This window comes from Neolamprologus multifasciatus, chromosome 1 (genome assembly GCF_963576455.1).
Source record: "Neolamprologus multifasciatus chromosome 1, fNeoMul1.2, whole genome shotgun sequence".
NCBI lineage: Eukaryota > Metazoa > Chordata > Actinopteri > Cichliformes > Cichlidae > Neolamprologus > Neolamprologus multifasciatus.
This window is the reverse complement of record NC_140439.1, coordinates 9,533,820-9,822,177: the sequence shown is the minus strand read 5'-3', so window position 1 is coordinate 9,822,177 and position 288,358 is coordinate 9,533,820. Positions and strand designations below refer to the sequence as shown.

The 288,358-nt window shown below is 40.2% G+C and overlaps 8 protein-coding genes across 33 annotated transcripts; 4 read left to right on the top strand and 4 right to left on the bottom strand.

Annotated features, from left to right (window-relative positions):
• Positions 1 to 59,261: 59,261 nt before the first annotated feature.
• On the bottom strand, positions 59,262 to 108,023 carry kcna4 (potassium voltage-gated channel, shaker-related subfamily, member 4). Of its 3 annotated transcripts, none has more exons than XR_014873127.1 (3): positions 107,359 to 108,023; positions 103,134 to 107,131; positions 59,262 to 60,992 (listed from the first exon to the last, which is right to left on the bottom strand). XR_014873127.1 is itself a non-coding variant. In XM_085154227.1 (2 exons), exon 2 carries the CDS (start codon positions 106,470 to 106,472, stop codon positions 104,373 to 104,375), a length of 2,100 nt encoding a protein of 699 aa, XP_085010353.1. In that variant the 5' UTR covers positions 106,473 to 107,131; positions 107,359 to 108,023; the 3' UTR covers positions 74,031 to 104,372. The 3 variants fall into 3 exon arrangements, 1 of the variants encoding a protein (XP_085010353.1); XR_014873129.1 differs by lacking the exon at positions 59,262 to 60,992 and adding an exon at positions 74,031 to 93,715 and having other exon boundaries at positions 93,746 to 107,131; XM_085154227.1 differs by lacking the exon at positions 59,262 to 60,992 and having other exon boundaries at positions 74,031 to 107,131.
• A 4,902-nt stretch (positions 108,024 to 112,925) lies between these two features.
• On the top strand, positions 112,926 to 133,573 carry LOC146525309 (gonadotropin subunit beta-1-like). The gene is made up of 2 exons (XM_085154461.1): positions 112,926 to 121,653; positions 122,617 to 133,573. Exons 1-2 carry the CDS (start codon positions 121,495 to 121,497, stop codon positions 122,806 to 122,808), a joined length of 351 nt encoding a protein of 116 aa, XP_085010587.1. The 5' UTR covers positions 112,926 to 121,494; the 3' UTR covers positions 122,809 to 133,573.
• arl14ep (ADP-ribosylation factor-like 14 effector protein) lies at positions 132,269 to 137,309 on the bottom strand. The gene is made up of 5 exons (XM_085154439.1): positions 137,111 to 137,309; positions 135,399 to 135,594; positions 135,186 to 135,311; positions 134,798 to 134,838; positions 132,269 to 132,930 (listed from the first exon to the last, which is right to left on the bottom strand). The coding sequence occupies exons 1-5, from the start codon at positions 137,179 to 137,181 to the stop codon at positions 132,702 to 132,704; spliced, it is 663 nt and encodes a 220-aa protein (XP_085010565.1). The 5' UTR covers positions 137,182 to 137,309; the 3' UTR covers positions 132,269 to 132,701.
• Positions 137,310 to 139,454: 2,145 nt separating this feature from the next.
• Positions 139,455 to 151,842, top strand: nr1h3 (nuclear receptor subfamily 1, group H, member 3). Of its 4 annotated transcripts, XM_085154286.1 has the most exons (12): positions 139,455 to 139,626; positions 140,384 to 140,483; positions 141,950 to 142,163; positions 144,128 to 144,210; positions 145,056 to 145,298; positions 145,867 to 146,133; positions 146,295 to 146,500; positions 146,632 to 146,811; positions 147,997 to 148,096; positions 148,519 to 148,632; positions 148,853 to 148,947; positions 149,302 to 151,842. In XM_085154286.1, the coding sequence occupies exons 4-12, from the start codon at positions 144,168 to 144,170 to the stop codon at positions 149,446 to 149,448; spliced, it is 1,395 nt and encodes a 464-aa protein (XP_085010412.1). In that variant the 5' UTR covers positions 139,455 to 139,626; positions 140,384 to 140,483; positions 141,950 to 142,163; positions 144,128 to 144,167; the 3' UTR covers positions 149,449 to 151,842. The 4 variants fall into 4 exon arrangements, with proteins under 4 accessions (XP_085010412.1, XP_085010421.1, XP_085010431.1 ...); XM_085154295.1 differs by lacking the exon at positions 140,384 to 140,483; XM_085154305.1 differs by lacking the exon at positions 141,950 to 142,163.
• Positions 151,843 to 153,266: 1,424 nt separating this feature from the next.
• Positions 153,267 to 214,017, top strand: madd (MAP-kinase activating death domain). 19 transcript variants are annotated; one of them, XM_085154127.1, is made up of 38 exons: positions 153,267 to 153,667; positions 159,226 to 159,474; positions 160,594 to 161,238; positions 164,912 to 165,215; positions 165,449 to 165,580; positions 165,734 to 165,847; positions 166,007 to 166,087; positions 168,290 to 168,346; positions 169,067 to 169,239; positions 169,362 to 169,597; positions 169,690 to 169,846; positions 169,978 to 170,081; positions 170,166 to 170,371; positions 170,598 to 170,734; positions 171,093 to 171,232; positions 172,101 to 172,202; positions 172,518 to 172,559; positions 173,885 to 173,944; positions 177,303 to 177,411; positions 177,549 to 177,735; positions 178,546 to 178,696; positions 179,014 to 179,217; positions 180,599 to 180,649; positions 181,956 to 182,059; positions 182,309 to 182,392; positions 183,264 to 183,422; positions 183,780 to 183,900; positions 185,246 to 185,308; positions 186,122 to 186,242; positions 186,423 to 186,528; positions 186,652 to 186,762; positions 186,842 to 186,949; positions 187,825 to 187,989; positions 188,076 to 188,148; positions 188,473 to 188,579; positions 192,562 to 192,631; positions 195,131 to 195,177; positions 196,523 to 214,017. In XM_085154127.1, the coding sequence occupies exons 2-38, from the start codon at positions 159,416 to 159,418 to the stop codon at positions 196,634 to 196,636; spliced, it is 5,004 nt and encodes a 1,667-aa protein (XP_085010253.1). In that variant the 5' UTR covers positions 153,267 to 153,667; positions 159,226 to 159,415; the 3' UTR covers positions 196,637 to 214,017. The 19 variants fall into 19 exon arrangements, with proteins under 19 accessions (XP_085010253.1, XP_085010230.1, XP_085010170.1 ...); XM_085154044.1 differs by having other exon boundaries at positions 153,268 to 153,663; positions 170,598 to 170,851; XM_085154054.1 differs by having other exon boundaries at positions 153,268 to 153,667; positions 170,598 to 170,851; positions 182,309 to 182,389.
• Positions 200,195 to 222,733, bottom strand: bbox1 (butyrobetaine (gamma), 2-oxoglutarate dioxygenase (gamma-butyrobetaine hydroxylase) 1). Of its 3 annotated transcripts, none has more exons than XM_085154339.1 (8): positions 221,147 to 222,733; positions 216,537 to 216,997; positions 214,824 to 214,938; positions 204,221 to 204,419; positions 203,225 to 203,330; positions 202,866 to 203,062; positions 202,048 to 202,214; positions 200,195 to 201,242 (listed from the first exon to the last, which is right to left on the bottom strand). In XM_085154339.1, the coding sequence occupies exons 2-8, from the start codon at positions 216,939 to 216,941 to the stop codon at positions 201,082 to 201,084; spliced, it is 1,350 nt and encodes a 449-aa protein (XP_085010465.1). In that variant the 5' UTR covers positions 216,942 to 216,997; positions 221,147 to 222,733; the 3' UTR covers positions 200,195 to 201,081. The 3 variants fall into 3 exon arrangements, with proteins under 3 accessions (XP_085010465.1, XP_085010456.1, XP_085010475.1); XM_085154330.1 differs by lacking the exon at positions 221,147 to 222,733 and adding an exon at positions 219,031 to 219,500; XM_085154349.1 differs by lacking the exon at positions 221,147 to 222,733 and adding an exon at positions 218,857 to 219,010.
• Positions 222,734 to 223,918: 1,185 nt separating this feature from the next.
• fibinb (fin bud initiation factor b) lies at positions 223,919 to 227,037 on the bottom strand. The gene has a single exon (XM_085154450.1). It carries the CDS (start codon positions 226,445 to 226,447, stop codon positions 225,827 to 225,829), a length of 621 nt encoding a protein of 206 aa, XP_085010576.1. The 5' UTR covers positions 226,448 to 227,037; the 3' UTR covers positions 223,919 to 225,826.
• Positions 227,038 to 271,700: 44,663 nt separating this feature from the next.
• LOC146525303 (uncharacterized) lies at positions 271,701 to 283,343 on the top strand. Its single transcript, XM_085154389.1, has 4 exons — positions 271,701 to 271,820; positions 276,053 to 276,771; positions 278,871 to 279,047; positions 281,582 to 283,343. Exons 2-4 carry the CDS (start codon positions 276,072 to 276,074, stop codon positions 281,689 to 281,691), a joined length of 987 nt encoding a protein of 328 aa, XP_085010515.1. The 5' UTR covers positions 271,701 to 271,820; positions 276,053 to 276,071; the 3' UTR covers positions 281,692 to 283,343.
• The last annotated feature ends 5,015 nt before the right edge of the window (positions 283,344 to 288,358 follow it).

Genomic DNA, 288,358 nt, shown 5'->3' with positions numbered 1-288,358 from the left:
TCTAGTAGAGTCCAAGAGTAAAAAAAAAACAGGCCTATAAATGCACATAATAGACTTCGTTTAAAGTTTGAAAGTTTAAGATATTGATTATGCAGAGTGAGAACATAACTACTGATGAATGAATGTAAAAGTAAGTGGAACTTTAATGTGAAAATGTTATTTTCCCTCCTTTTTCACAGCTTTTTAGCAGTTTAATGTGTAAAAATTAACTCAATTTTATTACCTGATTTTAAATTTTGTATGAAAGCTATGAAAAAGTGACTGCATCGTTAGAATAAATATCTCAGAGAGGAAAAGGGGATATTACTTATCCTGAAAAGTGTTCTTTTTCTTTAAGAAAAAAAAAATCAAATATTAAATACTTTTCCGTTGATTGATTTTTTTTCCCATACTTAAACTGCAGCAGATTTTTAGAGACTGCTAACTGTTCTAAAGCTGAAAATGAGGCTGTTTCCTTTATCCTCTTGAAGCATGACAGCAGTGACCATACATCTGCCCGTACTTTATTAACAATTAGGGTAAATTGCTCACATTTATTAAAGGGTTAATGACAGAGCATGAGTCAGCAGGCATTTTCCACGGGTATGGCTGTGTGTATCTTAGGTTTAAATGCTTTAAATGCTGCACTTTAACTGATCACATCTCAGCAGTGCTGAGGTCAATGACTCTTAGCTGCACCTGATCAGAGCACCCAGGGACATTAAATGTGCATTAAAAGATTTTCTGGAGTGGATAATAAAATGCTTATCGACATGCTCGGATTAAGCCAATGGGCGAGATGGGAATATTGATACATTTTTTAATATCTTTAACTTTACATCATAAATGTGCTCATGCAGGTCAAATCCTAATTAGAGAAGGACTTAAAGGTCCAGAAATGAAGGGCCTGTAACAGAATCTGTTGAGTTATTATTGACGTTTTGAGGATTCTTTGGTTACCTGAACAGGAGGAGGAACACGTTGTACGCTCCTTATGGCAAAGGGGAGAGAGACCCATGGTAAATGTATAAATATCCATTGCACATTGGCTATACATGCCTATATAGCCATCATACTCATTTCAAATGAATACATATACAGTGCATGCTGTCATCAAAGGGATAACACAACACGAATCACCAAAACATATCAACTGACTAGAGTACGTTGGAAAGATGCTACTAAATATCTGCACGACTAGTTTTATTGAGGTGTAGCTGAAATGCGTAACAGTCTGCACACACTTTTTTTGTTTTCTTTCTAATTGGTCTTTCCTGACTGAGCAGCAGTGATACAAGAACCCCTCAGGGTGCCTGAATGCAGCACAGCATTGGCACAATAGTCAACGTTCTGGGGCATTCTCCCTGCTTGAAACATTTTTAAGTAGGTAATTGCGCACTTATACAAATGTGCGAACATACACTAGGAATGATAATCTGATAGCTAAACATTCATAATTCCATTGATGTTAAATACTGTTTGTAATTTCAATTCAGTTGTCCCATACGTACATTGGGGAGGCTTGTTCGACTTCAGACACTCACATAATCAATCTGAGGTAGTGCAGGATGATTCAACAGGAGAAAAAAACTGCTGCTCTGTATTCTAATATATGTGCCTTGCTAGGAATATTGAATTGTACCTGTTTGGGTTAGAAAATGTCAATGTCTTTTTCATAAGGGACCAGAAGCCCAATAGAGGGTTCAGTATTTAACAACTTACTCAATGTTGCTATCGACCTGCATCACTTTCTTACAGAGGGTTGGCCTTGGCAGGGGGCTTAGTTTTTCTGATAAGTTTTCTAGTTGGTGGTCGGATGATCTCTGGTCCTCTCGGTCTGTTCTGCCCCAGGACACCATTAGACCCCAAGGAGAGGATGTGGTGATGCATAACAAATCCCAACCTCTACATCGGGTTTGTTGTATTATTATAGGTCTACCTTACAGTATAAAGTGCCTTGAGGCGACTGTTGTTGTGATTTGGCGCTGGATAAATAAAACTGAATTGAATAGATGAAACCCTGACACTGAACAAGGTGCTCAAAGCTAACAGGACTAAAAGTACAAGGCTAGCATGTGTTGACTATAACAAGTCGCGCTTTTTTACATTTCAGTTTAAACATAATGGACGGTTATGATACACTATTTTAAGTTAAATACGGATACAATTACTCCTCAAGCCGCTGTTGCTGTGACACAATTTTCTTGTGCGGTTCATGTGATTAGAACAATATAAATACATTCAATTTAAAAATCCTGCCCTCGTGGTAATTAAATGAAAATGCAGAGATGTTAACAACATGTATTCAGTACATCAAAAGTGAGAATTGTTCCCCATTGGATTAAATGTCTGATGCATGCTGCACCATGTACTTATGTGTTAATCCAAGTACAAGTTTGGTAGTAGTAATTGGAGCCATTAGACACGTGTAATGCAATAAACGAACATTTACCACATTAATACTGGCCTGTGCCTACCCCAGTAGGTAAACCCATCAGTATAGAGTAACTACATTTAAATTTCGGTTATCCTATTTTGCATGCTGACTGCTAACTTATCATAGATTTGTACAAATGAACCTTTGTTGGTGTTGCTGTTGTTGGTACTGATAAAGATAAAACCAAGGATATATGGCAATGGTTATTTCTTACATTCAAGGTCTATTTCACTGCCTGGTGGTTTCTCCTCTCTTAACCTTCTCGGATGGCTTAGTTTGAAGCAAATTATCTAATCTATAAACACATAAATGTGTAACATGGCATTCTATATTGTTGGAGGCAGCCATGAGAACATGAGTACACTGTGGTCATAAAAGGATGGGGATGATGAGCAATAATACACAGGTAGGCTGAGGTGTTTATACAATGCCCATACCATTACAGCAGTACCACCAGCCTGAACCGTTGATACAGTGCAGGACGGATCCATACTTTCATGTTGTTTACATCAAATTCTAAAGTTACCATCTAAGTGTCACAGCAGAAACTGAGACTCATCAGAGCAGGCAACATTTTTCCAAACTTCTGTTGTCCAATTTTGGTGAGCCGTGAGTGTCTGCGTAGTCTTCTGCTGCTCATCTGCTTCAACGTTCTATGTTCTGTGTATTCAGAGATGCTGTTCTGCATACTCTGGTTATAATGAGTGGTATTTGAGTCACCGTTATCTTCCTATCAACTCAAAGCAGTCTAGGCATTCTTTGACCTCTCCATCACAACCCAATTTTACAGTAAAGCGTAATAGGCATGCCAGTGTACCACATGCGTACGTTTCAGACAAGGATGTCGAAAAACATCCACAAACATTTCACCGCGCAGCATGTAATTATTTGCATGAATGTTATTGATATGCTGCTTAGAGATGGTGGTGAGGCTCAAAGTGGAGCCAATGAGAATCGATAAGAGAATTCTTAATAGAATTCGAATCGCTAAATTCTTATCAATTCCCATCCCTCGTGGGAGATAATATATTTGTCTAAATGTGTTGGGCCAAGAAGTTGCAAGTGAGCAAGGAAGGTATGGTGTACAATCCAGGGTCCTTGATCACCAGAGACGATTAAGCTAGGTGGCTAATGTGTATTTCCACGTGAATGTTTTAGTAATGTCTCTTTAAAAGTTTTCCCGGGATTATTGTCATGTTGGACTGAAATAAAATATCTCCCTCTGCTGTTGCTGCAACTTACTGCAGTGTTTGCAGGCATGTCTATTTCACACTTTGGACCAGCGTATACTGGGTTGGGCATGAAAAGGATGAACATGGGCATGAAAAGAAGGCAGTTTTGCCCAGAGAACTGCTGCTTGCTGGATATTTTCTCTTTGCCAGACCCTTCTGAGTGGCTGAGAGGCTGTGTGGGAAAATCTCAGCAGATCAGCAGTTTCAGACCAGCCTGTCTGTCCTCACCAACGTGCCATGCTCAAAGTACTAAAACCACTTTTCCTTGACATTCTGATGCTCGGTTTGAACTTTGGCAGGTTGTCTTGACTGTGTCTGCATGCCTAAATGTGTTATGCGATTGGCTGATTGTCTTAACAAGCAGTTGAACAGATGTACCTAATGAAGTGGCCAGTTAGTGTATATTCTCTGCTCCTCAGTGTATCTTGTGGTCCAGTACCTGTCTGTATGTGAACATTAATAATTATTTACTATAGATGCATCGGTCAACCTGCTGCTAGTAGATTATTGGGTTTAGATTTATGTGTCAGCTCACTAATTTTATACATGACCCTTGCCACTTGATGTGCCCATCAGGGTAATGGAGCATGTGGATGCTGATGGATGGTAAATACATCCAAGCTGCCAGGACTTTGCCCACATAGATAAATCTATGCCCCACAAGAGGAAATAGTAAAAAACTATATATATATTTCATTAGTACACTGTTTTGTTTTGTTCTTACAGAGACATTATGCAAAGCACTTTAAGATGTTTTTATACAGTTTAAACCGTGACGCTTTTCAACTTCATTTTGCTGCTTCCACAAAATCATAACATCAGCATAAATCAGATAAAGTTAAAGTTCTAGATCGATGAGTCCTGCAGGTCTGCTAATCAAGTTACTCTTAGGCCAGTTTTATTGATGATAATGACTTTCACCATTTCAACGTAATTTGGTTAAGGTGTTGGCAGAGCAGCGGCTTTAATCTGATTCAGATTATTTATGCAAAGTTGTAACTTAGAGTGTGCAAAATATAGCACCTTTGATCAGCGCAGATATGACCGTGCATATTGTTTTCACAGTGTTTTCTTTACCTTTTTCCGTCCTTTTTTCGGTTGTCTTGTATTTTTCTTTCGCTGTAGAAAAAGCCAACAGCTGTTGACGTGCTGCACCTCCAATCTTATTGTATATGTATCACTGATGGGAAAAGAGATGGAGGCGGAGGAGGTGGGGGTGCCAAGGGTGTGTGTGTGTGTGTGTGTGTGTGATCGTATGTATGTGTTTGGGTTGGCGGTGCAAGTTGCTGGGGCGTAAAAAGTCCACCACTATTTGTCACAGTCGACTCTGCCTGGCTGTCAGAGGGGCCTGGCTGTATTCTGCAGCAGAGGCCTCTGGGAGCATCCCACTGTGCATCTGCCAGGCAGTAACCTGAACGCCTGTTGCTCCCTTAGCTATGGAGGCTGTGTGTGTGTGTGTGCGTATGCGTGTGTGTGTGTGTGTGCGTGTGTGTGTGTGTGTTTGGAAGTGAAGCATCATGCAAAGAAGAGAAAAGAAAAACAGGAGGTTTGCCAAAACTATCTGCCCATGTCAGCCTTCAAGGTGAGACTCTCAGAAATAATGTTGTTGTTGTTGCTGCTGCTTATGCTGACCTAGGTCCGCATCTCTTGCTCACTCTGTATAGTCTTGCATTTTAAAGTCAAATTATTAGAAGTAGAATTTTCTTAAATTATATAAAATATATAAGGTGTAAGTGTCCTTTAAGCGCAGCAGCCCATACACAATACACGATATGATATTATTATTATGTTATTGTTTGAGCTGGAGAGCTGGAGCTAATTTTAGTTTATGGATTTATGTACTGGGCCCCAAAATCAGATTTGAGTTGAGTCTAGTTAATCCACTACTTACTGTTGGCTGAGCACGCTTAGTTGCAAGCAAGGTCACATTATATCTAACTGACCGCAGCAATGTGAGTTTTGATTTGGTAAACAAAATGATACAGAACTGCTATAAACTGAAAGGTGACTTGTTTAGAGCTTTGTTTGCCTTATTTATTTGTTTTGCTAAATGCAAGCAGCTTTGGCTGTATCTGCAGATCATGTGACCCTTGCAGTGCATGTCACAGTGATGTGCGAGGAGTCTCTTATGTACATATTCAGAGTTGAAAATCTGAATGTGCTTCATGAAAAATATTTTGTGTTAGTAAGAGGAAGTTTGGAGATTTACTTAATGTAAAACAGCAGGTTGGAACTGAGACTGGCAGCAACAGCTCCTGTCCAAAACACATATCACACACGCACGCACACGCACACACACACCGGTTGGCCCCAAGGACACTGCTTTCTCTTCACATGATTCGTCTCTCTTGACATGCAGGTCATCAGCTCAGCATGCTAATGAATGAATGAGTGAGTGAATGAACGGATGGATGAAAGGATGAATTCCCTTGCATGCTGAAGTAAACAGGGATCACAGGATGGATCCTGGATGTCTTAGTCAAGCTGTCTCTTGCATTAAGGTTATGTAACTGAGGGAGTGGAAAAGGACATGTGTATGTGTGTTTGCACTGAGTGCGCACATGTGTATGTGTGTGGGGGTGCGAGCTCAGTTCCTTTTATTCACAATTGCATCCTGACTTTGCTCTTTTGAGGATTATGGAGGTGGCAGATAGCTTCAAAGAGTATCATTTTCAAAGGTCATTATGAGTTATTCTCACTCTCAGTTTTTATAAAATCTCTTTTTCAAATCCCAGAGTCCTTATCAAACCTATCGATTGTATTGTGTTTTTACCTTATTCTACTGAATTCTTAATGAAAATTTGACAGCCAAGTAATGCAATTGACTTTAATGTTATTATGGCATGAAATATTAAAAAAAATATTTTTGTAATATATTACAAAATTTTATCTGGTCAAGCTTAACTATATAAAAAAGAATTTTGTTATATTTATTATATTACTATATATATATATAAAATATTTTTTATATATAAAAATTATTTATTAATTATTAACCATTATTATTTTTATTATGAATCCTTTTCCACACAACAAAACCAAACCAAAAAAATAAAACCATAAATATAACAACATTAAAAAAAATCTTCTGTGAACATTCGTGGACACCCTCTTGTGGTAAAAAGTCTGTATTACACAAAAGTGCGGCCATGCCCAAATTCAGCTTCAGTTGATACGTCTTCAATATAATACAGAGATATGTAATTATTATTAATAGTAGAATTATTAGTAAATTTTAGTTTCATTGTAAACATATGATGGGGATGTATTTACAGGGACCATGAAAAACTTTAAAATGTAGGTGAAATAGCTCAAGTTTTTTTGGTGTAACAGAAAACTGGGTAATTGTTCCACTCTAGTGAAGTCCTTGCCATTTTGTAGGTCAGCTCCGGGTTGGCTGATGTGTCACACTGTTCACATCCAATTAGCTTGCCGTTTAAAACCCCTCAAACTTAAAACAGCAGCTCCTGCGATTGTAATGCCAGCTTGTTATCTGATAGGAAGCTGCATGTGACCGTGTGTGAAGCCAGTCTCGCTCGCATGTGCACATGTGTCGCTTGTTTGCTCCCCCCCTGTCACTTCACCAGCTACGGGGTGGTTGTGCCTGCCAGCTCTGAATGCATGCAGTGAGAGGAGAAAGTGTGTGTGTGTGAGAGAGGTGAAAGAGACATAGAGAACAAGCGAGTGTTTATATTTGGATCTAGTGGTACACTCGTGTTTGAAAGCTCTGAAGAAACGCGATCACAGTTTCTTCACATTCTATTTCATTTCTTTCCTAGTCTAGGAAATCGTTCTCTGGCTCCCTCCACACAACAGCAGCTGTAATAAAGCAGATACCCACGTTTCACACACGCAGTTTGGAGAGTCTAAAAGATTTCTTTCAGAAGGTGGCACTGGAAGGGGGGCCTACGCTGCAAGTCTTTCTTTAACTTTTGAAAACATTCTGTCAGTCATGCCTGCTTTGCAGCGATTGTGGAAAGAAAAAAAGAAAGAAATATCCCCGTTTCCACTTTGCTTTCCTGAACTACTTACCTCTATGTTTGGCAGCTACAGAGATAGTGTGCTTGTAGAGTGAAAACAACATTAGTGTCCTGACTGATACGAGTACGAGGGAGTTAGTCAGTCTCTCCTCACTTCCTTCAGCAACTGTTAGAAATTGTGGCTAACTCTAAATATCATACAGTATAATATGTTTGTCATTTTCACATTTGTGGACCGAAAGAGGTCGCTGAGGGGGATGATGGACAACTAGGTCCAAGGAACTTGTAGTCGACATGCATCTTAACCCTTTTGCTTCTTTGGAGATGCTCATTGACTACTTGTTTTGGTGATTTGTTTTTGTATGTTAATTATACGCCTTGATTATGTTGCTGGGATATGCTCCAGCCCCCTCATGACCCTTAATTGCATAAATGGAAGAGTGTAGATGGATTGATGGATGGATTGGTCACATGTAAAGACATTTCATGTGTATACACTACTAGTAAAAAAGTACACACGATGAGGTAAACGTCTTCTCTGACGTTGATCTGAAACATACTTCCTACTTCCTTAGCACAGTTTGAGAACAGAGAAGGAAAATGACATTCGAGCAAATCATCGAGTCAGCAGTAAAAGTGGATTCACACACAAGATATGGAGTGTATGTACGCTATGTACAAGGAGCCTGCAGGGATGCTGCAACCACATATTTGTCATACATATACTCTGACATCCATGGACATTACGATAATTCATTGTTCCTGGAATGAGAAAGCTCTGCTGAGATCCCGAGGCTGAAGCTTAGCGTGCCTTTCTCAGCAGTTTAATGGAAAATTTTCTGGATGTCTGTAACACGTGTGAATTGAGAACTCCAGGTTACGTTTATAAATTTAAGTTTACCTCTGAAAATGAGCTAAAATTCTGCACATTCGTGGATTTTACGCGAGATACGTTTAAAATTTGAAAGATTAAATGAATTGGGTTCAACAAGACCGGTAATACTTTTCTGTCTCTGTCATGCTCCTGCAGGTCAGAGAGCAGGGAGAGCAAAAAGAGATTTACAGTTGTAAGCTGAAAAGACCAAATCATGTGATCATGTGAAAGTACTCACATTTGCAAATGGCACGTCATGTCAGACAAAATGCACACAAACAGTCACACATACTTCGCCTCAACAACTAAGCCTCCTTGATAGAGTGCTGGGCTGTTAAGCCACTGTAACATGGAACAAGTGGTTGGGAGCTGCCAGCTAATGATATCTATTTAATTTTCTTTAAGCCTGGGTGCTCAGATGTAGGTCACAGGATGATTCACCTCAGCATCATCCTTGCAAAAACAAAACAACAACAGCAAAAAACAAAGAAGAAAAAGAAGAAAACAGACAATGTGGAGATGTTAAGTGTGTGGGAGCTGAATAAAGCAGTGCAATGCATTCTTCCATCTCTGTGTCGCTCTCAGTATCTCCCCCTGTCTATCTTGGTCATTTTCATTCTGTTTGCAGCTCAACGCCCTCACCATTTGTCCGCACGGCTCTGCGCCGTCATCCTATTTGCCTTGACAAGGAGGGTCTTGCCAGACGCTCATTTGGAAATGGGTTAGAGCTGCATCAGTGACTCAATTGAGATGCATCTGAGGATGTTAGTCTCGCTCCGGGCCGCCACAGCTTTTAGGTGACGCGGCTGTAGCTTCAATCAGACTGGAGACTGTTTTCTTTTTGTTCAGACGGGCTCATTAACGTCAACACAATTTGACATTGAGGACAATTTGCTGTACTATTTTGTACACACTTTGTTCAACGTTTTGCTGCACTGTCAAGCAAGGATTTGTGTTGAAAACAGTTGTGACAGCTGAACTTTTCCTATAAAGCAGCATTCATGGTGGTAATCTGTGCTGCAAGTTTGGACTGGACTGAAAAATCCTGTGGTGAATGCCCTTAGAAATTAGGTGGTTTAAAAATATAAATAAATAAAACTGTACAACATCTTTCTGTTGCACGGTACAGGAGTCATGTACCGAGCAGTCCTAGTCGACTTTAGCGACTCACTTCCACAGCAGCTTTATCAGTGCCAAACGGTGACGTAACTGGAAGCTGACCTTGCTAACTTTTAGAGGCAGCGAGGAGAGCCCACACATAAATCCGCCAAGCTGGATGGGACTTGAAATTATTGCAAGAAGGTGTCAGAGTTCAGTCAGCCACACCCAACAAAAAATATTGTGTTGCTTTTTGACAGCTGATTGGACTGCATAAACAGATAGGAAAGTATAATTATTGATAATGTTTTTAACTCAGTTTGTTTAATTTAACTCTACATTTATTGAAAACATGTTTTAGCATTTGTTTTGACAAGGACACACTGACAAATCCAGTGTGTCCTGGAATCCATCCATCCATCCATCCATCAATCCATCCATCCATCTTCTTCTGCTTACCCAGGGCCAGAAGCCCAGACCTCCCTCTCCCCAACCACCTCCTCCAGCTTGTCCAGGGGAACAACAAGGTGTTCCCAGGCCAGCCGAGAGATATAATCTCTCTAGCGTGTGCTGGATCTGCCCCGGGGCCTCCTGACATGCCTGAAGAACCTCGCCCAGGAGGCATCCTTGTCAGATGCTCGAACCACCTCAACTGGCTCCTTTTGATGTGAAGCGGCTCTACTCTGAGCCCCTCCGGGTGGCCAAACTTCTCACCCTATCTCTAAGGGAGAGGCCAGCCACCCTTAGGAGGAAGCCCATTTCCGCCGCTTTTATCCACGATCTCGTTCTTTCAGTCACTACCCACAGCTCGTGACCATAGGTGAGGGTAGGGACGTAGATCGACCGGTAAATTGAGAGCTTCCCTTTTACACTCAGCTCTCTCTTCACCACAACCTACTGGTACAGCGTCCGCATCACTGCAGCGGCAGCACCAGTCCATCTAACGAGCTCTCGCCCCCCTCTCTCGTCACTCGTGAACAAGACCCCGAGATACTTAAACTCTTCCACTTGCTAAAAACATTTAACCCATAAGGCATCCAGGAGGAAGCTAGAAATAGCTTGCCTCCTGAAATACCTCCGCTGACTCCTTTTGATGTGGAGTCATAATGACTTTACTCTGAGCCACTCCAAAAATGATTACCCTATTTCCGAGGAACAGTCTAGCTGGGGACAATTTATATACATATGATCATGACAATAAAACTACTTCTTCTTTTTCTTTTGTTAAGCTCATTTCTGCCAATTGCTTCCATGGTGTCATTCCTCCAGGCACTACACATAGCTTGTGGGCATACATAAGGATCTCCAGCTCCCTCTTTCTCCTTTCCTTACTCATGACTCCACTTGGGGAAGCAACTCCTTCCCAATCTGGAATGGGCACTCCATCCTTGCTGCTTCAAACCTGTCTCACATCTGACTTTCAATGAATCAGCTCTACATTATATAAATTGAAATGGAGAAATCTACTTTTGCGTGATATGTTATTTCACACGGGCTGTAAACAGCACTGTGTTCATCTTTTTTCAACTTGTTGCAAATGTCTATTAAATTAGGACTATTCTTATGATGGTTTCTTTCTTGGCTAGTCCCATTTTGTAAAATCATTTGAGCAGTCCTATAATGTGTTTGAGATAATCAGGATTATACCACACTGTAAACTAACATTTCCACCACTGCTAAAGATTTGTGTGCAGTGTGATGAGGGGTGACAGACATGAAATGAAATGCTGCATGATGATATATGAATTAAATCAGCCTGAACAACTTCAGACTGAGTGTGGTTGTACATCAAGCTGGAGTTAAAGGACCACAAGTAGGAGGCATATATTTTAATCAGTTTACACCACTTAATTATAATTTACATAACATTTGGACTATTATCTAAAATCTGTGAAGTGTGTCAGATGTTTTTCTACAGTTTCCAACATCTTGAGGCTTTCAATCCTTAACATGCATTTGCATACAACAGGGAAATCAACTCAATTTCAAAAGTTGCTTGAAGTAGAAAATCTATCACCATTTATTACCGTTTATAAGTTACGCTTTCATTTTGTTTCCAAAAGACAGATGTTTAAAATCCTCTTTTGCTGATGAATCGGATGATAACAATATTAAAAGCAGAAATAGGTTCTAAGACTTTATCTTAATTAGTAAGTGTTTTAATTAGCAATCTATTTTCAAATCACTATAGCTACAGTACAACTATATATATACAGCAGGGATGCACACTGTTGTGTAAAGTCAAGCACCTAGTCATGCAGTCTGACTTTGCAAGGGTTGGGTTGTTCTAAAGAGCTCAATGAAATCAAGTATGGTACGTTAACTGAATGGCACTGCTGCAACAAGTCATTGTTTTTGTTTTTTTCCCTAATTTTTCATTAATAAATGCACCCAAATGCAACTGGTTAATCCCATCCATGAGTCCACTCAGCCTTGTGAATTGTAACAGCAGGTAGATTATCACAGAGCCTACATCCCACACTGCTTCAGTAATGTTGAGGTCCAGGCTTTGGGGAGGCCAATCCATGACTGCTAGTGATTCATTGTGTGTTTTTCTATCCAGGCATGCTTTTACTGCACTGGCATCACTGTCATCATGCTGAAGAAGTTGGTATTGCACAGTGGATTACAATCAATGACACTTTCCTTGTGTAATTTGTGACACCTCTGCCTTTTTTCCCTGTTTCCCTTCAGAACGTCTTTTTGACAGCCACCCTTCCACTGACACTATTGTTTTGAGTCTTCAGTGAACAGTAGATAGCAGTAGATCAGCTGAAGGGTCAGATGTATTTCTCGTGTCAGGTGTTTGCTTAAGGACATGAATTTCAAATACAGTTTATCTGCTATAGATAGTTTTTACGGAGCCCCGCAGGGGACATGGGAGAAAAAAAAGATGGACTTTTGCGAGATCTCGCAAAACAAACTCGGGATCTCGCAAAACTTTTGAGAGATCTCACAAAAGTTGAATTCCAACAATGGCGGCAGCTACTTAGTTGTAATATTACTCTTTCTGGGTCACAAAATACACTTTTAAGATATTTTGAGGCGTGAATGTAGTTGTGTAAATGTCAGATATCTGCTCGGTTTACAAGACATCACATATTTGCAAAAGTGCTCCGACGTTTTCGGAGATGTATGAAACTTTTGCGAGATCTTGCAAAAGTCCGTCTTAATTTTTTTTTCTCCCATGTCCCCTGCAGGGCTCCGTAAGTTTTTCATCCAGTTCCCTGAAAATTTTAAAGACATACTGCACACCATGCTGAGATGTACCAAGTCAATACTATTTTATGCCTGTCAGATGATTTTGTTTGTTGCATTTTTCATTGATTCAACTAAAGAAATGGGGAAATGAATCAAAACACAATTCATCCTGTCAAAGAAAAGAACCCCAACCCCTCCCAAAAAACAAAATAAGAAACTATTCCTCTGAAAATGGTCAGTTAAAGCATTGAAAAAGCAGCCATAGTCCAAAGAAAACCTTTGGAAGAGAAAGTCTCAAGAAAGTCTTGAGAAAAAATTATGTTCAGTGACACTATACAAAACCTTTTGGTGTAAAAAAAACAATAACAAAGGGCATCTTATGCTTCAGATCACATTTGAGTAGTGCATTTCTGTTAAATTCTCCACACTGTTGTGTTGTGCACATTGATTTTAGAGCAATTTCTGTATTTCTGTATTTTTTCTGTCTAACATCACTACTTTTTGATTCATGCTTCTCTCTACTGGACATCTGCCTCCTGTCACTGCATCAATTCTTCCTCTCTATCTATTTTTGTGGGGTTGGAACATCATGTCATACACAGTATTACAGCTACATTACAGCCTGATTGACCATTTTTTATCCTGCTGCGATCAAATTAATTTGGACGGGTCTGAAACAATGAATGATAATATAACAATCTGGGTGCTGGCCACTTGTTCCAAAAATCAATTGATATTTGGCCAGAGCTAATGCCTGCACAGACTATCCAGTGTGGTGTGACAGGGCACTTGGAAGTTAACAGGCTATTGGAGGCAGCTCTCTGCAGGAGCTGTTATTTGAACTATTTTACAGAGAAAATGTTTTCCAATTTTAATTTCACCAAAGATTGGATTTATTTGTGTTTTAGTGAGGGTTTTATTGACATTATATTTGATAACTTGCTGCAGTTGGATTTAACTGTTCCTTAGTGTATCTTCAGGGCTATTTTGTTTTTAAACTTTGTGTTTAATCCCATTCTAGCAAGATATCCTGTGCATGAGCTGCTGCTCAGCAGATGCATGCACACTAGCACATAGCAAATAACTGGCACCGATAATCACAAGATCCCTCACTGCTGTGTGATGGATAACAATCAGTACTGCAGCACACGCATACACTTCTGTTTGTTTTATTGTGATGCAATTCAAAAGCACAATTTCTTTGATCAAACTGTATTAAAAAAAGGAACCTGTGACCAGGTAACGAGGAAGAATCCTTTCTTGCTGGCAAAAGTGTTTTCAAGATAACTTTAGCAAATTTTCAGGCTTTTTGACATCAGGCATCAATCGAGCAAAAAAATGTGCATGCAATGCTGAAATGAGAATTAGATAGATTACATAATAATTATTTTTGATTTTGTTGTAGTCCCTATCAATATAGCCATTGTGTTTCTTTTCTTTTTTTTTTCTTTTTGCCTGTCCCATTTGGTTCTTTAGCCGTCAGAATTGTTGTCTGAAGACCAACAAGGATACCCAATGGATTTATTTTGCCAAATGGATCATCATGGCATTGCCGTATTGGTCCATTTGATCGACCTTTGTTTTTATTCTTTATTTTATTTTATTTTCAGTTGTTACAGACGGGACAGACATGAGTGAGGGATAGGAAAGGGAGAAAGAAAGAGGAAGGAAAAGAAAAACAGAAGGGGAGAGGGACAGTGAGAAAGGGGGAAAAAAATCTCCTGGATCACCTGTTGAGAGAAAAAGAATAGAAAACAAGCAAAAAAAACCAAAACAAAGCAACATACTAAACACAACACCATTGCATTAATCTAGCTAAGTGTAAACAGCAGTAAATACTAAATATTGAATGTTGTTGTGCAGCACGCAGGACAGACAGCGCACAATGTGCTTTGAAGTAGCAGCCAAGAAAGGTGTGATTTAAGTCTACGAAGCCATTGTGTTTCTATGGGTTGTATAAACATGAATGGTAAAATGGTAAATGGCCTGCATTTGTATAGCTTTTCTAGTCCTTAAGGACCCCAAAGCGCTTTACACTACATTCAGTCATTCACCCATTCACACACTGGCGATGGCAAGCTACATTGTAGCCACAGCTGCCCTGGGGTACACTGACAGAGGCGAGGCTGCCGGACACAGGCGCCACCGGGCCCTCTGACCACCACCAGTAGGCAAACATGGGGTTAGTATGTTTGATATTTGGCATGCAGCCAGGAGGCAGCCTGGGATCGAACCACCGACCTTCTGATTAGTGGCTGACCTGCTCTGCCACCTGAGCTACACCCCACCCCTTGAAGTGAGGAGTCACACAAAACAGTGTATATGAGGGCAACTAGCACAAACTCCCTGCAGCTTTCTAAAAAACTCACTTTTTACTGGAATCATTGATCACTGATGGCCAAGCTTCGCTGCCCCCTGTGTCTCGCTCAGAAATTAAGTATTGCTGGATTCTTTAGTTCAAGTCAAAATCAATTTCTGCGTTATTGGATTCCATGGGGAAAAAAACTGACGATAGCCCACAGTTTTGATTGTGGTCTGTGAATGATATACAAGCCAAACTTCATTAAAGGAGTCACATAGATTTTCTTAATGCTGGAAAGTCTGATAAAGCAGAATGAGAGGTCATAACTCAGCAATGCTCTGAGGTCATAAACACAACTTTTGTGCATGGACTGAAACGGCCAATCTCACAATGAAGGTTATCTTCTTGTGTGCTTTCATTCCAGGGAGTTATCTATATTTAGATAACTCCCTGGAAGTCCTGTTATGACCACTTGCCCTTTGTGATTTCTCCACTGACCTCCAGTCTACTCAGCACTTTCAGGCCCCTGCAACTTCCAGTTCCTGAAAATAAAAGTCAAGTTTAAGAATCCCAGTTCCTGTATAATGAAGAAACTTGGTGATCACTGTCTGAAAGGTGCTTCAGGGTGAGCTAAGTAGTTATACTAACAAAGAATACTACTAAAAAAAAAAGAAAAAAATTAGGTACTCAGCGATTAATGCATTTTTTTTGTATCAGTTATGAAATCTCTCTTCTCAGCATGCTAAAGAAAAAGCTTTCATATACTGATTGAGTCTATTTTGCCCTAAAACGCTGGAAATCCCAAACCAAACTCAGAACACGAACATGGTTTGCTATGCGTGAAAATAAAGTGTGAGCCTAAAATCTTTCACCCAGGCCTAGAAGTAACAACTTAACGTCTGCGTCATGTTAGCTTTACCTCAGGCTACCTGCCTCCTCAGATGATAAGCAGTGACTTGTGCTGAGTTATACACATGCTTACAATTATGATTTTTGGATCAACAATTTATTCATGCACCGTGACTCACATCGCTTCGGGGGAAATAAGATCATTTTGTGCCACAGGTTACAGACTCATTATTTATTCTGAGCGCTCTCATGGGTCAAAGTTATTTACAGGTCACAGAAAATGAAACGTATCAAGCAACTGTTTTTCAGCATGACTGTAAATTTAACAGTTGCTGTTTCCACAACATGTGATGGAAGTATTAGGTAATTTTTTTATCACCTGTATATTCAAATGTTTTTGGATTTCCTTACCAAATTATTTTGCAAATTTAGAAAAAGGAGATGTTTCCTCATTCTATAGTTTTGTAGATGAACAACTATTGTGGTGTAGCAGAACGACCACAAAGACACTTGATCTGTTGGCATACGTATGTGTATACTGTATTTTACTGTATTGCCAAAAGTATTCAGTCACCCATCAAAATCATGGAATTTAGGTGTTCCAATCACTTCTGTGGTCACAGGTCTATAAAAAATCAAACAGCTGGTCCTTCAAATATTTGTGAAAGAATGGATCGCTCTCAGGAGCTCAGTGAGTTCCAGCGTGGTGCCTTGATAATATATCACCTGTGCAACAAGTCGGGTCACAAAATTTCCTCACTACAAAATCTTCCACAATCAACTGTTCATGCTATTATATCAAATAGGAAGTTATTGGGAATCATAGCAACTCAGCCACGGAAAACCACAGAGTCGGGTCAGTGGATTCTGCAGCTCATAGTGTGCAAAGGTTGCCAACTTCCTGCAGAGTCAATCGCTACAGACCTCCAACCTTCATGTGGCCTTTAGATTAGCTCAAGAACAGTCCATAGAAAGCTTCATGGATGGCTTTCCATGGCTGAGGATCTGCATCCATGCCTTACATCACCAAGTGCAATGCAAAGCATCGGATGCAGTCATGTAAAGCTGGACTGAATCACGCTTCTCCGTCTTACAATATAATGCGGATTGAGGTGGAGAGGAGATTATGGCGTGGGGTTGTTTTTCAGGAGTTGGACTCGGCCCCTTAGTGCCAGTGAAAGGAACTCTTAATGCTTTAAGATACCAGGGCATTTTGGACCATTTCATACTCCAGTTTGGGGAAGACCACTTCCTGTTCCAACATGACTGGGCACCACCGCACAAAACAAGGTCCATAAAGACACATATGAGAGAAATTGACAAGCCTGCACAGAGTCCTGATCTCACATCACCTTTGGGATGAATGACTGAAAGCCAGGCCTTCTTGCTCAACATCAGTGTGTGACCTCACAAAACGCTCTTCTGGAAGAATGGCCAAACATTTCCACAAATACTCCTGAAAGAGTTGAAGCTGTTATAGTTGCAAAGGGTGGCTGACATCATGTCACTGAAGGTCATATCTGTGTGAAAGCAGGCAAGTGTTTGCTTGTGCTAAGAAGTTGCCAATGTGCCAGTATTATCATGGCGCAACAAAAAGTCACAAATTTCACAGCTGTGTAGCTCAAAATGAAGGCTGAGGATGAGCCTGAGCCCTGAGCAAAGGAATGGTAAATGGACTGGTTCTTATATAGCGCTTTTCTACTCTGTCCGAGCACTCAAAGCTCTTTATACAGCTAATTCATTCACCCAATCACACAAGCACTTCTAAGCTTAAGTGCTAAGCATCTAACATTCGTACACATTCATACACATTCACACTTCGATGGATGCATCGGAGAGCAACATGGGGTTAGTATCTTGCCCAAGGATATTTGGCATGCAGACTGGAGCAGCCGGGGATCGAACCACAGACCTTCTGGTTAGTGGCTGATCCGCTCTGCCACCTGAGCTACAACCACCAAAGTTGGTGATACCCTAAGTGGGTGGCACGAAGATGCATTTTTAACAAATTTGCAACTCCTAATGTGAAGTGTCCATGTCTGTGTGTGTTCCAACAACTTAGTCGCTGCTGGGTGCTGCTGTGATCCCACTGCAAGATGGCCTCCAGTTTAGATTTTGGACATCTTTGCCAGTCACTACATCCTGGCTCTTAATGCAATGCTCAGCTGCCAAATGAAGTCAGTGAATGAAATGAGAAGTGCTGCTCGGTGTCAGTCAGGTGTTTGGCTGATCTGCCGCCGCTGAAGTTGCTGGAGTGACATCATCAAGCGTATGAGTCAGAAGACCTCAAATGCGAACGCTGGCTCTGAGACACACTGACAACCATTCGGCCGGACAGCTGGAGGTGGCTGTGTGACTCCGTCGTGGGGAATTGTCCATCTCACTGTGCCACACTTGGGCAGACTCTGACAGATAAATGACCAGACGTGATTAACAGCTTGTCATGGTAATTCTGGGGCATGTGGGCCACCGCGAGCGCCTCCGGAAGGACTCGCTGCACAGCGAGAGATTTTGGTCACCCGTAAAGTACATGAATGTGACGTTAGTCAGTTCCAGAGAATGAGTCCACATAACCATCTCAAATTCAACTAGCAGACAGACGGAGACAGATTGTTTTCATCCTGAACCAGAAACAAAAGCAGGCACTGCTGGGAAAGAGTCTGTGAAACCAGTTGATTCCCACCTTGAGTTCCTTCTGCCTTTCACAGACTTCTTTTGGATCAGTGCATTTATCATATTTATGGGTTATTTTTTGTAGGTCTAGATCTGATTAAACATTTTGCTATCCTTCAGGGTTTAAAATTGTCATCATCTCACAGTGGTAGCAGTTAATGGACCATGTGCCTACCAGCTTTTAGCTGTCTGGCAGCTTGTTGCATTTTATTTACCTTGCTGAAAATGTGTTAAAAATGATGGGCTGTATTTTTAAATGTGCAAACACATAACGCAAGACTGAGATGGGTCAACTTGAGAAAGCGTCTTTAGATCAAGTATTCCCAAACTCGATCTGCTTAGAGGCGTTTTATAGCACCGTGAGTGATTTGTGAGTGTAAGGAAAGAGTGCAGCAGTGCATTCACCTGTTTACAGATACGATTAAAGAAAGTTTAACAGCTTGTCAGGCTGCACAGTCAAACCAGCTCTGTCTCAGGTGTAAAAATGAAAATATTTTGGCATTTCCTCATTATTGTCACCACTGATATAGTGTCACGGTAAATCCCCTACTGAACTGTACCAGGAATGCTGAATTTCACACTGATTACGATACGCTAAAACATGACTTTAAGAACCTTTGCTAAATAGTGCTTCACAAATTTGCACCCAGTCATCTTTGAGACTTTCTACCAGCAAAATCTAGAACCTTTTTTTAATTCTAGGAGCTTCTTCCATGCCACACACATTGAGGTCTTAGAGCCAAAACACAGAAATAAAAAAAGAAAGAAATGCAACACATGGGAACACCCGCAGGTGGTCCACAGATCATCCCACTGTCACGATACACTAGTTTGGCCTCTAGTTTTTCTGTTTGTTCAAAACAGCAAACGAATGCTGTTATTGTTGTAGTTGGGGAAGAAATAACAGGGACTTAGTCACGCTGCAGAAAAAATACCTAAGGGGAATCCACTTCATCCAACAGACAGCTCAGCGTCTGTGTATTAAGAGATGAGGAGGATGAGCAAGTTTGATGGGCTTTCACAGTAAATTCCCCTAGGTCTCTTCCTTCAAAAATAACCAGTTCTGGACCAAAATATTTTTTACTGCATTCATTTTTGAAGATGTTACACTTTGGTGAGCCTTTACAGCATGTGGCAGTGATCAGCTACACTATACATCAGCACATACGTTATCCTCTAGTCAGTGTTGGGGAGTAACGGAATACATGTACCGCCATTACGTATTTAAAATACAAAATATGAGTAACTGTATTCCGTTACAGTTACCGTTTAAAAAGGTGGTATTTAGAATACAGTTACTTTGTTGAAATAAATGGATTGCATTTATTCCTGTTTCATATTGTGGTGGGTCAGGACTGTTTGGGTTTTATTTGACAGCTATGTTCTGTTGTTCCAGGGGGCAGCGTTACGGTTGCCATGGTTACAGGGTGACGCTCTCTCTCTCTGCGTGTTTCCTGGGTGAGAGAGGCCTTTTTGTTGTTGTTGTTGTGCTAAGCTAACAGGCAGACTGCTACAGGCATAGCCCTAAAGAATGTAGCCTCATGGGTAGTGTAGTCCGCGTTGCAGGGAGAATGGACTGCCATACACGTTATGTGTCTGTGAGCAAGAGGAGGGAGAAAAAGCAGAGTGGAAAAGTACGAGCTGTCATCAAGCAAAAACGGAAGCTGGAAGCATGTAAATATAATAATAACCACTGCAGCCAAGAAGAGTGCCTGACGAGCCCAATTGTAAGTAAGCTATTAAGACTTGACTGTACGCTGTGTTCGTGTTTTCCTCCGAAAACAATAAGTTCCGTTGGAGCAGTCTTTCAACGCCTCTCTCTGTCTCTTGCAAGAAAAGTTGACCCACACAACAAAGTAAAGCTATTTTTCGGCTACAAGCCGACACGGACACCGCCGTATTAGTCAGAGGTCCCTTTACTACGGTTTGGAGCCGCGGACCTTCAGTAATAGTAATAAATCACAGCAATAGTACATTAACGTAGTTGTAAAAAGCATGATAATATATTAAGTAATCCAAAGTATTCAGAATACGTTACTGTCATCGAGTAACGTAACGGAATACGTTACGAGTGTGAAATATCCAAAAACAAGAAATCAGGAAGGGGAAAAATATTTTTTCATTCATCATTCATTCTGTGCAAATGAATGAGTAAGATCACAAAACCCCTGAAATGGAAACAAGCAGCTGAACCCTTAAATCCATGAATGACAGTTTGATACATGCTCATACTAAAATGTTACTTTGCTTTGTTGGATTTTTACTTTGATTAAAAACAAACATGAAAATTGGAATACCGCCTTAGCAAACGGTGAACTGCTTTGCACTCCTGACAATTCATGTCAGGTACTCTTGTTCTGGACAGCGAGCCAGCCAGCATCGTATCGAGCAAAGGAGGCAGGTCCATTCATCACTGGCTGGCGCAGTTCGCTCCGTAAATGATACATTGGCAGCTGACAGATGTGGGTCACTTTCAGCCAGAGTGATAATCGTCATCTGCGAATCCATGAGTCTGATGTTGGAGGACTGAAGTAAAGGCTCCAAAGGTGCTGAGGTCCTGCCAAAAGCAGTCATCTTGTACAGTATACTGACAGAGGAGAAATTGGCCCCTTCTTCCCTAAAGACGTTTGACATGACGCAGAGAGAAAGGCGACACACTGGTACGCCTATACATGAAACGGAGCCATGATTAGTTATTAGCAGCACCGGTGCTTTTCCTGCTATGATTAGTCAAAATATTTGCGATGAAAAATGCCTATTAGGAAATAATGGCAACTGTACACTGTAAAACAGGTTTCGTGGCACATATTTACAAAACCCAAACATAATTTATGACAGCGGCTCTCAAATATAGGCCACACTGAGTAGCAGGTTGGAAAAAAGGGCAGTGTGACAGGGTGAAAAATAAGGAGAGTAGTAAAACTTAACGAGCCTTTTTCACAAACATAAAAACATAAAGCGATGCGTTGACGTTTGGATGCCTGTCAAGATTTATTTCTTGGCATTTGATTTTTTTTCAGCTGAGAATAACGTTTTAAAAAGAAGGTGATTCACAACAATGAAGATATGACCATTTTCCATGTGTGTTTGCTGCCAAGAAGTATTACCAGATGAGATTATATGTTCAAATTATCCTTATTCTATCAAAATAAGGTTCAGTTTGACTGATTTACTAAAAATATTAACTGTTTAAATGCTCCTAAACACTCCTGAGACATTCCAACATTAAAACAACACAGCAGCTACTTTTCCTTTTCATAGGCTCAAACTGCGATTTTCCATGCAGCTTTAAAAGTTCTACATATGCCTGCTTGTATTGCAGCTACTCTTTGGTTAAATATAAAAAAATATCCACATTAATTACACACTGTGTCTGTAATCTTTCCGTAGCTTGCATATTTAATGGCTTCCTGGATGAAATGACATCAGCTCTGTGTGGGAAAACCAGGCAACTGTGAGCCCGCTCAAACGCAGACTCAAAGCCTATTAGTGACGTTACATTTTCCCCATTGACAAGTTTGGCTTTTGTTAACTGCGACTAATTCATCTCCTGCGCGCAAGCGAAAGACACGCAGAGAACACAACATACACAATGCAGGCACACCAGATTATCCCTCATTTCAACAGGATAACAACTGTCTCTTTATAATAACAACAAAGAAGCAAAGCCACCCCCCCTCCCCGGATGCCCTCACTGAAGGATGTGATGGATGCTGTTTTGCATGTAATACTGAATTCACATTCAGGCATGTTTTACTGTAACTTTGTTTGTCAGGTTGAATCTCGTGCAGATCACCTTTGCAAAACTGACAAACCATCAAAAATCCAATGACCCTGTTTCATCTTTAGCCCAGGCTCACTACACGAGGTGCACTGCACAGTTTCCCTTGTATTTTCTCCATATAAGGTTATATTTCCAACCAAGATTAATGTTTGTGTGTTTCTGTTATCATAGCCTGTATGTTCTCTGAAATCGCAATTAGGGTTTTAATAAAAGTACATTTTGCAGAATCTCATATCCTCCTGAGATATGAGATTTGTAATATTGTGAATCTCTGTAATTCAACTAAATAAGCTTGATGTAGCAGTTTCCAAAGAACTTGTAATTCCTTGAGAATGAAAGTCCTTGTCATGTATACATCTTTTCCATTGCTTGTTTGATTGGGTCCTAGTATTACAGGATAGATGTATAATGGGTTTACAAATAGGCTAAACATTAAAAGAATCAGGTAAACTATTAGCCATGTATATTTAAAAAGATGAATAATTTTCACTTAATTTTTTTAATCACGTTTATGCTGCGGTCCTCTGTAAGTAGGGAGTTGCAGTGGGTGCTAGGCTCACTTAGTCCATGAGCGAAGAAAAATTGTGGGTTTTTTTCTTCTATTTATCTCTCTCCTGCTTTATAGCGGACCATTTAAGCCACTGTTTCGGTGTACTTATTGCTTCAAATAGTATAGACTTTTGAAGAAACCCTGCAGGACACAGTCCGCTGGACTTTAAATTTTGATAATGGCATCTAATGACACTGCAGAAGCTCTTCTCTTCTTAGACAGCATTGATTTAATTGATTACACTGCTCTTTTACTGTCGGTGTGAAATGGCTCGAAGGCTAACATTTCTGAACTACTTCTGTGGTTATTAAGTGAGTGGCTGGGATGGCTTATCAATACGAGCACAGGAAAAAACAAACTATTTGAGCCAACGGGTGCATTTAAGGTCTACTACACTGATCAATCCAGGTCCAGAGAGAGCCAAATAAAGTCGAGTGTTTATGTCTTACGTCTTCCAACAATTCTCATAAACTCAGAATTAACCCATTAAAAATCTTTAAAAGCAGGTCCTGATGTGTGGACACCACTGCATTACAGGAATACAGTAATTGGACATTCAGCCTAAGCCTCATGTCTTGAACTGAAGTCAGTGCTCTAACTCACGAAAACGTGCATAAAAATGCTAATTTATTGTCACACTTAATTATTATAATTAAGAGATTAGACAAGCAACCTTCTGGACAGCTAACAGGAAGCCGGCTAAACAACAACAACAGCCGGTTATAAGCTAATATAACGCCAGCTTATGCCAGCTAAAGCTAGCTTTCATTGTCATAACAATCACACCTTCTCTTTGAAAAAAGTTTGATTACATTCTCATATGAACGTTTATTCAGTTAGTGACATTCACTGATCTTAGATCCACTTCATAGAAGGTTTCACTAACACTAGCTAACTGCAGCTAACCTTTTGTACAAACACAGAAGTGCTTACCAACAGAACATTTCAGGCATATCCTCAGTAGCACACCTTAGTATGGCTGTCAATGGTCAGATGTGAGTTTCTCTAACTCACTCATATCCATCCAGTGATGGGAATAACGGCGTTACAAGTAACAGCGTTACTTTTTTCAGTAACGAGGAACCTAACTAATTACTATTCCTGTTGTTACAACGCCGTTACAGTTGCTAACAAGAAAACGCGGTCCGTTACTATTTTTCAACAAACAGACGGTTGAAGCTGTGTTCAGCTTACTGCATCTTATATCAGGGAAGTAGCTGTAAGTAATCTGGGCGCTACAGCTTTAAGCAGCTGCGCGCGCTCCCGCGGACGGTAATCACGATCACTGTCTAGATCAGTGCGCCCCCTTTGTTTTACAAGAAAAATGTTGCGCCCCCCCCCCCCCCCCACGTGCACGCGCGCACACGCACGCACACATCCTCCAACCACACACACCCATATTTTGCTCCATTGCAGTTTATTTCACACCTCAAACATTTAGTAAACAATTAAGCAAATACAAGTAATCTGCAATAAATTACAGGTAGTAAGAAAATAAACTACTCTCTCTTTTACACTACGTCCGCACCTACACAGGTATTTTTGAAAACGCAGCTGTTTCGTCCACATGGCGTTTCAAATCACTGAAAACAGAGATTTTTTTTTTAAACAATCGAATGAGTGCTGCTGTTTGACTGAGGAAGAATAAAGTAGTTGTCGTAAGCCATCACATGACCACTTAAAGACAAAGCAACAAGGTGATATATACCAGTTTTTAAATTGTGTTGATAGGCCACCTAAAACCAGAGTCATGATAAACAATATATATGCAGCGTTTTTTCCTCAATAGTTTCGTCACATTTACAGTCTAAGGACAGCGCTAGCAAGCACTCTGCTTATGACCCCCCCCCCCCCAAAAAAAACACAAACAAAAACCCCCCCCCAAAAAAACCAGAGGAAGTTTTAGTTTAGCTAGTGTGTAGTGTTGTGGATAGTTTTATGTTGTGTGTCAGAACAATGAGGCGACTGCTGTCCCCAGGTAGAGAACAGGAGTGATACACCTGCTGCTGTCAGACCTGCAGGTATCAGGCTGTGATGTTCTCCTTTATAGTGGACAGAAATTATTTCTTTGGAGTGGCACAAATATTTGTGTGACATCTTATTGAATGCAGAACAGCTGATTGTTCTGTAAATAGTTTGAAATGGTTATTTAGAAAAAATCAAGGTAAAAGGTAAATGGATGCAAATAACTTTGTTCTTTGCAAAACTTGTGCATAGGATTTTAAAATTGACAATTTATATTTGCATTTAAAGTTATGAAATATGATTCATTAAACATGTTTGTGGTTGTTACAGTAAAAAATATAACTTTTTCTACTCTGATTTTATGTTTTTTGTCTGATTTTAGATCAATTGTGTTGATACAGTGTGTTACGGATTCTAATATTGGGGATGGATACAAGAGGAAAAACCGAAATAACCACACTGGTCCGGCTGGGTCAAGTCAAACGATGATTTTAATGAACACACGCGTGGGAGATGGACACCATACAGCAGACAGCATCAGATCTCAAAATGGTGGAGCCTTGATCAAACTCTTACAGCCTCTAGTGGCCCCCACCTAATCATAAAAGCCTAAACATTCACATTCTTTCTCACACACAGCGCCTAAGCTACGACCTTGGCTCCCTGTTTATCTGCTCCTGGTGAGATGGGGCAGTATGCTCTGTTCTCTTCTAACCAGACAAATAAGGCGATGACTTTCTGCAAACAGTATTTCTTATAACTCAGCAGTATAATGCATCATAAAACAATATCATTCATTCACAATAAATCAGCAGTCTAATATAATGCAAATCAGTTTACCAAATGTAATAGTTATACCTTCTTCTAATTCAGGAGAATAATGCAAACTAAAACTACATAATAATTCACAATCTTTAATTAGGGGTCTAACATGGCATAAATAATATCATAATCCGACAAGTGTGTCAAAATGAAAACATGACTGTAAATTCAGACACGCGAGGTTGTGCTGAAAAGAATGATACCAAACAAGGCAAAGTAAATAGTTTTTAAAGGTAAAATGTGGAGGGAAAATCAAAAGTAGTTAAAAATGGCCAATTATACCCTGGACCCCAGAGGGTTAAACGTTTTTTTCAAAGTAACGCAATAGTTACTTTTCAAGTATTAAATTAATTACTTTTAGAATATTGTAACTCAGTTACTTTTTTGAAGAAGTAACTAGTAACTATAATTAATTACTTTTTCAAAATAACTTGCCAAACACTGCTCATATCAGACTCCCTTCACAGAGTTTTGTAGCTTCGTCCAGAATAATGAGACGTGGATGCACATTGACAGCTGAGGTAAACAGTAGCTACTGACACCCTCAGATAGCCAAAGACTCTAGGCCTGATCCAGTTTGGAGCCACTTTGCTACAGTCACTGGATTCACTACAGATGAGCAGCAAGGTTTTTGAGGTGAATCGGGGTAAGAACGTAAAACATTGCAAAATATTTGGTTGACACATCCGTTTTTTAGTCTTGATTTATCGCTAAGTGTTGATATAATTCAGATATGTTAAAATACAGTGTGTTCAAAATCGTTTTTTGCAGAAACACAATAGCCGACCATGACTGGATTACAGTCTGAATGTATGTCTTTGATCTTTCTCGCCTTGAATTGGGAGGATAAAAAAAAAAATAGAATTTAGTTTACTCAATCTACAAACTACTGAGATCTAGAGGTGACATTGTACACACTGTAGTTTAGTCTACTTTGTCTACTTTTGTCTACTTTGGGTAGAATGTAAACAGTGTTGACAATGCATTACCCTCTGCTATATTATACTAGGCCTATTTACTATTCATATATTCATTTACTATCATTAAGATTACTCACTGTCTTGTAATAATAACATTTTTAGTTTTTCTAAGAAAGTCTTGTAATGGATTGAATTATTCCATTCCTTTTAAACACACCATGTATAATGCTCACAGTGATTTTTATACAACTCTCTGATGAAATGCCAGGAACTTAATTGTCAGCAGTCACCCCTCCATGTGAGAAAACGACAAAGCAAAGCCTTATACAGTACATGGGTCCAGAACTCATTAGATGGTCCCTGCATAGAGCAGTACAAACATTAATTCTTCTGCAGAGCCAGTCACACCACTGCTACATCCTGCCAGTCTGTCTCCTCTGATGATCAATAGCGGTGAACAGAAGGCAGCTGGAAGCTCGCTTCTAAAGACTTTTGTAGTGTGCCAACTTATTTTGGTTGGCAATCCTTGATTAGTGTTTAGTCTCACTGGCCTTTGGTAAATTCTGCTTATCCTTGATGAAATAAACTGCCAGCTGACAAAAATCACAAGATTGAGCGACATAAATTAAAACATTTTGGATACTATTTAATGTTAAATTAAAGAAGAACTCACTACATTTAGATCAGCTGCTATAACAAACCCCATTTGGGGCATTGTCTATTAGAAGGCTGCATATTATACGCTTTGGGGCACATTATTTATGGTTGGTTAGAGTTGGATGTTAAAATACAGCAAGTTTGTTTCGCTAACAAGAACACACTGCGGGTTTGCTCACTACCAGTTAGTTGGCTGAGTGCGTGCTGGACAATTAAACTGTTAATTAAAATGCTTTTCATAACACCTGAAGAACAACAACAAATTATGAGGCTGCAAAGTCATTTAACCCTTTAAAGTGTGTAATGTTGATTCTCCTTTACTTTGTCCTTTTTTGATACTTTAGCCGGACAGTTTTCCTCTGCATGTTTTGTCTGATACCCTGAAGTACCTCAAACTGCTGAGCATCGCAGCTTTTACAGAAAAAATATTTGGAAATGCAAATTATTCACAGATGAGTCCAGGAAATGAGGTAGCAGTAGTTCTCCTGGCCACCTCCCTGTTCTCCACTTTGCTATCACTGTGTCGTCTGTGTTGCTGATGGTTTTCCCCCTGTGCTCAGATTCATAAAAGATGAGATGCAATGTAGCTTTATTGATCCCAGTAGGGAAATTCTGTCACTGCAGCAGCAACAAAATGGGCTTCAGGAAACAATACAAGAGCAAATAAAAAAATATGCATGTAAAAAGACATGCTAAACTACTGCAGAGTTAAAAAAAAAAAACATGTTCAATAATTTTGATGGACTCATGGGAGAAACGTAGTTTTAGATTTAGAGAGAACTGATAGAAAAAGAAAGAAAGAGATGATAAGACTGTGACTGTGCAACAAGAGCATTGCCAAAGAACCTGCGAATGCCTGCATTTGTTTACGTGCATCATTTAAAGCTTCCAGCCAGCAGGGACCTATGTATCGGTGTTTGGTTAAGTCTAGACGGGGAGGGACACGATCGCTGTAGCCGTACAGCATGCTCCAGCTACTGCTCTCTGCTTTTTGCCTGTCTCCTGCTTTCTTTGTTTCAGAACCTCTCCCCCTCTGTCTCTTTCTTTCTCTGTGTTTAACCGCATACTGTCTAAATGAGGGGGAACAGAAGCTGCAGAAGTCGGAGACAGGGCGAGTTCAAGAGCCGGAGAGAGCAGCAGACGCGCCAGCTGCCAATCACAGCTGTCAATCAGTGGCCTCATGACACACATCAAAGACTTCTGTAAGCCTTCAGATCTTATTAAGGGAGAACTTATTTCTAAAATGACCACCAGTACACTTGAAAGAGGGGTTCAGTTTAGTAAATATAGCCACAATAATTTGTGTGACCTAGTGTTCCTGAAGGACCGAGCCATCATCGACCACGGGGGGTTATTTTTATCACTTACACATGGGCTGGAGTTTCCAGGAGTTGCTGTCTGACCCTTCACAGCTGGTAGACTTGGACACCGTGGGGAAGAAAGCATCACAAGAAAATAGTTTGTTTCAGCCAGATTTATTCTCTGGTGGTCAGACTAACATGCGACCAGTGGAGAATTGTGCATTTCTGGCAGGGCTTTTAAGGAGAACCTGTTGTTCACATGTTTAATACACTTTGGGATTAAAGTGTGACTGATAAAGGATTGTTGAGGCTAATGCTAGTATTAATAATTTGTATTAATCACATCTAGGGTCACAGGTTAGAGTTTTATTTTTTTCTGGGGCTAAGCTGAAAGATGCTTTGTATTACGTGTTCTTTAACAATGTTATTGTGGTTGAGCATTCAGTTAAGGGGGATATTATATCCAAATATTCTCATTTTTTTCCTTCTTATCTTGCAGGGAAACCACTCAGCATTCATACGCTTCCCCGTCACCCTCTCATCTCCCCCGAGCAGCACCTTCTGCTTTAATAATTCACAACACAGTCGATCATTTATAAACATTAAAATTTCACTACCTCTAACTTTGGACCAGGATGTTATTGAAAGTCATCGTAAAGCAAAGAATAAAAAAGTACACACAGGTACAAAAAATAATTACTATCGATGTGTGTTTGACAGCATTGAGGGTGTCCATACAAATATACTCACACAGGGTTTCTAGAAAGAACTCGTGAAGTCAGTATTTGCATTTTTATATTAATAAATGGGTAAATATATAATGAATTATTCACCCCAATAAGTATATTGTGATTATGAATCAGTTCCTACAAATTTACTGGGGTTTGGATCAGTGGGGTTTACGGTGGCCCCAAGAGGCCAAATGGACTGCAACTTAAGAAAACACCAGCAATAAGAAAAACGCTGGAAAAGCACACAAAACACAACGGAAATAGGAAAAACAAAAACAGAAAAAAAAACCCCCAGATTTCCAAAAGCACAAGGGAAGTGTTTCTGGGGAGACAATAACCTGACGGACCAGTTGCAGGAACCCAAAACACTGTAGGCGTGTTTTATCATGATTCATATAATACTGATGACGGATTTTTGGGCTAATAGTTAGGCTAACACACTTACCTCTCATCTTTTGTTTCCTCACAAAAACGATAGATCCTCTACTTCTTTTAAGTGTCTCCCAGCGCAATTCTTAGCATATTTTGGTTCCTGCAACTGGTCCGTCGGGTTATTGTCTCCCCAAAAACACTTCCCTTTTGTTTTGTTTTTTTAATTTCCGTTGTGTTTTGTGTGCTTTTGCAGTGTTTTTCTTATTGCTAGTGTTTTCAGTCCGTTTGGCCTCTCAGGGCCACCGTAGAGGTTACTACGGAAGATGGCAAAACTCCCTCGAGTGTATACATGACCTTACAAGTCATTTTAAAATTCTTTGTCTTTAGCTTTTAATATATGAGGATTTGTACATTTGACTTGTTATCAAGGGCTTGGCTATTTATCCCCTTATCCCCCAGCTCTACCACTTCCTATACAAGAGATCATTTGCTGCACTACTGAGTCCTTTGCAACCTTGTGCCCTCATTGTCCCTGTAACTGCTTCACAAAACAAACACAATGCAACACAATCTTTTATTTGGTTAATTTTTTGTTTGTCTGCCTTTATTCTCAGTTACAGTTCCTCCAGAGGATAGCACTGTTACACAAATTTTTCTCAATCTTCTGAGATATTTACTTGGCAGGAGATATTGTGTTTTTGTTCCTTTCTCTTTAAAATACCCCATAAGTGTTCTGCTGGTTTCAAGTTTGCCTCTGGCCATGTCATGGTTTTTTATTTTTCCTTAGAAATTCTTGGTCGATTTAGCAGCCTGCTTGAAAATGTTATGATTTAGAAATTTTCCTCCTCTGCCAAACCAGGAGACTTGGGGTTTGGCAGTTGATATGTTGGTGTATCCACAAGCACCCATATACAGCCCTGAATCATCAATTATGATAATGATTATAAAACTTTATTTACAGAAACCCGTTTTCAGATGTAATTGGACAAACTAGCACAATTTTAAATGTAAGGTTTGTTTATGATATTTAGATCCTTCGCAGACAGTGATTTCCTAAAGTCTAGAAGCTATGGACATCACCAGATGCTGCGTTTCCTCCCTTGAGATGCTTTGTTAGGTCAGTTGTTACTTACTTGCTCGTCTCCCTGCTTTCAGTACTTGAAAAGCATGCTCTGTCAGGTTGAAGTCAGGTTGAAAAGTATCCCATTTCTTTGCCTTGAGAAACTCTTGGTTTGCTTTTGCTGTTTGCTTTGGGTAATTTTCTCTGTCCAATCAGTTTCTTCAGTGTTTGGCTGAATCTGAGCAGAGAGTATAGCCCTGTATACTTCAAAATTCATCCTGCTGCTTCTATACATGTCCGTGCCATAACATTACCTCCACTATGTTTGACAGAATATGTGGTGCACCATTTCTCTCTTTCTCTACCAATCAGTCTGGTACAATATTCTTGTTTTATCCACCCAAACATGTTTTTTGTTTGTATTCCAGTACTAGGCATGTTCGCCTTTGTCTTCTTGAGTGTAGCCAGTGGTTTCTACCTTATTTTCAAACCTCTGTATTTCCATTCAGGAAGGCACCACATGATTGTTGACCTGAACAATGATGGCCTACCTCTTTGAGACTGCTCTTGGCTTGGTTAGATGTAGTGAAATGATTTTATTAATCTCTTTCAGTCCTTTTGACGTTGCTTTGCTGTCCAGTAAATTCATTCTTCTTAAGAATGAACCAAATTATTGTTTTGGCCACTCTTGAAGTATTTACCTTTGCAATGATAGTTTTATTTTGGTTTTAAACCTATTGATGGCTTCCTTCATTAACATCTCTTTGGACCTCTGGACAGCTCCAGTGAGTTTGCAATGTTAAAAAGAAACTGCAATTCTTTTATTGTCTTAATTAAAGATGGAATAACAGAACAGGCCTCACCTGAACATGAAGCTTTCTGTCAGTCAGTTATCTCATTTTGTTTTAACTTCTCAGATGCATAAAAATGTGATTTTTAAAGAGTTCATGTAACATTTTTGGAAAATCTCTTGAATTCAATTTGAAAGGTTTTCACTTCAATCACATCTGGATTGTTGGATTTAAAGCCACGTGGTGGTGTACAGAGGGAAAACTACAAGAAATGTGTCATTGTCCAAAACCATTTATCTCAGTCTCATCTATTATGAAGCGCCTTGAGGCGACTTTTGTTGTGATTTGGCGCTATATAAATAAAATTGAATTGAATTGAATTGAATTGAATTGAATTGAATTGAATCTCTCCATACAATTTTCTCTCCACATTTATCAGGCTTCTTTTCATCTCCAGCAAAGTTTATTCCTGCATTTTTGTCCCGAAGAGCAATTAACGGTTTAATTTTATACAACGCCCTTCACAGTGTCTGAACTGTCACAGAAACTCAGATCATCACGATAACCCCTGTGCCAAGTCTGAAGCCCTTGTCCATTTGAGGACAGCCACTGCGGCTCTGATTAATAGGCGCTATGGCATGCTCTATACCTCCTGATCACTGCTGCAACTCTGTTTTTGCTGACTTTTAGCAGCTCCGTGATTCCCGTATCCACTTCCATCTTTATGAACTCTTAAAACCTGTTTTTTCTCACAATTCTTTTGATAATTTTCTCCTATTTGCAGCCAGATTATACGCAGTTCTTTTATTCAAAGTTTCAAATTCATTTTATAGCAGTTTTGCTGCATTTAGGCCATTTTATATCCACAGATGCTCGCAGTTATATTTCAGTAATCAAAGGTTTTCAAAATTGGGACATTGATCACAGGTGTATTTTCTTTTTTGGGATCTTCCTAAAATAGTTAGGGTTTTTTCTTGTTCATAAAAGGAAAACCTCTATTTGTGAACTTATTAAAAGTAATACAATATTAAATCGTCTGAAAAACGTGATGTCCATAAAGGGGTGTAATCACATACTTCTGTTAGGTACTTTATCGAGTCACTTAGCCATAACTTCTGTTTGTCTTTGTGTCTTTGCTAAGATTTTTTGAGTGAGCTGTATTGTTCCTTTATGAAACAGAGTTTTCTTTACAATTAATAGATGAATGTTAATAGTTAATCACTTTGCATGACGCTATATACTATCCGGTCTTTAAGTCTGATGTCATTAGCTGTTTCTGGTTCCAAACTCTGCTTCAGCTCCCAAAGTCAAACGAACACAGTGGCATCACTGAGAGTTAAAAACGGTCTAAATTCTTTCATCTTTAATAAAGTGATCAGTGTTGCTGCTTTACCAGGTGTAACTGTTAAGTTTAACATCCAGGCATCCATGAAAACAGAATTTATGAAATTTAACTGAGTTAAAGTTAGCAGGAGGTTAGCTCACTAGTTTCCACCTAAACATAATATACCATGTTCTGACTGAGAGATTTGTGGAAAAAATTTTAGACAGAAAACTAAACAGCAGTGACGTTTGTGGGGTTACTAAAGTTGGGCTAGCTGGTATATAATGATGTGCTACGTAGTGGCTAGTTACACAGCTAGCATAATATAAACACATTAGCACAGTGAAGCTGGAGGATGAACGTTAACTTTTTTCCACTCGATGACAGCTAACGTGTGGTTTGCCGATTGTTAGGGACAAATACAGTCACATGGCAGGATGCTGTAAAAGGACCAAACTTCAGTTGGGAAAACAACTGAGATAATCGATTCGCAATAGAGGCTAGTCATTAATATACTGCTGCATGGGCTGGGCTGTAGTTACATCGTAAGGTTTTAAAAACTGAGCTTTAAAATGATTAGTGGTAATAAAAAACACATCAAAAAGGTAGTGATCACTACCTTTTTTTAGGGGCTTGTTCAGATTAAACAGAACAAAATAGAAAGCATTAAAACATGCTAAAAATGCAACAGCTTTAATAAACGCAGAGTAGTTGGACCCGGAAACAGAGTTCATACGTAATCAATTAAAAACCGGATAGCTGATGCTTATGAGTTATCCTGGTAGTTGCAATGCATTTAGAGTAAAGGCCTGTAAAAACTGATCATTGTTACCACTTGAAGATAGTTGGACTGGATTTCAGCTAGTGAAGATAGGACACTAACTGTGCATTCACAATGTGAAACTGATGGTAAGTTTTCATTTTCACATTTTCATTCATTCCAGTGTCTACATGAGTAAACAAATCAAAAGGCCACATTGTGTCCGAAAGTGCATCTGTGGAAGTCAGAGGTCATGAGTCTCGTGTACCCAACCTTGTGGAGAAAGATATCTCAGGGAGAAGGTTTTTACATCACATTCATTAAACGTTAATTAGTAAAGTGGGCTTCAGGGACCTTGCTTCCCATCTGGCTGTCTCTCACATACCTTGTCCTTCACATTTTGTTGAGAAGACGAAAGTAGGAATGGCTCCCACATCAGGGCAGGACTGCAAGTGTATTAATAATGCAATTTGTGTTAACGACAGAACATCTGCCCCAGGTTGCTGTATAGTTAGCCACAGGTGCACCAGCTGTCTTTTACCATTTATCCTCCTAATCACTTCAGCTGACGTCAGAGTTTAAATCGCGAGAAGGAAGCATCATGTTATTTTTATTAAAAGTTAATTAAACAGGACATTTTATTTTCCTGTTTAAATCAAAGACAAAATTTTTCTTTCTCCACCAGTTTCTTCATTTTCTCCCTTCAGAAAAACTGGTTTTACACCAGTTTGATTCCCAGATATAAAAGTACAAGGCATGAAAAATAAGATATAAATGGAAAAAAAATACATGCAGCAAAAAGCTCCAAGGAACACAAAATTATTAATATTAACTACATTTATTATGAATATTAAATACTAACTAATGTAGAAGAGCTTTCCTCCCAAACTCCTCTACAATTTTGGAAGAAGATAATGGAGGGTATAAGGATTTTTTAGATCACACAAGCAAACACGTATACACATACATATGAGTGTGGGGATCCTGTGATAAAAGGCTGAAACACCCACTATAAGCTCGGTGGGTGACATCACTAAATGGCCATCATCATCAAAAAAGCAATCCTCCAATTCCACCTATTACAGTAAGTGCTATTAAGCAAACACAGTGGGGGAAAAATCACTCTCCTGCTTACAGAACCCAAGTTTACTTTCTTGAAATTGTTGTTTTTGCTCAAACATCAGTCCACACTCAAGCCTATACTTCTATAAGGACATAAGGCAAATGATTGCTGAAGGCAGGAGGCTAGAACCAGCTTCTTTGCTGGTATTAGCGTTGTTTTTTAAATGCATAAATGACCATTGGGTCTTTTCAGTGGATGTATTCTAAAGCAGCGGTCCCCAACCCCCCGGTCGTGAGAACTGAGGCTCAGGTGTAAAATTTATGGTTTTCAGGGTTTTCATCTGTATTTTTTTTTATTGTTTTTATCAGTTTCCCTGGGTCTTTTTACCATGTGTTATGAATACATCTTATTTTTTTTGGTACCGTACTGGTTTTATTTTGTTGAATTTATCCGCAACACCTTAAAGGCTGGCCCTTGATATATTGTTGGACATAAACCGGTCCGTGGCGCAAAAAAGGTTGGGGACCGCTGTTCCAAAGTAACTGGCTAGTTCGACATTGGTCATCTGTCTCAGGTCCTGAAAATGCTATGTTCCAATTGCAAATCCCACCTATAAACCATCAATGAAATGCATAAACAAACGTTACAATTCCTGTTAAAGCATGGAGGGTATATGTTGGCTACTTACCCGGCATGTCAATGGATCCCCGCAATTCAAAGAGAAAGCAGAATATGAGTCAATGTCAGGATACAACACCAGCTGTGTTGAGAACTGTGTCTTAAGGATGAATTAAAGAAAGCAAAACTCTTATTCTGTCTAAATATGGAATTTTTCTTGTGTCCTTCTATCTCAGTGTAGGGGAGACCGGGGATAGTTGTAACGTGGGTCAGTTGTAACACTTCCAATTTCTCCAATCAGGGCTAAGTTTCAAATTATGTGACTCATCCTGTGCATGCCCAATTCAGTTCTGCTATCACATGTGAAAAATCAGCACAGTTTGTCAAACACAGACAATTTAACACGAAAAAAAGTAATTTGTATGCCAAAAAGTACATTTTTCTACTTTATTTCAATTTCTAATAGCATTATCTGCTTTGCAGTTAAACTCGTCAAACTTAAATTATGTTATTTGTATGTCTATGAGGATATATTCTGTGTAGGTCTTTAGTGCTAATGTTTTAGCTGTAATGTTAGCTAGTTCATGGCTATAGGAGTCTGGGTCAGTTGTAACAGCAACAGTCTGGGTTAGTTGTAACAATAATGCAAATGTTACAACTTACCACACTATTACTTTAACTTATATTAAACAAGTTGGGGCAACGACATCAGCAAAGAGAGGTTCACTGGTTGCTTTTGTATATGCGGTTAATGCCATTGGCAACACAATTCCTCCACTGTTTGTGTTCCCACACATACATTATGCAGACCACTGTGTCAGAGATGGACCAGTAGGAAGTATTGGTAGTGGAAATAAATCAGGATGGGTGCAAGAAACAGATTTCCTCATCTTTCTGAAGCACTTTGCAAACCACACCAAGGTAAGCCATGAAAAAAAGTAATGGAACTGCGATGCTGGTGAACAACTACATTTTTTCAGCTTCATTGTTATGTTCAAAATTGGTGCAAGAGTTGTAGGTTATAATGCCCACTGAGCCAATGAGGCCAAACTCAAGGAATACCAACCAAAATTAATGAAATATTCAGTTGCAGAAAATTCCATAATTTGTCTTTTTTGTGTGGTTGGAATATGTTCAAAAGCTAGATTTCTGCATTCTGTCACACACACACATAGCTACATAAATGGCTCTAAGTGCATTCATGTGTTGAATAAAAAAGATTACTTGTTAATTGTTAGGTTTTGTATTGTTGATTGTCATTTATGCTTAGAAATATCTACTTATATATGCTTAGAGGTGTATAATTAATTGTGTAGTGATAGGATGTGTGATCTTTAGCAGGCTGCAAAGGCTTGGTGTGCATTCCAGAGTGTTCTGGAATCCACACCTACATCCTGGGAGCATGGGAAGAGGTCGTACATTGTTTTATTGTTTTATGGTAGGATAAACGTAGCTATATCTGTTTTAGTCTGAGTGCCTTTTGTTTAGATGAACTGGTGGACTTTCCAGACCAGTAGGTTTAGGGAAGTCATTTATGGGGTCATACTCTGACCCCCCCCCCCCCCCACACACACACACACACACACAATCCTTTGTTCACATGTATACCTATGTAAGATGTTATATGTTAATGACCCTATGCATATTCATGTAACCACAATAAAAGGAGTGCTATGGGGAACCTGGCTGAGAGTCTGACGGAGGTCAAGTGGTGGAACGACACTTGGCTTCAGGCAGGTCTCCCTCATGCATGAGTAACATGAAGAACTTTGCCTACTTTGGGTCTTGCTTTGCTGTGTAATTATATTGTCTTCAACGTTCCAGCGAATAGGTTTAAGCTACAAACCTATCATTAATTGGTCCTTCGAGCCGGAGCCCTGGAGTCGACATTCACCGAGGGGAGAAGAGACACGCTGAAAGACTGACGTCAGCCAGGAAGTTCCTGTAGTAAAGTCCCGAGATGTGAGAATTTGTCATCGGGCAGGTGGATTGGCTGTCTGTCTTTTCCCCTCGATGAATGACGATCGGCGGGATTTGAGGCTACATTACACGCTAAGCAACGCCGAGTAAGTTGAGAGAGCAACTCTATAACCGCAGAACTGGGTTAGGGTCCCAGAACTGGGTTAGTGTCCCGAAAAAAGAGGTTTTGGTAAAATCGCCCAAGGGCCCAAGCATCCGGTGAGTGTCCGGTTTTGAAATCGCCCTGGGTTTGTGTCCCGAGCGTCCCTTCATTGGGTTTTGTCGCGCGACTGGGTTAGTGTCCCACAACTGGGTTAGGGTCCCGAAAGACTGGGTTAGGGTCCCGAGCGGTCCGGTGTGAGTCCGGAATAGGCCTATTTTGTGTTGTTGTTGTTGTTATCATGGGTTCCAAAGCAACCAAGAGTGCGTCAGAGGGTGACGGACGTTTATGCTGGACTTTGCTCCTGGCAGCGCAAAGTATTTAAATAAAAGAGAGCGACGGCTCCTTAGCTGCGCGGGTTCACGCGAGCACGGTCGCGTGGTTTCACGCGGACCTGAGCCGTGCGGTTAATCGCAGGCTTATAAATGGAAGAGATTCAAATGTTAGAAGTTTTCAGAAAACACACCAGCCTTGAAGCGCATGTGGAGAAGGCCAGCCCACATCAGCAGCACTTAAGATATGCTCTGGTGAATGGCTTTCCCCCACCCCTTGCTGACACAAAATGTTTATTCTTTAGCTTGCCCTGATCGACAACAGCCTGTGCTCCAGACCATAGATTTAATTGAGGTGGATAATTGTTAAAAGAATCTGCATTAAGCTTAAGGGTTGTTCAAATGAAGTACAATGACATATGAGATGAAGTGATATAGGCAAATATTTTAACTAATGACGTACATAGAGGCATTTTCTGCTTTTAAGAAAGGACTGTTCACAAAAACAGAGAGAGAGAGAGAGAGAGAGAGAGAGACATGTGTGTTGATTAAGCAGTGATGATAATAATGAAAATATCTTAGTTTGTCACTTTCAGATGAAAAGCAGATCTGAATCAATTTTCCACATGCAGCGGTCGGAAGAAAGTTATAGTTTAACATCATTGGAAACGTTCAGGCCAAGTTTCTGGCTAACTTATTTACAGCTCCATGTGTCCCTCAACCTCACAAGCGAGCTCTCACTCCTCCCTGAAGACAAGGAATGCAGCTCCAAAGAGCAATAACATGGCAGATAAAGAGACAGCAGCAAAGTCCTGAGAAAAGAGTCCCAGCAAGCAGCAGCAGTGTGGACAAACAGCATCAGAGAAGAAGAGCAAACCCATCATCCTGAATGATTGGATGAATGGCACTGTGTTTCCAACAAGCTGCAACTTCACTGTGCATGTGACAAGAACATTTGAGGAGAACTGAGGAGACTGTTGGAGTTTGACATTTGCCACCTTTGGAGTAAAATGGCAAGAAGAGACAGTGGAACACAGGACAAAGCTGAAGGAGAACTGCCTGCTGTTGGACTGTTGAAGTGGGAGAGGACAACAGAGTGAGAGGAGTGGTGAGAACACAGAGGAATTTTGTTGTTTAATATGGGAAATCAAGATTTGGGTTAGCAAACCAGGGGGAAAGAAAACTGACTGCTTAAGTTGGAAAATTGTGAAGGAGTCTGAAACACTGCAAAAAAAAAAAGAAACATATACAAAATCACACACACAAGCAGAACATTCATTAACCCTACTAACACAAACACAAGAGAGCTCATGAAGATTAGTCAACATCTTGAGCATGTGAGTCTGTTTATCATCTTGTCCAAGTCACTTAGTGTGATGTAAAGACCAGTGGACTCATAGCACATTACTTAAGAAATGATCAAATAATAGCAGAGAAGTGTGTAGGAAAGGCAGCTTTAAGAACATGCCCTGCTGGAGATGCAGCTCCACAGACATTGATTAAACCTGCCTAATAACACAAACACACATGCAATGAAGATCAGCTTGTTGTCTCTCATCAGTGTTAAAATAGTGTGAATTTAACAGACACTTGTTATCAAATGCTGAATTTATCCAATGCTGACAATTAACTCTCTAGGTTGCAGGACAACAGTTTAACTTTTGTGAGAAAAAAAAAAAAGATTCTGGTTTGATCACCCAGTGATCAGACAATAAATTTAGTTGTTAATATAGTAAATTGGGAGGTGCTTCCTGCTTGATTGATGCAGCACAAGTAATTTACTGTATGAGGGAAATTCTATTTTTGTGATAACATTTTGAACATGCATTTCTGTTGTCCTGTCATCTTAGTGGGTTAATAGCTGATATGCAAATTAGTTGATCGTTCTTAGATTGAGGAAAGGTGACTGAATTTTAGCACGAGTGAATGAGATGTGTTGGAGCTTGTTGTGTGTTGAGTGGAGACTCTAAAACACTGAGTTTCCTGTTTTGATGTGCGAGTGAATCCTGTACCTAAATACACAATTCTGAATACGTCAGAACAAACTTCTTTTGTGAAGTGCATGACAACATGTCACATGTTTTATGATGAAGGGAAAAAGGAAAACTGAATAAAATGGGTGTGTGTGGCCTAAATGAGTGAAGAGCACAGACCTGTGGATTAAACTCATAGCTAATAAGACATTAGGCTTATGTTGTGTGTTGTGCAGCTGATGGTTGGTTTGGAGTGAATCTAGTTGATGATTTTTCTTTTGTTGTGAAGTTGAGCCTGCCAATTAGTATGATGGTATGATAAACCATGCTAATGGTATGATTTACCCTCCTGAGATGAGGAGCTTGTGTCATGACTTAACAAGGCCTTTTTATTTTGTTACTTTCACTGTGCACTGAAAGTTTTGTTCGATAATCTCTGTTTGAGCAGATCTGCACGATTAGAACAGAAAGCGCTGTACGACACGTCGTTGTCGAGAAAATTGTTACAAGTGAGCTTCTCCACATTAAAATGGGCTCAGGAGAAAGTCACTTATCTGGGGACAATTAGAAAGTAAGTTCCTGCCCAAAAAGGATTCAGCGAGGTAATCTGAGCTAAAGTTCTTCTTTTTCTTTTTGAAATGACGTCATTTTGCTGAGAGTGGAAACTAAATGCGACGATAGGTTCCACTATCAGCAAAGAAAGAATGAATGCATGAATGAATGAGTGAAAGAGAAAAAAAAAAACTGACTGGTAAAAGCTGACAAAAGCTGACAAGGCTTGACCACGACTCAAGGTTAACCTCCACCTAGACAGGACAAAGGGGTGGATGAATCTATGTGTGTTTCTTTTTATAGGAGCAGAAAGATGCCAGCAACATTCGAGGTTGCGTGACGATTTAACCTTTTAAATGCCACTTTCTGTGTCTGTGCATCTACCAGGGGTGTTATTCACTACCTTGTGTTGCTCACAGAGGAAACTGTGAGAAAGAGTGTATACATCTGCGCAGTGCTAACATTTGCATTTTCTTTTCTACAGCATTACAGTTCTTCATGTGAATTGATCATGTGATTTATACCAGGACTAGTTAATGTTTTTCTACTACAGGATTTCTGGGTTTATGTGTGAAGAAAACTGTGTTTACAGGTTATGAGTGGTGATGCTGTTACACTGTGTTTTTGGGAAAATGTGAAGGTTACTTTGATGATGTGAATTACACGTGAGAAATTTCCTTTGTTGAAAACTAGTGTCACTTCTTTCCACAGCTATGGATGGTTAACTTTATGGTCTTTTTATAGCACCTCTGGAACCTGTCGACCTGCGCCTGGTCACCATCTATGTGTGTTGCTAATGTTTGTTTTTCTAAGAGTACATGTAGAGAATTCAGCAGAAGCGGACAAGTGACATGAGAAAAACAAATAAGAGATGCATTGTTTATGGAATAGTTGAATATGGGGCTCATTAGCTGGCCACTTTTGGGCTCCTAGTGATTGATGAGTGGAGTGACTTTGCTTAAGGGAAGTCACCGATTGCATTAATGTTAACTGAGCACATGGGATGATCCATGTCTGAGGCAAATTATGGTAATAATCGTAGTTTACTGATTTGAAAAAACCTGCACATGACACTTGTCTTGCTGATGTTGAATACTTTATTACTCTTATGATACAATTGTTTACAAGTGTGAAGTTTGATTTCACTTCCAGATCTTGTTTTCCAGGCTATGATGGTGTGTATGCAGGCTCCTGGCAGAGCCAGGTGTTAAGCAAACTTAATATGCAAAACACGCTAACATCTTTTATTGCAGGGTTACGGAGCTACTCCAGAGGAGATGCCCTGATGTTGCCTGGGACCTGATCTAGCTAACCTTTTTTTTTTTTAAGACAGGAATCTAGGGTTGATGAGTTGACTCATGGGAGTGTCCATGCGTCAAGAGGAGGGGTCCAGGATTAACATGAAACAATGTTTTTTATGATTGTTGCAGTGATTTGTGTGATTAACAGTTCATTCAACGGGTATTAAGCCTATGCAAGCGGTGCATCCATGTTCAGATGAGGCTTTGATGGCCTATAAGTGAGGTTCACTGAACTAAAGAATGTGGTTTGATGATTGTTGACATGCTCTCCAAATAGAAGTTTTTCCTCCTAGCAAGGAAATACAGGTGCAGCAGTCAAATTATTGCTGGAAGGAATCTCCTGAGAAATCTTCAGAGGCCCAGTGAGAAGCAAGAACCATTCCAGGCATAGCTGACAGCCCAGGCAGTGGTTGAGGTCAAAGGTCAAGCTGTTTGGGCCCATCATGAGATCAGATTCCGGAGCCGCAGCAAGGAACTGAAGCTGCGTTGGAATGAGAGCTGTGCCAAGGGGGATTTCCAGAGGCCAACAGAGGAGATTGTGGACAACAGACGGGCACCTGAAGGATGAGGGGAGCGTGCCAAGCTCCATCGACAGCGCAGAGGGAGTCCAAGGATGGCATCATGATTCTGTGAAAACCACAGGAACCAGAAGCTATGGTGGTGATGGCAGCAGTTTCCTATGAACATCACCTAATGCTGTGCCACTGTACTGTGCATACGATGACACTCTGAAGACTGCTGGGATCTTAACAGCAGTAAGATAACTGGACCCAGCACCCTTTCCACAGAGGGGTTTTTCTGCAGAGCATGGACAATGGAGGAGTCATAAGTATCCCCCTCGCAGGACGAAGGCCTGAAGTGAGGTGATGGGGGTTGGTAGAGGCCATAAAACTAGAGTGCTGACAAGGTCTGCAGCTTTGGAGATAACTGAGACCCATGTTGACAAACAACAAAACCAACTGGTATGTTTGAATGTCTATTCTACATACATTTGGACTTTGGTCCTATGGACAGTGATGGAAACAACTGGAAGAGACATTCATGACGCCCTGCCGAACTAAAACCACTCTGCACAGATGATGGGTGATCATCGCAGAGCTGGGATGTTTTTGAAAATGTTACTTTCTTATTTTAACTATTAACTTAACAATTCATTTGTTTGCTCGTAGGATGCAGTTTGCCATTGGATGAGCTCAATGAGGAATGGGATAACTGCTAATACATTTGTTAAACTGTGTACTTTTACAGTAATTTAGGGTGATTGACATATGCTGAGTATAAAAATGTTTGCATTGACACTGTCAGACATGAGGTATTCATAACTGGGAACTTTTCTAGCATAAAGGTCAAAAAGGGGGGAATGTTAGGTTTTGTATTGTTGATTGTCATTTATGCTTAGAAATATCTACTTATATATGCTTAGAGGTGTATAATTAATTGTGTAGTGATAGGATGTGTGATCTTTAGCAGGCTGCAAAGGCTTGGTGTGCATTCCAGAGTGTTCTGGAATCCACACCTACATCCTGGGAGCATGGGAAGAGGTCGTACATTGTTTTATTGTTTTATGGTAGGATAAACGTAGCTATATCTGTTTTAGTCTGAGTGCCTTTTGTTTAGATGAACTGGTGGACTTTCCAGACCAGTAGGTTTAGGGAAGTCATTTATGGGGTCATACTCTGACCCCCCCCCCCCCCCACACACACACACACACACACACACACAATCCTTTGTTCACATGTATACCTATGTAAGATGTTATATGTTAATGACCCTATGCATATTCATGTAACCACAATAAAAGGAGTGCTATGGGGAACCTGGCTGAGAGTCTGACGGAGGTCAAGTGGTGGAACGACACTTGGCTTCAGGCAGGTCTCCCTCATGCATGAGTAACATGAAGAACTTTGCCTACTTTGGGTCTTGCTTTGCTGTGTAATTATATTGTCTTCAACGTTCCAGCGAATAGGTTTAAGCTACAAACCTATCATTAATGTTTTGTTAGTACCCTTATTTCATTGTGTTACATTTCACCCCAGGATATGTTACAACTAACCCAGACTATGGGGTTAATTGTAACATTTCACTCTTTGTGTTTGAGACCATACCATGCAATGGGTAATTGTGCTGCAGAGAAAATAGCTGCACTATTTAATAGACATGTAAATACTTTGCATTACATTTTGAATCCACTACCTTAAAAGAGCTCCAATTTACAGACAGAAATGTCAAAAATGTTACAACTATCCCCGGTCTCCCCTACTTTAAGCGATTCTCCTGTTAAAGTTTCCTTTGCAGCGTGAAGAACAAGCTCTTCTCGCTTCGCTTTGCTGCGTCTCTCCTCCGTTAGTGTTGCTTCATCAGCGGAGACACTGTTCTCTCCACCTAGTGCACACTGGGCCTACAACCAGCACAGTGTCTCATCATGTTGAGCAAAATGGACAGAGGAGTATCTAAAGGCTTATCACTTGCATTGTATTACCCAGAATTCCTTTTGCCTATGTTATGCTCATCTCTCTTGCTCCTGATCCACATTTGGCATGGCTGGATGGTCATTTTGCCAGAGGAGAATTGGAAGAGATTGTGTGCAGCCCCTTCAGTATGCTCTCCCTCCGAGCCTCTGGATATTTCAGCGGAGCAGGGAAGCAGCTAGGCAACAGTCTATGAGAGAGGTAATTGGTTCCTGGTGATGAGACGAATTGACATTCATTTGGCCACGGTGCTGTTTTTATTTCCCCGTCTGCGCCCTCCAATGAACGCAGAAGCCAAATCGGGCCAGCGTTGAAGCTGAAATGCCTCGGCTATTTCTCGAATAAATATCAGCATGTGTTTTAAATGGAAGTCAAAGTGAGACGGGATTGTCCATCCAGAGTGAAGGAGAGTGGCTTCTCCTCACACACACTTTGATGGGTATCTCTTACCATCGTGCTTGAGCGCATCCGAGCGTTCCTTGCCTCCAGACGCAGTGAAGAGAAAAGAACACATCCTCCAGAACTGACAGGGTTTATTCTTTTTACTGTCAGAGCTATTTGTAAAACAACTATTCTTTGGTGGCAATTCTTTAAATATTAAAAAGTGAGGTTCTAGTTCCTTACTTTTTTATTTTTTTCGAAGCTGGAAATCTCTGCCAGAAGCTTTTACTCTGTGAAAAATCAAATGCAGGTAACACCAAAATAGACTGACAGCTTCTCTGGGGTTTATGGATGCGGTGAGGGGGCTGCAGGGTGGAGGGGTGGATGGGGAGGAGTAACAAACATTTCAAACATCACCTTCACGGCGTGGCATAGTGGCCCCGCCATGCACGCTCCCCGTCAAGCGCAGCCGCCGTCGCACCGTGCTGCACGTTTGCGGCTGTATCGCAAAAATTCATTAACAAAGCGGAGCTGAGACGAAACGGGCGCCTTTTTTTTCTGCCTCATCAGTAAGATTCAAACTGAGCGTGAGTTACGTAAGCGCTGCTAAATTTATCAATGCTCATTTTATGCAAAGCCTGAGCTCCCAGGCGCAGACTGTGTGATGTTCAGAATGGGAGAAAGGCTTTTGTTTCCCCTGCAAGCCATCTGATTTCTATTTCCGTGTCTGAAAAACAAGATTTTAAAAAGGTCATGCTAATTTTAGCCGTGTTTTCGTGAAGGAGAAGGGAGATGCTTTTCTTTTCGTTCAAACGCAAGAGACAATCAAAGCAGACTTCAGTCAGATTACAGCTGAGGTTACAGCGCAGAGGATTACAGTCTCGGGTGAATGGCAGGCACATGCTACTTCTCCATATGCTGCTTTCTTCTGTCACTCTCGCTCCTCTTCAGTGTGTGAGAAAGAGACGGAGAGGAGGACTGACAGTGTGTTTTTCCGGGGTGTACCTCAGTGGAAAGAGTGTGCAGGAGTCTCTCAGTGTCTGTTTCATTCACAGTGAAGTCTAAAACCGAAGTGGTGATTTCCACATCTCACGCAGGATCTTTGTACTTGAACAAGGCGGCTTTCATGCTTTTTGAAACTCTGTCTGCCTCCTTCGTACACGCTTCTGACGACCTCCACTGGAGGCATTAACTCATTAAGCTGTATGCTTAACCCCTGCACTTTAATCCTCATCCTGACCTAAATTTAATCCTATTTCTGCCAGTTGGCAGGTTATTTTCCTTTTTTCTCCCCACTGCTTCAAATCTATGTTCGTAAGTCTTCCATCATTTAAATCCACTTATCATGTTCAATACACTGCACACAGGAAGTCTTTCACAGGAGTAAAGTGGAGCTCAACTTGTGATGGCAGTGAAGCCACTGGCATTTTGATCTGTGACATCTTTAAACTCTTTTAATAACACAGTAAATGGTAAATGGCCTGTATGTGTATAGCACTTTACTTAGTCCCTATGGACCCCAAAGCACTTTACACTACATTCAGTCATTCACCCATTCACACACTGGTGATGGCAAGCTACATTGTAGCCACAGCTGCCCTGGGGTGCACTGACAGAGGCGAGGCTGCCGGACACTGGCGCCACCGGGCTCTCTGACCACCACCAGTAGGCAACGGGTGAAGTGTCTTGCCCAAGGACACAACGACCGAGACTGTCCGAGCCGGGGCTCGAAGCGGCAACCTTCCAATTACAAGACGAACTGCCACAATCACCCGATAAGTACTAAGTACTAACACTTCATTTTCATGTCAAAACACTCACCGTCCCCTTTTACAGAAAAGTTAAAAACAATAAGAATAAACAAAAATGCCCATCAAGTCAATATAACAAATTTCCAATATGTAAAATCAGAGGATTTATGTGACGGGTGGAACACGGTCAGGAAATGAAAATGTTTTGGAAATGGAGAGAGACTCAGTGGCATACTCAAAACTGGAACCCTCATATGACATACAAGGAAAATAAATGCATTCATATACCTTGATCAAGAAATATTAGTGCATCTTGTGCTATTTGATTTTGAAATTTCACAGCAAAGAATAAATCTAAACCATTGAAACACGATGAAAGGACAAATAGTTTTATCTCTGACCTTAATAACATAAAATGACCTTTTACAGAAGGGTTTGACTTCGGTAAAGTTTATCAAGGACGTAATGATAAAACAGAATAAAATAGTCTTTATTCTGTCAGCATTTATAGATGAGATGCAGTGCTCTATTACTCACTGAAGCATGTATACATAGACTACATTCATACAGTTCTAACAAGCTTCAGTATGGCCACCTTTATTCTTCAACACAGCTTGAACTCTGTTAGACAAGCTTTCATATCTTTTCTTTAAGTAGTAGGAATAGTTCATAGAATAGAATAGTTCAGGAATAGTTCTCCGGGCTTCTTGAAGGACAATCAATGCTCTTCTTTTGATGTTGGCTGCCTTTTGTTACAATTTCTGTCAACATGATCCCACACTGCTTCAAGGACTGGGCTCTGGGGAGGCCAATCCATGATCCCAGTTTTCCACTGTGTTTTGCTATTGTATTAGGTTTTCCTGGATTTCATTTCCAGTTTCAGATGCTGTTCATCCACTGTATATAGAGTTTTTTAGGCCTACCACTTCTTTTATCCTCCACTTGTCTGGTTTTTTTTCTTTTTTTGAGGGCACACAGTAGACCATGCTGAGATATGCATAAGAGTTCAGCAGATAGCGCATGGAAATCCTCTTGACACTGTAAAAATATAATCAAAGTCTGTTATATCTGGCATTCTTTTAACTTAAAAATGGGTACAAATTATATGGACTAATCTTGTCTCAAATGAATGAAGATGGATATGTTTATATCAGATTGCTAGTAGCTTAACAAAAGTTTTCTTAGACACAGGACAGATTTATGCCTTGAGTTAGTTGCCTTTTTATGATTGAATGATTCAGTCCAGGTACAACAATTGGACTGAAAATGAATTAAAAAGCAGCCAATGTCCAATAGAAAAACTTCCAAAAAAAAAACACCAAGTGATGGGTGTGTAATAGTATGATGAAACCATTTCCATGAAGCTCCCGAAGTTTCCATGAAGTTTTTGTGCTGATGTTAATGTCACAGGACGTTTTGGACCCCTGCAGGCAGGAGAGCATTGACAGCCTTTATAGACTATGCACCCCAGCACTCAGTGGCATTGTTCTGAATGTTTACATGATCTGCCACTTCATGGCTGAGTAGCTGTGCTTCCTAAACAATAACACCACTTAGAGCTGATGGTAGAATACGACTGGTTGCAATGATGGCGTCCAATTACAGCACCATGCTCAAATTCAGTGAGCTCTTTAGAGTGACCCATTCTTTCACAGAAGGTTGTAAAGGCAGCCTGCATGGCTAGGATGCTGGATTTTATATACCTGTTGTAATGAGACTGAAAACACCCAATACCTTTATGCACATAGTCTACAGCTTTGACACACTAACAAATTTATAATACTCCATAATAATCCATTTTCATAGACGCTCAATGAATTCACAGGGGTGCTGGAGCCTGTCTCAGCTGTCACAGGGTGCAATGTGGGATACACCCTGGAGAGGTTTGCCAGCCATCATGGGGCAAGTCTGAATTCTAAGGAATCCAGATCCAACAGGTCTCAAGCAGCCAGTCCTGAGAACTGCCAAAGTCCTAAAGAATATTTTAAAATTCACGGTCAGTTGTTGAATGGCCTAAGAAAGATGTCTAGAGTTAAAATCAGAGTATGTAGTTTTAATGTTATATTTTTAGGTTACAGTGCCACCCATATGGAAAAGAAATAGTAAAAACTTATATGATTTACTCATGAAAGTGGCCACTTTCTCATTACTTTCCTATATTGTTTTAGTAAGTATCCAAAACATACAAGTTTCATTATATAATTTTTCAAGGGATCTTATATCTGTTTTCACTCTTGTATGCTTTTCATACAAGTTTCACACAAGACAGATACAAACTTTATAAGATTTATATATATCTTTTCCATATGGGCAGTGATGACATTTTTGTACAAATATTTATAAATGTTACCACCAAACACCATAATCATACTTAACTCTTCAAGGTACTTGGGATTTGTCTCTTGCACAGTTCGATACCAACCCTTCAGTAAATGTTACTGTTGTTGACATTTTTTGTCCTCTCACCTTCGTGCATGGTTGCATTGAAATCCCACACAGCACAAAAGGAAACGCCTTCCTCACGCTCCCCTCAACAATTCAGTGACTCACCTCCCGTTTATGAAGCCTGCATCGACCCTGATAGTACTACAGCTGAGTTTCACATATGAAACTGTCCCCGTTTCCCTTCGGCTCGGCTGATCTGTGCATTTCATATGATTCAGAGCATCACGGATCATTAAGCATTTGCAACACGATCAGCGTTCCCACGTTCAAAATGGAGGAGGGGAGCTGTTTAGCGAGGAGCCGCTGGATCCTGATCAAGCCTCTATGCTAGGGATATGTTTTCGCTACAGACCACACTGCCTGTTACCATGACAACAAACAGAAATTTTCTCTTCTCTCACACACACACATTTCACCCGAGTGCTTTTCAACACTGCAGCCATCCTCCCCTCTCTTCCTCTCTCTCCCCCGGAGTTGCTACCCACTTCTCTGCTCCCAGCATCCCCAGAGTTTGGGGAATACACTTCAATTGATCTCCTGCAGACGAGCGGAGCGAGACCGGTCACATGACTAATTCAGACGTCAGCGACATCACTGCCTCGCTTTCTTCTCGCTTTTCAGGCACGATCATTTTGGGCGCAAACTACGGCGGAGCCTGTGCCACCTGAAGCAGAATGAATTGAGCTAACAAACACGGTGAAGCGACGAGGCGCTTAGTGTCGACCCGGCTGTGCGACCGGGTCAGGCCCACTCAGGAGATCCGCCTGGCCTCCAGTGAAAAATGCAGTCTCAGTCACCTGTTTTGACCTCTTCCACCACATGAATAGAGAAAACATTTTTTTGTTGTTGTCTCCACATAGAAATAGACTCTCCTCGGGCTTGGAGACAGCAGAGAGGATACTCTAGCATGCTGTGAGAGGACAGTCCTACTGAGCACAGATCCCAGAGCAGCACTGGGCCTTTGACCTTTGACTTTCATTCACTTTTACATTTTAAAATGTTGGATAAAGAGAAACCAGACACTGTCCCCTTTATTTTAGCGCCTTGAGCTGTGAAACACGTTTGGATTGAGTTTACACGTAAAGCAGATTAACCACGCTGCTCCTGACAACCTGAACTGTGTTTTCCTCTCACTTTGTATGCCGAATGACGTGAAACCTAACAAGCTGCTTAAGCATCTCGACTTCAAAGCAGCTGTTGGGCTGTGAGATAAATCCAATGGAAATCGCTGATGGTTTGATGTGTGTTGGTTGAGTGGGGTTGCACCGCTCGCCTGTCTTCCTCCCAAACTCCCTGAAAATTGGTTACACCGTAGTTAGTCAGGATGTCTGCATTTGTGGACTTTTTATATTGATCTATAGGCTCACGGACACATACATCTGTCTAGATCTTTCTGTATCTATTTCTTGTTCTTAGACTATTTGCCTCAAAAAATGTACCTCTGTCACGCACAACTAAATACAGAAATGCTGTAAAATGCAACATTTATCCCTGACAACATTGAACATTGTCATTGAATGCCAAATTTAATAAATTGAGAGTGAAAGGACTATGCCAGGGGAGTAAGTGCAAGGTCAATGCCACTGGATCTAAGTGTAGAAGCTGGTAAATGTTCCCCTGGGGAGGTCACTGGCCTGAGTCACGCTGTATTTGTCTGGCAGAAGGCCGACTGGCATTTTCTGGATGTAAAAGAACAGTTTGTCCATAGCAGCAAGAACAATTGTTGCTGACAACTTTTCCATCCTCAGCTATGGTGACGGCAGCAGCGTTTGTAAAGGAGCAAGCAGGTACCATTTGGGTGATTGGGTTTCAGGGGCCACAAGCATGAGGCAGACAGGTGGTATTGGGTTTCTGTGCTGAGGGGAAATTGTGAACGCCAAATTCGCTGGCATGATCATATGAGAGCAACCTTCTGCCATGTGCTGATATATTGTTCCCTGTCAGGTGTCGTCTTACGGCTCTGAGAGATGGGGTCTCCTGGAAGAGAGACATGTCGAGCATGAAGCCCAAACAGTGCTGTGCCGCCACTTTGACTCTGCAAGTTGCGTTCAGGAGGCTTCTGCTGTGTAACACAAATATACTGATGTATATGTATATATATATATATATATATATATATATATATATATATATATATATATATATATATATATAAGGACATGCAATGTATTTTAGAATTTACTACAAGCTCCTTTGCACATTGCTTTAAAAATTGCCTTTTTAAATCGGGGAATTCTTTTGGATACACCTTTTATATAAATGTGACTGTGATAGCCTCATCTGGGATCTATTGGGCTATATCTAGGACTGAATTCAAAGTCCTGTTTGTTACTCTTTATAAACTTAGTCATACCTTAAAGACCTCACAGCACCTCATTATCCAAAAGCTAACTTGTTGTTGCCAAAGTTTTAGAAGGTAGAATGGGAGCCTTTTTCATGTGGATCCAGCTCCCAGTTTTGACTCTGGTGATAGACACCCTCATTGACTTCAAAATTAGGCTTTAAGCATCGATTTTCTGATCGAGCTTAAAGTTACCACTGAAGCTGGTGACCCTGAACCATCCCTTTATTTATCCTGCTCGGGCAGGTGGAGGTAGGGTTATCTCCCATGATGCACAGAGTATTTCTCCTCCGCTCTCATGGCTTTCACCTCCCGTGCATTTATATGCTGCTATTGTATGTCGTAACTTTGAGTCTTCTCTCCCCCACAGTTTGTGCTTCGTCCTGTTTGTGGGCTCTCTTTGCTCTTCTTTTCTCTCATCTCTTTCCCCCCTCATCCCTCAGCCGGCTGTGGCAGATGGCTGCCCCTCACTGAGCCTCGTTCTGCTGGAGGTTTTCTCCCAGTTCAAGGGAGTTTTTTTTTTTTTTCCTTTTCTCCCGACTGTTGCCAAGTACTTGCACAAAGTGGATTGATTGTTTTCTGTCTTTACCTTACACCTTGAGATAACTTCTATTGTGCTATGAGCGCTACGCAAATAAAATAAATGGAACCAACTGTATAACTGTGCAGCAGTGAGCTTCCTTTGCGAGCTCTTTGTTCATACTCATAGTTCAAGAAAGAAAAAGTGAGCAAACACAGCGAATAAAACATTCTGCATCACCGCTTCTTCAGGTTCACTCACAGCAAGGAAGCAGCCATCTGAACGAGTTGGTCTGGATGTTTGTTAGTTGCATTGTGCTTGTGTGTGCTTGTGTGTGTGTGTGTGTGTGTGTGTGTGTGTGCACCCTCCTGTAGACCTTGTCTCGCTTTTTCGGGAACAGCTGTAAAGGGTGAGCTACTATATATATCCTCGACACTGGTCTAATTTTCCTCTCTTTGAGCTGAACCCACAGTCATACATCCACCTTTCAGGGTCGCTGTCATCCACAACAAATGACAAACTCTCTTAGCTCCTCAAACCTTTGTAGGGCATTAAAAAAATTCAAAATAATGTCAAGCATTTGTGAAATTTCCCCCCGACAGGCACTGGAAACGAATAGTTTCCATCCCAGCGCGACCACTGCGAGGAGGCCGAGCACGTACCCCCCGCAGCACGTCCATCAGCAGCTTGATGGATGAACTGGTGTTTGTCCAAGAGTCTAGTAATCGCACCACAACGGAGCCATTTGAAATATTTAAGCAGCGTTGAACACGAATGGCTCGGGCATCCAGTTTCAAAAGCAACCACTGTAAACGGCCACTGTGGGTGAAAACGTTCTGTCACTGTGATACCCGGCCCCTGCTGACAGAGCTGATTCTGACTGAGCCGCACAAGTCATGTGCGCACACATGTCCCAGCAGTTAAGCCAACAGCAAACAAAACACTGTGAGAAAACAGGCAGGGAGGAAGATGTGCTGATGTTAGCAGATTAGCCAAAGTAGGCGATTGCATGACAATGTGTAGTTAAAAAAACAACAACAACAAAAAAACCCATAATGACAGGATAGTTTAAAGTTTGATGTAAATGGTTTCTGTTTCTAAGTGTTTAATATTCATGTCTTGCAGTGTTGTAATCTCGCTGCTTTTTGCTGCGGTGCTGAAGAAATGCTACTTAACCACAAAAAAAATGAGCCCACTTCACTTCAGTCCATCTGGCTCACTTAGAATCACATATGGAGAGACAATGACATCCACAAAGCTCGAAAAAGTACCCGCACCATCCCTGTTGCTCGCGTACAAAGTCTTAAATGCATGTGTACCGATTACCTGATACGCACAGATCCCATTGCTTGCCCACGTGGAGTTTTAAGATAAATTTCATGCTGCCAGCTTCCAGATCCACAAATGTGAGCTGCGTTCATGTCCACGTGTAAAAGTGGAGCACCTGGGCTTTAAAAGCAGGCATTTCGTCTTATAATAGATAGAACAGCTCAACACCCCTCTACTAGGAAATACAGATTTAATAATTAAAAGCATTAAACTGTAGCCTGAAGGTTAATATATAGGTTAAATAAACTGTTATTACACCCATTAGTCATTAGGCTTAACATTAATGTTAGCCTGCTATTATCAGAGAATGGTAATATTGTTATAATATTGCACTTCTTTTTCCAAAATATACAGAGAATAGTTAGCATATACGGATCGAGGCTGAGAGGATTGACAGTGATGCACAATTATGGTGTTCTGTCACCTGTGCGCTGACGCCCAGATGGCCAAGTTTTGTGCAAATCTTAGCACTTCTGGATTATATCGGACACATTTGCTTTTGAGGCATATTTCTCTCCATAATCACACAGCATAAGAAAACTGTAGCTGTATTGCACATCCACCGCAGTCCTCAAATTCACTCAGCTGCTTGCGAGGACGCAAATGTCTGAGTCAGTTGGAACGGACATTAAATGGTCCTTAACCTGCCAGCTCCCTGGTACAAAGTCCTATAATGTCTGATTGAGCCCATAGAGCAGGTAATTGTCTGGGCATTAGGTGCTGCCTCCTGCATCCAAGGTGAATCAAAAGAAAAAGAAAGAAAAAGTATTACCTGCACTCACAGACCATCTCCTGCTGTGTGAGAAAGGGCAAACACCCACAAGGCCCCAATCTGATTCTCTTCACACTGTCCTGGTTAAAGTACTTTTGAGGAAGATCAAGTCCATCACCATCCATGCCATCAGTTACAGGCTTGTACATCTGCTCTATGGGTGCACCGAAAGGTATAGGATAGAAGACTGAAATACGCCTTGTTTAAATTGTAAGTAATGAAGATTAAAGATTAGACTAGAGTAGCTATTCATACTGAGTATTTATAGAGGCAAGAAAACGTGTCAGCCTGCAAGCAAACACGCAGGATTTCTAAGATTACTGTAGACCCGCCTTCAGATGAGGTTTGTCTATGACAGCAAAATGATGAGCAGCATACTTCTGTTTTCTGGATTTTTATTGAATATATTATATTTTTCTTTAATCAACATTGCACATATTCCATTTCAATCACATCTCATATTGCTGTCTACAAAATGTTATGAATGTAGAAAATCCAGAAGTTGGAAGGCTTACCCCCCAAAAAAACTAATAAAAAAAAATCATAAATAAAACAAAGAAGAAAACAAAACAGGACAATTAAGGTCAGAAAGTGACAAGCTCCAAAGATACAGAGAGAGAGAGAGTGTGAAGGAGAAAGAGAGGCGCACCCTCAGGAAAGGAATACAAACATACCTTGGATTAGGATGCATATTTCTCAAAACAAAGCATCATGCAGAATAAAAGCAAGGCTGGCCAAAACTCACATGGATATTTCTCAACACCTGAACTGTAGAAATATTTTACATATTCATGAATAACTACTGCCAGTTTCTCTGCACTGATCAATGATGATTATCCCTCCTTTGTAAACTCAACCCCCTAAACAAAAAACTGAATCGCCATCATTGTCATCATCACACTGCAGCAGCAGAGCAGCAAGCATGTAGAAACACCTCACGTGGCTGCACGTAGACGGCGTTTCCACTGCGAGTGAGGCGATCATGAGAATCGTTGAGACTAATAGTAGATATGCTGGATTGTGACCGCCGTTACTTGTAGCTGACCAATCTGCACCAGCTTGCATAGACGCCTGATTATCCTGGTTTTGAACCCCGTCTCTGTCCTGTCAAATTCTCTCCTGGAGTAATGATCAGAAACAACTGTCATGTCGGTTTCACAGGTTAAGAGTTTCTGACCTAATTGCAAAGTGCTAAATTAGAAATGTTGTGCATAAAGAATGCCCGTTTGCTTGAAAGTGATATTCACACATGCTCACTGTTTCTTGGCCTGTAAATGTGAAGGTTTGCTTGCAGTCTGTTCATGACAAAATTATTGGCTACAGTAATTGGTCTGCATACTGTAGGTAAAAGGAAACATACTAATTGTCTTTCTGTGCTCGGCGCGTCCCGATAAACAGCACGTTTCATCTTTATGACCGTCTGCGGGCTTTTAAATCATACTTTGGATGCGAGGATTACGGCAGGCCCAGAGAAGCTAACGCTCCGTAATTAACCAAAACATGCAAATAGACGAAACACAATTAAACGAAGCAATCATCTTCACCACATTCAGTGCGCACGTGCAACTGGACAGAACGTGCTGGGAATATAGACAACGGCCGAATAAAGAAGCGGGCGCTTTGCATCAGAGTGCGTTTTCTGCATTTGCAGCACATTTACTGCCGGACCTGTCGATGACGGCAATTTTCCCATTTTTGGTTTTGTCTAAATGTTGCAAACGTGTTGCGGAATTGGTGGAAACGTTTAGTTTGTTTGCTTGTGTTTTGTCTAATTTCACGCGTTCGAATGTGTTTTACTGAGACATGACGCACAGAGCATTTATCACAGAGCGAGGGGGGAAATTACACAATGTTCAAAAAAAATTGTCTTGTTTTCCATTAGGGCTGCAACTATTTAGTCATTCGTCCTGCCATTTCATTACCGCCAATTTGTTAACTGGTGCAATTTCCCTCAGAATCCAGAAGAACTTCTCAGTCAGACATTATGGGATATGATAAAAGCATCATGGCCTGAATTTGGAGAAGCTAGAACCTGTTTTCCATCAACAACCGAAGAGATAAGTCCACACTTAATGAAAAAAAGTCATATGTCTCGTACTTTGATGAAAGATGGTTGAGCCCTGTAATCTCTGTCTTGAGAAACCCAGCAAAGATATCACTGGTTTGTGGTAGAGTTACATGTATGACCAGTTATAGTTGCTTCTGTATTAACTACTAAAAGTGCTTCCAATTAATACGTAATACTCGTGGTCATGTGGTCATCCTCGCTGTAAACCCAGTAATCTGACCTTTGTGCTTACATTAGCTGTATTTCCAACAGACACAAACAAATTATGCAAAGCTTTTTTTGTTTTATTTGTCTCATATCTCAGACCGGTTTCTAAATATATGGATGCGGACAGGGTAAACACTGCGTTCATTGAGTTTGCAGCACAAAAACACTTAACAGCAAAAGCAAACTGCGTCACCGCTCAACAGTTCTGCAGCACTCCTCACAGGGCACCTTGTTTATAAGGAGATTAAGACATAAAACGAGTTTCTGCCATTATCTAATGCTGTGGATATTACAATAAACACTCGGGCTTTTATCCTCATAATAATGCGGCGCTTTTATTTATGTACAGTATGTGTCGGCGGGACGTAATATCCAAATCGAGCCGCGTGGAAGCATCTGCAGTGCTTTCCGGGTGCAATGTGAAGATATCAGGCTCAGTCGGTTTGTCCTTTCAAGATATCTGGAGACAAAAAGAGGGTTTTAAATTTGAATCAAATTCAGTGTATGAAGAGTAAATTCAGTCTTAAAGGCAAAACTGACATCTTTGTTTCACTGAGCAGGGTCTTGGTTTTCGGGGGGGGGGGGGGGGGGGGGGAGATAACTGTGATGCTCTGGGAAATGCTCTGTCATTGTGGAGCCCAAATGTACGAAGAAACTGAAAACTGGACTAAATTCAAAGGCTGGCTGAACATGAGGATGTAATTTCGACGGTTTTGGATCAATCACATCAACGCTGAAAAACCATAAGAAATTTTTTTCTCTGCTAAATCTGAACTGTCTTGTTTGTCTTGGCTTTAGAAACCAATCGGTGATTTCTTTCAGTGAGTAAATCCTTTGTTATTGACTAAAGGAGGCATTCATCTTAAAACTTAATCTTGCTCGGTTGCACAGAGACGGAAGAGTCTCGCAGGTGTTTAGGCCTCAGAAATACGTGAGCTTCGACAGAAAAGCACTTTCTCACAATGTGGGCGCTTACGTAAGAGGTCTTATTACTCTAAAACTCAGTCCCAGCAAGAGTTTTCTTTTGTTTGAGTCTAGTTCTTTTGTTTGATGTGTTGAGTTCAAAAGTGATCTGAGCGACTCTGGTCAGCAGTTGTGTGAGCTATTCTCTCTGGCATTCAGAAATGTTTTACATGTAGCCCTGGTGAGATTTCTAGCTCCGAGGCGATCGTAATTAAAATGTTCTCCTCTCACCTCGTCCTATGTGTTATCTAATGTCCCCACACAAACTGTCGGTAACCTCCCCAGCAGCTTTGTAAAATCTGCTCATTTGCCGCGCTGAATCACAACAAATTATCACTGCAGTTATTACCGCAGGTCACTTTAGCGTCCTTAGGAATGCCTAGCAGTGCAAAGTTTAAAGAAGTAATGCAGCTGTTTGCTCACGACAGGACCTGGATGATGAGGCTGGATAATCTGAGGACCTTTCTGTTTAGTGTACACGTCCATGATTTTCTGCTTCAAAGGCTGAAATTCCGCCTTGGTAAACTTCTGTCTTTGTATGTGACATTTTTCTTGGTTTTCTTCTGAGTATTTAGTTTAGAGCATATATAACTCAGTGCCGTGCATCAGTGCAGCTTAACACAATCGTCGAGTCTAACCAAATAAATTATTTGAATTCATAGATTGAGGAAATGGGTTACAGAGTGCCCAGATTTCCTCCAGCCTCCTTTGGTGCTTATTTGCTCTGCTTGATTGAATGCGGTGGCCTGTGGGATCAATTGGCAGGCTGATCATGTTCTTTTTCTGTCTACTAACCTGTGGGTATATTACTCTTTGGCTTTTGTGGTAACACCAAGCTGTAGCTAATTAATTTGTCCCTCATAAATATATCAGTGTCATACAGCTTCCGGTCATCACTGGCAGTTGGTGCGATAGTATCTGGGATAGCTGCGTCTCAGATGTCTGAACACCCCGTGAGCTAATGTTCAGCTTCAAATGCTTGTGCGGGCCTCTCCTGATGCTCCCTGGGCCTCCCTGGAACATCTTGTGCTTCAGGCACATAATCTGACAAGATCAGTGTAATGAAATTACTTCTGAAAATATATTTTTGGACATCAGTCACAATTTTGATTTAATCTACCTGTGAAAGAAATAGCTCAACATTTTTGGGTGATAAGTTTTACGTCCTTCTTGCTGGGGAAAGACAGACTGTCTGTACAGTTGATAAGTACCTAGGAGCCGGTTTTATCAAAGAAAAATGTGATAGCTCTAAAGCTTTGTGCTAAATAGCCAGATCATTTGTTATATTGTTTCAGAAACATTTTAATTTCATTCATTTAATTTCCCTTAATAATTTCTATATTTGTCAACATTTTTTTTTTCCAGTTTTACGTTAACGTGATTTTTAAAGAAACATGCAAATTGTAGCTAAAAGAAACAATGGGCCGACTGTAAAATCTGGGCTAACAGCAGTGTTTAAAACAACAACTTTAGCTGATAGATGATAGGAGGTGCTGATATGATTTTTGTCATTTAGTCCTCTGCTGTGCAAAAGTCAAGAAGAATATTGTTTTAAAGCATTTCCGCCCTTCATGACACTACTGCTGAACATTTATCCAGCAAAAAATAACCAATTTACGTCACAGAAAATCATGTTTCTGTCAATATCAGTCGGCAATAACAACCGGCACACACTAATATTAGACGTATATGTGATGCAGCATGCAAAAAGCCAGGTAAAGATACAGACCATGAATCCCAGCAATGACGCAATCAAGAACAACTGGACTTCATAAATATTTCAAATATTTATTGTAGCGTCACTGCTTGCAAATGCTTCTTAAAGCTATGCCCCAAAAATACAGTTTAACAGTTTGTGATGCATAAACTGCAAATAAACACCTCGTCCAGCCAACGTTTTAGCCATGACGCGAAACCCCCTGCTCAGCGCAGACGCAACGCCCAAGGGTGTGACTTTCACATCGTTAGCCTACAGTGATCAATGGTTTCGCATGATGCTAGCACAGATTTTATCAGAAATTAACAAATGTGCTACAAGTGACTATTAATTTTCATTCTTACTATATTGCAATAACTCCAACGCACAGTCTGACATCTTCAAATTACAATCTCATCATAAAAGGTAGATAAATGAAACCAGTTTGCTGTCACATGCTGCATCACATATTTACGTGTGTGTGTGCATCCTTAGCTACAATTGGATGTGTGATTGCTCCTTTTGGATCACCTTTTCCCCCTCCTTTCTTTCACACATTTGTTGTTATGCAACTTTTTAAAGTGACAGTCCCTAACCTCTGCTACTGTGCACTGGTGTTCTTGATTAAACTGCTGGTATCCCTCCTCACAATGATAAAGTAAACTGACGAAAAAAACACATCTTTTCTATAAAGAGTACCCCAAATAAACCACTGACATCTGTTTTTAAAATATTGTGGCTATAGGGTGATTTTTAAAAAAAAAAAAAAAAAGAAGAAGAAGAAAAGAATTTGACACCAAGGAAATATTTGGAACATTCAGTAAACATCTTTCGTAAGGGTCACTATATTGAGGTAATTACAGATATGAATTTTCAGAAAAAGAGCACACATGAGAACTTGGAAGATAAGATGAAGGACACAAGCTTTTGTGTGCCATTAAAGCAAATAGAGTATGTAAAGGGTGCTTCATTAAAATAAATTTATATATGTATGTGATATGATTTACTACTACTGGCATGTCAGTGGACATTTCTAATCCTTGTATTCACAGGCAACTTTGTAGATCTAAGAGCGGTAACAAATGCCAGCTCCCCTCTCACAAAGCTGCACAAATGACATCAGTAACCTCATGTCTCAATATGCCAAATAAATAGGTAAGTGGATTTTCAATGGGAGTTTTGTTAAAAAGACAAAAGAAGAAAAAGGAACAAATGAAATAAAGAAGTACAGTGAAGAATGTTGGAGCAGCATTCGCAACAATATGAAGAAAGTGAAACGGACAAACTGAACACAGAGGATTATGGTGGATGGTCATAACAGTCAAAGAAAGTGAAAAGTCTCAAATTACTCTATCTGCGAAACACATCTTAGGACACACAAGTAGAAACGTCTGGTATTTACATTTTTTTTTCCTATTCAGTGTGCATCTATGTCACAACATTTTCCAGAAGTCCACAACATACAGTAAATTCAGGGTTTCACCTTTGGTTAATGTAATTATCAAGGCTAGGTTTAAAAAAATATAGAACACACGTCCATGTTACTTTTGCATACAGGTAAATTCAAAGTGAAAACATATCAACAAAGCAGCTGGTCAGCTCTAAATTTGCATCGGAGAAAAGAAACGTAAGGTATTTCGTCTTTACGTCAATGATTCTCGAGCAGTGAGAGCCCGGCGAGTTTCGTCTGCTGTGATAGAAAGTGAGTGCGGCTGATATTTATGATGGGTGTTTATGTGCCTGACATCTTTGCTTTAGTGTAAGTGGATCTTAATGTAAGAGGATAATCTTCTGATGTATTTCAGTGTGTTGCATTGAGCCAGTCAATATATGTCTCGTATTTCTCTCCCGACCCTATACACTTTCCGAACGAGGATTTCCATGTGTTATGACACAATGTGTCGTAGATCGTTATTTAATTATTTTTTTTTGCCAGCAGATAAGCGAGCAGCTCAGGCCAGCCTTGTTTGGTTGACAATATGAAACGAGATTTCTTTTTTCTTTTTTTTTAAAAAGTCATACTGCTGGCCGCACAGAAGCAGAGCAAACTCACCATTTAGTAACCTAGACACCTACGAAGCCGACCCAACTAAAACATGTCGACGTTACGACCAAACATTATCTCTATCATATTAAAATATTCACATCTGTTCCTTACAAGACACTTTTTTCACATGTAAATAAAACATCTGGTTTTGTTGAACAAGTCTTCTTAGTTATCTTCACTTCATACATCTTTATATGTGTAGTAATTAAGGCAATCATTTTGGGCCGCGACTCACTCACACGCTAACTCCAGTCTCAGCCTTCGAGGGTTTGTTTACTGATACCATACAGCAGCTCTCTCCTCCAATTGTCCAAACGCCAAGTGTCATCCGGTTGTTGCTTTTCAGTGTCCGCTTGTGCTCAAGATGACCGGTCACAACGTTTTGCTTGTTCTCTGTGATTTCCAGAGATGCGGGGATACTCCCTCTCCCTGTAACTGGCAGCGCTGCAACAAAGAGAGAAACAGGAAATCTATAATCATGCTTGACGAAACGGCACCCTCAAGATGGAGCAATTTGCCCAAACACCAAGCTGATATTGTGCATATTTTCCTTTCCCACCCAAAAGTTGGGCAAGATGCACTCACTACAGATAAACATCAGGGTCATTAAGCAGCAGCTCCTTCTGAAGCACTTTGGCAGGGGATACGTCTGAGCTTTGTATAAGACCACATGGGGGTTTAGTTACATAAATAAACCATTTGTTATACACCCCTTAACATGCTTACGTTCATTTATCCTTCAGTAGATTAAGCACTTAAAACAGTTTACTGTTTGCCAGTATCATATTCATCCAATGACAGGGGGTTCTGATTTATTGAACTGATACAGTTTATTTACACTGAGTGAAATAACCAGTGGTTGTGTTTTGTTTTTTATTTTTTTAATGCTGCACCGTCCCATCAAACCGGGGAAGCCCTAATGTCACAGCACTAGACACACCCACTGTTGTTTGGGTGTACAACTTTTGATAACATCATCCTGCTGGAGAAGGAGACGCACAGATAAGTCCCATCCACACAAGCGCATGACTCGCCTCTGACTTTCAGTTACATAAAAGTTATCAATTCCGGCTGCTAGCAAAACAGGCAGGGCTCAAACAGAGCAAAGGTTATCTACGCTGAGAAGATGAAAAATCAACCCTTTCATCAGCAAAACTGTGGCCAATCATAACACTTGTGCACGTCTGCATGTATGTCCAAATGTCAAGTTTTAGGCTAATAGCTAAAGCATTTTAAAAGTATGCAACTCGTAAAAGCTGTAGATAGTGTTATTGCTCCTGGGTGCCTCCTGGGTGAGGTATGGGAATGTCTCGCCAGTAGGAGGCCGTGGGGAAGATCCAGGACACGCTGGAGAGATTATATCTCTTGGCTGGCCTGAGAACGCCTTGCTGTTCCCCCAGACAAGCTGGAGGAGGTGGGTAAGGAGAGAGAGATTTGGGCTTCTCTGCTTAGGCTGATGCCCCCGCGACCCGACCCCTGATGGATGGATGGATATTCTTGGTTGTCTCAACAAAAAGGTCTGCCTTCATCCAACAGATAAAACTAATTTCCTTTTATTATATTACTCTCTCTTCTCTTCTCTTCTTGTCTGTGTGTGTGTATATATATATATATATATCTATATCTATATATATATATATATATATATAGATATAGATAGATAGATAGATAGATAGATAGATAGATATACACACACACACACATATATATATACATATATATATATGTGTGTGTGTGTCTTATATTATTTTTCTTAAATGCAGAAATTTATACAGGAAAGCTTAAATAAGACCACACCTGATTTAGACATACTCATTGATAAAAATACATGTAGTGTGAGTGTTACGCAACCACTAAAATAATAATAATTTCAATAATACACATATATAAATAATATTGATAACACTTACATCTCATTAGTTTAATTTTATGCTTTTTATTGCAATGAATAATTACCTAAAATGTAGTATTTTACTAACTTTTTTTACATTATGCCACTAATGCTAGTTTTTTTTTTTGTTGTTGCCAATTACACTCAGCTCCATGTAGTTAAATGTAGTGCACTGTATTAGATATTCTGAAATAATCTTAAGCAAAAAAAAGAAAAGCATCTCTTATTGAGAAAAAACAAGTAAAATCAAAACAACATTTTTATTTTAATATCAGAATCTGGTGTAAGTTGCTTCAGCTTCTTCCGTGGACCATTTGATGTACAGCAGTAAACATTCGCGCATCACTAGTGTGGGGGGTTTCCAGTAGGGATAGGGCAGCGACAGCTCCTGTTTTTTCATCAATCAACAGTCATCTTTGGTTTCTGCTCAAGTATAACAACAGCTGCTCCAAAGTAGAGCTGATGTCAGTGTCATACCAGGTTATAAACGCAAAGCAGCAGTTTGGTTGTCAAAATTGTACGTTTAGAAAAAAAAAAACAGGAAAAAATTGTATTTAATTAGTCTAAAATCAGACAAATAACAGAGGTGTATGCCAAAAACAGGTAAACTCCAATCACGAAAGAGAAACTGATCACATGCCTGACAGAAACCTACAGCGGCGTGATGACGGACATACGCCGCATTAGAAAAAACCCCAAAAGCTCCTCTGTAGCTGTTTTTAATGTTGATTAAACTCAAATTTAAATTCCTTCCTCATGAAGTGTTTGTTATTTTGGCTACCCCCTGTAGGGTGAAACATTTCACAGAACTGTTTTGTGCCACAGCTATTTGTGCTTATTAAGATGCACACTATTAGAGACAAGCGTCCTCTTTAAACAGAGCAGCTGTTGTATAATTCTCCACCTCAATAATTTGAGGATTTCCACAAAGTCTCCCAGGAGTTGAAGGCATTCTGTATGCAATCATAGCTGCAGCAGGCACAAGGCAATTACAACAAACATACTGACTGTTTTTAATCTAATTCCCTTATTAGGACTTTGGAGCTAAACCTGTGCTTGTTTACATTCCAGGTTTTGTTTGTTGGGGGGGGCTCCTTTGGTATATTTGCGCTCCAGTACACTGCACCTGTAACGGTAGGAGGGCAAATATAGGATTCAATAATGTCAGCATGAGCACTCAATATACTGAGCGTCAGACTGTCCTGAGAGGGGAATTCAGAAGAGATCAGTGAATGTTATTAATATTATTCACTGTTTGCGATTTACAGTATTGCGTTCTGGCGCTAAAATGCCACTGTGTTACAATTTTTGAAATAAAAGCAGCTGTGTGTGTGTTTGTGCACGAGTAGAGCAACCTAAAGCTGAAGAGAACCATGACTAACTTACTACAACACCGAAACACACACTGAATATGTCAGCAGAGATGTCCACGGCACTGCCACACTAGGCAATGCGACCCATGCTGTGATCTGCCGAGGTTTATAAGCGTTATTATGATATACTGTGTGAAGACAGTTAAAAAAAACAAACATTTTATGAGCACATATCATAGCAACAAATTAAGTTTAATTTCACCCTTAATGGGTTGGTGCAATATTAGAATGAGCCATTTGTTGTGCAAGGAACTTTGGAGCGTATCATGTATGAAAAAAAGCAACTTCTCAGCAGGTGCAGAGTGGTTATTATTATTATTATTATTATTATTAGGTGTTGTTTGTGCAAACATTTGCATTAATTTGTATAATATATGCATTTATAACAAACATCAGTACTCACCTATATTATACCCAAAGTGTGACAGTATCACAAGTACAATAAAAAAAATCACAGTCATAGAAACGTCTGTGCTCAATCATTTACATTCAGATTTACTCACATTCCAGCATTAAGTATAAAAGATGCATTCAAATCATTCAAACATGAGTGTAACTTTGCTTTTAAGTTTGAAAATGCTATTGAAACTGAACTGATTGCGTCTCATCATTCCCTATAATACTGCCTTTCTTTTACTGGGTGGTTCTACAGAGTTCTCAGTAATACAATCATCAGCCCAGGAGACAGTCTGCAGTTTGTGAATTACACATAAACCACCAATGTTAAAGGGAAGATACCTGGAAAACACTAAATAACTCAGTGGTGGGAAATAATGGTTAAAAAAATACCCACACTTTATAAATGAGAACAAGAGATTCCATTTATTTATTTGCTAAACTAAAACAGATCTACGGAGAATATTGTCACGTAACTGCTCCCAGCTGTGAGATCGCCAAAAGGAGGCAGGGCCATTTTTAGTGCCACATTCAGACACTGTTGCTCAAGGCTAAGCCGAGAGCACCACCGCAAACCTGCTCACATCCGACAATCCACCTGCGTACCCAGAAGCCATCCCTATTCACGATGCAAGAGCCCAGCAGCAGCTTTTCTGTTGGGAATGGATTTAAAATCATTATGGTGTTTGTAGAGATCGCCCAGTAGAGACTGCCAGAAACAGAGCCCTCAGGTACAGCATTATGTGGGAGACAATTTTACAGCCCCGAAGCTCGAAAGGATATTAATAAAACTGTAGGGGAGGGACTGATAGAGCTAATAATCCAAATGACTCAACAGTTAGTTCACCAGTTTTTGAAGAGTCATTTTACTGTTTTTGGAACAAAAAATACGTTGTTTGTTTTAAAAAAAAAAAAATTAATCCACTCTCCTTTTGCCTTTTAAGCTTTAGCTGACCAGTTGCACCTTCTTACTACAGTATAATCAGGGACAGTAACTCACGGCTGACAATCGGTGTATTTCTTTCAGGTATTTACAGAAAGGACAAGTATAAAAATACCAAGTATCAACGATTCTGGATTGATAAAACTGACTGAAAAAAATTATGACACCTATGACCACAATATCCGACTGTATGAAAGCAGTGACGCAGTGAGATTCTCTACTGCTGTCCAACGATCCTTTACGGGCAAGACCGGTGTCCCGTGACCTTGTTATTCTTAAACCAGAGCGCTTACAATCACAGACGACTTACTGAGTGCTATTTGTTTAAAAAAAAACATGAGAGACAAAGGTGTGACTGCAGAGATCTACCAGCCAGAGAAGGACTACAGATACTAGTGTCTGGGGAAAAAAAGCTATCTTCTATTACTGTCCTTACATTTTGATAGCGACAACTAACTAATGCACAGCTGTGAATCAAGAAGCCGTGCATAAGCATTTTCATTTATTTTAGCTTGAGACTTCCTGCCAGCATGTGCAAAGCAGCAAGGTTTTTCACACGGGCAGAACAACATCATCTTTATCTTGGAGTGGAATAAATTCCTCAAGAGGGCAAATAGGTGAGGACATCAGCAGCAAGAACTATTACTGCTGAATCAAGTTGGGAAATGAGACGTAACACCTTCTCATTACTTGCTACCTAGATTGCACATCAACCGTGCAGCCTCCTGCTACAAATGCATTCATAACTCTTGTTTTCTTTTTTTTTTGTTTTTTACACAGGCAGTTAAATCTGTGCGAATAAATCTGTTCTCATGCATCATGGGTCTAGTTGGTCTTATTAATGTAGCAAAAATCAAGAGGCAGGGATTAAATACTAAAGAGTTCTCTCTTTTTTTGACATTATTGTTGAACAAAAGGTAGAAAATTCCTCTGGATCTGCCACAGGTGCAAAAATGTCAACTCAACCGTCACCTTTTAATTTCTTTTTAACTATATATGTGTGATTATGAAGATTGAGCTTGAGCTCTGGCTCCCTTGAGAATATTCTCTATGACACCAAAGTGTTTTTGTTATAACTTTCATCTAAATATTCCGGTCTAGGTGTCACAAGCAACTATTATCATCAAAGCGGCAGCAGGAGCTTCACAGGCAAGTCACTTGTTTCATTTTTTCAAAGGAAGCTGTCCAGGAAACAGAGTTGTTTATAAGGTGGAAACAGACACCACTTTGTCCTTTGCAAAGGATTTCACAGGTTATCTGATGTTACGGGTGCGTTTGTATGTTTTCACAAAGACCAACAGACCAGATGTGACCCACAAACGGTGTATGTACTGCTTTTTAGTGGGAAAAAATGGAGCGGTGATATTTCCAGACATCTCACAAAGTCCCAAGATTTAAAATTCCTAGTTACACTTGGGTTTTTTTAAACATTTAATAATCAGAATCAGAACTGTACAAAGCCACAAAGGGCAGTTTTAAAGCCACTCTGATCACATGATCCACATCAACAAACTGATGCACAGCAATTCTTGTTGGTTATCCTTTAACTATCAAAGACAAAGTAGTGACCTACAGAGCTGAGAAAAAAGGTCATGTAGAAGTCCTGAAGTAGGCTGTGAGTAGCCAAGTTTGACGCTTTTCAGCTGTGAAAATGTCAAATGCCTACTTTTGATGATCAGAAGTGACTGGCTTTGCAGTTCATAACATCAAAAATACATGTCAATTATTTGATTTCTACTTTCCACATCACCCAAAGATTCAGGCAGCTAACTAATCTCATAGATCCGCCAAGTGGCGACGTGAAATCACATTGGCGACATCTATCTTTTATACACAGTCTGTGAAGAAAGATTGTAAAAGACATTAAAGGTAATATCAGAAAACTTTAGCTGGGTTTTGACTCAAACCCTAGACATAAAAATATGACACTTTGAGAAAAAAAAGCTTAATAATGCCACAGGGACTGGCTTTAAGAGAGTGCACAGGCACATGGAGCACGGTGCCTGGCTTCCTGTTTGCTGACACTAATCCAAAGGCAGCGGGGATTTTTTCTGCCTCTTGCTGCTTCTTGCCTCACACCCCTGCAGGGCTCTTACATCCACACTGGCTTTCAGATTTGCGCGCACACACACACACATAAGCATACACAAATGAACACAGATAGACTATAAATATTCAGGCCAGGATTGACGGTACGTGCAACACAATGTACGCCGGGGACATAATACACACTGTGCTCATTTCAACCCTGTCACTGAGCTCTCTGTCAGCACTTTTCGTTAGAAAAAAAAAAACAACATAACTTGCACATCTGCTTATCTGATGCTGTTCATTTAGGCAGACTTGTCTATGAATGTGCTCTGTGAAGCCCAAACTCCAGCGGTCCCATCAACGTTTTCTGTGGTTCTCATTAGATGTGTCGGCTGCTGCGTGAAAAAGCCGAGCTTCAGGTGTTTTGTGTTTATTTGTGTCTTGGTCTGAGAGTGTGAGGTGCTGTTTGGAAAGCACATGTGTAACACAACGAGCCACATTACACCATGACAGACTGTCACGGTGAATTAAAGCTGGAACAGAAACGGAGGCAGTGGTCAGGAAATATCATTAATGCCACAACACTCTGCTTCACTCTAAACAAGAATACTTTCACTGAATGCAGCTGAACGAAATCGTCCCTGTTTTGGGTTTTTATTTCTGAATGAGCAGTCACTAATTGTCCAAAAGTACTGACCTGTGTTTGAATGACATAACCAATGTACAGAACAAAAAGCATGAAGATGGAAAAAGCAGCTGAAATCTGGGTTAGCTTCAATTACTTCCAAGCCAGCAGCCAAACAATCTATACGTTTAGATGGTTCTGTCTTCTGTGACACTGACGTATAGTGACAGACCCTCTTATCTAATCTTTTAGCCCCACGACTTACTGACAGAACGAAGGGTTTACAGTCCAAAATGTCAAAATTAGAGCCATCTTCCTTTCTTAGAAACACAATTTGACACAAATACAATTGAAATAGATTGTCTGCATAGGGCCCTATCTTTAATATGATAACAAGTTTATATGTTAATATGATAAAGTGTCTCAGTAACTGTGTAGATCAGTTCCAATCAGTGCTGTACTGTATGGGAGTGTTTAAAGGATTTATTTTTAATGTATTTTTAGGTATGCAGCATGTCTTTAGGGGATGGCAGTGTGGGCCTTTCTGCTACATTGATCCAGGCAGAAATGTCAATATTTACATACAAATACATAAAAATTTTCTACATCCATTCTTGATTTCCTTAAGGAAAAATTCTGATCACTTTTATGTTCCATGCCCAACGCTTAATCAGTCTTGCTTGCAGTTTGTGTTTCGCACTTGCGAGCACATTTTTGCATCTAAGCGTGCTAAGTAAAGACGGTGAAGATCCTGTTAAACAGGATCCCCGTCAACACGCTGCATGATGTTTGCATTTATAGCTCAAAGCTCTGATATGGCAAGGTACAACCTCACAGAGCTCACAGATGCCAAGTCTTGTTAACAGTGTAATGCTATACACGGTGGCTCCCAAGCTTTTTAATTTATTAGACATGCCCCCACTTCGCTGTCAGATAAACTCAATAATGATTGAGCTTGATGTTATGCAACACTTGTTAATTATATAAAAGTGGATGTTGCATTAATGTTCCTGGCAATCCCGAAGTCAGCTTGGTAATGTTTTTTGTTTTTGTGGTTAACTGCCACGTAAATTGAGAGAAGTTGAATGCTTCAGTCATTTGTCCATCACTCTGTTCAGTAGTTTCCAACAATATCACAACACAGCACACAGTGTGCAAGTGTGGACATAACAGTTAAATATACTGAACTTGTATTTTTTTTTCTCTAAATCCAAGCTTTCTGTGCAGCCTTTAAAGAAGCTCCAGACTATGTGGCCCCTTATGTCAAATTTCCTCTACTGTTTTAGAGCTTGAACAACTACTAAATCTTCTACGACACAAATGCGCGACTTTAACCTATTATGCGTTGCCGGGTTTTTGTTCTTTGTTTTGTTCATTACTTTTTTAATTTCATGTATAGATTTTAACTGTGCTCATGGTACATTAAGCACAATTTCATAATTTGTGTGAACAAAAGCACAGAGCCGTTTACCCAAAATGAAAACTGTCATTATCGTCTCATCCCCGTCAGTCACGTCGTACCACCTCCAAACCAGCCTCCTCTATCTAGTGCCCCCGCAGGCATTTCTCACATGTGCACTTCAACAGTGACTTAATGAAACGCCTACAATCGCTTATCAACAGCAGATGTAGATGCCTGCCAGTTGTCTTTCCAAGCATAAAAAATACCATGTTGTTTCCCTTGATGATAGAAGCTGCTGGCAATATATCCCCCAATTTACAACTAAATTACAAACTAGAACTCGTTTCAGTAAAATTGACCCACTACAATTCTGTTCTGAATGTTTGATTAGAAACCCAAAAGTGGTTTGGTGTTATATTATGACTAGGTTAGCATTAGCCATATATTAAAATTTCTCTTGATTCCAAAAAACCCCATCAAAAAACATTTTGTGATATTTTCAAGGGTCCAGTCAAATCCATAGATCCCAGAAACACAAACAGAATGCCAGGACAGGAAAGAAGATGAATCATGGAGCACATCAAAATTTCACCTTCTTGGGTACAGTGGACAATGACGGAGTCCTATTAAAATTAAACAAAACTGAAAAACTGAGTACTGAAATGACATTTGAATAAAATGTCCTTAAATTGAGCCCAATGTTGTTTTTAGGGATGTGCCAAATAGTATTGCTCATTTGGTGGTCAGTTGTATTAAGAACCACAGAGAAGTTATATTATGTTTTAATATTGTCAAGTCTTTCTAACTCTTTTTATATTTAGACCTCTAAAATAGTAAAATAACTCTTGCTCAGGAGTTGGAGGAGACCAAAAATGGAGCTAAAAGACTGTATTTGAATTATTTCTCAGGTCCCAGAAATAAGTCTAAAAGTGCAAAATGTTGCTCTGTTGTTATATATATATATATATGGATTGCATTTATATAGCGCTTTTCAAGGCACCCAAAGCGCTTTACAATGCCACTATTCATTCACTCATTCATTCGGTTTCTGGCCAACACCAGTAGGCAGTAGGGTAAAGTGTCTTGCCCAAGGACACAACAACCAGGACAGAGAGCCCAGGGATCGAACCGGTGACCTTACATGAACAGATGTCTTCTAACAAGTTTGCCATAACACTGTTGTGTTGCTGTATGCTTACCCAAAGTGACCAAAAAAATGTCCTTATGATAGATTTAAATGTTTTGAGCTTGTCTTAGACGACTTTTTCAATTAACTTTACCCATGATTTCTTTTCTACGAGGCTCAATAGTTAATTCTTTCTGGTCACAATCTGATTGGCGCTGAATGTATTTTCTTACTCTGACTAGACAGAGTCCCACAGGCTACACAGTTTGCTAAATTAAACCCTGTTAGATAAAAATTGATCAGAAACTTTGAATGGAAACTTAATTGTATTTTCTCAGAGGTTAGTCAATACACCAGTAACATGCAATTAGTTTGAAAACCTCTGCTGAACAGTGTGTTTATCTCCCCACTATCACATAGGTGAGATTTATCAAGCAAGGCCAACAGCCTGAATTCTGCTACAAGGGGAGAGGAAAATCTGTTTTACTTTAAAAAAATAAATAATCTGTAACATAAAAAAAAGAATATTTTTCTATTTATTTCCAGCCATGTGAATAGATTTCAACGAAGATGTTACATTTCCGGTTGTAAAAGCTGCCAGGAATCTCTACAGCAGTCTCTACAATCACCTTAAATTCACCACTTCTCGACTCAAGCTTGAATACAATTTTCACCCAGCAAAAATGAGTCCCATTTTTCTCTCAATTAGGTTGCTGCAATATTCATCATCATTGTTGATGCCAACTCCTCTGTTGGTCTGGCAAGGCTAGCTAGTAGACTATCATGTGCTTTCTTCCTTACACATGGAGGTGCCAGTCGCCTACCTGCATGGACTGCCAAATCAGCAACAAAGATGCAACCCCAGCCTTCTTCCTACCTACTGACACTGCCAAAGAGTAATCAAAGTACTGTATGTATCCATGTATGGTTTACTGTGGGAGTGGAAATCATGTTCGCCCACACTCGATTCATGGTAAGTGCATGCTGTAGAAATCAAAGAAGCACAGTTCTGTTTCTGTATATGCACAGTTTAATTGTGAACCTGTGGCTCAGGTTCTTTGCAATGCTAACTAATAACTGTAGTTGTACCAACCTGGCCTTAATTAATGATCATTAGTTAGCAACAAACCAAGAGTAAATTCTGAGCTTCCTTTTGATGTGATTTCATAATTTTGTCCTTGTTGCCCTCAACCCCCCAGCTTTCTGCACATGAGGACAGGAGTGGGTTTGTGAAACCTGACTACTGTACATCCCACATAGCGAAACTGGTATGGCCCAGATCTGACCCACATACCGCAAAGAATGACGGCCCTTTGGTGGCCCAGATTTGGTTTGCCAGAGGTGGCCCACACATGGGCCAGCACAAGGCCATTTGAGGACACACTGCTGGCCCAGAAGAGTTTCAGCTATGGTCCCAGATGTCAGCCTAATGTGAACCTTAATCAAGCCATGTAATAACAACATGTGCTGGAACATAATAGTGCAAAGGTAACATGAAGAAACTCAGTTGAGACAGTGAATGGACTGACTCTTATATAGCACTTCTCTACTCCCCTGGATTACTCAAAGTGCTTCCTAACTACATGGATGCACATTCACACGTGACTTGATGTGACTGAAGGAGCCAGGGATCGAACCACTAATCTTGCAATCAGTAGATGACCGGCTCTACCTCCAGAGCTACAGCCTTTACAGTGGTAAACATGGGTAAACTCTCACTAGGCTTTGGATAAAGTGTACACTCACAAAACTGTCAAACCGTCATTTGAAACATTGGCTACCATAGCAGTACAGTATTGCAACATGGTATTTGGATCTTCTAACTAAAATAGGAACATAAATAGTGCCATCATTGCCAGACCTGGCCCACATCTGGTTGACATACACCCTGCCATGACACCAGTCAGTCAGAAGTGCCAGCTTGATGCCGGATCTGGGACAGACCTGTTTTCTATGAGCCTGGGCCACATAAACCAAACCATAATCGGGCCTGATATGGCATGCCATCACATAAATAGTCCCATCTACGCCAGGCCTGGCCTACATCTGGATGTAGCCAGCAGTGCCGGCTTGACACCAGATCCAGATCCGGGCCAGACCTGTCTGCTATGTGGGATGTTGTAGTCAGGGATATTTATACAGGTATAAACTGAATAATATAGAAACTTGGTTTTGCTCTCTTTGTTCTTTTACTGAGTCTTCCCATGGCTGGACCACAATACTGTGCCCTGTCATTCTGCTGAATTGATTTGTCCGTCACGTCTCCCACATCGTCCCCCGTCTGCCCTAAGGGACGCCTTCCTCAGAAGTCTTTATTTGCTTTTGCTTTTTTAGAAGAAGAAAATTAATGAGCAATGTCAGTCTGAAGCCTGAAATTAAGTTAATGGTGAGTTGCTTTTTCTCCTACTTCATTTGCTGGGAATGTAAAACGTAAAATGAAACACAAAGTCTGACTTTTTCCTAAAATAAAAATCTTGAGAGGAAACAAGACAAAAATCAAAACCCCTTTACAAGTCTTTCCCTCAAGAAGTGGCTGTGTCCTAGAAGGACCACTTCTTACTGTTTCCTTTCCATTTGACTACTTTTCTACTTTTTTATGCATCAGACAGATTTATCCATTCCTAGCACTATTCTGGTGCAGAAAGGAGGCTATATTTCCCATTTGATCTTTACTCATCCATACTAAAGAGCCTCTTTTTTGTCCTGGATGAGATTTCAGTGCTTATAGTCTTGAGGTTAATGACCCTTTCTTTAACGGCAACGAGGTTGTCCGGTGCAGGTGGTAAGACAAAAATCAAAGACAGAGTGTGTGTAGTTGATTTTGTTTTATGAGCACTTTGTGTTCACTAGCTTGTTCTACTTCTGTGATCATGGTTTATGTTTATTGGCCATCTTTTTGCTGTTAAAATCTCATCCTTGATGTGAGTGTTGATTACATTGCAGAGTATGCTGTACAGTCCTACAGTTTGCTCCAGTCGCTCCAGTCTGAAAATGCAAACAAAGATGACCCGCTTGTGTATGTTGGTTCGTAGTTATAATCAGACACATTATAGTTATTACGAATCTGTGAAACTGCTCAGCGTTATGAGTGCAGTGATTCACACATTGGCCCCGTTCACCTGTTTGGGTTGACTAAGCTTAATTCAACAGTCCACTTGGCAATTTGTAAGGATGAATAATGAAGCAGTAATCCACAGCAGGCCACAGTTCAGGAACAGTCAATCTGTTCTAGGGTGACACAGTTTTCACATATCAGCCTTGTCTCCTGTAAGTCAAAGACCTGTGACAAATAAAAGGAAAAGCCTAAGGCGCTTGGGGATCTATTGGCTTTACGAGGATGTTTATTGCTATGTTTTAGAAAAATGGTGTTTCATCTGTCCAATTATATCTGAAGACTGAATCACTGTCAGAGTGCACTGAAGCTGGTGCCAAATGGTAGCTCGTAGGTATTAATTTGTCACCTGACTGTGTGTCTTTATTACTGCAACTTTTGACATCTAAATAGTTTTTTCATGATTGAGTGTATTGTTATGTATTTTTTATCCATGTAAAGCCTGAAACTTGAAATACCAAAAACTTATAATTATTTGAAACTAACACATTTAATTTATATCATTTTTGCTAAATACAACATTTTTGTGCAATTTTTGTTGCTTAAAAATGTATTATTGGGTTTTTTTTGGGAGGGGGGGGGGTTTGGGGGGGGATCAAACTGATGATTTAGAGTCTCATAAACTCCCCAAAAAGTTTTGTAATTGTGGTTTGGGTTAAAAATAACAACATATAGCAATAATATACAGTGTCAACTCAAAGTAGGGTACATCAACACACACACAAAAAAATGTATTGTTAGGTAATTTTTGCTGTTTCTCCTGAACTTTTAAATCATTTCTTCCCATAATATGACCTTTATACTTTGATATAAACAACTGTAATATATCTATAAGTTTAGTATGTTTGTTTGAGGTTACCCAAGTTGCCAGACTGGCAGCATGCTAACACAAAGCTAGCAAAAAGGCCAGAAAAATGTTAAAGCTCAGTGAATGCTGACCCCAGCCCAGCAGCCAGACCCTGAACTTCAACAGGTAACAAAGGAGTGATGAGCTGTCAGCACGTAGCCTCCCTTTCTACTTGCTAATGGCTCTAATGTAGAATCACCATGGTGACAGCTTTGAAGTCTCTTTAGGCTGGTTACTTTGTCTTGATAGCAGTAAAAGAAAACATGTGTGTGTGTCCTTATTAGAATACAAATATGTGTTGGTGTCTGCAACTGTTGCCTCAGATTTTTATTGTTAACTTGTAATTATGTGTCAATGCTTTAAGGTCATTTTACATAACAAGAAAGTAAGATAATGAGTAGTGTAACATATTACTTTAAGTAACAAATAGCATTACTTTTAAGAAATGTGTACATATAATACAATAATTTGACCCAACAAAGGTCCTAACATTTTTTACTTTTCACAGGTTAGTCTAGGGATTTGGAAAGAACAAGCCTCAAACTTAAGTGGCATCCTCCAAAGCTAACGTGGAAGTGACACTGTAGTTAGGGACAACCTGGGGCTGGCTCTAAAAGCAGGTGAATTCCCACATGTTAAAATATCCAGCATTGCTTTACATTATTGTGTGATACTAACCATATCAGAAGTTTGTGCTTCAGTTTTGGTTCTTGTTTTTTCAGTCTATTACTTAATACAAATTATGCGTGTCTGCATGCACTCACACTGCTTTCTAACCAAGCTAGCTGCCATTAGCGGGTAAACTAGCACACCACCATTTCATCCATATAAGGTAGCTTCTGTTTCAAAAAATCCCCCTCTTTAAGTAGAAATTATGTTAACTTACACATAATTCTCTCAGAGTTTTCCATATTTTAATCTAGGGAAAGGGGATTACAAATCGGTAATAACCCCGACTGTTGGTCTGTGTAATCCCTAATTTTTTCTCCTTTTTTCTGAATAATCATGCTGTCACCTTCACATTCATCCTTAATACAAGTGCACTATTATATTGTCCGTTTTTTTTCAACAGTGATTTATGTACTTCCTGTCAATAATGATGCACTAATAATAACAATGCCGTTCACTGCCCTGAATGCCATTTTTCCACTCATTTGGCTCATTCTTGGCAACAGTCTCTGTTTCTGAACATAACAGCAGACACTTATCACCATAATTATACATAAATGAGCCATTCAGTGTTGAAAGAAAAAAAAATATGTCTGGAAGTTCTGCTGTGCTGTGTGAATCGATTGACGGGCTAAATTTTTCTCTCCATGGTGTCAGCTGGGAACAGGTCCTGCATTGTGTGAGCTGAGGACAGTCAATTATCCTGCAGTTTCTCCATCACATTCGAGTCAAGCCGCTGTCTGTTTATAGTTGTGCTTTCTTCCTATAATCTCCTTCATGGTTTAAAAAAAAAAGGATTTTTCTGCACACATAACTACTGTATTTGCACTTGAGACACTGTGCTTCTTTCATGAAACTGAGCTCCTCACAAAACACCTCAGTCTCTTTGAGCTCTTCTTTTGTTGATCTCCCCCTGCTCTCATTTCAAAAAAGTCATTCTGATTGGACTTCACTGTTTCTTTCCACAACCTTCTGACTTATTTTTCTTTCTGTAGCCGCTGTACTTGGCGCCACTCCTTCACAGACTCTCAGACAATACCTGCATCAACGTATATCCAAAAGAACCTAAAGGCATGTGTTCATCTGCTTGTTGTATTCAGAAGCTAGTTTTATAAAGAACATTATAAAATTGTGGGATTCACCAAGAACCCCACGCTACGATTTGCGATTTTTAACGTTTTGTAACATTTATTGTGATTTATCATCTTTTAGCAACTGCAGATGAGTTAAATGTTGTCAATAATAGTTTTATCCAATAAGATAAAAGGTATCTCACGTCTGTTATTTTTTTTCTTTTAGCTGCAAAATGAAAATAACACTGTCACTAAAACCTCCCATAAATGTTGCCATAATACAGAGTCAGCCTGCTATCAGCCTCTGAATGGATGGGGTCAAATTGGCAATTACATGCAATCGGTTTCTGATAATACAGCAATTAACTGTAGTCAATCATTGAAAATCACACATCTGTTGCTGTCTGCATAGACAGAAATTCACATTTCATTTGTGTTCAGCAGCCTTCCTGTTCTATAGGAATGTAACCAGAATACAGCCAGCGGGCAGCCAGTTGAGTCGAATTCCCTTGAGTTGTGCAAATTGACAGACTCATTCAGACTGAGGGCAACATGTTGGCATGTCTCCATTTATAAATTGCACAGCAGTTATTTGCAAACCTTTGACAATCTCTCTGAGAGTGACTGCAGTCAGTTCAAGTCGGACTGCAACTGTTTGCAGAAAGCTTGCCTCCTATTAGGCAAAATGAGTCCTCTGACTTTTAGTATTTAGTATGCTTTTAGTCCCTGGATACAACGCCACTGTGAAAAAAATTGAGATACTATGCCATATGTCGTTTTTTCCCCATTCCTAATACCTATAAACATTTTGGCCTTGCATATATTTCAATCAAATATTTTATAAGGATTTAGATTATGCACAACTACTTTTTATTGTTACTTCATTAATATCCCGCTCACAGTTGCCAGCCATGTCACATGTTGCTGTTGCTCATTCTAATTTAAAGTACACTTCCTTTAGTACTGTAGTACTCAGTACTCCACTGAGTAGCTTTTATTGTGAAGTCATCAGTGGAAACAGAGGTTAGTTCAGGCTGTTCATAAAAAATGCATCTACAAAACTACTTTAGGGACATCAGATTTGAAATTACTGGCTGGCTTGTTTGTGAACAGATATACCAGCTGCTCTTCTGATGTGTTTTGTACAAATTATCTATACCACAAATGCGGACTGCCCATAGAATTACGTGAGATTAAGCATGTACTGCTCGTGATCACTACATCGAGCAGGAATGATGTCTTAAAGTACGTCACTCCTGTATATAAGTATATCTCATGTCTCGTTGCCTTTACTAAGAGCTGCTTCTTCACCTGTGAAACTCAGAATCAAGACTGTACGTCAAACAGCAGACTTCTTGTTTGTTGTTGCAGTCTTGCCTCCACACAAAGGCAAGGTCAAGCCAATCCAGCAGCAGCGGCCTGAAGGGATCAGCCTTGAAAGGGCTAGATCACTGAGCATTCTTGTTTCCCTTTGGTGCAATGGGGACTAACACATCCTTTTATCGCAGTTTTCTGGGGTTGTAGACCACCAATTTCAAAACGATTTGCACCTTCCCTCCTCGTACACAGCCCAACTTTATGGCATACTGTAATCTGCATGTTTCACAGTGATGTTAGTCTGTTTTTAACAATTATAGTGGACAGGCACAAAGACAAGTTTCTAGTATCACCATTCCAAACTATGTGGCGCACACTGTAGATGTCTCTATCCTCACATGAAAGCATTTACCCTTTAAGCATATTTTCAAATATGTGGTTGTGTCAGAATGGTGTGGGATTTTATTTAAAAGGCGACAGTATCATGTATGCATTCACAGGAGCTCGCTCTTTTATTTGGTTCATGCTTCTGTTTCTCTGCGTGCATAATGCACCATTCCCTGGATTTACATCCTGAAAAGTGGAAACATTAATGTGATAATTTTCTTCTGCAAAGGAAGCAGAAAGGGAAGAATCGCCTGGCGCTTGCTCAAAGCAGCTGATTCAAACATCTGGACTTCAGTAACAGGAGAAAAAAAGGTGAAACAGGCAAGAATAAAAGATGGGCTCGGCTGATGAGGACAGCTGAAAAAAGTATTTTTCACTGCACTAGAATATTGCTTGATTAGACAGCTGAGGATGGTTGCAGTGGTATAAAGGTAAGTGTGATGACTGGATTGATTATGGTCCAGCTCGTCAGACTGTAATTAAACTAAATCCTGGACTCTAAAGTGAATCCTTTAGTGTAGTAATTCTGTTACAGCAGAATCTTTACCCTTTAGAAAGGAAGGGGAGCGCTACACTCACTGGTGTTTCCAACTGCCGTCACTATTTTGGCAACAAAAACATACACAAATCATATTATTCTTATAAAACGCAACTATGTGTATTTTTAAAAAAAGCAATCTTCCTTTTCTTTTGTTATTTTTCTACATTGATTTCCTTTAGAGGCCCTTAAAGCCAGCCTGCTTGGGCTCTTTGTCAGCCATTGTTTCCTATATAAGAATGAACACATGTTCACAAGTCACCAGTCACTATTGTTGTATCTTCTGATGTCGTCGAGCTCTCAAAAGCAGCAATTTTAGCACATCGGTCCTGAATGGGCACTATCTGGCCACTGTGCCATGACTATAATGGGGTTTTGCAATTTTAACATTGGCAGAATAACAGCTTTTTCTCCAGAGTGGCAGTGCTCTCTCTGGTGCTGCTGCACCAGTTATAGCACTGGGCACTCAACTGATCCTTTACCTTTTATTAGACCGAAGTTACAGTGCAACTTACTTCAACTTAGACCCTGACATTTGATGCTGAAAGGGGGAGATGAAAGTGAATCTTGTAAATCTTAATATATAAATAAGCTATAAATGAAGCCTGTATGTTATTATTATAGCTGTAGCTTGGCTAGTTATTGTTTGAGGACACAAGTGTAAAGATCTGAGTGATTAAAAAAAAAAAAAAAAGTTGACACCCTATCCACATTAATGTATGTTTTCAATGACCATTGTTGGTGGTTGAACCACTTGGGTTTTAATTTGATGACATGCAATGGGGGAAATAGTGGTTCCACTCAGCTTTGCTGACTATCATCTACATGCAGTAGCTGTTTACTATCACCAGGGGGCAGTGCAACAGCCAATTGGTCTGTCACTCTTGCTGTTATTGGTACTTCAGCCAGTTGCAGAGACAGGAAAGTTATAATGCAAAGATTAATAAAAGCAGTGAAAACTCTCTGCTGTAGCCAACATCTATGTAATTATGTGCATTAAACACAGAAGTACATGGCATATACATGCTATAATAAATGAATACTGACACTAATTGAAGGCTATACAGGAACAAAAAATTGAAATATCAAAGTCTAAAACTATGCAGTAAACAGTTACAATAGAATATCTTTTCGGCTTTAGTAAATTGGTTGTGAACATCTGAAGATATACAGTTAAACAGCACCAAGAGGAACTTTTGCTTTTTAACCATTTGACCAGCAAACCACAACTGTACTGTAGCACTGAAGGCAGTGCAGCTGTGGTTTTACGTTTCACCTTCCTTAGGCATTTTGCACATTTGTCTGCTTTTTTTCATTATTTATTTTATTTATTTATTATTTTAGATTTACTTAAATGCTGCTTGAGGGTTTACAGACATATCCTACCTGTTTCAAATCACCACATGATTTTATTCCCCCTTGATTATTCCATTTTATAAGCCAACATTGTTTGTTTATGAGTAATAGCGTGGATTTCCTAGGGCACATGTCAGGTCGTTAGCAAACATGTCTACTATTACAGTACTATAGCCTAACATCTTTTATTATAAGCTGTACATAGATACGGTTGCTAGTGAATTGTAATCTCGTTCAGATAAATTTTGGACAGCAAAAACCTGTCCTGGAGTGCCTCCCATGTAGTTCACATTTGTGTTAGCAGTTTGAAAAACTTGCGAAAGTTACCTACAGATCTTAGGATTAAATTTTGGGGACTGTGGAGACATTTTTTTCAATAATCTGCTAGTGGGCTGAATATCCCAGCAAGTGCTTAAAATCACCTGAAAAGGATTTTTCTTGCTGCACACTTCAATAACACAGAGAACATTACAGGTTTAAATCAGACAGGTTCCATATGTGTTTATGATGCTCCTAATTAGCGTCCCCTAATCAACCTTATTATGGAGGTGAATTTTTTCCCATTGGGAACAACTTTTTTTCCCCAGTAATTATGACTTATTACTCCAAAAATGCATTATGTCTCATTTGCCTCAGTTTATTACCTTTATCTCTAGGCACAAAGCTATTTAAGAGCTTATATTTTCACTTAGGTAAACACGGGCCTATTTATTAATGCTAAACAAGCAAAGAGTTTTCACAAGCATCTCTATTTAAAAGTCTTTTTTTACGGGGGGTTTTTAAGCTAACAATATCAGTGTGTCTGGATTTACAAAGCAAGAACCTTTAGCCTTCCAGCACATCAATTTAAATACCCACTAAAAAATCATAATTGAAGCACAAAGAGAAATCTGCATATAATTTTTGGTTTTCTCCAGCACACTCTTCCTCTTTATGTGACATCTACAGCCGAGTAGCTGCACAAGCAGCGGAGACCCAACAGACAGGACAGGCACTGCATTTAAATAGACATGGTGTAGCATTCACAGTATAATGCATAATTCAGCCTCACACTGTGGATTAAACCCTGCTCCCCAGCTGTTGCAGAGAGCCACTTAAAAACAGCATGTAGCACGACAGCCAGGACCCTGAACTGTTACTGATATCATGAGGCTCCTCTTTGCTGTTTAGCACTTGAATTTCACTCCAGAATATGCAGCAGATTGAGTCAAATAAGAAAGACATGCACATATTATATATTTTTAGAGTCGTTTTCTCAGCCAGTGAACTGTTTGGAAAACTCTTTTCTCCAAAACACACATTTTCCAAACCGTGGGTGAGACTTGGAAAAAAAGAGAAGAAGAAGAAAGTGCAAATGTTCACACACGTCTTTTTCTCTTTTTTAACACTTGCGCTTAACCAAACCCCAAACACATGGCATGCACGCGCGCACACACACACACACACACACACACACACACACACACACACACACACACACACACACACACACACACACACACGAGGACAATGTTTTCCACAGAAAAATAGCTACTATCAGAGATTCCAGCCCCTGTTGCTATGACAATGATTACATTTATCCAAAACACAAGTTTCTTGCTTATGACTTATGGTGCCCTCCACCCCATCCTCCGAGAGAGTGTTTTCAACAAATGTATGGCAATGCAGCGCTGGAACAACATTACATGGAGCCAATTGATCAAGTCTGACGGGAAGAGCCCGGTGTGCTCGCGGAGAGCGTTTCATAATAAATAAATAAATAAACCAAAGGAGAAACAAAAAAGCACAAATGTCTGCCAACACTGAATAATTTCTGGCAGTCTCATCTGGAGATATCATACCTGCCACTTACGTCTGAAGCTTTCCGCGACCCGCATCTATTACAGTCCAGCTTATAAATGGGATATCTGTCTTGTGCTTAGTGAGGTGTAATGTGACTATAACTGCACACATCAATGATCCAGATCTCCACAAATATTGAATTATTTTGGCAAAAAGGACGGGAGAGCCTGTCTACACAGACGTTTTAGAGGAAGTCTGCTTACACACACAAACTCCAGGAAAAAACAATTAACTGACTTGATGTAATTTGACATAATCTAGCTACATTCTGCACTCGCTAAGGAAATATGTGTATGTGTACATTCCTGGCAGATTGCTTTGTAATGAAACCGGTGTAATGGTTGCAATAATGTGGGATTATTTAGATTACGGATAAAATCATTGCCACCATGCAAATATCCCACAGCAATATCAACTTTTACTTGAAGTCTACAACTAATTTGATTCATTAAAATAAAAGGCACAGCTTGTGTGTTCAGACTTTTACTGCCATGTCTACAGTGTAATGTTTTTCTTTAAAAATGTCTCATTTCTTACACAAGAATAGTGTTAGGATCAACAACAACTGTGCTGGTGGAAAATTTGGCACAAATGTTTTGCACAATTGAGCTTTCCTTGACTAACACGTAGCTTTTTTGGTTAGTTTACCTGCCTTTTTGCAGAGAATGAAAGAAAAAGCAAAGGGAACCAAAATCAACCGCTCTGTGGTGGAAAACGTTACACTGGGAGATTGTAAAGCTCTACAACGAGCAGCTGGTTCCGTCACAATAAATCCACCATTGATGCAGTTCTTCACTTAAAAATTCAGGCATAGACTTTATTTTTCCCATTTAAAAGATAACAAGCTTAATTTTCCCCACTGTTGCATTAACTCGAATGAGGCTCTTTGGCCATTTGCGTATTCTGCTTGTGCGTGTGCACAATTTTCCAATGCTGCAGCTACCACTAAAATTAACAAGCTCTACCGAGGTGGGGTTTTTTTTTTTTCTTTTTTTTGTGAGACAAATACCATCCCTGGCACAGCAGGAAATGCTGTACCTATTTTTAACAGCAAAACATGCAGTTTTTCAACTGGGACGCATGGGAGGGCTCCAATTAGCTCACAGGAAACCCACCGAGGCAAACACTGAGATAACTAATAATATGTCTTCCCCCCATGCCGACACACTGTACCAGAAGAGGGGAAAAAGGAAACATGTCTAGAAAGATCTGGGTTCGGGAGGAAGAATTTGACTATAAAATATTTATGTAATGAAAATCAAATCTAGCTTTATGCACAACACCAGAGTAAAGTACAATGAGTTATAAGTACGCTGTGTGTCTGACACTTTACAATTTAAGTATTTGAACGCCAATACAGCCTGTTAGTTAGTTTCACACTTTCATGGTGCTTGTGAAACGATTGATTTGAACAGTATCTGATGAATAAACACAGTCTCTCCCTCACTATTTAACTCATTCACTGCTACTGTCTTTGCCACTCCTCTTGACTTTCATTCCCATCCATGTGTTCATTCACTCTTCTTTCATTCACAAACTCATATCCTGCCTGACCCACATATTCCTCCATTCTTACACACTGATTGATTCTTTTGATAACTCATTCATACTTTATCTCTCTTTTCTTTCACACACACACACACACACACAGTAATCCATCAATTTTTTATCTACTTACTGCTCGTTCAATCAATCACCCATTCACTGGGTGTTTCTTGACTAATTCATTCATTCATCCATTATTCACCTTCCTCCTTTCATGCGCCGACTCTGCTCATTTACTAATTCTTTATTCATGCGTTCACATATTTAGTCATTCTTTCACTAATGGATTTTCTGCTGGATTTGCACTCTTATGTAAGTATATACAGTGGGTCACTCAAATAAGTAATTTGTTCATGGATAATTTTTCGACATTTATTAGTTTGGGGATCAGCTGATCCGTTCTTGATGAATTGATGTCACTACATTTCTTGTAAAACCACGGAGCTTTCAATCCAGTTTTTTTTTCACTCACTGTCGTTGAAATGAGCATTTTTTTCATTTTCAATTTTTCCTTTCGTTTAAATTTAAGCTTTGCATTTATTGGAATGTGGCACAAAAGCTACTTATCAACTAACGTGTAAAATACTTATCCTGTTACATTAAAATGAGGTGAATTTTAGTGCAAATGGAAAATACGGCCGTGTAACAGATATGATTTTTCATAAAACTGGTCTGAAAGGAAAAGCAGTATCATTTGCACAGATTTACTTAATTAGGCAGTTAAAGGCTATAAAACTCAGCATAACATCTACAGGACAGCGCTGAGATAAAAAACATAGACCTGCGGAGATATTTGAATAATACTAAAATGACAGGATGAATATAACATCTTCTTAACTTAGTCTGTGTGGTTACCTGCTGCCTGTTCTCATACTTGGCAGTCTACCTTCACTCACTCTGAATAATTTGGAGACATTTTCAGTATTTTCTGTGCACCAGATAGCATGCACAGAGGCCCACACAAATAGATTCTGTGGCTGCAGGGGGAAAGAAGGAAAAATCAACAAATCAACTGTTTGTTAACAGTAAAAATTAAATGGAATTTTCCATCAGTTCAATGGTAGCCTTTTAAATCTGCCAACTGCTGAGTCTCGCATCTAACGAAGAGGCAGAAAACCATGACTGCATAAAACCAGGAGTTGGCTGGAGGGAAAAAGGATTTACTGTTAGTGGCCTGAGAAGTAAAACAAAAAATCCTAAAAGAGGACGCTGTGGTTTCTCTGCATAATCCAACAGACGTCAGTTAAAGCCTTCCAAAATAGCTGCGTGGACGCAGCCCAAGGAAAATGAAACGGCAAAGTCCCTTGAACATAAAGACGGTTTTCACCCTCAGTGGTTTGAGCGAAGCCAGAACTGGAAACAGTTGTCCCCTGGGAGAAATTTTATTATTATTATTATTATTTCCATGTCATGCTAATAACAACATGTCATAGCCCTGGCAAAATCAGCTTCCATTTAATAAAGAAAATATGGCTCTAGCAGCTTTGGCATCTTGACATATCATTAACTGATATCAGATCCATGAGAGAAAACCCAAATAAATGTAATGAGAACCACTGAAAAAAAAAATGTTTCAGCCGCCGCACAGCTGCTTTATACGCTTCCTGTTCCTTTCAAATCAAAAAGGGCCAAAAAGGCCACAACTATTTCCCTAAAACTCGATGGGAATTCTCGATAAAGCATCATTCCCTGGCCCACGCTAAATCCGATCTTGAGGTTATTCATTTACACGAATCAGCAGAGAATAGTTTTTTTTTTAAAAAGGGAAAAAAAATCAGAGTTCGCACCTCAAAACAAGTCATCAAGAACACACTAATTAAAGCCGAATTGGATAGGATCAGCAGAGAGCGACACGGTGCAGGAAGGCATGATAACAAATTATCTGAATGAGAGGTAAGGGAGCATAAATAAATTAAAACCGACCTGCTGCAGTAAATGAAATCAAAAGGAAAACAGAAACTGTGGAAGCCGGTGGGAGGGTGTGTGTTGTATGTAAGAATGTGTGTGATCAAAGAGGCGAACGGGAAGCAAGGGAGGGAGGCTGCGATGTGCCACGGAGGGAAGCAGTCAAGCAGTTTGGTTAATCACGCAGCTCTCAAGACTACATGCAACAGATATCTGCACAAGATAGAATGAGTGTGTGTGTTTGTGCCAACATGGCAGCCAAAGGGAAGCAGAACCGAAAGCACCAGTCAATTAAACTGCTGGCCAACCAGTCATCATCTTAAACATAAAGTTTCACAATAAACTATATTCTAAATAGGATGGCCTGTAAATAGTTTTAATAAACACTTAACAAACCATTTAGACTGTAAAGCACAAGAAAACAGTGAAACAATAAAATATGGCGATGCCGTTGCATTTCTCGCGTTGCCAACTAGCATCGCAAAAGCCCTGAAATACTCATTGCAGTTTAAAAGCCAGTGAATTCTCACACTAGAGGGTTTTTTTTCTCACTTTAATTATCAGATCATTTGTTTTCCAATTCTCTAAAGCTTTCAGCTGATGTGGTCGACGATGGGGAAAATGTTGGGAATTAAAACATCAAACAAGGTGACAACAGATCAGTAAAATGTTACCTGACAAAGAATTCCTTTTCTTATTCTACACTGTTTCCTTTTGCAACACAACATCGGTTCTTGTGAAGGGTCAATGACTGATGGTGATGATTGTGCCGTCATTCCTGTGACGTAAATAAGAAGCTAGTAGTTTAGCTTAGCATGAACCCGAAACTATTTCTAGTTTGTTTTATTTCACACTACAACTAAAATGTAAAAACAACAGTCACTGAGTTATTTGATGTTATGTGTGAGACTATTTCCTAGCCCAGACCAATTCGCTGTGGACTGGTAGGTTTTTTATCATGTAGGTATGAAAGTGCTCTGAATCTCAATGTAACGAGAAAAAAAGAAATGTACGTTTAATTCCCCCAAATCTCAATCTTCATTCCCTTCACTCGAGTTAGGAGAAAGGGATTTTAAGATCTTGGTTTACAGCAGAAAAAGTCTAAGAGTTTGCTTCAATGTCTAGGGTCTTGCAAAGAAAAGCGTCTGGACTTCTTTAAGTTGCTTGAAGACGTTTCACCTCTCATCCGAGAAGCTTCTTCAGTTCTGAACTGAGAACTGAAGAAGCTCTTTTGTCTTTTGAAAACAAAAAAACCTCTTGATTCTTTTGCTTTGATGTAGTTACTTACTAAGGTGGAAAGTTTTCTGTTTTTTTGTTTTTTTCTTGTTTGTTTGTTTGTTTGTTTTGTTTTTGCTTTGTTTGCCTTCTCTCACCCCAACCGGTCGCAGCAGATGGCCGCCCCTCCCTGAGCCTGGTTCTGCCGGAGGTTTCTTCCTGTTAAAAGGGAGTTTTTCCTTCCCACTGTCGCCAAAGTGCTTGCTCATAGGGGGTCATATGATTGTTGGGCTTTTCTCTGTATCTATGAAGCGCCTTGAGGCGACATTTGTTGTGATTTGGCGCTATATAAATGAAATTGAATTGAATTGAATTGAATTTTATTATTTGCTTCGAGCCCTGTGTACAGGAGCTGCATGCTAAAAGATCTTTTGTTAAAAGGGTTGGCGTAATAAGCAAATGCTTCAGCCAATACCTTTTGATTAGCCTTGTCTCATGCTTTCTTGCTTTGTGGTAAATCTTTGTTCTGTCTTCACTGAGATTTGAATGCTAATCAATAAAAACATATCACTACGATGACCTGGATGACTGAGAACCTTCACAGACATACTTCAATGTCTAACCAAAACCACAGCTTTTCCTAACTTTAACAAAAGGCCCTAAATTTTTTTTTGTTTTTTCAGCTGACCCTGTAAGGGTCTTAGGATCCCTCAAATGCAACTTGGATTGGAACTGTGACCATGCAATGGCTAAAAAAACGAAGAAAGAAAAACAAAGAAAAACAAAACAAAAGCAAGCAAACAAAAAACTAAAATCTATGAATATAATCCACGTTGTAATTATATCCCTGTCACATTACCGAGAAAACTAATTAGCAGGACGCAGACATGATTTCTTGAAGAAAAATGGACTGCTGGATACTTCACTTACAGTGATTCATTTGTTGGCCGGCTGCTGCTTTGAATTAACTTTTGTATAAAATCCTTTCAGCTCTCTTTCTGTTTACACTGACTGAAGCCTGCAGGGAGAGCTGATGGACACAGTGCACCGTGATGTTTCTGTTCAAACTCTACTTTAACCTCAGCTAGGCAGCGGACTGTAATTCAGGTTTTAAGCAAACGAAGTCCGAGAAATCTCACGGGACATGATGAAATCAGTGTGAAACGTCTTAAGCATTTTAAAATTTCCCGTTTTACAAAGATTTAAGGCAGCTGCAGGTAAAACACATGGCCCGAAAACCAACATGAATACAATCACCAACTGTGCTCTGCTGCTGAAGTAAAACACCCACATCAGCCATTCATGCATTCATTATCTCTAACCAAACCAAGGACCTTCTTGCTGTGGGATGATAGTGGCGAGCACTGAGCCGCTGCGCTATCCCACCTACATAATTTAAATACATTATGTTGAATCCCATGCAAAGAGGGACTGTACGAGGGGAAAGGAGTGAGGAGCTCATCTAGGTACTGACAGATGTTCATTCTGACACTGATGGGTGAAAAAAAATTGGCTTTGTCCTGAAAAGAGCCAAAGACAGCAAAAGAGCAAGAAGCATGAACTCCAGCTACTGCTCTCTGCAGTCCACAAGCACCCAGATCTTTTATTTAAATAAAAGTATGTGAATGCCACATGCACTTGTATGTGTAAAGCAGTCATTAAAGCTGGCACATGATTTTACTGTGCACCACTAAAAGTTTAACATAAAGAGACAAAAAAAGAAACCCAAAAAACTAGTAAATGTTCTGTTTTATTTCTGGCTTCTGGATTTTTCTTCAGAATCTGTGTACCGAACATCTGTAGAAGTTTTAAAAAGTTAAGGACACATCTTCCGTGTTTAAATGATGACTGGATGTCTGTTTGAATCTGATCTGGCATAACTGGGCACAGAAATCATTTATATTCACACAGTGAAAATTACTGTTTGTGCCAATCTGCACCCATCGCTCTCACCTCGAACCTCCTTCACTTACTGTAACTCGAATCCAATTGATACTATGCAATAAACATTTAAAAATCAAATCGTTTACATGGATCAAGATGATGTGTGTGTGTGTGTGTGGGGAGGAGGGGGGGTGGTCTTGGTCTTTGCAGACCATGAAAGTGACTCATCCTCATGTAAGCAAGTCAAGTCCTGGCATGCGGATTGGTCGCGTACAGCGCACGCACATGCACATACACACAAATGCACGCATGCACACCCGATGAGATATACCCCAGGCCCTTTAGAGCGAGCATTAGTCACTCCACATAAAAGCATCTAGTCACTCCAAAGCAGGAGAGCAGAGAGAACGAGTGGGAGACGAGGTCTGTAGAGGTCCGGTCACGGCAGCCATTTTCCAACACATTCAAATGCTGCTCGGGCAGGACAAAAGCCGAGAACGCTTTAATGTTACAGAGTCGGGCTCAAGTTTACATAATAGCGATCAATAGAACAGGAGACGCCCCCTGATCCAGGCTCATGTGGGATTTGTGTTTTCATTGTCCACACTGAACAAACTGACCACAGGGTGAAACTTGAGGTCATCTGACTGTAATTGATGTTGACTGCACACGTGGCACACTTACGTAACTGTATATTACTTTTAACATTTGTGGTCGCTACACCATCCAGGACTAGTCAGAAAGCTATGTGAATCAAAGGTGTGCATTCAGTTCTGCACAACTCTCTTTCGGTTTGAATTCGAGCCCCGAGTTCAGCTGTCTTTGTTCAATAGCACCGCAAGTGGGTGATACTCTCTGAATCTGAAATGCCTGTTAGATAATGGTGATGAACTGCTTATTGACAGTGCTATCAAACAGTGTAAGATGTAATCACTGAGACATTTTGTAAAGCTGCTGGTATCTGACTGAGCAGGAAAAATGCAGAAATGCAAACAGGTTTCGGGGGAAAGCAGTAGAGAGATTATTAGTACTCTAGACTGTGCGCCGTCATATTGTGGGTGATGAATACATTTACTGCTCGGTGCAGTGAGATTTCTAACTGCAGACGCACGTTTTGTAGGACAAGTCACTAAGCTGTAGCAAACCACACAGCACACAGCTTTCCAATTAATGTACAGTATACGTAAAATGACTCTCGCTAGGAGTGCACGAGGCACTTTTTTTTAGGGTGTGCTTCTGGTCAGTTTACCACCCGAGTGGAAGATGTTCTGCTTTCAACCCTGCAATGCAAAGTGTAAAATATTACATGAGTTTTGAAGATATCATCATTGTTATTTTTTTCCCCTGTGAAACCAGATATCCAATCAGACACATGCAGTGCTATTGCGAGGAATAAACGCTGGACATAGCAAAACTGATACAAATTAAAACTCATGCATGTACATTTTCGTAGCATTATGTTAACTGTAACATAGTGCTACAATTAAAGCACCCACAGGTGCAAAACTACTGAAAATAGCTTAATGGTTAGGGTGGAGTGGTACCCTGGCTGTGTGGATGTGTGTTTTTCCTGTGGGTATTCTGGCTTCCTGCCACAGTCCCAAAGACATACATGTCAGGTTAATTGGTAAATGACCACCAATGTGAGGTAAAGCGCTTCAAGAGTAAAAAATAAAATGCATATTAAAGTATAGTTAAGGAAGTGACTTAGTTTAAAGAGCCTTGGAAAATGTGGATGGATGATTAGACTGAGCCACACACACTATGCACCAGTCACATATTTTTAAATACAGCTAGAACTGTTCAAACGAATTCCCTTTAAATCATCAAAATGTGTTCCTTTTTTTTTTGGTAGAAGTAGGGGATGTCTGTGTTGATTGTTCAAAATATATATAATCTAGCAAAAACATTTCTTCATTTATCAAAAGCAAAATGTGTTTGGTTGTACCTTGCTTGCCCCTAGTTTTGTTGCGGTAATGAAGCACTCTTTTGATAACTACTTAAAGTTGTCTCTTCATCTGATTGATCGGCATGAAGAGTGTTGTAAAATAACATGTGCTATGTCCACGTCTGAATGTCTGTGTCTATCTTAGCCCCTTCAATCCAAGCACCTTTTTAGGTACACTAACTTAAAGCTGCATTAACAGATCATTGGGAAATGCTTTAAGTATATTAAACAAGCCGACAAATATGTGATTTGCAACAATATTAGCTCTGATAACGCTGGCATGCAGTTGCCCCTTTCACGTCTATCCCCTCACTGGAGTCATGTGTCTGCCCAGTTGATAAATTCAAGCCTGCTATTTCCTATCCTTTGCTCTCTTTGAGTCTTTGACTTTCTTCCTCCGTCTGTTTTTAACTTTGCCTTGCTGCTATCTGTTGCTTGATTGCAGTATAAGTGATTGATGAGAGCAATAGAGCCATGTAGACAATTTGCAGCTTTTGTGGATAAATCAATTATCTAAAAGAGGCTAGAAAGTTGCACATCAATCCAGCACGCACATTGCACACAGTAATTTGAATCAATAATGGAGAGCGTGCAGCTCTTTCGGTTTTCATATAATATTCCCTATCATTAAATTAAATACATAAGGTCCAGCAGGCTTAGTCTCCAGAAATATTAAGAAACACTCCTCCACACTGCTGCTTTAACACGATTAGGTCTGCATGAAAAGCTACTATGATATTTGTTTTAACATGTTATGTTGCTAATGTTGGGGCTGCGTGACGCTTCAGAAACACTTAATACAAAGCTGCAGGATCAGTTTATGCTGTGGGCTACAACTGCAGTGTCTTCACTGCGTTAAAAGGGTAGCGAAATTTAAATGTGCCCTGCAATATATATGTGTGTGTGTGTGTGTGTGTGTGTGTGTGTGTGTGTGTGTGTGTGTGTGTGTGTGTGTGCATGTATATATATATATATATATATATATGTAGTAACTACAAGTGTCATCTCATTTCCACTCTAATCTAATGAAATGTAGACACTGACATTGTATTAACATGATGCACTGCCTGACCCTAACACCACCTTGTCATCAGGTTTCGTTTGTCCTATCCACTCAAGTCCACTCAAGGAGAATTTGTCTGTTATCTAATCGCGAGTAGCTTGTAGCATTTAGACCAAACAGTTTCGACAGCGCACTTTAATTGCACCTCTGACCGCCGCTAAATGTATGAAACACAGAGAAAAATCCAATGAATCAATGCTTTCTTCCTGACAAGCAAATGCACTGGCATAAGACAGACAGAGTCTTATGTTTAGTAATTGCAGCAATGATTTTAGTGTAATCTAGTCTAATTATAATGACATGTATGTACGATTTCAAGCCTAAAACCAGTATTTGGCATATATGTTTGTCCATTTCAGTGCTGACATGCTTGGAGCAAATAACAGTGAGATAAGTCCACTTTGGCAGTACTTGTACCTCTTTAGTAACAGAGAACATGGTAAATGGTAAATGGACTGATTCTTATATAGTGCTTTTCTACTCTCCCGGAGTACTCAAAGCACTCTATACAACACGCCACATTCACCCAGTCACACCCATTCTCACAAGCACTTCTATACTTAGTGCTATCTAACTACATTCACACACATTCATACTCCGATGGACGCATCGGAGAGCAACTTGGGGTTAGTATCCTGCCCAAGGATACTTGGCATGCAGACTGGAGGAGCCTGGGATCGAACCTCCAACCTTCCGATCAGTAGGTGACCTGCTCTACCTCCTGAGCTACAGCCACCCAGAACACAGAGACATCTGGCCTAATGAGATGCTCGGGTTTCCCTGGGTTTGTTTCTTGTAACTGGTTTCAAAGACAGCTGCAGCTCTGTATACGGTCAGGACTTCAACCAAGTCCCTTATCTTATAAATATGAACAAAAAAAATTGCAACTTCAAAGAGCATTTGAAAAAGTTAATTATGTTTTACTCTTGGACAACTTTCTGTAGATAATACTGACTTTATATGGTGATAAAAATGATATGAACATTATCTGCTGTTCTCTACATTGTGTATCACCTTTTGTGGCTGATCTCACAGTTGTAGCCTCAGAAGATAAAGAGCCTTATTGCACCTTTAGGGTATAATGGCTTGTCACCGTGGCATTACACAAGCACTGCTGCGCGCACTTGGCTGGCAGTACGTATTTGTACTCTTGTCATTTCCAGTCTTGATCTTCATCAGCATCGTAACTCTGCTGACAAATTCTGTACTTTAATGCAACTGTACAAAAAGTGACTGATTAAAAAGGGTGAAAATGTATCTTTATCTACCTGACATTTGTGGCACTGATATGCAGAAAAACATACAGAATGAAAACGGGAATTAAATGCTTTTTAAATAGCTACGTTAAATTAAAAAAACAAAAACAAAAACCTTGAAATAGAAGTGTATATAAGTGTATATTTTACCCCATTTCATTTCCAATGTGTCCAAGCATACTGTCTTCTGATATTGGTAATTTTTCTTAACTGTTTGGGAAAATAAATCGACCTTTTTTGGACTTCAGAGAGGTACATGTAGTTATCTTTTGGTCCAATAATTAGCCCTAGGGGTTGCATTTGTGCATTTGTACCTAAACGGATTTTCAATGTACAGCTTAAAATTCTTTAACTTTGAATATTAATGATAAAACTAATTGTAATTCATGGAAACTAATAAACAGCTAGACATAAAAACCAGAGTCTCTATTATCTGATCTAAAGGAACATTTTTAACAAGCGTTCTGCTTGACAGTTGTAGTTTGTGTAGCAGTGGCCACATATTTAGTTTCAAAAGTTGAGAGCCTAAGAAGTACAGAAATGAAATCTCGAAGTCATCTGACAGCAGAGTAACCTTTTTATTAGCACTTTTTGATTTATTAGTATTTTTAAACAGTGATGACACAAAGAACACGAAGAATTACTGCTTCCTCTAAAGGCTAAGTTATTAGATTATAGCCTAAGGGTTCTCAGATTGCGACAATCCAAACACCATTTCTGTTTCCAAATATAAATGAAACTTAAATTACCCACGTACGGTTTACAATACAATCTAAAAGTGCATATATGACTATTTGTCAGGCTTGCCCTTCAGTGATTTTCTGGCACATGCTGATGTGTGTTTCTAGATTTCCACAGTTGATAAACAGCATCTGCGGCCTCTCAAACGTTTACAGGACCAGCAGGGCGCCCATCCTCTGTTCACCAGCTCATCTTCACAGGGAGCAGAAGAAAAAACTTTTTTTTTATGGTTGAGCAGCTGCTCTATTTAATCAAATCTGAAGCTTGTTCACAAAAAGCTGCAGCGCTGTGGGGTTTTAGGTACCACTCTGGAAAATGAGGGGTGAAAAAAGCCTCAACTTGATATGACAAATCTTTGAAATGCTTACCTTTCCCAATGCCATAACAAATCTGTAATCCTCTGTTGCCCCAGATTGACTGTGTGTGACAGCAAACTTCATCAACACTTTGACCCCTCATACCTGTGTGTACACTACAGGTAAACTGGCCATTTAAATACTGAAATATTAATCAATTTTTTTTTAGAAAGTAAATAAACTCTGCATTCGAACAAAATGAATTGAGAATTTTATATTGCAAAGTAAAGACCCTACAATATAGAAAGAAACCCCAACAATCAGATTGCGCCCTATGAGAAATTGGTGACAGTGGGAAGGAAAAACTCCCTTTCAACAGGAAGAAACTTCCAGCGGAATCAGACTCAGGGAGGGACAGTCATGTGCCGCGACCATCTGGGGGTGAGCGGAGGAAGACAAGACAAAAGAGAGACATGGGAGAAAGAGCCAGAGCTTAATAATTTATCAATCAATCAATCAATCAAGGCTTTATTCGCCACATGCAGGTTGCCCTGCAGTGAAACCGCCCCCGCCCCCCCGACCTTACACACACAACACAGACATCACATGGTGATACAGGTCGGGTCGGAGATCGGTAGCGTTACAGAAAAACACTGAAATATACACTACAATGGGAAAGTACAAGAGGAAAAAAAGTGACCTCTACTCATGCTGGACTCCTGGGAGGACAGCATGAGAACAGGAAACAAAAAAACTCCTCTGCACAAAGAGCACATAAATGTCCACAGCACAACATTATGGAACACGTGACAAGCCACAGGGTTGGGTAGGGGGTGAGGAGTAATCCGAAGCAAACACAGCAGCCATCCTGCCCAGTGCGGGCCCAGACCCGCCGTGTTCTCCAGGAGGTTGTATTTATCCGCAACACCTTAAAGGTCGGTCAGTGAAAATATTGTCATTAAACCAGTCCGTGGTGCAAAAAAGGTTGGGGACCGCTGTATTATACCATAACTAACGGAGGTTTTGGGGTCATGTGGTCCAGCTCTAAATATAAGTTTTATCAAAAATTAATATTGGCACTTAATATCTGCCACCTGAATCAAAACTGTTAGCTGGTTCCATAACAGAGGGGACTGAAAACTACTGAAAACTGGAATCAAAAGTAAGCCTGTAGTCTGAGCACAAAGTGCTCTGTTAGGATAATAAGGTACTATGAAGAGGACTGAAAAAACAAAACAAAAATAAAAACAAACCAGCTTTTCTTTCTTTTAAATGCTGAACATGCAACAAGCACCATTTTAATAACTGTAAGGCAATAACATAAACTGTGGGCGGCGAAATCCAATATGGAAGCATATGAGTAATTAGCAATACAATCTTCACGTCTAGAGTGAAGTAACACAATAAAGCCAGAGATGCTGTCAGATTAATGCAGCCAGTTGGAAAGAGGGTATACAGTGGAGGGTGCAGAGAATCAGGTTGCTATTCTTCAATAGAAGGACATTATGTAACTGCTACATGGAAACCAGAACCTGGTTTAAACTTACAATAGAGATGTAATCCCAGGTGTGTTTTATTAACTGCTCCTGTCCAGTGGGGCTGTGAATACAGCGGATACATGGAAAACTGGAGGAACCCAACTGTCTTTGTCTGTGAAATGCATGATGGGCTGGAGCAATTAGGATGTTGACATGGATCAATTAGCGAGTCAAACCTGTTCAAATGGTTGTTTATCACGTTAAATAAAAATAAAGGTAGTCTACAGTGATAGCAATGCCATATTAACCATTGTTAATTGTTTAATCTTTTAAACAATATGCTCTGATAAGTAAAGATTAGCAATACTCTGGATTTGTCTGACTAAAAGCGAAACCGCAGCACAAATACTGTTGTTATTGCAAAAGTTGGTTTTACAGCTTGCTGGGCTGTAAAAGTATTTCATAAGCTTCATCTCGAGTCGGTCTAACAATTAAAATCAAGTGCATTCTTTATTGAACCGTCCATTTACAATAAAAGATAATGAATAATCTGAGATGTTATCCAAAACTGTACTTTGATTACAAATTATGCTGAATAGCTCAGAAGTACACACAGTACAATTAAAATATACAGCAACCTCTCTCCAGTTGGAGGCAGAGTGCAAGGAGTTGCAGCAACCATCTGGTTTGTGATTTTCAACAATTTATCCCAGTTCATAGCCACAGTATCACAAACAGACTGCATGGAATTGTCAACTTGACCCCATTAAATCAAAAACTGATAGCAGACTGATTTCGTGTTATTGGCATTTTATCACCATGTTGATACACCAAAGTCACTTTGAATCCAGAAAATAACTGTGAGTGCTTATTATTATTGGACATATGCACAGTAACTTTGTCCTGGTCTCCCAACACCGTTTTCCACCTACCGTGACTCCAGCCTTGGTGTGATATGGAACACCGCATGTAATCTTTTTCACTAAGAAGGGTATCATTTTGATCCATTCATAATGACTCAACACGAACCTGTAAGGATCATTCAGAAGTCATGCCAGAACATACCCACCATTTGTAAAGCTGTCCACTGGGCTCAATTTGACCTTTTGTCAGATCATGTGATGTATGGTTGACACCACTGGGTTAAAGTTAGTAACAAACTAACTTGTTATTCATATAAAAACTGTTTTAATAATTAAGATTTGTTTTGTTTTGTTTTTACTCTCTGGGATACCATCACCATAGCATCATCACTCTGAGCCTTTATTTCCAAAACTTCACAGACTTGCCATGCTAGTTGCTAACAGTGTCGGTCAAATTACTTGAAAAAAGTAATTAGTTACTAATAACTGATTACTTCTCCAAGAAAGTAATCCTGTTATTTTACTGATTACTTATTTTCAAAAGTAATTAATTACTTTATTACTTAGCTATTTAGTTACTTTTTAAAAACATGATACACAATCTGAAAATATAATGAAGCTATAGACCTTTCAGCCCAATTCTACTTTTTCTGCATAATCCATCATATAAAATTGAATCAAATGAAAAGGTCTGTTTTTAAAACTTGTTTTATTAGTTTTAATGTTTTAATTTTATGCACATTGCATCAAGCAAAAATGTAATTATATACAACGGTCTTTGACTTGAAGAAATTTGTTTAACATTTAAACCTATTTTCTGCATACTCCAGCATATAAAATAAAATATTTGTGTGTTTACATTCACTCTTTCAAATAGACGCGAGTAAAACACAGCAAAAAATAAATAAAATCAAAGACAGCTGCACTGAGTCCTGTCACTCTTAAATCTATTTTCACGTTTAGCAGGAGTGTTGGGCCGATGCCACAGTAATCACGTCAATGGGGGGATCCGGGGGTTTCTCTGTGAATTTCACATTCCCGTGGCGGCTTGCTAGGGACTTGCTCAAATTTGAAGTTTAATTTTTCAATGTAGAAAGAAGTTTTCCTCCCACGCAGAGTGTACAGCAGACGCTAATGTTTTTGTCACTTTTTACGGAATCAACTTAAAGTAATTAAGTACGTTCATCCTTTAAACACTGCACGGTCATACTCTCTCCATATTATCTATTGTTGATCTGCACACGTCTGTTGCTGCCACGGGCGTCGCACGCTTGTACTTCATTGTCATGAGACACTATCACAAACAAAATCACGGTTTAGTAACACAGTTACGCAGCATGCTTACCAGAAAGTAACAGTAATCTAATTACTTTTTTGCAATAGTAATCCCTTACTTTACTCGTTACTTAATCAGAGTAATCAGATTACAGTAGCGCATTACTGCCATCTCTGGTTGTTAGGCTATGACTGGATAAGGTTTGTTTGGGGGAGGGGTTCTTAACAGCAGGTAAACTAACCCAGAAATGCTAATCAGGCTTCTTTGCTTGATTAACAGAGCACTTCTTTTCTAATCTTTTCTCTGTCAGCTGTCTGTCTCTCAATTTTCTCTGACCAATCGATTTGGACGGCAGCTCAGCAATACCTTGTTAACAGCCTTCCTGAGTTTAAAGTGATTAATCACTCCTGCATTTTTTGAACTATTTACTAATGATTTTACAGGAACATAGATTGAATTCTTTTTTAACAAAAGAACAACAATTATCACAAATACTCGCACAGTGACAACAGCTGGGATCGTCTATTGTGCACGCCGGCTGACAGCCTTTTATCAGGCCTGATTAATGTATTGGCAAGACAGATGAATGGAGAAGCATTCCAGCCTCATGAAATTCCACTCTGTTGTTTGGTTGTTTTCTCTTCTTGTTGCTCTGGATACTTCAACGGAAAAGATTTTATCATTGAGGCATGATGGCTGGTCTATGAGAAGATTATTTCCCATAATTACTTAAAACAGCAAATTAAGGATTCCTTTCTCAAACAAGAAGTCACTATTGTGTTGTTCCGGTCTACGATATTTTGACACATTAATGATTTTTTTTTCACAAAGTCATTGCATTTATTTAAAAAAAGAAATATGCATGTAGATAATGTGGAAACTGCGGGAAGAATAAGAGCTTTTACTCTTCAAATTCCAAATATTTGGTTACCTTTTTTAAAGGAAATGACATACACTGAAAATTGTACACATCACGGTTTGTTTCACTTATTTTGGCTGATAAGACATGTCCTCAAGTGATTGTGTGGGCAAGTAGATATTATTTTTTTGACAGCTTCCCATCTCTGCCAGGGCATCCCACTTTACACGGTGATGCTAAGGGAATGCACTTCTTCACACAGAAGTCACCATTCTCACATAAGTGGCAAATACAAAACATAAAAAGGGCTTGTTTAGGTCGCTTGTTGTAATCACATTACAGGAAAAGATGACTTTTTGACCACTGTGGCCACGAAGCATGAAAATACGAGCACTCAAACGTGTTAGCGACACATAACAAAATCATGGCAGGTCCATTCCTTTGATCGGCAAGTGGAGTGAACTGGTGAGAAAAGGCAGCTTTGCACTGGCAACAAGGGGAAACGAACGAAGACAAATTAAAACTTGGATGCCAGCAATGCACAAATATAAAACTGAAGTGAAATGAGGACTGAGACTAGTGGCGACTAGTAAAATCACTGCATGCCACGCTAAGTATGGCAGTTTCATGTAGCCCCCAGGATAGTTCCACCCACCTTCAGGCTAAGCTGAGGTTGAATCAACTACTAAAAACAAACTTTCTTTTATAAATGCAAAAACAAAAAGCCTCTGTACTGAGCTATTACAGTACAACCAAATATTAAGCAGATATTAAATTTCACCATCAGTTCCTACTTTATTCATTTCCATAATTTCTGATGTCATACTCACAATCAGAGATAAACTTGGCTGCATCTGTTTCACGGCCTTCTTCTGTGCCAAAGGCATTACATAAATTCAGGACACGTAGTTTGAATGGCTGTGTAATCAAGCTACTGTTCCCAGAATAAACATTAGTTTGTAGGTTATATGCCAATTATAAGTCATAATAACATCATTGCTTAGTAACATATTAGGTGTTATAAGGTCGTTAAGGTATTAAAATAGCATCATATAAGCTGAAAGCTCAGGTTTCAGGCTGCTCTAAACACTGCTTTTTCTACTCCTAGACCTTCATGATGTCACAGAAAGATACCCCGCCCACCTGCTATTCACACTAAAATATTTTTTTTCATACGCAGGTGATCTGAAGAGCTTGATACCACCCACTACTCAATGCTTTTTATTCCACTTGACATGCTTTACTGCTAATATAGAGTATCTGATAAGTTTTCAAAGTAAAAGACTGAGTCACTGCAGATTAGGTCCTGAAACTTAACATCCTGAAATTCAAACTTCTCTAGTAGAGTCCAAGTATAGAAAATGGAGATGGAAAAGATAAGTCCCATTTAAGGTCAATAAATATTTTTTGAACCTTTTGCCTATTTATTATACAATTAAAAGAGGAACAATTAAATATATTTAAATAAATAAACATAATTTAAATATAAATATATGTAATATTTGCTTTGTCATAGTTTGGTCTTCATTGTAAGTCAGGCGCTCAGTCTGAATATGTTTTATCGGTCTGTCATTGACTATCTTTGATATGTTCCCTGCCTCTTGCCCAGTGTATTCTGGGATAGACTCCAGCCCTCTGTGACCCTGAGTGGGTATAAGCTGATGTAGAAGATGGATGGATGTCTTGGCTGCAGGTAGAAGTCATTTTCCAAACAGCTAAATGAGCCATTTGTCACAAGGGTCAGCCGTGACTTTGACCTATGGTTGTCAGCACAATTTGGCTTCTGTTATGCAGAGCAGGTTGTTTCAGCACAGAGGAGTCAACTCTCACACAAAATGTAGACAATGGACTCAAAGGTGTGAGGAGCTAAAATCAACACATCATTTAAAACAGAAACCCGTGCGACAGCTGTTCCAAAAAAACCACCAAAAGACTGAGTACCAATCGATTATTCTTAACCATGGGCTGGATGACTGAAAACCTACACAGACATCATGGACGAGCTAACCACTGGGTTAGATTTCCCACAGAAGAAAGGCCACACACCATACCTAAATGCATTTGCAATGTTTTCACTGTTTCTGAAAACTATTGGGTGCAAACATTTGTGGATGGAGAGGAGGGGCAAGGAAGAATGGAGAAAGCAGGGGCAATGACACGCAGGAAACGATCGGAGAAGACTCGAACTGCGGCCCCTGCAGCTCATTTGGTACGTGGGTTTCTAGCTTAACCACGTCAGCTCTAGCAGCACCAAAAAAAACCCAATAATTTTCTAATGCATAAAACATATAAGAGAATTCCATCTTAAAAACCAGACTATTTCTAAATAGGAACATAGCCCTCGCTCGGTTCTCCTGTATGTGTGAGCAGAAAGGTTTAAGAAGCACACTGGACAGGTCACCATACTATCACAGAGAGACAGACAACCACTAATGCTCACGAGATGGCGTAATGACCGTGAAAGCCATGGACAGAACCTAGCAAGTTGTTGCAACTGAACATATATTGTTCTCGTTAGGAGGCAGCAGTGATAACCACCACACCACCGTGCCACCCTGCTGTGCTAAATTTGGATGTTGTAATTTCTTTCTTTTTCACTTTTGACAGCAAAAACTATACTTTGCTCTGATGTTGTCTTTTTAAAAATAATTCACTAGCTGGGTCCACGTCCTCATTTTGAGTTGGTCAGCGTTTTAGTAGGTAAAAGTGAATACTTTGACATGAATTGAGCTGTGGTTTGGCAGCCTGGCAGATCCCCATGTACTAAATAGGAGTGAATTAGTTGAAGAATGGAGAAGAAGGAGGGAGGGAGGGTGGGGCACGTACACGAGAATGAACAGATTGCAGAACTAGGGGAACCTATATAGATGGCAGCCAGAAGGAGGGTGACTGGAGGCGTGGTCCTGCTCCTGAAATTCAGATACATAATCTCCAATAAAGTAATAGTTTGAGTCCAAACTATTACATTAGGTTATGCAATATTAAGGTTGCATAAAAAAAACCACCTCATCCTTTGTGTTTTAGAGCTGCACATCAACAAGCGCATTTGTAGTGAACTTCAAAAAGTGAGCAAGATTCAGAGATCCTACTTGGCAGCCATGCGCGTTTGCCCGGCTTTGGCTCTGTATAGCAAAAATGTGACCACTAGACTGAAACGCTGCGGTTCACTGTTGTTTGTGCAGTGTAGTACACAGGAGCAATGTAGACAACATTTATCAACAAGCACTCCATCGGCAGTGGTATAGTAGTATGGCTGTATTAGCACCTCTTACACGTGTTGGGCTATTATTAGTTCTATCATCGGTAAAGCTGTTGGATTCAGTCAAATAATTAACTTTAAAATCCATCTATTCATATAATGGATAAGAAAAGCAAAACGCACCCCTTTATAACAGAAGCAATAACACTGGAAAAATCTGATGCAGATGAGATTACTCAAACTATTCGCTGATTGCCAAAAATGGAAAACTTTGAGTTGATAACCTCATCTCATCTGTACTTCCTGTTCTTACATAACCAAATCTGACATTATGTGCCCCTCCCTTTTATGTTCTTTGGTACAATAAAAAAGTGTACATAAAGCAATACCTTTTGAAAAACAACCATAAATAACTCTCACTTGGTCACATGGCCCAGCCATATGGTTTAAATCTGCACTACAAAGACTCCCCCAGTACGTGGCAAAAGCACTCTATGAACAGTACGAGTCGCTGAGCTTCCATGGCTCAGGATGACACATGCCGTTGCAGTCAACTCAGCAGCTACAAGCCTTAAAATATGCCTGACCCACACACTTTGCATAAAAAATGTTTTGGATTTTGCCTCTTGCCATAAGCCACATTATGTAAGTGCAAAGTGTGAGGTATCAAGAGGAGATGGCTCTGTGCCAGGAGTGTGCTGTGATGCTGTGGGTGCAGGTGTTGAGAATATCTCGCGTGAAGAGTTCCTCTGAGGATAGAAAGCGCTCCGTGAGATAAATTATCGCATGCTGATGCAGTGTTAGCATGCAGAGGAACGCTGAGAAGCAATGACAACGAGTGGCAAGGTGTCTGGTTCGAGTTTATGAATACAGACGCATTTAGATTTGACTTAAGATGGGAACTGAGCGTTGATGTCTTAGCACCTTTTGATGCATTCTGTAAGTATTCAGAAGACTGAAAAGTCTTGAGACAATCAACTTTTGTTTTCTTGACTTTTCCCAGCATGCAACACAGTTTTTAGAGTTTAAACAGTTTTTTGTTATTTGTTCTTACTGCACTACTTCTCTATTGGAAACAAAGGCCTAATGTGCCTAATGTATACATACGCGGTAAATCACTTCAAATTTTAAACACAAAGACGTGCTTTAAAACTTGTAGTACTCTGCTTTGATTGCTTATTTGAAAAGTTCAACTGCTTGGCACAGGATGCCTCTTACTTCTCTAAGTTTGACTTATTTCTTGTGCATTGGAAGCTTTTAGTTTCCACATCCCACTCGTGTAAATGGCATATTTAATTTTGACTGGCTCTCAGACTATTTGATGTCACACAGTCCTGCTTGTGCATCCATGTCCTAAACTAAGATTTAGTGTAAGCACTCAGAGAAACTTTCCTCCTTCAGCAGATGGTTGTAAAAACATCCGTCTAATGCCAGACACACACACACACACAAGCACGCACACACACAAGCACCCGCACATTCAAGTGAGGAACTTATTTCTTGTTTTTTTCCTCATCTGAAAAGTGAAAACTGCGATTTAAAAATCTTTAACTAAAGCATTTGGAATTATAAAAGCAGCAGTTCAGTATATAACAAAACAGAACAAGTAAACAAGTAAAATGATCTTTTGATGTGCAGCAAAGCAGGGAGTAAATTCTGCAGCACTTTGCCATCATACTTAGAATTTAGTTTTGCAGAAACACAGTTTCTGGTGTTAGATCTTTCCAAATATTTGGCACAAATTCACAGCAATCTGACTTATGTCACCTTATTAGTTTTCCAGTTATTGGTTTTGCATATGACACTTGAACACAGCTTAAATGTTGTACAGCAGAAACATCAACTGGCCACATGAAGGCTGGAAAAATGTGCGCCACATTCCTCCAGCGTCTACAGGGCTTTACGCACGCGCATTCACGCGTGCTTCTGTTGTCAAAGAAACATGGGAGTGTTTGAAAATAAAAGTGAGGGTGTAGTGCTCGGAATGAAAGTGTTTTTCTCGAGATGGGACCTTGTTTAGTGGCATATATTTTCCATTAAAAACATGTGACTGGCGCTGTTTTGATGATTACAAGGTTGTTGTTTTTTTTTAAAAAATCATTTTCACACACAAGCTGTGGGCCACATACCTTGGAAGACATCCACATCATGACGATCCTCCGAGCTCGCAGATAATCGCAGTCCTCTCGGGGGGGGTGAGGCGGGGTGGGGGTGGGGGGGTAGGAATTGTGCACGAAGTCCAGCAGACAGGAGAGAAAATTGCTCGCAAGCTCCCTTCCAATGAGTTTCCACGATGAGTCATTTTTGCTTTAACTTTCCATCTGCCTCCTTGTAAAGGGATATTGTCATTTTGAGGTGGTTTAAATGAAACTGGGGAAAACTGCTGTCGCCGAGGTTCCAACAAGCATGTCCATACAAAACCTGGGGCGAGTCATTTCTCCAGCCATGTTATAAACTGATGATTCCTGTGCTTAGCTCTCGCAGTGGGTCAGCAATACAAGGCTTTTTTTTTTTTTTTCTTTTGGCCTGTTGTGGAAAAACATAGTTGTGTAGGTGTCATAGAAATAATTGTAGCCCTGGTTTACTAAATGCTGTCTTATCAGTTAGCTTTTCTTTAATGTTAAATACTGGAACAGTTACAAAAGACTTATCCGTATTTTCGTTTCCAATTTTTTCTTTTTTCTTTAGTTTTACTGGCAGCATATAAAGGGGGTTATTAATATCCTTAGTCTGCTCTCTGTGAGGAAGTTGTTCAAACATTCTTTAGCGAAGTGGTCAGAGGATTACTAAATACGCGCCACTTTCATGGCCTACAGCTTCTGTCTCTGAATACAAATCTGTCAAAACCCAGCGCAAAAAAAAAAAAAATCTACATTAGTGCAAACAGATTTTGAACTTTATTGCATAACAGCAAAAACGATCATCCCTATATCTGTTATTGACAGATGAAACTCATAAAGTGCGAATGCATAGCCTGTCTTTACTGGAATTTCAATTTGATGTCAGATTTGGAAGCCCGCACAGCTTAGATGAACAAACAGACTGGTGTGAAGATGGTTTGGGGGAAAGGCTGCTGTTAGAGAAGTGCGCGATGGTTAAAAACAGGAGAAAGAGAGAGATGAAGCATCACAACCTGCCAATCAGTGGCATGAATGTGTGTGTGTGTGTGTGTGTGTGTGTGTGTGTGTGTGTGTGTGTGTGTGTGTGTGTGTGTGTGTGTGTGAGGCGTGTTTCAAACTTGTGTTGGGGAAATGAGGGCGGGAGGGGGTCACCTGCTGTTGGGCAGAAGTGATGTTCAAAATTATCTTTATAGGGCGTGTTCTTCTTCTTCAGGAAAAATAATTAATAATAATAAACTCTAATTGTAATCACACGTCAGTCTGAATGGATTTTGAGTTAGTACTGTTTTTTCTGCTTATGTCTGTGCCGTTTCCTTTACTGGGGCTCTTGTCCAGCCCGCAAAGCGACTCCGTCACCCCCTCCTCCATTTCCATATACTCCGCTTTGTCACCGAGCGAGGAGCCAGAGGGCGAGCCTTTGAATTTTCTTAGAAAGTCAGGGAAGTACGGGCAGCCCGGGGGCATGCTCTCCACCACCGGCGACTGGTCCTCGTTATCGGTCTCCCTGTGATAAAAGTAGTTGAAGTTGGACACTATGACCGGGACCGGGAGCGCAATGGTTAACACGCCCGCGATCGCGCAGAGGGAGCCCACTATCTTCCCACCCACAGTGATGGGCTTCATGTCTCCGTAACCCACTGTGGTCATGGTCACTACAGCCCACCAAAACGCGTCCGGGATGCTCGTAAACTGCGAGGTGGGTTCATCCGCCTCGGCGAAGTACACCGCGCTGGAGAACAGGATGACACCTATGACCAGGAAGAAAATGAGGAGGGCCAGCTCCCTCATGCTGGCGCGCAGGGTGTGACCCAGGATCTGCAGCCCCTTAGAGTGTCTGGACAGTTTGAAGATGCGAAACACCCTGACGAGGCGGATTATTCTCAGGATGGCGAAACTCATCGCGTGCTGTCCGTTGCCCTGATGCTGCGCCAGGTCCGTGCCGAGAGTAATGAAATAAGGCAAAATGGAAACAATGTCTATGGAGTTCATAATGTTTTTAAAGAAGTGAGTTTTGCTCGGACTGGCAAAGAAGCGAACTATAATCTCAAACGAGAACCAGATGATGCAGACCGTTTCCACGACGAAAAAGGGGTCGTTAAAAGGAGTAAATCCGTGATCGGCTTGAGAGGAGTTGTTTCGTGGCTGTAGATACTCTTTGTCATCCCTGAACTCCGGCAGCGTCTCCAGGCAGAAAATCACAATAGAAATGACAATAACAAGGACGGACACGACCGCGATCCCCCTGGCAGGGCTCGAGCTCTCCGGATACTCAAAGAGCAGCCAAATCTGGCGCTTGAACTCATCCTCCGGCAGAGGTTTCTCCTCCTCTTTGACGAAGCCCTCATCCTCCCGAAACTTTAGTATCGCCTCCTCCCCGAGTTCATAAAACTTGACCTCCTCGGAAAATATGTCAAATGGGACGTTGACTGGTCTTTTTAAGCGCCCGCCTGACTGGTAGTAGTAAAGAATGGCGTCGAAACTCGGTCGGTTCCGGTCGAAGAAGTATTCGTTCCTCAGCGGGTCGAAGTACCTGATCCTCTTATCCGGATCTCCCAGGAGCGTGTCCGGGAACTGAGTGAGCGTCTTGAGCTGAGTTTCAAACTTCAGACCCGACACGTTGATGACAACTCTCTCGCAGCAGCCGCACTCGCTGTAAACGTTTTCGTATCCGGACTGGGGCCGCCTGTCGGTGATCGACACGGTCTCCTCCTCATCATCCATGTTGCACAAAAAACTCGACCTTTTGCTCCCCCGGTCGCCCCCGCCCCCCTCCCCCTCCTCCTCCTCTTCCTCTTCCTCGGCTCCTTCGGCCTCTTCCTCCTCTATCATGATGTCCTCCTCGGATCCGAGCAGAGCCAGCTCGGAGTGGCGCAGGTCCCCACCGAGAGTGCCCCGGTTCCGTCTCCAGCGTCCGACGCCGCGCTGCTTTTTCCGCTCTCGGACAAATCTCTGCTGCTGCTCGGGCTCCTGCTGGTTCTGTTGCGAGGAGGAGGTGGAGGTGGTGGAGGTGAAGGAGGAGGGGGAGGGGCGCGAGGCGGTACCGCCGCTGCTGATGTTGGCGTTCGCGGAGGAGGCGGCGCGAGACTGATGCTGGCGGTTGTTAAGGAGATGAGCGCTCGAGGAGGTGTTGGAGGTGGACCCTCCGACGCCACCGCAGCTACCTCCTCCTCCTCCTCCACCTCCCTCCGTGCACGTTCCACCTTCGGCAGCAGCCGCTGCGGCCGCCGCTCTGGTGTGGGCAGCCTGGCGCTCCCTCTCGCGCTCCCTCTCCCGCGCGCGAGCCTGGGCATATCCGTAAGGCAGGTGGCTGTTGCACCCACCGTCCGCGCCCACCATGGCAAACTCCATTTTAAGTCAGTGAGCGCTTCGGTCCGCGGACGCTTACAGTAAGCGCTCGCGCGCTGTGATGTGGACGCAGACCAGAGGACAAAAGTTGCAGCTCAGCGCGCGCAGGGAGACAAAATGAGGCATGAAGCCTCTCGACCAATCAGTCGTGAATGCGAGAAAGTCAGAATAGCAAACACACCTCAAATGGGTCCATGCTGAGCGAATCCCATGTATCCTACTTACATGATACTGATTGCCATCTCTTCCAGTTTAGATACAGCCCCCCCCTCCTCCGGTATTTTCATGACATCATTACCATATCCAAAAGAAGAAGAAGAAGAAGAAAGAAGGAAAAAGATCAGATGTAAAGGCCGGTGGCATAGCCTGTTACGCAGACGCTCGGTCAAACTTGCAGCGCCCCTTATTTGCTCAGCATTGTAAATCACCAAGTCAACAAGCGACACCTAAACAGTCTCTCCTCGGTTCCTCCGGTGCCCATCAGGTGGTTAATTTCTCCGCGAGGCGGGCTTGCGCCCGAATGCGTCTTTTGATCCTCCCTGGTCACTCATGGTTGCCATTTTAGGACGAGTTTAAAAAAGAGAGAGAGGAAGAGAGATCTCCGTTATTTTATACAGCTCCGGTGAATTTGAAGGACTTTATTCATCTGACGCTCTCAGGAGCTGCAAGAACAAGAAGAGAGGAGGAAACAGCAGTTGGTTTAGGCAAATAAAACCTTCATATCGATGTGTGTTGTTTTATCGAATACACAATCAAAATACATCATTGTTATTATCATCACCATCATTATTACTATGGAGTGAACACAAAGGAATATGGAAGACATTTATGGTTACAATACAATTTACGCATTAAAGTATCCTCCCTTTATTCTAACATCCATACTTACATCTGAAAGGGGGCCAAAACGACATCGCTTCAGTCCCCCCCTCCCCCGCCCCCCTCTTCACAAACCAATCTGATGGAGGAAGCAGGGGAAGGAGGCTAGGTGAGGATGCAGTTGTTCACTCTCGCTCAAATCCCCGTTATGATTTTGGAGGGTAACGCCGCAAAATCCCTCGCTGTATCCACGCAGCGACCATATCCACATCCAGTACACACATCCGTGCTCTGACGCACTCTGGAGAGGACACTTTTTTGGCTGCGTCTCGACGTCTTGTCTCAATTCAACAGGATCTATCGCCACTTCAGCTTCCGTTTCTGCTGCATCGCTTCTGGTATGCCGAGAGCAATAATGTTACCCCCTCCAGAGGAGAAAAAAAGAATGAGAAGAAGAGGAGGAAGTAGCAGGTGTGCGCGTAGCGAGTTGGCATCAATGACAGCTCCACACGAAGACAAGATACGAGGGTGGGTAAAAGTTTACCTTCGCACGGGCGAGGGGGAATGGCTTCATGGTTTAAGTCTGAGCATCGCACATCTGTCTGTCTGCCGCCGTATCCCTACCTATACTCCTGGATCCCTCCCATTGTGTGTGTGTGTCTGTGTGTGTGTCTCTGTGTGATGATGGAGAGTCTCAGTGAGAAAGTCGCTCGTGTACCGCAGCTCGTGCAGGCGGTGCTCGGTCCTCCCCCAGTGGCTGCAGCCGGTCACTGCGCACCGTGCTGCAGTCTCTCACCCGAGCTTCATCTGCCCTTCATTGTCACTGCTGGGTAGCAACCGGTGTGTTTGTGTCTCCCCACCATTAAAAAAAAGTAATGCATTAACCTAACATTTTAACTGTGCATTTTGCAGTCACCAACAACTTTCCTAAAAAACTAATCGGTGTTTTTGCTGTTTTTTGTTGTTGTTTATTTTCTCATATTAAATCAGAAAATGCATACATCACTTATTTACATACGTCCATATATTGTAACTTAAAAAAGTGTGAATTTAAAGCACTGGAAATACTTTTCATACAATTTCACGTCACCTAACAATCGTTTAACATTATTTTTGTTAATATTATCCCAGGAAAAAAGGTTAGCTCATACAACAACAACAAAAAAAATGTTCACAGAGGCCACAAAAACAAATAATTCATGTTCGCTGTGCCTGCCCTCCCTCTGATATTTGATTAGGAGAGCACTCGCAACAGAATGCAAAGTGTTCATTAACCTCCTATGACCCAGCGATTCATTCTTGTCCTTCGTCGGGGGGACACGAGTCTGAGACCTCCACGAGCACAATTCATGCAATCTATTTGAGTCTTACTGTACTGTCAAGGAGACATCTCAGGGTTTCAAGTTTCCACGTGGGCTTTCTTTTCAAAACGATGGCCATTGCTCATATAATTTTTTACTATATTTGCAAGAATTTCAAGCAAACCTTTTTCATTTGGTCATTATGGGGTATCGCATATAGAATTTTGAGGTGAGAAATGAATTGAATCCATTTGGGAATAAGGCTGTAATATGACAAACTGTGGAAAATGCAAAGAACTGTGAATACTGTCCATTACACAGACAGTGTTCTGTGTAGTGGACAGGAGGACTTACTCATTCCTGTTTTCAACCTATATCCACACTTCAAGAAGCAAAGGAAAGATTGAGGCGGAAAGGACTTTACTCAGAATTGTAGAAGGGCTGTCAGACTTTGTGCTGTTCGGTGATGAGGTGGAGGAGGACCAGACAGAGCAGGAAGGTGACTGCTCAGTGGAGGACATGCCATAGAGAATCCAGTTTGAACCCTACCGAAACTGGGTTGAAACTGTTTTTAACATGAAACATGAAAACAGGACTGCGCACACCCTGGAGGCCCTCTGATTACATGAACAGTAAATAGGTGTTTATTCATGGCATGATACCTTCAGGACTCAGATATACTGGGTCCCATTTATACCCAGTTAAATAAGTCAAGACAGATTCTTTAAGATTAGGCAGTCGTTCAAAGTAAGAAATGATCTTGATGTTTTTCTTCCTCCTGAGGCCCAAACAAGAAATTCTTTTGATACTGAGATTTTAAACCACTGTGGTTGAAAGAAACACAATACAACAAATTGTTGTTTTCAAAATAATTTATTTATTAATATATCATTTGTCGCTTTGATGGACTGCCTACTTTTGATGAATCTGTTTCGACTTATTGAATTCACTATAACTAGGGACAAGTACATTTGCATGCTATGTTATCTGCGTCATGCCGTCAACATGGATATGCAGAAGAATGTTTTTGATGTTAATGCTCCACCTTTCTCTGGCTGGCGTGGCTCTGACGTTTTGGTAGTGCCTATTTTCTGTTTGATGTAAACAGGGAACCACCTGTCTTGGTGTTTATGGACAGCATTGACCTGTTTCATATTCCATGCTAAAAAAAAAAAGAGAGAGAGAAAAGAGCCAATTTCAACCCAGTTAACACTCTCAAATTTAGAAAACAATTTGATTTTTAACAACAGAAACATAATATCTGCCAAAAAAAAAAAAACCCAAAACCTTTCAGTCAACCTTCTTATGTGGCCATAAAGATGTCATTTAAAAAAAACAAAAAACATCTGCTCTGTTGGCCTCATTCTGCCGAGATCGTGGAAGGCCTGTGTAGATGAGTAGATAATTCACATGTAACTCTAGAGTACTAGATGATCCGTTACTGCAGTTTGTTGTAGGGAAATCAAGTCCTGCAACTTAAAAACCATAATGTCTGTCCCTCCTCTACCTCATCTCCTGACAGCACCGAGCATGACTCCCCTTCACCTTCGAACAGATGCATCAGAGAGCAACTTGGGGTCAACTTTTTTCTGGGTCTCAATAAGTTATTTTGTTACTGAGCCTCAACAGCGTGACATAGTCCAACGTTCTTGTCTGCCATAGTTGTAAATTATCCTGGGCAGTATAAAACACTGCAGTGTACAGAAACATCAAGGAAGACATGAATCAAATCTACATGTGCAGCCAAACAAGTGCTAACTTCTAAACTAAAAGAAAGAAAATTTCAAACGCGCTCACTCTTAAATTGATTTATGAGGCTGGAGTCTTTGAAGTTTACGCAGAAAACACGTTTTTTATTGCTTTTTCAAAGTTTGTTTACATCAGTAAGGCTTGTCATAAGTGATAAAAAAAAAGAGATTTAAAACAAGGGATAAAATTCTTGGCATGTAACTGGGATGTATCTCATTAATCACCAGAGTCTGGTCAATATACAGTCATGAGAACGCATTCACAGGAGTCTATGCAGTCCAGTGAAAAACTACACACACCCTTAATGCTTCCACAGGAATTAAGATGGTCAGTAGTAGCAATATGCTGCTCATCAAATGCACTGGATTAACCAGTCATGAGCAAGTGTGAGCACCTCTATACAAACAGCAGGTTTTGGCTCTTTGTTGGTTTGAATCATTCAAATTTGTGCATTATTAAATGTTAAAGTTCACAACAGTAGATTTGGTCACCTAGTCAACTATGAACTATGTTTGTTAAAGTATTCTAGATTCTAATGTGAAGCCATCCGACAGCCAAAGCTTGACCAATATCAGCCCAAAGCAGGACAATGATCCCAATCTCAACAGCAAATCTGCAACAGAATGGCTGAAAAATAACAAAAACAAGGTGATGCAATGAGCTGCTCAAAGTCCAGACACAAACCTGATTGAAACTAGCACTAGCAGTGTTGACATAGTGTCAACAGTGTAAACAGTAACCCTGCCAAGAAAGACAGAAAGACGAAATATTTCAGGACCTTTCTTGTCTAATTTGTTACATATTCTTTAAAGCGACGGCACAACAATTCATATACTGTGTAATTAGAGGTCATCTTCTCAGCCGAAACTAGCCTGCAGGAGAAAGAATGGAGAGTGCAGTACAACAAGCAGGCTAACAAATTACTGTGTTAGGGTATTAATTAGTCAAACAATGCATTACTATTGACTAGGCGATTAGGAATGCATTACCTTTTTGAGTAATGAGTACTGAAAACCACAGACAAGTGGGTATAATGAATACCACAAGGATTTTTCATTAATGTGGCCACATTAGCTCTTATTTGCATACGGCTGTAAGACTTTGTGAAAATGATGATACTCCAAGCAAAAGAAGACAGATTTGGTGCATGAAACACACAATAGGCAATGTGATGATTAGTGTGCTCAAGGATGCAACTGACCAAAACAAGTAGAGGACAAATGCAGTTCACAAACATATCATATTCTGTAATTTCATCATTGCTTGGCAATACTTTCAGCTTGTTTGTGCTGTCAGCCTTCTGTTAACGGGTCAAAGGTGTCCATAGACACGTCTTTTGGGATAACAACTGCCGTAACTTTAAATACCAGACATCACAGCACCTGGTGAGGTAACTGTTGAGTCAGTGTTATCGATTATTCACCCTATTGCTGCCGCAGATTTATGTGGATCATTTTGCACTCAGGTCTTACTCACTGCACCTTTGAAACCTCCCAGGTTTGATTGCACACATAATTAGTTTTTCTGCAGGTACTGCTGCAGGCCTAGTGCTGGGCTACAAAGCAATCAGTAGCTATAGCCCATTGAGTTCAGTCCATTTGATTCAAAGTATACATCTGAAACAAAAGCACTAATTAGGACACGGACAGCCTGTTATTCCAGATACAATATTCCTCTGAGGAATCCTAATAATCCCCTAAGGTATTTCCTAAATCTCTACTTCTAATATTCCTGTTGGGATATTTTTGGTTGCTTGTGCAGTCTCCTTCTTAACTCTTTCATATGGCCATTGTGCTACATTTTGATACCAGAGAATATGAAACGAAATGTAAAACCCAATGCGTATGCTTGTGCTTGTGAAGTAATCAATGCTGCTGACAGTGCAAATCTCACTCACTGCTTCTTTAAAGAGCCTCATCTTCACAGTCTTCTCTCCTTCTCTGTACTTCTCAGATACTTAACTAAGACTTAAGTGGAGGTCTTTTCTAGTCTGTACCACATGTAAGCTCCTTTCCACCCACCGCACACGGAGGCATCATGCTCCCCTCAACCCCTGCTCTTATTCACCGAGTATCCACCTCAGTCAGCACCAGAGGGAGTTGTGAGGTCAGTAATAATAAGAGGTGATAGAGTGGGGATGCAAGGTGCCTTATTAAACACAAGTTTAGTTGCACTTTGAACCAGTGCCAGAGCTCATCAAAAACCCTTCTGCCTCTCACGAAGCATAGCCGGTGAAAAACATCCAGCACTCCAAATTCATAAAAAGACGAAGGAAATGTCAAACTCTCTATGCATGAGACACAATCAATATTTGTTTTTTTTTTCAAAGCCATCATGCAGAATTACAACTTTACTTACTTAACTTTAAGATGCAGTACAGGAAGCAATGATAACCTTTACAGCTTGTCCGTATGTAATAAAACTCAGCGCTGTATCATAAATATCTCGGTATGTTTTTGGACAGCGATGCATATTTTGTAATTTTGCTTCTGTACACCAGCACTGTGCGCTTTAAATCAAACAAACAACACATTATTCAAGCCCAGATTTTCAGCTTTAATTTAAAGAGGTTTAACATACTTTGTGAAAATTTGGGTTTTGGTTCATTAACGCAGTGAATTTTAAATGAAACAACTCAGATGCAGTTGATGTGCAGACTTTCAGATTTAATTCAGTGGCTTGAACAAAAACGTTGCAGAAAAATGCAGCAATTTTTAAGACAATCTTTTGGTGTAAGGGCTCAAAAATAATTGGACAAATCAAAGAACTGAAAATAAAATGTTCATTTCTAATAGTTGGTTTGCTGGTAATGACAGCCTGAAGCCTTGAACTCATGGACATCACCAGATGCTGGGGTTTCCTCCAATTTAATGCTCTGCCAGCCCCTTTACTGCAGGGTTTTTAGTTGTTGTTTGTTTGTGGTCCTTTCTGTCATGGTTCTGGGTCATTTCGACCCAGCATTTTGAATTTCTTGTGCTTTGATTTGATTTTGTATTCTGGGTTATATTCTTGATCTCTAGGTTTTGTGTCTCGTGCTTAGTGCAGGTTTAGTTCAGCGTCAATCAGCGTCCTTGTGAATTGTTTCTTGTTTCCTGTTTTATTGTGAAGGTCCGTGTCTCGTGAGTGTATTCAGTTTTGCTTCCTCTGTCTCGTCTTGTCAATTACTTCCAGCTGTGTTCCCCACCTGTGTGTAATCTCCTTGTGTTCTTCTGTGTGTATTCAGGTCGTGTCTACTCGTGTACTAGTCGCTAGTCTGTCTGTGAATCTACTGTGAATCTACTGTGTATTCTCCATGTGTTTTCCCTGCCACCTTCTTATGCCACCGCTCATCCTCCTACATGTTCGTGTTCACGTTTGCTGTTTAGTAGTTTAGTTTGACCCACTTTAGATTAGTTTTTGTTCCGTTTTGCCATTTTTCACCTTGTGCTTTATTTTACAATAAATCACCTTCACATCTCAGCGAGTGCCTGCGCTTGGATCCTCATTTATTTTCTCCACACAGCTCATCCCCTTAGCCGTGACACTTTCTGTCGAAAGTTTAGTCTTCAACAAGTGAAATTCATGCTCAGTTGGGTTAAGATCAGATGGTCAATAAAGAATATTCCACTTCTTTGTTTTGATAAACAGCTGGGTTGCTTTGGCTGTATGTTTGCGGTCATTGTCCATCTATATTATTAAATGCCGCCTAATCAACTTGACTGCATTTAGCTGGATTTGCGCGGACACTATGTCTCTGAACACCTCAGAATTAATTCGGCTGCTTTGGTCCTGTGTCATATCATCAACAAACACTAGTGTCCCAGTGCCACAGCCAACCATGCATGCCCAAGTCATCACACTGCCTCCACTGTGTTTTACAGATGATGTGGTATGTGTTGGATCATGAGCAGTTTCACACCGTCATCATACTTTTTTCTTGCCATCATTCTGGTAGAGGTTGATCGTGGTTTCATCTGTTCAAAGAATGTTTGTTCTAGAACTGTGTCAGCTTTTTTAGCATAGTCTAGTCTAGCCTTTCTATTCTTGAGGGTTATGACTAGTTTGCACCTTGCAGTGAACCCTCTTTACTTTCATGCAGTCTTCTCTTTATGGTACACTTGGATATTGATGCGTCTACCTCCCGGAGAGTGTTGGCTGTTGTGAAGGGGGAAATGACGCTGCGATCATCCACCACTGTCGTCTTCCATGGACGTCCAGGTCTTTTTGCATTGCTGAGTTCACCAGTTTACCTGTAGATTTTGTCACTCCTAATATTGCAGCAATTTCTCTGATGGATCTTTCCAGTTTTTGCAGTTTAAGGATGGCTTGTTTCACCTGCATGGAGAGCTCCTTTCACCACATGTTGTCTGCTCACAGCAAGATCTTCCAAATGCAAGCACCACACCTCGAATCAACTCCAGGCCTTATATCTGCTTAATTGACAATCTATCTATGTATGTATGTGTTGCACCTCAAAAGGTCCAGGAACTCAGTGATCCCCTGGTACGTCTGGGAGGAGATCCCTCCACCATCCAACATCTCATTAGAGCATCCTCCAACGCTGTTAGATATGCATACAAGCATGTGGGGACCATACAAACTACTGAGCACCATTCTGAGTTGTAATATTTTGGCAAACTGGACTAACCTGCTGCATCACTTTTAATATTGACTTTGTGGGTGTCTTTGAATTCAGCCCTCTATAGCTGGATGGTTGTAATTTCCATCAAATCCTGTGCCATTCTTTTCTTCTTAACACATTACTCAGTCCATCTCAGCAGGGATATCAGCATGATTTTTTCCCCATTTGTATCTGATTTGCTTTCCGAGTGTTCCTTTAATTTTTTGTTGAGCAGTATTTTAGATCTTTAGCTGTTTTTAAGGACTTTATAACCAATAAAAGAACACATTTACATTTGCTTAAAATAAGTCAAATAATGAAATGAGACTGAATATTAAAATGTAAAGGAGAAAATGTAGACAACAGAAGTCAGCAAAGAGTCATCAGCGGTCGACACACATAAGCACACCTACCGCCTACTTCCACACTCGACCTGCACGCAGAAATATCCAGCGCAGTCACCAAACAAAAGTCTTGTCCTTGGCAGCGCTGTGGAGGCGTTTGTTTAGACCAGGTGGAAGGCGGGAGAGAGCGTGAGTGTGGGGTGATGCAGTGCGTTCAGGGCACTGCTGAGTCTTTTTGGTTGTTGTTGTTTTTTTGAGGGGGGTTTGCATGCGACAAAACGAGTTTAAAGAAGTCTGCTTGTGTTTCATGCATTAGCAGACGGAGCAGCAGAGGACAGGGGCGAGGTGTGACTGAGCATGTTTGTGCAGGGTGTTGATGCGGTTATGGCAGTGTTTATGCTGCACTGATAAAAAAGAAAAGAGAGAAAGCAATAGGACTCTGTTCCTAAGCTTAAAACCAATGACCCATGGATGAAATCTGTGATGTCAGCAAGATGTATGACTTGGAGCTGTTTTATATGTGGCTTCATAGAGCTATGAGCTTTTACACCCAAAGGAGCCCGTTTTATATAGCAGTGCTTCGAGTTATGAAGCAGAATATCATCACGGGCCCGGGAACAGTTCATCATTGCCCAATTGATTCCCAGTGGACCCTGATGTGACAGGGCAGGACTTCTTCTCATGGCTGTAGGAAGGGAGAAAAAGGTGTTTTCTCTTGGAAACATCCTGCTAATTTCAGCAATTCTTTGCTGGTGTTTTCTTTTAGCTTGCTGCAGAGCATATGGGCTGATTTTCAGACTGTGATGCAGACATGAATTTCAAAGTCTTACCTTCTCTATCCAGATAGCCAGCATATCGACAGAATGCACGGATGAATGATATAATTTCAGCACCGCAATTAATTAATCAATTTTCAGAGCAGATGTGCTTTTTTTTTAAGAGGAACTACCATCTGTTATACCATTTTTTTTTCTCAGAAAATGACTAATGATCCGTTTTGCTCTAAATATAAGATTAATCAAATCTGCCTAGTGTTCATTCAGGGCAAAATGCACAAAAAACATGATGCATTTCTGCCAAAATTTCCTAAAAAGAAGTAGCACCTCAGAGGATCGGGTTGACAATAAAAGTCCTTGCAGCCTTATTAAGCAGGTACGGCACTTTAGCAGGATGCCCGGGAAACCCGATTCCCTAGTGGCTGCAAGGGCAGACGGAGCAGCAGTTGGATGAACTGTGGTGGCTGCTGCCCAGGTAGTTAAATTCTACTGTCACTGCAGCTTGTCCAGATTGTGGTGCAGTGCTAACTTTTACCGAGTGCAGCAGCAGAACACTGAATTTCTCGAAGATTCACAGGAGCAGTCTTGGAATCTGTATGTGCTCTATAAAATCTAAAGCTGTACCCGAGTGCAAAACTACTTATACTTACTCAAAGAGTTGCATCCACTTGTTAGGTGATTACATTACAATACTGCTTCTAAGTCGTAGATCCTGCTACGTTTATTAAGAATGTTGTTTTTAACAACATTTTTTTAATATTTTATTTAATATAAACAACCCCTAAAACAATCAGTGGTCATAATCTGCCTCTATGGCTTTTTATTATTAAAATAAAATTTGCAGCACGCTTTTAAACTCAGTTTTTAAAACCTTACGATGTTCCTACAGCCCACAGGCTCACGGTGCCAAATGGCAAATTTTTGAATGCTTCAGAGAAGAGTCACTCTAAGATTTCAATAGGTACATGAGGCTTAGGATCAGGAATCTTTCATAGCGAGTCATCCAAATCACACAGCGGCATGTTAATAACTAACCTTGTGTGAATGTGAATGGATCCTCTCAGATGTTCTATTTCAATCACATTCCTGCAATAGGATTGCATCTGGCTCTTCTGTGGAACCTCACATTAAAAAAAGGACACGTGTTTATATTATCCCAACCACAGCTCTGCAGCTAGCCACCAGGTAGCACACCATTATACGCCAGCTACCCCAACTTCACTAACCTCACAGACATCACTGCTGTTTAGTTATCTGTCTATATTTATGTTCAACCACACTTCCTCCCTGGGTCAGATCATGGCGTATGGTATATCATCTTTAGAAAGAAACTAGCAAGTTGACTTCCTGCCTACTTCTCCATTGAAATCCACTTTTTTCATACATGCCTCAAAGTTAAACTTTATTGTAATACATAGGTGAGCAGTGAAGTTTTTGCTCTTTACTGATCGGATTTACGGATGTGTTAACATAATATCCGAGCAAATTCACCCCCTGGTCAGAAAGTACAATGCTCAGAGAAAATGCAAAAACCCATGAGCTACATATCAGACTCTACAGGTCTCGGTTAGCATGTTAACTGTTAAAGGTCATGGCCGCACATTTAGAAAAAGACTGAACAAGTATGGCTCATTTGAAAGGGTTACCAGGGGAACACCTCTTCTCTCTGATAAGGGCGTGGCAGCACAGTTTGGTTTGCAAAGCTGCATCTGAACAAACTAAAGGAGTTCAGAAACAATATCCTTTGGACAGATGAGACTGGATAGAGCTGAGCTTAAACAAATGCCCACAAATATCAATGAACTGAAGCAGTGTTGTAAAGAACAGTTGGCCAAAATTCCTTCCTAACAATGTGAAAGACAGATAAAGTCATACAGAAAATGATTACTTAAGATTACTTGAATGTGGATCTACAAGCTGCTGACGTTGTGTCCCGTGGAAACTATTTTTCACATAGGTGTACAAGTAGTACAGAATAAAACTGCATGTTGCACGCTGCAATGCCATGTAACCTGGACTGGCGAACCGCTAAACAGCAGTCAGAATATTCTATTTTAATAAGAAATATATTAATCGTGACTTGGAATAAATGTATAATGTACTATATAGAATGCTGTCACGAAATGGTCAACATAAAATTATAAGATTCATTTAAAGTCAGAGCAGTTTCAAGATTTATTAAGCTGAGATAGGCTCCAGTTACCCCTGAAACCTTGAATAGTAGAAGCTTTTAAGAAAATGGATGAGACGACATTATAGAGGAAATAAGATTTATTTATGAATCAAAATAATATCTGTAAAGATTTGCTTTTTACTTATGTTTATGTGTTTGTGAATGTTGATTCTATGCGTATGAATGAATGGAAGACATCATCAAGAGTAACTAACACTGATGCTTATGTGGATCCTAATAATACACAAAAAACAACCAAAAAAATAAAATCTTTTAAATTTTAACAAGCATAATGTAACCAAGGACAACACAGGGCACTGAAGATGTACATCTGGATGAAGATGATCACAGAGGCGAGGGATGCAAGGGTGTTTCTGAAGCAGTTGCTCACCTATGCCGTATGCTAAGCATTCAAATTACCCTTTTATAATAAAACATCTCACATTAACAGTAATTCTAGGCACTGAGCACCACAATATAGTCCTCCTCTACGTTTTTATGCAAATCAACGAAACAAATTCATTTGTTTTTAGCAGTTTACTTTTTTAAGTATCTGCCTTGAGCTAACACATACAGGACACTTACCAACAGCAATGGCTTTCCCCTGAGATAATGCAGCCTTCTTTAATACACTAATGAGTGTCTGCTGTGAGTCAGAATGTCTGCTACACCAGATAGACAATAAACCTTTTTACCTGAAAGAAATCAGCTCATTGTGGAAGTGCTGTTTCTTTAATGTGCCTTCTATCACTGGGTCCAAGAGAAAATGAAATTTTACCTCATTGAGATAAAATGATGTGAAGGAACAGGAACAGTCCTAAAATAGCAATTCATTTAGAGCAAATATTTTTTGCTGATTAGACTTCCTGTATTCACAGACAGTGACATATCGTTGTTCCGATCATGACAAGAAAAATGCTTTACTTACTTTTACTTGTATGTTACATATTGGATAATAGCTGGCCTGTACACACAGTGCTTAATACATTTAAGAGACCATCATCCAGTGTAAAGCGTATGCTGCCCTAAGTTAACATTGCTGATAAGTACTGGTTTCTGTAAGTTTCTGTAATGGTTAATCCACCTGTGTGCTCAAGCACTTTATATTTTAAATCTAATTTTTTTCCCCATGAATTTTCAAATTTACTGTTTAATAAAAAAATAAATAAACAACATTATTTTTACATTACGTTTACATTTTGGATTAAGATGTCAAATCAGTTATTTATTTACACTCGTAAACAGAAAATATAGTTTTCCTGGTTGAATGTAACGCTCGATTAATTCCTGACTCCTCAGAGAAGTCCGGCATACCGCCTCAAATTTGGGTATAAAAGCATGAATTCAGTTTGTTATTTGGCTCACAAATAACAAATATAATTTATCATTTTAAACAAGTTTTTGACAGATGTCTAAATTGTTTGTGTTTCCTTGTTTTCATGAAGGTGGTCTAATAAATCTATAAATACAACAATATGTGCCAGCGCTGTTGACACAGTGGAAAAAGAAGAAATGACACAATGGAGTAATGGAGATGGAGCACACAAATTAATTAGTGCATCTCATATCTATGTTTGCCATCTCACTGTGGGGGCAGTTTTATTTTTATAATTCTGGTGTCCATCTGCGCCTTTCACTCACATAACCTAAACAAGATTTCTGAAGATACCGCCCCACTCCTCCTCGTTTGTAGGAGGAAAGGCCTCGAGCCATGGGACGTCCCTGCAGTGTTGAAGGAAAGACACGAGGATTTGCTTGTTAAGTATAAACAGGTAGGAAAAATATCGCCCCGGCCAAGGCTGATGGGATTAAACGGACTTGTGAGCGGTGCTATTTAAACAATAAAGACAGCTGCAGGTTGGAAGCTGTTACAGGTGTTTAGAAAGCGAACGAAGGGACAGGACTCTCAGCAGAGGTTCAAAGCATCAGCAGAGCTCTACAGGTATGTTTCCTGTTCATGTAGATGACAAGAAAGCTGCTGAACACGTTGTCACAGATCTGCTGTTAAAGACAGAATGAGGTTATAGCATAGTTGTGGGGACGTGGCAGATTGAGTTCTTCCTCTAGAAAGAGTGAGGTTTAACAGAGAAAAAAAATTGTGATATTACATATCAAAGAGTTTAAATGATATCATTTAAGGGTTTAGTTTGAAGAAACAGCCGTGTGCATGAAAGGGGTTAATTAGAAGAGGTTTATTAAATTATGGGCATCATCCTTTTATCATCTTTGTTAGGCTGTTTAATAATAGAATTCATTTTCTATCTGGCTTTAATAAAAGATCTAGGTTGTCATCTTTTCATTGTTTTCATGCTAAACCACAATTTTCCTTTGTTTTTTTTTTTATTTTTTTATTAATTTTTTTTTGCAGTCATTCATTTGTATCTATAGTAGTTTTAGGTCTAATTTTCCCGATTTAATTTGATAATTTAATTTAAAGCACTGCTTCGGAGCTTTCTCGAACCATAATTGCCTTAGCATTTAAAAAACGTTTTTCAAAGTGGAAATTCATTATTAACTTTGGAAGCTTTTTAAAATATATTTTATATTTCTTTTCCTTTTCCCGCATACTTTAAATTACATATCAGTGTGAGATGTGGAAAAACTCACTGAGCCTTGAGCTAATCATGCTTTATCTGTATTTTATTAGATTAAAGGTCATCTGTTTGCAGTCAGGAATGCTCCTCCGCAGAAAGACATGCTATGCTATTGTTCTTGAGTAATGTGCTGAGCTTTGGAAATGTAATCTTTTTAATACCATTAAGAATGCATGTTTTAATCATGTTGTACAATATTTATCGTTTTACCTCGAGATGAAGACAGACATTTCAGAGATGGATGTCTTTTAATCTGAAAAGACAGAAGCTATGACTATATTTACATGGCTGGATGACTTTACTTTACGTGAACCACTCTTTTAGGATCTAGTCTACAAGATGAATAAAAATGTGCAGTTAAATAAGATCCAACTCTGAAAAATAAAAATAAAAAAATCTTATTTCCCGCTTTTCATTTCAGAATACATTTTGTTTTACAGCACACTAAATCAGCCACCACTCCTGTAAATGCACATCAGCACATTTGAGTGTATACATTACTCTTCTGTAGAGGAAATAACGCCATTAATCCACATCTCCATAATATAATCATGTATAATGACACAGCCGCGTTTTAATCAACACTAAACTTCTGACATTGTCTCAAAGCGCCTCATTTGATGCCCGATCCCCTCTTGTGGCAGCAGCGTGTAGTGCATCCGGCAGAGGATGCAGCTGGTTGTCATGGCAGCAGTGCTGGCGCTGGCGGGGGCGGAGCAAGACTGCAGCTCCGGCTGTCGCCCAAAGAACATCAGCCTCCCTGTGGACACCTGCGGCACCACCGAGTTCGTCGACACCACCATTTGTGAAGGACAGTGTTTCCAAAAGGTGAAGAATGACTCGGTCTCCTCTAACTTGTGCTACTTCACTGTTTTTCCCGATGTGACGTGTGCGTTTATTCTGCTTAGACCTGACGTGTTAAGCTGAGCTCAGTGCTCCAGAGGAAATCATTCATTTCGATTTGATTTATACAAATCACCACAGCTGTCACCTAAATGTGTTTTATTGTAAGGTGAAGGCACTACGGAAAAAAACCCAATCACATAACCTCCCATGAGCAAGCGCTAGGTGACAGTGGGAAGGAAAAACTCCCTTTTAACAATAAGAAACCTCCAGAACCGAGAACCAGCCTCGCAGTCATCCAGCCTGAGTGGCTGGGGGTGACAATAATAGTTGCAATCTGAAAATTTTATAGTGTTCAGTAAGATTATGTATTGCTATAAGTTTTCTTTAAAGATAAATCACATTTACAACTTTATAGCAGACCTCTTAAAGGCTACTGCAGGGGCACACATTTGATCCTCCCCAAGCCATTTCTTGTGTCATTCCCTGGCCCTTCCCTCTCTACATACTACTGCTCCGTAAAAACAGAAAAGAAAGAAAAATACTATAATGAGAGATCATTACATAATACAAGCTTTAAGGTTAAAGCAGACATTCAATGACCATCAAAATTATACAAACTTTGTACAAGTATATAAAAATGAAAATGTAAAATTGACTTCTAACAACAAAAGATACCACAAGTGGCCTTTTTGAAAGGGTTGTAGTCCGGTATTAGTTTATTTATTAAAATGTTTGCAAAGTGAGTAAAGAAACTGCCGATTAAAATCTTGTACTTTTGAGTTTTTAAATGTCTCAAAAGCTACATTTTCCCCCATAAATAATCTTAAATAGTGGCAGCAAAAGTCAAAAGCTGTCAGATTCATGAAGTTGGAATGAAATCCCTTTAAAGAAATGGAACTGACTGTGTTTATATCCATGTGTCTGATCCCTCTGCTCTGCTGGTAGGATCCCAACTTTGTTCATACTGACGACGGGCCCAAACAGAAAACCTGCAACGGAGAGTGGTCCTACGAGGTGAAATACACAGAGCAATGTCCACGGGGTTTCATCTACCCTGTGGCCAGGAAGTGTGAGTGCACTGCATGCAATGCAAACACAGACTGTGGGACCATGTCTGGATACATACCCAGCTGTTAGCCCTTTTAAAGAACCCCAGTATTCATCCTGCGCTTAACAGTTATCTTCTTTGCACCTCTTCCCTCTGAAATAAACCAGTGATACAAGCCTTTCTGTTTCAATCTGTTTTACTACATTTTTTTTATAAATGCAACCCCTCCTTAAAAGTCCTTCTCTTTATACGTGTAGGTAATTGTGGTCACACCAGAACACAGGTATCAACAGTGTTGGGGAGTAACGGAATACATGTCCGTTACGTATTTAAAATACAAAATATGAGTAACTGTATTCCGTTACAGTTACCGTTTAAAAAGGTGGTATTTACAATACAGTTACTTTGTTGAAATAAATGGATTACACAGCGGTACTTCCCTGTTTCATATTGTGGTGGGTCAGGACTGTTTGGGTTTTGTTTGACAGATATGTTCTGTTGTTCCAGGCGGCAGCGTTACAGTTGCCATGGTTACAGGGTGACGCTCTCTCTCTGCGTGTTTCCTGGGTGAGAGAGCGCCTTTTTGTTGTTGTTGTTGTGCTAAGCTAATAGGCAGAATGCTACAGGTATAGCTCCAAAGAATGTAGCATCATGGGCAGTGTAGTCCGTGCTGTAGGGAGAATGGACTGCCATACCCATTATGTGTCTGTGAGCGAGGGAGGGAGAAAAAGGAGAAAAGTACGAGCTGTCACCGACCAGAAACAGGAGATGGAAGCATGTAAATATAATAATAACCACTGCAGCCAAAAAGAGTGCCTGACAAGTACTGTGCCTTAATAGCAAGTAAGCTATTAAGACTCGACTGTACGCTGTGTTCGTGTTTTCCTCCGAAAGTTCCGTTGGAGCAGCCTTTCAACGCCTCTCTCTGTCTCTCGCAAGCAAAGTTGACCCAGACAACAAAGTAAAGCTATTTTTCGGCTACGAGCCCGACAGAGAACCCACCGTATTAGCCAGAGGTCCTTTACTACGGTTCGGAGCCGCGGACCTTCAGTAACAGTAATAAATCACAGCAATAGTACATTCACATAGTTGTAAACAGCATGATAATATATTAAGTAATCCAAAGTATTCAGAATACGTTACTCTCATTGAGTAACGTAACGGAATACGTTACAGAATACATTTTGGGGCATGTATTCTGTAATCTGTAATGGAATACATTTTAAAAGTAACCTTCCTGACATTGGGTATCAATAGTCATTATTAGACCGCTTGCATTAATAGTGGCGCGCTTCAGTCTTATAGTGTCATAAGTCACAGCAGAAGAAACGGTGTAGATGCAGCAGACCTGTAGAGTCAGCTAGAAAAGCAACCACCCAACAGTTTCCCTTTTTGTTTTGAGCAGGGTGACTGACCCCTGAAAGTCAATAATCCTGCGAGTCAGGTTTCCCTGCCGAGAACAGGATGTAATCCTGCAAAGAAAACAGAACACTTCTCCTCCTTTTTTGACAGGTGGAAATGAAAATATAGAGTTTGCAGCATATTGAACCCCCCCCCCCCCCCCCCCTTAACTGCCTGCAAATTGGTGTCTCTCTTCTCAACTCAACACAGCCTAGTGAGCAGAAAACTTCCTCAGAGCTGCTAAAGTGGTGGAAACTATAAGCCGGCTAAAGATACAGATCTAATATTGTATGCTTGGGTGTGAGGACGCCTCAATATAAGCAAAACATATATAGATTAAAAAATGAATATAAAACAGCACCTGCAAGCTTTGTTTTTTCTCCTCTGATCCAAACTAAGGACTTTTCAAAAGAAAAAGGCAAAACTAATGGACACCTTTGCAGAGAAATGAGAAGAAGAATAAATGAGCCCTTCACGCCCTGAAGTCTGCAAAAGTCTGTTACGATAAAGTTTGGAACGGACTTATTTTTAGCCAAATGCAGGTGCATCTTCTGACTCTACAGACTGTTAGCATAAAATCTTGTTATAAGGCCAGGGACAAACCTGAGGCTGCTGCTAGCAACAACTCACTCATTAATATGACAAGCTGTTAACTACCTACAGTGCTGTTACCTGGCAACACACCGGCTTTATCCTCCTGCATTGTGGACAGCAACTCATTCATTAAAAGTTTTAGCATGTGGGTTTGTTGGTGAAAAAAACAACAACAAAACACTGTTTAATTGTTGAACTAAAGTGTATATTTTTTTTTCCTTTTCAGGGGCTGGAATGCAATAAGAGGCAACGGAACACTATAGTGATGCTTTTTGCACAAAAAATGATGTGATCATGATACAGTGATTCTGCAGTCTCAGTGTTTTGTGAGACAATCACGTATAATGGATCATGACAATCTGCGATACTGACAAGACCAATAAAAAAAATGCCACTAAGGCAAAGATCAGGAATTAAGTAAATAGACCAGCACTTATGTTGCATTATTCTACTCTGACTGAGAAATCAAAATGCTTTTCTACTACAAGCCTTACATACATCTGTTAAGTGAATGATCATGCACACACATACATTCACGGTCTTACATTTTAAGGTTCAGTATCATCAGCGTCTGGACTGGAGGAGACTGCAGTGACCAAACCACCAACCTTTCTGTTAGCCTAGAAGACGACCCACTCTACCTGCTGAGGTCTAATGTGTCATTTCTTGCCCACCATTTCCTCTCTGTGATTTTTTTTTCCACTTTGCCCCTGTTCTTTTGATAACTACCACAGTGAGGATTGATCAAGTAGTGATTATGGTAAGCTTAACTGCTGAGATCATTTGTTGTTTAATGCATTGCTCTTTCAGTCTATCAATAATTTGTTCCAACCGTATCTAACACGATATTTCTAATTAATTGGGTACTCCATAAATGTAAAGTATTCCTTTAATTAGGTCTCAAGGTTCAGAAGAGATAGATTAAATTAAAAGTTGTTACATTCAAAGCAACAAAGGACAAGTTATCCTGACACTCTGAATCTCCAGTCTGGATCAGGTTCCTAATGAGATTTTGTTCATTACACATCAGCATGTGTGAAAGTTAGCCTTTCAGTCTGTGAAAATCTTCCTCCAGTGCCCAGGCATGGATCTCTCAACACAGAGATATATCTATGTTTAATATTTTCGAGGTTTGGCACATCTTAGGTAGCTACAGCATAACAAAAGGCCACAATTCAGTCACATAACTCATGTTTGCCCCTCCCATCACCCCTATCCGGTCAGATGCCTGCACTTCCTTGAGCCTGGTTCTGCTGAAGGTTTCCTCCCTTTAAAAGGGAGTTTTTCCTTCCCACTGTCACCAAGTGCTCACTCATAGGGAGTCATTTGATTGTTGGGGTTTTCTCTGTATTACTGTGGGGTCTTTATTTTACAGTATAAAGTGCCCTGGAGCGTCTGCTGTTGTGATTTGGTCAGTGATAAGTAGATGTCTCCCTGGAGTCTTACTGATGGATGTTGAGGTGATGGAGGGGTTAAAACAGCAGGAAGTGATGCAGAGCAGTGTGATGTATTGAAAGCAGTGCACTCAGTCTTGTAGACGTCCAGTATAGTTTTAGTTTTTAATTTTACTTGTTAACTTTAATAACCATGGGTACTCCGGCTTCCTCCCAAAGGTCCAAAGGGTTAGGTCAGTTGGTGATTCCAAACTGCCCATAGGTGTGAATGTGGTGCAAACTGTTGTCTGTCTCTCTGTGTTAGCCCTGCATCCAGCTGGCAACTTCTCCAGGGTGTACCCCACCTCCTGTCCTATGGTAGCTGGGATAGGCTCCAGCCCGCACCCCTGTGACCCTGACAAGGAAAAGCAGAAGAGAACAGATGGATGGATGGATGGATAATGGATGGATGGATGGATGGATGGATGGATGGATGGATGGATGGATGGATGGATGGATGGATGGATGGGTGGGTGGATGGATGGATGAATAATGGATGGATGGATGGATGGATGGATGGGTGGATGGATGGATGGACGTATGGATGGATGGATGGATGGATAATGGATGGATCCCATCCGTGTGAGGGATTCCACTGGAATCCTGAAAGGAAGTAAAGGATTTGTCGGTCTTGTTAGGGAGAAAAAGATGTAGGTAAGTTGTGTTACAATTGCATGATAATACTGCACATTTTAATTCAAGTGATCTTTAATTTTTTTATTTAATGTATATCACAACTGTGAGTGCTGTGGAGTGGGTGATGAAAAGACGCTTGCCATAAAGTTTCTGAGTGATTCTAAAAGTGCGTTGCTCAAGAAACTTGTATTCAGTGGATATCAATATTTCCACGGCTTGTAGCTCAAAAGTCAAAGCTAAAGTGCCTTCACAAGCGAAAAAAATCAATGATAGCAAAAGAGGTCAGAACAGAAATCCATGGGCAATGATTACATAAGGTATTGTTGCACTTGTACAACAGCAGCTTGCTGAAGTTCAGGATTTTGTTTGGACCAACAAATGTTCAGTTTGTTGTTTTGAGTCAGAGAGTAAGAGGAGCTAAGATGGACTAATAATCAAGCCTACAGGCAAACCTGACCTAAGCTGCTGGCAGTAGAGTCCACGCTGGCATGTAGAGAGATGGAGCATGGCCCACAGGTGTGAGGCGGCAGCCGTTTTAGTGCTGACCACATCACAACAAACTGACCTTTTCTGTTCCCATACAAGCAGCCTGAAGGAGGATTTTTAAACAAACCATATAATGCAAGAGCTATATCCACATTCTCGGCACAATCCAGTATGTTTTCAGTGGATGGACAAGAGTCTTCGTTTCATCTGACCATGACCTTCACCACAAACTGGTGCGGTCTCTACCTGAGTATGAAACCACCTGGATAAAGGTCAGTATTTCCAGGTTTGAGGCCATGGTTCTTAGCTTGATAACCAAACATGTTTCATGTTAACAACCGAAAGGACAGCGGACCCAAGATCAGGTCTTGGTTACGTTTCACCTTTGCATCTAGATCTAGACCAAAAGAATGAAGTCACTTATACTTCACTCCATAAAGTAGCTGGTCTCATCCTTGAAGAGGCTTCTTTGCACTGAAAGGTGTCAGCTGAGATGATTCAGGCAATCTTGGAGGTTTCAGAGGCATGCCAACTGAGAGGAGAACTGGAAGAGCTGGCTGGGCAGCTCATCTTATCTGGCTTCTGAACTTATAATTAAATAAATAGATGCCTTCCAATTAGGAGAAACCATTGGGCAAATATAGGAAAACAACATTTCTCCACTTCAAAAGGTTAAAGCTACTGTTTGATGTTTTGCTTAATTCAGTTCAATTCTATTTTATTTATATAAAATCGCCTCAAGATGCTTATTATTGTAAGGTAAAGACCCTACAGTAATACAGAGAAAACCCAACAATCAGATAACCCTCAATGAGCAAACACTTCAACGACAGTGGGAAGGAAAAACTCCCTTTTAGCAGGAAGAAACCTCAGGGAGGGGCAGCCATGTGCCATAACTGGTTGAAGGTGGGGGGATTAACAAGACAATTAATGCAAAAGACATGTTGGTTTGACCTCTACAGATATCAACAGCAATTTCTAACTTCGCTAATGGACATAGGTTTGGGGTATTAAACAAAGAATTCGATCCTAGATACAAACTGCATGAATGAGCTTCTACTGAAAGATGCCTGCGTTCTGCCTAAAAGGTATAAGGAGGATCTAGATCACTTGGAAGGTGCTCAGGGTAGACATACCATGCCTCTGCATTGAAGAGAGCCAAAAGAGATCATTTGGGTGTTTGACATAGGTGCATGCTCTTAAGTTTTAAGCTGGAAGCTTAATTTTAGTTGTGCTTCCCTTTGTATCTAACTCTGTCATCAGCTGGTAATACAAGTAGCTAGAAACATTATTTGAAAATCTTAGAATGCTACTGAGCTCAAAGCATGGATTAATTGTCAATGAATTTTCTTTCTACTGAAAAATAAAAGAAGCAGTCAGTTTACAGGAGCGAAAGATGTGACAGCCCCGTTACTCCATTTTCTCTGTCAACGTCCCAACAGACCTTTGGTCGTCTCACAGCAATGTTCATGGATTTACTTCCAGCCTCTAACTCACTTGGCTCACATCTCCAGTTCGCTGTGAACACTGCAGACTGCATATCTGCTGACAGATTTCCGTCCGTTCTGGTCACCGGTGTCCTTTAACGGTGGCTTGTTTTTATCCAGTAGCCCCTTGGAGGTTTGCGCTCCGCCCTCACTGATGACCGCCGCAGCCAATATTGCAATAGACATTTTATCAAGTTTACGGATGAGGTGTCATATGGCTTTCTTTGCTCGAGGGAGGAAATGGACACAGTGATGTAGTGGATGGCTACGTCTAAGGCTATGATGGATTTATTTATTTATTTGGATGAAGAATTTTGTAAGAAAACAGGGCAAACCATTTTTAGAAGTTTATGTTTGTGTGTGTTAATGCTAACAGTTGTTAAAGACGCTGAGGTCTGCAGATTACTCTATTTTCTGGACTTTAGAGTACTTTAGGAAGTTTCTCCAGTAAACTGTTTTATTGTGCTTTCCAGTAATTGTGTCAGGTTTTAGCACCCAGCTTGAGTTGAACTGATATGATTTAATCCGCTAAGAGCGCTGATGTGACAGATAAAACTTAGCCAGGCTAGTGGTACTTGCACTAATACTGAAAGACCTTTTGAAAAATGCTCATTTTGACAGTGCTAACCTGGCTGTAGTGTGTAAAATTGTAGTCACTTTTAATTAATATTAAAAGTAAAGTGACCTGACTAATGAGTTACATTGCAATAGTGTTTCTTCTTCACCAATCTGGATTTAATCATTAGTTATAATTAAACCTGGCTCTCTAAAAGAGCGTCTTTGGCGCTGTCTACCTCCCCTCCCCCTCCCTGAGCCTGGTTCTGCTGAAGGTTTTTTCCTGTTAAAATTTAGTTTTTCCTTCCCACTGTTGCCAAGTGCTTGCTCATAGAGGTAATCTGACTGTAGAAATTTCTCTGTACTATTGTAGCATCATTACCTTATAAAATAAAGCACCTTGAGGCGACTGTTGTTGTAATTTGGTGTTATATAAGTACAACTAAATTGAGTTGAAGTGGTTGGAACTGATCACAGCACCAGATGAAAGGGGGTCAGGATTACTGATTACCACTGCAGTGCATACATGGGTGTGTTCGTGTTTCTAACAAATACTGTGCCAATCTACCACACACTTGACAAGATTCAAGTCTGAATCCATGTAATGAACCAGCCAACAGACATTGCCATCACTAGATCCACACTGCTGTAAGGCAAAAACAACAACAACAACAACAAAACATGACTTGACAGCATATATTACGAGCGGGAAATATTCATTCTCAAGAGCTCATTAAACAGGAAACTTGTTCTAAATGAAAAGGAAACTGCTTCTTTAACAAAGTGCTCTGATATCGCTTCTAACATCAAACATAAAGATACCGGCAGCGATGACGAGAGAGCATACAGGTGTCCTTTGAAGACCCATACCTGTATCTGGAACGTCCTCAGTGTTCTGAGTCGCTGCATAACAAACTGTACTGCATGGGGAAAATAGTTCAACTTGAATTTAAATCAGACAACAAAGCTTCACGGGCTGTGATGAACGATGCTTGCATCAACTGTCTATTCTCGTGTTTTTATAAAATATTAATAAGATTCATTCACACGTACACCTTTAACAGCATTATAAATAAAGACAGCGGTGCTGGTAAATAAAGAAGGACAGCATGCCTCCATTTCATAACACAGCCTGCAGTGAGATGACTGCACCCTCCTCTCCAAAAAATATGTACAGTAAAAAAAAAGACTTGCATTTTATTAGCATGCCCTTTAAAAAGGAAAAATATCCACCGTTGCAATTCTTTAAAGTTCATAGTTTTCAGCCCTTGCTGCCATTGCTCAATCTGTGGTAATAAGAAGAAGGTATGGAGGCGAAACTACCCTGGGCTGCATGACTCTTGACCTACAGCTGAGCTCAAGGACAGCGGGATGTGTACAAATGAGACATTACTGTCTGAGGAGTTCTGCAATTCTCTTGCCAGCCGGCACGATGAACTGCTGTGTCATGCTGTTGTCTATGGCCTTAGGTCAGTACGAAGAAGGGAGTGAAAAGACTGCTGCTCAAGTGTGTCCGGTCTGTGATAATCAGGCAAAAAGATCATTAAGGAACTTAGCATGAATCACATTTTCAAGGGTAATCATTTACTAGCTGGATAACTGATAAAACGTGTACTTAAAAACGAACAATTTGTCGTTAAACAGCCTTTAAGCTAATGCCAAAGTGCTCTCTGTAATATAAATAATTAAGACTCTGTGTCAAAAAGGTGGGAATACATGTAGGAGGGATTAGTTCCCATTTCAGCGCCGCCTTTGGATGAGCACGGATCAGATATACAATGAGAGCGAAGCCCTGACATTCAAACCTCTGAGAAATTATCTGTCAGTCTAACTCAGGGGGATGAGGAGCTCCGCTTATGAATTTCATTTGTCATCACACTCTATTCTGTGATTTTAAAACAGGTCACTGGCTTTATTTTCTTTGTTATTAATGCTTTTCATCTATTTTCATTTTTCTGTCGATAAATGTCTTATCAGCTTGTCAAACATAAAGCAGTCTGGTATCAAAACGATAAAAGGAGGATAGAACTGATACTGTCGAGTATGAAGCCCGCTGAACTGTGTTGGAAATTTTTATTTAAATATACCTCAGACATTTGCTATGAAAAATGGCTGAACCTTTTTGTGTTGACTGTCACATCTATTTTATTTGTAGCCTATAGCACATTTAAACAACAGACAGTGACTTAGAGAGAGGCACATTTACATTCCAGGTCTCCAAAAAACAGAGTTTCAAAATACATGAAAAGCTGAAATATGTGTTCTTTCGTTTTAACTAAATATTGTGGGACGTAATGATTCATCTCATTAATCACGACCCGCTGCTCTCCCCTACATACGCTGCTTTTATAGGTAAAAAATATCAGTATCTGTATCAGCAATACTGGCTGTGTATTTACTTGGTATTGGATTTATACCCAAATTTGCAGTATTGTATTGCATAAGCACTGCGTTGAACCTCAGCAGGTCATTTTTGCAGTCTTTAATAATGCATTAAGTTGCTGCAATGCGATCGTATATATGTATATATACACACACAGAGCTACATTCAGCAGACCTCTTGTGATAAGGGTAGTTCAGCAGCTTTTAATACCAGTAGCCCTCCCTGACACAACCCAAAAGGAGAGTTGTGTTCTGGAATTGAACCAGCGACCATTTATTTGTTAGGTCACTATGTAATCCTCTACACTGCACACTTCCAGAGGCTGAAATTTTTTATGTTTTTCTGTACTCATCCCGCACAAATAAAATAAAACCACACCACTAAATTAAAAAAAAAAATTAAGGGAACAATTATAGGGAACAGTATAAGTCAAAGTCAATTAAAATTCAGGGACATCGATTCATCCACTTAAGAATCATAAACCATTTTTCATTTCCCCTGCTTTGGTGACAGTGAAATGTTTAAATGAAATGTTGTGTGCCCAACAGGTATTAAGACAAGACGCCCTGGGCGATGACTGAGTGTTGCCTTTTTTTATTTATTTTATTTATTAACTTTAAAACCCTGTTAGCGTTTGGATGATACTATGTCACCATCCCATTCACTGATAAATATGTTACGGACTTCATGCTCCAATCATCTATACAAACTATACAATTACACTCCATATGTTTTCCCCATTTACAAACCAAACTGCTGATAATACTACAGAAAAGTCCTTTTTAAAAAATAACATGCTACACTATATCAACAGCACAGACATTAAATATTGAGAAAAAAATCTTTATTTAAAGAAAAGAGAAAAAAAAGAGTTTTCTTCTCCTGTTAGGTTTGTAAAACTTGATAAATATTGTGGATTATTTCTTAAAGAGTGCATCACAGTCTTGAATGGTCCATCAGCCTGATTTGGATATGAAATCAGAGAGAAAGAAAAGCACATCTGAAAACTAAATGGCGAACTTGTTCCGGATGATTTCGCCACCTTCCACTTCCATCTGCTCGTAAAGCCACTTCCTGTCACAGCGGCACTCAATGCCACACTTGCGAGATCCACATTCAGGGCACGGGTAGAAGCAGCCCATGCAGTCCACATCCAAACAGTCACACAAGTCCTTGCCATTGGAGAGCAGTCGCCCTTTGTTGTCGTACACTTTGTTTTTGGCTCCAACATTCTGTCTGCGTGATTCAAACAGACAATGTCAACAGTTGCATCTGGTTTTCTTTAAAGCTTTTCTCTTCTGATAGTCATTTTTTAAAGTTTCATTCTAAAACTGTCATGTAAGAAGGTCATAACTGAATGTAAACCACCTCTTTATGAACCCAATTTAATGCTTATTATGTCTGACAATGTTAATAATACTTAAAAAAATAGGGCTGTTCGATATAACGATATATATCGGGTGACGATATAAAAACGTCTATTGTTTCATTTTACGCTATCGTTTGTTTCGTGGTGTCGCAAAATAAACTGTTTACGGCAATATTTTTTCATCGTTCTGATGGTCACTGTAGTGGCTATATTAATTTCTAGAAGTTCTCTCTTTCTCTTATATGTAATATAACCACACTACGGATGGACAAGCGCCTGTTTTTATGCCTTGTGGTTAGCAACACGACGGTAACAGCATCGCGTGTCCGCTTGTTTATGTTCCACATAAACCTTTCACAATAAAGCTCAAGATCCTGTTGAGACTTTTCAAAATAAACTGAATCACGTGAAAGAGCAGATTATTTACGGATGAGAAGTAAAAAAGAGCCGCCAGGTGCTAAAAAATAAACCTTAGACTCAAACGTTAGAACAGGCTTTTCCCCGCAGCACGCCGTGTAATAAATACAAAGAAAACGGCGGCCGTTACAACTTATGTCTAAAAATGTGTAGTTTCATGCATCAGTTAAAACACTCGACTCCAAAGGACGCGCAGCTGGAAACACTTCACGCAAGTCGAGCTGCCCGAGATTCACAGAATTTACAGAAAATGTTACATTTTTGTGATTTATATCGTTATCGGGACGATAGAATTCTTATATCGGGATTTGAGATTTTGGTCATATCGCACAGCCCTACTTAAAAACCAGCCACAGTTCCTTGTTTGAAACACTGGTAAAGCTTTGAGTCAAGAAAAGCTCATCTTCTGAACACACTTATAGGACAGTTACTTTGGGTTGGTCACTATATTTCATGTGTTTTGTCATAAAGTGGTTAAAATTTATACAAAGACTTTGTGTCATTGTTAGATGATACTTAAGGATGTACAAAGGAAAAGTTTAATATACTGCAGGAATGACAGTCTTTGACTGATTTGTTGATTGATTAGATCACACCACACCAAATTCTAAAACTTGTGCATGCCAATTTAGCTTATTTCTATCCACATAAAAGTTCCTGGCTGCTGTGGCAAAACCCCGCCAACTCATCAATGCATCAGTCTGGCAAATGAGAACGGAAATCTGAGGAATGTCACCAGCAGATGGTCTTAATTTAAGTTTTTTTTTGGGGGGGGTTAATGTGTTTCTTCTCCAACAGTCTGCATAAGGGCACAATCACTTAAGCCAGAAAAGGAGAATGTTGTCCACGCAGGCATAATTTATGTTCACATCTACTTAGCAAACTAAGTGCAAGACAGTAAAAAAGGATTCATGGCAAAAAGAACTTAGTGTTAAGCACAAACAAATGCTTCTACCATCAAACTCAGTGGAGATAACTGTATGCCTGCATCCACACAGGGAACATTTTTATTTTAAAACTAAAACTGATCCCTGTCCAGGCTTGACATTTAGCCCAATTTTAATAGTATTATTCACCAAGAGAAGCCACAACAATGGGAAGAAGAACCATAACAAAAAACAAACAAAGAAAACAGGATGTGAGCCTAGCTGTGATGTTTCGCCTTGCAAACATGCAAACACACAAGAGCATTAGCAGCAACACCAAACTGGATCAGCAAGCATTTCCAAAACGTGTGTGGTAGTGGTAGGTGTAAGCACAATAAAGGTTTCATGCTTTAGAATGCATTTTTGTGGATGTACAGCAAGCATCTCTCACCTGTCTGACAGCTGTTTCGCTCCACGGCCACCTCGCCCCCCCTGCAACAATAACAATAACAAAGAAATATAGCTCATGCAGAGATAAATTAGGCCTAAAATAAATAATACACTTTATATTACACATAAAGACAACTGGGGAAAGAGATTCGTGGTTTAATGACAACAAAGAAACTGCTTTATTTCAAATGATCCAGTGGCTTCTGGTTAATATTCTAATACCTCTGATGTTATATCAAAACATCATGGCTTTGTTGCATTTATGCAACAGTCATGACACTTTATTATTATTTTTGCATTTTAGACTTTTAAAAATAATTCTTGAGGGGTAAAAAAGTGAGCACACATTACCCTCCCACAGTATACACAATAGTAAAAGAGACACTCACCCTCATTCCTCCTCTTTTGTCTCTGCGAAGAGCAGCTTCTTTTGCTCTGTCTCTGTCCGCTTGTGTCGTCATCTGATTTGCGACATTTGTCTCCTTCAGGATTACTCCTCTTTTACGCAGTTCAATCTGTGGAATTTACAGAATTTATCACCTCAAACAAAGAAAGCAGAGTCACCCGTTTAGAACAAGCATGATCTTGTTGTGAGACCGCACCTTTGAGGAATCCTGTCCTTGGGTGAATATGGTGGGCACCGCATCCTCTCGGAGAAACTGTTTGCCATTGTAGTCTCTGAAGCAGTCTGGCCTAAAGTGCTCCGAACAGAGGCAAGTGTTGGCCGTTGGGATGAAGTTTTTCATCCCAAGGCTGTGCACCCATTTGCTGGCGAGTTGAGGCTTGCTAAGAGGAAACCTGACACACAAGAAAGAGAAGAGATGCTCCAAACCCTGAATGCTCCAGTCTGCATGCCCTAGTATTCCTAAGCAAGATACTGAACCCTGAGTTGCTCTCAAAGTGTGAATGTTAATCCAACACTTTTCCTGGCTTAAAACGAATATTTGGTGATTAACCACAGATGTAAAGAAATTATGGTTCAGCAAAGGTAATTTGGTAGTCTGGGGATGCCCCCCTGCCTGTTGAGAGTTCTGATGCCAGTTGTAGGTAGTCTACAAAGTATAGGAGCAAAAGCAAAGGTCACTCTTGTAAATGGTAAATGGACTGGTTCTTATATAGCGCTTTTCTACTCTTCTGAGCACTCAAAGCGCTTTATACAACTTGTGCATTCACCCATTCACACCCATTCGCACAAGCACATTTGTCTAAGTGCTTTTTTTTAAAGCTCAAATATTCACACACATTCATAATTTGGGGTTAGTATCTTGCCCAAGTGTGGAAGTTCTAACATACAAAGAACTGAACTGAAAACGAATGTTAGAAACAATGAGCCCCAAGTCTCCACTGCAGTCACTGGTTGAGCTTTTCATGCTGTATATTTTGGATCTTTCAAGTTTTGTGGGGGACTTTTGCTAATCTTTCCAGCCCACCTGTCAACCAATCGTTCATTTCCAGCTACGTGCAGTTACAATCTAGGAGGACTGCAAGAAACGTGCACGCAGAGGGACGCATTTGCAGGACCATAAATTACACTTAAGCATGACCAGTCATCATGTACAGTGCAGAGTCAGCATTGCCCTACTTAAAAGAACCTCCTACAGTTTCCTCTCATCTTTTGCCAACTGAATAAGTTAAATGATAAGATAACTTTCCTTTGGTGAACGGCCAAAACCTCAAAACTCTGGTCTACATGGACTTGTTTTACATGCAAGAAAATTCCAGATTATGTTTTACAAATCTGTAAACTATATCTTTGCTTAAAAGCAGATACTGACCGAGGCATCAACGAGTGACCACATTTATTACAGTAACATTTTATCAAGCTACCAAATTATTGTCAACTTACCTTCTATTCGCTTCTGAAAGCCTTATGTGCAACCGGAATTTGTTAAATAGGTTTATTGGTGGGTTTATTTGTGTGCTGCATTAACATATCAACACCGTGTGCATGAACATAAGCCGTAACCATAAGCAACTAGCTTTAAGTAGACACTCTTCCTTCAAGAAAGCGAAGCTTGAAAAATCAAGAAAGCGGTGAAGTAACTTGCCCAGAAAAAGCCATCCTGTGTGGCGTCGTGGTGCAGGTACAACGTAATGGCTTTTTTAACGTTAGCTAGCTCTGTGGAGCTAATGCTAAGCTAAACCAAGCTTTTCTTGAAGCTTTTCTTGAAGCTAATGTCCAAACCTTTTAATGTTGCATTCAATCTTGAGGCCATCTTAAAGCAACTGAAAACACACGCACACCAACGCTGTGCAACAATACCGTTGCAAGCTAAAGAGAAACTTTAGCTCCTCCGCTGCACAGAAAGCTTACCTGTAAAATCTTATTTCCGACCCTTTGACAAACTTATTGTTGCATCCTGTTGCCGCACATATAACGGGCATAGTGACTCTCTTTTTTTCTTCTTTTTGTCTAAACTATATGACAATACGAATGAAAAAACAAAACAACAGCAGTTTACAAACTTCCTTTCGCTGTCTTCTTCGGCCAAACTACTCGTAATTCTGCTTAAGCTTCCTGTTTCCCATTGGAAGAGTCTGCTCTCTGGCGGCGGTTCATGATATTCACATACATGTAAAACACTGGAAAACAGTCATGAACATGATTGATTTATGCACAATATGAATGAGATGGGAAACAAACTTTGACAGGCGGTCATTCGGCTCAAGTTACGTTGATATTCTAAATAAATTAAAATACAATAAAAATAGAAAACACACATGCATATATCACTCAGAGAAACATAGTCACAGCTCGAAAAGTGCAAAAATATCTGTCTTAAATTGCAGACACAACGCAGGAGACTAACGAGACAAACATCAAAAACATTTTCTGTAGGTGCAGAAGTGAATCAATGAATCCACCACACACACTAGAACTGTTGACAGTGAGTGCAGAATATCCTTAACAACACATTTCCATTTGTTTTGCAATTTTCAATAACGGCCGTGCTTACAGACTAGCGGAACAAGCTGATGAATGACCTCTTATTCCAAAAGTCTGACCCATCCACTATGTGTCCTCCTCAGTCATGTTGGTTACCATGTTAACCAAAAAATTTTAATGACTTTGCCCTGCAATGACTTAGGAGTGATATGGGTGTTTTTGATTACCAAATTGAACAAATAAGTGTTAGTATAACAGTGGAATTAAGCTGAGCAGGCGCAGTGACTTTATTGGGCATGTTGTAACTCTGAATACTGTCTACATACGCTGTATACACTGTGCATACAGAAGGGCGACAATAAAGGGAAACTAGAATACAGGGCTATTTAAGTAGGGTTACAAAGCAAAAATCCCCCAAAGATGGCTGCTCATTTAAAAGTTCAGTGGACCAGAAATAAACATCTGAGATGTACTGAGATGGATGCTGAATACTTGATCACTTCAGCTAGGGGACTTGTGGGTTATTTTACTGGTGTGATATGACCTTCACAGTCTCTTCACAGGCTCATAGGAAATCACAAATAAAATGAGTATAGAAAACTGGTATAGAAAACATCGGGCATGGCTTTCACGCTTGTGTGCAGCCTTGTGTCCTATTACAGATTTATTATGGGAAAAATGGAGGGTCATGAGACTTTGTGCTGGATTATGGAAAAGAAAGTGTAATAAGAAAGGGAAAATAGAAGTATGTATAAAGTCTGTGATCCATCCAATTTCTGTAAAATGTACAGGGATAGACCCCATATGTTCTCAGAGTCTTACACATGTATAAGCAGGTGCATACGGTATAAAGATGGACTATAAATTACAGCAGCAACCAATACAAACACCAGGTTCCCTCTACAAATTCATCTTCTTCTCTACCTTTCAGCTGCTCCCTTTAGGGGTCATCTGCCTCCATCTCACCCTCTATCTATCCTCCTCTGTCACACCAACTTTCTGATGTCCTCTTTCACTAAATCCATGAATCTTCACTGTGGTCTTCTTCTTTTAATTCTGCCCAGTAGCTTCATATTCAGCATCCTTTGTTCAACATTTCCACCATACCTCCTCTGATATATCAAAACCATCTCAGCGTTGCCTCTCTAACTTTCTCTCCAAACTGCTCAACCTGAGCTGTCCCTCTCATTTCTAATCTCGTCCATTCTGGTCACTCCCAGTGAAAATCTGAACAGCTTTTTGTGAGCACTACCATCTCCAAACCATACGTCATATCAGAGCTTATTGCCATGTTATAAACCTCCCCGTTCACACTTGCTGCAGTCCTTCTGTTATTAGGTTCCCTGTAAATTTCTCACAGTTTGCAGCATCATCAACCAAGGCGCATCTTACATTATTACAATAATTTATCGGTGTCATATAGAGGGTCCAAATTCAACAATTTTATTTCATTTTAGTTGATTATGAAATCATGAATAAATTCCTAAAGCACAAAAAAAAAGAAAAAGGAAAAAGGGGAGACTGAATATTATTTAAGTATAATTTAAACGACTTTTGGGTTTTTTTTCTGTATGTAAATAAATAAATAGGACCTGAATTAAATGTATATATATATATATATTTTTTAAAAAAATCTGTGTTCTAAAAGGCTATAATTCTAAACAAGTGGGCCCTGTGGCCGATTAATGTGCTGGGGCTTTCCGCGCCTGCAAGACCAAATCCGGGATAGAGAAGCCCCCGGCCCCGTCCCCCTCTGCCTGATGAAACCTGCTTCCTGCTGCGACAGCCGCAGCCGGAGCTCCCCGGGGCCGCTGGATCACATGATAGAACGACACTGGCTAGCGAGCTAACATGTTAGCTTATGTTGTTATAGCCCTTGCCAGGAATCGCACACGGACGCAGTAGCCCGACTAACAAGCAGCCCCAAAGTCCTTAAGTCCTCGGTGAGTCTAAAAACGCAGCTCTGTGTCATTTCTGAACGTTTTTATTGACCCAGAGACGTTAACTTAGCCAAGCTAGCTAAGTTAAACTTGTTTATGGGAAGTTCGTTTGGTGTGCGGGGCTTCTCGGCTAACGTTAACGATACTGGCCTTGTGTAGCTCGACCAAGAAGCTAATCTCACCTAAACACCTGGTTGTTTTGCTTTAATAGCAGTGTTGATGGCATGTTTACCGTTTAACGTATGTCGATGTAAGCTGGCTGATGTTTACAAGCCAAACTTGAGGCTAGCTGTGTGCGTTTGTTTGTTACTACTTGAGTGGCATTAAGCTTAGTTAACTAACTAACTAACTAAGCTAATGTTAGCAGCAAATCTGCGGTCAAAACGGCCACATCACAGTATACCGGTACTGTCAAAACGATACTTGTCATACGTGGTAAGAGTTTTCACTTGCGCTTTCAAGTGCTCCTACTATGGTTGCAAAGGGCGAAAAAACAAAAAACTAATGGCACTACTACTAAAGCTACCTTAGCTTGACAAGCCAGGCAGGCTGTTTACTCCCTCATCCCTATATGTGCTTGTTTTCAGTGTGAAAACCCTTTGATGCACCTGCCCCACCCGTAGAGGTGGTTTCACTTGTTTTTCCTGACAAGTGCTGTGTGCAGAGGTGACATCTGTTGCACCTGCTATCACAGCGGGGTGCATCACATCTTTATCACATCTTTATCACATCTTTATCATATCTTTATCATATCTTTTAGTTCGGTGACCTGACTTAATTCCCAACACAGCTCCACCAAAGATTACTCAGAAGAGAAGTATCGAGGCTAAAGAAGTGAAAACATCTGGGTGGATCTGCAAGTGAATACACTTCTTCTATTCTTCTTCCACCACATTGTGTGCCTTTGATTGGTTGTGGAATCTGTGATCTATGAAAGCACTGACTCTTTCCTTTCACACCAAGATGTTGCTGAGTGCAGTAATCCATTTCTGCTTCACCGTAGAGAGTTGCATCCGTTGTTACTCTGAGAAAGGGATGTTTCCCAGTTGTAGTCATGCTGTCTTCGGACACTGGATTCGCACCTTCTCACGCCGTGTTTTCTCACATTCAGTCTTCCCCGCCACTCTGGCTGCTGACACGCGCAGTAATTTGAATCTTTCTCAGCAGCTTTGTTTGCATATTACTTCTCAGTTCACAATCACTGAAGACTCAGAAAGCCCATAATGAACACGGACATTTTTATTAGGGGTTTTAAACTTAAATATGACCAAATGAACAATTTGTTTTCTAAATTTCTACTATTTAGTTATCTGACTGGCACATGCAAAAATACTAGTTGCTAGATAATCACACAAGTTTTTTTTTTATAAAAGCCTAATTTTGACGCCCATCAATTTTATTTGGCCTCAAATTGTTTATTAAAGAGCAGACTGATGTTTGACTTGCTGGAGTGTAAACGGAGAACAGGTCCTTTCTCTGTTTTTTTTTTTTTTCTCTGCATTTTATAATACTGACTCTAGATTGATCATCAACTATAAAAGATTATGATGACCAAACCAGGTACAAATCATTATAAGAACTGCATTTAAGTTGTTACTGATGGGCGATTTTAGAGTTGCATCGATTCTTTGTTTCTTTTGTGTTTGTTTGTTGGTGTTCTCATTTAATTTCCAACAGTCTGTGGAAACATGGTCAAAGGTGACTGACTGATAAGTTGCAGGGGACATTGGACTTTATCTGCGAGACAAGAGCGGGGATGACTTAAGGTCACATGCAGATAGGAATTGTTACAGCAAAAGTTAATTCACGCGGGAGACCACGATGCCCTCGATCATTGTACATTTTAACTAGTAAATCAACTAAGCTTAGACTTGTATGACCAGAATAACACATCATAATCAACATATTCTGAATATCATTCGTTTCAAACCTCAAACCCCCAGGTTAGGCTTTTTTGTCCTTAATGAAATGACCCTGAATTGGATAAGTGGAAGAAAATATATGGATGAGTGATAATTCACTGTTTTATGTTAGAAAATTCTTTTTTCTCATAAACTGTGTGGCATTTTTGCGAGGAAGGTATAGAGTGGTGAGAGAGAGGACAAGTAGATGCTATGTTTTGACAGAACTGGTGAAAAATGGAGTAAGAACCTTGTAAAGATTGAAAATGGGTGGCTCTAATACTTGGAGAAAAAGAATCGAACACCACAACCCTGTGTGCATTTAAGAGCTGTGCAAATGACCAATAGTAACCTATGGTGTTCCCTCTTTCACCTCCCTCCCTCCTCCCCGTCTCTCTGTGTGTTTTCCCTCCTGTCTCCCATAGGGCATTGTAGAAAGGGACTTGTCTTCTTTCGTACTTGCCCTCTTCGAGATATCAAGTCATTAAACTTCTGCCCAACAAGTCACAGGGGTTTTGGCATCCTTTTAAGGATCATCAGGCAAGCTAGTCCTTAGCATCACCGCAGAGATATCAGCAAGCTGTTGTGGACTCTAATGGGAAAGATGGATAGGCGATAAATAAGACACCAGATTCTGAGGTAAGGTCATTCCACCGCTGTGCCTGTCACAGTCGGTCTCGCAGTTCAGTTCTAGCTGATAAGGGCTTTGAGTCGTTGACCTTGTTTTTCTTTATCATCAAACCAAAGCTGGGTTTTCAGTGAGGAAAAGTAAATGTTAGAAATTGCCAGCATGCTTTGAAAGGCAAACTTGATATTATTCATACATAGCCTCATTTTAGTGCCATTAGCCAACATGGTGTAACAATCACAACTGCTATCATAGAAATGTTACCAAAGCCTCTTTATGCCAACAGACGTTTTGTGTTCATTATCTTTTAGCTTAACTGTTACGAACAGTAACATTTTACTGGTTTCTTTGGGTATGTAAAAGCTTATCAGTGAGACTAGGAACATTACCGCCATAGTAGCTGTGTTCTTTGTTTCATTTTATTACAGGCTTTCCCTTTAATTTTTGAACTGGCATAACCCCAGCAGAGTTATGTAATTTCAGTCACATATATTCACAGTTTCATTCTCTTTTCTCTGTCTTTCTTTGTCTTGTTGGAAACATGGGGAACTTTAAAATGCACAGAAAGGCTTTATGATAGTTGTATGGAAAAGTACTACTGTTACACTTATAAGTACGGATGTTCCTACATAGTTATACCAACTAGAACAACTACCTGCATGTGGGTTTTTTTATGTTATGAAATCTTGCAGGAGTGGTTGCCGAGTCCTTATCACCATTTATGAAGCAGGTGCTTTGCAGAGTAGCCAGTTTTTGAGGTTGCAATGCCACAGAAAGGACCTGCACCATTTGGCATACCATAAGTTTCCATAAATTTGATGCCTATGTCTTTTATGCTCGTTACTTTCTGGCTATAGTAGACCTTTACAGTCTTTATTCCAGTCACTGAGCATATTACATCAAATAAAGTAGTTTAAGTTGTCGAGTAATTTATTGTTTACCAATTGGTTAGTTTATGCACTACATTTGTGTTGGGGGGGGGGGGGGTAGACTAAATATCAGAAGCATCCTTAAATGTAAGGCAGTAAAGTTCAAAATGTCATCAGCTACAGCCTCTGAAGTGAACCAAGAGTGACCGTAGTTGCTTTAAAAACATTTCCAAAAAAGGATTATAATACTTTTTTTTTAATTGTAGGATTGAATAATGAACTGCATTAGATGTGCAGACAGAATACAGTTCTGTATCATGCCGTGTGACAAAGATGTCAGAAAGTTTGAACACTATCGTTTTTATTTGTCACAAAAATAACTCGGCCCTCATTTCCAAACTTGCTTGTTTCTTGTAGGCTGGTTAAGAACAGCCAAATAGCCTCCTGCTGATTCAGTTTCCTGAAATGTATCCATATGTGGCACATGACATGCTTTCATTTCTGCTTTTACATCCAGTTGGCTTTGCTGTATGCACATCTTTATAGCCAGGCTCCGAGTGGCCAGAACTACAAGCCTTGATCTATTTTAATTCTTTCTAAGAACTGTGTTATGCTGCGTAACAGCATAATAATCCACTTGTCATCGATATCTTCAAACCACAACCTTATTTTCTTAATTATACACCTAACCAAGAGGTTTCAAGAGAACTAAGTGTGTTTCTCACACTTGACTGTTTTGTAACTCTGTGGCATAGCTCTACCAGAGTCACTCACACTTAAGTATGTCTCAGGTGGTTGCTAACATGTTGTCTGTGAAACTCTCTTTTTAGAAATGCTTTGTAGCCACAACGGCTCACTACATGGGTTGCACAGACTGTATATTTAAAGAAGACAATACATTTCCTGAAATTAAAGTCTGTCATCAGAACAGACAAAACTGTCTTTTTTTGTTTTTAACCTGCATTGAGACCCTTAAGATGTCCTTGTCCAGTCCAGGGGGGCTCTTACCCATATTTACGGGTAGGATCCAAGGAAAAACTTTGCTTCAGAGGATTTTGTAGTGATAGTAACATTTAGCATAATGTCCTGTTGTTTTCATTTCGCAGGTACGTGTTGATTTCGTAATGACAAGCTGCTGTGCAGAAGATGTCCACGCTGTCTGTGACTGATATCCCAGATGTTGGTCATGGTAAGAGGAACGATCTCTGTCACACATGTCAGTCCAAAGTGAGAGATTTACCTGAGCAGGAGCCGATTCTTCCGATACGTGTCATTGTTAGATTATGCCACTTTATATGAAGTACTTGCTCTACATTCCAAGAGTGGGTATAAAAGATGTTTTTTTTTTATATTGTATTATCTTTTTATTTTAGTGGGGAGAGAGCCCTAAAATAAATATCCTACTTTATAATAAATGCAGTTTGTGCATTTCTCAAAAAATGATACTAAAATAATTTAGTGAAATAATAAGTAATGTTTAAGCTTACTATGGAAGTTTTTGCTGCATACCTCAGCCATTTACAGTTGTAATAGTCTCTCCTTTCCCTGCTCTCACCTCACACACGTGTGTCACATATGGAAATGAGCTGCCAAAAGACAGGTGATGTGTAATTAAGTTATTTTAATTGCAATAAAAACTTCCAAACTAGTGTCAGATCAAAAATAACTCGAGTGACAGCGAGAAAGGAGCAGAGACGCATTGATTTCAGAACTTTTTAGTTGTGACATCTCAGACACACCCAGAGTTTGCAGTTCAAGTGAAAAGCTTTTGGCTTAGGAAGTGCTGTTAGCTTCCTTTATCCTCTCCCGTAGCAAATGGTCCAACATGCCCTATTAAACCCAGCACAGAATACATTGGCCCCTTCTCACCAGCTCATAATTTACCATTGAATCTGTGATTGCTGCATCATGTTGTATATGTTTTTGTGAACATGGCTGTTTATGTCAGACAACTGTCAAAATAAAGATAAAGACGAGTGGAACGGCTTTGGACGATGATTATTGTTTTCGCTGTGTTTGTCTCGTCTCTCTCAGATGAGAGTAAGGTGTTTGATGGGGCCTCTGAGCTGCAGCTGGACTGCATGGTTGAGGAAAGCAGTGGAAGTACCACAATGAAGCATGATGGCCTGCTGTCACTGACTGACCTCTCCCACCCAGACGATTTCCCCGTCCCCCCTCATAATGGCCCCTCGCTGGCTGAGATGAGCAGCCCTCTGCCAGTAGAACCAAATGACATTAAGCTGGATCCAGCTGCAGGTGACACATCTGCAAGCACAGGTGAGAAGGGGGGGTACAGCTTTCAGATGACTGCAGTAGGAACCATGCATGTTTTAAAAGTTTGTTTCATCAAACCTGCATTAAATACATTGGTTTTTAAATGAAAACAATGGCACAGGATCGTCTGTGAGTTGGTTATTAAGAATTGGAGGGTGGGGGAAACAGTGTCCTTGTATTTGTCACTATTGTAAATAGTTGAGTGGAAAACAGGACCTAGTTGTTAAATACAAAAATTAGAAAAAGGCATGACTAAACTTGCCCATCTCAGTTATGGCTGTTTGTACTGCAAGTGGAGTGACAACTTCCACAGACCAGTATAACCAGTATTATTTCCTTCTGATCTCTTGATCTTAGGCATGCTTATTCTATAGTTTGGCCTTTATGATGAGTCAGTAACGTTGAGTGTGTTTATTCTGTTCTATTTTGGTTTAGATACAAGGCCTAGAAGTAACCATCGTTTCTTGAAAGGAGCATACATAACAGACTGCTTCTGAGAAACTAGCTAAACTAAACCCAGATCATTTTCTTGAGTTGACATTGGTGTCATATCTCTTTCATTTGTGTGTAGATGGTCAGCCAGTGAAAAGAAAGAAGGGGCCTGCTCCAAAGATGCTGGGCAACGAGGTGTGCAGTGTCTGTGGCGACAAGGCCTCTGGTTTCCACTACAACGTGTTGAGCTGCGAGGGCTGCAAGGGCTTCTTTCGGCGCAGCGTCATTAAAAGTGCCCAGTACTCCTGCAAAAACAATGGTCGTTGCGAAATGGACATGTACATGCGCCGCAAGTGCCAGCAGTGCCGCCTGCGCAAGTGTCGGGAGGCAGGGATGCTGGAGCAGTGTGAGTGTCTGTACGCCAAATGAATCAGAGATGAAGAAAACTTGCAAACCCACATGCAATGTTGGCATGTGGGTTTCTAGCCAGAGTGCAAGTCGTGACAATGAAAAGAAACTTTTTAATTAGCTTGAGCTTTAGGATGTGCATCCTCTTTTGACCTGTAGGTGTGCTTTCTGAGGAGCAAATTAGACTGAAAAAGCTGAAGAAGCAGCAGGAGGAGGAAACGGCCCGTACGTCCACAGTGGTCACACCCACCCCTCCTCAGGAAGCAGCCACACTGGATCCACAGCAGCAGGAGATGATTCAGAAGCTGGTGGCTATGCAGAAGCAATGCAACAAGCGGTCTTTCCTTGACCGACCAAAAGTGACGGTAAGTGCTTCAGAGGGGAGTTGGAGCTGAAATGGCAGCAGCTATAGAGACAGTGTCTCAAATGCTGAGGCGGGTCTGTCTCAGAGTCAGATTTATCTCACTACTGTATATTTACTGTTAATGTATTCCAGCCTTGGCCACAGAGTCAGGATTTGCAGAATCGAGAAGTGCGGCAGCAGCGGTTCGCTCACTTCACTGAGCTGGCAATCATGTCAGTCCAAGAGATTGTGGATTTTGCTAAGCAGCTTCCTGGTTTCCTTGAGCTCACAAGAGAAGACCAGATTGCTCTACTGAAGACATCTACTATTGAGGTCTGTTGCTAGTGTGACTTTTGTTAAATTGTACCCATTACACTAACTAGAGGGGGGGAAATGGTCCTTTTATGAAAAGATTTAAGACGCCTCATTATGAGCCCATTTTCTTTGGATTGGCTGTCCATTGCTTGATCTTTAACTCGGCCCCTCTAAGAATAGCTACCTTGTTGTCTTGCCTCTATGAATAATCCACAACCAAACTCTAAACATACTAAAAATACTTTAGCATTTTCATTTCATTTTGGCAAGTACTCTGTGATTCAGAGGTGGGAGTAAACACAAGTGCAAGTCTCAAATCCTAACTGTTAAGTATCAAGCAAGCAAACTCCAAGTTACTCCAGTGAGACTCAAACACGTCAGAAAAAAATTCTGCTGATCTTTCGGTTCAGCTGTTTTCAGTGTTACTAGAAATTGTTGCAGCCGACGGTCTTATAAGCCTTCTGAACTAGTATTTGTTTTTCTGTGGCAGCAACAAACCCTCAACAGAGCCCAGTGCTCGGAAATAGTAATATGATCAGTATATTTCTGAAAGGAAAGCTCTGTAGTGAAAACAATTAATAGTATCCAAGGATGACTACAGTATACTTTAACATTGCTTATGATGAGCAAACCCAAAATACTTACCAAAGCAAATTTAGTTTAAAAAGAAGAGCAAATAATGACTCATAGGATACATATTCTGAGCAAATTTGCTTCTGCTTTTGATTAATAACTGTGAATCTGTAGTGTACAAACTGACTATTACATTTTCATTGTAATATGGCAACAAATACTTTGTGTTCCCTTTTGAGTAAGTACAAAAGTTAAAGGCTGGTGTAGTTGAAATGGTAAATGGTAAATGGCCTGTATTTATATAGCACTTTTACTAGTCCCTACGGACCCCAAAGCGCTTTATATATCCAGTCATCCACCCATTCACACACTGGTGATGGCAAGCTACATTGTAGCCACAGCCACCCTGGGGCGCACTGACAGAGGCGAGGCTGCCGGACACTGGCGCCACCGGGCCCTCTGACCACCACCAGTAGGCAACGGGTGAAGTGTCTTGCCCAAGGACACAACGACCGAGACTGTCCAAGCCGGGGCTCGAACCGGCAACCTTCCGATTACAAGGCGAACTCCCAACTCTTGAGCCACGATCGCCCAGAAAGACAAAAAAATATTTTTTTTTGTCTTTCTCAGATTATGCTGCTTGAGACGTCTCGGCGATACAATCCTGCCATTGAAAGCATTACATTTCTGAAGGACTTCAGTTATAATAAGGAGGATTTCGCCAAAGCAGGTTCATTTGTTCATTTCTACCTACTAAATAATTGTTTTTATTACTTAACCAGAGTGTGTGCATTTCATCTGTCAGAATCAAAATGTCTTTATGATGACAAAAATTTAAGCGCAGTACTTATAGTGTTAAAAAGGAGAAATAATATATACAAAATTCAGCACATGTACGCCAGTCCCTGCATTCACCTTATTGCACCAGTCCCATCAGTAATGATTAAAAACTCTGCTTTAATTGCATCTAATGCTTTAATGGTTGTGTCGTGTGCCTTCTAGCAGAAAGTCAAAGATTACAGAGATGTATAGAAAATATGTTTTCATATGTTCCCTTACCGTGAGAATGCTCACATCCACAGCGTGCAGTTGCAGTGCGTTTCTATTTGTAACATGACAGTTTATTTCCTCTCTCCACTCTTACCTCCTCAGGGCTTCAGTTTGAGTTCATCAACCCCATCTTTGAGTTTTCAAAAGGAATGAATGACCTGCACCTGGACGAGGCCGAATATGCTCTGCTCATTGCTATCAACATCTTTTCTGCAGGTCAGAATTTATAAGCTACACACCCTTCTCATAGTGAAAAAAACTTCAAGAACTAATCCTTCCCTTCTGAGGGAGAAATGAACTGTTTGCATTTGCAGATTGAGCGTTTTTTCCCCTCAGAAGGCTTTCTTCGCATTTTACCAAAGTAGATCGTTTTTTTTCTCCATAAACAAACAGGAGAGATTAATGTGTGTGTGTGTGTGTGTATATTTGCTTTCAGATCGGCCAAATGTGCAAGATCATGATCTGGTGGAGCGGCTGCAACAGCCCTATGTGGATGCACTGCGCTCTTATATCATGATTAAGAGACCAAATGTAAGCACCAGATATATCTGTAGCTTTTTCTTCTGTTACAGACTGAACGTCAGTATAATCAGGCTGTCATCATCACAACAAGCACATTAGGTCATGACTAAGGTCATATTGTATTGTTGAGACTTGTAGGGGGTTTGAACTGTTAGAAGAGCAGTTGTGTGCTAGATAAAGCTGAGTGGTGAAAGGAATCAAATGTAGACCACATATTGTTATCTAAAAACAGCAACAATTATACATTATCAGCTGAGTTGATAATAGGTATTTGTGTGTTTTCACACACATATTGTGAAGTGATTGTGTGTTTTGAATGGCGTTTTGGAAACTATTCATTTATTTTTAAATGAACTTCCTTAGGATCACTTGATGTTTCCCCGCATGCTGATGAAGCTGGTGAGCCTTCGTACACTAAGCAGCGTCCACTCTGAGCAGGTTTTTGCCCTTCGCCTCCAGGACAAGAAGCTTCCCCCGCTACTATCTGAAATCTGGGACGTCAATGAGTGACTGCAAACCTGATGTCACACTCCGTGGCTTTGTTAAGCCTGAGACAGACATTGCATCCAGCAAGATCACTGACTCCTTTCTGACGATCTTGTCAAGGACTGGTTGTTTTCTTTTTCATGGGGAAGGGAGAGCAACGCTGCCCTTTGCTCTCAGACTGCTATATGGCTTTGTGTTCCTAAGAGGAACATGAACGCCTACTTTTCTTTGAACCTTGCTTTTTTTTTGTTTTGTTTTGTTTTTCTTTCATGTAGATACTGACGTGATTGTGGTTAAATACCAGCATTCGGCTCTTTAGCCAGTTATCTCTGATTTAATATTTGTTGAATGTTTTGTCAATCTTAGTGCGGTTTTTATCCTTTTTCCTCTAACAATAATAATCAACAGGAACTGAGCAGGTCTTGGCTGTGGCTGTTTCAAATGTCAGGATTACAGTCACACATTCAGTTAAAATGGTGATATTTGCATTTGTGCAATAGAACGGGGAAAAGATGGACATAATCAGACCCACGACAGCTTTTCACTTTATTGACATTAGGTTAAAATATGGGCCATTTGGTTGATACGTAATATGCATTTTAATATGGCAGCAAATAGATTTTGTTCCCTTTGGAGTAAGTACAAAAGTTAAAAGCTGGTGTAGTTGCTCAGGTAATGTGAAGTAGACCTCTGAGAACTGGAGGCTTCTTTAATATCTATTAGTTTAATAGATTTACTTTAGTTTTTCCAGATGAATAAGGGACCTTTTTGGTCGTTTATAGAAGCCCATTACAGTTAGTGTAAATTGTATATTTATTTACATTAAAAATAAAAATATCCTCAAGATTGTACAATCACATGCTAACGCACAAGAAAGTACAACTCTGCAGGTGACTAGTAGGCTGGGCCCTTCACAGGAAATGGTGTGTTTTGTTTTGTTTTATTACTCAGTGCAATGGTACCCTGAAATACAGGCGGTATTGTCTTTAAGATGTAAGGAAAGATGAAATTTCAGTTTGGCAAAGTCAATCTACCATGTCTCTGAGCCTTTTTTTGTTTTCCCCAATGAGGAAAACCCCTTTTCTGTCAAAGTTGCATTCACAAATAAATGAAAAGTATTGGCTTGATTAACACCATCTTTGTAACTGTGTAAGTGAAATGTACTTTTGTGATTTCGCTCTAGCATTTAAAAGTATGTCAAATGTTTGAGCAGAAAAGGAGACGTTTTGTGACATTTTATTTTTGATAATCTACTATGTAACTAATACGGAGAACAATAAATGTCAAGCTGAATTTCTAGTTAGAAAGCTAACTTGATCTAAAGGTCTGTAATAGTGTGAGTATCTTCCTTGAATGGGTACTCAACATCAACAGCTTTAACCGGTCAGATTTTGGGAAACCTCACTAAAAACATGTACCAAAATCTTTATTAACAGGGAGCAAGAATCAACAGGAAAGAACTACTTTACTAGAGATATATATGTTTTTCTTATTGCTGTGTTTCCCATGCCTTGTCCTGTGCGGTGTAACACTGAAATGCTGCATAATGGATGATAAAGGACTGCCAATGGAAATCCATAAGTGTGAAGTCTGTTTTCTCTTCCTATGTTGAGTGAAGACGGCTGAAAATTGGGACAGTTTAATGGCTTTGCAGTCTGTTTTACAGTAATTTAAATACCTCTGTAGCCATTACAAGATGTCAAGGTTAGATTTCTCAATAACTGTAGATGTAAAATGCAGTTTGCTCTGCCCTAACAAACAACTTCTATTATTTCAGCCGGGAGGTCGTCCAGAATCATGTTTTTTTAGCATGTTTTTGCTACACAAATGTCACACAGGCACAAGTAGATTCTTCAAAATTCACTTTATTGCACATAGGATTTTTGTCCAAAAGCACTTGCTGGTGGACTTGATGTTTAATTATTTGAATTTTTGGTTGTTAAGCTTGGATTGTGTAACCAAAATGACCCTTTTTTTTTGCTTTTTAACTTTATCGCCATATTGACCAACATGTCTGTATTGTATAATATTAGCTTAAACTGATTATCTCTCCCATGTTCAGCTCATGCTTTTAATAAAATTGGCTTTGTTTATTAAAGTGTTCCTGTGAACCACCATGCACAGCATTGGGAACCCCGAAACTGACAATATTATTTTCCACTTTATTTTTAATTTAATTTTTTATTTTTTTGCTTTCCTGCCTGTGACATGTAAGAATGTCTTGTGTGAAAATGATATATTGATATACTAAATTAATGACAACTCTAGTGATGGTTTAAAAAAAATAGTGATGACAATAATTAACTGGTGAATTAACTCCCTAGTTTGTATTTGCCTTTGACATCGTCTATGACGTGGCCTCTATGACAACTTGACTTTTATGTTTCACCATGCTGATTAAATGATCTAATGATACAATCCTTTAGCCTGGTTCATGCATCTTTGACCAAGCTGGATGAAAACTGATTTTAAAATGTCTCACACAGCCTAACATTAAGAAAATGTGTAAAATGGTAAAACAGTAAAAGTTACTTAATGGTTGGCTGAATAAATGCAAATGCTTGTCCAGCCACATTCCTTACAGTATTCACAGTGGGGTGCTCTTAAGATGTTAGAATAGCTGTGGAAAACCTAGTGAGCGGATTTTCTTACTTAATAGTTGCTTGTGGGAAACATCTAACAAAAGGCCATCCATAAGGGTTTGTTCCTGCCAGAAGAAGAATGGAACAGCAGCTCACATCAGGAAGCAAACTTTAGCTATGCCAATTTTTTTTTCATTCTGTAGGCACAGAAAAGATGGTGGTGTCCTGGCATTTTTGACCATGTACTATGTCAATCCTTAAAATTTAGTTATAGATTTGGATTTTGTTGATATCCATATAATCAATCTCTGATATAGTGTTTTATTTATTACAAAATAAGGAGCAGGCTAAGACAAGAACGGATGCAGGAGTGTGTAACCAAATGATTGTAACCATTTGATGCTTGCAGGACCTAAAAATAGCTTCTGTAATATTACTATTAATTTACCACCTTATCCCTTGGTTGTATACCATTTCGGTTCACAGAGGGAATATGATTAACTTTATTATTATTTTCTAGTGTGCGTACTGTAATCAAAGAGCAATAGCTATTTTTGTGTATATGTATATTGTGGTAATGCTGCCGATATCTCAGGTTCTTAGCTCAGCCACACATTTGCTGTTTTACAAGGAATAACCTGCTAATTGTAATGGATTGAGAGGTGGATGAGACTCGTTCAGTGCAGTTCTGGTTTGTCTTCAGTAGATCTTCAAGCCTTTTTATGTTGCTGACCTCATAGCTTTTTTCTCTCTGAATGTACCCAACCATTAATTTGGTTAATGCTATCTTTGATAGAGATGTTCAACATGTACCGTTTCATTTTCATTCTCAGCAACACATGCTGAGTGTTCAAAGCGAGAGCTTTGAAATGCAAATTCCACTTTTTGAATGATCTGGAGACATTTTAATTGCCCCGGGTTACTGACAGATTATTCAACACTACTGCTCTAGAGTCAGCATGAAGTACTCTGTCATCAGGTTGGCCGATTGAAGAAACTTTTGGGGGTATGTAGCACATATTTCACTTAAAAAAACAACTAAATTTCTTTATCATTGCGTTAAACCAAGTAGCCTACTAAAATCCATACAGTTAAAATTTATTTGGATTATTTTTGTTAATTATAAATAATGTAAGGGTGGTAGGCTTATCAAAAAATAAATATGGGGACCCAAATGGCTCCCGGCGTTCCTGCTGCGCGATAAAACGCAGGGAAATGGTACAAATAGATTTTTAGAGTGAACCAATGGTAACGATCCCCAGTTGGGAGCATTAGGTGGGTTTTGTCCGTTTTGTTTTGTAGCTTCCGTTAGGTCGGCCTCTCAGTATGCGGAACTCCCTGCAGGCTTCTAGTGCTGCTGATGATGATGAGGAGGAGGATGTTGTGAAGGCAGGTTGTAACTGACCGAGCCACACGTTTCACTGAGCAGGCAGGCGGACACATATTTCGCATAATTTATTATGTTCCGGGACAATCAAACGGAGTGGCTAACCTTTTCAGCGGTTGTCCGCGCTCGATGTTTTCAATGATAAAAGAAGGATTGAATTCTGACAAACATCGCTGCCTCTCCGCCGTGACCGAGGAGAGCACCCACCATCCAGGCCGTCATCGGCAGCTGGCTGGCTTGGCAGCGAGCATTAGCGGCTAACCGGCTAACGTAGGTAAGGTTATTCCCATTAACGCCTGTGCTCCGTGAACGCATTCAGCGCATATGTGTAGTGTGTTCTCAACAGTGTCATTGCGTTTGTTACGTTTGGCAGGTGTACTGTGTATGAGACTAACGTACTGGTGGTAGCTAGGCAGCTCGCTAGCTAGCTTGCTAGCTAATCCACTCGTGACGTAGGAAAGCATACGGCTAGCAGAGGAGGGGTGAGAAGATGCTTCCTTGGCGTTAATGTTCAGGACGAATCAAAGCCAGACAGCCTGTTTGAAATATTTATCTATATATATAATATAAAAAAAATGACAGCACTACCACCGTGCACCAAGGACGGTTGTATCTGAGCTGGGAGGCGCTGACATTGCCTTATCACATTTCTTCTAAGTGCTGTTTGTTAATGTTACCTTCCTCTTGGCATACGTCCTCACCATGGCTAATCTCAACTGGTTCCAGTAAAATTTAGACTACACACCCAGACAGGCTAGTCATGCGGGATTTGTGCTCTGCAATCGCAACCCGTGACGGTTTTCTGTTGAAATAGGGTGCCATTGTGAAGTCCGTCATCACGCCTGAAGCATTGCTTAACAGTTGGATAATTTGACACAATGTTCACATTAGCTTGCGACATTACGTTGGGTACTAACGTGTGAAAACATTAGCACGGTTTCGTCATCGAAGAAAGAGAGTATTTTTTTCATGTGGATACTTAGTATGTTAATATGTACAGAAATTTAAGATATACGTCAACATATTTTAATAAAGAAGATTTGAGGGTGACTGGGACATAATGTTCAACGGTCTTTTTTATTTGCTGTCATGGATGTCTTTATTGATATGACGACATTTAGGTGAATGAGAGAATAAACCCAGGCTTTATGTAGATTTCACCGTTAAAATAGCTATCATATTAAACCAAAATTTTAAGGACTATTATTATTTTGTGCTTTTGCAATACAATCAGTGAACGTGTGTCAATGTGATGTTTCTGGTTATGGCAACATTTCAGTGTTTGGGCGAATGACAGTGGGCTAAAAGGCATTGCAAATGAAGGACATTGTGGTCCCACAGGCAGGCCAGTATTTCTTGCTGGTGACAGGTATGGATTGGCTCAGGGAATCAGGCACCTTCCGTCCATCTTTGAGGTGCTGAGGTGAACGGCAAAAAGATCCCCGAAGTCTCCTGTCAGCATTGGACATATTCGTTTTGGGTGGATTTATAAACTTTCAGGAATAAAGTTTTAACATAACTGAATAGCTAGCCTTCATTCTTAATAATGACAAGATTATTTGCATGCGAAATTGTGTTAAAGTGTGAGTTAAACAGTGCAATCAATGTCCATACACTAGCTCCAATAGTCAATTGAATAATCATTGAATAATAATGGATTGGATTTATATGGCGCTTTTCAAGGCAACGAAAGCGCTTTACAATGCCACTATTCTCACACACTGGTCTCCACCAGTGTGTGAATGCTACGGTTGTAGCCCCAGCTACCCTGGGGCAGACTGACAGAAGCGAGGCGATATCGCGCCATCGGCCCCTCTGGCCAACACCAGTAGGCGGTAGGGTAAAGTACACAACGACCAGGACAGAGAGCCCGGGGATCGAACCGGCAGATGCGCTTCCCAACCCCCTGAGCCACGATCGCCTCCTAAGAATAATACTTTCTTAATCTACACATTATCCCTGGCTTGTTTGTGTGGCCTTGCTGACCTGATCGATTTCAGTAGCATTCTGTTTGTACTTACTGCTGTTTACTGTGACTGTTAACCATGTTGGAGGCCCATGAATCATATCTGTCTCCTCTCCATGCTTACATAACAAGTGACTGCTTGCCTGCAGACCACTCTGAAGAGATTCATCTGTTGTGTTAATGTACATCATTATCTAGCCTTTGAAGATTGTTGTAATGTTGTGACAATTCTTTATTCCCGGTTTTTAGAGATAGGGAAAGGGGATCAGTACCACACTCTGTAATTAAAGACAATCAGCGAAGTGGCACAGTCCTGCCATCCTTATCTAAAAATAATGTTGTGAGCCAGTATCTCTGTGCTGGATGAGTCTGCCTGCAGTGCTACTGCTTCATAAAACAGCCATTTTGGCTTGGTACCAGGAAGCTTTCAGGCTGCCAGACCTGTGTATAGGTTCATTTTCCTGATGGTTTCATGAGATAATTGTTACATTGTATTCTCTATAGGCCTGTTGAATTGTCCATTTTGTAGTTTTTCTTTGCTGTGACAAGGTTTATGCTGTTGCCGCTATCCAACCTTGTAGAAGTTGTTCCATGTATTTTATTTATCTTTTAAAGCTTGAGCTGAAAAGATTATTTTTTTTATTTTAAACTGCCGTTTCAGAGCACATTTACCCATTAATGTTAAGTGACAGTTTACTTTTCCTTCTTGTACATCAGTGTGCAAATGTCAGTAAAAAGCTGTCAGGCTTTTAGGGTATTTGAATAACTTTACCAAGTGTGATGAGTGTGAACATTTAGCTGACATCCTAAGACATGTTTCATCCCACTTGGCAGGCCTGTTTGAACTGCATCTTTGTGTGGCTCCTCACATCAGATGCTCTTGGACTTAACAGTGTGGTGAAAGTTCACATTAAACACTGTAAAGCTTCCCAAAACCACAAGAAGGTATTATGTGTCTGTGGTAGCTTAAGAATCAGTGTTTTAATACTGCAGTTTCAGTGAAATGTGTTAAACATTCACTCAATTTCAAATTGACGTAAAATAAAAATATAAAAATAAAAACAGAACATTTTAGCATGCATCAAGAATACTTTAATTCTAATGGTTCATGTCCCTCTGTGAGCAGCTTGTCTGCTCAGAAGTGGAGCTATTAGACATAATTACACCTATAATGCGTTTGAAGCCTTCTGTAATAATGTCCGCTGGACACAGCTGTGTCACGCACTGGTAGTTCTGTGGCTGAGGGGGTTAATGACCACCTTTGTCAGAATGTGTGACTATCGTGTCCCACTCATGATTTACATGCAGTCCATTTGTCTGCCCTGTTATCGTTGTGTGTCTGTTCTGTTTCTACCACAAAAGCGCACATATCGAAACACGATATTCATATCAGCATTTATTTATATTTGGCGCAGATTCATTTTAAGCATTCTGTGTGGTGTCACTTCACTGAAGGTCGCTGCGGTTTTAATGTTCATAGAGCAAAACCTTTTTTCCTAGTGTAATAGATGTAGTTTCTGACAGCTCTTTCTAGTGTTGTGTTGAGCATGAAAACAGAGCTGGAAGTTTAAATGAGTCTTTAGGGGGACTGTGGGCTTCCTGTTTGAAGAAAGAGTCAAATGAGGTCAGAAGTGTTTTCTATAGTTAAAGCTATGGAGTCTATAACATGTAACTAGTCCAAACGGCATGGGAAAAGAACAAAGCAACACGGGTTCTGTCAGACATAGGATATACTGCTTCTCATATGTCTGTGTGATGGAGTAGATGCGGTCATGTTGTTTAATTCAAAAGCAACTCCTGAAACTGCTTTGAAATTGGCATATTTTCATAGATGTGCACAAGCTTTGCTGCTTGTTAGACTTCAGTAATTCATCCTTCAGTCCTTATGAATCAGGTCTTTTTTTTTTTTGAATGTGAAGTTTGAATCTTTTTTGCAGTAATTGCACTGATAGAGGTGTGGTCATTGTAAGATTATCTTAAGCTTTTAGAAAAGAATCCTGGTCTTAGCTTTTCAGTGGGAATGCATCAATGATGCAGTATGAACCACTGACTAAATTAAAGCTCCTTCAGCTTATCAGTTGTTGGATAACAGCCTTTAAGTGACAGTGAGAAACTGCTCTGGGTCCTGAGTGTTTGTGTTTCAGGGTGGGGTTTCAGTAGCATGGCCTCCTGTAGTATTTGTTAGTTTTAGAGTAAATGCTGTTTGGCATCGCATGATAACTCAAGTAGATCACGTTACTGTGGTTTTTGTTTTTTGCAATTAGCTGATGTGAACATTAGCAGTTATGGTGTTTTCCTCTGAGGTGTTTTAAGCTTCTGATTTTGCTGCTTATTCCAGAAAAACAAAAAGCAGAGCAGTAATTTTGTAATGTTTGATGGTTTTGGGAGGAAAGAGAGATACTTCACACTGTAGTTTTACTGCAGCCACATTATAGTCTTTGAATTGAATGTCAGCATGTTGGTTTTGCTCTGATTATATTCACACTGAAAAGTTACAAGTCGAAAAGTTGAGCATGGCACTGAAATTGTCAATTTGTATCTTGTGGTTTTAAGGGGATCTCACTGCTGTTCTTTTCTTTCTTGTGGGCTTCCAGTTCATTGGTTACACCTGCAAGTGCTTCCCATGAGGGCTGTCCTGATTGTGTCATAACTACTAACATGTTTGGCAGTGCTGTTATTTGTTTAACTAGTACATGCCCATGCTACAGTATAGTTTGACCAGTTTGTGGTGTTGGTTGTAAAATTCAAATGATTGTAAAATGATGGTTATAACAAGTCAGATAAATATGTCATTGTCATTACTTTACAAGAGGAGATCCAGAGCTTGTGCACCTGTTTGTAAAGCTGCTCATGTTAAATTTATTCTCACAAAAGCAACTCAACTAATATTTTGAGATGGTGTTGTTATTGTGTCAGGGAATGGCCGCTAAACTGTAGTAATGCACTGTATGTTGCCTTAATATGAATGTTAAGTTGTCTGTTGTCACGATAAGGGAACTAGACTGGAGCTACAAGTGGCTTCCTGGTGTTTAATAACCATCTGTAGAGGTGCTGGTTTAGTTTGCTGGACAAAGTCCAAGCTGTGAAGTGTGCTCATTCCACCAAGGCCCCTAAGCTGCTTACTTACCTCTCCTTACCCTTCAACAAAAACAACCAGGCAACACATTATTGTCAACTCTAAAGTGCAGCAAGTAATATGTTTAGAGTGATTCTTTAGTCATGTCTATGTAAATTGAACCCAAAATTATAAGTTTTAATCTCCAACAATTCTGTTTATAGGTTTTTGTGGTTCTTCTTCCTATGTCGTCTTAATGTCCAACATATACCCTATAAACACATATCCACACACTTTTTTGCATTTTGTTTCTTTGTTTATAGTAGTATGATGTCTTGTGAAATTTGCATTTCCTTGTCTTGGTAATTGTTATTTGTTCAAATACCACAAGGACAGAACAATACAGTTCTTTGTCTGCTCTTTAACTGAAAAGGCTCCAAATGCTTTATTCCATCATAAAACCACCTCCACGTGAAACTTCTGCTGTTGTGTGGGGTTAAAAGCCTTGTGAAGAGTTGGTGTTGTGGACAAAGGTAGTATATATATATTGTACATAGAGGAAAAGTGGAGAATGCTGCAGAGCTGAGTGGATTTATACTTTATTATAGTTTGACATTTACTGAAAAGTCACAACTATACATCATAAAACCCAATCTGACCCCATTTTGTAACTCTGAAAAATTACGCTGCTGTTTGGTGATATCCAGTATGTGCACCAGGTGCTTTCATTGTGCAGACACAAGCTTATTATATTGTGGTCATAAAAACATACAATAATATATATTTTCTTCTTCTTCTTTGTGTGTTACAGATTGGACCCAGTCTTCTTCTTTTGTGTTTTTTTTTTTTTTTTTTTTTTTTTGAATCATCATAATGATAGTAAAGGAGCTGCATTTCAAGTATACACCTGAGCTTTCTCACTTGTGATGGAAAGGTACCCTTAACTCAAGAGGCGACGTATATCCTGGATGCTGTGACATACAGGACATGGTCAGTCCAACATGGAGAAAAAGAAAATGTGCCCCCGCCTTCTCGACTACTTGGTAGTGGTTGGAGCAAGGTAAGTCCTTAGGCAGACATGGCACCCACTACCCTTTAACCTTAATACTTTTTTCTTTAGTGTCTTGACATATAATAGGCATACAAAGTAGACCTCTTGGTTTTTATATCCTCTTCTATTTTTACTCTGTTGAAAATTATCAGCACTTTTGAGTGCACCCTTGCAGTGTTTGAAGGTTTTTGGAAAACTGCAACCTTGAAATCTGATGATTTCACAGCTTATGTTTTTGCTTTGGTGTTTATACAACAGCTCAACCCTTATGAAAAATGAAGAAAAGTAGTATATTTTTTCAAGCATAGAGACTGAGCCAAAAAAAAGTATTGACATAATACAGTGAAATCAGAGGGGACTCTCAGTTACTGTGTCTGTTTATTTGAGCGGTTGGTGATTTAAGTGTTTAAGAACAATTTCAGAGTTGTTATTGGATGGAATGTTGTTGCCTCATACTTCCTCTGCACAGATTTCCAAACAGTTCAAACACTTCAGTTTGAAATGCTAAATTGGTTACACGTTTGCTTCTGTAACCACAGAAATACTATCGAGGCTTTCTTCAATGTTTTTGTTTGAACTCTGTGGTTTCCATTTCTTCCTTTATGAAATTTGTCTTTCCTTTTATGTCTTTCATATTAAAGGGAACCTGTTACACCTCAGATACTCTGCTAGATTAGCTTTGGTTATTTCACAATTTAAAAATAATCTTTATGTATCTTGTAGTGGGCGTTGGTGCAGCCCCTCAGTTCCCCCACTGTCTGAAACAAGCTGTTTTAGCATATTTCCCTCTTCCCCTTAAGCCAGCTTTATTCAAATTGGTTGTTGTTTAAAAAAAAAAAAAGAAAAGAAAAAGGGTCTGAACAGAAAGCAGGTGACGGTGAGAGCACAGAAGTTGATGTCTTTTACATTCTTTTCTCATATTTGCTGTCGCTCACATTTGACACATAAATACACTAATGTCTTGATTTGATATTTTGATGTTTCATGTAATGGATTTTAGGCTCCCCACTTAACATGTGATGGGAACTCAGTTTCAGTTGCATCAGGAATTAGTTGTAATGTGCTCAAAGAACACATTAAGCAATAATTCTGGGCACTGCTGACAAATGTTTGCCATTTAACCTCCAGGCAACCTACTAGTGACAGTGTGGCCCAGACCCCTCAGCTTCTCAGACGCTACCCACTAGAGGACCACCAAGACTTTCCGCTCCCACCAGACGTGGTTTTCTTCTGCCAACCGGAGGGCTGCCTGAGTATACGCCAGCGCAGGGTCAGCCTTCGCGATGACTCCTCTTTTGTTTTCACCCTGACTGACAAGGACTCGGGAATTACTCGCTACGGAATCTGTGTCAACTTCTACCGTTCCTTTCAGCGAGGACATCATCGTACTCGAGGAGAGAAGAGCAGTCATGCTGAGACAGCAGAACAGGCAACAGAGACCACAAGCGAAGGGTCTGATAGTGGTGGGGGTGGAGTTCCACACCGTGTGGTTTCTCCACCCAAGAATGCAGAGTCAGTACCTCCGCCTGCTTCTGGAGAAGAGGGTGGACAGCAAGGTGCTGAGCAAAATGCCGGCAAGTCCCCGCAGCACAAACGGAGTGCTGCTAAGGTGGCAGCCAGGAACCGCAACAGCACACTGACCTCTCTGTGCATACTCAGCCATTACCCCTTCTTCTCCACCTTTAGGGAATGCTTATATATTCTCAAGAGGTTAGTGGACTGCTGCAGTCAAAGGCTAACACAACGGGCGGGGCTTCCTCGTGCCACCCAGAGGTGAGGTTTCAGATTTCATGCACTAATGCGAATACAAGTTGCCCGCTTCTTCACTCAAACAGGTTTTTATAGTCTTAATCTTTCTTTAAAAGCTTTGTTAGCCAAATAAATAACACACAGATTATTTTGAAGGTGATCCTTGCCAAGAACCCATCCTGTCAAAATAAGTTGTGTAGTATAGAAACACCAGAATCCACTTGATGATTGCTGTGTAATTGCTAAGCACATGAAAACATTAAACACCCACTAAACACGTATTTTTGTATGACCATTCTCGTTGTGCCAGCCTTAGGGGCAAATACCAAGTTAGATGACAAGATCTCATAAGCAGAGACCAGAGTGGATTCATTTTAAAGGCTTTTAGCATCCATATTAATCAGTGCATTGTTTATTCCCTTCAAAGTTTTGTTTTGTTGACTGTAACATACTTCAGTCTCCAGAGACAGCAGTTGGCAGATGATACATCTGTTCATACCCACCTGTAGTTCATGTAAAAAGAGCAATTAGCACTCTTTTAAAGCACAGTTTCAGTTGAAATCAACTCACTAGAATTTCTTGAGCAAGCTTTTAAATAATGTCTGTGCATTTGATGCACATTAATAACCATTCACACGGCTTATTATTTCACATTCAATTCTAAAGGCTAGAAAGGTTGGAGAAAACTTGATTTGTCAGTGTTCCTGCTGATGTTTTCTGCAGTGCCCACTCCTTTGTTTCTACTCCCGTCTGCTTCTTCCGTTGTCCACCTGTTAGCTGTATGTTTGTATTTCACAATTAATACAGGAGCCTTTGTCTGTGGTGCCGCGCAGTTTAGCAGGCCATCTGTGGCGTGTGTCTTGTTCTCACAGTATGCTTTATGCTTTCAAGCTCCACCTCAATGACAAATAATGCCAAACAAAATATCCACAGTGCATTTAAATCAACTTTGTTTTGAGTGGTTTGTTTTACATTAAATATTATTTCAGGAAGAATAACAATTGTTACATAATTCTAGTGAATCATTTTGTGTGATTGTTGTGTCAACCCAAGCTTGACAGATAGTGGGTTTTTGGGAAAATGAAGGGTCACTGTTTTCACAAACTACTAAGCAATTTATTGTTAGGACACCACTTCATACTTCACCACCATCTGCTCAAGTGTGACATGCACTCTTCCTCATGTCCTGCAGACAATGCTGAGAGGAAGGTAAACAATTGAGTTTGAGTGCACTACACTGAACAAATAATATGACACTGCCCAGTTTGCTAAATTACTATAATAAACTGTATAAAAAAGTTTTCAGAGCAGCAAATATTTCACAAAGTCTATCTGTTTTATAAAAAGGTGAAAATAGGGCTGTACAGACTTCATGGTCTCTTGCTTCCTGCAGTTAAATGAACATAATCAGGCAATATTAAACACCAAGTGAAAGCAAATGAAGTGACCCCTTAATCAGCTCTTGACCCTCTGGCTGCATGTGCCAACCACAGCTGTTCCCTACACTGTGTAGCTTGAAGTTTCCTGGACTAGTCAGGACAAGTAACACTGCATATTAAGACAGATATGCAATAAAAATCAAGAACAAGAAGGTAAAGACCTTTTTCTCTTTAGGCAGATCATCAGCTGTTGTTTGGAAATACATGTCAACCAAAAATACATATGCAAAGAGTGCTGTATAGTTGGGTCTGCACTAAACCTTGATCAGTATATTGGCCGGCCAGTATTATTGGCCATTGTTAGGCCAATAAATGAAAATTTCAAAATGTAGCTTATGTTTTTTTCCTGCGTTATCAAGTTGCGTTAGTAAGGACTCTATACATAAGAAATGCTAGGGAAATCTGTTCATTTCCTGTGCCTGAAGGACAAGAGGTATTGACTCATGCATTGGAATTAATTTTACACCAAATATTGTTATTAGTACCTGTTCTGTCCTAAATCTTGTTCTAGTTGGGTTCTAGTCTAGATAGCAAAGAAACAACTAACTTATTCAGCTTCCTGAAAACACACCTCTAGATGCAGTATAATTAATGAATGGATGCCAAGAAAAACAATGCAGTGGTTGTTAACATGAACTGTCCATGATCAACTCGGCAATCACATTCCATGTGGCCAAAAAAACACAAGTGAGTAACAAAAACTCCAGGAGAAGGGTGAACATAGTGGAAACACAATTGTTCTTCCAAAGTAGTGATATCAGGGGAATGTAGAGGGATCTCACAGCTTACAAGATATTTTAATTATTAATAATACAGCACAGAGTAAAAGGGAGAACAGTACTTTGTTGATTTAATTTGTGTTAAGTTTTGGTACAGGTTTTTTATTTATATTTGTTGATTTTTCTTCAAAGGTGCTGAATTTAGGCAGATATGGAGGACCAGTTTCATTTTGATGCAGACTTTAGTAGAATAGCATGAATGTTGCACATAGATGTGGAAGGAGTGTTATGTTTAAGTGACTGCAATTAAAAGATGTTTGTCACCGAAATCAATGAATAATTGTCATCTCAATAATGATCAAAATAATTATGGGAATTATTTTGGCCACAATCATACATGCCAAGGTGAAAATATAACCCAGAGAGTGAAAAGAAAAAAAGCTCTCAATTTGATACCCTCAATATATCCAATAATATGATAAAAGGGGATTTATCGTTCTGTTCTGCCTATTAGACTTAACACAAATTGCTGATCATGTTTTGATTTTCTTAATTAAGCTTGAAGGCTAATTAATTCATTTTTAATTTAAGCTGCAGAGTACTCACAGCTGTATCTTGTATTTGATGCGGTGGCGTGATGTGGCAGTATTTTTCGGTGCTCTTTGGGTTTTTCTGTTGCCATGGGTGACTTAATAGATTGCAAATTTTGATTGACAAAGTGCTAATTAGGCTGTCACTTCACAAGAGCTTATTCATCGAATGATTGTTATTTATAGCTGTTAAACTAGCGCAGCTTTTCCCGTCTTCTTTAAAAGGCACTGTTGGAACGTCTAGCACCCAGTTAAGCTCATACCTTGGCATTTTTTTTCTTTGATAAAATGCCACTCTGCCTCCACTTATCAGTAATATAGAACTATGGTTTCTCTGACAAGCTCAAAAAGCCGAAGGCTGAACAGACCTGAGAATCTCTCTTTTCCCCTGACACGGTTGGTTGAAATGTGGTGTTGCAGTGACAAAGAAGTAGAGTCATCACATAATGACTGCGAGCATTTTCTGCTATGGCGGCTCTGACAGATTGAGGTCTCTGCCTGCCCGTGGGTAACAGCTGCAGTTGGTGGGAGAGATCCAAACGGCTAATGATTTACCTCCCTCACTCTTTGCCACACACACACACATATATAAGTATGCACTTTAGAAAGGGTAGTAGCACTGCGTGCGTAGAGTAGTGGGTTTTCACATTACTATAGCGCCAACTACTTAAGAGCCTCTTGTGCATTTGTCTCATTTGCTCATCACATTAGTGATTTCACTGGTTATTTGTTCAGGTTTCTTTGTGGCTGTCTGCAGTAATAAAATGAACTGATGATTTCATCAACTCTGTTTTTAACTTTAAAATTGCCCTGGACATGTATCAATATATGTATTAGCGTTCTCTGCTTGTCACAGAAATTTGTTAAGCTTTTCAGTAAGTATACACACTGTCACGTAATATGTAGTTTTGAACAAAAATCTTTAAATGTACATTAATGTCCTTCCCAGGGACACCATGTGGCGTGTGTTTACCGGTGCGTTGTCGGTGGAAGAGAAAGGCAGCCAGCTGCTGGCCGACCTGCGGGAGATCGAATCCTGGGTGTACCGGTTGCTGCGTTCACCAGTGCCAGTGGCGGGTCAGAGACGTGTGGATGTGGAAGTGCTGCCCCATGAGCTCAAAAGGCCACTCACCTTTGCCCTACCTGACAGCTCTCGCTTCTCCATGGTCGATTTCCCGCTGCACCTGCCCTTAGAGCTGTTGGGTGTGGATGCCTGTCTTCAGGTCCTCAGCTGTGTCCTGCTAGAGCACAAAGTAAGGACAGGCACAGGTGTCCTTCCTCTTGGGCCTTTAAATGGCTTTAAATTCTGAACAAAAAATGGAACATGGCTTCAAAATCAGAGTCAAATCATACACCAAAAACCGTCAAGTGGTGGAAACGTATCAGGGTGGTGAGAACCAACTAAATACAAAATTTGTTGCATTGTAACGCTCACTTTATTAATCTTCTGCATGTTGTGTGTTTTTGTTTTTGTTTTTTTTCCCAGGTCATTCTTCAGTCCCGAGATTATAATGCTTTGTCTATGAGCGTCATGGCCTTTGTGGCCATGATTTACCCACTGGAGTACATGTTCCCAGTCATTCCCTTACTGCCAACATGTATGGCCTCTGCTGAACAGGTGAAACTTAGTATTTGTAACAGATACATGTTAAATAAATAAGTCATTTCTCTGTATATGTGTACATTTTTTTTTTTTTTTTTTTTTTTTTTAAAAGTGTCTTTTCACTTAATAACAGTTTTGCCTAAATGAACATTTTTCTTCCTTTGGCAGCTCCTTCTTGCTCCTACTCCCTACATTATAGGTGTACCCGCCAGCTTCTTCCTCTACAAATCCGACTTCAAAATGCCAGACGATATTTGGCTTGTTGACCTTGACAGCAGCAAGGTCCGTATAACAAGAGCTCCTTCTCATCTTGGATTTTCTATTTTATTATATTGTGGTTCATTTACCTAATGTTTATTGACTTTCAAAAAAAAAAATTAATTTTGTTTTTAAAAAGCTCAAATACATTGCAAAAATTAAGACTACTATGTTTGCCTTCAGGTTATAGCACCTACCAATGCAGAGCTTCTACCACCTCTTCCAGAGCCTGAAGCAGGCGAGCTTAAGAAACATCTAAAACAGGTAATGTATGCGATTTGTTTTGATTCCTCTTAAATTGTTATGACTATAAATTTGTCTGATTCTGCTCAACTGTGGCAGCCATATATTTGCCCCAAATACAGTGAGACTCCTAGCATACACATGAGCATTTCACAGAGAAATTTCTGGAACCCGGGTACTTCTCTGGACCGTTAAAGTTTAATCCCATGATTGCTAGTTAATCCCATTGAATGTAAAACTTGTCTTTCAGCAATGTGAAGAGTAGGGGCTTCCTTCTTCATCAAAGTTGTATGTACTGTAGATGAGTGTGGGGGCATTTGAAACTGGTTTTGTAGTGCACTAACATAAACAAATTTTTCTTTTTCCCTCTATTTTCTGTGCATGCTCTAGCTTTTGGAGGTAAAATCCGATGCTAGGTCGCTGCTACCCAACATAAATACTTAGTATTACTGGTAGCAGCTAACTTGGCCTCTAACCTGATTATCTAACATCAGAATCTGGTTCTGATTCATGGAAATACAGCACATGTCACAAAATCCGCTCACATCTTTAATGTAATTAAATTTATTTATTTAAAATAATTGAAAATATTTAAGCTACCAATGTGTGTTTACTTAGTGTGCTCATTAGCCAGGAAATGTTTGCTACGGCTAATTCTTAGATGGCATTAGCTGCTGATATTCAGAATACCATACATCCTTAATTTCTAATTTATGTTATTACATTTTGACTTTACTTTTTATCTCTCCTAGTTGAACAGCTACACTATTAATATTCCAAAATATATTTATTTCTAAAAGATACTGACTACCTATTATTCACTTTGTAATCGTATGTTTAATATGAGGTATGAACAGCAATAGTAGTTTTGTAGGCAATATCAGATCATAATCATTAAAGTCATTGAAAATGTAACCAAAACTAATCATAATAATCATAATATTTGTGCAAAAATAACCTTTTTTAATTTAAATTAATAAATTTGAGTCTGTAGGCAATCTGCAGTCTGTAATCTGATGTTTATATTTCATTTTAAATATGATGGTGTTCATCAGAACTGTTGTGTCACCCTTGCATTCATGAAGCAAACACAGACCACAGCTTTTTCAGAGATCCAGTTAAAGTCTTTGGACACTCATTTAGTTCATTCTACCTTGAATCAGAGCCAGTCTGTTAGCTGTGTGTGGTTAGCATCCCTTTCCCTGTGTGCGGGCGTGTGACCGAACTGCTTGTGTGTACTTGTAGGAGTGTGCAAGGCTCAGTATAGCTGTTGTATATCCGGAAACAAGTTCACAGTGTTAATATTAGCAGTGGAGAAAATGTCACTGAATATGGTTGGAGTGATTATCTGAAGACTTTGATGCCATAGCAGAGTGCTACTGATGCTACAGTCTCTGAAAATACTTGCACTTGACCGTTGAATTACTGAGATAAACTGGTTAAAACAGCCAATAAATTCTTTTTGTACTTTTGCAAGGCTGGTTGTATTATTACAACTTACCTGACTTTTCTTAAGGACTTGAAGTTTATATACTGCTTACATTTTGCTACAGGTGCTTTATTGTGCAAGTATTTTATTTATTTGTGAAAAGATCTGCAGTTTTCTGTGTGTCATCACCACTCCATTGTAACCACTGGTTTGTCCCAGCTGGTCACCATGGATGTCCTTCATGTATCTTGTAGTGGCTGGATTTTGTAGGTGAACTCTATTATTTGGTCGTGTTATTGTTTTTCCTCTGTTTTTGTTTTTCTGTTTGTCTCTCACATCAAACACAAAAGCATTTCCATTTTTCATCTTTCTCTGTCTCTCTTGCTCTGACTTTGTCACATGTCACTGTCACTCAGTTTTACTCTCCAGGCTGTTCATCACTTTTTCAAAACGGGCACAAATGAATATTTTCTTATCTCCTTTCTTCAGTAAAAAGTAGAATTGAAAATGGAAATGATAAAAGAGCAAAGCCTGTCTGTCGTTGCACAAAAAAAACCAAGAGGAACCTTTTCCCTTGTGATTTTAGATCTGTTTAAATTACAAATATTATTATTTCCTGTCAGCAAAAAAAATCTAATAAATAGGGAACTGCTGTTGAAAGGAGACAAAGAAAAGAAAAGGGAAAGGGCTACGGTGGTGACCCTTCCGTCATGTGCTGTTCCAGTGTCAGTCACAAAGTTGTCATCCCAGGCCTTCATGTGATTCTCCTCGCATCTCTCTTATCCCCTTCCTAGTGTCTGGTTAGGTTGACCGTGATCACCCAAAAGCAGATCTTCTCCTCTGAGAATAAGGTTACTTATTTCTCCTCCTGTGGAATGTGTCATGCCCCCTGCACGGATATCTTCTCTGTCTCACATTATTTTGCTTGTCACTTCTACTTGTTTCCTATTTTCAAGACCAAAAATGCATAACAGCGTCACAGAATGTTGCAAACCAGTGTTTTGATACACTGCTTAGCTCTGGCTTGAGCATGACTGAATGTGCGTGCATCTAATCTTGGCATCAGTGAGTATTCTCGTAACGAAAACATGATCCTGTATGATGAAGCTGATCACTTTGACAAAGTTAACATTCATCCAGACGCAGCAACTAAATGTTCCATTATGCTAAGCTAAACATTGACTCTTGAGTCTGCAGCAGTCCCCTCCAAGCAAACTTACTCCCTCCTCTGCTCCTCCTACTCCAAAGTGACACACCCACTGCAGGCATCAACATATGGAAACCTCATACTTTAGCTGCTTTAAGTAATGTAATGGGGTGGGACTCTGGTATATAATCTAATATTAGCACAGTGCTAAGCAGCAGAATTGCTACCTATAAGAGCCATTGGTTCTCCAATCAAATCCCCTTTTGTTTCAATTCTGCCTGCCAGTCTGTCCAATTTAAGTAAAGAAATTTATATTCCAACTAAATGTTGATGCCAAATGTGGGTGTGGTCTATTACAATGCAGTGTTTTTGTATTCAGAGCCACTGCTGTGTTTGTAATTAATGTCACCGGTACCTGTTCTAGGCTTTGACCAGCATGAGTTTGAACACCCAGCCAATTCTCAACCTGGAGAAGTTTCAAGAAGGTCAGGAGATGCCCCTGCTCCCACCTGGACGAGATAAAGCTTCGCCATCATCCACCGAATTCAACCCTCTAATTTATGGCAATGATGTCGATTCTGTGGATGTAGCTACCAGGCAAGCATTGAACTGTCAGGGTTTATCAGCATCTGTCTGAGCTTCCGTTAACACGGAAGTCACACTAATCTTATTAAATAAAATTATATAAAAAAATTAATTAAAACTTCTTTGTCTTGCAGGGTGGCCATGGTACGGTTTTTCAACTCTCCAAATGTTCTTCAGGGGTTCCAGATGCACACTCGCACTTTGCGCCTCTTCCCGCGGCCAGTGGTTGCTTTTCAGTCGACGTCTTTTCTTGCATCTCGGCCAAGACGCTCTACCTTTGCAGACAAGCTTTCTCACACCCAGGCCGTAGAGTTCTATGGGGAGTGGGCTCTCAATCCCACAAACCTTGCCTTTCAGAGAATCCATAACAGTAAGACTCATTAAAGATCATAATAGGTTGTCTTTTATGTGAGTATGCATTACAGAATTTGTGTTGAACTCGGTTGAAATATCTCTCTTTAGATGTGTTTGACCCCTCCTTAATTGGAGACAAGCCCAAGTGGTATGCACATCAGCTGCAACCAGTGGTCTACAGAGTATATGATGGAAGCTCCCAACTGGTTGAGGCTATGGCTGGCCCGCTGGAGGATGAAGGCAATGAGTCTGACCCCACAGACAGGTAGGATTAAACCAAGGTCTTTCTGTTTAATCCAGTTCAGTCTACTATCTGGGTTTTTGCTTAATTCTGCCATATACTAGCATATTTTCACTTTGATTGCTGTCGGTTGTGATGAATTCAATTTGTTGCAGCGGCAGTGACAGTGAGGCTTACGACGACTCCAGCTCATCCTATTCCTCACTTGGAGACCTAGTGAGTGAGATGATTCAAGGTGACATCCAGGGAGACACACCAAGTATGTGGTTATCTTGCCCAATGATCCACTTTGACCACATTCATAGCATTTCCTCTGTTGTAATATTTAACTTTTTTGTCTCAGGCTTGGACCCGCCTACCCATGCAGCACTGGGAGATGCTAGTGAGGTTGAGTTTCAAGACTACCATGACTTCAGGGAAGGGCATGGCCCTGAAGGCCCACCCAGTGGGGACGGACCTGCTGAGCCTTCTGATGGACAGCCTCTTCGCTCAAGCTCTAGCACAACTGCAAGCTCAAGCCCCAGCACAATCATCCAGGGGGTCAACCATGTATGTGATCTTTCTAATTCATTTCAAGATTAAATAGACTTGTGTAAACTGGTCCTCTTTAACCTTCTTTTCTTTATTTTTGGATGAACTAAATCTCCTTTTGTTTATATAAGTGTGTACAAACTGTCTTTATCTGTTGAGTGTGCATCTTTTTCAGCATGATAGTTGTGCACATTGACGAACATTTACAGAATTCCCTTCATATGTGTTTTCATGTGTTTTTTAGGAGCAAGGGGAAGTACCTGAAATTGAGGCATCAGCAAGCGCTGCTTTACAGAACCCTGTGCCGGGATTGGCCAATCAGCCGTTCCTCAGACCTGCAGCTGATGCTGGTCTGGTGGAGCAAGCCAACAAAAAGCAAGAGTATGACAACCCATACTTTGAGCCTCAGTATGGCTTCCCCTCAGAGGATGACCCTGATGCAGAAGAGCAAGTGGAATCATACACCCCTCGATTCAACCAGAACCTCAATGTCAACAAGTGTGTTAAGCTTGTTCATCGCTTGAATGAATGCATTATCTTCATTCAAATGGGCTCTCTGACCATGCAATGATCTCTTTCCAAACCTGGCATGTCAGAAGACTCTCTTCATTCACGGTCTTGAATCTTTGGTGGTGTTATGTTATACAGTGTGAATGCTGGAGGGTTACCAGTGGTGTATGCATATTTTCCCCGTGTCAAGGATGCACTGTAATGTCTTTTCACCATTTTATTTCCTTAGGGCACAGCGTCCTTTACGCCCCAGTAGCCTGAGGCTCCCAGGAGAGTCCGATGGGGAGGGAGACTCACGTAACAGTTCACCTAACTCCACCATTTCCAACAACAGCAACGATGGATTTGGAGGACTCATGTCCTTCGCCAGTAAGAACATTTAAATATTATTGTATTGTCGGCTAACCTGAGGCAATATAATGTGATTGATCTGAATATGGAGAAAAAGCAACTGTATGCTAAGATGAAGAACATGTTGCCAGCAGTGGCAGAAAAACCAGATAAGGTTGATGAGATGAGTTGCATTACGAGATTTGTTTCTATATGAAATCTGTTATTATGTGACATACTTTATTTACATATTTGCTTTTGGTTTTACTTTTTAAGTTCAAGTTTCCTAATTTTACCAAAGGTTTGTTTTGAGAGTAAACATGTTTTACCAAACTTAATGATAAGAGTCAGCGATGTTAAACAGAGTTTTTGCAATATAGTCTCAAAATTAAATCATTACATTTCAAGGACATTTTTGATGTTTATGTCAATATAGGGGAAAAAAAACTTCCATTAGCAGCAGCATTATAGTGCAATAATAGTGACAGCATTATATACAGCAGAAGTCAAATGTAAGCGCAAAAGTAGCGTTTGCACCATTTTCCCTGGACCTAAAAATAAAACCTCTTATCCATCACAACCAACACACTGCTTGTGTTGTTGTTGTGCTCAGTAGGGAATGTAAACATATGGTGTCGCTATAGTATTGATATTGAGATATGGCATTTATATATGTCATAAAAAGGTATACCAACATTTTGAAGAAGGTAGGGTAGCCTTTGCTATTTCATCATCATTTCATCTTGTTTTTAAGCCTCCATAGCATTTCACAGCCAAAGACAGTATATTTAATGTGTGTACTGTATATGCATATGATATGGGTCTGCATAAACACAGATATAAACATGTTGGAGGAGGAATTCAAACACAAAGCAGTATTTGATTTTCCTCATCACTCCTTTTACAGGCAATCTCTACAAGAACCACGGCACAAGTTTCAGCTTGTCCAATCTTGCCCTTCCTAATAAGGCAGCAAGGGAGAAATCAACACCGTTCCCCAGTCTAAAAGGTAGGTGGCTAATGTGAACACTTCCAGTTGTTCAGTATACTTATCTGTTCAGCGTGGTTTCAGCGGTGATTAAAAAAAATTATAATATATTTTGTGGGGATATGAAAAAACTAAAATAGGAATCGTGGGAAAAATAATGATTTTGATACATTTTTTGTTCATCACTGGCTTCATTTACTCAATTATACACTTTTGGATGCTTTAAATTACATGCTATTCTAATTCAATTTAAGTTTATTTTATATTATTGACTGATTAATTTACTTTCCTTCTCTGCCTTTCTTTTCTTTTTCTAATTCATTTTGGGGTAAAAAGAATATTTTAATTTTGATATTGAGGAGGAAGTGGAGCAAGCAGGTTTGTAGAATTGCTTTTTTTGTAGCCTGACTTTCCTCCTTTTGGATTGGCAAACATATATGGCACTATTTAAAGGAGAATATTGAGGATGTATGAAATAAATAGATTTCTCTTGAGTCAGAAAATCCACTCAGAAACAGAGTTCACATTATTTTCATGGGCTTGTGTAGGTTGTTTTTGCAGAGATGAGCAAATTCAAAATCTATAATGAATTCTGTTTATGCTGGATTTTCGCTTTAGCTGAGAGAAAAACAAAACAATATAAAAAAAGAAAACAGGTAAAGCATGATAAACTAACTCAATAGCTCCACACCATGTGGAATAGCTGCCATAGAAAATGTTCTGTTCCTTTGATTTTGATGTGTTTTGTCTTTGTCCAGATTCCCCTGAAAGCCCGGGTATGTTATGTCTGGTGTGATAGTTTGTAACCTCTTGAATAGGCATTTCTTTAACCTTGAAGTGACCTCTGCTTATCTTTATACCTCTTTTTCTTAGACTAAGACACACCTATAACACCACAGATCTAAACCCCTACCTTCCCCTTTGTTTCTTTGCCATCCCCCTTTGTGTGCCTGTTGGGAGTCTTCTTGATGCACTGTGACGCACACATTTACAGTCAAAAGATTTTTGACTACAATCTGTTATTGGTGTGGCATCTGCTCATCATTACCACTAGAGGAAAAATGTCAAGTCCTTATATATAATGGAGTAACATTTAAGTCTTTGAATGATCTGTTTATCTCCCACTGGCCGCTTGTCTCTTAACCTATTGTGTTGTTTGCTTGTTTGGTGGCGTTTTCTTTTTGATTTAATGAACTATTTAACAAATATGATTTTAGATTTGAGTATTTTACTGCTTTCTATTTTGGTTTGTTTTTAAGTCTTGAAACAAGATAATCACTTAGTGATAAATTCCTTCATGCACATGTTCATAAAGAAGGGACTCGGTCCATTGCACTAGATTTACACTGTCTATGTTGAACTGTTCAGCATTATTCATGTGGTTCAGGCTACTGATGTGTGCACAACAAAGTATGAGCAATACTCGGCTCTTACTTGGGTTGTAAATGTTGAACATCTTGCTGGCATTGTTCATTTTATCCAACATTTTCAGGGTCAACACCATCATCAGTACATACTGTGTATTTCTCTTTTCTGTCTACCCCCTTTTTTTTTTCTTCAATATTTTTTTTCTATTGTTTGACGCCATGTTGAGTGTGCATGTGTGTTGTATTATGGGTTGATGTTCAGACTGGTTGTGTCTGGGCCGGTGTCCCTCTCTCTGTCCACCTTTTCGCGGCACTAATTCTGGGTTTTGTGTGCAGTATTTGGGCTAAATTCTCTAATGGAGATAATTACAGAGGCTGGCCCGGGGAGCGGAGAAGGTGGGTTCTGCCCTTTTATCGCGTGAGCTGCATGCTTCTCCAAGCCAGTCAATTACATCTCCCAGCATTCCTTGTGTCTCTCTCCATTTCAGTCACTGTGTTTGTCATTAAAGGTCCAGTGTTGTCTTATCGCACTGCCATTCATAGTGACTGTTCTTTCTCAGACTAACTGTTCACTCCACAGTACCTCATCTATTTCACTAGCAATATCACAAAATGTTAAAACAAATGAGGATATTTTCAGCAATCACAGGGAAATATGTTATAAAACTATTAAGCCCAGAGAAGCAAATGAAACACAAGACTGATAAAAGGATGTAAGAAATACATCACATGTGTAGGTTGTTTTACACCTCAGCTGTAGCATGCTTCCTGAATATGGCTACTGGACCTTTGACCATAGCTCTGGGAACAACAGTAGTATTATACAAGAGCACATTACAGGACTTGAGACTGTTGCATGCTGAAGCAAATGTCCATAGTCACATTAGTCTCCTACCTCATATTTGGGTCAGTTTTAGGGGCCACGTTCTCAAATAGCTCTGCTTTGTAAGCAGCGGCGTGGAGGAAACATTGTTTTTTGCCATGCTGGTGGCCTGGGACAATTTCTTAATTTTTTAAATTGATCTGGTGGTTTCTGTTACTACATTGGGCCAAGGCATAGTCGGCCCGGATGGAACTCCATCCTCTGTTGGCATGCTGGCTGTGGGCAGGTAAAGCGGAATTTATTGTCCAGCAGGGTTGGCATGTTTGCCGTCTGCTGGCTGTCAAAGGATGGCCCGTCTGCCTACAGAGATCTCATCAGAGGGAGGCAAAAGTGGCCTCCCTCTGATGAGAGGCAAAGTGCAGAGCATATCGTACAAATGGTCTGTGGCCACTCTGTCAGACAGACCAACAATAGAACAAACCAAAGTACAGTACTGACAAAGAGGACAGCATGTGTTAGCTGGCATACTAAACTGTACAAAGAAACTACCTTACTGCATAGCTAAATGGTGGGATGTCCCAGCCTACGGTGAAGACTCATGCTCAGGGTGAGGTGAAGCAAAAAGGCAGTTAGTGCTTGGTGATGGAGAAGTTGGCTAAGCACACCTGCCTATGGATGGATAAGCTGGCTACCCTATAAAACATATCGAAACAAGAAGAGGTGTTTGAATAATGACTGTGCAGTAGAGCTCTATGCAGGGTGTACTTTGCAGTCACCAACCAATCAGGATATGTGTAGTGAGAAAAGCTTCCCAAGAATAGACAGGGAGGTGCATCGCAGGGGGAGACACTGAAACGAATGCTAGGAATGAGAACCCACTGATTCCTTTGATAATGGTGGGGCAACCAACTCTGTCACCTGATCCACAAATAATATCTTAACTATAAATCATATCTTAAAATTATACCAGTTATATTTTTACAGATTTATTTCATTTGTATCATGATGAATCAGTGTTTCTGATTTATTGACAGAATTTGTTATTCCACCTGGCTCAGTCAGTGCAAAAATCTGACCGATGATTGTACCTGGACCTGCTTTTACAGTTGTATATTATTTCCAGGCTTCAGACTGGTATTCAGATTGATCTCACTTCCAGTTTTGTTTTGTTTGTTGTTTTTACTCAGGTCTTCTGAGCATTTTACCCCTGTTTTCTAGCTTCTTTAACAAGCCACAAACAAAAAATTATGAAAGCTTCTCTATCCGGAGACTCAACTGAGTTTCCAACAAGCTTCTTTTCATGTGGCCTCAGACTTATCTGTTCATATTCACAGTGGACAGAGTCCATACGCAGTCTCCACCCTCTTCTTGCTGCAACATTCATCATACTTGAAAATTCCCTGTGTTTCAAGTGCTGCTTCAGCTGCCATCTCTTCCACAATAAATCATAAAGAAAACCGAAAGAACAGCTATGAGTTATTGGTTTTCAGACTAAAGCATGCTGAAAAATTCTTCTTGTGCAGTTGCAGCATTGATCTCCAATAAAACTTCAACAACAGAAATAAACAATAGATCCCCACTGCCATATGGAAGTGGAAGTAAACCAGCTTGTGATGAAAGAAAAAAAGATTTCCATCCTCTTCTTTTAGGGGGATGCTCCTCACCCAGCCCAGTCTTAAAAACTGCTGAAGCTTGATGCGCTCCAGTGTGTTATGTTTGTATGTGTGGTTATAATGGACAGCATCCTTTCATATTGTTGGTTATTGCTGCCACAGCATGACTGGCCATTTTACTTGCAGATGAGTCACAGCAGAGTTTCTGTGTCTGAACCAGCATGCTCTGTGAGCAAATGAAAGGAACCTTTGACCAATTTTAGAACTGGGCCACCAGACTGAACACAATGTCAGGCTTCCTCCACTTATGCCTATTTTTTGTTATTTCTATGTTACATTTATAGTGAAAAAGCTCCATTTAATGCTTTTTTTTTTTTTTTTTTTGGTCAGTGTTGTTGAGAATGCACCTGTTGTGTTTGAATAATTTTTACTGGAATTGTTAACTGACATAACCAAACAGGTGTGTCGCACATTAGTATTTAGCATAAACGCCGGCACATACAGGGTGAGTCGTAGAAGGAGCGGGTGCTATTAGGAAAGGCTGTTTGAAATGTGTAGTTTGAGTCAACACGGTGTAGCTGGAATAGAAAAACAACAATAAAATATCAGATCAGTGGAAGTTATTTTGTCTTAAACGGCTGAATGTGTAACAGCGTTTAGATTTCTTACACACAGTTAGGTAAAGGTTTAAAAATGGATGGAAATTGCAATACTTGGACTTGAATCATTTTTTTTTGATCATTTTATACTACAATGATAAAATGATTTCCACAGCCCTAACATCTACTGCATTGTGGTATCCATCCACTCACGTCTTTATTTTCCTTCATGCATGTTATCACTGATGTAGTTTTGCTACACACTGTCCTCCCACTGACCTCAAATCACTATTCTGCTAATGTGTGATGCCACCACCAAGAGCACCATTAGGACTCCTGCGTGTGTTTGTGTGTAGAGAGCAAGAGAAGAAGAGTGTCTGCACCATGTCCCTGTTTGATTTGTCCTTCACTTCTCCTGTTGTAATAATAGACTCTAGCAACGCCAGTAATTTGTGTGTTCAGCAGTAGATAACCTTCAGTGTTTGTCCTCTTCACAAAGTGATGTAAACTGCTTTCTTTCCTATCTGATGTTGAATCTTATAAAAATCTGATTTGAAAGCTGTCTCCCCCTCCCCCCGGATTACAATTCCTGGTTAGCAAGTGCCTCTGTGTGAGTCTAATCCAGTGCTCCTCTGTGTAGCGAGCTAGTAGTTTGTAGTTTATGTGTGTTATTGTTTTGTGATGTTTTAGAAACATAATTGTCGCGGTTGTTCTTCCAGGCGCACGCGCACCTCGAGCACTTGTTGACCAGAAGTCTTCAGTGATCAAACACAGTCCGACTGTGAAAAGAGAATCGCCCTCTCCTCAGGGCCGGGTAAACAACACGAGGTAGTAAACGATTTTAGATTAAAAGTATTTCTTAATTCTTTTGTATTTGTTAAGCTAAAGGCTTTAGATTGGATGCATTTAAATTGTTGTGTAATTGCTGTGTTTAGTGTGACTGAACCTGTGTTATGTCCATTCAGTGAGAACCAGCAGTTCCTTAAGGAAGTAGTGCAGAGTGTTCTGGATGGTCAGGGAGTGGGCTGGCTCAATATGAAAAAGGTGCGCCGCCTGTTGGAGAACGAGCAGCTTCGTGTGTTTGTGCTGAGTAAGCTGAACAGAGCCGTCCAGTCGGAGGAAGACGCCAGGCAGGAGATCATTCGGGATGTGGTGAGATCTTTGTTCTTATTCATTACTCCATGGCAGCGCTTGCCTGTACCAGGAGTATTTTTAAACCTGGGCTATATTTTCTCATTTTGTTTAGTCTTTAATTAATCTGGTCAAAAACATTTGGAATTGGTCCAGTGTTGAGCCAGAACAATATAGAAGGAAGTTCTGAAACAGTATTCTAAGGCTCTGCTGTGTTTGATATCAACCTGCCAGGCTTTTGCATATACAGATGCAACAAAATAGGCTAATCACAGTTCCACCACTCTGCAGCATGTTAAAGCACTTATCTGTTAAAAGTGCTTGGCTGTAGGTTTTCTTCTCCTTTTTCACTAGCAGTCGTTATTTCGTTTGAAACATAATCACTGCAAAAAGTAACAAAAGAACAGCTTTTCAGTAAGAGTCCTAGACCCCCATAATGTATACATACATTATGGTATCCTTTCTGCCCTCTCCACCCATCCCTGGTTGGTACTCTTTGAGTTTGTCACACTGTTGGCTTCCTGCAGCTGCTTCCATCACACAAGATTTTCGAGAGCAACTTATCCTGCATGTTTTTATGGTGTATAAACACTTAGAAGAACAGTGAACTTCAAGGGTTTTTTAAATTTTCAGAATATAACTATTGGAATAATAATTCCATGAGATTATATATTATATATGAAGTGTTTCAATCTGGGACTTGTTCAAAGTATTGTTTGCCTTGTTTAAGGTTTTGAAATGATAGTCTTTGACGATGGAAGCTTGTAGTGTTGTTTGTATTTTTCTATTGAGTTTTTCAGTAGAAACCATGTTACTGTGTTTTGTTTCCAGGAGGTGAACAGGAAGGTGTACAAAGGCATGTTGGACATCTTGAAGTGCACCGTTTCCAGTCTGGAGCACTCCTACACTAATGCAGGCCTCGGGGGAATGGCCAGTGTATTCAGCCTGCTGGAAATAGCACGTACACATTATCAAACCAAAGGTATGTCTCATGCTTTTAACATGGAAGAGTGGAAATGAGTGAGTTAGAGGATTTTTATTTTATTTTTTTAAACTTTTCTCAGGTTTTATAAGATTCTTTGTGCTGAGGAGTGTAACGGCAGCGAGCCTGTGCTACTAACACTTGTCCATCTTTGCACTGTTTATATTAAGCTTTGTGTTGCATGTTAGACTTCGAAGCACTAAAAGTGTGATTTTTCTTACTTTTAATCGATTCCCAGTTTAACCCACCGCTTATTTTGTTTTTCTGTAATTTTGATGACCTCTGTTTTTGGCCCCTTAATTTCCGTAACTCGGTAGACCCAGAAAAGCGCAAGCGAAGCCCCACAGACAGTGCTGGCAGCCCAGGGAGTAAAGAGAGTCCTTCTGGTCGTATGGAGACTGCCAGACCTCAGGGCCTTCTGAATATTCCCCACCTGCAGCTGCCACACCACACAACGGGCAAAGGAGCCCGCCATTTTGATACCCGGAGTCTGAATGAGGAGAACTTTATTGCCTCGATTGGTGTGTACACCACTCCAGCCCGGTTGCATGTGCACTGTAAAATTCCCCTCCCCCTACAAGCTCATCACCCTTAATACCAGTCTCCCTCCCCTCCTCCAGCCGTCTCAAAGAAAGATCCCCTCACTTGTCCCAGACTCAGATTCTTGCAGGGCAATAATATTCCACACATTTTGACTAAAAATAATCGCAAGAGTGGGCAGCCAAACGAAAAAAACAAAACAACAATAATAACAATAATGTCCTGCTCTGAATTTTGATTTTCAAAATTCAAATTCAGAATGAGGCCTTGGTTGCAGACATGATGAAAGCCTTGCAAAGTGTCTGGAATATATCCCTGTCTTTCAGCCTGGACTGCGTGTGCTTGTCTCCCTTCCCTTAAACATCTGTGCCCCTGTTTGCCTCCTTCCCAGAGTTCTGTCGTTAGCCTCTCGGCACCTTGAATGCATGTCATTGTTTTGGTCTTCCAATACGTAAATCTGCAGTAGTGGATGAGGGAAACCAGAGGTATGCGCATCAGTAGTCGAGACTGCCCTCACTGCAGGTTTTCTGCAAGGCGTGCTGTAGAAAATAGCAGCTCCCTTTGCTCTCAGCATGGAGGGTGGAAGAATCACTCCCCAGTAAACAGTCCCAGTAAGAATGCAAACGTCACCTAAGAAGCTTTTCTATTGGTCCAGATGGAAGTAACTGGAAAAATCTTTAATAATCTCTTCAGGATTTCAATTTCCAAAAGTTATTCTGGGTCTGTATACAGGGGACTTTCTCAGCTAAACCACCCTGACGCCTCTCCTACCCATACCCCCTTCTTTTCTTGTTAGAAGCTGCACCTTCAATTCTACAGAAAGCTGTGAGACTTGCATCCTTCTTCTGCTTCTGCAACTGCTCCATTTCACATGCTGGCTAATCGGCCTCTCAACCTCATCCCATGCTCTTTTCCAAATCAACCATCTCTCTCACTCTTTCTATCTCCTGATCTCTCTCTCTTGCTGTCTTACTTGTGCTCTGGAGAGCCAGACAAATGCAATAAATGCAAATCAGTGGCCTGTAATTGGAGCAAAAGCTCATTCTGACGTCACTGTGTGGCTCTCCAGGACTTTGTGCCAGGAACTACGGGTGTGTTGTAATGTTCCCTTAGTAGCTGTTACACATGATGGATTCAATGTAAAAAAAATAACAGTTCTTTTTCTATTTTTTAAAATGTTCCAGATTAAAGCAGAGCTACATGCAAACATTACAAAATACCTCCCGTCAATATTGACAGATTCTCAATGCTTACTTTGTTTTGCTTTTGATTTTAATGCTCATCCACCATACATGCCTTTTCAACCAGCTCTCTGACTCTCTCTCTGTCTTTCTCTCCTTGCTTGCAATGCATCTTGGGTAGAATTGTGGAGCAAGCACCAGGATAAGCAAAAAGCTATGGAAAAACAACAGAGTAAGAGACTTTTCACACACCAAAAAAAAGGATTAGGGTGTTCAGCTGCTGACCTTTTTTTCCTGCCGTCTTCTGTCTACCTTTTCAAACTTACCAGGATCTTTTATACATGAATAAATAAAAAAGAAATGAAGGAGAATAACCCAAGAAATATAGTTACACAGGTCTTGCTTTTACTCTTACAAATAAAATGTGTATCAGGCTGTTTTGTTTTTTTTTCCCTATAAAATAATTAAGGCTAAAGCATTTTACACAAATACAATACTTTTAGGGAAAAGAAAGCCTTTTATTTTCAAAAATGCCATGCTGTGTTTAATAGAGACTGTTTCCAAAATCTTGTGGAACTTAATTGACATTTAAAAAAAATGGGAATTTCATTTTAGTTACTGGCTTTAGCTCCAGCAATATGTCATTTTGTTTTACCAGTGTGTTTCTTTTTCCTTGCAAACATGCATTATGATGAACAGATATGAATACCTGCTGCCCTGTCCTCCTCTTTTAACTGTATTCTTTCCAGTTTCAAGTGGCTTGCTGTAAACTGTGTGTTTGCAGCCTATATTTCACAGGTACACTTAAAAGCCTTATGAAATGTTAGAAAAGTTAAATGTCACAAAATCCCGGGGGGGGAGGGGAATGAAAAAGGAACAAGGAAGGGTCAGGATGTACTTGTCACCATCTGCACCTGCGGAGGTGACGGAACAAATTGCAAATCACACTTGAAACAGAAAATGTCTCCTTTACCGTCCATCAGTTTGTCTGCATGCCTAACTGCCTGTGTCTGTTTTTGGTGTAACTTGGGCCACATTTGCAGCATTGACTGAGACGTAATGTCACACGCTCTGGCAGTTTTGTTTTCATTTGTAACTTTTTCCCAATTTTACTGCACTCTGCTTGCCCCTTCTGTCTTTTCTCTGTCTGGTCTTGAACAACTTAAGCTGTTTTTTTTTTTTCATTATAACACCAGTATTTTATATGGAAAGATAAAAATAAAGTAATTAGAACTTTTTTTTTTTTTTTTTTTAAGATTCAGGAATTATTAATTTTTCTTCTTACAGTATTTTTCAGCTAGAGTGAGGTTATGGCACCAAGTCTTTGATACCAAACTTTGATAAGCTAGTGTTATACTGTATGCTTTGCTGTGCACAAGTGCAATGCAGTGTTTAAATTGAGGCTTTGGCACTTCAGATGGATGTAGCGTCAGTGTCGCTGTGCTGTGCTGGCTTTGAGTGAGGCGGCTCTGAATAAGGTAAGAAGGCAGCGTAGTTGTCTTCATGAAAATGTGCTTATAATCATGCCTATTTTGCAGGGTCAGAAGGAGCAAAGCAGCAGCGCCCCCAGGTGACAGATGCAGAGGAGAAGAAGTCCCAAATCAGTGCTGATAGTGGCCTGAGTGTAACATCTGGATCTCAGGTTTGTATATGCAGCACTGTGCGAAAACCTGTGTGAAGCAGAGAGAAGATTAAACTAGGTTTAAAAAATAAAAGCTTAATCGTTCAATCTAATTCCCCAGTCTTTGTATATGTTTTTGCCAGAGCCTGTAATTCTTGTAGTATTCAAGTTTTGATGTTGCTCCTTAAATGTCATAAAACTGCTTCCCTTAAAAATACTAATAATAATATAAAAATACCACTGTATTGTTTTTTTTCTTTTGGGTTACAGAAGAGTGACACTGAATCTGTAGCAAGCTCAGAGCCACCGATCCTGACAAGGAGCACCAGCCAGGAGTCAGAGGCCAGCACAGTGGTAGGGCATGGCCAACTCAGATATTAGTCACTAAATTTCTGTTTATTCCACCTACAAAGTAATTAAAAAAAAAAAAAGAAGCAAGAAATGTGGGTGGTATGTGTTAGCATATTGTTAGCTGTAATCAAACAAACCAGTCCTCTGAGAGCTGTGACCTTGCTGTTGCTAGGTTATAGATTTAGTGAAGACTGAAAATGCCAAATGTCCTTAGATGATGAGTTTTCAGCCTCACCATGAACAAAAGTAATTATATAAAAATGCAGATGTCATTCTCAAAGAGTGCAACCATTTAAAAACATGTAGTCATCATACAGTGATGTTAAGAAGAATAAAAATGGGCACCTCACAGTCACTGAATACCATCGAGTCAAATCTGAGGCTATTGGTTCTCCAGCTAAAGCTTGTAGGGCAGTAGGACAATGATCCCAAGCACAGCAGTGAATCTATAGCGGCTGAAAAAGAAAAGAATTAAGATGTTGCAATGGACCAGTTGAAGCCCAGACCTCACTATGATTGAAATGATGTGGTTGGTCTTTATCAGAGCTGTGCATCGGAGAAATGCACATAAACCTCAATGAACAGAAACAGCAGTATCAGAGTAAAGAAGTGTGTTGTGGCCAAAATTCTTCCACAATGTGAGAGGTTGATAAAAGTACACAGAAAAAAACATAATTTCAAGGTATATCTGATTAAGGTGGTTTTTAAAACTGGTGTAGTGCTGGGTTAAGATGAGGAATATGTTGCATAACTGTTTAATTTATTTTGCGTGATTGTGCTTTTTTTTTTTTATGTTTTTTAGTAACTAAATACTCCCAAGAATAAACCTTCCCCACTTCTGTATTGTTCTTACACCTTGGTTCTTACTTTGTAGATAAGCAATAGCTCTGGAGAGACTCTCGGAGCTGACAGTGATCTGAGCAGCACAGCAGGCGATGGCCTTGGCGGGAGAACCGCCCCCCATTTAACTCAGTCCAGGGGGACTCTTTCTGACAGCGAGATTGAAACCAACCCAGCCACCAGCTCAGTGTTTGTAAGTAAAGGACTCACTGTTGGGGAAATGTGTTTATGACTTCACAAGTTAAAATAAGTGAAAGCTTTGCAAAAGGTACTGGGCCTTGGTGGGATTTCAAGGTTCAGTTGAAGTTCAGTTACAACCAGTAGAGGTTAAAACCTGAAAAAGTTGAAGTGGAAAATAGTTTTTGTTTCTTTAACTAAGATTAAACTAAGGAAACCTACAGCTTCCAGCAATTCAGTGTTTGTTGCGTTAAAACTCAAGTGTTGTCAAAGTATTTAAATGAATTTAAGCTAGTTTTCTATATTTGCACATTTGCGAACATATTTGGGGTGATTGCAATAACTTCTGATTCACTTTGTCTTTTTTCCAAAGGGGAAGACCCACACTCTGAAACCTGGTGTAAAAGATCATTTACCTGCCTTGGCAAAGGTGCTACCTGCACAGCCCATTGAGGACACCAGTATGAGGATTTACCTTTTTGAAGGCCTGCTGGGTAGGCTCCTGCTCTCTTGTTCTAAGGCTTTCTCTTACAGTTTGCTCCAACAGCTGATGCTTGGTAAAAACTTGCTTTCTGTTCTTTGTTGCTGTACTAACAACTTAAAATTGGTCCTCCACTAAAGTAAAGACAGCAGCACTTTCAGTTACCCCTTACTTACTTTAACTTGCGCAACTTCCTAATTTGGTTTGCCAGTTAATGTAATCACAGTGAACTTTCACTAATTCGGGAGTTGCTTATAATAGAGCAAAGCAGAAGTCAGACATGTGATGATTTAGGATTATGTAATGTTAAATGCTGCAAACCAGTAAACTACAGCTAAAGGTTAAAAGCTGTTTTGTTTTGTCTAAAAAAATAAAATAAACTGTAAAGATAATTGTAATAATAGTAGTAGCCGACTACATGCCAGTATAACAGTTCCAGTGTTCTCCATTGATTCTTCAAGTGTCTGGAACGCCACTGAAGGCTCAGACATCACTCCTCCAAAAAACATTCCCTCATTTGATGCTTTGGGGCAGGGATAGCTCAGTAGGTAGAGTGGTTGCCCCATGATCGGAAGGTTGGGGGTTCAACTCCACTAAACAGCTACCCTGAGGTACACCTGAGAAAGGTACCGTCCCTACACACTGCTCCCCGGGCGCTGCATTGGTGGCTGCTCACTGCTTCACTGGGTGAATGGGTTAAATGCAGAGGAGTAATTTCCCTATGGGGACTAACGCATACACATTTACATTTTACATTTACATTTTCATCATGGTGTTGACTTTGGACTCAATGGAGTCCAAAATCTCCATAGATATACATTCGGTTAAAATTTTGGTGACTTTATATAAAAGCGTATACAGATATTTCTAATTGTGAAGCCCCTCCCACAAGGCCTTATAGCTGGAACAATTGTCATCTTTGATCACTCCCATTATTAAGATAGAAATGCTTTATTCTCTGCCAGGTTTTTCCTTTAATTTGTCACTCCTTCCTAATGACTAATTTTCTTTGCTGATGAATTAACACCCCTGAAGGTGGCACTTTTCTGAATGACTGTAATTTAGAACACCAGAAAAACTGGTATCTAATTGTGACTCTGTGTAACTAAAGTAAGAACCTAAGATAGTGGCTCATCTCCTTGAGTGCTGTTTATAAAATAACAAGCCAGCCAAGTTCTAGATCTGTGAATATCTGGGCTTGCTTTGTCCATTTCTCCTTGTTTTTGTTCCTCTCGTGTGGGTTTCGACTCGCTCCGCTTTTGTTGTTGCCATTAAACCTACTCACCTCTTCGCCTAACCCCCTCCTGCTTTTGCTGCTTTTTCTCCCTCCTGCTGCTCCTCATGGGGAATTCTTCCAGGCCGTGATAAGAGCTCCGTTTGGGATCAACTAGAGGATGCTGCCATGGAAACCTTTTCACTAAGTAGGGCTGATCTCTTGCCTTTGCCCTTTAATTCCTTTGTGTTTGTGGAGCGTATCCACAGTTCACCCCAGCTAGCTCTGTGTTTAATCTCTGTGGGGTTTTCTTTTTTCCTTGCACATCTGTGTTAAACATACAGAGGGGTAGAGCATGTAAGCAATAGGAAGATGTCTCACAGGAAGATCACAGTTAAACTAGGAGCTTTTAGTTAATGTTTCTTTGATTTTTCTGTTCACAAACATTTTCCGTCTAACTTTTATTTTAACCTAACAGCCTAACATTTCATGGGTTTGCACACTGGATGAGTGTTACCTTTAAGTGCTGTTAGAGATGTAATTACCAGCTGAACACACTCAAACAACCAGCTGGTGAGTGATACTGTTAAATGTCAAGATTCCTTGTGACCAATTACCACATTGTAATAGGGGTGAGAAAAAATGATGTAATGGAAAGTGAAAGCAACTAATTCGAGGCTAAAGGGGGGAAAAGCTCCACTAACTTGTTATTTTGGAAAGGTTACAAAAACGGCACTTATAAGCTGCAGCAGACAACACTGTACTGTGTGTGTGTGCGTGCGTGTGTGTGTGTGTGTGTGTGTGTGTCTTAACTAAACCATTTTGGTTTAGTTTTATCGGGGTATCAGACCCCGATACACGCATATTTTCTCCTGTTATAGAAATGTATGTAAGTCTTTGAAAGAGGTTGCACTTGTGGCTGCATGTGGTGTAGTTTGTGTTAATATGTTACCAGCCAAGGTGCAGACAGAGAAGATTTTCAAATTTTGGGGAGCTTCATCTGTCTTCTTGATGTTTCTAGGTAAGGAGCGCTCCACACTTTGGGACCAGGTGCAGTTCTGGGAGGATGCCTTCTTAGATGCTGTTATGTTGGAGCGTGAGGGCATGGGCATGGACCAAGGACCTCAGGAGATGATTGAAAGGTTCCACTTGGCCATTGTTTTAGTTCAGCCAGTGTGATTTATTGTTAATTTTCATATGCTTTTTTTTTTTCTTTTCTTGGTCTTGGTTTTTTCACTATGTTGCATTACCGTTTTCATATCTACTCCATGGAACTCATTGTGGACTGTGAATAAGTTCTTCTGTGTTGCATGTCAACACAGATACCTGTCACTGGGAGAACATGACCGCAAGCGCCTGGAGGATGATGAAGACAGACTTTTGGCCACCCTGCTGCACAACATGATTGCATACATGCTAATGATGAAAGTATGGAGTGCTTTTTGTCAGTTCATTCAAAGCACAGTAAAACTGTTTGTTAATATACACAAATTTTTGTTTCCCTGTGATTATCTCAACCTTTGAGGTTTGTGTTTGTTTGTTTTCATGTAGGTGACCAAAAATGACATCAGGAAGAAAGTGAGGCGCCTGATGGGCAAGTCCCACATCGGCCTCACGTATAGCCAAGAGATCAACGAGATACTTGACAAACTGGCTCAAATGGTAAACATTTGTATTAGTTTTATTTCACCCAGTTAAACTTCAGTTCATTGTTTTGATGAAATATGAACTACATTTGCAGAACGGCCGAGAGCTGTCCATCAGGCCCAGCGGAAGCCGTCACATCAAGAAACAAACATTTGTTGTTCATGCTGGCACTGATACTACAGGAGACATCTTTTTCATGGAGGTATGCAAAATCTGCATTTTATGTGTACCGTCTCCCTAATGACTTGGTAACATTAGAGTAAAAATAGGAGGGCATTCTGCTTGTGACTAGGAAGAATTTGTGGTTATCCAGATTGTCAGATTGATTACTAGTTACAACCTTTTGCTCACAGGTTGAGCACGTAACCGCCGTCAACCTCCGGACAATTGCACAGGTTGCCTGTTGGGAACAACCGATCTCCAAACAATCATTTTCTGACTTGGTCTGATTGTATCAAACTCAGACAGATTGTGTATCTCTTTGCAGCAGGGGACTCAACTGTTACACTGGTTGTATTCTAGTTATAGTCCTAGATAAAAGCAAGTTTGCAGAGTGCTTATATTATTTTGTAGTTAAATTGCTGTAATGCAGCAACTGTGTCACTATTTGTGAAGTAATTTCAGATGGTTGAGGTTCTGGCTACACTCTAAGTGTAAGTAGACGATGTGCATTTCTGTGTATGCAAATGGCAACAGATTTGTAATTTTCACATTATTATAAATGGTGTTCGTGTAACTGCCGACTTGACCTCCAACCAATAGCAGATTGAGTCCATTTCACTGCCAAATTGGCGCACTAAAGTTGCTTTGAAGATGGCAACCATTGTTGGTTGCAGACTTAGTCCCTGTCTTTGACGTAACCATTTCATAGATGAGATTGGGAGCTCATTACACAGTCGCAGTAATTTTAGGTCATGCTGTGGTCTTAAACCACTGTTTTCACCAGTGTGCCTGTAGCATAACGCAAAGGTTGTAGCAAAGGATATTTTTCTAACATATCAAATGGTCTCAGAGTGTCTGAAACTTTCCTGAACATAGAAAGAGTGTGCTTATTTTACTTGTGCTTTATTGTTCCAGGTTTGCGATGATTGCATAGTCCTGCGCAGCAACATCGGTACCGTTTATGAACGCTGGTGGTACGAGAAACTCATCAACATGACCTACTGCCCCAAGACCAAGGTGCTGTGTCTCTGGAGACGCAACGGCCAAGAGACGCAGCTGAATAAGTTCTATACCAAAAAGGTCAGAGGCTTCTTGTGTCTGCATCTCTTGTGTTAAATTGACTTAAGAAGATTCTAAAATTGAGTAACTTTGTGATTGCTTTCCAGTGTCGTGAACTCTACTACTGTGTTAAAGACAGTATGGAAAGGGCTGCAGCAAGACAGCAAAGCATTAAACCAGGTATGGAGTGAGTTAGAGCAACCACAGGCTCCTTTTTGCATTTTATTTCATTCATTATTCTCTTTAACATGGACATTGTTTCTTTTGAGAGTTTGATTGTTGAGTAGTACAAAATAGTATTTTATTTTGATTAATTAAATATTTTAGAGCAGTAAGTATTGCATAGATATAGATATGTTGATAATAACACAAAACACGGACAGACCTAAAGTTTAATAAAGCACTGCTGCAGTTTTGAAATTTCCAAGTGCTTCCAGGTTGTTTAAGGTAAGAAGAACATGTGACAAGCTTTCAGACATTCCTGTTCCTGTGTCCATCCTTCAGGTCCCGAACTGGGCGGCGAGTTCCCCGTCCAGGACATGAAGACTGGTGAAGGTGGACTACTGCAGGTCACACTGGAGGGAATCAACCTTAAATTCATGCACAGCCAGGTAAGAGACCAGTTCTACTGCAAAGAAACTGCGTCTCATCTCACAGAAGGGCATGACAATGTAGAATCACTCATGATGGTTCAGACTTCATCGTCCTTCTGTCCACCCTCTCCGCTCGTCTCTCGTGTTTGCCTCTGAATCATTTCCTTTCATCGTGTGATGTCTTCCTCTATCACTACGAAAATCTTTACAACACATTTGATTGGCATCTACTCATACCTGTTTTTCCCATAGAGGAAGAATTCCTGTTTGTGCTTTTGCTTTTTTTGGATTTGCCCCCCCCCCCCCCCCCCCCGTTTCACTGTGTTGTGTGTTGTGTGTTGTGTGTGTGTGTGTGTGTGTGTGTGTGTGTGTGTGTGTGTGTGTGTGTGTGTGTGTGTGTGTGTGTGTGTGTGTGTGTGAGTGTGAGTTTATTTGTGTGCATGTCTTTGCCAAAAAATGAACCCATCCTTCCACACAAGTTTCTTTTGACATCTGTGGTGCTCAGATTTCATGTTGAGTTACTGTGTGGGAGGAGATGTTAATCTGTTCGTGTGTGTGTAAGAGTGACGTTCCACAGTGGTAAGACGGATGACCTTGAGAAAAGACTTTTCATTAATAATTGGCTATTTTATAGCAACCTTTGATTTTAAGTTTGGACCCCTTGAACATCTTCATGTGTTGTCTTCATGTCTGTGCAGTAGCGATAGTTGGGTGCTTTGTGTCCACAGGTTCATTTAAAATGTGTAGCTCTGATTGAACTATGCTGAATAATACAAATTAGGGGAAGAAGTGTTCATCGTTAGATACCCACTAGCTTTAAACTGACATCAGTTCACCCGAGGTCCTACGTTTTTGTTTTTTTTTGTTGTTGTTTTTTTTTTTTGCTTTTTTCCTTTTAGAAAATTCTGCAGCAGTGGTGTTCTGGGTAATTTGGACGGTCCATCACACTGCAGAGACGCCTCATTGGACCCACTTTTCACCCCCCAAAAACTGAAATATAATTTTTCTGTTACCGCATAAATTTCTCCCATTTTAATTACATGCACTGCAGTATTATGCAAAAGACTTCATTTATACCTTGTTATATTTTGGATGTTGTGATTAATTAGAAGCAAAATGCCCAAGCCCATGTTTTTGGGATAGTACTGTATATCAGTACTCAAAATGAGGAACTTTGCTACCCAATACAATACCAGTCAAAATTTTGGGCATAGTGAGGGCATGCATATTTCTCATGAACTGAATTTAATAAAAAACTGGTGCAAAATTACACAAAATTAAACTCTTTGAAACTCCCAAGTGTTTTGGAAAATGTAAATGTCTTAAAATTTAGTCTAAACAAGAAAAAAGATTATAATTTAGTTTTTCTCTCAGTGAGCTATTAATGGTTTATCTTAAACAATTATGTAGTAGAAAAGTAAGGTATACCCAAGATACACATATTTGGTGGACAGCACAGTACTACAGCAAAACGAGTTCAACTTACTGTTGGTCAGTGAATAACTCTACAGTAATTATTCACAAATCACAGTAGAGATAAAATGTGGAAAATAACCAAAAATAAAGAAACAACCTAGTGTATGCAAACTATTGACTGTAGATATATACATGTGTGTAAATGTTTGGCTGGTCAGCAATCATAGACTGGATATATAAAGACGGATATAGCCACTGTGATATTGTAGACCCTGTTTATGAAGTGTCGACTTGAACATTTTGGCCCTTGCCATCTTGATTTCTTTGAAACCAGACATGACAAGTAGATCCAACCAAGGAACTGACAGGCACCTTAAATAGTAGCCTGCTTTAATACTTTATGGGACACTAATTAGCAAAATGCGTTTAATTTTGTGTTGAATAAGAACTGAAACGAACAATTGAGACGATAAAGTAATCAGAAAATACATAAGATCATAGATCAAGTGAGAAATGGGACTGTTTTCCACTTAACTTTTACATATTCAGAGTTGGTTTTGCAGCCAGAGGAAACAGCCCCTGGTGGCCATTAGAAAGACTGCAGGTTTAACACTAGAACCTAGTTAACCTCCTTCATCGTCCACACTGCTCCACATCGGTCTGCCACCCTTCACCCCCCCAACTCTCCTTCTCAGGCCTGAAACCGTTTCAATTACCTGTTCTCCACACTCCTGACTCAGTTCAGCTACTGGTTTCCCCGCTGCTCTGCACAGTCGTACACTACCCTGCTCTGACTCGCAGCACCTGTGCTCAACATCCCATCAACGACCCGTTCAGTCCTGTAGTAATTATTCATCTTCTTCAGTGTGTCTGTGTTTAGAGGGATTTTTATCCATCAGTCACATCTAGCTAGCTTTGGCTCATGGTGTAGCAGCTTTCACATCAAAATGTGTGTAAACTTTGTTTTGCTACACAGCCAGGTGTGCTAATATTGAGCTGTGGGGTTCAAAATTACTCAGATTCTAGATATAAGTGGTAGTTTTTTATTTATATATATATATATATATATATATATCCCCTCATATGATTCAGGACATTGTGGAAAAAATCCCTATATGCTGAGTAACTCTTTGGAAAACTTTGGAATATCAGATGATAGTTTTGAAGTTTTTTTGTTTTTAGACAGAGCCACATGATTTTTGAAATGCCAGGAAATCAAAATGACCATCTTGGTATTTCAAAGCCTAAAGGCTTCTTCCATCTTTTAAATACAGTCCATTGTCAAAACTAACAATCATGTCTATTTTCATAGTTTTTTTTCCACTTAATGTGTCTAATAATATCAAACTAGTAGTATATAATTCCAGTAGCTCTGTCATATTTCAACAGACCACTATTACTAATCCCAAATACAACATGATTGATTAAAAATTTCCATGCACAGTATTTGCATCAGCTCAATAAACGTCCTCATAGATCATGTTGGGGTCAAGAAGACTAACTGAAAACTAAGCAGTGTAGTGAGCGTCCGCCTTGCTGGGTCCCTCTGCAGTGAGATGTATCAGAGGAGGCATCCTGCACATAGTGGGATTTATTGTCCATCAGTAACTACCCTCATTTATTTGTTCTGCTGTGTGAGCAAGTGGCGTTGGTGCCAGCCCTTGTTGCTGGAGGAGGAGGCATGGAGGGCTCTGGGGGGGGAACTGAGATGTTTAAAGTCCAGGAAAACAGAGGTGAATCCAGTTCTTAATACCCTAGTCAAACCTCTAGTCTTCTCTTTTTTTTCTTTTCTTTTTTTTTTTTGTTGTCTTCTTTTTTTTTCTTTCCTATTTCCTAGTAGTTTTTTGGGGGCTGAGTCCTCTGGTGATGGATTTTTTTTCCTTCAAATCATATTGGCTCTTGTAACCACTTAGCTGGATTTTTGATTTGAATCTGTACGAGGCTCCTGTGGACAGTGCCCTCTCAGAGTGTCGTCGAGTGTTTGTGCTCTTCTGTCCGATAATAATCCAAACCATTTCTCTCCCATGCTCTCTCCCCCTGCAAGGAGCGGAAGGTACACAACCTCTGCTGTGTTTGCTTATTAGCAGTTACATCTTATTCGGTTCCTTTTGTTTTCTCTACCTCTTTTCTTTCCTGTTGTAGCTGTATGGCAACTCTAATTTTGTGTCCTTGTCTACATTTTATATGGAACTTCCATGTATGCATCATATGGGCCATATTGCATCTTTGAGCATAAAGAAAACATTTTTTTTAAAAAGTATCTATGCTGTTTACACCAAACATGACAAAACTGTCCCAGTTCTGATTCATTTCATTGATGAGCCACGTTGAATCAGCGTTGAGCTTCTCCTCATTGCCCATGTATGCGTTTGATCATGGAAAATTTCTCATAGTGTGCTTTTTCTTTTCCTTTCTTAGCCGTTCAAAGCTTGCATTCCATGTGTAGCCTTTTATTTTGACCTTTCACACTGAATAAAACAAGTTTAAACATGGCTAATTCTTTAAATATGACGTGTTCACCATCCAGTGTTGTTGAGTTAATAATGTTCTGTCTTGTTTTGTTTTGTTTTTTGTTTGTTTTTAGGTTTTCATAGAGCTGAGTCACATTAAAAAGTGCAATACAGTGAAGGGAGTCTTTGTCCTGGAGGAATTTGGTAATTACACCATCTATTGATTCTAGGCCTGTACTCGGCACGGCAGTAACTCAGCTTCATGGCAAATGTATTGATGAAAGCTAATAAGGGTTCACTAAATTGGATAGCCGCTCTCCTCTGGAGCATTGAGACACTGACGTCTGCAGGCGATTAAGTGAGTCATGCATTATTTCGAGGGTGTGGTTTGCGCTTAGTCATATGCAAGTGTTGAGGTTTAGAGCAAGGTAATAAAAAGTCAGCGTTTGTGAGAAATGGTGTGCGCAGTGTAGAGAAGGAAGGCTGAAACGTGTATCATAAATAGCTATGCCAGTTTGTGTAGATATGTGACTTAAAGGGGACCTGTTCTGCTTGTTTCCAATTCAATTTTTATGTTGGAGTCTAATAGAGCAGCTTTCAAACATTTAGTAATCCTCATTGATCTTATACTAGATTATGGTGCAAGCAGTTGAGTCTCATTTTAGCACACTTCCTATTTAACTTTAAGCCAGCTTTCTGTGATTCGCCTGCTACCCACAAACAGCAGGTTTGGACAGCGTGGCAGTAGAGTGGCTCTGCTCACAGTATAAAGATATTTGCTCTCAAACTAGTCTGAATGCTCTGATTTTGGTTCTATATATTTAAAATATTGCACATTTTTCAAATGAGAATCCACCACTGTAGTATTAACATATAGACACACACAAACTCAATAAGGACAAGGTCCCCTTTAAAGGTGCCATACAAATATTAGAAATGAAAGCATCATATTAACTGATTTTCCAGAAACGACATAATCAAAGCTTATAATGCTTGGAAATAGTTGAGCATTAAGGGCATTTTGCTCCTTATGGTTTTCATTTGTTGACAAAAGCCATAAATAGATCTAAATCTCTCAAGTAACACTAGTCCCCTCGTAGCTAAATGGCAGCCTGTCCTCCATGACAGCAGTGATGTGTTCTAGCCCTGAGTTAGATAAGTTGTTACTAGAATTCGAGCTGCCACCTTTTCAATAAGACTTTAACCTTTTTCAGATCTTAAACCATTAAATTTTGTTGGCCTGGTTTAAACTGTTCCATGTTGAGTCAGCCTGAGGGAAGAGAGCAGCAGAGTCTGAATGTCTTTAAAAGCGGTCGATACTGCATCGTGCCTGATACATGAAGAGGAGGACATTTAGTCTCATTAGTAGGATGGTGTAGTGGCTAACACGTTTGCCTACGGAGGAGACACAGACCCAGCCTCAGGGGGTCACAAGCTAGTGTACTCGTAGTGCCAGATGAATGGGAGGGTTGCGTCACGAAGGGCATCTGGTCTAAAATCTGTGCCAAATCAGTCACGCTGATCCATCCGCTGTGCGACCCCCTACTTCAGGGAGCAGCTGAAAGTACAGCTCAAGTATGAGGATTCAGTCCGACCTGAGATGCGTCACAAAGTTAGTGGGTTCCTGTTAAGTTTCATGGAAAATGCAAATGTCTGACTGAACGGTGAGCAGTAGCTGTAACTCTTAAACTTGCTCAGACGTCGAGCGCCTGGCTGGGTTACTGTTGTGTCTCTGTGCTGCTTTTGTAATGTTGCCCTCATCTTTGCCACTATGAAAACCTTCATTCTCCAGCAGGTAAAGTGTCGTCACCTTTCTCCTTTCTTATTGAAACTAAACCTGTGCAGAATATTTCCTCACTCCGTCCTTTTCATAGATTTTTTTTTCTTCCCCCCTTCCTCTCTTTCCCCTTTTTCTGTACCGCTAATTTTTCCTCTGCTTCTTCCATCACTTGCTTCTGATTCATTTCGGAGATCACCCCAGACTCCATCACTCACGTGGTCATCACTCTCTGACCATCTGTATCTCAGCAAGCGGAGATCTTAGGTGGGACAGTTAGTTTGTGGGGGTTGAGGATTTCTCAGCCCTTTCACCTGTCCAGATCTCAGCCTTTCCATCTCTGCTATGGGTTCAGTTACTAATGAAAAGTCAGCCTGTCCCGTGGACAGCGACGAAGGATTTTGGCCTCTTGTATCGACTCTTCTGTGATGTTTAACTTTGAGTTCACTGGCTTGAAGGGCTTGGGGAGGTCGTCCTTTTTATTGTTTGTTTTTTCATATATTAACTTTGCGGCCTTCTTGGTCGCAAACTCTCTTGTTATGACATTTGTACTCGTATTTGTTCATCATGTGGGCCACGAACGTCTCACCAACTAACCCAAGCTCAAATTGAACATTTAGCTTTCTTATTTGAAGACAAAGAGAACATTTGATCAGTTCATTAGTCACAATAAGGAAACACAACATGAGCAGGATTTCACAATTGAATTTTATCTAAGCTAAAAGTAGACAGCCCCTTCTGCCCCTCAATCTGATCTTTAATTGACCTTTATGGTGAACTTTTCTTGGCCCACGTCTCATTTTACACCCTGTTGAAAGTCCAACCCTATAACCACCCCCCGCCCCCTCCCAAAAGCTCTCAAATATGAACTCATTGAGGTTTCTGCTGCCTTTGAATTCTCTGTTTTGTCTCTTGCACCGGCGTAGTTCCTGAAACTAAAGAAGTGGTGATCCACAAGTACAAGACCCCGATGGTGAGTCCTCTCTTCCTTTATCTGAAATCATGAATACATGTGACTGCCGAATGCCAGTGATAAGATGGACACAGCGGAAATGTTCCTTAAATAAAAGCGCTTAACTTAAGGTGCTTTCAGACCAGAGTTCATTTCATAGTTCTTAGAACTCTTGGAGTCAAAGAACTGACTTTTTTCGGTGCGTCTGCACGACATGAAGCAGGAACTCTCAAAGTTTATAGAAGATTTTTTGTGGACTGGAGTTTCCGCTGCAGGGTATGTACTTTCCAGCACAAGAGCAGCCTTTGAGTGATGTGAATGTACGGTGATTGGTCTCAGAGCAGAACTGTTAACTCTAAAAATGGAACAAAATAGAGAGAAAATGGGCTGACAGCAAAATCCAGGCTCTATTAAAGTTATATGTGAGAGAAGAAAGTACCATGAGGTTCAGAGTTTTGACAGTGAATATATCAGGAATTTTGGCATGCAGCTGGACGTTACATCATATCAGTGTGCACTCTGGTGGTGCAAACGCAAACAGGAAAAAGCCCTGAAGGTAAACGTAGTTCTCAGGCGAGCTCCCCAGTGGGCACTGGGCGTCTGTAGAGCTCTGGTCTGAAAATGCCTTTGGTTTTCATTTCATTTCGACAGTATGCTGACACAAGTGAAAGACCTGCCTCGTGGCTCTGTGTTGATTGGAGTTTTCTTAATTTTATAGTATTAGACAGGTTCTTTTAACACAAGAAATTTGCATTTTAACCACTGTTCAAGAGGTAAACAGCAGAGTGACATCACCTGAGGTTATATAACGTTTAAAGATGCCTGCTTCCATGTATCCGTGGCTCAACGCTGCTTCTTGTCAAACCACCACACTGCAGTGCTGTAGCTTCTTTTTTGCTCAGAAAATGAGGACGTTTTAGCAGTTGTAAAACCCACGATGACATTTCTCGATGTGTCAAAAAGTGACACATTTCCCACAACTCAAGTAAGACCATAGCATGATGAGCCTTCAGGTTAAAGGACAAATAGTGCTTATTTTAAAGAAGTGCAGGGACATTTAAAGAGTTGTGATTTTATACTTCTGTTTTTTTAAACTGCTCATTAAGTTGCTACACTGATTAGTGGTTTCCAGCCAGCGGCAGGAACGTGTGTCGCGATGCCAGCTCCCGTAGCACAAATAAAACTGAAGCATTTGTAAAAAGCGCATCATATCATCATTAGTGGCAAATGATTGACAGAGTGCCTTGAAATACCCCACAGTATATAGACTGAGAGGAGCCTTTTATCCAGCTTTGTTCATTGTATTATTAATAACTGCACGCAGGTGGTTCCCTCTCACTTCCTCGTGTTTGTTCCTCCTCTGCAGGCACATCAGATCTGTTACTCGGTCCTCTGCCTTTTCTCGTACGTGGCGGCAGTCAAGGGGAAGGAGGCGGAAGGAAAACCCAAGATGCTGTCACCGAGACCCCTTCCTAGCTAGTCTACACCCCACACTCTCCTCTCCTCCCCTTCCCTCTCTCCCTCATCCCCGGCGTGCCTCTCTCTACTTGAAAATGGCATCTCGGCTCCTAAAACCAGACTCGACAATCCCCAACTTCACTCTAAGCACACACTCTAAGCACACAACTCCCGTGCTCCCCTCCTGTGTATATACAAACCCTTTTTAGATCCAATTGTGTAGACATGTTTGGTCTGTGATGTCATGTAAATACTTCCAGCTCTTCACTGCTGTTGCCCAGATGTTCTTCCCAAACTAGCTAAATGTTTGCCCGCTTCATTACTCTGGAAAAGTTGCTCCCCCCAGAGCTCCTCTGCTCCCGGTGAAAGTTTTGCTCCTTGTTCCTGCTAGCAGGACCCAACAGTTTTTACTCGTATGCGATGTGAGGGCTCCATTACCCCATCACCCCCCAACCCCGAGGCACTGAGTGCTTGCAGGTCCCGCGCACAGCCTCGACGTACAGCGTAGCTTCCTGCCCTCTCCTGCCCGTCTCCATATGACTGTATGACGTATTCTGTGATATGTGGTTACTGTAAAGGTCCAGTCTGTCCCAGTTGGTCCAACAACCAGAGACTGTCGTGTAGTGCGGGATTTTCCATGCTGAAAATGCTACTGTATACTGCACCAGAGCACCGCATGTAAACGCTTCGTTATGGTGTTTGAACCCTAAAATACTGTGAGTGTTCTCAGATGTGTACTCTTGCCCGGCCCACCCGGCTCAATTACTGTTCTAGTTCTACTGTAAAATTTCTCGTCTGTGGTCTGCTGTTATCAATTGCATGTTACTATGAGGACGACAAATAAATATTATATATATTTCTATATATAGTATTTATTTAATATATACATATATTGACTGTACATTTCTGGAAAACAAAATGTTACAAATGTTAATTTGCTAGATGTGCAATACTTAAAAAGTAGTTAGCCATTGCCAGAGCCAGGTTTTCTCGAGTGAACTGGCTTTCACAGGGTGACGAATGTAAGAACGAGTTTGTTTTTCTATAGTACACATCGATCGATTGAATATTACGACTTCAGTGTGACACGAGCATTTAGTTTTAAAAGGTGATCACAGGTCAGTCGGTGCAAAGGACTGCTGCTGTGTCGCTCTCTGTGGGTGCTAACAAACCCCACCCCAATCAGCGATGTCACAGCAGGCGGCGGGGATGCCGGGATAAATGTCACCGTCTTCTTACAGCTTTTCATTGTTGGCAAAGGCTGCATGGATAATGAGCTACTAAAGGCAGTGCAAAATGTCTTTGATGGTACACATGTGAGCTGTTTGTGTGCCCTCTTTAAACAACGGATGTTTCAAAACTTCTGCAATTTTTTTTTTCCTTCACTTGACCATAAATACAAGTATGTAAGTCATTAAAACATTCAGTGGTGGGTGATAATCTAGAGACATAATTGTAGATATTTCCATATCTGTGGTGCAAACACTGGAGTTACACGCTGGTACTTAATGAAACACCAATAAAAAGTAGTGGGGAAAAGAAGGCATTTTTAGTAACAGTGTAACATCCGTGCTGGAAGTATTCCTGCGCGACTGAAAACACAAATATTCACTAGAGAAGCCGAAACCAGTGTAGGAGCTGCATAATCGACTGATGAGGTGTGGAGAAATGAGAAATAAGCCACCAAACCCACAGCAGCAGTTCTTCCTCCTGTGACTGACCCTTCAGACGCGCTGAAGATGCCATCAGTGGTCACCTGATCTCCAAGGAGACGATCGAGTCTTTATGTCGTGTCTGGTCCCATCGCTGGCTCGTTTACTTTCACAGTGAGAGTGCGTGTTTTTTGTGGTTCGCGTGTGTGAATGTGGTGAACACTTTTCTCTAGATCAGCAATATATCAGTACAGCTGTAAGGCTGGAAGATGTTATTTTGATCCTTACATGCTTGTATTTTTAAGGAATTTAACTGTGCAAAAGGAAATCTGAGTGTGGAGAAGATGCTGTTAATAAATGACAGAACTTGATCTGAAGCATCTGCAAAACTGATCTGAGAATTTTCTGCTTGAGTTAACTTTTTTTTTTTTTTTTAAACTGGATTATTACAACTCATCTCTGTTGCTGTGAAATCTGATAGCTGTAAAGAGAAGGAAAAATGACATGAGATGGATGGTGTAACTATTCCAGTATTCAAAAAGTATTTATAAAATATGTACAGCTTTGGCAATATAATAAAGATGTCCCAAACGAAGCTCTGTGTGCTCGTCGTCCTGCAAACAAGGGAAGTGGCAACAGGTGGTGCTAGTTGCTGAAACCTTTTCTTAAAAAAATAAGTTCACACTGTTTTACAGAAGCAAACGAAGACCTTAGGCTTTCATCAAAAGAAGTGTTTCCATCCATATCTTGATCATGATTGATTTTTCTTCTACATTTGTGCGTGTGATGGGTCCACCATAGCTGCAAACAGTGGCTGAGTAACAAAGATGCAAACGCCACAAAAATGCCAGCATGAAGTCTGCAGGAGAATGCAAAACATTTTAAGCACCCATCTTTGCTGCCAGAGAACGAACCATCACCTGTACGCATGTCTCATCACAGTCCAGATCTGTTTCCACTAACAGCAGTGGGTGAGCGGGGCAGCTACTGAATAAAGCTCAAACTGCTTATGGGGGACTCGATCGGTTTATAGCCATCACAAAAAGAACTAAAGAGCTGCTGCTCAAAGTAACCTAATCAGAGTGGTGGTTGCCATGACAGCTGTGGCTCAGGAGGTAAAGTGGGTCCACTAATTTGGAAGGTTAGTGGTTTGACCTTCAGCTCCTAAAGGCTGTATCAAAAGGTGCTTAGTCAAGACACTGAACCCCACAGTGCTCCTGATACATCCACTGGAGTGTGTGGGATAGAAGGTGCTCAAAGACAGAAACCAAAGCTCTGTGTTTTTGAATAAAGGAGAAAAGCACTCACTGGACAATTTGCTAGGTACAGCTTACTACTACAGGGCTGAACCCCCCCCCCCCCCCCCCCTTATGTCTTCAGAGCTGCTTTCATTCTTCACAGAATCAACAGGGTGCTGGAAACGCTCATTAGAGATTCTGGTTCATGTTGACCTGATGGTATCACTCAGTTGCTGCAGATTTGTCAGCTTCTCATCAATGTTGCAAGTTGTAGCCTCGGTTTCCTGTCAGCTGACAGAATTGGTACCTGGTGTGGTCTTCAGTGCTGTTTTGTGCATTCTTTGGTTATAAAGTGTGCTTGTTCAAGTCACTAAACAGGTCGGTCCATTCTTCTGTCATCAACAAGACATTTTCATCCAGAGAACTGCTGCTTACTGGATATTTTCTGTTTTTACAACCATCCTCTGTAAACCCTAGAAATGACTGCTTCGACCAACACCAACAACCATGCCACATTCAAAGTCACTTAAGTCACCTCAGCTATTTGCACTAACAAGTAGCAGAATAGGTGTACCTAATTCATTCCATTTACTGATGCTGGGCATCTCAATAATGTCTCTCTGAGAGACAAAAAAAAAAAAAATGTCTCTCTGAAATTTCACACAGTCAACAGAAAAAAAAGCAACATGATTTTCGATGAGTTTTAAAGTTTATTTACCATCAGAAGCAGAAAAATTCATTTTGGACAGCAAAATTCACCCTGGACAGCGGCAGAAGTATAACTGAGCTGCTGCTGGTATTTCATAAGGCCACAGCTAACACAGCCGCTGTGCTGTAGCATAAGGCAATTCAGAAACTGCAACTCTACAGAAATGAAAGCAAAGTGAAGGACAGCACATCCTTCACATCGGCACAGGATCAAACAGAGGTAGAAAGATACTGTAGCAGGTAGTGAAAAACTGAAAAGGGGAAGGAAAGAAACTTGGATTCAAACAGGTTCCACCTGAAACCGCTCCCTGTTCCTTGTACACAATAATATAATGAACAATAAGCTTGATTTCAGACTCGTGAATCGTCGTCTTCAGACAGAACAAGTGAGAGATTTCAGAAATGGGGCTTGCTGAGCCAAATATTTCCACCAGAGAATGGGCAATGGTAAATTAGTGTAGAAAATGTATAAATTAAGAAGTACCAGGACAGAAAATAAAATCTCATAGTTAAGCATGTAAAAACTCATTTATAAAAACCTTTGTCAGCTTTAAAGCACCTTTCAATTTAGGAGTAAGGTGTTTCTCTTAATTCTTGCATTGTTGCATTGCACAGTGCGACACATCAGCAGCGCTCCAGTCATCCTGTAACCTTTGCAGATTTTTGTAAATCACTATATATATATTTTTTTAAGATTTATAGTTTAACAGTTTGATTACAGAGGCAGCAATTCAGCTCTTGACCTGTTGCCTGGTAGGTCAACACGTTTGCACTCTGCCCTCTCAGCATTTTTAAAACACACGTTCAGCTTGACTTCTTCTGCAAAGCCTCTAAAGCTACTTATTTCAATATGGCCGTACGTCTGGAGCTCACAAGTTCTTGTGGACCGCCTTGCGGAGAATCCGGAGACGGGACATGACTTCGTCCCAGTCCAGGTAACAACCCTCGAGGTGCCGGAGCCTCTCCGGCCTGCTGATGTAGCTCTTTCGGCTGTGAAGCAGACGCCAGTTATCCAAGGTTACGATGTCACCTGAAATAGAACCACCACCAGAGATCAGATGTGAAGCTGTGGGGAACGTCATTGATCCTAGATTTACTTCAGCACAGACTTTAATTTTCTTATTTGCCCCACCTCGTTTAGAGAGGTCAGAGTTGGCTGCAGAACAGCTTATAATAGCTCACAGGCGTCATTATACTTCAAATAAAATCTGAAACCTCTGACATCGTCTTGGAAACCGCTGGACGACAGTCCTAACTTCCCAAAGCTGGCACTACCATATCAAACAGCACGAGCCAAAGTCTCATTGTGCTGTGGGCAAAATTCAGCACAAGACAAAAGCAGCTTTAAAGTCAGGTCATCAGGATGGAAGCCTGAGGAATGCTGTCAAAAAGCTGCCTCTGCTAACACCATTGTGCCTTCGAGCCCCACTCTGAAGTCCTTTAAATACGTTCATCTCCGCTACCTGATGCTGCAGACTCTTAGCACGCTGTTTTTTCCGAGGGTGTTGCATTACACTCTGGTCGTTTGCTTTTCTCTGCAGCAGCGGCACTGACACGTCACATGTCATCGCGACCCTGACGAGGAAAAAGCTGTTGTTGCCCATCGCCGTCCCAGTTCGTTTTCTGTTTAACACAAGCATTATCCTGCAGACTGCGCCCACCTCCCTCTCCGCATCCATTTTATTTGCACTCTCTTTCCTCGCACCTCTCACTTATTTTCATTTCGTTCTTCCACTAACACACACCGTTTGGTATACAGGAGCATGGACGGGGGCCTTTTACACACACATTTTTTTTATTCTTCTCATTTTTAATGGAAAGAGGTGCACGCTGACCTGGCTCCATCCTATAGGTGACCACGTTCTCCGGTCGGTTCATGATGTCCACGTAGGCCTTCAGTGCTCTGTAGAAGGGTTGGACCTGATGTACGGGCAGGTCCAGCACCGAGTCTCGGGTGGCGTTATTGTAGTTGATCTTCACGACTCGGCCGTCTGCGTCGACGCTGCACCGAGAGGACAAAGCTCAAAGTCAATGGGACTTTTAGAGATGAGACAACCAGTCCATTAGATGCTCCACAAGTATGAATTAGAAATCATTTCATGATTAGGTATTTTAGTCAGGTATTAAGGAAGCATGCAACACACTACCAATTCACTGAGTCTAATAGTACAACTAAATTGAATTAGTCAGTTTAATATCTTAGAAGTAACTCCAGCAATTGATTATGAAATTCACTGCAGATCATTTTTCTACTCATTCGTCTTTGCTCTCTACTCCCACCTTATCATTGTGACAGTAGTTACCGCACATTGATTCATTTGACATAAATCCAGCTTTTTTCAGTTACACTTGAACAGAAACATGTGACCGAACATCTAATTAGCATACAATTAATACGAAGCTACGCTCTTATGATCTGCACAGTTCACGTGTGAACATAATCACTGTGAACAGCAGATGGCAGTGTCCCATTTCAAATGACAAAAACACACAAGTGTATACAAGTGTACAGAAATGTCACTGTGTAGTTTCTCTAAAAGTAGGAATCTCTGCTTTCTATAAAATGAGTAAATGTGTGTGTGTGTGTGTGTGTGCCGGGGAAAAAACCTCAACAAAACACAAACTGATGATCTGCCTGATCATCTCCACTTACTCGATGATGCAGTTCTTGGACTGCAGCATGAAGTCGCAGTAATCTGTCCCGGTGTCGGTGAAGTCCACGCGCAGCGAGGTGAGCGTCTGGAAGGCCTCTGGGTCTTCTCTCTGCAGCTGCTCAGCCATGTGGAAGCCGTCCACCACTTCGCTCTCCCCTCCTTCCTTAGCCTGGTTGATGCAATGTAGGAACTGCACCTACGCCAGCCCGACACAGACACACACACATGCTCCACAAATGCTCGTTTTACAACTCTGACAACGTAAAAGCCGAACGCAGCCATAACTCAGGAGCGATACCATATCTGTCTGCTGTTGTTTCATCTTCCAAACAGAGCGTACAAGTAAGATTTTACTCACCCCAGGCGCAAAGTGTAACGCCGGGTAGTCTGTATGCAGACTGAGCTTTCCTGAAGTGTAGGCTACATTGTTTGCCATGAGTTTGTCCTGGACCTGCCATGTGTGCCTGAGGACAAAGATAACATTCATTAATATACTCCACTTTAATTATTTAACTTTAGCTTTAGAAGATCAGCGGCGACAATTAGGCTGCGTGGAGGAAAAAGGACGAGATGAGATGAAGTTCGGAGGGTTCCCTGAGGGGGGAAAGCAGGCAGCTTCACAGGAATGCTCAGCCTGTAGCCTCTTAAGCAGGCACTTCATTGAGATGCAGCAAGAGTCGAGCACTAATGAGGTAAAGTTATCTTCCATGTTCTGTTTGCATGTCTCTTTCGGATGATGCGGGTGTCGTAAAACTGTCTCGTTTCTGTGATGGCAGGCCTTCAGCTTTAGTCTGCAGACTCTTTTACTTCCAGTGGCATGAGCTCATCCGCTGGCTGAGGCAAAGCTTTACGCTCCAAACCTCTGTTCTGACTGAGTGCACCAGGTAATTCCTCTGGCTTAAAAAAAAAAAAAAAAAGCTGGAATGCTTTTAGGTTGTTTTCCCCGTCTCTGTCCTCAAGTAATCAGCACAGCAATAAGTCAAAATGATGAACTCTGGTGTGGTGAAAGGGGCCCCGACGGCCGTTCGCTAAGCTCCTCCATGAAACCGAAATGAATCAAAGCTATGGATTATTCACTATTGGACATATTTCGTTAATGTACCAAAGTCAGAATCTGAGCCCTTCTTTCAGCACAATATCGAGCTCTTTCTGACTCACTGGAAAAAGACATGCATTTTTTTAAGGGTCTTTTGTATTTAAATTCTTACTAATAACACTCCTGGGCTCTGCTCCAGCTAATATATGATCGGTGGAAAATTCAACAGCTCGGGATTTAGAGGGGAGTCAGATTATTAAACAATGGCTTGGCTGAGGATCACTGGAGCAAAAATGGAGGAAGATCACAGAGTCTTACCCGTAAAATGTCAGCCTGAGATAGCCAATCCTCTCAGCCAGTCTGGCCACTTGGCCTTGCTCTGCAGGAGCCCCCTTCAGGTAGACCATGCCAACACGACGCAGGGCCAGGAGCCAAGCGAGCGCGGCCTTATCATCATGGAGGACTTCGTCAAAGTCTGCTGAGGTAATGCGCAGCGTCGAGTCCCAATAATAACGCCCTGAAACGAGGAAGCGGACACGGCAGAAAGTTCACTCCTTATGTACGTGTTTATTTCTGGTTTCTGTCTGTCAAGAATTAAAGCTGGTTGTGCGACGCAGGAACACGAAGCTTTCTAAAGCAACAGCCTCTGTGCCATAACGGCTCTGTTACACAAACAAATGCTGTTCAGCGAGGGCAGGAGTGCTCTGCAGCAAAGCATTGTATCAGATGTTACACTCTTGTTTCGTCCTTCTTTGTCAGCGTGCTGGTATAAACCCGAGTTAGCTTCTAGCTGACTGAGAGACTGCAGGTTGCACAGACAGTTTTATATAACCTGTAGATATTTGGAGGTCTTTGCACCCTCTGAAGGAGGTCAAGCCAATAAACTGGGTGGCAAGGGCCCACACCACAAAATGTTCTGAGCTGCGTGCCCCCCAAGGTGGATCCTCAGGTGGTTGAACCAGTCCCTGCAAGTCATCTCACTTCTTTCCTCCGAGCTCTTCTCCTCCGCCGCCGCCCTCCTCCAATAAAAGGCGTAAAAATTCAAAGAATTAATCTGAGCCTGTTGACTTCAGCTGATGGAAAAAGACTAGAATCAGCCAGATGTGCAGCTGCAATCAGATATAGGGCACGTCTGCTCTCTCAGACTTTCCATCAGCACACATTTGACCTTCCAAACCTCCCCCCCCCCATCCTCTTCTCATCCTGGTATGCTGCAGGTGAATGAAATCAAGTCAACATGGAAATATGACCACACACACTTTTTATTATCAAATGAAACACAATGAGTAGTTGGATTTCCTTTGTTTAAAAAACAACAACAATATTAAGTAGCAGCTAACAGTATGACTGATGTGATGTTTGTTTTATTGCAAAAAAGGAAACAATTCATTTAAAGTCCATTACTGCCCCCTGCTTATTAGTTCCAATTAAATCTATAAACGCTGCAGCTCTCCACTGCATGCCATCGTGTGTGCGCTTGGAGAAGAATAGCTTGCTGAGAAAAATCAGCACGTCTCCATCAGACAGACTGAAGTGGGGAGAAAACCCCCCGAAAATCCTCCCACTGCTCTCCACCCAACTGGCTCGACTTCTTTTTCCATGCAGCCTCCCTCCAGTGACTTCCAAAGAAACAGCTGCTAAGTGCATTTGTGGGGGGAGGAGGAAGAGGAAGGTTTAAACCGAGGAGATTTTGTACCTGTCTGATGTTTGTGGCTCCTTTTCGTGTCTTTTTTTCCCTTTGTCCACCGACTTCCAAAACAACTTTCCAAATGGCTGCATCATAAACAGATTACAAGGCTAAGGCTTGCAGGAGATGGACACACAGGGCGAGCGCGCTGAACCTAATGGATAATTTATCATCATCTAAAGTGTTTCAAACCGCAAAACAAAATGCGACTGTTTGCTCTGAAGGCCACAAAGATTTAGAGGTACGACAAAAAGACTTTAACTGGTGATGCGGAGTTTCAGAGCCGCTGAGGCAGAGATGCAACATCAGTCAGAAACACAGCGATCGTGACTTGCAGACCTCCCTCCAGGCTGTTGTCACAAACAATCAGTTTCTGGCTGCACAATTCAAAGGGTCAGGAACCTGCCGCTTGTTAAAACTTGTCAAGAGGGCGGTGGGCAACAGAGATGGGGAACGAGAAACTGGGGCAAAGGTCAAGCCCCGGTGTTACAATTACTCTTGTGAAACTGGAACTGTCTTGTACAGGCATTGCGGCGTTTCAGCTCTGCAGTTTAGGGTGTCACTCGTGACAAAGGGGCTACAGCGTTAGCTGCAGTGTGCGTATACATCAGCTGAGCAGTCCTGGCTCTAGTTCAGCTCCGATCTCATTGTGGAAACGCATCACGTTCGCCGCTATCAGGGGAATTCACAGCGTGGCTGCTGGCTTGAACAAAAGACGAGAACTTTGCAGAGTATCTGCTTTCTAATCAAGTAATCAGCACCTAACATTAGCTTGTTTTTAACCGGCAAGGCTAATCACAAATCTTGCATGGGAGGAATCATAAAGGAGGATCTTCCCCCGTCACACTGATCACACATTATGAAACAAAATAAGTTTTTTTTCACCCAAACAGCTTTTGCTAACCTGTTTCTCTGCAGCTGCTGTTACACTCACAGTGCAGATCTATTCAAAAGATATTCTTTGATTTAAAGCTGCTTCTCTGCATCAACGATGGATTAAAAGCAGCATGTGAATATGAACGATGGCAGACAATTTTCAGTCGTCAGCTTGCCTCAGCTTATTGGAGCCTCTCCTTTTCACTGCTCTCGTAGCTTGTTTTCCCTGGAAGTGGGTTTTTGGCAATAAAACACCAAGTTTTTTTCTACCTGCTCTGCACTTAACGGTTAACAAACACAGCTGCCAAGATGCTGGTGAACACTGAGGAGTGCTGGTTGCTAAAGAGACAGATTTGTAGGAGGGGGGGTGACCAAAATCAAATCTTAGTGAAGTGAATGCTGTAGTTCTATTAATGAAGTGAACACAAGCTCAGTGTCCTGCAGCAGTAAACCTGGGCAGATCAAGTCCAGTACACAATATTCTTGTCCTATAAGTACAAACCACTCAAAGCTCTTAATCACCGAACTTTTTTGAGTATTCTTTTGGAAAAGCATCCACACAGGCAATAAGAACCATCACTCTCTTTCGCATAGTTTCCAGCTGTGGTTACCGGTGGTCCGGTGTCAGAATTAGCATGTGTGTGTTTTTTAAATATTAGTATGCAAAGGAAAAAAATAATAAAACAGAGCAGAGCAGTGTCAAACTGAGGCAGCCTCGAGTCTGCACTGTGTTCATTTGTGTAAAATCACTGTGGGTTTCACACACAGGACTGTGCTGCCATGTGCTTGAAGGGACACCCTCCGACAGCCTGACAAGATATGTGCATAATCCCCTACACTGTGCCCCCACCCCCCCCAGTCCTGGTCTGCTACAGTGGCTTTTCCAGATGAGGAAACCTGAAGCTGTGGTTCCCGTGGTTGTCAGGCAGCTCATGGCAGTTTGGCTCTGCTCTCGCTGGGCTGTGTGATTTAAGCTCGCAGGCCCAGGGTCGCTCTCCTCTGCTACTGGGAGCGCCTTCAAAGCTCTACTTGAATCACTGCAGTTTTCCAGAGCTTTTGTTTTGACTTGGTTAAGTTTTATCACAGAGCTTAGATCAGCTCACTTCAATGGTCCGTCTGTGGAATGCACAGTGGTGGGTGCACGGCCAGATGGGCATAAACAATCTATTTTTTTTAAGGAAGAGCAGTCTTTAGGAAATTCAATTCAAACTGCTGTTTATACTGAAAGCAGATTTTAGAAGTTTTACTGAATATAGATATAGAATAGAATAGAATAGCCTTTATTGTCATTGTACAAAGTACAACGAAATTGGAGTGCCACTCCCTTGGTGCAAAATGCAATAATAAATATAAATGTAAAATATAAAAAGTACAATAAAACAACCGAAGTACTCAGATAATAATAAGTACGATATATACAGGATAGCAGCATAATATAATGATAGTATGAATAGCAGCATAATATAGTGACAATGGCAAGTATGGTATAGTTAAGCAGGTTCAATTGTTTTGTGCTTATTTACTATGGTGATAGCTCTGGGAAAGAAGCTATCCCTGAATCTGTTAATATATGCAATCTCCTTTGTTTTTGTTTTTTTTAAAGTGGAAAAATGACCCCTCTATCTGTACCTTTTATTGATTTTAGTGATGCATCAATATAAACTATGGTGGAATCCTTTGTACTCTTATTGGTTAAAGATCTACAATCAGTCAAATCAGTTTTGTTTTAGTTTTTTTGTCCCAATAGATTTTGCTTTGTCTCTCTACGAAGGACTAAAGGAAGCTTTTCATGCAAAGAAGAAAGAGCAGAAACGGTCACTACGGGCTTTTATCAATGTTTTAAACTATTTAATGTTCCAATATAATCCTTTTCTAAGAAGACACCTGGAAAGAAATGTGCAGTCATGTTCTACTCAACAATTACCAAGCACATTTTCCTAGCATATGTGTGTGTGTTTTATCAATGGCACTGCAAGACCATCACGCCACCTTTCCACTAGTGCAACAAACACACCTTTATTAATGAAACAGACGCGGATTACGGAGCAGCCAACTTGTGCATTACCACTTTGAAAGACACAGTGTGAGCAGTGTTTTCTCACCGAGGAGCAGCAGTCCCCTCCGCACGCTAATCCAAACTTTCTCCATCTGCAAATTTAGTTTCCCGAAACTCAACTGGACACTGTGCTAGTTTGTCAAAATCATGTCTTTTTTTTGGAAACTTATACGCAACTCTTTCAGCATTATTTCAAGCGCCAAGCGGGACGTCCGCCTTGCCAAAGAAATGAAAAATCCAATCATTATAGTCATTAAGCTTCCCGTGGAGTCTGATGCAAAGGTGTTGAAATTTCAGATGAGATGACAAAGAAAAGGGATTTAACCCAAATATAACTGATCCGTGAGGAATTATAGGAATACACCGTGAGAAATAAACTGTGTTGCGGGTGAAAAATGGTGAAATCTGTTGAAAGGGGGCCAATTTTGAGGTCGCTTGAAAGAGACACCTGATATATGAAAGGCTTGGTGAACCAATCGTATTTCTGACAAGTCTGAAGTGCTAAACCCCTCAAGACCCCATTATTGCAGATTACACAGTAAATAAATAAAAGCCATTTATGACAAATTAAAAATACCCAAAGTTAAAGTATACACCAGTTTCTCATATCAGGTGGGTAATACAGCCTGTGAGAGCGCATGTGTTTGGAAAGTTGGTTGTGCTGAAACTGTAAACGGCGCGTGAAGTGACGATCCAGTTTGGAAGAACGTACGCGTTTTTCCAATGTTGGACTTCCACGGCTGTTTCCAGGGAAGCCGCTCAGTCGACTGATGATTGGTGAGACAGAAGGCTAAACTCAGACCAGATGGCAAAGGGGAAAAACATCATTGAAACTGGGAACTGACAAATCAGCTGCTATTTGGCTAAGCTATGAAATCCATCAGCAGACTTAATGAAGAAAAATCGACCAGTCAGTCAGTACGTTTACGATATATGTCCAATTCAAATGGAACACTAATTGATTTATAATGTAAGTATTCAAAGCAGGAAATTAGGGCAAAAAAGACATTTTTATTGCTACGGAGAGCAAAGAAAACTGACACATTTCTCTTTAGAAGGGAAAAGGATAACTGAAAAAGCCAACCAGGCAAAAGTTGATCGAAAAAACAAACAAAAAAACACGTATCTGTATACAGGACATGGGTGCCAACACATATGTGTGCAAACTGTATATATTTAGACATTTTTATCAATGTATCTCCCAGAAAGAGAAACTGAACCTAAACTTCTGGACTTTATGGCTGCACTGATGCGAAAATGATCATTTCCCCGATACCTTTGGACAGTTTCATTTTAGCCTGGGATTCTCTAGTTAGTGGAATCGGTACAAAATCGAGCAGCAACGGATTTCAGTTTGACAAGACGACATTACAGTTTGTCAAGTCTGTTAGGGAGTATCTCTGTGGATGTTTTTAAAATGTATTAGCAAGTACTGTGAAAGTGTCACAGTCTGGTGCAGTACGTACTGTAGGGAAATATTTCTCCCTTTTTCTGTTTAGGTCAGCTTTTGTCAGACTTTTTTTTTTGACAGCAGAAATACTTTTTTGGCTGTGATAAGTTACTAGGAAGTTTTTTTGGCAGGCCAGAGAAAGGACAGCTGTAAAAGCGAAAAGAAACCTCAGTGCTTTTTCAAAATTAAAAAAAAAAAGTCCAGTATACTACTTCATGTATTGCTTCAGATTTTAAACACACTTTGAGTTTCATTTTTACCTAAACTGATCAACAGCAGCAGTATTGAGTAATGCATGTGTTGAAGGAGCAAAACCCAAAGAATGACTATGGAAAGAAAACACCGTGCAACTGAAGAAAAATTGCAAAATGATTGTAAAATAAACCCTGCTCTTTTATCAAATATGATTAACAATAAACCAGAGGACCAAAGATTACTGTAAACACAGGCATAAATCTTTTGTTGTGACTTTGCCATCTATCAGTGAAGCACTGTTTTGATATTCAAAATCACTCTGAATGTGAATGGATGTGCTTCAAAGAAGAAAGTGCGCTTTTACTAATAAAACCTGATCCTGATATTCTGCGAAATCGCATTTAAAGACTCAACTTGTTACAAGAGTAATGACATGTCATTATGCCCCAGTTGAGGATGAACAGTTGGCTAAATTAGAGAATACTCATAACTGCAATTTAGAAAAAGAAGAGACTACATATGTGAAGTGGTGGATAAGTGTGACGAAAAAAGCTCAAAGCCACGTATTCGGGCTTATTTTTACTTTTTTTTTTAAAAACCCCACTTAACCTGTTTAATTTCTGCCTTTTAAATACCAGTGACATAAAATTAGTCATGAAATCAACCCCGGCTAAATAAACATGACAAGCACCAAGTGGGAGGCCCGTGATGATTACATGGCTCAAATACTGAAAGCATCTGGCAGGCTTTAAGTAAATCACTGACAGATTTATTATGAAAGGAAGACTCATTGCAGATAAGGATGTGAGTGACATATGCTTTTAGTGTTCCTGAGAGCACTGCGACATCGTCACTCTCCTTTAAACGATGTAAAGGGTTCATAGTGCCAGCAAGATAATGGCATGAGTGTATTCCAAAGGTCCCGAACATATCTACAAAGGAGATGTAAATACTCGATCCACACAGAATAGCTAAGTCTATTAAATGCGTCATTCCGTGCCGACTGTGCGTTGAGCTCAGTATGCGCGAATGCCAACACATCTGCTGTAATATTTTCTAATATGTATGAGCAGGAATGATTTCACAGCTATGTTTATTTGCAGCAGCATTTCTAACGCAACAGACTTGAACTAACAACACTTATTTAAGCTTGTAATGCTGCAATAAAGCATAAAATCTCAAATCCAGTTGGTACTTCCTGTCCAGGCTTTGCTCAAGGAATAATCCTGATCGGGAAAGCAGTGGATTGAACAACAAGAAAGCACTGCCGTTCATAGATCTACGTCACACATCAAAGCTTTTTTAACTCGTGGTGGACTCTTGGTCATTATATCAGATCTCAATTTTAGATAAGTTCTTTCTAAATATCAAGTAATCAAACAATTTCTGCACAAATGCAGTAAAACATGAGAGCATATAAGGCAGAGTAAGAACCACAACAGTTTAAAATAAAAAGGTACAGTGGAGTTGGTAAGAAATCCCCACTCGCAGAAACCGAGCAGCGCGAGTTTAAATCTGTGGTCACATGTTATCTGCAGGCTCAGGGATTCGTTTGTTCCAAAAGGAAGGAAATACAACGGTGAGCTTGTATTTGCTAAGAACATGCTGCTGTGTTCTTGACCCTCAGTCTGAATCCATTTTCCATATGGTACAGACAGACAGGGGTCTGCGCGAGACTCGGTTACACTGACGTCAGCTTTTTTTTTTCTCTCTTAAACACAGCCCACTTCCTTACAGCGTTTCACATTAGCTTCGTTTTTTACTGAGTGTGTTTATCAGGATAATAAACGTGAAATTCTGACATATTACAGACCTATCTAATATATTTAAGTTTATACATTTTTGGAAACTGACACAATCTTTGTTATTTTGTTTTTTCCAGGTAAAGTTATGAAGAATACGGGCTTAACGTGCAGACTCACCTGGACTTCCACAACAAAAACAGCACTGGTAGATGATCACAGAATCATTTCCATCGTAAAGATAAAATTTTACCGAAGTCAGCCAAGGAATTCTGTTTAAAACCAAAAGTCAGCCCAGCTCTGGAACAGCATTCTTTGGACAGATGAGACAGATCAGTCTGTACCAGAACAAGGAGAAGGGAAAAGTACGGAGGAGGCTTGGAAAGGCTCATGATCCGATGCATACAACATTCCCTGTGAAATATGGCGGCTGCAGTGTGACACATGGTTAAGCACTTTGTCCCTGCTGTAGACAAAACAAAAGGCAAAAAAAGGCATTCTTCAGTGATACTCATCTGTATCACTGAATAACTGTCCCTGATTGATGTCTAATAGCATTTCACCAATAGCTTTCTGGTGAGCTACGCACTTGTGATTTGAAAGGCACAAATAGTAAAAGAAAGCAAGAAAAAAGCCCTACTTTAGACAAAAAGGGAAGTTTTAAAACATGATGAATAAAAACCCCAAAGCTAAAATTATCACATTGACCTCACTGCGTCTCAAGTGTGCTACACTTTCGCTTTCACAAGCCCACCTGGGCCTGTAAAATCAAGGAGCGCTGCATGAAAAAGCACACAGAAATTCAAACGGTAGGCTTCACTTTAGCCATAAACAAGTAAGTGAGTGAGAATACGAGAAAAAACCTCAGAGGTGAACGCTCTGCATCATCCATCTTTTGAGAATGTAGACCTTTCCGGTATTTTTCAGTTCGAGGAATTTCACGCTGGCGCTCAGGAGGAAATAATTAAACCCAGTGAGTGCATGTGTGTGTGTGTACGTCATCTTTTATTGTGTTTTGATGCATGATCTTAGCAGCGCCTTCCAGGAGCGCTCCTGGCTCTGAGCTGAGCGCTTCTGAAAAAAGAAAACAAACCCTAAACAACAAAATGACTGTCTGTAAATTGCTATGAGGGCGATCTACTTACACCTCCACATGAATAGAGGGGTTCTGCAACACAAGACACACACGTACAGACCCTTAATCAGTCTGGAACAGAGCAGGAGCCGCTCAGCCCTGTGGGTCCTTCAGGACCACGTGTGTGTACACAAACCAACTACAGTCCATCCCCCGCTCCACTGAAGTGCTGCTACCTTGTTCCACAGCTGAACTTTCTCCTCTGCTTGTCTGGCAGACTGTAAAGCGTCCTGGGCCATTGTAAATGTACTGTAAAATGAGTTTTCTTCTAGTCTTTACTAAAAAAAGTATTGTAATGTTACAAAGCGGAAAAAAAAAAACAATGTCTGCAAAGACGAGTTTAAATCGGGGGCATCTTTTTGTTCCCCGGGAAAAGCTTAGCTCGGAATTTACACGAATTTTCATTTTAGCAGCTACACAGTCAAGCGGCGCTCACAGTGACTGTATTCACGTCGCATGCCAAGTGCTATTACATTTTCTACTACACATGCATTCATATATTTCCCTGCAGATAAACCCGTCGAGTTCAGACACACTATTGTCAGATACAACTGATTGGAAAACACTTTGAACTAAAAAGCGACGATGGAACAAAAACAACAACTACATGAAGTATGAAATACCAGTCTGCAATTGTTCTAACTCTACAGTAATCCCAGCAAGAAATTTATTTCAACTGAGCAACCTTGACAGTCTCATTAACAGACTACAGGGATCCACACAAACAGCTTCCAAATATAATTGTGACACAGTGGAATAGGCCTACAGAAATTACTCAGTTTATGTCCAACAGCGCTAAAGCAGAAAATGTTTCATTTACACCGTCCACACAGGAGGATACATAATTACCCACTTCCAATGTGCCTGCGTTGAAAGACGAAAATTAAATCATCTTGTATTTTGCAGTAAATTACTGTGAATGCATTACTCAGAGTTTGATACCAACTCATTGCTGACTGAACTTTTCTGTGTTGAAAAGTGTGGAAAAAACGAAGTCAAATTAATCACCGTGTGCTGAAATAAAACCGGCTGCACTTAACTTCTATTCTTCCTGTTCGGACTGTGAGTCGCATCTAACGTGAAATATGAGGTTCTGTGGTCACAGTATGGAAAATGTGATCTGTGAAGAGCTTCGTTGGACTTGCTGGTTTACCGTTTACGTGCAAGCTGGTAACACCTGCTGCTTGGCAAGCTGATAAATTGCCGTTTTCAGATACCGCTTTGAAAATGCAGTTATTCATGACAGTGTTTGTTCATCCTGTTAATTTTGAGACAGCTGCGGCGTGATTTATGGCCTCCTTTAAAGATAATCTATTTTACCATTACATCAAAAATAATTAGAAAGTAATCACTGGTTTAAGACTACAGCAGCCCCAATAACGGCGGCACTTTTTGCCACCAATTTAATGGATTAATTTTGTGGCCTTCTCAGTTAAGCTCCACATAAGTAAATACAATACATTAGAAGATAAAAAAAAAAAAAGAGTAAATTCTACTTTACAAGAACATCACAAACGAAAGCAGAGATATTAAATGTACATAAAACATTCTCTTGGTGGAAAGATTTTTTGCACACGCTGTTGCAATCTGATAATACCTTCTACCTTCGTTCAGGTGACAAAGCTTAGCCCATGATGAAACGCATGCAATTCAAAAGATCACAGCACAGCTCGGCACAGGAAATCCTGGATAGAGGGCGAGGCCGCTGCTCCTATCAAGTACATGACATCCTAAAAGTACAGACTTTAAATTGAGTGAAAATTATGAAAGCTGGACTCACTATTGAGGAAAAGCTCTTCCTGCATTGCCTGTCGGGCAGCAGGAGAGAAGCAGCGTTTCTTCAGCCACTCTGCATCAAAGACACTGATGTGCTGGTCGGGCCATACGATGGAGACCTGTGGAGAGATGAAAGCTTATTGAACTGGTTTGTCAAAGTGTTTTGACAAACCAGTCTTTTTCTTTTTAAGTGTTCACCTAATATTTTGTAGTGATTGCTAATCAACTGAAGTAAAGTTTGTGTCAAATGAACAATCCATGACTTGTTTATTTAGAGGGTATTCTGTCTTTTTAGTAACACATGACTAGGATAGAAAAAAAGATGGGTCTGCCCTTTAAACACTGATCTTTGAAGGCGGGTTTTTTTTTTTTTTTTGCTTCATAAGGTTAAAAAAAACCCAAAACTTACTCCCTTCTTTCCAAATACCTGTGGAGGCTTTTAGCCAATCCAACCACGTCCTCAAACCTTTTGGTATTTTTAAAGACACGTGTTTGCTATAATGCATAATGGCTATCCAGTAAATCTTGGCACAGGAAACAGGATGCACACGGTAGCTTGGCAGTGCTGTCACGTCAAAGGAATCTGTTTATAGCCGTGTCCTACTTCAGGGCCTGGATCCTCTGAAGGACACAGTTCACTGGGGAGATTTCTTTGGAGGACTTAAAGGTCAGGCTGAATGCGCCAAAATTAGACTGTCTGACCTCATCGACCTCCTTAGTTCATCACCAGGCAGTTTCTCAGTAACAATAAGCAAAATGTAAATGTCTGAACTGGAACAAGTTTCATGACAACCAAGTATAATGAGATGCATTTAAAATTTTAAACACGACAACGACACAAACGCACCCAAACAAACTGCTTAAAACAGAGCAACGAGAATAGAGTTGTGGCGATGTCATGTTTGAATCTTTGTAAAACATTTGAAATATCAGTTCTTCTGCTGAATTCATGTTTAATTATTTGTTTGGCCTGAAAACATCAGATAAAAGCAAGTAATCACTATATATTTTCCAGGGCCTAAGGTGACACCACTTTTTCCCCTAAAGAACAGTAAAAACTAGAATCCCTGCCTAGTGCCTGTACGCCCAGCAAACTAGCCAAGGTGCAGCTTTCATGCACATCTGTGCTGACTCATGATGTATGCAGTAAAGGCTAAAGGAACTTAACATTTTAAGTATCACACCAACCTGAAATCTAATCACATCTCCTCCTTCTGTTTCCGAGTTAATGTTCTGAATAATGGGCAAGAACGTGCAGAACATCATAATATCAGTTAAGTTGACCTTTTATCCTGTTTGATATTTGGTGAAAAGATCTTACGTTATGGCCAAAAATAAATAAAGAAAGAAATTGTGAGATAACACCAGTGACCTTTGACCACCAAAATCTAATCAGTTCATCCTTGAGTTTAAGTGAGCTTTTGGATATTATTTTGGATACTGCTTAACTTAAAAGAGGACCGACTCATCTGCTGTTGATCTTACAGTTGAAAGTTATAAGGAGCGCAAAAGAAGTGGTATTGCAAAATAATGTGCAAGCACAGATACATGACTGGAGAGAAATTACTGTTGAACCAGAGAGGAGCTCTGGAAATCCACAGGCAGCCAACTTGGGTCATAATTTAAACTTCCATCTTTTTCTCTAAACATAAAACATCCATCTTGTGTGTCTGTGTGGAACTCTGAAAACCACAAGCCAGGTTTGGCAGCAGCCCACCTTGTTGTCATTGGTGACCTCCACAACATCTACTCCTGTGTGGATATCGAGATCGGCCAGCAAGAGCGTTCGGGCTTGAGCAGATTGCAGGGTACACAGTGGACACTGGCAGTTGTCTCTCAGCCAGGTGAATGGGTACAGACTGTGGCTTCCATCCTCCCACTCCACCTCCATCTGCCTGTCATCGTCCAGAGCTCGGACATGCCTCACTAGGTGGCGAGAGACAGGAAGGGAGGCTGACTCCAGTGTGTGCCGCCCACGAAGATGTAATGAAATCAGGCAAGGAGGTAGAGGAGCAGCGGTTGGCCCCGGCCTACGACAAGCCCTCAGAGCCTGGCGGGTCATGGCAGAGGTGCTCCTCTGCAGAGCAGGCAGGGCCGAACGTGCAACAGTGCTCATCCACATTTCTGAAGGGTTTCGCCCCCGGCAGCTTTATCGCCAGATTGGAAAGGGCTAACACTCTGCAGAGAAAAAGTTAGTGACTTTAGAGAACATTAAAAAGCAAGATTTTTTTTTCTTGTTTCCGTGCAGCTTTTGGAAATGTGGTTTGTTGCTATGCTACACTCTGCTGACTGTGTGTTGATAAGACAAAGCTGCAGTTTAGAAACCACACAATTTTTCTTTTGACTGAAATGCTGAACAGTTTGCATGCACAAGACACATTAGCAGTCTGAAATTGAATATGATGATAATATTCACATATTAACCTTCACCGTTTCATCGGTGATGTGCCCATACAATACAGATACCGTTAAGCTATAAAGCCAGTTTATGTAGGGGAGAGCAGCTCGTTATGATTTATGAGATAAACAATCATTAATTTTGAAATTCTTTTAAGATTTCATTGACCGGCTACATTGACCACCCTCTAGCAGATCATTACATGAAGGAACCTTTTAAAAACAAGCGCGTCCATGCTCACAGGTGTACACACGGGTGCTCACACACACAAACTACACCCTCTTTGGCTCCTACCTCAAAGCACACTGTGCGCTGTCGATATTACGTGCTGCACAATAATGTTTAATATTTAGTAATCACTGTTATATTCCCATATATCATTGTGATGTTGTTTATTGTACTGCTCTCGTTTTCTTCTGCTTGTTTTCTTTTTTCTTTCTCAACAGGTGATCCAGGTGATTGATATATGTATTTTTTTGTCTGCTTATTTAGTTGGTTTTTGGTTTTTCTTTTGCCCTTCATCCCCGTCCCTCTTCTCCGCTGTTTTTTCCCCCTCTTCCTTTCTCCCTTTTCTTTTCCTCATTCAAGTCTGTCCCGTATCTAGCAAGTGAAAATAAAAAAATAAATAAAATAAACAATAAAAGGTGAATCAAATAGACCATTACGGCAAGGCTGGGATGGTCAATTTGGTAAAGTAAAGCATCTTTCCTCGCCTTTAGACAATAATTCTGATGGCAAAAGAACCAAACGGGACAGGCAAAAAAAAAAAAAAAAAGACGATTTCATTGACCAGTAAATAACTGATTTGTATTTTCCACAGTAATGAGTTAATACAACAAAACACAGCTTTCAGCTTTTCATGTATTTTAAATTTGGGTTTAAACTGTGTTTAAAGCACTCTGGGTCAGCTTCTGTTGTTTAAACGTGTTTTAAACGATTTAGACAATGACAATTCAGTGGGTTACATACTGAACTTGGATGAAAACAAAGTATCCATCCTATTGTGTTAGTATCAATCTGATACCAATACCAGCTTTGGTATCGATACTATCGATATTTGGCCTGATCCGCCCACCTCTAATGTCTGACCACCAACCACAAAAAAACGACTGGAGACAGCAAACTCACAGTTGGGGACCTATAAGTGTGAAATGTTCGGAATGTGCTTTAAAAAAAATAAAAGACAGCTGGGTAATTTTGCCACCCAACTAACTAATGCATCATTCCACTTTCACAGATTCAAACAATAGCTGTAAAACATTTCGTGGGTGTAACTGTCTGTGCTGAACAGGGTTAGGTTTAGCCCTTTGATTCGTACCCCCCTCATTTGACAGTTGTGGGTGCTTGTTTTGTTACAGTTTATTTATATATAACTCAGTGCGAGATTAGCTTCTATTTCTTTAATACTGCTGACTTCAAGCTTCCCGATTCTACTGTTGTTGAACAGGGCTGTGGCACCGACAGCTCGTTTTGATAAGCATACAACATACATTGACTGAATCAGAAATGAGTTGGTGACCAGCTACTGAGAGTGACTTATCCTCGGTCTAACTCCGTATGGTCTAAAATGACAACATTTAGCCGGTAGCCGCTGGGTTTGAAGAACGAGCTAACCCTCGACTGTTAGCAGGCTAGTTACCGTCAACGCACTCGTTCATCCGATACAGCGACATCCTGAATGCAGCTTCAAAGCTAAAAGCGAGACTAAACAGTGGAGCCGCGTACCCAGCAGGACTCCTGTGTCAAGTTTGTGTATTAAAGTGGCAGGAAGAAGAAAAAAAAAGTCCGCCTTTTCGCCATCAACAGAATTTACCTGGATCAATTAGATGACGGTCGGTGTGTTGTTCCCACGAGCACTGCGGACGTCACAACACAACCGCCGGGTGTCAGCGTGCGAGAGAAAGTAGGTGAAAGGTTGATCGGCGGCAGCATCGAACAGGATAACACAGTCACTACACGCGCGTAAACTTTGCTCTACTTTCTTATCCCAACCATAATACAGCCACGATACAATCTGATAAGGACAAGGTGGATGTGTTTTTAGAAACAGTAGTGGGAAAGTACAGTAGACACACGCTACACAGCTACCAGTTAATTTAACACCATTATTTTCATTCTAATAGTAGGTGGGTCACAGTTTCAGTGTGATAAGCGCCTTTGGGTGGTTAGGGGCAAACATGTGCGCGGTTTGGAGGTCCACTAGGTTATCATTGCACGTTAAACGCAGGTGTAATTACAAAAATGATTACAGTCCCATTTGTTTGGTGTACCGCATTCAATCCAGTTAGCTAACATACAAAGAGCCGTAATAAAAGTTATTAATTATATCTGTGTTTACCCTGCAGTCAGATATTAAAAGATAAAGACCCTATAATAACACAGAAAAAACTCCAACAGTCAGGCAACCCCTTATGAACAAACACTTTGGCAACAGTGGGAAGGAAAAACTCCCTTTTAATAGGAAGAAACCTCCGCAGAACCAGGCTCAGGGAGGGGAAGACATCTGGTATCACTGACTGAGGGTGAGGGAAGAAAGACAGGACAAAAGACATGCCGTGGAAGAGATGCCTGTGTATAATAACAACTGATGATTAAATGTAGAGTGGTGTATAAACACACAGTCAATGAAAAAGGTGAGTGAAGAAGAAACACTCAGTGCACTTCAAGCTCTGCCTCCCATTCTACTATTACGTGTCCTAGGTACCCACAAGTAAACCAGAACTCTGAAAGCAAAGTGCTCTATTGGGGTGATATGATACTATAATGTCTTTAAGACAAAATGGGGCCTTGTATGTGATAAAAGTTCAAATTTGATTCTGGATTTAACAGGAAGCCAATATGTGCGAAATATGCCCTCTCTGCCTAAAGCTCATTGGTTTGAGACAAATGCTGGGAACAGCGTTGTTTGTTTAACTTGGGAACAAAACTTAAAGGAGCACTTGAAGAATAATGGCCAGTGCCACAATCCCCCATTTTAAAGTAAATGAGCCGGATCTACACCATCATTTAAACCTTTCACTTTCAGCTTTTCATGTATTTTAAAACTGGGTTTTTTGGAGACCTGGAATGAGCACTGTCTTTAAAGCACTGTGGGTCAGCTTCTGCTATTTAAATGTGGTATTGGTTATAATTGAAATAGACGTGACAGTCAACACAATAAGGTCCAGACATTTTTCATGGTGCCTCACTGAGGTATATTTTTTCATTTCCCAAAAAAATAAAATAAAATAAATAACACAATTCAGTGGGCTTCATACAGAACCTTAGAGGATATAAACAAAGTGTCGATTATATTGTGCTACTATTAGGCAGATACCAGGCCTGCACTTTACAGCATGAAGGACCCTGAGAATGACTGCTGTAAATCAAATTCTGCTGAAAAATTACAACACATTTCCTTTCATAAATCTCATCTGCCTCTACTGCTTGTCAACAAATTTCAGTCTGAAGCATGTTAGCTTGATGGTAGCACATAAGAAAAAAGTCCTGTAATCCCCAAAGTCTCCTGAGGAGTAAGAAATGAGTACAAAGGTTGATGGGAAGCCATCCAATATCTGTTATGTATTTATACTTCAATCTAGAGAAAAGTGAATGGATGACAGCCAATCCCCAGAGCCTATAAATGTTCATAGAAATTACATAAATTCTAAGTTTATATGTCTCTGTGCTTTTGAGGATGCCAGTGGAGGCACTAGATCAAATATTTATCATTCTGATATCAATAAATCTTTTACATTTATCTGGAAGGAATGTCCGAATAAAAACTGTTTCTTTCAGCTTTGAAAGTGTGTCCACTTGCTGCTTTTTTCTTTTAGACCAATGGTTGGGAAGTAATCAAAAAAACAAACAAAAAAAAACACATATTGAAAACTGTAAAACTGATAAAGACATGAGTGTATAATGCACAGAACTTTTGTGTCCATTCATACCTTTTTCCCTCAGTTTTGATGCCTTCTTTGTAGGTTTCAGACGAGGATGACCAGCACACAGCAGAGGAGGAGTGCAAGTTTTAATCCAAGTGGCACCTGCTAATGCCAGAGTTTTATTTTAAAAAGCATCATTTTGAAATGATTAACCCAGGAAGAGACACATGGTCAGACACATGGTCACCTAGTTTAATAGATGTGCGTTTCAAATGGTAAGCGATAATTTCTAATCAGTCACCCAAAGGCACTGGACTTTGTGCAACTGGTTCAAGTATACTCTCTGTGTTACATATGCCGTTAAATCTGTATCACAATTTTTCTGAAATGATTGAACCAAATGGACAAAGTGCCCAGCCACAGCTGAACACTGTTCATTATGTAACACTGGAATTCATATAAAACCAAAGGTGAAATGATGACTTACCAGTAAGAATGGTAGTTAAAGCAGCTCTGCTATCACTCATTAACCACTTTGTTAGGTACACCTGTTCATTTACTCATTAAAGCAACATGTAGTTACCAATTACGTGGCATCAACACTACATGCTAAAGTTCAAACCGAGCATCAGAATGCGAAAGAAAGCTGATTGAAATTACTTTGAATGTGATGTGGTTGATAGTGCCAGACTGGCTAGTCTAAATATTTATATCTAAATCTTATATCTAAATAAACACCATGAAAGCATGGGTCTATTCTAACTTGTATTACGGTTCAGGATGCTGCTGCTGCTGCTGTAATGGCGTAGGGGATATTTTCTTGGCACACAGCATTTGCTGACCATGTTCATTCCTTTATGGGCTCGGTGTATCGATCTTTTGATGGCTGCTTCCAGCAGGATAATGCACCATGTCACAAAGCCCACATCAAACTGGTTTCTTGAACATGACAGTGAGTTCACTGTATTCAAATGGCCTCTACAGTCACAAGATCTTGGTCTAATAAAGCACCTTTTGGATGTGGTGCAACAGGACATTTGTATTGTTGATGTAAGCTGTAACTGTGAGGGTGTCATTTGAATACGAACCAGAATCTCAGAGGAATGATTACAGCACATTTGTGAATCTGTTCCACAAAGAATTTAAACAGTTCTGGAGGCTAAAGGGGTCCAATCTGGTACTAACAAAGTGTACCTACTAACTTGGCCACTGAGTGTATATAAGTGATTCCTAGCCTTTTTGGTGTGCATACTCACACATGCCTGTCAGATGAGCTTCACTTCCCTGTTTATTGATAAAACTCTTCGTGGTTTAGTGTGTTAATTTGATTGAACTACTACAATAGAGAAGATTCATGGATGTAGTGCAGGAGGACTTGCAGATGGTTGCCGTGACAGAAGAAGATGCTAGCGACAAGGTGAGATGGAGGCAGATGATTCACTGTGGCAACCCCTAAAAGTGCAACTGAAAAAAGAAAATCCTTTCCATACATTTGAGCAGCCTGTGTTTGGCTCATTTGAGTAAACCTGGTATTCATATATAAAATTTGGAAACAGAACACTGGTTAGACATAACTGAATGTCCTTATTAATGTTGCATCAATCATGTGGATTCTTAATTCATTGATATTTTTAGTTAACTATTTGGTTAAAATAAATTTGGCTAGAATTTTTTTTTATTATTTTCCTAACTAACAATTTATCTGATATTCAGCAGCATATTTTCCATCATTTATTCATTCATTTTAGCTATCTATTTGGTACTTTTAGATAGTGATTTAATTCACAACATTCAGCTGAGCTGTCTTTTTAGCTACCTAATTTTAAGCTAACAAATACTTCTGGTAGCTTGCTTCATGAATCACTGCAGATATTTACTTTTATAATTGGAATTTAAAAGTTTGGCTTTTTCAATCTGTTTTGCATGTACACATTGGGGAATGCAGGAAAACCTGCTGGAAACCCTGACGTAGCCTGTCAATGGTTGGGGTCAGTGGCTTTAGAGAACTAGGATTCAATGTCAGTGTCTTTTTTTGCTCTGCATGCTGCTAATAATCATTTTACTTTAGCTAAAACCCCTCAAAGTTTTTACCCTCTTGTGGAAACACAGTGTAAGCTATAGTGTTCCCAGCTTTTATGTTTACTGCTGGGCCTATACTGTGTCTTCTTTTTAATGTTGGCTTCATCCTAATCGGTCGACTCAAAGTATCTGCAAGTAAAGCTGTACTTTCCAGTGTTACATAATGCGCACACGCTGGCACTTTTAAATATGGTTTTGAATCAATATTATTGACTCATGATTTCTCAGTTTCTCCAACTCAAAGCCTCACCCTCTTTATTCAACCTTATGTGTGGTCTTAAAGGGCCAAAGGGAAAAAAAGATTTTCAGCTTACTGAAATAGAACTCAGGAACAAACAAAGTTGTCTGTAAGGTCCACCACACTGCTTAAAACACCAGCTACACAACATCCTTACATGTCTGTTTCTTGTAAATGCCAGCATGCAGCTTCTTCCTTCAAAGCATCCATAATTAGGGGGCATTGCCTGTGTGTATAATTCACAGCAGACTTCAAAACCTTGTAAAGCAAACATGGAAGGCAACTTTGTTTTGAAGCACGTGGCAATATATTGTGCATTCCCCCATTGTTATACTGCTACAGCAACATTGTGGCGTGTGCTAAACACCACAAACTCTCAGGACCTCCTGGATGGGGATCCATGGGGATCCCCTGCAACATAATGAATGGTGTAAGCTCACTTTCATGTCAGTAACTACTAGAAGAAAACAACAACAATGGGAGGGACCCAGTGCTCAAAGGACCAGCTGTTGCAGCAACACTGTACTTCAAACACAACTTCTTTATTTAAGAAGACTCGACGCAATCCATTAAGTATGTTGTTTTACAGATTAGTATTTGACACAGAAGTCTACTAGTGCTGCCTGCAGTCTTATCCATCAAAGTATTACAACTGGCCACATATCTTAAAGATATACAAGAATAGATTTTTTTTTCTGCTCTATTTATATAAACAATGAATACATAATAGATGTTCAGTAATAAAGATATTGGCACTCACAGTATTTACTTGCCTCTAAAAACACTGTACATTTTCAAAGACTACAGGAGGCTTTGCATTTTTAACCATGTCACAACCTTTAGCATCGTGACAGCAAAGAATTGTGCAAAGTCTGCTAGCCTATAAACAAAAACATACATCAGATACATATGTAAACATTATTTTTGGTTTTGCCAAAGAAACACTCGTCTGAAGCACAAACTAAGAGCGACATAAAACACATAACCTTGTAATGTTGCTGCTAATCTATTTAAATTTTGATGTCAAAGTCAAACCAAATAGATGGCATTGAGCGCAGGGTAAGGATTCTGCTCCAAAACTCACTCTGAGAGAGAACCGAACGAGTGTTGGAAAACTCAAACTAAGACCTGTGTGTTGAAAAAGGATTTTTCCTGTTGTCACTCTTGTGATTGGCTGACTCCTATACAAAGCCATTGTTTCACACACATAACCCCACACATACACACATGCAGAAAGCCGTGACAGGTAAACTCAGACCACTAACCAATAAAAAGACAAAAAGAGGCATTTCTGGTACACTCACTTGCAGAGAGACAGTATTGGAGTAACATTAAGGCGATGTATTATCTACTGTAAAACATTACTTCATATTGAATCACTTTAGATATTCTACTAACATTTTGTATTGTAAGGATAGAGTGTACAAAGTTATCAAAGTACAACAGTGCACACAGAATTGTCACCATGCTGTATATCCTATTAATATCTGGATGCTTTAACTAAACCTGGATTGTGTTACTGGATTTTTTTTACATCATGTTTTTACATCAGTTGGATGAAGCACTTTGATTTGTTTGGTATTTGGATGAATCTGAGAGAAATAGACCAAATTAAGGAATGTCTTAACTGCCCCCCTGCCCCCAGAAATGGTGTCACAGTATTGTTGGATTATGTTGCATACGATGAAAAAGATTATTCCTTTTTGCATAAGAATATTTAAAGATTGTTTCCTACTCCTCATATTTCTTGTTTATTTTAACAAAAGCTTTACTGTGCCAGAGACAGTCTAAAAGACTTTTTCTAAAATAATAATAAGAGGAAGAACAGATTAACTCTACCGGTACCTTACAAATGACGATAGCTACATTTTAGGTTAGGGTAGGTTCTTTTTTTTATATTTCTTCAAAAAAAATTCCACCATTACTGCAGTGTATGCAGTGCCAAGTGAATGTCCCCCATACTGCGTTTTTAGTTTCGAACAGACTTAATTGGAATATGAAGCCAACATAAAAAAAAAAAAACAGAAAAAGAAAAAAAAAAGGTCAAAGTTACCCCCTAAAACACATTTGGTTTCTCCCTGAGATTTTGCAATGCCAATTATGATATTGCACTTTTTTATTTATTTTTTATTTATTAAATTGTTGGCTTGAAATCTTTAGAGATATGTTAAACATACAAATACAAATAAAAACCCCGGGCACACGCACCCAAAATTATCTTCATCTACAGAACATTTTAGTGAGGAAAATATTTGTTAGTTCAGGAGAACTGATCCTTTATGCTCTGGCTTTATGCCCCTGGTATGTAATTTTCTCTCTGCCTCTGTCTCTTGGTCAAGCACAACTATTATAATAATAATAACAACAACAATAATAATAAAAGAAAAATGTGGTGCTGCATTAATGAGATTATTAGGGACTATTTTCACTCAGAACTTGAGGTACTCGTTCTTCAGTCTGCTCAGTCTCGTGCCGTGGCTGCGGATGATCAAAGACAGGAGCTCGTGCTTGTCCTTCAGGCCCAGAGAAATGTCCAACGTCTCCTTCAGGACGTCCCGCGTGTGCACTATCATGTTAAGAAAGTCGTCATTGAGCCGGTGCTCCTCCTTCAGCTCACTCTCCTGGCTCTGTTTGAATTTCACCTCGAGCTCCAGCAGAGATTTCTCCGAGTTTGTAAACGCCTCGTTTATCTGGGTTGTCTCCCTCCGCAAATACTTCCCGTAGCTGTCCTCTCCGTCCAGGTCGTACGAGATGCTTTTCCCAATCCCCTCCAGCACCCTGGCAGAGTCCTCGATCTGCCTCTTGATGATAGTGAAATCATCCCGTATGACGGCGTCCTGGTCCTCGCCGAGGCTGCACTTTCGCTCGTCTTTCATTTTAAAAAGCATCTGGCACTTCTCCGGGTCGTCGTTGTCCTCGTAGTCGCCGTCCGGCACGAAATAATGATGGAAAGTGCCATTAGACATCTCCGGATGTAAAGGTCCCTGGTAAAAGCCTCCATACACCGACAGTGATAACCCGGCAAAGAGAAGCAAGTGAAAAAGAGCCATGATGCCCACTTGTCCCAAATATACTCACAAATAGGAAATAAATAAGTTTAAAAATGATGTATTCGAAAAAATATGAGCCCGGTTGTCTATTAAATCCCAAACCGGCAGAAAACCACAAACATTTCAGTTAGTTTTAAAGTCTAAAGTGCGCAGTTGGTTGAAACTTTCTCGCAACTCTCTCTGATATTCTTCTGGGTCCGAGCACATGAAGTGGCGTAAGTTGTTTTCCACCTCTCGTCCTTTAACGGAGCCTGCCAACTCCCATCACTGTCGGTGAGCACGAAGGCGATGTATGAAAGTTTGTTTCAGCAGTTGTACTCCCGGCTTTAGTCTGGTGCCTCAAACGCAACATCTGGAAGTCTCAAGTGCCGCGCTTCGGTTTTTGGCTAATAATACCTCTGTGCTACTCTCAAATTACAGCCCCTCCGTCACTTAAAAGGCTGCATTCAGTCTGCACCAGGCTGCTACCAGCAAGGCCAAAGCTGTTAAAGCCCCATCGAAACCAGGAAAGACCAAGTTTGTGTGAATTCACATAACCGTGACCAGCTGGCAGAAAAGGTTCAACAAGTTATTACCCTACCGAGAAATATAGGCTACACAAGACCACATGTAAACATGAAATGCAATCGGCCCTATAATTATAGTGAATATAACCAGGTAGTGGCCTGGTTTTATAAAATCTGTTTTTTAATACCTGACGATGTGAAGTGTGGCAGACATATAATTTCTGTGGTAGTATTGCATAATATAAAGATGATGTGGACACAAACAGCATTACGTATATATGTAGAACAGGAAAAACGTATCTGATTTCATTACAGTTGGCAGGATTGTTTTCTTACACCTTACATCCAGTCACTGTAATTCATAGTAGAATAGTGCATTGGCTCAAGTCTATGTGGAGACGCTGGTATAGCTGTCTCATTGTGGGTGCATTTCTTTTTTCAGTTTTTAATCTCGTTTTTGTGTTGTCTGATGTTTTGTTTCTCTGGACTGTGAGACTGGAATAAATAGAGACTGATAAGCTGCCTATGAACAGTCATAGTAATTCATGTAGCTTAATTTTTAAAGTTACTGTACATACAGTAATCGATACATTTGCCTTTAAGCCATGGTTACTAGTTACTTTTTTATATGCAAAATAGTCTCATAAATTATGTCATAAACTGTTATAGACCCAATTGGGTGCTATCCAAGGTTCCTGCAATGTGATCCCCATAAATACGCTACATTAAAACAGTCCTTAAGGGTTTAGGCATCATTATTGATTTGCTAGGGTTAATGGTGAGATAATGGTCTTTCTGCTGCTGTGGACTTTTACTCAAGTTCTGCAGTTTGCAAACAATAGTGTAAATGCCATTTTAAAGTTAGAAGTTAAGAAAATTGATAGATGACTGAAGTTTTTTTTTCTTTTTACAGTATGCTATTTCCATTTCCCAATCAACAGCAATTCAGAAAAGCTGGAATGGTGTGTAAAATGTAAGTCAAACACTTCCATAAGTCTTTGTCTTTGTTCGTCCTCCTATCCACTAAAGCAGCGGTCCCCAACCTTTTTTGCGCCACAGACCAGTTTATGCCCGACAATATTTACACGGACCGGCCTTTAAGGTGTCGTCGATAAATACAACAAAATAAAACTAGTACCGGTACCGAAAAAAAGAAGATTTATTCATAACACACGTGAAAAGACCAAGGAAAACCGAGTTAACGATAAAAACGATAACAAAATAACGCTGAAAACCGACAAAAACCCTGAAAACTATACATTTCACACCTGAGCCTCAACTCTCGCGGCCCGGTACCAAACGACTCACGGACCGGTACCGGTTGGGGACCGCTGCACCAAAGCAAATTAAGCTAAATGTAAATATGTTGCTGTCTTCTCTGGGCCAAAGCTCATTTAAAGAGGACTGACATTGTCCTGGTGTCACACAAATTGAAATTTTAAAGTGTTTTTGGGGAAACAGATGCTGTAGCTCCTGAACTAAAGAGGAGAGGGACCAACTAGCTTGCTATCAGCACTCAGTTCAAAAACCTGCATGTGTTCATATCTTCTTCTTGCACATCTGAAAATGCACCGTCAGTGAAATACCAGTTTTAGATTTAAAATTTTACATATGCTCCCATCCAGATGTCTTTTTCAGAGAAAGCACATTTCAGCAAGACAATGATAAATCTACTACAACACCATGACTTTGTCTGAGAAGTGTCCAGGTGCTGAAATGGTTTGCCTATTGTCCACACCTTTCACCGATTGAAAAACCCCCCCAAAACAATGGCACATCATAAAACACAAAATACAATAATGAAGGCCTTTGACTTCCTCCCAAACTGTTGTTAAAAGTAGATGGGATGCTACCGAGTGGTAAGCACTGCCCTGTCCCAACCTTTTTGAGATGTGCTCCTGCCATCAAATCCAAATATTAGTTCATTATTTTCTTAAAATGGCACGTTTTCTCAGTTCAAACATTTGATGTGTTTTCTGTGTTCTACAATGAATAAAACACAGTTTTATAAGATTTGCAGTCAGTTTGTATTTACATTTTGCACGGCGTGAACTATTTTTGGACTTGGGTTGTACTTGTTCTACGAACCTGATAATGTAGAATCTTCATTGTAAAAGAAAACCATTTTAACCTTCACTTTACTTCTGCCAAATATTGCATTATTTGTTTAATATAGTAGGGTGGTTTGATCCTTGACTCTTTGAACCAAAATGTGGCCTCGGGTAAGATACTGAACCCCCACAATATGCAGCTGATCCATCAGCCAGTGTGTGTGATAGGATTGCTGCTCTATAAAAAAAGACTTGTGTGACCGGGTTAAATGTGGCTTGTAGTTTAAAGCCCTCTAAGAGGATGATAAGACTAGAAATGTACTGTATTTGGCTAATGCAGTCCACATTAATGTAGAAAACTCAGCTCTGTAGCGCTGGCGGGACACAGAGAAGTCGAATCCAAGGAGTGTAAAAACATGTTTGCTAAGCAGCCTTTAACACAGTAGCCACCTGTCTTTGGGTCACTTACTGGTGTCAAATGACAGGCCGACTCTAGTTCAAGCTAAGGGAGTGAAAATGTACGAGATAATGAATGAGGAGAGAAAACTTTGTGTAGCTTTGACATGTAATTTGTTTAGATTTTTACAATTCTCATGCTCGTAACTACTGATTGTGAATTAAACCACAGCTGTGAAATATGTTCCTGTATTAAAACACTCTGCCAGGGCTGGAAATCCAAGAGTTGCTATTAAATTGAAAATGTAGTGATTTGTAAGCGGCTTTAGTCACAAAAGCAACGCACCAAGAGAAGGATAATTTTGTTTTTATATGTAATGCTATATCTCAAAGAGCAACATCTCAAGAGTGATCTAATTTGTCAAACCCACAATTCCGCTCAGCGTGTGGATATCTTTCCTGTTGAAACAGTGAACGTTACACCGTCACCAACCTCAGAGGAATTTTGTTCTTCGCCACATGAGTGATTATTCGGGGTTGGGACCTGCATGAATTTAGCTCAGGAACGACACGTTTTGTTCGGTAAACACAATGTTAAAATGTTTATTTCTTTTTCGGTTGGTTGAATAAAAACATTGTGAGAAATATATTTATAAAAAAGGAAAGTCAATGGCTTTGTTACATAAGCCTTACATAAACCAAGGTCTGCAATGTGAATCAGTCAGATTTATGATGTGGACAAATACCTCACTCCTCATCCTGTCTGGATCTACCCTCGCTGACACGAGGAACTGAGAAGAGAGAGAATTTGATGTTTTCTCCCACCCAGTCCTTGCTTCCAGGTTTTCCATTATAAATTGTATCCCCCCACACCAGCATTAATAAGACACTGTGACAGCTTCTGACTATCAATGCTCCCACTAATGTCCTGTATTTTTTTATTTTTTTTTTTTAGCTAACAGTGGGCTCAGCTGTTTATGGGTGTTTGGGCATTCTGTGTTACTCTCCAGCAATCATCATTTAGCCTCCACCTACTCAGAATACTTTATTTTAACAATACAGCGCCCGCTTACTTACAGATTTGCCTCTACTGCTTTTATTTTAGGTTTGAATGTGTTAGTGCAAAGCTATTTCCATCCTCTCTGCTGCTCATTGCATCTGGGTCGTGACAGCAGTAAGTGCAACCTTCACTTTTATGAGAAAACCTGCAGTGTCAACTCAATGTGCTGTCAAAGACCAGACAGGCCTTGAGACGCTTAACGGCGCCCATCCTGTGACATCATTCTGCAGAAGGGCTTTCTCTATGGTGTCAGGAAGAAAAGAAATGGAAAATGAAGTCACATTATGGGCTCAGGGTGTGATGCTGTTTTGGTTCAAAGCCTTTTGTGGCATGCATCTACATTAAATCATTCTCAAGAGGTGAAAAAGCCACCCACTCACATAGGACAATCTAATAAAAAAAAGGGGGGAAAAAACAGCGAGGAGGTTTTAGTGACCTCCCTCCTCTAAAGCTGCGACACAAAACACAAGCCAGATATTTCTGTCCTCCCAGTTCTCTGCAGCATGAGCTGCTGCAGTCTATTTTTCTCCACTTTATTGTGGATATTGAATGAAAATTGAATTTAACAATACATAACAGCATTTAACAACCTTGTTTGTGATAAAGTGCCTCCAACTTTAAGTTAAATTGACCGAACTGGGATTAGATCCCAGCTTGGCAAGCTGCTTCCCAAACTGAGCTTGACTCTGGATGATTCAGCAATCAGGCTTGGAGTGTTTCCTATGATTGCAAATAGGGCTTATTTGAAAGAAAATGGCACCGGGTAAGACTTACTTCTGCTCTAAAGTCATTGATGTTATTGGAGACCATGTTATGGGTGGTTATTGGATTGATGTCTTTCTTACCTAAGTTCCTGTAGGTAAAAATGAATATCATCAAGAGCAGAGCAAATTAAATTATGGGCGTTTGATCATCGTTCAGAAGAGTATAAAGAAAGGAAAAAGTGCAAAAAGGAGCTGGATGGCAGATGTGACACAGCAGGCAGAACAGGAGCAGATGGCTCAAAGACAAAAGCGACACTGAGAAATTTGGCAAAGACCTAGGGTTTGTGGGTAGGTATGTGTAATATAAAGTATATGTCTGATAAGGGAAAATAGGTAGACAAGTTAGACAATAACTAAATTGTTTTAACTGCCGTTTTTGCAAGCTCTCTGCTAAAAAGGAACAGCTTGCTTGCTGCACAGTTAAAGTCTATACAAATCTCCATTGATTCAACTAATGAACTAACTAACTAATCAGGTTGGTTGGCAATCTTTTGTCCACTCCTCTTTTTATTATAAAAGTATATATTTACTAAGTTACAATATTGTGAAAAAAGCACCGAGGTATCCTATTAGAAATTTGTTGAAACATTGCAAACATAAATGGAAATTTTATAAGGCAAAAACAGAGTTTGTAGAATTCTAAGAATCTTTGAAATCAGTATTTGGTTCAATTTATAAAAGCATTATTTAGATAGCAACAAATCACAACAAAAATTGCCTCTAGGTGCTTAATTTGGTACCAACTTTATTCTTTAACACAGCCAGAACTCTCGTAGGCAAATAGCTTCCTTATGTAGTCTTCAGGAATAGTTCTCCAGGATTCTTGAAAGTCATTCAAAGCTCTTCTTTGGATGTTTCTGCCTTTTGTTCTGTTTTTTGTCAAGACGATTCCACAATGCTTCAATAATGTTGAAATCCATTCTGTATTTTTCTATCCAGGTATACTTTTAGTGCATTGGCAGTGTGTTTGGGATTTTAGCCATGCTGAAAACAAAGCAGTGACAATCAGATGCTTTCCAGATGGCACCTTAGCTTTCTCTCCCTGTTTTACTTTCTTAAGAATGGCTTTTGGACAGCCACGTTCCACTGAGACCACTTCTGATGACACTTCAGTAAAAAGCAGATGGATCCACTGAAGGGCCAGAAGCATCTCTCAGGTCCTGTGTCAGGTTTTCTTTGGAGTTTTCCCCCTGTCTCTTAAGGACATAACTTTGAGTTAATGTTCATCTGCTATGGATATTTTTTTTCAGGCCAGCTTCTTCTCAGATTTTTCGGGGGACACATTGCATAGCATGCTGAGATATTTCAAGTTTTCAAAAATTGGAAAAAGTACTATTTTAGGTCTGTCAAACTGAGTTAAATCTATTAAAAATGCCAACGATAACAAACTACAAATTGGAAGAACGTATGTGTTTTTGCTACAGGCTTCTAGTAACAAAGTGCCTAAAGATCTATTTTGTTCTTTACTAACTTGCTTGAATGATTTATAGGTCAGGTACAAGGTCTGGACTAGGAATGAGTGAAAAACCAGCCAGTGTCCAAAGAAAGACTTTGAACAATCTTCAGAAAACCTGAAACAAAGGGTGGCTCAAGACCTTTGCTCAACATTTTTTATTTCATATCTTATGCCTTATATCATGAAGACAAGTCAATGTGATAATTGAGGCAGAAATAAACTTAAAATGCCTCACATCATTTATCAAATGCATCCTCCACATTTTGTGGTTTATTTAATCTACAAAATTTCTCTTCTTTCTCTCTGACCTGTCAGTGCTGCTTCTGTCCTGCATCTTTGCCTGATCTTTTAACCCAGGATCCACATGACGATTAAGGAGGTTATCTGCTTTTTAGCCCCTCCAGACTCTTTATATTCTCTCTTTGTAACCTGTTTGTGGTGAATGTGGAGCTTAGAAGCCAAATCTAACTCTATTCTCATGCTAGAATAAATCCTTTCAAATGTGGGTCATCTGACTGATCTTCTTTTGACCACAAATGGATGCTATGATATCTTTAGTTAGGTATTTGAATCTTGTAAAAGCACAAATAAAATACATGTACATAAAATTGCAGGTAAAATGCAGGAAATGCAGCTTGGCGAATTTGTGGTAATTCTGATATCAGACATCTGAACAATTTAAACATCTGGCAAAAGGTCATGTCTTAAACTGTGGCACATTTTTCCAGCATTTGATCTGAGCGCAACACACATTTGGACCATTCATGCAGCTCCTGACCTAAACCTTTTCACACAGTAGCTCACTTGTTTAAAAATTGTGTATAATGCTGCAACGAAATTCTGCCATACTTAGTCTCCTCCAATTAGACACAACTGAAAGTCTCCCATGAAATTGTTCTTGGCTGCACTTGTTACAACCTTGCTTACTTTGAGCCCTTAAGCCATAGTTTGTTTCAAATTATATCCAGAAACGGAACCCCGTGGCATTCTTCTGTCTTTGGCTTGTATATCCACGAGCCAGAGAAATAATGACCCAGCATATCCAGTGACTACAGGATGGTGGCACTCATATCATACATTATGGGGCCTTTAAAAGGTCTGTTTGTGCAGCAACTCAGTCTCTGTATAACATTCCACAAAGGGTAATTCCAATATTCATTCTTATCCTTTTTCATTATCAGCTGTTTCTGCTAGTCAGCAAATCTATTGTGTTTTCTGACAGATAGTGCGCCATGGAGGATTTAGATAGTACAGCGGGGAGACAGCTGAGCTTGAAGATGCATGGCCTTGTCCAAGAAGCCTCAAACTCAGTATCTGTAAAGCAAAAAGTCCCGGGTATCTGTAAAGTCGACAGTCCTATCATTTTGCGCTTTTTGGGCTCCCTCTGTTCTGGTGAGATGGAGCTAATGCACACGGTAAGTGTGATGTTACGTCACCGTACAGCTGTAAAACATTTGCCAGCCCAGTCTTTTACATGGGTTTAATGGATTCTTTGGACTCTGTCCAACATGCACACCAGACACATGTTTTTACAATATGCAGAACATGTCATGATCTTTATTTCCATATGAACAGATGTGTTGGCGCAGAGATTCAGACAGAAGCAGTTAGACATTTCAGAAAGGCAACAACTGTAAATGCAGAGACTGTAAAATGCAACCAAACGCTGTTTTTATGAACCCTCCACAGTTCGGTGGATTATCTTTCTGTCCAGCACATTGGTCTGGGATCTCTATGAAATTTTTAACAGCAACAGGTCGTAATGCCACTAATGTTGTGGAAAGATTCAAGGTTCCCAAACTTCACTAACAGATTGAGGCCCTGACTATTTTGTTTTTGGTAAAGTTGCAACTGGCAGAAATTGAGTAAAAAATTTAACAAGCCAGAATTTGAAAATAGACACACAACCTGCAGCTCTCCTGTCTCCAAGAGACTATATATGTAACTGATGGATCTATCTTCTGGATAGGAAATGTGAATCCACTGCAGTAAAACTGCTTTGTGCCTAGTGGCTGGCAGGAGTGATTCCTTTGGTAATAAAAAAAAAAAAAAAAGCAGTACTGTTATATATGGGGTGTATATAAGAAAATGACTATTTGGGGTCCTCTGATTTGTCTGATGTGATTATGGCTTGAATCACTAGTTTGAAGTCTTATTAAATACAACATGGTGTTTATTTTGTACATTCAAGCCCCCATTAAAGGCCAGAAAACCAATAACACAGATTATACTGTAGGTTGGGCCTGACAAGTTGCTGTATCATGACATGGCCTGAAAAGACTGGGAACACTCTCCTGTTGCAGGCAACGTTGGTCAAGTTACTTGAAAATAGTAATTAATTACTAATTACTGATTACTTCTCCAAGATAGTTATCCAGTTACCTTACTGATGACTTATTTTCCAAAGTAACTTTATTACTTTTTAAACATAGAGATACAACCTGTATACGTAATAAAGCAATAATAGACCTTTCAGCCCGATTCTATTTTTTTCTGCATATTTCATCAAATCTCTTTTTACAAATTGCATATAAAATAAAATGATCTTTTGTGTTTACACTCACTCTTTCAAATAACTGCAAGTAAAACACAGCAAAAAAAAAATCTGTTTTCAGCTGTTTAGCAGGAGTGGGACCGGTGGAGGTTTGCCCGGTGTCGCAGCGGTCATGTCAGTGGGGGGATCCAGTTGTTCCTCTGTGAATTTCACATTCCCATGCCGGCTTGCTAGGCGCTTGCTCAGATTTGAAGTTTAATTTTTTGCTGTAGAAAGAAGTTTTCTTCCCACACAGAGTGTACAGCGGACGCTAAGGTTTTTTATTTTACGGAATCAAACAAGTAATGCAAGTACTTCCAAGCTTTAAACTGCATGGTCGTACTCTCTCCCGCACCCCAGACCATCCATTGATGTTTTCCACACGTCTGTTGCTGCAATAGACGTCGCACACTCATACGTCACTGTCATGAGACACTCTCACAAACAAAATAAAGGTTTTGTAACACAGCGTGCTTACGCGAAAGCAACAGTAATCGAATTACTTTTTTGCAACATTAATCCCTTACTTTACTTGTTACTTGAAAAAGTAATCAGATTACAGTAACACGTTGCACATCTCTGGTTACAGTCCACTTTTTTCTGAGGTCTAAACTGATCTTAGATTTAGAATCGGTGCAGGACGTGAGCTGAATGGTTGTTATGGATTTGTTTTGTTCATTGATTCCAAAAACACGTTCCCACATCTCTAAGTCAACTTTGGTTTACGACTAAATACTTGTTGAGTATATAACTTGCCCATCAGTCCCATGTTTTCTTTTTGTCCATCCATCCATCTTCATAACCACTTGATATATTAAGAGTAGAAGTGTGGAAGATGGGCCTTTCTCAGCTGTCACAGGGTAAAAGGACAGAACAGATCAGCAGTCTATCTAAGGACTAAAACATAGAGACAACCATTCACACTTGGGGTTTTCTGTAATTAGTAGTAAGCCAAAGATATATATGGATACTGTCTTTGCTCTTATTAAGTTGGACAGAGAATACATCAGTATACAGCAATTCTCATTTGTTGGGTAACTTTTGCTGTTTTTCTAACTGCTGTTTGCATTAAGTTTATTCTCGCCTAATTTATTTCTCTCCAATTTATTTGTTCTTTCTTTTTTCTTTCCTTTCCTCTCCCTTTTCCCCCTGTCACTTCCTGCTCCAGCAGCCTCGTTGCACCTTCTGTCTCCAACCCTAATGAAGTTATTTCTTCTCAGTCTGAGATAATGGCCCGAGAACAAATTTGTTTCTCTGCACACTCAGTGTCTGTGTCATTACAAAAGACGTCTCAAAATGGCTGGTAATTCAGTTTTTCTTTGCTAAATTCCATAATATATGTAATGCATTCTTTTTGCTGTGAATTGTGGTGTTTGTTAGCGAGAGAAAGGCTAACATGGATTTGCTTTTGATGCCATCCTCAGTAATGTTTATAAGCTCTATCCACACGAGCAAAGAGATGAGGCTGAGCCCTACCCACGGGCAAGAAATGTACAGGCAGACAGGCAGACAGACAGACGGACAGAAGAAGATTACATTAATTAGTGTCTCTGAGGTATGTGCAGGATTAAAATAAGATGCTTCTCGGTATGTCATTTTGTTTTGGTGTTCATTAATTTTGAGCACAACATAATTAGTCCTAACACGATTTGTGATTGGTAATTGGATGTATCTGACATCTGTGAAGGTTCCTCTTGCATGATGTGGTGCCATTTCCATTTTTTGAATGTATTTTGATTTCTGTATTGTAACGTTGTCTTCAGCATTCTGATACCTGGACTCACTGCAATTCTTACCAACCTAAAATCAATGTGCAACTTCTGAAGCATTTTATGATTCACCGGATGAAAAGTGTTTCTTCCTGCTTTTCACGGTCGTTTTTCTTGATGTCAGATATTTGGATGTTTATTTGAAGTCTTAAAAAATGATAGCCCACGAGTGCTTTCGCCTAAAAAGTTTCCGAGCTCTTGTCTGTTTCAAATCACGGTCTTCTTCCCTGCAGCCATTGGCAGGCTGCAGCTGTTGCTTTTCAGGCTAGCTCATATCCTTTGACTCACTATGTAAAACGAAGACAGTTGTGACTAATAGGCAGCAAAGCGCAGACTTGTACTGGCACTATGTTCGTGCACATGTGTGGCTTGATTGATCTTTTAGAAACAGGGAGTACTTAACCGCACTGAACCTCATGTGAACTGGTCTTTCACGCCAGAAAACAGCTGGATTTAGGACGCTGGGTGTTTCGTCATTATTTCTGTGGAGACTAATAAGAAATTAAATGCCTTCAGATTTCAGTATTTCCAGATAAACATAAAGGTTTCTGTTTGTGGTGATTTCTTTTCCAAGTGCCATATAACATTCACTGGCAAACTATTTGATGACAAAAATGATTCATTCCAAATAAAACGGGCAGTCAAACAGTCACTGCGCTTCATGCTCCTTGAGATCACTGACCTCAGTCTGAGCACAAAGTAGCACAGTTTGTTTTTTAACACAAGTAAATAAAGATGTTTCCTTTCACTCGCAGTAGGTAGCTTAGTATTAAATCAAAACATTTTGGAAGTCTGGGTAAAATTGCTTTCTGGCAGTGACGTAGATAAGAAAATGAATCCCGTTCTCATGCTTGTTACAATGATGAAGCTGAGCAGCTGGTTAGGTTAGCATGTAGTTTGAAAGCACGGGACCAGCTTACTTGGCTCTCTCGAATTGCACCAAAATCTGCTACAGTATATCCAGATAAATAAAAATGTAAAAATACCAATTCAATTATTTACTATTCCCTGTCTCTTGATTGCTCGCTAGGCAATCAGAGAAGTTGCTAGATACTAGCCAAGAAGGCTGACACAACCAGGCTCTATGTCAGCCAATGAGCTTTGGTGAGTTTCCACAACGCGGACCATAACTTTAAAAATTCCTATCACGGTGTATTCAGCAAGACAAAAAACTATTATGACCACGAACCAATCAGATAGACTGAAATGACCTGTAAGGCCTTGAACGGGAGATTCACATCGTGGATTTGCAGCAAGACGTTCACAGCATCCATCCATCCATTCGCTTCCACTTATCCTTTTCAGGGTCGCGGGAGCCTATCCCAGCTGTCATAGGGCGAGAGGCGGGGTACACCCTGGACAGGTCGCCAGTCTGTCGCAGGGCCAACACGCAGGGACAGATAACCATTTGCACTCACATTCACACCTAGTGGTAATTTGGATTATCCAATTAACCTATCCCCACAAGCTGCATGTCTTTGGACGGTGGGAGGAAGCCAGAGTACCCGGAGGGAACCCACGCAAACACGGGGAGAACATGCAAACTCCACACAGAAAGACCACGGCCTGATGGTGGAATTGAACTCAGGACCTTCTTGCTGTGCGGCAACAGTGCTAACCACCGTGCCACCCTTCACAGCATATAATGCCAATATGGAACAAATTTTCAAAGGAATGTTTCAAACTATATCACGAAAAAGTAAGGCACTTCTGAAGGTGAAAGATCGTCAACCAAAATGACAAGTTGTAGTGATAGATTCGATTTTTTTTTGATTTTGAGTAAAATGCAGCTGGAACATATATAAATATATATACAAATAATTAATCATTAAAGGCGACATCTTTGGAATAAACTAAATGTATGCCAATCACGTACATTTCATCTATCTATCTATATAATCTATATATATATATATAAAGTGGGGAAATATGTATTTGGGCCACACTCAAAAAAAGGAAACATTTACAAAAGTCTAACTTGTAATTTGAACAAAATATTTTCATGTTACTATGGTGAACGTAATTAAATCATAAATTATGTATGAAATTCAACAACTTAATTTATTCCTGTTGAGATGACTTGATACAATCTAGTAAGAGTGGTTAGTTGCCTGGACTCACAAAATTCACAAGATCACACAAGAGTTCAAACCACAGGAAAATCACTGGAGTCAGAAGAGACAGACAACCACACACACACTACGTATATGCCTTAGCTATTTATTGTGGTCTAGCCTGTAAAGGACAGAAATGTACTAAAAATTCTATATCAAGTCTTGTAATCATAACTTCCCTATTTGAAGTCTAGGCTGACAGCTCGGTGGCACAGTGGTTAGCACTGTTGCTTCGCAGCAAGATGGTCTTGGGTTCAAATCTGCAATCTGGCCAAGTTTGCATTTGCTTCTCTCTGGGTATTCTGGTTTCCTGCCACAGTTAAAAGTCATACAGTAATTAGGGTTAGGCTAATTGGTGTTTCTACAATACCTGTGAACATAAGTGCATACGGTTGTCTGTCTCTCTGTGACAGACTGCCGACCTGTCCAGTACTCTGACTCTCACCCTATCACATCTGGGATAGGCCCCAGCCTCCCTGCTACCCTGGTAAAGATAAGAGGATGGATGGAGTGGAAGTTAATATAAATCCATTAACATTTTATGTTAACCAGACTCTAGACGTTGTTGAACACTCTTAAAAAGCAACACTTTTTAAGTGAACTTAAAATAATCATGGAAAGGATTTCCACATTATTAAATGGCTTCCTATACAATTACGCATTTTTGACGCAATTAAATTAAGTTGGACTCTACTGTAGTAAAACAGTTGATTCATCATTAATTAATCACGTTAGTCCAAATCAAGTACATTAAGTTGTAATAACAGAATTGCATAATGCTAACATAAAGCAATTTAATTATGTGGAAATTCTGTGTTTTTTTTTATGTGTTTTTTATGTTCATTCAAAGAGTTATTTTGAATGAACATAGTGTATGCTGTGAAACAGCATTCTTCTTCTTGTGTCAGTTTCAATGTCAAATTGAACAATCTGTAAATATTGAGGTATTAACATCGGTATGGCAGTCAGCATCCCCCAAGCCTCCAATAAAAGACATTGTTCCATGACATTTTTTTTTTAGATATCAGTTTTCAGATGACATGTTTTATTTTTTTTGTGCTATTCGTTTTGTTTTCCACCACTTACTAATTTTCCAAGTCCAGAAACAAAACCAATTTAAAGTCAATTACAAGACATAATTTGTACCTTATCTTCGGTTACATGACGAGCAGTTATTACAAAAATAATTAATTTCATTTGCATTTTCATTACATCCCAATCCACACTTCAGCAGAGCAGCCTGCTTTATCTGCCGGGTGATGTATATACCAGAGAAACCCTGCTTAAAAAAAAGGAAAATTAAACCAAGCAGCCAAATGAATGGAAAATGAATGCTTTTGATTTTTTCCCCCACCGTGCATAACAAACTCTAAATTGTACTCTAAATTTAATCAGACAAGTAAATTTCCCCATAATTTCAAGATAAATCTGCTGACTTAACAGAGCCATGAAATAAATATCGGAGCATTTCAGAGCACAAACTCCACAACCCCCTTTGATTAAGAGATTTTGAATCTTGGCCGCTGTCAGAGGAATCCTGCGTCACTCGCCTTCCTCTGAGTGAACACAGCTTAATGCTCCTTGTACTCTGTCCAGTGGTGACTTCAGCTATTTCACCACACAGTTACTGCTATAAACGATACAAAAATGACTGAATAGACCTTTGCAGAGACTTTGCATGAGAAAAAAAAAACCCTTTCTAGGTAAATTCCCTTTGAGATAGTGTCATAATAGCATCATGTCCTCGCTTTAGCTATTAATTCTTATTATTCTAAAGGTAACATTTCTCCACATTTCTATGAAGAAATCTCTCACATATAGACAAATTAGCTCTATCAACAAATGAAACACAAACGTGTGTCCAATATGAATATATGCAAAGGTAGTAAAAATAGTTGAATAATCATAAAGACAACATTTTATCAAAATATCCGTGAGACCTGAGATGTGACGTCTTTCTGTTTCATGCCCGCAGGCTGTAACGCGAGGAGAACTATGATCATAAAACGATAATACCTTGCATACGCAGTCAGGGGTGGCGTCATTTGGTGCACGTCTCATTCGATGGATAATGACTTCAGGGACTCTGTGGTATATGAACTTGGGAAGCATAAATAATGCACTGCTTGGTTCACTGCACAGGACATTTGGAAACATAAACATAGAAGGAAGCCAGTAACTTCTGCTCGTTTTTATGATGAAGCGCTGATGAAAACAGTTAGTGTTAAGAACCGAAGTTCCTGGTAGCAGTTTTATGCTCACCGGCAGGACTGGCAAAGGTTTAATGTTGCAAAAGTTACTAGGGCAGTTTCTCATTCGCTTTTGAAGCATGTGTGCTCGAAACTGACGTCAGCTGTATAAGCGTTTGCAGTCGTTTTGGGGTGTGTGATGACTCTGCCTGTCACGGAGGGTTAAAAGTTATTGTTGATTAATAATCGTGTCAGACTTCTGCAGATATAGAGCCTTTATTCCACACTGCGGGTTAGCATCTGTGGAGTCAGCAGAGATTTTACTGTCAGTGTGCGGCTCCTCATTGAATTGAAGATGGGGATATACCGCAGTTTTTCAGGCACAACAAATATATCTAGAAGCTGTGAAATACATCCCCTGAAAATTCAATAGCATTAATCTTGCATTATATTCATTATGCCAGTGATGGTAGCAAACAAATGGCACTCACTATTCTGCGCTAAAGGTGGACAGGCAGGTGCTTTTATCAAGTATTAGGCAGCATTGATGATGACTGGACTGCTGCTGTTGTTGTAGAAGTACTGGCTCTATATATTATTTATTTGTTTGTGTGTGCAGCCTTCTGCCAGGTGAAAGAGGCTGCACAATAAAAGCTCACACTGGCTTATCTTTTTGTACAGCTGAGCACAACATATTTGTCGGTTTTTATTTTTTATTATAAATTATTGGCAATCTTTTCAAGGTACTGGAACATTTTGACCACTATGCACACATTTAAAAGAAAATTGTAAACTTTTTCAGCAAAGTCTGAAACTGTTTCCCATCTTAAATATATAAAGTGGAGAAATATGTATTTGGGCCACACTAGAAAAAAAGGAACCATTTACAAAAGTCTAACTAACAAAATAAAATAATTTCATGTTTCTGTGGTGAACGTAATTAAATCATGTAGGACAAGGGTCTCAAACTCAAATGAGCTGCGGGCCACTTCTGGCACCTCATCATCTCATTGGAGGGCCACTATAGTGTCTAAGTAGTACTTAGTATTTCCTAAAATGTAGTGTTTTGTTTGTTTTATTTAATTCCAAATATTGTGTAACAAGATAAAATTGCAAACATGAATGCAATTTTTTTTCTCACTAGTAACTAACTGAAGCCTTTCAGTTTCATTTGTCATATGCAAGTTAGCACAGGGTCAACATTGCAATGAAATGTTGTTGACGAGCAGAAGACAGTCACTCAGCAGCATAGTACAGTATAGTACAGTAGTTTCATTGAACTACCAAAAAAACAGCTCTTTCTGGCCAGACACGTGGCAGCACTTTTGCTACAATTTTTGTTTGTATTTAACAAAATAAAAATGTTAGGCATAAGCGTACACATTAGTTTTCGACTGCAAGTGAAAATTGTTTTCTTTCCAAATTAATCTCTCACTGAACTAACACAGCCCTCAACATGTTTGCACTCTCTTGTTACCTCGGCCAGGTCTGCGGCTCCGAACCGTGGTAAGGAGACCTCTGGCTAATACTTTGGGTTCCGTGTCGGGCTCGTAGCCGGGAGCTAGCTTTACTGTCTGTGTTCTAAATTAAACCCTAAATTAAACCTTTTAGGTTTCTTGGCTGTCGTCTGGCAACTTAAATGTCGGCTCTGCCCACAGATTTTCTATAAGATTGTAGTGATGGGTCGTTCGCGAACGAAATGGCTCTTAGAGCCGGATCTTTGAAGTGAACGACGGGAGCCGGCTCCTTATCGCGAGCCGTCACGTGGGTTTTTTCTCTCTCTCTCTCTCGCACTTTTTTTCGCTTCACTCCGCACGCGAGCCTTGTGCTTTACGCTGGGCAGAGGGGGGAGGGGCGGTAGTTACTCAGTAGCACAGGAACAGAGCGGGAGGGAGAGAGAGAGAAAGAGAGCCAGGGACAACAACGTCACATTAGAAAGGTAAAGTAATCATCCACAACTATTTTCGGTTGCAGATGATAAAGGATGTAGAAAGTTTATTCATGCAGGCCCATATGACAGAGAATATGCATCTTCTTTTTGTTTTCATATTTTAATTTATATTTAATTGTGTTGTGGTTTGCTGTGTTTTGTGTTGTTTCATTTTAAATTTGTTTAAAAGGAAAAAGCTGAAAATTTAAATAGTTAAAAGTTGAAATGTGAATAGTTGGTTTTTGTATTATATGATTTATTTATTACATTTTATGTGGAGTGAATAAATAAAAGTATATTTACGGTGGCCCCTACAGACAAAGCACATACAAACTTCAAATCACGTACAAACTCCGAAGCACGTAAAAACACGTAAAAACTCCGAAGCACGTAAAAACTCCAAATCACGTAAAAACTCAAAAGCACGTAAAAACTCAAAAGCACGTAAAAACTCAAAAGCACGTACAAAAGACAACAGAAGTGCTCCAGGATAGTGTTGAGCTTTTGTTACCTAGTGGCTACACAAGCCAGCAAGTACCAACGACCGGATTTGGTGTGTGGTAATAACAGGTAAATGAACATTTGTTTTAAATTATTTGAATATATATGAGTGCCTGTGTATAAATACACAAACAATACACACATGCTTTCAATTGTGTAATTTAAGTGATCTAGTAGCTCTGCTTTGGAAGTTCAGTTCATGCTAGAAATGTGTTTTGGAGTTTGTAGTGCTTTGTCTCTAGGGGCCACCGCATATACAGTGGGGCAAAAAAGTATTTAGTCAGCCACCGATTGTGCAAGTTCCCCCACTTAAAATGATGACAGAGGTCAGTAATTTGCACCAGAGGTACACTTCAACTGTGAGAGACAGAATGTGAAAAAAAAATCCATGAATTCACATGGTAGGATTTTTAAAGAATTTATTCGTAAATCAGGGTGGAAAATAAGTATTTGGTCAATAACAAAAATACAACTCAATACTTTGTAACATAACCTTTGTTGGCAATAACAGAGGTCAAACGTTTACTATAGGTCTTTACCAGGTTTGCACACACAGTAGCTGGTATTTTGGCCCATTCCTCCATGCAGATCTTCTCAAGAGCAGTGATGTTTTGGGGCTGTCGCCGAGCAACACGGACTTTCAACTCCCGCCACAGATTTTCTATGGGGTTGAGGTCTGGAGACTGGCTAGGCCACTCCAGGACTTTCAAATGCTTCTTACGGAGCCACTCCTTTGTTGCCCGGGCGGTGTGTTTTGGATCATTGTCATGTTGGAAGACCCAGCCTCGTTTCATCTTCAAAGTTCTCACTGATGGAAGGAGGTTTTGGCTCAAAATCTCACGATACTTGGCCCCATTCATTCTGTCCTTAACACGGATCAGTCGTCCTGTCCCCTTGGCAGAAAAACAGCCCCATAGCATGATGTTTCCACCCCCATGCTTCACAGTAGGTATGGTGTTCTTGGGATGCAACTCAGTATTCTTCTTCCTCCAAACACGACGAGTTGAGTTTATACCAAAAAGTTCTACTTTGGTTTCATCTGACCACATGACATTCTCCCAATCCTCTGCTGTATCATCCATGTGCTCTCTGGCAAACTTCAGACGGGCCTGGACATGCACTGGCTTCAGCAGCGGAACACGTCTGGCACTGCGGGATTTGATTCCCTGCCGTTGTAGTGTGTTACTGATGGTGACCTTTGTTACTTTGGTCCCAGCTCTCTGCAGGTCATTCACCAGGTCCCCCCGTGTGGTTCTGGGATCTTTGCTCACCGTTCTCATGATCATTTTGACCCCACGGGATGAGATCTTGCGTGGAGCCCCAGATCGAGGGAGATTATCAGTGGTCTTGTATGTCTTCCATTTTCTGATGATTGCTCCCACAGTTGATTTTTTCACACCAAGCTGCTTGCCTATTGTAGATTCACTCTTCCCAGTCTGGTGCAGGTCTACAATTCTTTTCCTGGTGTCCTTCGAAAGCTCTTTGGTCTTGGCCATGGCGGAGTTTGGAGTCTGACTGGTTGAGGCTGTGGACAGGTGTCTTTTATACAGATGATGAGGTCAAACAGGTGCCATTCATACAGGTAACGAGTGGGGGACAGAAAAGCTTCTTACAGAAGACGTTACAGGTCTGTGAGAGCCAGGGATTTTCCTTGTTTGAGGTGACCAAATACTTATTTTCCACCCTGATTTACGAATAAATTCTTTAAAAATCCTACCATGTGAATTCATGGATTTTTTTTTCACATTCTGTCTCTCACAGTTGAAGTGTACCTCTGGTGCAAATTACTGACCTCTGTCATCATTTTAAGTGGGGGAACTTGCACAATCGGTGGCTGACTAAATACTTTTTTGCCCCACTATATTTATTCTAAACATATATAAATAAACCCACTTTGTTTTACGTTAGTAATTCCTTTTGTGCATAATTTTATATTATTGTTAATAATAAATTAATTAAAGCAACAAAACAACCTGAAGAGCCGGTTCGGAGCCGAAAGAGCCGGCTCTTTTTAGTGAGCCGAACCGAAAGAGCCGGATCTCTAAAAAGAGCCGGAAATCCCATCACTATAAGATTGAGGTCTAAAGACTGGCAAGGCTACTCCGTGACCTTAATGTGCTTCTTCCTTTACCAGTGTTTCCTTGGCAGTATATTTGAGGTCATTGACATGCGAGAAGACCCACCTGACTCATCTTCAGTGTTCTGACTCATGTAAGGACATTCTCATCCAAGATGTTATAGTACTATGCATGGACCTTTCCAACGCAGTGAACTTGTTCTGTACTGTTGGCAGAAAACAGCCCTAAACCATAATGTTTTCACCTCCATGCCTAAGTGTGGGGATGGTGTCTGCTTAGATGTTAATTAGCGTACTTAAGATGGTCTTGTGCATGTGCCTTTTTGAGATGTAGGACCTTAAGAACACTGCAAGACTTCAATCCAATATGATGTGATGTGTTACCAGTGGTGTTCAGATGATTAACAACTCCTTCTATGTAGTTTTGTGCAGACCCTCCACCTTTCTCATGATAATCCTCACCCTGTGAGATAAGAGCTTGCACAGAGCTCCAGACCAAATGCTGACTGGTGGTCATTTTATATTTTTTCCCATTTTCAATCGATTGCACCAGCAGTTGTCACCTTCTCACCAGAATTCTTGCTGATGGTCTTGTAACCCATTCCAGCTTCGTGCATGTCTAAGTCTTGTCCCTGACGTCCTTTGACAGCTCTTTGGTCTTGCCTATAGTGGTGGGGAGGTTTAATCTGTGGACAGGTGTGCTTTACAAACATAAAGAGTTGAGATCAGGAATATTTGTAATTGACTGATTATTTGTTATCTGTGTGGCACTTGGGCACAGTCTGTGTGAGCCAGAATTCTGCCTGTTACATGGTTACAGGGGATCAAATACTTATTTCACTCAACGACATACAAATCAATTAACAAAAAACACTCCACTGACAAATACAATACACAACCTTATGTTGCCTTTGTTATTTATTTCATTGTGAGAGTGTAAGAACGTATGAAGGACAGCAGCATATTCAACAGCATGTCCCCAAACAGCCTTGAGTTTAAAACATCAGCTGGTGGAGTGAAAAGACAAATCCTTGAGGCCTGAATCTGTGCGTGAGTGAATGTGCTTTAAAAACTATAATTTCAGCACTCTCCACTAGCTGCTGGCAGAACAGCAATAGGTTTATAGCATAGTGTGTCATCATCATTTCCGAAAGAAGTCTTCTGTGTTTAACCTGAGAACATTTCAGTTAACATCTGCAGTGCTTCCCCCCACTCAAAATGTGATGGCCTCCGCCTGATGGAGAACATAAAGATAGACACTCTATTCTTTGTTCTTTGAACCTCTTTTTTTAAAGAATGGAAATACACACCCTGTTGCCATTAAATACACTTTAGAATTCAGTGATCAAACAGTGTCAGGACCGTCTCCAATCCCTTAGAGTTTAGACTCTTTGATCTTATCGCGTCATTGTATTATAAACCATCTATCAGACCTTAGCAGCTACACTCTGCCTCCCTTTTAGTCATCTGTGGTATAAAATGCAGTTGCTTTGAAATTATTTGGGTTGACTTGCCTTCTCTGATACCCTATGCTCACTGTACAGATCGTGAGTAAACACACCAGAGCAGCAAACTTTGTAACAGGACTTAGAGTAATTTCTTCAACCTGCCCCGAGAGGTTAGGAAATGAAAGTGAAATCATTTCTTTTAGCAGTGTTGGGAAGGTTACTTTTAAAATGTATTCCATTACAGAATACAGAATACATGCCCCAAAATGTATTCTGTAACGTATTCCGTTACGTTACTCAATGAGAGTAATGTATTCTGAATGCTTTGGATTACTTAATATATTATCATGCTGTTTACAACTACATGAATGTACTATTGCTGTGATTTATTACTGTTACTGAAGGTCCGCGGCTCCGAACCGTAGTAAAGGACCTCTGGCTAATACGGTGGGTTCTGTGTTGGGCTCGTAGCTGAAAACTAGCTTTACTTTGTTGTCTGGGTCAACTTTGCTAGCGACAGACAGAGAGAGGCGTTGAAAGGCTGCTCCAACGGAACTTATTGTTTTCAGAGGAAAACACGAACACAGCGTACAGTCGAGTCTTAATAGCTTACTTACAACTGGGCTCATCAGGCACTCTTCTTGGCTGCAGTGGTTATTATTATATTTACATGCTTCCAGCTCCCGTTTCTGCTCGATGACAGCTCGTACTTTTCCTTTTTCTCCCTCCCTCGCTCACAGACACATAACGGGTATGGCAGTCCATTCTCCCTGCAGCACGGACTACACTGCCTATGATGCTACATTCTTTAGCGCTATACCGGTAGCATTCTGCCTGTTAGCTTAGCACAACAACAACAGGCGCTCTCTCACCCAGGAAACACGCAGAGAGAGAGAGCGTCACCCTGTAACCATAGCAACCGTAATGCTGCCACCTGGAACAGCAGAACGTAGCTGTCAAACAAAACCCAAACAGTCCTGACCCGCCACAATATGAAACAGGGAAGTACCGCCGTGTAATCCATTTATTTCAACAAAGTAACTGTATTCTAAAAACCACCTTTTTAAACGGTAACTGTAACGGAATACAGTTACTCATATTTTGTATTTTAAATACGTAACGGCGGTACATGTATTCCGTTACTCCCCAACACTGTCTTTTAGTCCGTGTTTTTTCCAGGCTCAGCCAAGGTCACATTACTTGGTTAACTGCCCCCAGGATTCAGACCCTGGGGGATCTCAAAGGTGCTAGGTAGGTCAGCTGGTTTGTGATGAATTGCAAATTTGATTACCACTAAAATTATAAGGGGGTTGAAGTCCCTGCAATGTTGGCCATCTTTTCTAGAGTGAGCTTGTGTCAAAACTCCATTGACCAAATGAGCTTCTCGCTGATATTAAATCATAGCAGTCTTAAAAAAGCCAAGTGATTCATACAATTTCTTCTCTGTATTGCTCCCCAAATCTCCAAGCAACTAATAAAAAAAAGAAAAAAAAATTGAAAAGAAAGACAAATTATTACAGTTACAGTAAGCCAACTGAATATAACTGTTGGGATACGAACTTTTCCACCAGGCTCACTGTAGGAGTTAGCAGTAGGGAAGACCGCAGTGCTCTGGGAACTGGCTGTTCCAATTTGGGAGAAATCTGGGTAGAAATGCAGAAAAACCACGTAGTAGTGTTGAGTCACCTTTTAAACAATGGCCAAGCATGCATGTATGTTTGCACGAGTTTTGGAATACACAGCGGTGATGACAAACAAACCCATTTTGCTGAAAAAAAACCCCAAACCCAAATGAAACTCTACTGTATGTGCTTACAGTAAGGAGGAAGACGAGAAATGAAAGAGAAACTGAGCGATGCTTCAGAATGAAATCAGTCCCATTGTCACACTGAATTTGATCCGTACACTCATGCAGATTAGTATAAAGCACTGATTGGAAGTGACTGATTTTGAACACCAGTCACCCATCTTTGCAAACAATAGGATTAATCCAGCTTGCTGGGCAGATGGACATTTTTCATGATGCATTAGGCGAAAATGAAGAGATGAGTCAGAATTTAAACAAAAGCACAGTTTGAAATTTTTGCAGATTCGAATAAGAATTGGTTTAAATGAGACGTGATTCATTCAGCCGCAGTGAATCAGCCTGGCTGTGTGCTAGGAGAGTTGATATGAACCATATAATTGGTCGGACACTAACGGAAATGACTCACGCAATATTGCATAGCAGGCTGGCTGTAAATCTGAGGCTGTGATGGGGAAAGGCATTAAGAGCTCCACATCTACAGTACGGCTATCAAAAAAAAAATATATAAAAAAAATTACACACACCGGTGACAATTTTCTTGGGTTTTGAATATGGTAAATGGACTGGTTCTTATATAGCGCTTTTCTACTCTGTCCGAGCACTCAAAGCGCTTTATACAGCTAATTCATTCACCCAATCACACCCATTCACTTCTAAGTTTAAGTGCTGAGTATCTAACATTCGTACACATTCACACTCCGATGGATGCATCGGAGAGCAACATGGGGTTAGTATCTTGCCCAAGGATATTTGGCATGCAGACTGGAGCAGACTGGGGATCGAACCACCGACCTTCTGGTTAGTGGCTGATCCGCTCTGCCACCTGAGCTACAGCCACCCCAATACAAACCATTTTTGTAGATGAGTAAAAAGTCCACTTTTTAGATCAATAAAGAAGTGTGTCACTCTTTGGCTTGAGATTAAGAAGCTAGCTGCAACTGTAGCATAAGAAATTGCTACAGACCAGCTTTCTGTAGTGCAGAAGCAAGCATCTGCATTCCACATCTAGCCTGCAGCTCTTTTACATTTTTTTATTTATTTAAGCACATACTGTAAAAATGCACACACTCAAGCTGTTAGCACAGCAGCTGCTGCAGATATAGGTTAATGATGCCTGAACCAACAAAATGGACTCGGTCACTTAGAAATAACTGGAAGTTGTGAAGGTTAGATTTGATCTCTGTAAAATGAAATTCACTTGCCATTTGAACTACTGCTATAAGACCCATTAAGTAGTAACATAGATCAAAGGTGGGCCAACTGAAGATTTCTTCATTCATTCTTCATTTTTCAGAAAAAGAGTTTTTCTTTTTTACGCTGTAATTATCATTATTTAAGACCTGCCATGTGCGTACAAAATTAAATAAAAGCTTCAACATGTTTGTGTGTTTATCTCATACTATTATTTACTGAGACAAGCATTAAAAGGGAATGGAAACGGGGCCCCTTCCATGAGAAATCCAGTTCCATAAGACATGCAACATAAACATTTACTTTGAGGTAATGGGAAATTCCCTCTTGATAGTTTTTTTTTTCAATTTCTTCTCCATATGTGCAGTTGAACTTTATTGTCTTTGCATTAGCTATGGAGCCGATGACTTTAGGCACGGAGACAAAGTGTTCCTGAATGGGCATAAGAGAATATTTGGATCCTAAAGTGGCAAAGCGTCCAATAAAAATGCACCTGATTATTAACACTGTTCTTCTGCTTGGCATTAGTGTGGCTGGAATTTATCCCAGCTGTCAAAGAGGGCGAGAGGCGGGTTACACCCTCGACAGCTCATCAGTCTGTTGCACGGCTAACACGTTAAGACAGAAAGCTATTCATGCTCAAACTCACAGCTAATTTAGAACCGCAACTTAACCTAATATGCATGTTGTTGGACTGTGGGAGGAAGTGTCAGGAGGGAACCCCACTCAGGCACAGGGGGAACATGTAAACTCCACACAGGAAGGCCCCAGCCGGCTGGGGTTTCCCATCAATACCTGCATTGGAGTGTCTCAACATAGCTGTTCACATCGTGAGTGGACAGGGTTTGCAGGACAGCTGAACAACGTCTGGTTGGTATTTTTCAACCTCCTGAACCGTGCATGTTCCTCTCACCTCGGGGAGGTTATTTTCCATGTTTGCTTGATACTTGATCCTGCTCTGCTCTGACAGGTATTGTACCAGACTGTGTCCTTCCGATTTCAGGCAGTGACCTCACGAAGCAGCGCTGTAGTTTAGATTTTATGAGCTTTGTACAGCCATGCTGCAGGGTCAAGGTGCCAACACGTGCTGAACTGTAAGCCTGGCCTCTGGACTTTGCTATTGTTCTTACAGAGACATGATTGTTATTCTTCACCATGGTAACAATGACAGATTTAAAAGCAGTCTTCTTATTTATTACCTCTCCAGAGCTTTAACAGCACTCGGTTTTAGTTACAATCCAGTCCACCGCCAACTATAACACTAATGTTAGGAAAAAGGATGTTTTTTAAAGATTCATTCTGCCTGGGTTTATGGTTTTAGTTTTTTGAAAAATTCTTTTATTGTAATATATACACTTACTTTTAGTTTAGTTATGATGTAAAATTGTTCCATTTCATTTTATGATATTTTTCTCCTTAGCTTATTGGATCTGTCTTTAAGCTGTTTTTATTACTTCGTTATTCAACATGTGTTCTGTCTTATTATCAGCTTGTCTATCATCTTTGGAGCGCTTTGAACTGCACCAACCTGCATGAAAGGTGCTGCATAAATAAAGCCTGCCTTATAGATTGATTGCACACTGACTAAATGATAACAAATACACGTGCTGGTGAGAAATGACATAAACCCTTTTAAAAAAAGAAATAAAAAAGTAAATAATACATTTATGTATTAAACAGTATTTATTTGCAGAGAGCCATGGCAAAAATGACTGATAGTCTCCCACACAGGTGTCAAAAAGCACACCTCTGGATATATTCAAAGGAATTATTGTGTGGTCAGTTTTAGAAAAAAGAAGGTAAAAGTGAAGTTAGCGTTGAAAGATCTAATAGAAACCATGAGTGCGCCTTAATGAAGCTTATGCCTTTACTGCCATGGTGCAAGGTTTCACGGCACGTAATTACACAAGAAGACTTATTAGCCTCGGGAAAAGGTCACAGATGGTGGGAGTCTGCGTGAAGAGCTTAAACTTAGCTTTTGTACCTCTGACTATTTAACTCGAGGGAGTGCGTTTGCAGTTTGTGGTGCTAATTGTTATAAATCCTGAAAATTACAGTCAAAGAATCATTAGGCGTGATTGGAAAGATTAAGAGAAGATACCTTTTTAAAATTACCTCCGCATATTCTCCTCTAGGTTTCTTTTTGTGGTTAACAAAGAAAGTGCTTCTGTAAAGATCAGAGGACATTTAGAAAAGGCCCTGATCTTTTTAAGATGCACTTCAGCAGGTGTGAGTGGGGATCATTGCTGAGCTGCTGATAAAACGCTGCTGCTGATTAGAGCTGCTTGTGCTGCGAGCAGACTTTTAAAACTTTCACAGCACAAAGGAGTTGTTGAGTCCCCCTTGAAACTCATGCCCCATGGACCCCTACTTTAGTGTGGGTGCATGCTTTCCACATGCTGTAAGCAGTTTGTGTGGTAGTTGGCAAGACAGCTGAGCCAGTGCGGTAATCTTTGGATCGTGCTGCTACATGAATGGTGGCTGGGACTCTGTGAGTATCCTGACTGTCTGCCTGAGCGCCAGGCCACAGGAATGAATCCATTTGCGCCACTGTCTGCCTGTGAATGACACTATTAATGCTCACAGTGTACTTTTTCCCTTAAGAATATAAATTAAGCTTTGGAAGACGTGCTTCAAATGACAGCCCTAAAATGAGTACAGGAGGTGTTTTCTGAGACGCTATTAATATTAGGCCGGTTACTTTAGCCCGCACTAATTACAGTATTCCTTAATTACTTTACATGCATGTTAAACCAACTTATCTATTTACCTTCAAAATTCTTTTCCATCCATTTTTCAACAGTATGCATATTTAATCTCAGCAGATGGCAAAAACAGGAACTGCATTCCTTGCCTCCAGTCTGACTGCCTGTACTAGTCATTAGGAGATTTCATCAGCTATTGAGCAACTAATTAAGCCATTACTTTGCTGAATTAGTTAGCTGATGATAAAGACGTTATTTATTGTATAGGGCTAGTTTGTCCAATAAAAACAGTTGCAGGAAAAAGGTTTGTGAACCTTTTCTCCTGCCATATTCCAGCCTGAATATGAGCTAAAAAAAACCTCTTAAGATTACTAAAAGTAGATAAAGAGAACTCCGTTAATGATCCAGTGAGGGAAAATATAAGTCTCTAGGGTTAGCAAAAAATGTGAAGGTAAAAACAGATTTGGGTTTTTATCCCACCAACAATGAGATGTGTTTTTTATTTAAAAACAAGTATGATCTTCACAACCCAAGATTTAGAAAGTGTATCACGATATGCACTTTCTTTATCTGTTAGGACTTTGACCAAAACAAAAGAGTTGCTGATCCTCATCAGGCTGACAGACTTTAGACAACAATCTTTTTTTTGGACTTTGCCAATCCACAGTCAGGAAAACTGTGTACAAATGGAAGAAACTCAAGAAAATTGTTTCTCTCCCCAAGGACAGATCACCCAATAAATATTGCTTCAAGATCAACAAATGTAATAATCTGCGAGTTCACAAAGGCGCTGTGTAACTTCCGGACAACTAAAGGCTCGTTCACATTGGCAAATGTAATTTTCATCGTTGCAACCCATTGCTCTCCAAAAACAACTGTGCTGCAGTTTGCCAAAGATCATGTGGACAAGCGTCTGAACAAATGATTGATGGAAAAAAAATAAACAATGTTATCTTTGTTAAAAGAGAAGCATGATGTGGAGAGAAAAGAGGAAGCTGCATTTAAGCATATGAATCTGATCCTGAATCTGACCGTCTCCAGTTAGCCCAGAATGCTGCTGCAAGGCTAAGACACGAAAAAGAGAGCACATTACACCAGTGTTACGTTCATTACACTGGCTTCCAGTACATTTCAGAATTCATTTTAAAATCTTGGTACTGACTTTTAAAGCTTTGAATTGTGATGCCCCTGCCTACATTTCTGATCTTTTAGAACCCCACGCTCCCCCTCGCAGCCTGAGATCATCTAATCAAAGGCTGTTGGTAGTCCCTCGAACATATTTTAAAACCAGAGGTGATAGATCTTTTAGAGTGGTGGCCCCCAGGTTGTGGAATGCTCTCCCTCCATCATTACGTTGCCTTGATTGTATTTATTCTTTTAACAAGCAGCTTAAGACTCATTTATTTAGATTGGCTTTTAATTAGATTTGTGCTCTGTGTTTTATTATTAATGTATTTTATGTATTTCTGTTTTATATTACTGTGAAGCACTTTGTGGTTTTTATCCTGTGAAAAGTGCTATATAAATAAATTGATTTGATTTGATCCTATTTGCAAAACACGGTGGTGGTTATGTCATGGCTTGGGGCAGTTTTTCTGCATCCGGGTTAGGATGTTTGCTATTACTAAAAATATCAATGAATTTTCAATTAAACCAGCAAATTCTGGAGGAAAAAAAACAATCAGAGAAAAGTCCTTCAACAAAAGAATGGTGGGAGAAGTAGTCAAAATTCTGAGCTTAATTCAATAGAAATGTTTCTGAATGCCCTGAATAATGTAATTCGTGTAAGGAAATGCACCAACATATTGAAACTGAAGCTTTTCTGTGAGCTGAAAGTCTACTAGAACAAAAAAGAAAAATCATAACTTAACAACAAGCCAAATGATCAGGTTCCATCGTAGGTAATGGCTGTTACTCTCAGCGCTAAGCTACAGCTTATGTTACATGAGTTATTACATCCTAAGTGCTGACTATTGTTTAATTAATCTAGTTACATAAGATTGGTATGGGATGAAAAAAAACCTACATGCGAACAACTGTAATCACACATTAATATTATTTCCTATATTTTAGTTCCACCTGGGCTTTTGGCCATTTAGTGTTCAACTCTGACTTTAACATCTGTGTTGCAGCTCCCCAGAGTTTTGTCAGAACGTTCCCACTGTGCCCACAGCTTAATGAAGCAAGTTATATGGAACGGTCATTCGAGCAATCTAATTTTTTTATTTTATCGGTTCTTTTATATACTTTGGAAGTTACCATTTTATATAGTATGTTTTACTTTATATGATATTGTGGTTTCTGATTTTGGTCATGGATTTCGTTTTTTTTCCTATGTCTGTTTTGCCAGAGGTGGTTATTTCTATGATATTGAAAAAAGAAATATATAAAAGAAAAACACCTTTTTAACCTTGACTGTAAACATATTTTGGTGACACACAGCAGAGACCATAGTTTCCAATGCAAGAATAGCGTATGAGGTAAGTATGCGTGTGGTTTTGGTGTCATGAAACAAAGCTTTTCCAGTTCTGTTCTACCACAATGAAGAGGTGCCGCTTACGCAACTCTTTCCATTTGTCACAGTAAGTCCGAGTGACTCCAGATTCTCAAATGAAACTGAGCCGCTGAGACATTTCCTAGGCACATTAGGTTATAACCTGGCCAGTCAAAAGAACATTTATGGAGAATGAGCTAATCAGTGTGCAAATATCCCTTGACATGAACACTGAGGTATTGTAGAAGAAGATCAAAGACTGCAAGGAGGTTAGCCAGTGGCCTTTTTTGTTCCACATCACTGTAAATCTCCAAAAAACTGGCAAAAGAGTTAATCCTCTCTGGCTTATAACACCTATTAACATGCTGATGTAGGTTTAAAAAAATAATAATCATGAACATCTCTAATGCTGCTGGGAGGCAAGTAGAAGATTTTCCCATTACCCAGAGAAGTCAATTTTAATGTGGGCAAACATCCTGAACCACAGAATGCTTTAACAGTCTGGTTAAATATTAAAGTTTTAAAAAAGAAAAAGAAAAAGAAACACATTAAACTGATTATTACATTAAAAAAGAGCTAAAACTAGATTCTTTTTAGCTGTCACACACTATATGTGATTTATCCATTTTCCTTCAAAGTCTACTTTGGGTTGCATGTATATTTTTTGGATTAAAATTTTCATTAAAAACAGGTCGTGCCAGCTTTTCATCTGCATTTGGCCAAATCCTGACGTTGCTGGATATTACTGATTTCACTGCTCGTAGCATTTTCATAATGTTAGGTTTCATATGTAACTTTGTTTCACCACGAATGAATTCAACTGCGATTCGTTGTTTCCACCTGCGTAAGTGCTTTTATACCTCTTACGTTTTAAGTTGGTGCAGTGTTTTTCAACCAGTGACAAGCTCATTTCTTCTTATTAGTATGCTTTGTTCCACACAGACACTCTAATAGAGATCGCATTTGGCACTTTTCTCTGCGTCGCATGTGCTGAAATCAAAGGGCACTTGGAGAGCGCTTCCTCTGCCATGGGCCAGTGCCAAGGTACTTTTAACGAATGCGATCCAGCAGCACCATCTCAACATTTAATGGCTTCCTGTGTGTTGCCCATGTATGCCGCACATCTAAGCCAAGTGTAGGGAAATTCAGAGCGCGAGTTTTGGCCTATAATCTTGTTGAGAGACAAGAAGGCGAACAAACAAACAGCAATTATCACATACCTGATGTGTTGCAATATAACGTTGCATCAGAGTTTTCCCTTTTTGTGAGCCAAACAAATGTGAGAATAAAGAAGTCAAGCTTTCCAAGACGTTGTGTAGCCAAGACAAACAGTCTCATCTCATAGAAAACAGTGCACACATACTGACCACAAAAAAGAAGAAGAAAAAGCAGGAGTTCTTAAGATGATAAAAGCAAAAGGAAAAAGTCACAATAATGGATTGCAGGTTGTTTATACTTATTTGACACCTACAGGGAAGAGAAATGGTTTATTCTGCTTGACTTTAAATGCTTTATGGCACAGAGAAGAACAGACAGTGACGTGTGTGAAAAGAGTGAAAAATCTCACGGATTACATCAAGGACTTCATCCAAGTAAACCATTTCCTGCACAGATTGGACACACTGAACGTCCACAAAATGTCAAAGGAACAATGGAATTCAGCCGAATGAATTTTTCTTAGTGTGTCTTTCAAGATATTTTCTCATAGGTCAAAAGCAGCTCGCCTGTGATGTATTATCCCATTTTCTGTGCCTGCTTCCCCTATCTGTCTCACTGTCTCTGCGAGTCTGGATTTTAGGGCGGCAGATGTTTTAGCTCATGACTGGATGGTGATGTCATTGCTGGTGAAGAACTTAATTCTTCTGTTTTGGTCCGAGGAGGACTGAGCAGCAACACTGAAGATGCCAGATGTATTTTAAGTCGTAGTTCATCTTCCATTTAAGCAACACAGTGATGCTTTATTCCTAATTTGTCAGTGAAACATTGTAAAAGCATATGAAATGGATCTGATGGATGCAAGATGTAGCATTAAAATGATTAGCATTTGAAAAAAATGACAAGATATACCATAAGAGTTATTTTGAGGTATAAATAACCGGAGAACAATCAGCTTGAACATAGATTATAAGAGTTTAAGAACCTTCAAAACCGATTTAGATCAGTTTTAGCTGAAGAAACACACAAAGCAGTGATATTTCAAAACCTCATGGCATCCTGTCCCACCTTACAGTATGTCAAATGTGTTTTATTAAATGGGGAAGTGGGACTTTGCAGGTCATTGGGGTAAACTGAACACATTGTAATTTTCTTGGAGTCATTCATGGAATTTCTAGAATGAGCTCTGTCATCTCCAACCCCAACAAACAGAGCCTTTCTTATCACACAGTGGTGGGATTGTTGACCGTAGACGTTATTTGATATACTTATGAAGCAGCTGCAGAAATATTTGATTATAAATGTATTTAAATGTGTTTGAAGCAAACATTTTAACAATGCTACAGTTGTTGTATTTAAGCCTATTTAAGGTTTAAACATGAATTGCAGCCCTTGTGATATTTCGGTTTCGTGCTATAATGCATTTCTCTCTTTGTGCCTCTCTCTGCATTTGGCCCTCAAAAGGTTTTCAAATTGAATAATTCATTATTCAAGAGTGGATATAAGTGGTATAAGAGTTCACTTAACTTTGAACTTTCCCATTAAACTGAATGTAAGTACGTCTATTTATAAGCACCTTTAACAGAGAAGTGGTCACAAATAAAAAAATACAACAAATATGTATAAAAGTGATCTGACTTGTTCAACACATGTTATTTAAGAAGTGTTCACTTAATTTCTGAACTGATTAACAGTTAGTAAGTAATGGTTATTTATGAAGCGCCTTTCACAGACGAGCGGTCACAAAGTGCTGTATACAAATGGTAAGTAAACAGTAAAATAAATAAGAAAATGAAATGCCAGAAAAACAATACAAAAAAATATCGGTATAAAAGTAAACTTGTGCAACACGTTAGCATTTCTTGCCTTCCTTCTAGAACAGCATATAAAGCTTAGTCTGACCCTTTGTTTTGCGGTCAGTGCTCTAGTTGCAGGTTTGTGAACACAGCCACTCCTCACACCAGGCCGTGAACTGGAGGCTCCAGTAGAGCCGCTCCTCTGGTTGCGTAAACTCCGGCTGCATCGGTTCACTGACAGTCTGACTCGATAAGATTAAAATCAAGAATTTTAATCTTATCTTTTCAAGCAACATTTTTATTAACGCCATTTTTTCCGTGCTGAGGTTGCGTGAAAAATGTTGCTACCATTGTTTGATCTGATTGTTGCAGTTTCATAAATGCCTCCAGTAAAAATCAAAGGATTCAACATTTGATGAAAGTTTGTTTAGCTTAGCTGCACCAACACACATTATGGGAGCAAAACACTTTCTGACATTATACAAACACTCGTCAATGGTTCACGATACTTTGGTAATGTGTTCTTTGTGTATTTGGCTTTACTACTTCTCTTGGCTGCTTTCTACACCTGCCTATCTTGGGAGATTGAATCCCTTTCTGGACCCATCTAAAGGCTAGTAATATTTCAAGGTGCTGCTTCAAGCAGTGTTTCAAACTGTTCTAGGTTACTGTCAAGACGACAGCCCGAGCAAAGCACTGGGCAAGAGGAGAGGTCAGTCTGTCACTGTCGGGGATCTACTGCATGTGATCACAGGTGAAGTTGCTGGTTGATGCTGACATCTAGTGGTCGACAACACATCATCAATATCTTATCACTGCTGCAGGGGAAGACGGAAGCAGGAATTAATTACATGCATAAAAACACAAGATATAACAGAAGTTTGGGCTGCTCTTTGTTTCCCCCCATTCTGTTTACAGCGGTTATTTATTATCTGCAAACCAAGAATAGAAGGACTAAAGGTTTCATGGAGGCTCATCTCTTACGATGAGTGTTCAGTAACCTTGGTTAAGTTTGCAGTTTTAGGTTCCTTTCATTACTGTTCTACAGTCTTACAAACAGGGGTTAAATGTAGCTCTTCAGTGTAGTGCACTAATGATTTAATTAAGTGCCATGTCAAAACAAACCAGAATAAAGTGGTAACCTTGAAGATGGATTAAAGTTTGTACTGTGAGCACAACAGCCCAGGTACATTGGATCAAACAAAAGCACGAGGTAGTAGAGGATATACAGAAGTAATAACTGGATAATATTATCATAGTACCTAAAGACTTTCCATTCTTGGCTCAACGTTCTCTTTGTCATGTGTAAATAATCTGGAAGCTGCTGGATTCTGTGACATGCTGCTTTATCCTGATATTTCAGGCTCTCTTATGTCACATCAAGCCCATAAACATGACAGAAATCATTTCAGTTCTTTGCTTTTGAACATCAGATTGTTTTCTGGATGGATTTAAAAAAAAAGTATCTTTTAACTGCCTTGGATGTCTTCCTGATACCTTATCTTGTGAATGATGGTTCAATAAAGGATGCTTGAGAAGAGTGTCCTTTAAAAATAGTGCTAAGAAAAACAATTCAACAATAGTTTGCTTATTCAAATTTATCAGTGTCCTAAAAAAGAAGAAATGATAAACAAACACGTCTGATTACAATACGGGTGCTTTTATGATGAATTTCAGTATAAATATCATGACTTCATAAAGGTGTGTCATGTTTGCCTGAGAGGGTTGTTTTATTTTTTAGCATATCAAAATATGGAAATACTTAGTCATTGTTTTGGTATCCAGTATCTCTACTCATCTACAATGCACTGATCTGATCCAAAGAGCATGAAGGAATGCATGTCATCGTGTGCTATTTGTTTCCCATTAGTCCTGCTTCCTCTCACACTCAGCCACGTATGTTAAGTTGAAATTTCCTTCTTTAAGTGGACTAAAAGTGCAAAAAGAAACACAATCATCACATCAGCACTGGATTGCTATAGAGATATTACTTGTAACGTGCCCACTGAGAATTATCATGCTTTTCTAGCTATCTAGACTCTCTTAGCTCATTGTTGTATTTTTACAGCCCATTAAAATTGCAGTTAAGTCTGACTGCCCCCCGAACTACATTTTCCACCAGTACTTGTCTGCTTTCAGTATACAAACTAAGACAATTTCGCTATGTTTCCAGTTTAAAACAACCCCAAAATCCAAGCTACGTATATAATTAAATTAGTGCTGTCAGCGTTAATCTTATTAAAATGATGTTAACAGCATAACCGCATTAACGTTAGTGAGTTAGCGTGGATCGCGCGCGTGTGGGGCTGGCCAATGCTAACACGTTAACGTGCTAACCACGCTAACTCGCTAACGGAGATTTGGTGCAGTTAATGCAGTTATGGCGTTAACGTCTTTTTAACGAGATAAACGCTGACAGCACTAAATTAAATCTATTCAAATCACCATGACCTTTCCTTCCATGCCAAAAAACCCAAACAAAACAAAATAAATCACACTGAATAAGACCTGCGGCCAACAATCCCTACAGACTCAACAACAACGTGTTTAACTGGAAGAAAGAGATGTAGGCTTTACCATTGTAGCTCATTTAGTATTAAGTCATCAGCTGGAAGGAACCAATACCGGCACCTGTCACAGGTCATGCCTATAAATAAACATGAACAGTGCACGTTTCGTGTAGTACGTAAAACAGTATTTAAGGCAACACACATGAGAATTAGAGTTGCTTACTTGATCTTTCTCATAATATCTTTCCTGAATTATTAAAAAGGCATTCATCTATTCCTTAGTGCCATGTGGGAATTGCTTTTAAAAGTCTCACTAAACACTTGGATCAGTGGACTCTAAATCGGTGACAGTAAAGCATAAAGGACGCAAATGCAGACAAGATCAGGGAAACATAGGCAGTGCCGAAGTCTTATTATTATTGTTGTTATTGCAAATTAAGCTTACCCTGCTGGTTGTCAGACAATAACAGATCAAGGACTTGCGCAAGAGTGACTCAAACAGACAGGATGGCCCGGATAAGGAGTGGCAGAAAGTTGAGTGGGTGCAGAATGAAAGACGAGTCTGTTTTCATTCGTGAGCCATCAAATATTGTCATTTTGTCCAAGCCACTGGCTCCTCAGAAATGTGCCCTATATAGTGTCACTTGGAGTGGAAGCAAAGTGAATGCATTAAGAGACCAGTGCCAACTAACACGCTGTGAGCTACGGGGAGATGCAGACGGTATATGACAAAATAGAATCATTTTATGGACGGAGACGAGAATGTGTCGGTGAAGTAGATGCTAAATCCAGCGCTCCAAAATGGTGACGCATACTGCAGACAAACGGGGAGCGCAACCACCACCCATACTGCCTCATTGTTACCCTTTTAAACAGGACTATTATCTCTAGGCACCCAACGCCGCTGTGTCCGCTGCGTCAAGGCACTGACGCCAAATGACATCTTGTACGTATCAGGCGATGCCAACGGAATCTGACAAACCGACAGTGTTTGACATCCTGGGATGAGAATGAGATGAAAAGGCTGAAGGACTCTGGTGGGTGGAAGAAGCAGAGGGAAAAAAAATGGACTGTGAGCAGATTGTGACATTTTACTGTTGCCATGAAACACAATTGTATCAAACAGCGAGAAGGTTTATTAAACCTCCTGTGCACTTAGTGTCCATCACAAAATGGCAGGTGTAGGTGTATTAATGACAAATCAGTGACCTGGTGCAGTCACCTGATAACCAATCACTGTAGACACAATGAGTAAGTTCTTTCATTAGAAATGCTGTCATCCATAGCAAATGGGTCAGTACTTCCTTTCTCTAAATGTATAGAAAAAAGTTGCTCTCAACAGGTCTCAGAATAGGTCATAAACCTTAAAACTAAATTGCCTTTGCTATAAGCAAGCCCATTAGGTGTGGAATTACCTGTTGGAGATCAGAGAAATGCACATCTTTATTTTAAAATCTATTTTAAAACCTGCTTTTTTACTGATTATGTCATATACTTTTACTATATGTGGTTGTTTTAGTGGCTGTTGCTTATTGCATTCCCTTTGTAGGTTATTAACTCTCGCCTGTGGTTTGTGCTCTTCTTTGTGGTTGCTGCCCTGCACTGATTGCCCTCACGCTAATCTACTCTGCTTATATGATGTCATATATTTAACCCTCTCAGGCCCAAATTAAGTTTTTTCCTGTCCTGTCCTGCAGTGGTACTTCTGAGTAAAAAAACCTCATAAAATATGTATGTGGGGTAATCAGGTTGTTAGTTCTTAACTGTTGCAAATCTGCAACGTCTGCCGCTCACTCGTAATTTAAACAAAAATTATTATTGAGCCCTCAGTGCTCACTTAGCGTTGCCTTTGCAGTACTAACCAGATCAGCACAACGTATACTGAGAAATCTGTTTTATAATTAGTACTGAAAGGTATATATACCTTCATATATACGTCAGCTTTCCTCTAACCTTTTTTTCTGCCCAACCCCTCTTTTTAGTTCTATCTACAGCGACCAGTTTCAAAAACAGGTGCCGCACCCATGAGCTGGGTTTGCCTCAAGCAGAAATCTTCAAGGCTGATGAAAAACAAACATACAATAAATAAATAAATAAATAAATAAATAAAATAAAAGGTTGCCACTGCAGAAGTGCCAAAAACTCACTGCTTTCGGCTATGGATATTAAAATAAAATAATATGTTTACAGCAAGTAGCTTTGTACAACAAGTAATTTACCTCTTAGGAAGTGAGGGTGGTATTTTTTGCAAATTACACGTTCCATAAAAAGGTTTAAAATTCTTCACTACACTAATTTAGGAAAAATGAAATTGATTTACTTAAAAACTTATGTCAGACAAACTGGTAAGAAACTGATTGCAGTTAACCTGCCAAATCAGGTTGCCAAAGCAGGTTAACTCATTGAAATAAAATTAAAAAACACCATGTGTTTTGGCAATGAGCTGATGTACTTTATTATTTTCGTTTGTTAGACAGCAAATCGAGAGGGAGCAAAAGGAAACAGCTCAGAGTAGTAGTCAAAAAAAAAAGCTATGAAGTCAAGACTGCTTTTGTTTTGCCCACATTCACTGATGATAATGTCATTTAACTAAGCATTGTTTTCAACTGTTATTAAATGTAGATCCTTAACCTGCTCTTATAATAATTTTTTATGAAATTATATTTTTATATTTGTGTGTGGTTGTTGGGGCAAAGAAGAAGTGAGGAGCATGGAGAGCGACACAAGAGCAGGAAAAACCAGGTGAGCAAAAAAACTTAAATCTGAAATCAACTCTTACAGTTTAGGTCTTGTAAAGTGGAGTGACAGGGTGATTTTCCATATCTGTACTGAATAGTTCTTGATGAGTTGGTGGACTGCCTTTGTGTGGTTAAGAAATGGAAACATGTTGGGCATGTTTGTCCTTTTGTCTGCTTGGCTGAAAATTGTTCATTAATTTATTTTTGCTAAGTTCTGGTCATCTTGACCAAGCCTTTGCTTTGGATTTGATAACTAAACCTTAAACTTAAACTTAATACACCTAAAACTGGTATTTTAAATCGGAATCATTGGTTATTCAATATAAATTATTCACTACAATAGGTCATCCAACTAATTAGGTTGCTTTTGAAGGTAAGACTGTAATGAGTACCCAGTTGAAATGAAATGAGGTATGAAAATGTGAGAAGCGTTGACTACATTTAAAAGCATATTCCATTAATGTTAATTGCAAGGCACTGTATGCATGACATTATGATTTGAGGCTGAGCCTCCCCTTGGGGGTGGGCAATTAATTTTCCCAGGGAACCACATGAAAAACTGGGACTATTGTGGACGGCTGCAACAAAGAGATAAAATTAATATTGAACACTACAGAGTTCATTGGTTTAGCCCTCCATAACAGTCCCAGTTTCTCATATGGCGCCTTGGGAAAATTAAATGGCTACCCTTGCACAAGCTGTTTGCTAGGCTAAGCTACTTCAAGTCAGTACTTTTTTGGGGAACATTTTTAATCAAGTTAGGCTACAAGTAATACAACTTACTGTGTGGTACAACCTGTTGAAGAAGTCTCTGTTGTAGTTTGTTACACAGCACTTATCAGTAGATAAGATAAGATCTGTGTCTGTGCATCACACACAGTTTGTGCATGCTAACCAGTTTTGCTAGCATTAGCTCATAACTTAGCACTCCAAGTGCTCACCCAAACAAGGTTACTTCTGGGGCCAAAAAGTAAAGATGGTAATGCTAAAATGCTAAACAACTAAATAAATACAAAATCAAAACTTCAAAACAATACACAAAGCAATCGCAAGGGTTCTGTTTCTTACAAGGGAATCTTCCTTGCTACGATTTGTTTTTAGTGTTAGGAATAGCTAGCTTCTTACTATTATTATCATATTATAAATAAAATCTTGGTTAAAAACTGCCATTTAGGACGACACCTACTGGCTATGGACAAAATAACCTAAATGCCTGACACACAGAGAAAAATAAGACTGGACCAGTAGTTTACTGGGTTCACTTACAAGAAAGCCGGTCAGGGCAGGGTTTTAGGTTTACAGGTAGAAAGCAAAAGCTAGGCAGCAATAAAACAGGTGATGGAGTGCTGCGAAGTTACAGTGCAAAAATAACGAACTGACAGAGGAAGTATTGTGAGCCATCTTTATTTATTGAGGTGACTAATTAGTGAAGTGGAAGCAGGTGAGTGGAGAGGCGGAGAAGATCAGAAGATGTGTCTGGTGCAGAAGGGGAGGTGGGAGCGACTGATCTAAAACGACAAGAAAGAAACGTAGAACAGAATCAACAACTGAGCTGTAAACCAAGACGTGTGTTTGCAAGACTTGTTGATATACAACAGAACCTTTAAATTGACATTATATAATATGTATGAAGCATGTTTAGTAACAAAAAAAAAAAAACGCAAATGAAGCTGTAGATTCAGTTCCGGTTTGAAAATAAGATTGGGCTGAAGTGTTTAAGCAATCGTTTCTTTTGTATTTTTTTTTAGCTTGAATAATTGATGCTTATACAAAGCTGTCCTTTGGCTCCACGCAGAGAATAACCTTGCAATTGGCTGCATTCCAGCTTGGCTGTTTACATGTACCTTCGACACCCTGTAACTGAGTCTCTCAACGTCCATTAATAAACCAGATTATTCTTGTGCCACCTGAGGTGTGCACTTGCCCACAAACACAGCACTTCAACAGAAAACAAGGGAGAAGAACACGCAGCCAGCTCTGCAATTTGAAGAAAAAATTATATTATCCAACATGGTAATTTATCTTAGAAGACATTTTGCACACATTAAGGAAATTATATTTGAGGAGTCGAGAATGTCACTGTATGTCACAGTGACCTTGTTTTATATTACCAGATTTTTGCATGAAGGATTACAGCACATGCTGTACTCTTCTGCCTCCTCACCGCATTTCACTGGCACTATTAAAATGCACTTTTTATTGAGATCCTGACAATCACAGAAAACTTGTGAGCTGCTTTTCTGTTGTTAAAGATAGTTGCGAGGAAGAAAAGAGATCCAGAAAACTCCAAAATAGGCCCATAAAGCCTTTATTGGCTGTTCATTATTCAGCCAGTGTATTTTGGGCCCAACTCCCTAATGAAGGTTGCGAGGCTCACATGTGTTGAATTCACAATATAGTGGAATACAGCTATTCCTGAGGTGGTATAAAAATAGGAAATGTTAGACTGTGCACGGAGTATATCTAGGTGTAAACCTAAAAGATGTCAAGGCAGAGCCATTCAGCTTTCCCTCCTTGCCTTCTGGGTCTTACTGTTTTCTGCCAGACACAAACCTGAAGGAGATAATTCAAGTCTGACAGCGAGGTATCCCCAGTGCTGCACAAATGCAGCCCTGCACTCACAATCGCACAACACAAATCACTTGCTGGTTGTGGGTTTTAAGAGGGTATCATTAATGCCTTTTGTGAGTTCACTGCAATATAACAGTTGGGCATAGACTCCGGATCCGTCTGGAAAAAACAGCTTTCCGGCAATTGTTTTAAAGGATAACCAGAACCAGAAGCAATGGCTTTGCAGTTAAAACTGTGAGGACTCATCGTTGTAGCAGGAAGATGCCAGGCAGCAGTTACTGCAACACCACAAACATATATTGTGATTACATGTCCTTTGTTTAGCTCACATAGAAGGCAATTTACTGTAAAAATTTAATTTTCATGAAGTCGAAAACCATAAAATCCTCATGAGGAAGCTGCGCAGAATTCGACTTGGTGGAAATTATGCGCTTTTTATAATCAACTGAGGAAATAAGTGAGAGCGTGCACAGTTTGGCTTTTTCATTATGCCTCTCCAAAGATTTGCAAAGTGTTTTTGTTCAGACTGAGCCACAGAATCTTTAGCACACGGGGAAAACACTCATCAAATCTAATGCTTAACAGGCTGGAAACAAGACTATCGTTTAAACTACACGCGTGAAACTTTAACTCAGAAGCACACGTTTGAAACTGTAATGTAAAATAAACAACAATAAATCGTAAAAGTGAAAAAAATGAACGCACCTTTTCAGCAAAGCTAATCTGAAACTAGACACTGACAAACATCCAGGGTTTGATCTGTTTTTCTGCCTGCCTAATCAGAGCGAATTAACCTCAAATGCAATAATAGCTCGAAGGATGCTTCAAAGACTCAGATAAGTGCAGACCCATTATGGCAGTTCGGCTGTTATACCCCTCTTGCAGCCATTTCCCTGAATGAGTCTCTCCAGGACAGCAAAAGCAGCCTCAGATCTCTGAACAAGCTCGTCCGTGTTCACATATTAAGGCTTATTTTCCTACGTCCTAATACTGCTGATAGATAATTCACACGATACCGCTGCGAGCACATCTTTATGTAACTAAATTATTAATCCGACACTGGGAAATTATATCTCTGAATTCTCAAAGTGAGCATGTTGCTGTTGTTGGGCGATTTCACTGTTTTTTTTATGTCTGCAGCGCTTTTGTCTATCTTGAGTCTGGGAGCTATATTTCAGGGAGCATCATCTAAATTTCCACATTTATGAATTTCTGGGTACTTGGGCTGTCAGTGTGCTGTACATAACTGTAAATTTACATTCAGTCTTTGATTTTACCATCAAACGATGTGTGATCTGCAGCATATATTACGATGACAAATGGCAACACATTTCCCTATTCAATACGGACCGGAACGTATGCAGAAACATGTGGGGCCTGCACTGAAGCCTGGTTGAATGAATATATTCAGTGGTCTATGCTAGGAGAATCTGGTACATGAATGAGCCATACATATGAATGAATACATGAAAGTGCCAGATTGATTCAAATGAAAGTTGAAAGTCCTTTCGCCGCCCTCATTACTCATTCTGCTATGGAGGTGTTTGACAAGACCTTTTAATGAAGAAGGATTCTAGCTTAATTTATATAACTAGATGTATCTACAGCGAGATAAGAGCTGGCTGAATCATCCAGAAATAGGAGCCCCTATACTCTGTTTCACTTATCCAGGCAGGCACTCCATCCTTTGGGATAAGAGACATGGTACAGTCCAATGTATGAATGTATTTATATGTGCTTGTACACAACTCTGCATTTAATCTTTAGTTATTATTCATCTCTACCTCTCTTTGACATTTGTCCTGTCTCCCTGTCTACTCACCCCCAACCAGTCATGGGAGATGGCTGCCCCATCCCTGAGCCTGGTGCTACTGGAGGCTTCTTCCTGTTAAATGGGAGTTTTTCCTTCCCGCTGTCGCCAAGTACTTACTAAAAGGATTGGTGGGGTTTTCTCTGTGTTATTGTAGATTCTTTACTTTATAATATAAAGAGCCTTGAGGTGAGTGTTGTGATTTGTCAGATTTTAATAAAAAGAACAAATAACAAGCTAAATCACATTGATTCAACATTTAAGACTATTTTATATGGTGTCACAACATTTGATAGTATGTTTTTTTTATGCCAAAGCGAAGAACTTCCCTTGACACCCCAGGAAAGAATGTGTCACGCTGACATCTGCTGCTTGCGATCGGCCATCCCTCCATTTCTTGTCAATATCTGATCAACTATAATTTGATAGACAGTGTGGAGCACTAACAGACATGAAGCAATATTTACAAAGTAATGCTAATTAGATCAGCTCTCCTGCACAGCCCTGGGAGTAGTTTTTTATGCTTCTGCTATTATCACACCGAGCAGGATTGTGTTGGTGTTTGTCCATGTGCGAGCCAGAGTAATACAGTTACTTCTTCATCCAGTTGAGACTCAATTTCAAGAATCAGCTTGAACTTTAACATGCTATTTTTGGAACTTGCAAGTGACTCCAAATTATATTATCCATCAGATACAGACTCATCACTTCATTAGGTACATGCAGACATAGTCAAAACAACCTGCTGACGTCCAAACCGAGTGTCAAAATAGGGAAGAAAGGTGATTTAAGTGACGTTGAATGTGGCATGGTTGTTTTTTTTATGCCAAATGCACATTTCTATTTCTAAAACTGATGATCTACCAGGACTTTCTAGGGTTACAGAAAATGCCTTCGTGGTTTAAGAGGTCAATGGAGAATGGTCAGACTGCTTTGGGCAAATAGTAAAAGAACAGTAACCCAAATGACCACTTGTTAATATTCAAAATAGGAGAAGAATGCACAGATGGGTTACAGCACAGGTGTCAAACTCCAGGCCTCGAGGGCCGGTGTCCTGCAGATTTTAGATGTGTCCTTGATCAAACACAGCTGATTAGAATGACTAAATGACCTCCTCAACATGTCTTGAAGTTCTCCAGAAGCCTGGTAATGAACTAATCATTTAAATCAGGTTTGTTGCCCAGGGTGAGATCTAAAACCTGCCGGACACCGGCCCTCGAGGCCTGGAGTTCGACACCCCTGGGTTACAGCACCAGAACATCGCTGCTGTAGCAGATTGGATAAATGTTGTTTGGTCTGCCGAATTTTTGCTGGAATATTAAAATGGTAGGGTCAAATCTGAGCCCTCTATCAGTGCTTCAGGCTTGTGGATGTGCCATAATGGTGTGGAAGCCCACTTTGGCTCACTTGAGCATCATTTAAATGCTACAACCTACCCGAGTATTGCTGTGGCCTCTGTTCATCCCTTTATCATCCCACAGTGTACCCTTCTTCTGATGGCTGCTTCTAGCAGGCTACATGCACTGTCACAAAGCTCGAGTCATGGGTTCTTGAACGTGCCAGTGAGTTCAGTGTATTCAGTGTACAGTCACCTGATCTCAATCCAATAGAGCATCTTTGGGATGCGATGGAACAGGATATTTCCATCATGGATGTGCAGTTGACAAATCTGCAGCAACTGTGTGATGCCATCATGCCAACATGGAGCAAAATCTCAGAGGAATGTTTCCAGCACCCTGTTGAACCTGTGTCATGAAGAATTAAGGCAGGTCTGAGGGCACAAGGGGGTCCAACCCGGTACTGACAAAGTGTCGGCTGACTGTATGTCACATATTACAGAAATGAGTGAAAAAATGTGTGAAGCTATGCTACATTTGAATCTAGTTAATGTCAATGCCTCTTTTTTTCTTCAGATTGTGTTTTTAAGTCAATGTTAAAACACATTAGATATTATTTCTATGTTTTCTATGTGTTGCCTCTCTGTGCCAAGGTTTGTCTATGCGATAGCACAGTCACGTGAGTCAAATGGCCCAATCCTGCACATACAGGCTTATCTATTTGCGATGCAAATGTCTGAGAGCTAGATACTGAGGGCATTTCTCTCCAAGCAGCTCCAGTTATGAGCTTTCACAGGAGGAATTGCATGTATGTTTATTTGCATCCCTCCCTTATTGTAATCCTGAAAACTGGTCTGACTGTTTGCTGTGCTTATTGTCTAAATTCTACTGCCTAAGATCAAAGAAACAGAGACTTTGCTACAGTGCTTTTATCTATCCATAAAGCTACAGATCTTTTGGGCAGTGGGTGAAACTTGGCATTAAACGTCAGTATTCACAAATGCACCCTTCTTCATAATGCATTCTCCAGGTTTCATAGCACCCTAAGTTGCTTTTCCTTCAACCTTTCATGACTTTTGCACACTTTTGTTTTGCACTCAAGTTTGAAGGCTGTTTATCCTCCGTTCAAGATTTAGGCATTTCTATTATTCACATCCCTGATGAGGCTACATGATCCCATTAGCTTCAAACACTGGCAGGCCACATGAGGTGGCAGCGACAAGCTGTCTGTGAGGAACTCTGTGTGCCCGGAACAGTGGGCCACTGTTAAACCTCATCTATGGCAGTATATCAGCAGCTAAACAATGGCATCTTCAGTGCAAGATGATAAATAAACCCATGTGGTTATGATAGCAAAACACATGAGCACTTTTTGCGAATGTTAATGTGTTTGATTACTGGCTTATAACATGTAAAACAGGTAGGAAGTAATAATCGAGACATGAACAAACAGCTCTGCTGCTTTTTTCATCTCGTTTTATTCATATTTCAAAGAGATTTTTGACATGACCTGTTGAAGGTTGGTTGTGTTGTGTAGCTGCTTGACTGAGGCGAGTCTGCAGTGGCTGAAGCTGTAAAAATAACCAACTTAAAGCACTTGATTTTGGACTATTAATGGCTGCCAGGTATTCTGTATAATGCTCATGCTGATTGGGCGTACTCTTTTGGAGAACTGGATGGGCTTTCAGACTATTTGATGGAAACCTGTAGTTTTCAATTTCATTAGCAAAACAAGCACAGCCACTCCCTCTTCTTAACTCACCAAAACACGCCAGCTTTGAGTGCCACTTCACCAGCCTCGCTCGTTCATACTAAATGAATTCAGCCTCTGCATGACTCACTTAATCGAGGAACGAGACAAAAAAGCAATCCTGGCTCATTTGACGCACGGTACCTGCGAGTTCACAAAGTCACACGTCACCTGGTAGCCTGATATAGACCAGAGACAAAAGCATGGATGAAACCCGAGCTCACCAGCCTCTTTTCTGTTACCATGACGACCGCAGCAGGAGGAAAAAAAAAAAGGCTCCGAGGACCTTTGGCAAAATGCTCCGCCCACGGGGGGGGAATTCACAGATCTAACCTGGCAACCTGGAAACCTGGCAACCAAAAATTAATATAATCAACTTATTTAGATGGCAACATGAAATAATGAGGTGGTAGCAAATTGACATTCCCCCAACCCTCTTTACTCGTACACCAATTCATTTTCATCCCCGTCCTTCGTGGCCTTTTCACGGCATGCAACTGGATGCGGTTCAGGGCGTGTTTCTGCTGCTGGCAGGTGAAGAAGCAGGTTGAACAGGTTCTTCCCTGAATGCCACTCTGTCGGGCCCTCCTCCCTCCCTCCTTCTCTTCCTTCTCTCTCCAAGCCGACTGCTGATTCACTCTCACATGTTGGCAGCTGAGTGAAGAGATTTTGTTGCCTGTGCACCTGTTCTCATCTGATATAGCCTAAGAATAAGGTAAGGATTTACTGAGGGAGGGTTTTATTTATTTATTTATATTTTTGTCTTTCCAATTCACAGCAAGCGTGTGAGGCTAAAAGCTGTCGGGAATATGCTTTTCAGGACCATATTTACTGTTATTTTTTATGAATATTCACAAACCCCCTATCTTCATTCCACTTTTTGTTTTCACAGCGGCATTGCGTTTGATGATATTTGATTTGGTAGCTGTAACATTTACAGTTACACTTAACAATTGGCCGTACCCCGCAGGTTTTGTCACTGCTTCTTATTTTGAAAGTGTAAAAATAGAAGATTCAAAAACTGAAGAGCTTTTGTTTTCAACATGAAAGTAAGAAAACAAGTTGGTTGCTAGGTGCCACAACGTCACAACGAGTGACATACATACTTTAGGACTTTATATAACCTAGGCAGGAGAATAAGTGGTTGCCAGTTTTTACAGTTAAGAGCCTTAGAGCGATGTTTTGTACATTTAAAAACTGGGATGGATGAACTATTGAGATCTTTTAATCCAGAGTACGCACACTTTAAGATGAAAAAATCAACCAAAATAGGGCCTAACCACACAAATGTGGTAAGCAGAGTCAACAAAGAGAATTTTCTTTTCTTCATACACTGTTGGGTAGGGCTGAGAGTTGGTTAAGAGTTCAACTGCTCTTAACCAGGAGTATAAACACAGCCTGAAACTTCTGCTGTACGCACAGGTTGCATTCCACATGAATGTAAAATAAATTACAGTATATTGATGGGTGATAATAACTTCAGACAGCTAAAATGTCAGATAATTAAGAAGGATACGCTGTCGCCAGGTGTTTACAGGAATCACATTAGTGTCCCTTTCAGCCTTCGTGAGTGTGTCTGCGTCATGTTGATGAAGGCACGGCTGACTGAGCTGTTGAGATGATAGCTTGCGCTCTGACAGACTGGCAGAGTGGGAGCTCTTTTCAACAGATGGCTTCTCTGAGTGCGAAAGGTCAGAAGCAAAATTTTCTCCCCGTTGCCGTGAACTTGCTGCTGCGCGAAGACTAGTTGGCGGGTCAAAATACTCTCTGGGCGCAGCTCGCCACTGTAATTTATTATGTTTTTTAATGGTTCAGAGTAGTTGTTGTTCATAGCTATGCTCTGTGTCACAGCATCAAAGTGGGCATAGCTGGTTTGAAACTGCACGGCCCACATGTGCCATCCAAAGACACAATAGTGGTAGAGTCTGTGTCTGAACAGGTCAGCTGAACAATGTTTTTCTATGTTTTTTTAAAGCGAGTTGACAATCACCAATAATACTCTGGTCTGCATTATAGAGAAACCACTTCCATGCTGATTGTGTGCTCATTTGAACAGTGAACAATCCAACAACAAAACAGAACAGTGATGCTGCTGAGCTGCTTGTAAAACTGGTTCCACATTAACTGGTTTCCTTTACACGAGCTTCTCAAGATGCCTGCAGCGTAATTAGACTTTTATCCTCCACAGAGTGCTCAGTTGAGAGCTGTTGTCTTAAAATTGATGGTGTACTGTGAAGACGCGAGACGGGAAATGTGGGGAGAAAGAGGAAGGATGAAAAGTTCACACAGTATTCCAAAATCCATCAAGCGACGGGAGAGGCAGGAGATGCATTAGCGTGTCATTTAAAAGCGCCACTTTGTTCTTTTCCACCGCTGCAGTGTTATGAGCTCTAACTTGTTCCCGCCATTCTGCTGCTGGACTGAAACATTTTTTGTGTGTGTTTGTGTGTGTTGCACGATCGGCGAACACGAACGAGCCCGATTGATCCTGCGGCAGGCTGAAAAAGCAAAACACACACGTTTTTTCCCCCCATTTGTTTCTCGGAAAACAAAAAAACCCAGCACGAAAACAAAGTTGTCGGATGATAACAAGCTTGTCGAAAAGCTAACCAGCGATTGAACAATCCCTGGCTGATTGTGAGTTGTCAGTCAAAACAACTGAGCAGTTCTATTTTAAAGCTAACATCAGCAGTTTCAAGGAAATACAAACTGTATTCAAAACATAACAAATATACACGCTTGGGTTTTCCTTTTTGCCAGATTATCAATCCCGATGAGCTAAAAACAAAGTACTTCCTTGATGTTTTAGCACCTTTGTTAAACATGTCAAAAACAGGTAAAACCGGAAATGTGAAATTCCCAGATTTGCAAGTGAAGCCTCTGTTGCTCCAGGCGCCAACGTTACACACTGTACACTGAGCCTCTCGTGCTGATTATAACAAGCATGAATTTAGAACAAAGCAACTGATCAACAAAGTGACTCACAGCAAGAGTGCCCTGTAGGGATTTGCAGTCATTTGTGTACTGGAGTGAAGCCGAGGGGAGAACACATAGCTCACAGGGCACTCGCACAATTCACACTGTCAAAAAGCCACAGATCTCACCAGAGATTGTGTCGGGGCTATGCAGACAACGTAGGGGATGACTGCTTAGAAATTTGCCAACAAGCTCCCGAATGTGCGTTCACAATGCTGTCAGCCGTCCGCTGAGCAGCTCTCCGAAAGTCAGGTGGCGGCGTGGAATTCAAGGATTTTTATTATGACTCATGTCAGTGAAGCTGACCTGCACCCCTCAAGCAGGTGTTTTGGTCGCATTTTGGAAAATGCGGGGAAGAAAAAAATCAGGCTAGAGATGTTTTGTTGTTGTTGAGTCTTCCAGTGTGGCCAGGCGGACTTTGAAGGCTGTGATGAACACACATTTAGCACCTGTGGGTCCTTCCTGGTGGTGCTTATGCTCAGCAGGTGGTAAACAGACTTTTCAGACGCTCAAAGAAAACAGGGGGGGGGAGGAAATAACAGAAAAGGTGTTTTTCTTCCTTTAGCTTTTATTTGAATCAAAAATGCATTTTGTGTCCAACCTCCAATCTCCCTATGTTTTCAAGAAAAATAAAAAAACACATTAAAGCAACAAAAATAAACAGCCAGTCAGGAACATGTCTGTCAATGTGCAATTTAACAAAACTCTGGTAAAGTACAAGTGTAGAACTGGGAAAACGAGGACTTGTAATTGTAATAATCCACAATATTAATTAAAATTATCACTGGTTAGGAACAATGGAACGTAAATGTCATGCATCTTTTTCTAATTCTTAAAATAGCCCATGGTATATTAATGATTAACACAATTTGCCTATTATTGTAAATGAGTCTTCTTCATCATGTGTTATATCACTACAGTTTCTAAGTAGTGAGTTGATGGCAACTCTACTGAAATGTTATCTTCCTGGACTATAGTTGAGATATTAGTGCAGCGCTGAGTTAGACTGAAATGAATAAAATATTTTCTTCATATCAGTGTTTACTGCTGTATGGCATAAACATGACATAACACTCAACACTACATCACATCCACACTCTTTTTAGAGGGGCAAGTTTGCTCGGCTATCGTTAATAAATGTTGCAACTGAGTTTTGATTGTGGAAAAAGCAGATTGCAAAGTAACTTTAACTTTAAAAGTCGGGTTTCAATGTTTCTTGACGATGGATATTTATCTGCTGGAGGTGGTCACGGGCACATGATGCAATCAGCAGCTTTCAAAGAAGTGAGCAAGATGACCTTAAAGAAGCAACTCGCACGAAGGTGACCTCGATGAATAAATCTGCGACAAAATGAAAATAAAAATGATTTTCCAGGCAAAAAATAAAAATCCCAAAAATAGATGAACGAAATAAGTCTTCTAACAGAAGTTATGCAGCCCTCAAAAAACAAACAAACAAACAAACAAACAAACAAACAAACAAACAAACAAACAAACACAACACTGAGCTTGGCAGTGACATCACATGATGGAGTGAGCTGAAGTTAGTGTCAGTATTAAGGTATACTCTCAACCAAATGTAGAAATATTGAAGTTGTCATCATTGTTTTTGGACAACAACAGCAGACTGGGCTTTCCTTAAGACAGCCTGTCGATACAGCTCATCCAGTAAAATTTCTTATTGACTAATACTTTTTCCAGACACTGACAAATTCTGTTCAGCCTCCTCCTTATTGCCACGGGCAGGTTGTCATATCATATGGTATTTGAGTTACTGAGTAGTTATTAAGGATGCTTTCAATTAAGCTGACATAGTTAGTTGTGGCTAACTCCAAAGGCCCTCAACATCCTGTTAAGAATAATCTCTGATTAGCTTTCTTGTACAGACATATATACATACATATGCTACGATCGTTACAGCTGATTATTATTATTATTATATCATTATTTATGTTTTTTCATGTGTTTCAGAGTGACAACAAAAGGGAAAATGAGACTTCTGCTCCTTCTCCTGCTTGTCCAAGCATTCCACCTGGCATCGCTCCAATATACAACAGACTCTCCAGGGAGAACGATTGATAAGAGTTGGTTGCGAGGCAAAATTCCACAAGGAAGTGAGAATGCTACGTTTACTAAAGGAAACGATGAGGGAGCTGATGTTACAGAGTCAAATAATGACTACAGTGGGACAGCATCTGGCTCAATGGTAACATATTCAGGAGAAGAGGAAAACAGTGGAAATGAGAAATGGGAGGATCAGAATGTTACCACCACGACCCTGAGTCCTGAAGTTCAAAACGGTACGATCGAGCTAACCGAGCTGGCGCCCACCACGACCACAGATCCCACAAACGCAAGCCAGATCAACATGACGGAAACTGAAGGGGAATTTAATAAAACGCTGACCCCGCGAAACTCCACCAGCTTCCCAGATTACTCTAATCGCACCAATTTAGAGTCACAAACCTCGGTTCCAGAGACCAACACTACAGAAGAGCAAACAACAACCAGCACAACAACTCTGACCACAAAAGCGGTGCCAGGGATAAACGCGACAACCACCACATCTTCACCTACAACGGTGTTTCTTCCCGACGTCCCGGAGGCTACAACTGCCGCTGCTCCAAACACGCCTGAGAAGGTCAACAAGACTGACAAAAGCGCGGGCTTAGCGGGCAGCTCCGATACAGGTACTGATGCGGTCTGCGTTACAGGATCTGGTCCACATTTGTGTGTCTGATCCTGAAGGCAAAAGGCAGATGGAAAGTCGGAGAATATGCTGTCTGTGTGAAAGTTTTAGAAGACTTTGACTTGACTTAGTTAATGAGGGTTGAGACATCAGAATAAGATCCATGAGGCGGCAAAGGAGGATTTAAAAATAGCGATGACCTCTATGCTCGGTGCTCATGAGGAAAATATTATCATGTCATATGTTTAACAAATTGCTTTTTTACATCCCTTTCCTGGCCCATATTTGCCAGCATCTATTTTCCCACTGGAAGAGGACAAATACCCCTTTTTTCAAAAGCAAAGGTTGGATTGGGTTTCAAGTCCTATCGAGGTGGCTGCTATGAGCAAAGGAGTCTATTACAACCACCTTCTCAGCCGGACAATGAAACCCTGTTTTAGGGGTGGAAAAACTTGAAAGAGAGAGCGAGGGACTGTATCAGAGATACTTGTGCTGTCTCGGTGCAAGGGCGTGAGACTAGACTTTGGTGTCCACCACCAGATCAGGAAGATAAGACTGGAAAGGAAATTTATATTTCTTAGTCAGTGCGTAAGTTAATAGAAGACCATGGTACAAAAAACAAAACCTTTACAGAGCTGGTGCAGTGGGGATTAAAATGACACAGCTCGTGGACAGATGGGACAGTAGGACATAACACTAACAGATGATGGCAATAGGCAGCAGGAAAACAGATGTGAAATTGTAGGCAACACAAAATGATAAAAAAAAAAAAAACCTCCATTGTTATCATGACAGGAACAGCATGTGCACAGAAACGGTAGAAAAGCACAGAGTACAGATAAACAGTCTATGTGTAAGATCCCACAAGGCACCTTAGCTTTCTCTGACACTAACTGACAATTAGCTAATCACCTCACTTACTCAGCTACAATCCACACAGACCTGTTAGTAACTCTGTGTGGGAAATGCCTGTGGGAATTACCTAATAATGGTGTGGATGACATGGGTAGCTTTTAAGGATATCCTAGAAAAATACTGAGCTTTTTCAAGGTTTCCAGATTCATCCTAAAGAGAACATGACGTGTATCTGTGCCAAATTTCAGAGCAGTCCAGTTCATAGTCGTTGATCTACGATACCGTCCATTCAGTAAAACCGTGAACAACTCTCTACACAATTTTAGACTAACTTTATTTGCATGCGTTTGTACATTTTTGTCATCATGAGATGAAAATTTAAGAAAAATTTAAGAAGAACTTGCAGTTCAATTTGTTAGCCAACCTAAGGTTGCGAGCTAACTAAACATAATTTCCCAGCAGGAGCAACAACTGCTAAAATCTTTATTTCCACCTACGTTTCATTATGTTTACTTTAAAGTGAAATAAAAAAAACTTGCCGCTAAAGATGACAAGAATAGAAAAACACTTAATGAAACAAGTCTTGTGGTTCAGCCTGCCTTGGATTAGGGGTAAATTGATCCTAGCAAGTCTGTCAATTGAGCCGTTTCTAGATGGACAAAGTCACTGAATTATTTATGTGTGAGCCCTGACAAAATACCACTTGAGTATTTCTCTGTCAAAGGATGTTGAAGACGACTCTATCACTTTCAAAAACAATTATTTTCCACTGCTGTTGCCTTGGACACATACATTAAAATAGAAGAGCAGCAAACATTTATGTTATATATAAATAAAACCAAAATCTTTTGAAAAAACAACAACAACAACAAAGAGTCAATAGGCTAGTTATTGTTTCACAGTTTCCATTTAAACAGTTGAATGCTATTCATGAAATATTCAGCCAGATTTCACCACATTTAGATTACGATCACAACCTGCCTTAAAATATTCAAATGTATTCCAGAAATTATCATGAATTTGGCATGTTAATTGCATTAATTATCACAGCGTAAATTATACAATTCTGAATAATTGTGATGTATCACCATGCAATGCGTTACGGCTCCAAACGCAATTTGAAAAACACATTTTAGCCATAATTAGTCGTCAATTATCCCTCAAAGACGCCAAACGATGTAAATAATTTCTTGTTGACTAATTATCTGTGACTCTCTCCCACCCCCACAACCCTTCACTTCTCAGACGAAGGTTTCGCAACAGATCCCCAGATCAGTAAACGACACAACGCCTGGGGAGCAGTGCTGGGAACAGCCGTGGCTGTGACATTTGTGGGACTGGTGGCCTTCGTAATCCTGAAGAAGAAACAACAGAAGGCCTTCTCTCACAGGAAGCTGGTTGAGGAGTATCCTTCCGAGCCAGGTATGTGTGTTCCTTCGCGCTATAAAGTAACAGATCGTTCGCTTTAATCAGGGTTGCCGACTTGATAGCTATCGAAAGACTCTTATATTTAATAAAACGTCTGGCAGCAGACTATTAAATTATGCCGAGAAATGTAGTGCTGAGATAAAACTGTGCTAAATATGCCTTTGTCAGTGCTTCATAATGAGCCACTATAACTCACTTATCCCCTCATATTTAAGGTAACTGGCTGCTGGATAGTGCCGCAGTCCCCTTTACAAAAAGAAAAAAAAGTTGACTGTTTAACATAGTGACAAAAGAGAGAGATGCTGCTCTCTCTTACTCTCTCTCCCTTTCACACACACACACACACACGCGCACACACACACACACACACACACACACACACACACACACACACACACAAGTGCATAACTAATCCTGTTTTAATAAGGCAACCCTCCCATAATAAGGTAACCTCACCATGCAAAATAGGATCATGTACTATGATAGTTTCTAATCTGTTGCTTTCCTGCCATGAACTTAGAGGGAAACAGCACTTTGTTGTCACAGTTCCCCTACACGCCCTCGTACATAACCTTCCTTCATCTCCAGTTAAATTCATTAAAGTGCACACAGATATGCACGTGGGACTCGTGACTGCACGGGCGATTAGCTGGCAAAGTGCGTTTAGTGAAGGCCGGCTTGAAAATGTACCTGCACTTTCCAGATGAGTCACATTCCATCTTAAGCCATACACCCACGACAATGTAAGAGAAACAGGGTGGCAACTGAAAAACATATACTCTTGAGAACACCCAACATTGTTAAAAGAAACTCCTCTGGTAACAAAGGCAGAGTTACAAAATGGAAAGGAAGAAAACCTCTTTGGTAATGCAGTCGCTCAGTGTTGCGCAGTATAACTCGAAGAGTGTAGAGCACTTGATAAACTGCTTGGCAGTTCACCAGTAAAGTGACGTGATACGACTGCCTACTTGCAGCCCATGTATGTAAATTATGCGCTTAATGCAAACAAGCCCACAAGCTTCATGTGCAGAAATGAATGATTAAAAGAGCTTGCGAGAGGCAAGAGGTAGCCAGACACTGTGGGTCTGTGTGCTTGTTCCTTTATGGCTGTTATCATCCAATAACGTTGCTAGTACTGCTACCCCTCGCTTGAAAGCTAAAGCAAGAGTTGTTTTCTGCATGTAGTGTCTCTATCTGTGTGTGGTAAACTGTCATCAGTTGTACATGTGAGCCAGAGAGTCTCAGGCTGAAGAAGCATTTTTGACCTTGCAAAGACAGTGTTTTTCTTATCTGGGATTTATTTCAGTGATAGAAACATCAAGTGCTCAACTGATCTCAGTGTTGTCATTGATGTCAGTGACATTGCCTCATACAGGTATCAAATATCGGAATGTTTTTAACAACAAGCGTCTGTTACATGACACAGCAGATTTAAAATAGCAAGCTAATGTTATGGATAAATGGGTTAAAAGAGCTAACTATAAGTGAACAAACGACATTTTTAATACCGAAGTAGTCTTACCTACAAATACGTGGATAATTTACGTGTTAATACATTGCCACAATCTACCCAGGAGTGGACAGGCCAGCAAACTCATCTCAAGGTCAGACCATTTAATCCCCAGCAAAAGCAAAATTGCAACAACCCGTCCACCAAAAAACAAAAGTTGACCATTATATGTGTTATTGATGAAAGAGTTTTCAAGTCAGTCTGACAGGTCTGTGGGGGTACATGAGATTAAAAAAAAATGAAACTGGTGATTTTTAGAATCGCTTACACAACACAAGTTGAGTAAGCGGTATAGCCCCAAATGTCACTTTAACCCTGGCCTTTACAATCGCTCCTTCTCTTCTTAGACTCTTCGTTTGCACAAGCAAAGCAACTCCAGAAAACAACACAAGTAATATAAACCCAACATAAGATTGTTTAGGATTTATTACCTGTCCTTCTTGCTACACTGAGTATATTTTCACAGCAGATCCTTAAGGGCTGGCGACATTATCTCTGTGATGCAGTTATTTTCAGGTTAAGTGTAATTTATGTCTTAGGTGTGTCCACTTACCTTCGATCTATCTTATTTATTAATCGGAGTTAGGTGTAGTGATTTCCTATATAATGCTCCATGGTACTTGTAGGTGCAGAGGAAAACAATTATTCAGCAGGGACAATAGCAGCACATTCAGGAAAAGAGCTTTGTGTTATTGATTTTTGTTAAGGTTATTTCAAAATGGAGCCTCGAGAAGAGAGCTCTTGCTCTTTGCTTTTAGGGTATGTTTTTGCTGTCAAAGCCACTGTGTAATGGTAGTGTGTTAATAAATCAGTAGACTGCTCCTTTTTGTGTACTTGGTTATCTTATGCTGGAAATAAAAGCATTACAACAGAAAACCTAGGAGTCAAAAACATAGGATTGGACCACTGACAGTGGTCTACTCTTTAATCTTCCACCTAAACAAGTTAATTAGAGTACTTTTCTTTTTGCAAAAGACAAGGTGTATGCTATAAATATTTAATATTGTCTACTTTCCAGTTCTCAGATTAGACAGCAGTGAGCCTATGGACTTGAAGTTTGGTGCCTACTACAACCCAGGAGTACAAGGGGACACCATCCAAATGTCCAACCTTCCAGGACGCCGTTGAAACTACAAAGTCATGAACTCCCTTTCAAATAAAAGTTTGCCAGCTATGATTATTGGCATTCAGTAGACAGCTTACTGTCTAATGTGTGGATTTTTGTAAATAAGATTGTCTGAGAGTGGCATTTGTGGATGGGAATTACAAAGTGAATTATGTAGGTCTCTTGTCAGCCATGGATGATACTTATGTCAGATTATGTATTACGTTAATCAGATTTGCTGTATTTAACTAGGAATCACTGAAGGCAATCCATCTGAGTACACTGAGAAAGCCAAGATGAGCTGTTAGCCATTTATGTGTGTTGCCAAAGGGAATCAAAGACAGTCTTTCCTAATGAAGAATTTGCTTTGCAGTCAGTGAACAATGTCGAAATCAAAAGTTTTTGCCTTACTTTTAAACATATTTGTGTGAATGGCACCAACAGAATGCAGTTAATGACCAGCAAAACAGAAATATTAGCATAAAAGCACATCAAAGCACAACGAGGTTCCAGCTGATGCAAAATGTTTGAAAAAAAAAATAGCACTGATGTCCTGCCGTCTAAATAGCAGACGACACAGCTGGCCTATCGAGGCCTTTGCAACAAAATTCAGAAGCCGTGGTGAACAATAACATTATCCATATCGCCAATCACATGCTGTTACAGCATAAGGTAGGCAATAAGCAGTTAAATTCAAACTGTGCTTTTCAGATATTCCACAACTGGCAGTCAGAGTCAGAGAATTGAAGCGTCAAAGTCAAAGACTTCAGTTTGTTTTCTACACACTAGTGACTGAGGTGGAGGGAGGCTGGGTGCTGCATTGTTATTCATAGGCTGAGATTTTGGTATTCTGGAAGGGAGCTGTGCATTTGGTCTTCGCACTACTCAGAAGCAACAACTATATCAACATAATATACCGCTTAAATCTTCTGACCTCCAGGTGTCCAAACACAGATTTTACTTTCTCTTAGTGACTGTGTGCACATCGGTGCATACTGTTTACCTGCAGCATAACCACAGCAAAGTTAGAAAAACAGATATTGTCATTATTATTATTATTATTATTTTTATTCTTCTATAATTTTGCTTCAGAAAAAAGCATCTCTTATTTAACTGCTCCACTGTGGCTGGACAATAGGTAGCTTAGCTATAGGTAGCTATTAACTCCATTCTGTATGTACCGAATGTAACTGTACAAGAAAATCTAACAATGCTTGTTTCTACACTGGTTCTGTTAACACACATGCTTTTTTAAAGAAAATAAATCCAGATATATACATATCTTTCAGCTCGCTCAGTCCTTTCACTCATCATTACCTGAGTGACACCAACACTCAATCAATATGCTTCCTTTCTATGATTTATATGTACCTCAGCTTTGCCCTAATAGTCAATAGACAACTGTCACACACACACACACACACACACGTAAATATATACATATATACTGTGGTTAGTTCAGCAGACATGTTGGGTCTGCTTCCTTCCTCTCTAATTTTACACATCAATCAGTGCATGAAGCATTTTTCCTGAGTCAGAGAAGCGAGTTTAGCATTGCAGTATTAAACGAGGCAATGCAGTTGGATTATTGGAGAATTCTACATGGGTTGTGATTGCTTGTGAATTATACGTAACTGGATGATGCTTTACTAAATAAACAGCCTTCCCAAAACTGTCTCTGTTTCATGAGTTTGCATAATTGCCTTCAAATGTGTAAAAGACATACAAATTGTGTTTGCTTTCATTATAAAACAAGTCATTCCATGCACGCACACACACACACATAAGAGTCAGTATTAAGAATGTTGGACAACAAGGGCGTCCTTCTTTCGTCACAAACCTTGCTCGGTCTCTTTTAATTAACAGCAACAGTTTAGGATGTGATTGTTTGGCAGGGTGCTCAAATCAATTAACTGAGGCTAAGTCCTTGATAAAGAATGTGTACACATTTCTTTGGGTGGTATAGACAGGTTAATTTATACTTCCAGCTGAGCCAAATTAATTCAAATGAAATGAAATGATTGCTATCTAAATTGAGGCCATTTTTTTTTTATTGGCTAAACTGAAATTGTTTTTTTTTTTCAAGTTAACTTGCAGGAAATGAGTTTAACCTACAAGCCAGGCCTGTTGTAATAACTCAAATCAGTGCCTTCTTATCAGATAAGCCTTCTACAACAGGCTAATCGCCAGCGGTGAATTACGCTAAAGTCCTGTTATTTTTATTTAGCACAGTCATTGACCACAGGGTTGGAAAGACAAAATCAGAGCAGATGTGTCAGGACCAAATACAAATATTTACATACTTCCAAGGTGAAAATATGTGTTCACTCCTTCTGTATTTCACAAAGACATCATATTTATTTCTAGTGGTAAATGGTTAATGGACCACATTCAAGGACATGTGAGGTGCTTGTCTTCGATCAGGAGCAATTAGCAGTTCAGCATCTTGTCCAAGAGCACTTCAGTGTTGACAGGAGGCGTAGGGTGATTGAACTACCCTCTGATTAGTGGAAAATACACTCTACCACTTGAGGTCTTGATCTGGGACTTTTCAGTATTTAATTAATTTCACTTCTGAATTGGACACTCAGCTTTGCACCCTTGAAAAACCCTTAGGCCCAGGCCCCTGTTGCCGGTGCAGCCGAAGGCAGTGTAGTGGTACACTAGACCAGCGGTCCCCAACCCCCGGGCCTCGGACCGGTACCGGTCCGTGAGTCGTTTGGTACCAGGCCGCGAGAGTTGAGGCTCAGGTGTGAAATGTATGGTTTTCAGGGTTTTTATCGGTTTTCAGCGTTATTTTGTTATTGTTTTGATCGTTAACTTGGCTTTCCTGGGTCTTTTCACGTGTGTTATGAATAAATTGTCTTTTTTTCGGTTCCGGTACTAGTTTTATTTTGTTGTATTTATCTGCGACACATTAAAGGCCGGTCCGTGAAAATATTGTCGGGCATAAACCGGTCCGTGGCGCAAAAAAGGTTGGAGACCGCTGCACTAGACTGTCCCGAGAAGCCGGGGAAACAGGATGGCTGGGTGACCGTGAGGAGGAAGCATAGTCCTAAAAAGAAGCCCCTGGTACACCACCAACCTGTTCATGTGTCTAACCACTTTTCCCCACTCAGCGACACACCTGCCGGGGATCAAACTTGAATTGGTGATTCTGTTCTGAGACATGAAGCTAGAGACACCAGCAACCATCAATTGTCTTCCAGGGACCAGAGCAGGTGACACTGAGGGAAATTTAAAACTGCTGGCTAAGGGTAAACGTAAACTGAGTAAAATTATAATTCATGTCTGCAGTAATGACACCCAGCTACTTCAATCAGAGGTCACTAAAATCAATATTGAATCTGCGTGCAACTTTGCCAAAAGTGTCGTTTTATCTGTAGTTTTCTCTGGTCCCCTCCCCAATCAGACCAGGAGTTCAGCTCAGATAAAATAATTATTGTGGGTGATTTTAACATCCATGTAGATGCTAAAAATGACAGCCTCAACATGGCATTTAATCTGTTATTAGAGTCAACTGGCTTCTCTCAAAATGTGAAAGAACCCACCCACCACTTTAATCACACTCTAAATCTTGATCTTCAACATATGGAATAGAAACTGAACATCTAATAGTGTTTCCTGAAAGTCCTCTCTTGTCTGATCATTTCCTAATTTTACAATAATTAATTAATTAATAACCCACATAGCAAAATTGGTATGGCCCCGATCAGGCCCACACAATGTGCTTACACATGGCCCACATACCGCAAAGAATGACGGCCCTTTGGTGGCCCAGATCTGGTTTGCCAGTGGTGTCCCACACATGGGCCAGCACAAGGCCAGTTGCAAACACACTGGTGGTCCTCTGCTGGCTCATGTGTGGATTACCTCTGGCCAACCTGATCTGGGCCACCAAAGGGCCGTCATTCATTGCGGGATATGGGCCATGTGTAAGTTGTGTGCATTCACGGGCCAGTTGCAGACACACTGCTGGCCCTGTGCTGGCCCAGAACAGTTTCAGCTCTGGTCCCAGATGTCAGCCTAATACATGCCTTAATCAAGCCATGTAATAACAACATGTGCTGGAACATAATAGTGCAAAAGTAACATGATGAAACTCTGTTCAGACAGTGAATGGACTAATTCTTATAGCGCTTTTTTTCTCTCCCAGATTACTCAAAATGCTCTACACAACATGACACATTCACCTAATCACACACTTTCTCTATACCGAGTACTTCCTAACTACATTCATACACAGACTTTCAGACTGGAGGAGCCAGGGATCGAACTACTAAACTTCCGATCAGTAGGTAACCTGCTCTACTGCCTGAGCTACAGCCACCCACTGGCAAAGATGAGTAAACTGTCAATAGGTTTTGGATAAAGTGTACACTCACAAACCTGCATTTGAAACGGGTCTTCTAACTAAAATAGGAAAATAGGAAGATAAATAGTGCCATCATTGCCAGACCTGGCACACATCTGGTTGACAAACACCCTGCCATGACAACAGTCAGTCCACCAGTCCGAAGTGCCAGCTTGATCCCGGAGCCAGGGAAGACCTGTTTTCTATGGGCCTGGGCCACATACACCAAACCACAAAACCACAAAACCACAGATATGGCATGCCATGACATAAACAGTGGTGTCATTGCCAGACCTGGCGCACATCTGGTTGACATACATTCTGAAGGAGGTCTTATTGATAGTTAAAACATAAGGGCCAATGGTGTCAAAGACTTCTTTAAAAAGATGAGAGGCGATAATGTCAAGATGACACATAGAAGGCTTAAGAAGGGAGACAACTTCAGCCAGAGAGTTCAGGGAAATTGACTCAAAGTGAGGTCGATTATCTTGTTAATAATTGTACTGTAGCTCCTGTGAAAAAAAGAACCTCAAATCAGAAGTACTTGACTCCCTGGTATAACTTTCAAACACATGGCTTAAAGCAGATAACTTGTAAGCTGGAGAGGAAATGGCCTATGACAAATGTAGAGGATCATCATTTAGCCTGGAGAAATAGTTTGTTGCTTTATAAGAAAGCCCTCCGCAAAGCCAGAACATCTTACTATTCATCACTGGTTGAAGAAAATAAGAACAACCCCAGGTTTCTCTTCCTGTCAGCACTGTAGCCAGGCTGACAAAAAATCAGAGCACTGTCGAGCCAACCATCCCTTTAACGTTAACTAGTAATGACTTCATGAACTTCTTCACATATAAAATTTTAACCATTGAGAAAGAAATACTCATAATCATCTCACAGATGTAACATTATCTAGAGCTATAAAGAACCTTGAACCTTGAGCTACTTTCAGTACCATTGATATTCATTTAGAGTATTTTTCTCCAACCGATCTTTCTGCAATAACTTCAGTAATTGCTTCCTCCAAATCATCAACGTGTCTTTTGGACTCAGTTCCTACAAGACTGCTCAAAGAAGTCCTACCATTAATTAGTGCTTCAATCTTAAATATGATGAACCTATCTCTAATAATTGACTATGCGCAACAGGCTTTCAAGCCGGCAGTAGTTAAACCTTTACTTAAAAAGCCATCTCTAGACCCAGCACTCTTAGCTAATTATAGGCCAATCTCCAACCTTCCTTTCATATCAAAAATTCTTGAAGCAGTAGTTTTAAAACAGCTAACAGATCATCTGCAGAGGCATGGCTTATTTGAAGAGTTTCAGTCAGGTTTCAGACCTCATCACAGCACAGAAACAGCTTTAGTGAAGGTTACAAATGATATTCTTATGGCCTCTGACAGTGGACTCGTCCTGCAACCTAACCAGGTTTAGATTAGTGCAGCGTTCAATACTGTTGACCATAATATCCTATTAGAGCGATTAGAACATGCTGTAGGTGTTACAGGTACTGCACTGCAGTGGTTTGTATCATATCTATCTAATAGACTCTAGTTTGTTTGTGTAAATGGAGAGTCCTCTTCACACACTGAGGTTAATTATGGAGTTCCACAGGGTTCAGTGCTAAGACCAATTCTGTTTACATTATACATGCTTCCCTTAGGCAGCATCATCAGAAAGCATAGCATACATTTTCACTGCTATGCAGATGACACCCAACTCTATCTATCCATGACGCCAGATAACACACACCAATTAGTTAAACTGCAGGAATGTCTTAAAGACATAGGGACCTGGATGGCCGCTAACTTTCTGCTTCTTAATTCATATAAAACTGAGGTTATTGCATTCAGTTTTCAGGCTCCTCTTCTATGGAACCAGCTTCCAAGTTTGGATTTGGGAGACAGACACTATCTCTACTTTTAAGATCAGGCTTACTTTGCTTGCTCAAAGGGGTTTATATAATTGTTGGGTTTTCCTCTGTATTCAATTCAATTCAATTCAATTTTATTTATATAGCGCCAAATCACAACAAATGTCGCCTCAAGGCGCTTCATAGATACAGAGAAAAGCCCAACAATCATATGACCCCCTATGAGCAAGCACTTTGGCGACAGTGGGAAGGAAAAACTCCCTTTTAACAGGAAGAAACCTCCGGCAGAACCAGGCTCAGGGAGGGGCGGCCATCTGCTGCGACCGGTTGGGGTGAGAGAAGGAAGACAGGATAAAAGACATGCTGTGGAAGAGAGACAGAGATTAATAACAGATACGATTCAATACAGAGAGGTCTGTTAACACATAGTGAGTGAGAAAGGTGACTGGAAAGGAAAAACTCAATGC

Coding starts and splice junctions, on each gene's coding strand:
- nr1h3 (XM_085154315.1), top strand. CDS start 144,168: ATGTCCACGCTGTCTGTGACTGATATCCCAGATGTTGGTCATG. Junction 144,211..145,055: donor TATCCCAGATGTTGGTCATG/GTAAGAGGAACG, acceptor CGTCTCTCTCAG/ATGAGAGTAAGGTGTTTGAT. Junction 146,812..147,996: donor TGAAGACATCTACTATTGAG/GTCTGTTGCTAG, acceptor TGTCTTTCTCAG/ATTATGCTGCTTGAGACGTC.
- LOC146525309 (XM_085154461.1), top strand. CDS start 121,495: ATGCAGCTGGTTGTCATGGCAGCAGTGCTGGCGCTGGCGGGGGCGGAG. Junction 121,654..122,616: donor AAGGACAGTGTTTCCAAAAG/GTGAAGAATGAC, acceptor CTCTGCTGGTAG/GATCCCAACTTTGTTCATAC.
- bbox1 (XM_085154339.1), bottom strand. CDS start 216,941: ATGTGGATGAGCACTGTTGCACGTTCGGCCCTGCCTGCTCTGCAGAGG. Junction 204,420..214,823: donor GGAAGAGCTTTTCCTCAATA/GTGAGTCCAGCT, acceptor TCCTCGTTTCAG/GGCGTTATTATTGGGACTCG. Junction 202,215..202,865: donor TCCAAGAACTGCATCATCGA/GTAAGTGGAGAT, acceptor CTCTCGGTGCAG/CGTCGACGCAGACGGCCGAG.
- fibinb (XM_085154450.1), bottom strand. CDS start 226,447: ATGGCTCTTTTTCACTTGCTTCTCTTTGCCGGGTTATCACTGTCGGTG.
- LOC146525303 (XM_085154389.1), top strand. CDS start 276,072: ATGAGACTTCTGCTCCTTCTCCTGCTTGTCCAAGCATTCCACCTGGCA. Junction 276,772..278,870: donor AGCGGGCAGCTCCGATACAG/GTACTGATGCGG, acceptor TTCACTTCTCAG/ACGAAGGTTTCGCAACAGAT. Junction 279,048..281,581: donor GGAGTATCCTTCCGAGCCAG/GTATGTGTGTTC, acceptor TCTACTTTCCAG/TTCTCAGATTAGACAGCAGT.
- madd (XM_085154044.1), top strand. CDS start 159,416: ATGGAGAAAAAGAAAATGTGCCCCCGCCTTCTCGACTACTTGGTAGTG. Junction 171,233..172,100: donor AGGACTCATGTCCTTCGCCA/GTAAGAACATTT, acceptor CTCCTTTTACAG/GCAATCTCTACAAGAACCAC. Junction 172,560..173,884: donor GGAGGAAGTGGAGCAAGCAG/GTTTGTAGAATT, acceptor TTTTGTGTGCAG/TATTTGGGCTAAATTCTCTA.
- kcna4 (XM_085154227.1), bottom strand. CDS start 106,472: ATGGAGTTTGCCATGGTGGGCGCGGACGGTGGGTGCAACAGCCACCTG.
- arl14ep (XM_085154439.1), bottom strand. CDS start 137,181: ATGCCCGTTATATGTGCGGCAACAGGATGCAACAATAAGTTTGTCAAA. Junction 135,595..137,110: donor TCGGAAATAAGATTTTACAG/GTAAGCTTTCTG, acceptor CTTGTGTGTCAG/GTTTCCTCTTAGCAAGCCTC. Junction 135,312..135,398: donor AAGGACAGGATTCCTCAAAG/GTGCGGTCTCAC, acceptor TAAATTCCACAG/ATTGAACTGCGTAAAAGAGG.